The following is a 288,358-nucleotide window of genomic DNA, read 5'->3' as shown; positions in this document are numbered from 1 at the left end:
CAGGAATGGAACATTAGAGAGTGACAGGAATGGAACATTAGAGAGTGACAGGAATGGAACATTAGAGAGTGACAGGAATGGAACATTAGAGAGTGAGAGGGATGGAACATTAGAGAGTGACAGGAATGGAACATTAGAGAGTGACAGGAATGGAGCATTAGAGAGTGACAGGAATGCATCATTAGAGAGTGACAGGAATAGAACATTAGAGAGTGACAGGAATGGAACATTAGAGAGTGACTGGAATGGAACATTAGAGAGTGACAGGAATGGAACATTAGAGAGTGACAGGAATGGAATATTAGAGAGAGACAGGAATGGAACATTAGAGACTGACAGGAATGGAACATTAGAGAGTGACAGGAATGGAACATTTGTGAGTGACAGGAATGGAACATTAGAGAGTGACTGGAATGGAACATTAGAGAGTGACAGGAATGGAACATTAGAGAGTGACAGGAATGGAACATTAGAGAGTGACAGGAATGGAACATTAGAGAGTGACAGGAATGGAACATTAGAGAGTGACTGGAATGGAACATTAGAGAGTGACAGGAATGGAACATTAGAGAGAGACAGGAATGGAACATTAGAGAGTGACAGGAAAGGAACATTAGAGAGTGACAGGAATGGAACATTAGAGAGAGACAGGAATGGAACATTAGAGAGAGACAGGAATGGAACATTAGAGAGAGACAGGAATGGAACACTAGTGAGTGACAGGAATGGAACATCAGAGAGTGACAGGAATGGAACATGAGAGAGTGACAGGAATGGAACATTAGTGAGTGAGAGGAATGGAACATTAGAGAGAGACAGGAATGGAACATTAGTGAGTGACAGGAATGGAACATTAGAGAGTGAGAGGAAGGGAACATTAGAGAGTGACAGGAATGGAACATTAGAGAGTGACAGGAATGGAACATTAGTGAGTGAGAGGAATGGAACATTAGAGAGTGACAGGAATGGAACATTAGTGAGTGACAGGAATGGAACATCAGAGAGTGACAGGAATGGAACATTAGAGAGTGACAGGAATGGAGCATTAGAGAGTGACAGGAATGGAACATTAGAGAATGACAGGAATGGAACATTAGAAAGTGACAGGAATGGAACATTAGAGAGAGACAGGAATGGAACATTAGAGAGTGAGAGGAATGGAACATTAGAGAGTGACAGGAATGGAACATTAGAGAGTGACAGGAATGGAACATTAGAGAGTGAGAGGAATGGAACATTAGAGAGTGACAGGAATGGAACATTAGAGAGTGACAGGAATGGAACATTAGAGAGTGACAGCAATGGAACATTAGAGAGTGAGAGGGATGGAACATTAGAGAGTGACAGGAATGGAACATTAGAGAGTGACAGGAATGGAACATTAGAGAGTGAGAGGAATGGAACATTAGAGAGTGACAGGAATGGAACATTAGAGAGTGAGAGGAATGGAACATTAGAGAGTGACAGGAATGGAACATGAGAGAGTGACAGGAATGGAACATTAGAGAGTGACAGCAATGGAACATTAGAGAGTGAGAGGAATGGAGCATTAGAGAGTGACAGGAATGGAACATGAGAGAGTGACAGGAATAGAACATTAGAGAGTGACAGGAATGGAGCATTAGAGAGTGACAGGAATGGAACATTAGAGAGTGACAGGAATAGAACATTAGAGAGTGACAGGAATAGAACATTAGAGAGTGACAGGAATGGAACATTAGAGAGTGACAGGAATAGAACATTAGAGAGTGACAGGAATGGAACATTAGAGAGTGACAGGAATGGAACATTAGAGAGAGACAGGAATGGAACATTAGAGAGTGAGAGGCATGGAACATTAGAGAGTGACAGGAATGGAACATTAGAGAGAGACAGGAATGGAACATTAGAGGGTGAGAGGAATGGAACATTAGAGAGTGACAGGAATGGAACATTAGAGAGTGACATGAATGGAACATTAGAGAGTGAGAGGAATGGAACATTAGAGAGTGAAAGGAATGGAACATTTGAGAGTGAGAGGAATGGAACATTTGAGAGAGACTGGAATGGAACATTAGAGAGTGAGAGGAATGGAACATTAGAGAGTGACAGGAATGGAACATTAGAGAGTGACAGGAATGGAACATTAGAGAGTGAGAGGGATGGAACATTAGTGAGTGACATGAATGGAACATTAGAGAGTGACAGGAATGGAACATTTGAGAGAGACTGGAATGGGACATTAGTGAGTGACATGAATGGAACATTAGAGAGTGAGAGGAATGGAACATTAGAGAGTGACAGGAATGGAACATTAGAGAGTGACAGGAATGGAACATTAGAGAGTGAGAGGAATGGAGCATTAGAGAGTGACAGGAATGGAACATTAGAGAGTGACATGAATGGAACATTAGAGAGTGAGAGGAATGGGACATTAGAGAGTGACATGAATGGAACATTAGAGAGTAAGAGGGATGGAACATTAGAGAGTGACATGAATGGAACATTAGAGAGTGAGAGGAATGGAACATTAGAGAGTGACAGGAATGGAACATTAGAGAGTGACAGGAATGGAACATTAGAGAGTGAGAGGGATGGAACATTAGAGAGTGACAGGAATGGAACATGAGAGAGTGACAGGAATGGAACATTAGAGAGTGACAGGAATGGAGCATTAGAGAGTGACAGGAATGGAACATTAGAGAGTGAGAGGGATGGAACATTAGAGAGTGACAGGAATGGAACATTAGAGAGTGACAGGAATGGAACATTAGAGGAAGACAGGAATGGAGCATTAGAGAGTGACAGGAATGGAACATTAGAGAGTGACAGGAATAGAACATTAGAGAGTGACAGGAATGGAACATTAGAGAGTGACAGGAATGGAACATTAGAGAGTGTCAGGAATGGAACATTAGAGAGTGACAGGAATGGAACACTAGAGAGTGACAGGAATAGAACATTAGAGAGTGACAGGAATGGAACATTAGAGAGTGAGAGGGATGGAACATTAGAGAGTGACAGGAATGGAACATTAGAGAGTGACAGGAATGGAACATTAGAGAGTGACAGGAATGGAACATTAGAGAGTGTCAGGAATGGAACATTAGAGAGTGACAGGAATGGAACATTAGAGAGTGACAGGAATGGAACATTAGAGAGTGACAGGAATGGAACACTAGAGAGTGACAGGAATAGAACATTGGAGAGTGACAGGAATGGAACATTAGAGAGTGACAGGAATGGAACATTAGATAGTGACAGGAATGGAACATTAGAGAGTGACAGGAATGGAACATAAGAGAGTGACAGGAATGGAACATTAGAGAGTGACAAGAATGGAGCATTAGAGAGTGACAGGAATAGAACATTAGAGAGTGACAGGAATGGAACATTAGAGATTGACAGGAATGGAAAATTAGAGAGTGACAGGAATGGAACATGAGAGAGTGACAGGAATGGAACATTAGAGAGAGACAGGAATGGAATATTAGAGAGTGAGAGGAATGGAACATGAGAGAGTGACAGGAATGGAACAATAGAGAGTGACAGGAATGGAACATTAGAGAGTGACAGGAATGGAACATTAGTGAGTGACAGGAATGGAACATTAGAGAGAGACAGGAATGGAACATTAGAGAGTGACAGGAATGGAACATTAGAGAGTGACAGGAATGGAACATTAGAGAGTGACAGGAATGGAACATTAGAGAATGACAGGAATGGAACATTAGAGAGTGACAGGAATGGAACATTAGAGAGTGAGAGGAATGGAACATTAGAGAGAGACAGGAATGGAACATTCGAGATTGAGTGGAATGGAACATTAGAGAGTGACAGGAATGGAACATTAGAGAGTGACAGGAATGGAACATTAGAGAGAGAGAGGAATGGAACATTAGAGAGAGAGAGGAATGGAACATTAGAGATTGAGTGGAATGGAACATTAGAGAGTGACAGGAATGGAACATTAGAGAGTGACAGGAATGGAACATTAGAGAGAGAGAGGAATGGAACATTAGAGAGTGAGAGGAATGGAACATTAGAGAGTGAGAGGAATGGAACATTAGAGAGTGACAGGAATGGAACACTAGAGAGAGAGAGGAATGGAACATTAGAGAGTGACAGGAATGGAACATTAGAGAGTGACAGGAATGGAACATTAGAGAGTGAGAGGAATGGAACATTAGAGAGTGACATGAATGGAATATTAGAGAGCGACAGGAATGGAACATTAGAGAGTGACAGGAATGGAACATTAGAAAGTGACAGGAATGGAACATTAGAGAGAGACAGGAATGGAACATTAGAGAGTGAAAGGAATGGAACATTAGAGAGTGACAGGAATGGAACATTAGAGAGAGACAGGAATGGAACATTAGAGAGTGACAGGAATGGAACATTAGAGAGTGAGAGGGATGGAACATTAGAGAGTGACAGGAATGGAACATTAGAGAGTGACAGGAATGGAACATTAGAGGAAGACAGGAATGGAGCATTAGAGAGTGACAGGAATGGAACATTAGAGAGTGACAGGAATAGAACATTAGAGAGTGACAGGAATGGAACATTAGAGAGTGACAGGAATGGAACATTAGAGAGAGACAGGAATGGAACATTAGAGGGTGAGAGGAATGGAACATTAGAGAGTGAGAGGAATGGAACATTAGAGAGTGACATGAATGGAACATTAGAGAGTGAGCGGAATGGAACATTAGAGAGTGAAAGGAATGGAACATTTGAGAGTGAGAGGAATGGAACATTTGAGAGAGACTGGAATGGAACATTAGAGAGTGAGAGGAATGGAACATTAGAGAGTGACAGGAATGGAACATTAGAGAGTGACAGGAATGGAACATTAGAGAGTGAGAGGGATGGAACATTAGTGAGTGACATGAATGGAACATTAGAGAGTGACAGGAATGGAACATTTGAGAGAGACTGGAATGGGACATTAGTGAGTGACATGAATGGAACATTAGAGAGTGAGAGGAATGGAACATTAGAGAGTGACAGGAATGGAACATTAGAGAGTGACAGGAATGGAACATTAGAGAGTGACAGGAATGGAACATTAGAGAGTGACAGGAATGGAACATTAGAGAGTGACAGGAATGGAACATTAGAGAGTGACAGGAATGGAACATGAGACAGTGACAGGAATGGAACATTAGAGAGTGAGAGGAATGGAACATTAGAGAGTGAGAGGAATGGAACATTAGAGAGTGACAGGAATGGAACATGAGAGAGTGACAGGAATGGAACATTAGAGAGAGACAGGAATGGAATATTAGAGAGTGAGAGGAATGGAACATGAGAGAGTGACAGGAATGGAACATTAGAGAGTTACAGGAATGGAACATTAGAGAGTGAGAGGAATGGAACATTAGAGAATGAGAGGAATGGAACATTAGAGAGTGACAGGAATGGAATATTAGAGAGTGACAGGAATAGAACATTAGAGAGTGAGAGGAATGGAACATTAGCGAGTGAGAGGAATGGAACATTAGAGAGTGACAGGAATGGAACATTAGAGAGTGACAGGAATGGAACATTAGAGAGTGACAGGAATGGAACATTAGAGAGTGACAGGAATGGAACATTAGAGAGAGACAGGAATGGAACATTAGAGAGTGACAGGAATGGAACTTTAGAGAGTGACAGGAATGGAACATTAGAGAGAGACAGGAATGGAACATTAGAGAGTGACAAGAAAGGAACATTAGAGAGTGACAGGAATGGAACATTAGAGAGTGAGAGGAATGGAACATTAGAGAGTGACAGGAATGGAACATTAGAGAGTGACAGGAATGGAACATTAGAGAGTGACTGGAATGGAACATTAGAGAGTGACAGGAATGGAACATTAGAGAGAGACAGGAATGGAACATTAGAGAGTGACAGGAAAGGAACATTAGAGAGTGACAGGAATGGAACATTAGAGAGTGACTGGAATGGAACATTAGAGAGTGACAGGAATGGAACATTAGAGAGTGACAGGAATGGAACATTAGAGAGAGACAGGAATGGAACATTAGAGAGTGACAGGAAAGGAACATTAGAGAGTGACAGGAATGGAACACTAGTGAGTGACAGGAATGGAACATTAGAGAGTGACAGGAATGGAACATGAGAGAGTGACAGGAATGGAACATTAGTGAGTGAGAGGAATGGAACATTAGAGAGAGACAGGAATGGAACATTAGTGAGTGACAGGAATGGAACATTAGAGAGTGAGAGGAAGGGAACATTAGAGAGTGACAGGAATGGAACATTAGAGAGTGACAGGAATGGAACATTAGTGAGTGAGAGGAATGGAACATTAGAGAGTGAGAGGAATGGAACATTAGAGAGTGACAGGAATGGAACATTAGTGAGTGACAGGAATGGAACATTAGAGAGTGACAGGAATGGAACATTAGAGAGTTACAGGAATGGAACATCAGAGAGTGACAGGAATGGAACATTAGAGAGTGACAGGAATGGAACATTAGAGAGTGACAGGAATGGAACATTAGAGAATGACAGGAATGGAACATTAGAATGTGACAGGAATGGAACATTAGAGAGAGACAGGAATGGAACATTAGAGAGTGAGAGGCATGGAACATTAGAGAGTGACAGGAATGGAACATTAGAGAGAGACAGGAATGGAACATTAGAGGGTGAGAGGAATGGAACATTAGAGAGTGACAGGAATGGAACATTAGAGAGTGACATGAATGGAACATTAGAGAGTGAGAGGAATGGAACATTAGAGAATGAAAGGAATGGAACATTAGAGAGTGACAGGAATGGAACATTAGAGAGTGACAGGAATGGAACATTAGAGAGTGAGAGGGATGGAACATGAGTGAGTGACATGAATGGAACATTAGAGAGTGACAGGAATGGAACATTTGAGAGAGACTGGAATGGGACATTAGTGAGTGACATGAATGGAACATTAGAGAGTGAGAGGAATGGAACATTAGAGAGTGACAGGAATGGAACATTAGAGAGTGACAGGAATGGAACATTAGAGAGTGAGAGGAATGGAGCATTAGAGAGTGACAGGAATGGAACATTAGAGAGTGACATGAATGGAACATTAGAGAGTGAGAGGAATGGGACATTAGAGAGTGACATGAATGGAACATTAGAGAGTAAGAGGGATGGAACATTAGAGAGTGACATGAATGGAACATTAGAGAGTGAGAGGAATGGAACATTAGAGAGTGACAGGAATGGAACATTAGAGAGTGACAGGAATGGAACATTAGAGAGTGAGAGGGATGGAACATTAGAGAGTGACAGGAATGGAACATGAGAGAGTGACAGGAATGGAACATTAGAGAGTGACAGGAATGGAGCATTAGAGAGTGACAGGAATGGAACATTAGAGAGTGAGAGGGATGGAACATTAGAGAGTGACAGGAATGGAACATTAGAGAGTGACAGGAATGGAACATTAGAGGAAGACAGGAATGGAGCATTAGAGAGTGACAGGAATGGAACATTAGAGAGTGACAGGAATAGAACATTAGAGAGTGACAGGAATGGAACATTAGAGAGTGACAGGAATGGAACATTAGAGAGTGACAGGAATGGAACATTAGAGAGTGACAGGAATGGAACATTAGAGAGTGACAGGAATGGAACATTAGAGAATGACAGGAATGGAACATTAGAGAGTGACAGGAATGGAACATTAGAGAGTGAGAGGAATGGAACATTAGAGAGAGACAGGAATGGAACATTCGAGATTGAGTGGAATGGAACATTAGAGAGTGACAGGAATGGAACATTAGAGAGTGACAGGAATGGAACATTAGAGAGTGAGAGGAATGGAACATTAGAGAGTGACATGAATGGAATATTAGTGAGTGACAGGAATGGAACATTAGAGAGAGACAGGAATGGAACATTAGAGAGTGACAGGAATGGAACATTAGAGAGTGACAGGAATGGAACATTAGAGAGTGAGAGGAATGGAACATTAGAGAGTGACATGAATGGAATATTAGTGAGTGACAGGAATGGAACATTAGAGAGAGACAGGAATGGAACATTAGAGAGAGACAGGAATGGAACATTAGAGAGTGACAGGAATGGAACATTAGAGAGTGACAGGAATGGAACATTAGAGAGTGACAGGAATGGAACATTAGAGAGTGACAGGAATGGAACATTAGAGAATGACAGGAATGGAACATTAGAGAGTGACAGGAATGGAACATTAGAGAGTGAGAGGAATGGAACATTAGAGAGAGACAGGAATGGAACATTCGAGATTGAGTGGAATGGAACATTAGAGAGTGACAGGAATGGAACATTAGAGAGTGACAGGAATGGAACATTAGAGAGAGAGAGGAATGGAACATTAGAGAGAGAGAGGAATGGAACATTAGAGATTGAGTGGAATGGAACATTAGAGAGTGACAGGAATGGAACATTAGAGAATGACAGGAATGGAACATTAGAGAGAGAGAGGAATGGAACATTAGAGAGTGAGAGGAATGGAACATTAGAGAGTGAGAGGAATGGAACATTAGAGAGTGACAGGAATGGAACACTAGAGAGAGAGAGGAATGGAACATTAGAGAGTGACAGGAATGGAACATTAGAGAGTGACAGGAATGGAACATTAGAAAGTGACAGGAATGGAACATTAGAGAGAGACAGGAATGGAACATTAGAGAGTGAAAGGAATGGAACATTAGAGAGTGACAGGAATGGAACATTAGAGAGAGACAGGAACGGAACATTAGAGAGTGACAGGAATGGAACATTAGAGAGTGAGAGGGATGGAACATTAGAGAGTGACAGGAATGGAACATTAGAGAGTGACAGGAATGGAACATTAGAGGAAGACAGGAATGGAGCATTAGAGAGTGACAGGAATGGAACATTAGAGAGTGACAGGAATAGAACATTAGAGAGTGACAGGAATGGAACATTAGAGAGTGACAGGAATGGAACATTAGAGAGTGTCAGGAATGGAACATTAGAGAGTAACAGGAATGGAACATTAGAGAGTGACAGGAATGGAGCATTAGAGAGTGACAGGAATGGAACACTAGAGAGTGACAGGAATAGAACATTAGAGAGTGACAGGAATGGAACATTAGAGAGTGACAGGAATGGAACATTAGATAGTGACAGGAATGAAACATAAGAGAGTGACAGGAATGGAACATAAGAGAGTGACAGGAATGGAACATTAGAGAGTGACAAGAATGGAGCATTAGAGAGTGACAGGAATAGAACATTAGAGAGTGACAGGAATGGAACATTAGAGATTGACAGGAATGGAACATTAGATAGTGACAGGAATGGAACATTAGAGAGTGACAGGAATGGAGCATTAGAGAGTGACAGGAATAGAACTTTAGAGAGTGACAGGAATGGAATATTAGAGAGTGACAGGAATGGAGCATTAGAGAGTGAGAGGAATAGAACATTAGAGAGTGACAGGAATGGAACATTAGAGAGTGAGAGGGATGGAACATTAGAGAGTGACAGGAATGGAACATTAGAGAGTGACAGGAATGGAACATTAGATAGTGACAGGAATGGAACATAAGAGAATGACAGGAATGGAATATTAGAGAGAGACAGTAATGGAACATTAGAGAGTGAGAGGAATGGAACATTAGAGAGTGACAGTAATGGAACATTAGAGAGTGACAGGAATGGAACATTAGAGAGTGACAGGAATGGAACATAAGAGAGTGACAGGAATGGAATATTAGAGAGAGACAATAATGGAACATTAGAGAGTGACAGGAATGGAACATTAGAGAGAGACAGGAATGGAGCATTAGAGAGTGAGAGGAATGGAACATTAGAGAGTGACAGGAATGGAACATTAGAGAGAGACAGGAACGGAACATTAGAGAGTGACAGGAATGGAACATTAGAGAGTGAGAGGGATGGAACATTAGAGAGTGACAGGAATGGAACATTAGAGAGTGACAGGAATGGAACATTAGAGGAAGACAGGAATGGAGCATTAGAGAGTGACAGGAATGGAACATTAGAGAGTGACAGGAATAGAACATTAGAGAGTGACAGGAATGGAACATTAGAGAGTGACAGGAATGGAACATTAGAGAGTGTCAGGAATGGAACATTAGAGAGTAACAGGAATGGAACATTAGAGAGTGACAGGAATGGAGCATTAGAGAGTGACAGGAATGGAACACTAGAGAGTGACAGGAATAGAACATTAGAGAGTGACAGGAATGGAACATTAGAGAGTGACAGGAATGGAACATTAGATAGTGACAGGAATGGAACATTAGAGAGTGACAGGAATGGAACATAAGAGAGTGACAGGAATGGAACATTAGAGAGTGACAAGAATGGAGCATTAGAGAGTGACAGGAATAGAACATTAGAGAGTGACAGGAATGGAACATTAGAGATTGACAGGAATGGAACATTAGATAGTGACAGGAATGGAACATTAGAGAGTGACAGGAATGGAGCATTAGAGAGTGACAGGAATAGAACTTTAGAGAGTGACAGGAATGGAATATTAGAGAGTGACAGGAATGGAGCATTAGAGAGTGAGAGGAATAGAACATTAGAGAGTGACAGGAATGGAACATTAGAGAGTGAGAGGGATGGAACATTAGAGAGTGACAGGAATGGAACATTAGAGAGTGACAGGAATGGAACATTAGATAGTGACAGGAATGGAACATAAGAGAATGACAGGAATGGAATATTAGAGAGAGACAGTAATGGAACATTAGAGAGTGAGAGGAATGGAACATTAGAGAGTGACAGTAATGGAACATTAGAGAGTGACAGGAATGGAACATTAGAGAGTGACAGGAATGGAACATAAGAGAGTGACAGGAATGGAATATTAGAGAGAGACAATAATGGAACATTAGAGAGTGACAGGAATGGAACATTAGAGAGTGACAGGAATGGAACATAAGAGAGTGACAGGAATGGAATATTAGAGAGTGACAGGAATGGAACATTAGAGAGTTACAGGAATGGAACATCAGAGAGTGAGAGGAATGGAACATTAGAGAGTGACAGGAATGGAACATTAGAGAGTGAGAGGAATGGAACATTAGAGAGAGACAGGAATGGAACATTAGTGAGTGACAGGAATGGAACATTAGAGTGTGATAGGAATGGACCAATAGAGAATGACAGGAATGGGCCATTAGAGAGTGAGAGGAATGGAACATTAGAGAGTGACAGGAATGGAACATTAGAGAGTGACAGGAATGGAACATTGGAGAGTGACAGGAATGGGCCATTAGAGAGTGAGAGGAATGGAACATTAGAGAGTGACAGGAATGGAACATTAGAGAGTGACAGGAATGGAACATTAGAGAGTGAGTGGAATGGAACATTAGAGAGTGAGAGGTGTAGTGTCCGTGTGTTGATAAAGACACTGAAGACAGGAGTTGGTTCATAGATGTTTACGAAGCAAAGTCTGGGGGGGGGTTCTATCGGATATAGACAATATACAAGCTTATATAGCCCGAATGGTAATTACCGGCATTGCAGCACACCTGGGGCTCTTAAAGGCACATACACTACAATTCCTCCCCTTTTAGCTAACCAGTACATCATATATTAAGTAATTATTAATTACATGTTATAAGCAAAATAATATACACATTGCTGTAGTTAATTAATTATAAGTCAGTCTCTCAGGAGGCTTCCTGACTCGGCCCGGATAACGCCTCGGGGGTGTAGTAGTTTCTGGTGGTGTCGTAGGTTCTTCTGGCAAGGCTGATTCGGCTTGAATGCCTGTGTCGGGTTCATCGGGTTCCAGTATCACCGGATCGGATGTAGATATGGGTGTCTCTACTTCATCGTTAGATGTATAGAATTGTGGTGTAGGTTGTCCCTTTTCAGATGACTTTATGATTTGGTCAGCATGGCACCTTATTATGCTTTCTCCGATGTCCACGGTATACATCAGTGGTCCTAGTCGTGTGCAGATAGTTCCAGGCTGCCATTTCTCGGTACGGTTGTCCCGGGCCAAAACCTGTTGACCTATCTGGAAGGTTCTAGTTGGCCTTTCATTCATGCCTTGAAACTGCCGGTTCTCCACGTCCCTTCTGATGTTGGGCTTGACCAAATCCAGCCGGCATCTTAGGTTTCTATTGAAGAACATTATGGCGGGAGTTTGGTTGGTAACCATATGTGCTACATTCCTGTATGCGAATAAGAAGTTATCCACCTTGTGCTGAAGTTTTATGTCCTCATTACCCATGGCCTTTATGGCCTTCTTGAAGGTCTGGACAAACCTTTCAGCCAATCCATTGGTGGCGGGATGATATGGGGCGGACGTGTAGTGCTTAACCCCATTGTTTTTTAAGAACTTTCTGAATTCTTCGGACACAAATTGCGGTCCATTATCAGAACATACCTGTTCCAGCAGCCCATTCCTGGCAAATATGGTCCTTAATACTGTGATGGTTTTTTCCGTGGTGGTGGAGGACATCTTTATTACCTCCAGCCACTTGGAGTGTGCATCAACCGCGATTAAGAACATTGAGTCCATAAATGGACCAGCAAAGTCGATGTGCACCCTTTGCCAGGGAGATGAGGGCCCCTCCCATGGATGTAGAGGGGCTTGTGGTGGAGCGTTTTGGGCCTTCTGGCATCCTAGGCAGCTCTTGGTCATTTCTTCGATGTCTCCATCGATACCTGGCCACCATACAAATGCCCTAGCTCGGTTCTTCATTTTCACTCCACCCAGATGCCCCTCGTGAAGCTCCTTTAGCACTTTATCCTGGAGTTTGGGTGGAATTACCACTCTGGATCCACACATCAAGGTTCCTCGGCACACTGACAGCTGTTCTCTTCTTTGCGAGAATGCTGGCAACAGTGGTTCGCCATGTGCTGGCCATCCCTTCACTGTTAAATCGGAGACCTGTGAGAGAGTCGGGTCATTTCTCGTCTCCCTTTCAATGGCAGAATTTGTTACTGGTAGACACTCCACTATGGTAGAGTGGAACATCTCTACTGGGTCTACTGTAGGTGCCTCTTCTACCGTTGGCAACGGTAGGCGCGATAAACCATCAGCATTCCCATGCTGTTTAGATCCTTTGTATTCTATGTTGTATTGGTGTGCCCCTAGAAAAAGGGACCACCTCTGTAGCGTTTGCGCTGTCATAATGGGAACACCCTTTTTATGGTTGAATATGGAGATGAGGGGTTGATGGTCAGTCAACAAGGTAAATTTTTGTCCGTGTCGGTAATGGTTGAATTTCTTCACTCCCCATACCAGGCTGAATGCTTCCCTGTTGATTTGGGCATAGTTACGCTCAGCTGAGTTTAATGAGCGTGACGCAAAAGCTATCGGCCGTTCTGAGCCATCAGGGAATTTATGGGATAATACTGCTCCTATGCCGTAAGGGGATGCATCGCACGCCAGTCTGATTGGCAGTGATGGGTTGTAATGAGCCAAAACTTCTTCGGATGCGATTAAGTCTTTGCATTTATGGAAGGCACGTTTACAGTCTTTGTTCCATTTCCAAATCACTCCTGTTTGTAGAAGTTCATTAAGCGGGTGTAGAAGAGTTGATAAGTTCGGTAAAAATTTATGATAGTAATTTATTAATCCCAGGAACGACCTTAATTGTGAAACATTTTCAGGTGCTGGGGCTTTTATGACCGCTTCAATTTTTTCAGGTGACTTATGCAACCCTTCATTATTAATTATGTGGCCACAATATGATATCTGATTTTGGAAAAATTCGCACTTGGGGCGATTTGCTCGTAGGCCCCGTTCTTTCAGCCTAGTGAGCACCTGCTCCAAATTGGCAAGGTGCTCGTTGTCATTTTCTCCTGTTACAAGGATGTCGTCTAGGTAGCATTGAGTCCCCGGAATCCCTTGCAGGACTTGCTCCATAGCTCTTTGCCAGATAGCTGGAGCTGATGCTACTCCAAAAACCAGTCGATTGTACTGGTACAGGCCTTTGTGTGTGTTTATCGTGAGATACTTTTTAGAGGCCTCCTCAACCTCCATCTGTAGATATGCCTGTGCCAAGTCAATTTTGGTGAAACATTTCCCTCCGGATAGTGAGGTGAAAATATCTTCTATCCTCGGAAGAGGATACTGTACTGTGTGAAGGACCGGGTTTACAGTCACATTGAAGTCTCCACAGATGCGAATTTTTCTCTGTTCTTCAGATTTATCATTATTCAATGCTTTTATCATAACTGGAACGATGGGTGTTGCCCACTCGCTCCAATCTATTTTGGATAATACGCCTGCTTTTTCAAATTCTCCAGCTCTGCCTCGACTGCTGGACGTATTGCGTATGGCACCGGTCTTGCCTTAAAAAATTTGGGAATTGCTGCATCTTCCACTTTTATTGAGGCGGTGATGCCTTTCAAGGTTCCTAGTTTCTCTTGAAACACTTCTTTGGCGTTGGCCAAGATGTCTTTTAATCGTTCAGGTATGATGTCATCATTGTTTTTTTTCTTTCTGGTCACCATCAGTGCCTGAATGGAGTGCCAGTCTAAACGTATCTTTCTGATCCATTCACGTCCCAACAACGGTGGACCACCATCTTGTAGAATGTATAAATACAACTTTTGTATTTCTTTGCCGTTGTATACAACAGGCACCCTTATTTTTCCTTTGGGGTATACTTTCTGCCCCGTATATGTTTTTAAGATAATGGATGTGTCTTTTAGAGGTATATGCGAAAATAGCCTCTCGTAATCCCGTCGATTTATTACGGTTAGAGCTGATCCTGTATCTAGCTCCATTTTAACTGGGGACCCTGCTATCGTGAGGGTAACCCAAATGGTTTGGTAATCCTCTTTGGCAAGTACATTATGTAATTTGAGACAGCTTAGTCTCTTGTTTTCGAAGTCGCTATAGCTCTTCTGGTCTTCGGAGCTACTGTCCGTCATCATTTGTACCTTCCTGTACTTTTCTTTATTGATTTTTTTTTTCTGTCTGTGGATTTATTTTGTCCAGATCGGCATACACGTGCAATGTGTCCAATTTTTCCGCATTGCCTGCATGCTTTGTCCTTGAACCAGCAGTCCCTCTGGTTATGGGTGGATCTGCCGCAGTGATAACATCTTTCGAAACCCTGTGTCATTTCATGGGTACCGAAGTCCTGTGTCTTTTGTTGTATCTCTGCAGCTCCTCTTGCTGCTGCTTCGTATGATACAGCCATACTGAAAGCTTTGTCCAATGTTAAATCTTTTTCAGAAAGCAGCCTTTCTTGTGTTCCTTCACTTAAGATGCCGCAAACAAATTTGTCTCGAAGATAATCTGATAGTCCTGCCCCGAATTGGCAGTACTTTGATAGATTTCTTAATTTGGTTAGGTAATCAGCATTACTTTCATTCTTGTGTTGATTTCTCTTGAAGAACTTGAATCGTTCCGCTATCAGCAGCGGTGTAGGGTTTAAGTGCTCCTGCAGGGTATCAACAATTTCTTTAAAATTCTTGTCCTTTGGTTTGGCTGGAGTGATTAAATTTTGTAACAGCCCGTATGCCTTTGCGCCCATTAAGTTCAGCAGTACTGAAGCTTTTTTTTCATCTTCTATTCCATTTGCAGTGCAATATACCTCTACTCTTTCCACGTATGTGGTCCAATCCTCTATTTCGCTAACAAAAGCATCAATATTGCCAGACTTAGGCATTTCAGAAAAGATATGGCGCTTCCCGCGCTTTTCTTTCTTTTCTGTAGCAAAGATATGGCGCTTCCCACGCTTTCCCGCCGCTGCTGCCGATGACAATGCTGTTACCGCGTTTTTTTTTAAATTTTTATTTTTTTAATTTACTGTTGGAGACTCGTTCCCGCCGGACTTTCTCTCCAGGTCTGAATGCTGACCTGCTTGCCGCGCCGGCCGTCTCCCGAGTGCTCACTCCCAGTCCGTTATTGCTTGCCTCCAATTTCGCTGCCTGTCTCAGCTGTAGAGCCAGCCGCTGGAGCCCCAGCCTGACGCCCAGGAAGGATTAGCGCAGTACTTGCCACCAGCTTGGCCAGCTGGTGAAACCACAGCTTCTCTCACTTTCTTGAGTCTTCTGGACGCCCGAGGAATCGATGTCCTTGAGGGGCTGCCAAATTGCAGGTAAGTCCGTTTCCACTTCGTCGCCACTGTAGTGTCCGTGTGTTGATAAAGACACTGAAGACAGGAGTTGATTCATAGATGTTTACAAAGCAAAGTCTGGGGGGGGGGTTCTAACGGATATGCACAATATACAGGCTTACATAGCCCGAGTGGCCATTACCGGCATTACAGCACACCTGGGGCTCTTAAAGGCACATACACTACAAGAGGAATGGAACATTAGAGAGTGACAGGAATGGAACATAAGAGAGTGAGAGGAATGGAACATTAGAGAGGAATGGAACATTAGAGAGTGAGTGCAATGGAACATTAGAGAGTGAGAGGAATGGAACATTAGAGAGTGAGAGGAATGGAACATTAGAGAGTGAGTGCAATGGAACGTTAGAGAGTGAGAGGAATGGAACATTAGAGAGTGAGAGGAATGGAACATTAGAGAGTGACAGGAATCGAACATTAGAGAGAGACAGGAATGGAACATTAGAGAGTGAGAGGAATGGAACATTAGAGAGAGACAGGAATGGAACATTAGAGAGAGACAGGAATGGAACATTAGAGAGTGACAGGAATGGAACATTAGAGAGACACAGGAATGGAACATTAGAGAGTGACAGGAATGGAACATTAGAGAGAGACAGGAATGAAACATTAGAGAGAGACAGGAATGGAACATGAGAGAGAGAGAGGAATGGAACATTAGAGAGAGACAGGAATGGAACATTAGAGATTGACAGGAATGGAACATTAGAGAGTGAGAGGAATGGAACATTAGAGAGTGACAGGAATGGAGCATTAGAGAGTGAGAGGAATGGAACATTAGAGAGTGACAGGAATGGGACATTAGAGAGAGACAGGAATGGAACATTAGAGAGTGACAGGAATGGAACATTAGAGAGTGACAGGAATGGAACATTAGAGAGTGAGAGGAATGGAACATTAGAGAGTGACAGGAATGGAACATTAGAGAGAGACAGGAATGGAACATTAGAGAGTGACAGGAATGGAACATTAGAGAGTGACAGGAATGGAACATTAGAGAGTGACAGGAATGGAACATTAGAGAGTGACAGGAATGGAACATTAGAGAGTGACAGGAATGGAACATTAGAGTGTGACAGGAATGGAACATTAGAGAGTGAGGGGAATGGAACATTAGAGAGTGACAGGAATGGAACATTAGAGAGTGACAGGAATGGAACATTAGAGTGTGACAGGAATGGAACATTAGAGAGTGACAGGAATGGAACATTAGAGAGTGACAGGAATGGAACATTAGAGAGTGAGAGGAATGGAACATTAAAGAGAGACAGGAATGGAACATTAGAGACTAACAGGAATGGAACATTAGAGAGAGATAGGAATGGAATATTAGAGAGTGAGAGGAATGGAACATTAGAGAGTGAGAGGAATGGAACATTAGAGATTGACAGGAATGGAACATTAGAGAGTGACAGGAATGGAACATGAGAAAGTGACAGGAATGGAACATTAGAGAGTGAGAGGAATGGAACATTAGAGAGAGACAGGAATGGAACATTAGAGAGTGACAGGAATGGAACATTAAAGAGAGACAGGAATGGAACATTAGAGAGAGATAGGAATGGAACATTAGAGAGTGACAGGAATGGAACATTAGAGAGTGACAGGAATGGAACATTAGAGAGTGACAGGAATGGAACATTAGAGAGTGACAGGAATGGAACACTAGAGAGAGACAGGAATGGAATATTAGAGAGTGAGAGGAATGGGACATTAGAGAGTGACAGGAATGGGACATTAGAGAGTGACAGGAATGGAACATTAGAAAGTGACAGGAATGGAACATTAGAGAGTGAGAGGAATGGAACATTAGAGAGTGACAGGAATGGAACATTAGAGAGTGAGAGGAATGGAACATTAGAGAGTGAGAGGAATGGAACATTAGAGAGAGACAGGAATGGAACACTAGAGAGTGAGATGAATGGAACATTAGAGAGTGACAGGAATGGAACATTAGAGAGTGAGATGAATGGAACATTAGAGAGAGACAGGAATGGAACACTAGAGAGTGAGATGAATGGAACATTAGAGAGTGACAGGAATGGAACATTAGAGAGTGAGATGAATGGAACATTAGAGAGAGACAGGAATGGAACATTAGAGAGTGACAGGAATGGAACATTAGAGAGTGACAGGAATGGAACATTAGAGAGTGACAGGAATGGAACATTAGAGAGTGACAGGAATGGAACATTAGAGAGTGACAGGAATGGAACATTAGAAAGTGACAGGAATGGAACATTAGAGAGTGAGATGAATGGAACATTAGAGAGTGACAGGAATGGAACATTAGAGAGTGACAGGAATGGAACATTAGAGAGTGACAGGAATGGAACATTAGAGAGTGAGAGGAATGGAACATTAGAGAGTGAGATGAATGGAACATTAGAGAGAGACAGGAATGGAACACTAGAGAGAGACAGGAATGGAATATTAGAGAGTGAGATGAATGGAACATTAGAGAGTGACTGGAATGGAACATTAGAGAGTGACAGGAATGGAACATTAGAGAGTGACAGGAATGGAACACTAGAGAGAGACAGGAATGGAACATTAGAAAGAGACAGGAATGGAACAGGGGAGAGTGACAGGAATGGATCATTAGAGAGAGACAGGAATGGAACATTAGAAAGAAACAGGAATGGAACTTTAGAAAGAGACAGGAATGGAACATTAGAGTGTGACAGGAATGGAACATTAGAGAGTGAGAGGAATGGAAAATTAGAAAGAGACAGGAATGGAACATCAGAGAGTGAGAGGAATGGAACATTAGAGAGTGACAGGAATGGAACATTAGAGAGTGAGAGGAATGGAACATTAGAGAGTGACAGGAATGGAACATTAGAGAGTGACAGGAATGGAACATTAGAGAGTGACAGGAATGGAACATTAGAGAGTGAGAGGAATGGAACATTAGAGAGTGACAGGAATGGAACATTAGAGAGTGAGAGGAATGGAACATGTCGTAAAAGGCATCACTATTATAAACCTGGAAAGTGAGTATACGTCAACCAGCTTGCAGTACATTCCAAAAGCCCTTCTACCCATACGACTTGGATGTTATAGAGAACTTACCATATTTGGAATCATTTATGATCTACGGCCCCGATATTAACCCCCACCGCACGACGGGAAGAGGGGGTTTTGGGGGCGAGGTTCAAATAGTTAATTATGAGGAAGATGTCCCCAACAAACTGCGCACACGCCCCCGATGTTTGTTATGGCGATGGATTTCGAGGCATCTGCGTGTCCCGTGTGGAGAGGTAACATATTTAAATTGGGCGCCCACAGTGCAATTGGGAGGCCGATTTAAAATTCACTGCTGCTGCGCGTGTTTACCAGGGGTGGGGAAACCACGCGGTCGAAGGGAGTCGGGAGCTGTCGACTCCTCAAGATAAGAGCCATTTTTAGCACTCTTTGTGGGCCAGAGGAGCAAGAGTGCTCCCTCAAGGGTGCCTTGAGCCTCGCCCAGCCCCAATCGCCAGGCTCTTCACCACCCCCCACCCCCAAGTCCTTCTGATTGCTGATCTCTCTCCCCCACTCCCGATCGTGGCCTCCCCCGGCACCCCCCACTCCACCGCCCCCAGCCCCCTCAATTGCCGGGGACCTTCCCCATGATTGCAGCCTCCTGCCGCTGTTGCTCCCCCGAGGAACAGCACCTCATCTTCCAATTAGGCACTTTACAGCCTTCCGGACGCAATATCGAGTTCAACAATTTCAGATCATAACCTTGGCCCTGTAGTGTATGTACCTTGAAGAAGGAACTATATTCTGCAGCCCCTGTATACTGCAGTACCAGTAGTGCCCACCCCTGTATATAAGCCTGTGTAGTAACTTTGTATAGTCGTTCCAGTTTTGTCTCCATTCATTAAACACCTGTTATAACCAACTTCTGCAGTCCGTGTCTCAATTACACACGGACATTACATTGGCGACGAACAGATCCGAACTTACCTACAGTTCTGCACCACCTCACGGGGATCCATCCCTGAAGCGAAGTTATTGGAGGTCGAAGCCAGAAGGAAGAAATCCAAAAAGAAAGGAAAAAGAAAAAAAAACAGACAAAGGAAATGGGCGTCGACCGTGGGCAACCGCCCTCTGATTCATCGAATTCGAAGATTTGCAGGAGAGGCTGTCGAAAGCTGGGCTTGGTTCTCCAGTCTATGGTGTTCCAGCTAATCGGGCTGGTGGCAGGTAGTACACTGATCCTTCCTGGGCTGCGGCGGGCTAGAGCTCGATCGGGTGGCTTTTCAACGGGGCCGAGCAGCGTTGTCGGGAAAGAGGAGAGAGAGAGAGAGGGTGGAGCACACAGGGCGCGGCCGGTGCTACGAAGCCGGGCAGCGTACAGACCCGAGAAGAGGGAGGAAAGTGTCCCATAGGGTCTGCTCTGACGATGGGAACAGTAATTAAAATAAAGGAAAAAGAAGTTAGAAGCGCAGAAAGCCGCGAGGAGCTGCAGTTTGTCATGGGGACCGCGGAGAGCGGCGTTGGCAGCAGCACGGGGGGAAGCGCGCGAAGACCATAGGGCGTCGCCATCAAGGCATAAAAATGTCAGCAACAGCGCTGGCAGCAGCGGAAAAGACAGAAAGCGCGGGAGGCGCCATCTTAATCCAGCGGGGAAGAAGGCAAAGCGCGGGAGGCGCCATTTTGTTCAATCGGGGAAGAAGGCAAAGCGCGGGAGGCGCCATTTTGTTCAATCGGGGAAGAAGGCAAAGCGCGGGAGGCGCCATCTTAGATCTCCAAGATGTCGAAGACTGGCAATATCACTGCCTTCGATAATGAAATAGAAGACTGGACCACATATGTGGAAAGAGTCGAAGTATATTGCAAGGCAAATGAAGTAGCCGATGAGAAAAAGGCATCGGTACTACTAAACTTAATGGGCGCAAGAACGTACGGCCTATTGCGGAACCTGATCACTCCAGTCAAACCGATGGGGAAGAGTTTTAACTAAATTGTTGATATCCTACAGGAACACCTAAATCCTACACCGCTGCTGATAGCAGAAAGATTTAAATTCCACAAGAGAAATCAGCATAAAGATGAGAGCAATGCTGATTACCTTACGGAACTACGCAAGCTATCAAAGCACTGCCAGTTCGGAGCAGGACTGGCAGATAACCTGCGGGACAAATTTGTCTGTGGACTCCTGAGTGAAGGAACCCAGAAGAGGTTACTCTCGGAGAAAGAGCTGACGCTAGATAAGGCTTTCAGCGTGGCAGTATCGTACGAAGCAGCAGCAAGGGGAGCTGCGGAAATACAGCAAAAACCACAGGAATACGGCACCCATGAAATGACACGGGGATTTGAAAAATGTTATCGCTGCGGCAGAACAACCCATGACCAGAAGGACTGCTGGTTCAAGGACAAAACATGCAGGCAATGCGGAAAGATGGGACACATTGCACGAGTTTGCAGGTCCGGGAAGAAGACTAACGACAACAAAAAGACTACTAAGGAAAAGTACAGGAAAGTACAAAAGATGACGGACAGTAGTTCCGAAGACCAGAAGAGCGATAGTGAATCCAGGAACAAGAGACTAAGCTGTCTCAAACTACACAACGTAATCGCAAAAGAGGATCACCGAACCATTTGGGTCACCCTCACGATAGCAGGGTCCCAAGTCAAAATGGAATTGGATACAGGATCAGCTCTAACCGTCATGAATCGACGAGACTACGAGCGGCTATTCTCACACATACCCTTGAAAGACACATCCATTGTCTTGAAGACATATACGGGGCAGAAAGTATACCCCAGAGAGAAAATAAGGGTGCCTGTTGAATACAACGGCAAGGAAATACAGAAATTGTATCTGTACATACTGCAAGATGGTGGACCACCGTTATTGGGACGTGAGCGGATCAGAAAGATAAGTTTAGACTGGCACGCCATTCAGGCACTGACTGTGGCTGGTAAAAAGGATGATGACGTCACACCTGGACGATTGTCAAAAATCTTAGCTAACGCTAAAGAGGTATTTCAACAAGGACTGGGAACTCTTAAAGGCATAACCGCCTCGATAAAAATAGAAGAGAATGCAATTCCCAAGTTGTTCAAAGCAAGACCGGTACCGTATGCAATTCACCCAGCCATCGAGGCAGAGCTGGAGAATCTGGAGAATGCAGGCGTGTTATCTAAGGTAGACTGGAGCGAGTGGGCGACACCCATCATTCCTGTCATGAAGAAAACGTTAAACAATAAGTCTGAGGAGCCAAGGAAGGTTCACATCTGTGGGGACTTCAAGGTGACTGTGAACCCAGTCCTTCACACAGTACAGTATCCTCTTCCGAGGATAGAAGATATTTTCGCCTCACTATCTGGAGGGAAACGTTTTATAAAAATTGACCTAGCGCAAGCATATTTGCAGATGGAGGTTGAAGAATCCTCTAGGAAATATCTCACGATAAACACTCACAAAGGTCTTTACCAGTATAATCGACTGGTATTCGGAGTAGCATCAGCTCTGGCTATATGGCAAAGAGCGATGGAACAAGTCCTGCAAGGGAGGACTCAGTGTTACTTGGACGACATCCTAGTGACAGGTGAAAATGACAGTGAACACCTTGCCAACCTAGAGCAGGTGCTCACTAGACTAAGAGAACATGGGCTACGAGCCAATCACCCCAAGTGCAAGTTCTTTAAGAAACAAATATCGTATTGTGGCCACGTGATTGATGAAGAGGGGTTACATAAGTCCCCTGACAAAATTGAAGCGGTAGTTAAGGCTCCAGCGCCTGAAAATGTGTCGCAACTGAGGTCATTCCTCGGATTGGTGAATTACTACCATAAGTTTTTGCCGAATTTGTCCACAATTCTGCACCCACTGAACGCCCTGCTACAAACTGGAGTAGCATGGAAATGGAGCGATGAATTTAAGCGGGCCTTTCAGAATTGTAAAGGCCTGATCACTTCAAGAGAAGTATTGGCTCACTACAACCCATCACTACCGATAAGACTGGCGTGTGATGCGTCTCCCTACGGCGTTGGAGCGGTACTGTCACATAAATCCCTTGATGGTTCAGAAAGGCCGATAGCTTTTGCGTCACGCTCGTTAACTGCAGCCGCGCGTAACTACGCCCAGATTGACAGAGAGGCCCTCAGCCTGGTGTGGGGGGTGAAGAAGTTCAATCACTACCTGCACGGACAGAAATTTACTCTACTAACTGATCATCAACCTCTTGTCTCCATTTTCAACCCTAAGAAGGGCGTCCCGATAATGACAGCACAACGGCTACAGAGGTGGTCCCTTTTCCTAGGGGCACACCAATATGACATCGAGTACAAAGGAACTAAACAGCATGGGAATGCTGATGGATTGTCGCGCCTACCGTTGCCGATGGTCGAAGAAGCACCTGCAGTGGATCCTGTGGAGATATTCCACTCGACCATAGTCGAATGTCTACCTGTGACGAATGCAAACATGGAAAAGGAAACACGAAATGACCCGACACTCTCCAGGGTCTATGATTTAACGGTGAAGGGATGGCCAGCACATGGCGAACCACTGTTGCCAGCATTCTTGCCGAGAAGAGAACAGCTGTCAGTGTGCCGAGGAACCTTGATGTGTGGATCCAGAGTAGTAATTCCACCTAAGTTGACGGATAGAGTGCTCAATGAGCTTCATGAGGGTCATCTGGGAGGGGTAAAAATGAAGAACTGAGCCAGAGCGTTTGTGTGGTGGCCGGGAATCGATAGAGAAATCGAAGAGATGACCAAGAGCTGTACAGGATGCCAGAAGGTCCAAAACGCCCCACCACAAGCCCCTCTACATCCATGGGAGTGGCCCTCATCTCCATGGCAAAGGGTACACATTGATTTTGCTGGTCCATTTATGGACTCGATGTTTTTAATTGCGGCGGATGCACATTCAAAGTGGCCAGAGGTAATAAAAATGTCCTCAAGCACTACAGAAAAAACTATCACAGTCTTACGAACCATATTCACCAGAAATGGGCTGCCTGAACAGATTTGCTCCGACAATGGACCACAGTTTGTGTCTGAAGAGTTCCGGAGGTTCTTAAAGAACAATGGTGTTAAGCATTACACATCCGCTCCATATCATCCAGCCACCAATGGATTGGCTGAGCGGTTCGTTCAAACATTCAAGAAGGCTATCAAGGCAATGTGTAATGAAGACATACCTCTACAACACAAGGTGGATAGCTTCTTGTTTGCCTACCGGAATGCGACACATGCGGTTACCAACCAAACTCCAGCCATGATGTTCTTCAATCGAAGACTAAGATGCCGCTTGGATTTGGTTAAGCCAAACATCAGAAGATATGTGGAGAACAGGCAGTTTCAGAATATGAATGAAAGGCCAACCAGGAGTTTCAAGATAGGTCAACCAGTTTTGGCCCGGGACTACCGCACAGAGAAATGGCAGCCAGGAACGGTCTGCACACGGCAAGGACCTCTAATGTATACCGTGGACGTTGGAGAGAGCATTGTAAGACGCCATGCTGACCAGATTCTAGAGTCACTGGAAAACGTCAAATCTACACCACGATCCTATACACCTGATGATGAAACCGAAGTACCAATTGCATCTACCTCAGAATCGGTGATATTGGAAGCAGACGAACCAAACAACGACATTGATCCCGAATCAACTTTGCCAGAAGAACCTGATACCCCAAAGAGGCGTTATCCGGACAGAATCAGGAAGCCTCCTCAAAGACTGAATTTATAATTGATTAACTTCAGCTAATGTATATAGCAACTGGAATTGTAAATATGTTATTTAATTATTAATCGAATGTTATGTACTGTTTAGCTAAAAGGGGAGGAATTGTAGTGTATGTACCTTGAAGAAGGAACTATATTCTGCAGCCCCTGTATACTGCAGTACCAGTAGTGACCACCCCTGTATATAAGCCTGTGTAGTAACTTTGTATAGTAGTTCCAGTTTTGTCTCCATTCAGTAAACACCTGTTATAACCAACTTCTGCAGTCCACGTCTCAATTACAGACGGACATTACAGGCCCCTATTATATTTTTATATATTTTTTATCCACACCTTTGGTTTGTGCCTTTTCCTTTTTCTCTCTCCTACATGGCAGCTGTCTCTCATTCTGCCAGCGCATTTCACACTTCATCTAAAGCCATCTATTGTCACTTTACCTGTCTATTACCATCTTGTCTCGTCTTGAATATCTCTTAACGTCTCTTCACCTCTCAGACCTTCCCTTTTGTTCTTTTATCCCGCCCCCCCCACCATTTCCCAGCCCCCAAACTGGCCTTTTAATCTGTTTCATTTCCTGCTTTTTCTCCGTTCTGAAGAAGGGTTTCGACCTGAAACGTTAACTCTGTTTCTCTTTCCACAGATGTTGCCTGGCCTGCTGAGTTTTTCCAGCGTTTTCTGTTGTTATTTTGGATTTCCAGCATCCGCAGTATTTTGCTAGGGTATTATTTGGGCAGTTGCCAGGCTGGAAACGGATCTAAAAAATGTTAGCAAGGTACTGCTGTTAAGTTCGACAGGACCTCCGCATCCCCGCCCTTGCCGGGTCCCTCGGCCGTTTTCGACCTCCTTCGCCTCCCTGGAAATATTGGGGCCAACATATCTGACATTTGATTACCTGATTTTTTTTAAAACGCATTAATATTATTCTTATTTATGTATGATCTTTAAGTCAGTAAAGAAGGATCCTGCATTTATAATTATCCTTATTGAATTGTGGTCAGTGTGGTTATGTCGGGAAACACAGTAGCTAATGTGTGAACAACAGGGCTGACAAACAGCAATGAAATGAACAGCCATTTAATCTGTTTTGTATTGATTGAGGGAAGAATGTTGGTCAGGATTTTATAGATCCACCTGAACAGACAGACAGGGATTTGCTTTAAGGTATCTTCTGAAAGGTGGCACCTCCAACAACACAGCACTTGGTCCTTAGTACAGTACTGGATTGGAGTGTTAGCCTAGATTATGTGCTTGTGTCCTGGAGTGGGGCATGAACCACAATTGTATGATTCAGAGGCAAGGATGCAGCACTCAAGTGAAGGATTGTAGCATTGACTTTAGAATTGAGGGAATACCTAAACTGTTTATTTTCCACAAAGTTCCTCTCCATCTCGCTTCCAGTCACACTGCTTAAATTCCATCAGCTCTGTTAAGCAATGAAGCAGCACAATGGTAATCATAATTATGTTTAAATCCTCCCTTGTTATAATACTATGCTTGAGAGCAAAGTATCTTGTGTGTTAAATCAGAAGGCAGTAATTCCAGCGATTAATTCAGATAGTATCATAAACCAGGAGAAGGGAGCTCGGGCATTTTACGAATGCCAGTAGAGCCAAAGGATTAAATTGCTGTACACTATATAAAATAATAAAATAGTATAATAGATGACACACTATTTAATATAATAACCTATAAACGACACTAAAAATGCAGCAAACAATGCTGTACACTATATACACTGATATACTACACACTATAGAATATAATTTACTCTACAGTCATATATTAAATAAAATTACCTAGAATGTACAGCACAGAAACAGGCCATTTGGCCCAACTGGTCTATGCTGGTGGTTCTGCTCCACACGAGTCTTCTCCCACCCCTCTTCATCTAACCCTATTGGCATATACTTCTATTCCTTTCTCCCTCATGTGCTTATCTAGGACTCATGGGATTGGGGGTTAATATATTAGCATGGATTGAGGATTGGTTAACGGACAGAAAACAGAGAGTAGGAATAAATGGGACTTTTTCAGGTTAGCAGGCTGTAACTAGCAGGGTACTGCAAGGATCAGTGCTTGGGCCTCAGCTGTTTACAATCTATATTAATGATTTAGATGAAGGGATTGAGTGTAATGTATCTGCGTTTGCTGATGATACAAAGTTAGGTGGGAAAGTAAGCTGTGAGGAGGACACAAAGTGACTGCAGAGAGATATAGACAGGTTGACTGAGTGGGCAAGAACATGGCAAATGGAATACAATGTGGGGAAGTGCGAAGTTAGCCACTTTGGTAGGAAAAATAAAAAGGCAGAATATTTTTTGAATGGTGAGAGACTGAGAAATGTTTGCATTCAGAGGGACCAAGGTGTCCTTGTACATGAATCACAGCAAGTTAACATGCAGGTACAGCAAGCAATTAGGAAAGCAAATGGTATGTTAGCTTTTGTTACAAAGGGATTAGAGTATAAGCGTAAAGAAGTCTTACTACAATTATACAGGGCATTGGTGAGGCCACACCTGGAGTACTGTGTACAGTTCTGGTCTCCTTACCTAAGGAAAGACATACTTGCCTCAGAGGGAGTGCAACAAAGGTTCACTAGACTGGTTCCTGGGATGAGGGGATTGCCCTATGAGGAGAGATTGAATAGACTGGCCTATATTCCCTAGAGTTTTGAAGAATGAGACTTGATCTAATTGAAACATATAAAATTCTTAAGGGACTTCACTGGGTTAATGTTGAGAAAATGTTTCCCCTGGCTAGGGAATCTAGAACACGGGGTCACAGTCTCAGAATAAGGGGTCGGCCATTTAAGACTGAGATGAGGAGAAATTTCTTCACTTAGTGGGTTGTGAATCTTTGGAATTCTCTACCCCAGAGAGCTGTGGATGCTCAGTCGTTGAGTATATACAAGACAGATGTTGATACATTTTTGGGAGCTAAGGGAATTAAGGGATATGGGGACAGTGCAGGAAGGTGGAGTTGAGGTGGAAGATCATCCATGATCTTGTTGAATGGAGGAGCAGGCTCGAAGGGACAAATGGCCTACTCCTGCTCCTATTTCTTATTTCCCCTTAAATGCACCTATGCTATTCACTTCAACTACTCCTTCTTACCACTCTCTGGGTAAAGAAGTTTCTCCTGAATTCCCTATTGGATTTATTGGTTATACATGTTATTTTATGTATCTTCTATCTTCTATCTTCTATATATATAAAGCAGTTGGTTTGTCTGTCTGTCTGTCTGTATGTCTGTCTGTATGCCTGTATGTCTGTCTGTATGTCTGTCTGTTCGCTATACACTCAAAAGTTATAGAGCGTTCCTACACATATGTTATAGCAAAAGAAAGCTGATGATCAGGGGAGTGTCATAGGCATATTTACTTTTTGGTCAGACAAAAATTGTTTGGACAGTGTACAAAAAACATTCAAAAATCCGCTCATTAGCAGTTGACCAATCCTACCGCACATTAGCGTTGAGTGACGTGATGGTTGACCAATCCTACAGTTCAGTGACCTGATGGTTGACCAATCAGTGCATCACGGGCGGGACCTAACCCTGCAGCCTCCCCAAACGTCGCCGCCATTTTTTCCCCTGCTTTTCCTCAACAGCGAGCGGGGCAGCTGCGTTGGCCCGCCGGAGCGGGAGGTGAGTAGGGGTCACTCGGGCCGGGCCTCACAACCGCTCAGCCCGAGACACAGAGCGGGGAAGCGGCAGCGGGCGGCCGTCAACCGCGCGGCCAAAGACAGAGAGCGGGGGAGCGGCAGCGGCCGGCCGTCAACCGCGCGGCCCTCTAAACTGCCCTGGCAACGCCGGGCCCCCCCAGCTAGTTTTATATAATATATTACTCTTTTCAAGACATTGTAGCCTATAAAATCTATCCAATAGAATTGGTGTACATGAAAAGAGAACACTAGAACAGGAAATCAAAATGGACGTTGAAAGATATTGGCCCAGAAATTCAGGTCTCCATAGGTGAGTACGCATGGGGTACTCACCCATAGGCCCAATGGAAGTGGCGGTTTCCTGCATGCACTGCGCATGTGCGGGAAACCGGCACTTCCATTCCCCTGAACGAAGGGGTTAAGAGGTCGAACGCGTGTGCAGGAAAGGCTGCGCGTGCGCATTGAACTTCATTTTTTTTTGCAGGTTTTCCTGGGAGGGTAAGTCTCCAGAATTTACACATATAAAAAGCAGGCTTTTTATAAGGTAAGTGGTGAATTAATTAAAATTAAAACATTTTTTCCACAGGTTTATTATTTTTAAATACTTTAAAGCAAGGTAAGTTTATTTTTAGCCCCGTTAGAAAATAAAATTATTTTTTTCAAAAATTTAAATTATTGTTTAAAATAGTTATTTCATGTAATTTATAGTTTACTTAAAAAATGTGATGTTGTAGGAATGGTCAAATTCCTATCCAGAGATTGAGTTCGACGCAGGCAATCAATCAAAAAGGTTTTTAATGTCAAATTAACGAGTTTAAACAGATTGATGCAAGAGAACTATGAATACAGGTCTTAACTGGCTGGAGGCTCCACGAGGACTCTTGGGCGGTCCCGTGGATGGCGTCATGACATCATCATGTTCTTCCTGCGTTTAGGGCGATCACGTGATCGGCGGCATGACGTCATCGCGTTTGCCCGCGCTCTTAAAGGGCAATGGTACAGATACAATGGTACAGATTTAGTCTGCAGCTAACACATCGTTAAAAGGAATTATGTACACTTGTTCAGAGTCTCTCAGTGGCTCTGCCACATGCGCCCCCCCAGAATTGTCTTCAACGAAAAATGTCAAATGGTGAGGGGGTCTGACGAGCCTGTCAGAACGAGTCTTGTATTCCCGAAGCGGAAGCTGTTGGACGGCTGGCAGTCTGGCGGGCAGTTGCACTTGCTCCAGCATGACGACGGTGGGCAGTCGAGCTCGCCTTGGCGGCTGTGCGGTCTCGACGAGTCGGTCAAGGTCCAGGTGTGCTGGTTTCAAACGGTCAACTGAAATGTGGTCCAGTTTGCCACCGACCTCCAGGGTGAAGTTCTTGTCTCCTGCCTCTATCATGCGGAAAGGACCAATGTATGGGGCCTTGAGTGGATCCCGGTGAGCATCGTGGCAGATGAACACGTAGCCGGCGTCTTTCAGCTCTGCTGGAATGTGAGAGCCCTGAAATCCGTGATGCGATGTGGGAACCGACGCGAAACGTCTGGCTGCTTCCTGGTGGCTGATGAGCTGGCTTGAGGCGGACCATGGCTCCGTTGGTGTTGGCAGGAAATCCCCCGGCACTCGCAGAGGCTGACCATAAACGAGCTCTGCCACGGAAGAGCGAAGCTCTTCCTTGGGGGCCGTGCGAAGGCCCAACAGGACCCACGACAGCTTGTCTGCCCATCCGGCGTCTTGGAGGCTGGCCCTCAGTGCGGCTTCAAGCGATCTGTGAAACCGTTCGCACAGACCGTTCGCTTGTGGGTGGTAGGCTGTGGTGCAGTGCAATTTAACCCCGAGTCCCTGAGCTACCGCATTCCAGAGCTCGGAGGAAAATTGCGGTCCCCGGTCCGAAGAGATGTCATCAGGCACCCCAAAACGGGTGACCCATGAAGAGATGAATGTCCTGGCCACGTCCGCCGAAGTAGTAGATGACAGGGGAACCGCCTCTGGCCATCTGGTGGTGCGATCTACTATGGTCAGGAGATGCGTAAAACCGTGGGAAGGTGGAAGTGGTCCTACCAGGTCCACGTTGACGTGGTCAAACCGTCACTCCGGAACTGCAAAGGTGGTCAATGGAGCCCTGACGTGGCGCTGTACCTTGGACCTTTGGCAGACCATGCAGGTGTTGGCCCAGTCGCGGACATCTTTATGCATGCCCCGCCAAACGAACTTAGATGACATTAGCTTCTGAGAAGCCTTCATACCTGGGTGTGACAACCCATGTACAGCGTCAAACACCTTGTGGCGCCAGGCGACCGGCACGATAGGACGCGGGTCCCGAACGGAGACGTCACAAAGCAGCGTGGTACCAGCCAAATGAAACCGGACGTCGGCCACTTGGAGGCTAGTGGTGTTGGTGCGGTAAGCCTGCACTTCGGGGTCTGAGACTTGGTCCGCTGCCATGAGAGCGTAGTCGATGCCCAGCTAGACCACAGGCACAGTCGCGCGGGAGAGACAGTCTGCCACCAGGTTGTCTTTACCGGCCACGTGCTGAATATCCGTAGTAAACTCGGAGATATATGTCAGCTGGCGTTGTTGCCGGGATGACCACGGTTCGGCGGTCTTGGCCATGGCGAAAGTCAGTGGCTTATGGTCGATGAAGGCAGTGAAAGGGCGTCCTTCCAACAAGAATCGGAAATGGCGGATGGCCAGAAAAAGGGCTAGTAACTCCCTGTCAAAAGTAATGTACGCCCGCTCGTTGCGCCGTAATTGACGGCTGAAGAATGCCAACGGCTGCCACGTCCCGTTCACCTACTGCTCCTGTACAGCGCCGATTGCGTAATCTGACGCGTCGGTGGTGAGAGCGATGGTGGCTCCTGGAAGCGGGTGCGCCAGCATTGTCGCATTGGCCAAGGCGCTCTTAGTGTCGGTGAATGCCCGATCCATGTCAACTGTCCAGCTTACCGGATCCTTGCCAGACTTGCCCTTGAGGGCTTCATACAGGGGCTGCATGAGCAGAGCTGCCTTAGGCACGAAATGGTGGTAAAAATTTACCATTCCGAGGAACTCCTGCAGGGCCTTGATGTTCTGCGGGCGTGGAAAGGATGTCACCGCCTCTACCTTCGCTTGCAAAGGCACCGCTCCCTCCGAGGTAATGCGGTGTCCCAGGAAATCAATGTGGGGCAGACCAAACTGACACTTGGCCGGGTTGAGAATCAGGCCGTGTTGGCTGAGGCGTCGAAAGAGGGTGGGTAGGTGCGCGATGTGTTCCTCCTTATTATGACTGGCAACGAGGATATCGTCTAAGTAGATGAAAAGGAACTTGAGGTCCCGCAGCATGGAGTCCATGAGGCGCTGGAAGGCCTGGGCGGCGTTCTTCAACCCAAAAGGCATCCTCAAAAATTCGAAAAGGCCGAATGGGGTGATGACTGCGGTCTTTTGGACTTCTTGCGGGTGCACCGGGACCTGGTGGTAGCCTCGGACCAGGTCAACCTTGGAAAACATGGTGTTTCCTGCCAAATGGGCAGAGAAATCCTGGATGTGGGGATCGGGTATCGATCAGGAGTGGTGGCGTCATTTAGTCGCCGATAGTCGCCGCATGACCGCCATCCGCCGCCAGGTTTTGGTACTATGTGGAGAGGCGAAGGCCAGGGACTATTCGACCGGCGAATAATCCCCAGGCATTCCATCGTTGCAAACTCCGCCTTTGCGACCGCCAGCTTGCCGGGTTCGAGGCGCCGGGCCCGCGCATGGACCGGGGGGCCAGTGGTAGTGATGTGGTGTTCCACACCATGTTTCGTGGCCGTAGAGGAGAACGTAGGTCTGGTCAGGTCTGGAAATTCACCGAGCAGGCGAGCGAACTCATCCGGAGTTGGGAAAGCGCAGGAAACGGCGCGCGACATGGTGTTACTATGGTGGCAAGGAATAGAGTGAAACGTGGCCGCGTTGATCAGCCGCCGGTTCCGCACATCGACCAGGAGGCCGTTATCACACAGGAAATCCGCACCGAGAATGGCGTGTGAAACCTTGGCCGTAACAAATTCCCAAACAAATCGCTGGCCGCCGAAGCACACCTGGACCCGTCGTCTGCCGAAGGTCCGAATAGCGCCGCCATTAGCTGCTTCGAGGGGAAGGCCGTGCCTCCCAGCCTGTACATCAAGAGCTGACGCGGGTAGGATACTGCACTGCGCTCCGGTGTCGCAGAGGAACCGACGACCATAGAGGGTATCCGTGATAAAGAGCAGCTTGCCTGCGTTGCCGACTGCCATTACGGCCGCGTGGCACCCGTTAGACCCGCTCTTCATTGGACGGTGTTGTCGTTTTTTTTTGAGAGAAGCTGCAGGGAGGGCGGCAACATCTCGCCTTCGCGCCAAACCGGGCGTCGTAGAAGCACAGCCTCGCAGGCTGAGTAGCTGGGGCGGCGTCTGTGGGGGATGGGTGCCTCATGGCAGCGCAGTACTGCTGCGTAACTGCGAATACTTTATCTGCCTCAGCAGCGAGCGCTGCGCAGTCTTTGACCTCTGACCTGGCCAAGGCCGCTTGCACCTGCTCCGGCAATTGGCTGAGGAATAACACTCTGAAGAGAAAGCATTGCGGTTCGGAGCCGAGGAGAGTGAGCATGTGGCTCATCAGTTCAGAAGGTTTGGAGTCCCCGATCCCGGGCATAGCGAGCAGTCGACGGGCGCGCTCTGATTTCGTGAGCCCGAAGACCTGCAGCAACCGCGCTTTGAGGGTCTCATACTTGCGGTCCGTCGGGGGGTTTTCCAGAAGACTGATGATCCGCGAGGCGGTGGAGCTATCGAGAGTGGAGACCACGTAGAAGTATCGGGTCTGATCCTCAACGATGCCTCTCAGGGCGAACTGGGCTTCAGCTTGGATAAACCAGGTCGCTTGTTGCTCCCAGAGCTGCGGCAGCTTCAACGAGACAGCGTTGTTCTCCATGCTGTGTTCCTTTTGCGAATACCGTTCACAAAAGTCGGGGTCACCAATGTAGGAATGGTCAAATTCCTATCCAGAGATTCAGTTCGACGCAGGCAATCAATCAAAAAGGTTTTTAATGTCAAACTAACGAGTTTAAACAGATTGATGCAAGAGAACTATGAATACAGGTCTTAACTGGCTGGAGGCTCCACGAGGACTCTTGGGCGGTCCCGTGGATGGCGTCATGACGTCATCACGTTCTTCCCGCATTTAGGGTGATCACGTGATCGGCGGCATGACGTCATCGCGTTTGCCCACGCTCTTAAAGGGCCCGCGCCCTGTACATGCAAACAGTATATACAATGGTACAGATTTAGTCTGTAGCTAACACATCGTTAAAAGGAATTATGTACACTTGTTCAGAGTCTCTCAGTGGCTCTGCCACAATGTTTTTTTAAAATTTATTTGAAGATTTAGGGATGTTTTGGGGCCGTAGTATTTATAAGTTTTGACAGCTCTTCCTGTCAATTTTATGAATGGAGCATTCCCTGCTCCGATTGCCTCCCCATGGCCCACGTGATCCCAGGGGGCGCATCGAACTAACTGCGCCCCTGGGATACGCAAGCACTGCGCGCCGGCAGCTGGAGCAGGCCCAGGATCAGAATCCCACACGGGGGCCCACAGCTCAACGGCCGGCACGCAAGGTAAGTGCAGATCGGGGGCTTACACCCGCGGGAAGCCCCGATCTGAATTTCTGGGCCATTAAGGAATCAAAAGGGCATTTTAATAGGAAGCTAAGTGTAAAATAAAAAGTGGGGTCATATAACAAACAGAAACGTGAAATAGTAAAGGGGAATAATGGCAGAGCTTTAAATTATTTTATCATAAGTTTTCATTTTGCAAGAGTGTCAAGTAGTCCTAAGCATGTAACTAAAGAGCATGGAGAGCCATTCTAGTTTATGGAAAAAATAGTCACCAGCAATTAAATAGTTAATATGAAACTGTATTACTTATAGTCTCATAGAATACCAGGCTTGGATGGATGCATCCCAGAGTAATAAATAAATGTTAGGAATTTCACTGGTCCCCCAAGGGCTGAAAGCCAGCTAATGTGATTCCAACCTTTATGAAAGAATCATAGAATCATAGAATGGTTACAGCACAGAAGGAGGTCATTCGGCCCGTCGAGCACATGCCGGCTCTCTGCAAGAGCACTTCAGCTAGTCGCACTCCCCCGCCCTTTCCCCGTAGCCCCGCAAATATTTTCCTTCAGGTACTTATCCAATTCCCTTTTGAAAGTCAGGATTGAATCTGCCTCCCCCACCCTTTCAGGCAGAGCATTCCAGATCATAGCCACTCGCTGCGTGAAATAGTTTTTCCTCATGTCGCCTTTGGTTCTTCTGCCAGTCACCTTAAATCTGTGTCCTCTGGTTCTCGACCCTTCCGCCAATGGGAACAGTTTCTCTCTATCTCTACTCTGTCCAGATCCCTCATGATTTTGAACACCTCTATCAAATCTCCTCTCAACCTTCTCTGCTCCGCTTGAAACCTGGAAAAATGCTTATGTATACAACAAAGGAAGCAATTTATGCATCCTTCACAGTAGTGGAGGTAATAAGTTTAGCAGGCAAGTTTTTGAAACCCCTGTAGTGTCTAATAAATCTATTGAAGTTCTCTGAATACTTTGAATAACAGAGATGCTGCATAAGAGAATGGTGGTAGATAGTTCCAGGGGAGAGATGATGAGAATTTTTTTTACGCAGTGTGTTGTTATAATCTAGAATCACTCATCCACTGTTGAAACCCTCATCTGTACACTTCTTCTTGTCTCCTTACTATTTGCCTTGCTGCAATGGCTTCTCTTCCCACTCCCACATTGTTACTCTGGTGCCCCCCAAGGATCTATCCTTGGCCCCCCTCCTATTTCTCATCTACATGCTGCCCCTTGGCGACATCATCCGAAAACACAGCGTCAGTTTCCACATGTACGCTGACGACACCCAGCTTTACCACACCACCACTTCTCTCGACCCCTCCACGGTCTCTAAATTGTCACACTGCCTGACCGACATCCAGTTCTGGATGAGCAGAAATTTTCTCCAATTAAATATTGGGAAGACCAAAGCCATTGTTTTTGGTCCCCGCCACAAACTCCGTTCCCTAGCCACTGACTCCATCCCTCTCCTTAACATCTGTCTGAGGCTGAATCACACCGTTCGCAACCTTGGTGTCATATTTGACCCTGAAATGAGCTTCCGACCACATATCCATGGCATAACAATGGCCGCCTATTTCCACCTCCATAACATCGCCCGTCTCCGACCTTGCCTCAGCTCATCTGCTGCTGAAACCCTCATCCATGCCTTTGTTACCTCTAGACTTGACTGTTCCAATGCACTCCAGGCTGGCCTCCCACGTTCTACCCTACGTAAACTTGAGGTCATCCAAAACTCGGCTGCCCGTGTCCTAACTCGCACCAAGTCCTGTTCACCCATCACCCCTGTGCTCGCTGACCTACATCGGCTCCCGGTTAAGCAACACATCGATTTTAAAATTCTCATCCTTGTTTACAAATTGCTTCAAGGCCTCGCCCCTCCCTATCTCTGTAATCTCCTCCAGCCCCACAATCCTCCCGAGATATCTGCGCTCCTCTAATTCTGCCCCCTTGAGCATCCCTGATTATAATCGCTCAACCTTTGGTGGCCGTGCCTTCAGTTGCCTAGGCCCTAAGCTCTGGAATTCCCTCCCTAAACCTCTCTCCATCTCTCTACCTCTCTTTCCTCCTTTAAGATGCTCCTTAAAACCTTACTCATTGACCAAGCTTTTGGTCACCTGCTCTAATTTCTCCTTATGTGACTTGGTGTCTGTGGTGTATGTAACCTGTTCCACCTTAAGAGAACTTAAGCCTGTTCCACCTTAAGAGATGTACTACTTTCTCTGGCTGCTGTATACGTAATACCGGTGGTGACCACTGGTATATAAGCACTGTGTAGTAAGATGTATTGCAGATCGTCCTGACCTCCAACCAGTAAAGACCTGTTGAACTTTAAGCTTGTAGCCTGTGTGTTATTAATTACAACTAGAACACACAGACTTTACAGTGGCGACGAGTCAGATTCTTACCCTGCGGCAGTTATATCCACGGCGGCTTCGTCCACTGAACGGACGTCGAAGAGAGGTTTCCACCCTCATCACCCTGCTGGAAGACACGTCGCGCGGCAGACATCGAGAAACCAGAGTGCAGAAGACACCCTGAACTCGAAGCCTCCATCAGCGGCTGTCAGCTATCTTCTTTCTACCTCGGTAGTGGGTAAGCCGGGCAGCGACGCAACCAGAAAATCGGCCACGTTGGCTGTACAGACGGGGAGGGAAGACGGAGGAATAAGGGCGGTGAGATCGATCGCGACCGGAGATAAGGGCCGGGCCGCATTCGGGCCGAAAGGCGCAGCGCGGGGACATCGATCGCGGCTGGTGATAAGGGCCGGGCCGCATTCGGGCTAAAAAGGCGCAGCGCCTGGGGGCAACTGAAGGCGCGAGAGCCGCGGTGAAGCGGAGACAGCGTCGGGGGAAGGGTGAAGACCGCCAAGCGCGGGAAAACCGCCATTTTGTAGACGGAGGACGAAGAAAAGAGCGCGGAAGCCGCCATCTTGGATAAAAATAAAAATAAATTAAATTGCAACGATGCCTAAACATGGGAACATTAATACCTTTGATAGCGACATCGAAGATTGGGCTATGTATGTAGAACGCATACAAAATTATTGTAAAGCAAATAAAACCCCAGATGCAGAGAAAGCACTAACATTATTAAACTTAATGGGTGCGAAGACATACGGGCAATTGAAACACCTTGTATCACCAGATGAACCGGCGGATAAGACGTTCGAGGAGATTGTTACTGTCCTGAAAAATCACCTAAACCCCACGCCGCTGATGCTAGCGGAACGATTTAAATTTTACAGCAGAAGGCAGCTGAAGGATGAAAGCAATGCTGAATATTTAATGGAATTGCGTAAGCTAGCAAAGTACTGTCAATTCGGAACGAGATTGACAGAGGCACTACGAGATAAATTTGTGTGTGGTTTATTAAAAGAAGATACACAAAAGCGATTGCTCGAGGAGAATGAGCTGACGCTTGAGAAAGCGGTCACTATGGCAGCAGCACACGAAGCCACAGCGAGAGGCACGGCAGTAATGCAGCTACGGTCACCGGAACTCAGTACAAATAAATTGGGTTTGAGTACTGTAAAATGTTATCGTTGCGGAAAGACAACGCACGATCAGAACCAGTGTTGGTTTAAAAACCAAGAATGCAGAACGTGTGGCAGGCTTGGCCACATAGCTAAAGTATGCCGGTCAGGAAAGAAGACCAGCAACAAAAAGTCACCGCAAGGAAAATACATAAAGGTACACAAGGTGACAAAGAACAGTTCGACCGAACAGAAGTCAGATTCAGACGCTAGCAGTAATGAACTGGGTAGCTTAAGAGTACACAACGTTGGTAAGGATGCAGATCTCCAGACAATTTGGGTGACCCTTCAGATAGCAGGAGTCCAAGTAAAGATGGAATTGGACACTGGATCGGCATTGACGGTCATGAATAAGAAAGATTACAAAAGGTTATTCCAACATATTCCCCTACGGGATACGGAGATTATATTGAAAACCTACACGGGGCAAAGAGTGTACCCCGTCGGAAAGATAGAGGTAAAAGTGGTCCACAAGGGCGAAGAAAGCCAAGTAATGGACTTATATGTGCTACCTGAAGGAGGTCCACCACTACTGGGACGGGAGTGGATTAGGAAAATGAATATGGACTGGCACTCCTTGAAGGCACTAACGGTAGATTCCGGGGAAACAGATGTCAAACCTAAACGATTGTCCAGAATATTGGATGATGCTAAAGAGGTGTTCCAGCAGGGACTGGGAACACTGAGAGGAATTACGGCAAACATCAAGATTGATGAACATGCACAACCAAAATTTTTTAAAGCCAGACCGGTACCCTATGCAATACGACCTACTGTAGAAGCGGAACTGGAAGCGCTAGAACGTTCAGGTGTACTGTCTAAGGTAGATTGGAGTGAGTGGGCTACGCCCATTGTTCCCGTTATGAAACGTCCTTCGAGCAACAAGCCAGGAGAACCAGGGAAGGTTCGCATCTGTGGAGATTTCAAAATCACCGTTAATCCGGTGCTTCACACGGTGCAGTATCCGCTTCTGCGGATTGAGGATATTTTTGCTTCGTTGTCTGGAGGGAAACACTTCACCAAGATAGACCTGGCGCAGGCGTACTTGCAGATGGAGGTTGAAGAAGAGTCACGCCAATACCTCACGATCAACACGCATCGAGGTTTGTACCGGTACAATAGACTGGTTTTTGGAGTGGCATCGGCTCCAGCAATTTGGCAGAGGGCCATGGAGCAGGTATTACAGGGAATTCCAGGCACACAATGTTACCTGGACGATATTCTTATTACAGGTGATGGTGATGAAGAACACCTCGCAAACTTGGAACTGGTGCTCAACAGACTGAAAGAGTATGGACTTAGAGTTAATCGGCAGAAATGCGAGTTCTTCCAGAAGCGGATCTCGTACTGTGGTCATGTCATTGACCGGGAGGGGCTTCATAAGTCTCCTGACAAGATAGAGGCAGTTGTAAAGGCTCCCGCTCCGGATAATGTCTCTCAATTGAGGTCGTTTCTAGGATTGATTAACTATTACCATAAATTTCTACCAAATCTATCCACGGTACTGCACCCGCTAAACACACTTTTACAGAAGGGGGTACCATGGGAATGGAGCGAAAACTGTAAGAAGGCATTTCGCAAAAGCAAAGAATTGATCACCTCAGAGGAAGTGTTGGCTCACTTCAACCCGACACTGCCTATTCGGTTGGCTTGTGATGCTTCTCCATATGGTATTGGGGCAGTACTCTCACACAAGTTGCCAAATGGCACGGAAAGGCCAGTTGCGTTTGCATCCAGATCATTGACCTCCGCTGAGCGCAACTATGCACAGATCGATAGGGAGGCTCTCAGCCTTGTATGGGGAGTGAAGAAGTTTAATCATTACCTGCAGGGCCAAAAATTCACACTTCTGACAGACCATCAGCCGTTGGTATCCATTTTTAACCCTAAGAAGGGTGTTTCAGTGATGACAGCACAGCGTCTCCAGAGATGGTCCCTTTTCCTAGGGGCACATCAATATCAAATAGAATTGATGCTGATGGGCTGTCACGCCTGCCACTACCTGAAGAAGAAGAAACGACAAAAGTTGACCCTGTTGAGTTATTTCATTCGACCATCATCGAGTGTTTACCAGTCACCAATGCAAGTATTGAAAGGGAAACCAGGAATGACCCGACACTGTCCAGAGTCTATGAGGTGACAGTGAAAGGATGGCCAACACGTGGTGATCCCCTGTTACCGGCATTCTCGGCAAGGCGAGACCAGCTGTCCATCTGCCATGGTACTTTGATGTACGGGTCAAGAGTGATTATTCCTCCCAAGTTAAGGGAAAGAGTTCTAAAAGAACTGCATGAAGGTCATCTGGGGGGAGTTAAGATGAAAAGTCTTGCTAGGGCTTATGTATGGTGGCCGGGTATTGACCAACAGATAGAGGAGTTGACGAAAAGCTGCGCTGGGTGCCAAAAAGTGCAAAATGCACCTCCGATCGCACCACTACACCCATGGGAATGGCCTTCAGCCCCATGGCAACGCGTACATATTGACTTTGCTGGTCCATTCATGGACTCCATGTTCCTAATTGCGGTGGGCGCACATTCCAAATGGCCAGAAGTGATCAAGATGAATACCACTACTTCAGAAAAGACAATTGCGGTGTTAAGAACAATATTCGCAAGGAACGGATTGCCAGAACAGATCTGTTCGGACAACGGACCACAGTTCGTGTCGGAAGAATTCCAAAAATTCTTAAAGAAGAATGGGGTGAAACATTATACCTCTGCCCCAGATCACCCAGCGACAAACGGGTTGGCCGAGAGATTTGTCCAAACATTCAAAAAGGCAATAAAGGCCATGAACGATGATCAGATTGGTGTATGTAACCTGTTCCACCTTAAGAGAACTTAAGCCTGTTCCACCTTAAGAGATGTACTACTTTCTCTGGCTGCTGTATACGTAATACCGGTGGTGACCACCGGTATATAAGCACTGTGTAGTAAGATGTATTGCAGATCGTCCTGACCTCCAACCAGTAAAGATCTGTTGAACTTTAAGCTTGTAGCCTGTGTGTTATTAATTACAACTAGAACACACAGACTTTACAGTGTCAAATTTTTTGTCTTGTAACGCTCCTGTGAAACGCCTTGGGACGCTTTATTGCATTAAAGGTGCTATATAAATACAAGTTGTTGTTGCCTGAAAGGGTGATGGAAGCAGATTCAGTAGTAACTGACAAAAGGGAATTGGATATATACTTGAAAAGAAATATTTGCAAGGCTATGGCGAAAGAGCAGGGTAGTGAGAGTGATTGGATAGCTCTTACAAAGAGCCGGCACAGGAATGATGGGCCGAATGACCTCCTTCTGTGCTGTAAGATTCTATGATGCTACAGTATATAGTCATAATTTCAATTTGATAAGGCCCGTTACAGAATACTACAGGCGCAATATAAGCCTATAGAATCCAAAATGAAATTGTAAATTAGATTAATTGGCTAAATAACAAGAAACTTACAGCAGCAATCAATGGTAATAGTGCTAATTGGACAGCTCTGACTAATGGACTACTTACGGTTTAGAATATTTAATAATGGCTTTTGAAGAGGTAAATTAAATTAGTGTTCTTGCTGATAACACAAAGTTTTGTTGGAAAGCAAAATGTTCTGAGGAGATATATATTGTTCAAAGAAATCTACAGACACTTGGCAACTTGGTACAGTAGATGAATTACAAATAGTATTTATTGCTGTAAAATGAAAAGTAAAACATGCATAGCCCCAATCTTAACTCAGGGTGAGCGGTCAGCATGTGGCCAACGGGGCAAGAATCAAGTTCGCATCGACTCACTAATGTGAAGCCCAGGCCTTAGGAAAATAAACCAGGTCCGACTCCCAACCCAAGCTGGCATCAATGGCGTGAGGCTGGCAGCCGAGAATTGGGCGAGCACAGCAGGAGGCTGCAGGCGGGCACCCACAGGAACAATCCTCGGCAGTCAGGTAAGTGGATCGGGATGGGGAAGTGGGTGAACGTGGTCAGGGGAGGCAAGCCCAGCATGGGGGTGGGGGAGGGAGGGGGGTGAGTGGGCGGGGGGGTGGTACCCTAGGTTTCCTTGTGGGGCCCAGAGGAGCACTCCTGCTCTTGCTGACCCATAAGGAAACCTTCAAAAAATAAAAAAATCTTTTTCCTTCTCAGCCCTCCTCTTGGCGTGCAGCTGTTTGGTGCCAGGGTTCCTTGGCGAGGCTGGCACCAGGCGCCGGCCTCATGGCAGGAAGTTATAATAGCTTTCTGGTCTGATAGACGTCATCAGACCCCGACTTTTGAATCTCATAAGGCCCTCACCTACCTGGGGTGAGGGCCTTGCACGCTGACCAAAACGTGCCTGTTAAGGGTGTAAGAAGTCCGAGAATGGCACACTGCACGATCTTACCTCCCCGCACACCCCTGGTTCTCGTCCCGTGCGGGGGAGGAGCTTAAACTCAGGTCTATGCACTTGCTAAAATACTGTATTAGAATTATTTGGGGTTACTAGTTGACCCAAGTGCTAAAAGCGTTGGCACATTGAATGTCGATAATTGCCAAGGTAAACAGACTGTTTGCTTGCACAAGTAGCTTCATACTTTCCGGTGGAAAATTTCATCTAATTGCTCTGTGTTGGCAACATTTCAAATATAGCAGTGGGTTTGCCTTTCATAGCTACAAATAGCAAAATTGTAAACAAGCTCTTTTAGAATGTTTTTATTACTTTGCTAGAAATATTCCTGCAATGTTTATGATTTCATTGCAACTTAACGACCAGACACAATTTTCCACTCGTAAGTCCATTGAGCTCATTTTCAGTTTTATTAAGCTTTTTGCTGCATTTAATTAAAATGGTCTGGTTTGGATCGCCATTAAATAAGCTCCCACTTCACATTACTGTTCCTGTTGATGAGATATTAATTTGTGATGCATCATCTTATATCCTGGTTTCATTGCACGAATGCTACAATCGAAAAAAAATGTCCTACAAGTTCTCCTGGGGTTGGTGCCTGTGTGATTGTCTTTGAACTATCTGAAGAATCGGTTACTGATTGTTCCTTTTTACAGAACTTCTTTGGATTGATGTTGCCGGTTGTTAGCCCTTGAAATGCAGGCATTCTAAATCAGGATCCATAGCTGTTTGTTCTGTTTGATTTTTTTCATTGCTACATGTTTTTCCTTCAAATTGCATTTTGGGGTTTTCTCGGCTGATTTATGGGCTTGATTTTTAGTTTCAGGCTTACCTATGGTTTATTTCTTCTTGAAAGGGTGTCTTAATCTCTCTTCCATGTGGTTGGAATCTCTTGAAGTAAGTTATATACATTATAATATATGTACTGTTCTAATGCCCCTTAGAGATGTTTGTCATTTTGCTGTTGGACTGTGATTTAGTGTATGTGTTGGAAGCTTCCTTTGTCTGTCTCTCATTCCCTTCCCTATCTTCCATTCCCTTCCCTTTACCTCACAATAACTTCTCCTTTTGCTTGCAGTGATATAATCATGTGTTTGCCTTAACAGACATTTGTGGTGTGTCCTTCTATTCTAGTTCTGTGCTGGTCTTTTTTTTACACTGAGTTCCTTCCATATTCCTCCCACGTCTGTGACGTCACCTCATCAGAAGACATCATGCAGTTGTCAATATATTTGGGAAAGAGCCTTGCCTTTAGGTTTCCTCAGAATATCCTACAGGCTAATCCCTGTTTTTTATGCCATTGTGGCGCACCGATCACAGAAAGGACACAATCCGCTTTTCGGTCCGTAGACTATAAATCAGGCGTCATGCCTTTAAGAAGGATCACACCTTTAAGAAACTCGATCTGCAACATAGTTAAGCCCAGAGCGGGGGAGGAGCAGTCGAAGCTGTGGACTGATGAAAGGCAGTCGGACTTGGTGTAGGCTCTGACGCCATTTTGTGTTCAACATGCAACCTCAACAATTAAACCTTTTCTGTTGAACCTCTCCGAGTTCAGTATTTTTGCTAGGAGTACGTAGACTCCTACACCATATTCTTTCAATCTCCTTTTAGAGGTTTCATTGCTACCTGTGATGCATGATACACACATAATGGGGGAGAAATTCGGTATCGCCCATTTTGAGGCGCGAATATCGGCCGGGCGCAAAGTTTAGCGCCCGGCGCAAATTATCGCAGCCGGCTGCAAAATTCACCTCTCTCACCCCTGGAGGTGATTGGAGCGCTAAATCAGGCGCTACACAATTCTCTTAAGGCGCTAAGCCCGAGGAGCGAGGCGCTACCTCAGAGGGCAGGCGCAGCGCAGGTGCTGTTAGTTAGCGACTGAACACAGACACACTGGCGCCGGTCAGTTCTTAAAGGGGAGGGTCAATCTTGCTCTGCAGCCACACCCTGCTCACTGGAGCCTGGACAGACCTGTGGCGAAATCTTCCAGCCAGGGACTATGGAGAGGGCCAGGGAGCGAGCACAGCGCCTCAGCGAGCGTGCCTTGGAGGCTCTGGGAGGCGCGGTGGAGCGCAGAAGATCTCTACTGTACCCAGGAGGCCTTTGCCAAGCAAATACAGAAAAGCGTGGAGGGAGGTGGCTCACAGAGTGACCTCAAGCAGCATGGTGCCTAGGACCCCTGTGCAATGCAGGAAAAAGTTCAACAACCTCACTCAGGTCGTCAGGGTGAGTGCCTTTTTTCAAAACCTCCTCATCCCTCCATCTCCACCTCACTTTATGGCCAGAGGGTCTTGAAAGCCCCAATGTCCAGCACTCATCCAACACCTATGGCCCTTTCATGAAACACACACGCGCATTCCACACTTTGCATACAGTAAGGGGTATTCAACCATGGGAGGCATTTCAGGCAAGATCATGGCTGAATACAGTAAGGGCTATTCAACCATGGGAGGCATTTCAGGCAAGATCATGGCTGCATACAGTAAGGGCTATTCAACCATGGGAGGCATTTCAGGCAAGATCATGGCTGCATACAGTAAGGGCTATTCAACCATGGGAGGCATTTCAGGCAAGATCATGGCTGCATATTTACTCAGACACCGTCCTTTTTCTTGCAGGCCAAGCTGAATCATAATAGGGGACAGCAGCAATGGACCAGTGGAGGGTGGCCTCACCTTCAAGCCCTCAGCGATCTTGAGCAGCGCGGCCACAGGATTGTGGCAAGCCGGATGCTTGGTCCCGTCGCCAACCCCGTTCTGGCCAGCAATGGTAAGGTCATCACCTTTTTGTCCTCCCTCCTTCCATTTGTTCCTCACAACAGCAGCCTTTGACACTTTCAATCCAAATCAGTACATCGCTGCACTCATGCCTCCCTTGCTGCCACCCTGTCCTCACGCTAAAGCCACTCTTGTACCTCCCTGCTTTCAGATGGTGATTCACCAGGTGAGGAGATGGGCCCTCAAGCTGCCATTGGGAGTGAAGCTGAAAGCAAGAAGGAAGAGGAAGCCGGACCATCAGCGCAACCCTCTGCCGAGGCAGCCCATGCCCATACTGGGGACACGACTTCCCTGGAGGGGAGCGGGGGGGAATGGTCTGATGAGGGTGAAGCTCCAGGACCCAGCGGGCTGCAGCAATGCGAGGGGGTTAGGGAAGCTCGGGGGCCTTCTCCCCGGATGGAGAGTGCGGCCTCGAGTCCTGCTGCACTGAACGCAGACGAGGAGCGGGTCCTCGCTGAAATGAGCGCCCAGGCGGAGCAAAGGCACACTGAGCTCATGGCTGCAGTGGCAAGGATGCCCGAATCCATTGAATCACTGGCAAGGAGTGTAGAGCACTTCGTTGGAGCACAGGCGGCTGCCACGCAAATGCTAAGTGCTGCAATGCAGTCAGTGGCTGGTCTCATGCAGACACAGACTGCTGCCACCCTCGCTGGATTGGGCAGATTTCCCTGGGGCTCTCACCGTGCCGCAGCAGGCAAGCAATCTGTGCTGCAGCAGATTGCTCCGCATGCTGAGGTGCTGCCCCGTCAGAGTGCCAGTGTGTCGGTCGAACATAAGAACATAAGAACATAAGAAATAGGAGCAGGAGTAGGCCAATCGGCCCCTCGAGCCTGCTCTGCCATTCAATAAGATCATGGCTGATCTGATCCTAACCGCCAATCCACTATCACAGAACCATCTCCTGAATCTAACAGAATTAGACACACGAAATAGGAGCAGGATCAGGCTACACGGCCCCTGGGCCCGCTCCGCTACCCACAGGGCCATGACCGATCCAAACCTAGACTCATGTCCAAATTCCTGCCCGCTCCCCGTAACCCTTAATTCCCTTTACTTCTAGGAAACTGTCTATTTCTGTTTTAAATTTATGTAATGATGTAGCTTCTACAGCTTTTTGGGGCAGCATATTCCATGGACCTACCACCCTCTGAGTGAAGTAGTTCCTCCTCATCTCAGTTTTGAAAGAGCAGCCCCTTATTCTAAGACTATGCCCCCTAGTTCTAGTTTCACCCATCATCGGGAACATCTTCCCCGCATCCACCCGATCCAACCCCTTCACAATCTTATATGTTTCAATAAGATCACCTCTCATTCTTCTGAACTCCAATGAGTAGAGTCCCAATCTACTCAACCTCTCCTCATATGTCCATCCCCTCATCCCCGGGATTAACCGAGTGAACCTTCTTTGTACTGACTCGAGAGCAAGTATGTCCTTTCTTAAGTATGGACACCAAAACTGTACGTAGTATTCCAGGTGCGGTCTCACCAATACCTTGTACAACTGAAGCAATACCTCCCTATTTTTATATTCTATCCCCCTAGCAATGAAAGCCAACATTCCATTGGCCTTCTTAATCACTTGCTGCACCTGCATACTAACCTTTTGAGTTTCGTGCACCAGGACCCCCAGATCCCTTTGTACTTCAGTACTTTCCAGTTTCTTGCCATTAAGATAATAACTTGCTCTACGATTTTTCCTGCCAAAGTGCATAACCTCACACTTTCCAGTATTGTATTCCATCTGCCAAATCTCTGCCCACTTACTTAGCCTGTCGATGTCCTCTTGCAGGTTTTTTATGTCCTCCTCACTCACTACTTTCCCTCCCATCTTAGTATCATCTGCAAACTTTGATATGTTACACTCGGTCCCCTCCTCCAAATCGTTAATATAGATTGTAAAGAGTTGGGGTCCCAGCACTGACCCCTGCGGAACACCACTAGTTACTGATTGTCAGTCTGAGAATGAACCATTTATCCCAACTCTCTGCCTTCTGTTAGATAGCCAATCGTCTATCCATGCCAGAATATTACCCCCAATCCCGAGCAGGGAGTTGCTGTCCTCGCTCAAGATGACAGCATTCCTGCTGCCAACACTGTCACTTCTCCACTGCAGCTGCCACCACCTGTAGGATAGACTGCTGCCGCCCATGCAGAGTTGGAGCAGTCAACAGCCGGGCCCTCCAGGCCCAGAGCTGGTCCAGGCCGTCCCTCAAGGGCATCTGCAGTCTCAGTTTCTGACACTCAGCAGCCTTCCCCCAGCCTTGCTCCAGCCACTGGGGTCCCATTACGGAGGAGCTGCAGGGTGGGAAGGGGGCAATTTCGCAAGGGAGGCAGATCACCCTCGAAGGGCAAAAAGTAGGAGGTGTCGCAAAATGTATTTCATTGTTTTATTGAAGGCTGAGTGTCGTGGCCACATTTCTGTTACTGTTTTGGACATTGTCTTCAGGTTGTGAGAGCCAGTTATGTGAATGACTGTTTTTTTTGGTGTTTCTTTCTATTACTTTGTCATGCGGAAATGAGACACAGTTTGGGAAAAAAAGAAGTGTCTGTATTCAAAATGTGCATGTTTGGTCTTTGCACTCATTGTTGCCTTGACCTGCTTAGGGGTTGTGGGATGGTTTCATTCAGGTTGTTTGAATGGCAGAAGCCATTCCCTCAGAGGGGGCCTAGAAGTGACTTGCTATGAGCCTTTGACGGACGGCCCTTCCACTTTGTGCCTCCCTCCCGCCTTGGTGCTGCTGATGACCAACCTCCTCATCCTCCTCCTCCTCCTCCTCCTCCTCTGCTGGTGCTCCAATGTCTGGTGGCATTGGCTGGGTCCTGAGGATTGCCAGGTTATGCAGCATGCAGCACACAACAACGAAGTGGGAGACTTGCTCAGGCGAGTACTGCAGGGCTCCTCCAGAATGGTCCAGACAGCGGAACCGTTGCTTGAGCACGCCGATTGTGACTGGTAGCTTGATGGCTCTCGTTGTATCGTAGCTCAGCAGGGGTGCTGGGCGAAGGGAGTGGGGTCATCAGCCAGGTGCACACAGGATATCCCTTGTCCCCGAGAAGCCAACCTCCTGGGCGAAGCGGTGCCTCGAAAAGGTCTGCCACAGAAGTCTGGCGCAGGATGAAGGCATCATGGCTGCTGCCTGGAAAGTGGGCATTGACAGCAAGTATCAGCTGTCTGTGGTCACAGATCAACTGGACATTTAAGGAATGGAAGCCTTTTCGGTTGCGGAAATCCTCGGCATTCTCTTGTGGTGCCCGCAAAGCCACATGGGTGCAGTCAATGGCACCCTGCACCATGGGGAAGCCCGCTATCATCGCAAAGCCCGTTGCGTGTTCTTGCTGCTTGTCCGGGGTCATAGGGAAAGAGATGTACTCTCGTCTCCTTTTAAAGAGAGCATTTGTGACCTGACGGATGCAGCAATGCACCGCGAACTGGGAGATATTGGCGATGTCCCCAGTAGCGGATTGAAAGGAGCCGGTGGCATAAAAGTTGAGAGCCACTGTTATCTTCACTGCCACCGACAGAGACATCCTGCTCCTCAGTTGAGGCTGCAGATCTGGCTGAAGCAGGTGGCAGAGCTCAGTGACCACCTCCTTGCTGAATCGCAGCCTTCACAAACACTGCTCCTCAGACATGTTAATGTATGAGAACTGTTGGCGAAAAATCCTGGGAGAGTAAGGCCTCCTGTACCGATGCCTGTTGGCCCTCCTCTGTCTGGCCATGATTGCCACTCTCTCTCTGCGTCTCTGTGCCCTCTGAATGTGATGGAGAAGCACGACGTTCCCATCCATTGCAGCCCCCATAGTATCTGGGCAATCAAAGTTATGACGGTCAAAATGCAAAGTACCTGCAAAGTTATGGTCAGAAGCCAAAACTACCTCAGACAGCGTTGACTCAATGCAGAAGTCTCTCTTTCTCTCTCTCTCTCTCTCTCAGAACGAGTGGTGCAAAAATGGCTACCACACAAAAGCCAGGAAGAGGCCCCCTTTAAATAGCGCCCCCCCAGCCCCACAGTCAACCTGTCGTTGGTCGCGCCAGGCGGAAAGGAGGGGGACGCCACTGAATTTCCGGTCCAGGGCGCCCCAAGGGCGTTGCACTCTCGAATGACATCAAGATCTGCGAGCGCAGGAGATCGGGCGGTATTGTTTAGCGCCGCCGCAAAATGTCTGGTCAATTTCGAGAGAGGCGCAGATATTGCCGCGCCCGGGCGCTAGTTGGTTTGCGCCCCACTTAGCGCCCTCTTAAGGCACTAATGGGTGGTGCTACCAACTGACTTTTCCCCCCTACAGCCTGCTAGTTCTGTATAGGTGGATTTAGATTTAGATTTACTCATTACTTTCTTTAATAACAATCTGGGGTAGCCAGGATATTCAGGAAGAAAACCCAGAACCAGCAAGTGTCCCAAATGATAACACTACCAGTCATTGTTTAAGCAAACATGTTCCCTCAAATCAAAAGCTAAAGCAATAAAGTTAAAGCAGCAGTATTCCTTAAGTAAAATTGCTGACTTCATTGGAATCTGATAGATTAGCATTTGCTTAGTAAGAATGTTTAAAAGAAATCTATCACGTCCTACTATGAAGTATTAAAAATCATTGTGGCCTCTGAGTTAGACAGGGCTCCTGCTCCTGATTGCTATCCAGTGGCCTGTGCTGGAAGATGTGTGGGTGGGTGGATATGGACATCTGCTGAGGACAGGGCTATGCTCAGCTTTGATTTTCCCGATGCTGGATGTTAAGGCTCATGCATGAAGAATGGCCACTTAGGCAGGGTTGTAACTCGTGCAGGGCCTTGCTGGATCACGATAGTTAATTTTACCTTTATGTGCCATGGCTAAGGGCCAAATTGCCACTCTGAGACATGGTGATTTGCTAATTTGATTTCCACCCTATTGCTTCCAAAGAAAATCAAAGGATATGGGTGATGCAGTAGCACTGGGTGTTGCACCACCAAGGAGTGTCATGGAGTTGGAAGGTTGCATAATTCTACTCCCCCATCTGCTCAGTACCTGATCTAAGAAGTGCCAAACAGGAATACACAGCAGACCATGCAATGTGGGGGAGCAGAGGTATCAGTGCAGGCAAACCAAAGAACAGAGTGAACTTACTTACCGGGGAAGAATTGCCAATAAGAAAAATCACAAAAAATACTGGTTACAAAATCCTTCAGCAACAATCGTGTCACAGTAGCTAAGTTGCTACAGCTTTTGTGCAAGTCATGCATTGTAATGGCCCAGAAATTCGGGTCTCCACGGGTGAGTACGCACGGGGTACTCACCCGTAGGCCCAATGGAAGTGCTGGTTTCCTGCATGCACTGCGCATGCGCGGGAAACCGGCACTTCTGTTCCCCTGAAAGGAGGGGTTCAGAGGTCGAACGCGTGTGCAGGAGAGGCTGCACGTGCGCATCAAACTTCGTTTTTTTTTGCAGGTTTTCCCGGGAGGGTAAGTCTCCAGAAGTTAGACATGTAAAATGCAGGCGTAAGGCCTGCTTTTTACAAGGTAAGTGGTGAATTAATTAAAATTAAAACATTTTTTCCACAGGTTTATTATTTTTAAATACTTTAAAGCAAGGTAAGTTTATTTTTAGCCCCGTTAGAAAATAAAATTATTTTTTTCAAAAATTTAAATTATTGTTTAAAATAGTTATTTCATGTAATTTATAGTTTATTTTAAAAATGTGATGTTTTTAAAAAATTTATTTGAAGATTTAGTGCTGTTTTGGGGCCGTAGTATTTATAAGTCTTGACAGCACTTCCTGTCAGACTTATGAATGGAGCATCCCCTGCTCCAATTGGCTCCCCATGGCCCACGTGATCCCAGGGGACGCATCGAACTAACTGCGCCCCTGGGATACGCAAGCACTGTGCGCTGGCAGCTGGACCAGGCCCCGGATCGGAATTCCACACGGGCCCACAGCTCAACGGCCGGCGCGCAAGGTAAGTGCAGATCGGGGGCTTGCACCCGCGGGAAGCCCTCAACCCGAATTTCTGGGCCAATATTTTTTAAGTACATTATAAAATTTTATTAACGTTTAGAAGTTTTCAATAATTGCATTCCGTGAGTGACTAGGATGATCATCCATCCTGGTTTGAATTGTTAATTTGGTGGAGACTGCATTATGTGTATCATGCCACAGAGATATTTATGCTGATGGGTTCACCAGATAGACTCAGATGAAGAAAGCCCCACATCCCATTTGTTTTCATCCTTTCAGAGTACCAACCTACGGTTTTTCCATTATAGTATCCAATTGATTCTTAAATGAGTCTGTTGTCCTGGCAATAATTCCTGGTCACACATTCCAGCTGTTGATCCTTGTGGAGGTGTTGATTCATCTGATGAACCGTTGTTGTTTAGAGATTTGTGATTGACTTAGAACCTCCAAATGGCGCAGTTTAAGAATTTAGTAGCCAAAGGATCTGGGACCGAATTCAGAATCAGTCATTCAAACAACAATAATCTGTTAGATGAATCAACATCCCAGAAACAGGAATTATTCCTCATTCCTTGTTAAATAATAACGGGAGAAGTCTTTCTCTGTGCTGAAAAATTGTAGTGCATTCTTTATAATTGTCTTTACAAGTCTGCTACATATATCACTCAAAGGGAATCTTCTCCAATATTATTTCAATCAAAGGTGACAGGTATAAAACGTACAAATACATAATGTGGAGAAGTTGAATTTTTTCTGACATAGAACTCTAAGAAAATAAAGGCCATTGGTCACTAGATGCATTTTTAAAAATAACAAGTAGAAGCTGAACAGTAGAATATAGGCCTGAAAATTACTGGGCAGTTAGCGTACAGATGCTTAATCCATTTATATTAACTTCCTTTCTTCTCTATTTCAATGGAAGCATTAGTCAATTTAAAACAAGCAGCTAAATGGAGTGTTAAAACATTGAAGGAAGGAACTTGATTCAAACACGTTAAATCTTCATATGATATCATCACTCACAGTAATTTCCAGGCTATAATCTCTGCCTGTAGAAAGACAGTAAAAATTGAGCAGATGCCTATCAGGGGACAAGCTTAATTCATCTTCCAGTTGATATCATTTTCAGACATTTCATCTCAAAAAAACATTTCTGTCTATAATTTTTTATTTTCTGAAGTTTTTACTGTCTTGGGACTGATATAGCTGTCTTCTAGCCTTCCTGATACTTCATTCAGCAGGCTTCTTGAGCTAAGTATCAGCTGTGGTTCAGTTGGTAGCACTCTTGCCTGTTGAGTCAGAAGGTCATGGGTTCATGTACCCACTCCAGAGACTTGAGCACAAAAACCTGGGCTGATACTCCAGTGCGGTACTGAGGGAGTGCTGCACTGTCGGATGGTGTCGTCTTTCGGATGAGACGTTAAACCATCGTCTCTCTCAGGTGGAAGTAAAAGATCCCATGGCACTATTTCGAAGAATAGCAGGGGAGTTATCCCCAGTGTCCTGATTTATCCCTCAATCAATATCACTGAAACAGATTATCTGGTCATTATCACATTTGTGAGAGCTTGCTGTGTGTAAATTGGCTCCCGTGTTTCCTACATTACAACAGTAATTCATTGGCTGTAAGGTGTTTTGGGACATCCTGTGGTCGTGAAAGGCACTATATAAATGCAACTATTGACCTGTCTTCAAGAAAGAAAGAGTTGCTGGCATTCACTATCCTTCAAATTACACCCTCAGAGCACAAAACCACCATTCCCCTTGCAGTGAACTTGCTGGAGCACCATCTCCTCTAGATCCTATATTTTTAGCAATTAGTATTATTGGGGCAGATTTGACCTTAGAGTCGGTTTCCAGCAAGGGGTGTGGGGGGTGGGGGGGGAGCCTCGGTCAGGGGAGGCCATAACTTTCCTTGAGGGGGCCTGAAGTGCATTTTCAGCAAACTATGGGCGAGAAATTTGTGGCCTGAGCGCCACTCCAAAATGGCAGCCGCCGCTCTTTCGCCAACTGCTGACGGGTCCCGCGGCAGCCGGCGTTTTGGTCCCTACCTTTGCACTGCCGGTAGCTGGCAGCGCCATCTCCAACAAAATGGCGGCATTGTGACGTAAATCGGCATGCAACGCCGACTTTATGTCGCAAGCGCGAACTTCGACTCGAGCGCTGAATTCAACGCTGCGTCCTAAGCACAGCAGGCTAACCTGGCGTGCAAGCAGGCTGACAGTGGCGAAGTCTGCACCTCTTAAAGGGACTCACACATTGTTCAGGTAAGTTTGAATTTAAGGTTTTGGGCTGGTTTTTAAAATTTTTTTATTGAAGTGGTGGCTTGCTGCAATAGATGTAGTTTTATCACATGGCTTGGAATGAGCATGCTCTTGACTCAGTCTCACAGCTTTAGGTTTGGCGATGGTTTGTGACTGTAGACCTCAGCTGCACTAGTCACTTGAGTTGGACGGAGCTCCCGAGCATTCTTAGACACCATCTCCATAGATAGGGCAATTTTGCATGCTATGTCAAACATTAGGTTCGGAGCGTTCAGTAACTTGGACTGTGTGCGCTCATCTGCCAGTCCACACACAAACTTATCTCGCAACGCACGATCCAACAATGTACCGAAGTTACAATGCAAAGACAGGTTCTTAAGAGCTACAATGTACTCACTGATGGTTTCACTTTGTTTTTGGTTTCTGGTACCAAACTTATAGCTCTCTGCTATTTCTAATGGCTTTGGGTCGAAATGGTCCTTGAGTTTCTCGATAATGTCTTCAAGCGACACATCCTTCACTTTCCCTGGCGCGAGTAGGTTTGTTAACGTTCCGTAGACATCTCGCCCGATCTCCGTTAGAGAAATTGCTTTCTTCCATTCACGAATTGCTTCAGTTTGAGCTTGAACATTCTCATCTGCACCTTCGGTCTCAATAATGTTAATGGCCTTAAAAAATGTAAGAACTGAATGGTTCGCTAGCTCGGTCATACATGCCGAGGCTTCCGATGAATCCCGTAAGCGCGGCCATGATTGTCCCGATCCCGTCGAACAGTGACTCAGCACGCTACCTGTGAGAATCAACACCGCTGTTGCTGTGTATACATACATGCAAAGGTGAAGCACAGATGATTCTGCATGAGCATTAACGGTAAAACATCACAAAAATTCAGTTTAGGTGTCACAAATTCACCTTAAACTTGTCCACTTGAAGGTTGAACACTGTGTCCTTCCATGATCCCTAAAAATGGCTTTGGGATCCCATCCTCGTCGCCAAAATGTAATATACTTGGGTAGAACAAATGAAGGACAGAGACACGATGAGCTGCTAGTCCATGCGCTTGCTTTATTAGGCCAGAGCGAACTGAGCATGCTCATGTGATAATACATTACAATGTGAAAAGTTTTTTAAGTGTGTAGGGCGTGCTGCTGGAATTTTGTAAGGGCTCGGATGGTAAATGGAGGCCTTTGAGAAGACAGAACATGCTGTAAACATTCAGCAGGTCAGGCAACATCTGTGGAGCGAAAAACAGAGTTCACGGGCTGAACTTTGTCAATGGAAGCGACTTGGAGGCAGGACTGCTGCTTGTCATGTCAATGTCCCGCCTCCATCCTCGTCTGACCATTCAGAGGGATTTTCCCCTGATTGAGCTTGTTAAGTCCGCCCTGCGGGCTCAGCAGGCCAATTAGGGAAGAAGTCACTGACAGATCACGTCAATGTCAGATGTGCTATCTGTCAAGACTTCTTGAAAGAAGAAATGACAGCGTTTGACAGCTCTGTGAAGCTGTCAAACACTGACATTCTCTTGAGTTTGATTCGTTTTTGTGGTGAGGACTGAAAAAACGTAAAAAAGTAAATTTCAGATGTCTGATGGATCGGCGGGTCCATCAGCCATTACCTGAAATTGACAAGGTGGATGTCCGCTCTCCCGATCCAGCACGGCTAAAGGCTACAGAAGTAAAAAAAGGTAAGTGAACACTTTTTTAAACTTATCACTCACCTTGCATACTTACCACTCCACAGTTGCACCCATCACTCACCTCTACACCTTACTTCCAGGTGCCTCCGACGTCCGCAGACCTCCTCCACTACTCGTCCAACCCGGCGGGGTTCTCCGAGGTCAGGAAGCCTTCATCTGTGAAGGTAAAATGGCACTAATCCCTTTTTCTGCCTATTAAGTACCTGTTAACAGGCAGTTAAAAGGATTAACAGCCTTTCCCGCCTCCAGGAGACAGGACCTGAAGCTGCACATCTTCCCGCCTCCTGGCAAAAGGGTACGGAGGCGGGATGGGGAAGGGTTTGTCACCCGCCCCCAATTTCTCCGATTTTACGTGCTGTCTCGCCTCCATGCCCGCCTCCTCGGGGCTTGGAAGATCGGGCCCCACGTCTCAGGTTGAGGTGCTGCCTGACCAGTTGAGTATTTCCAGCATTTTATGCTGTCATTTCACATTTACAGCATCCACTTGCAGAGGCAAGAGGAAGACACAGAAGAGGAAGAACTAGAAGACGAGGAAGCGCGAAGAGGAGGAAGACGAAGAGGAGGAAGACGAAGAGGAGGAAGACGAAGAGGAGAAAGCAGAAAAGGAGGAATCAGACGGAAGGATGCATCCCAGATAACCCCTTTGTGGCCGGGATATCCAGGATGGAATCATCCGCCTGCAATCCCAGTGAACACAACCCCAATTCCCCTTTCAACATTAATCCCACACCTTGCCTTTCATCTGTTATTGACCATCACACGTCCTCTTGGCCACGATGCTAAAATAAAAACCACCACAAAGCAAACTTTCCAATCCACCTATACACGCCTATCCATCCAATGTAACATAAAGAAATCAACTCATCACCCTTATGCATTCGCTTAGTGACTGTCTTGTGTGTGCCTTTGCCTATCCTACTGATGTCACACAGTGCTACCCCAGTGGCTGCAGCACGGCTGGTGGAAGGCTGCTGACTTTCAGTGGGGGACACTGCAAATGTTTTTGCTGGTTGACCTTGAGGAGCTGGTGGCTGGGAGAGTCAAATCAATCATCTTCTTCTTGTTCTTCCTCGCTCTCCTCTCCCTCTTCTTGGTCACCCACTGGCTGGGCAGGCTGCATTTCTTGGGTGTGTGAAATGAGGAAGGCACAAGGGTGGAGTTTTGGTGATGGGAGGGTGGATGAGGTTCATGCCAGAAGGAGGATAACCTATGAGGATATCAGCTTCTTGTATCCTTTCAGCCCCACTGCTGGCCAAGGGCTCAGCCATGCTCCTGCCAAGAATGGCCAGCACCGTCTCCTCCAAGGAAGTGAGGTGAGGCTAGGAATGGGAGATGTGCCTTGTGATTGGTGCAGATTGTTGGTAGGTGAATGATTGGGGGTGGGGGTCATACATTGAGCAGTGTATGAGGCTAGTGGTGCAGTTGGTAGGAGACGGCTTTTGAAGATGCATTCACTGACCTTAACCAGTGGTCTGAGGTCATGAAGCTTCTTTGGGCAGTGGAGCCAGGTGGTGGAGGCGACACTGCTGGCAGTGATGGCCTCAGTGATGTATTCCCACATCATTCTTTCTGGAGGACTCCTGGCCCCTGTGCTTAGAGGGCCTGTCTTGCAGTGTTGACCCCCTGCACAAAGCTGGAGTGCTGCGTGCGAGACCTTGGGTGCCCCTTCCCTGGCTTGCTGTGCCATTTGTGGTAGTGCTGAGGCTTTTTTCCCATTTTTTGAGGTTAGGAAAGGAATTCAACTTTAAGAGCTGAATATTCACATTTGGGACTTTTTAATGTTAAATTATTTTTAAAGCAGAAAGGGCTGAAAATTGCACTGTTTCACTTCATTTTATTTTGTATTGTTTCAGTGTGCATGGCCCCTTTAATTCTCAGGCCTCTTCATTGCCCACAATTCCTTGCCAGTTCTACAGCCTCGCTTCCAGAGGCTGTGGGAAGCTGCAACGTCGCACCTGTACACAAACTTTGGGTCAGATGCCTCCAGCTTTGCAGGTAAGCACTGCGCCAACAATCTGCAGCCCTTCCAGATGAATTTTGCACCATTAGTATTGTGGCCATTTTCAGTGGCCATTAACTCCATACTGGCTAACGCAAATTTCTCCTGAGAGTTTTAACCGTGCCACATGCAGAAAAGCAAAACTTACTTTTTCCCACCTGGCCCCACAAAGGAGAGTTTGAGACTCACCTGAAGGGCCTCTTCTGTCTGCAGGCCTGTTTACATAGGGTTACATAGAAGATAGGAGCAGGAGTAGGCCATTCGGCCCCTCGAGCCTGTTCCGCCATTCAATGAGATCATGGCTGATCATCCAAATTCAGTACCCTGTCCCTGCTTTCTCCCCATATCCCTTGATCCCTTTAGCCTTAAGAAATATATCTAACTCCTTCTTGAATATATTTAATGAATTGGCCTCAACTGCCTTCTGTGGTAGAGAATTCCACAGGTTCACCACTCTCTGGGTGAAGAAATTCCTCCTCATCTCTGTCCTAAATGGCTTACCTCTTATCTTTAGACTGTGACCCCTGGTCCTGGACTCCCCCGCCATCGGGACCATCCTTCCTGCATCTAGTCTGTCTAGTCCTGTTAGAATTTTATAAGTTTCAATGAGATCCCCTCTCATTCTTCTAAACTCCAGCGAGTATAAGCCCAATCAACCCAATCTCTCCTCATACGTCATTCCTGCCATCCCAGGTGTCAGTCTGGTGAATCTTCACTGCACTCCCTCCATGGCAAGAACATCCTTCCACAGAAAAGGCGACCAAAACTGCACACAATACTCAAGATGTGGTCTCACCAAGGCCCCGTACAGCTGCAGCAAGACATCCTTGCTCCTGTACTCGAATCCTCTCGCTACGAAGGCCAACATACCATTTGCCTTCTTAACCGCCCGCTGCACCTGCATGCTTACCTTCAGCGACTGGTGCACAAGGACACCTAGGTCTCGTTGTACTTCCCCTTTTCCCAATCTATTGCCATTCAGATAATAATCTGCCTTCCTGTTTGTGCCACCAAAGTGGATAACCTCGCATTTATCCACATTATACTGCATCTGCTATGCATCTGCCCAATCACCAAACCTCTCCAAATCATACTGGAGTTTCTCTGCATCCTCCTCACAGCACACATGCCCACCCAGCTTTGTGTCGTCTGCAAACTTGGAGATATTACATCTAGTTCCCTCATCTAGATCATTAATATATATTGTGAATAGCTGGGGTCCTAGCACTGATCCCTGCGGTACCCCACTAGTCACTGCCTGCCACTCGGAAAAAGATCTGTTTATTCCAGCTCTTTGCTTCCTGTCTGCCAACCAGTTCGCTATCCAAGTCAGTACCTTACCCCCAATCCCATGTGCTTTAACTTTACACGCTAATCTCTTATGCGGGACCTTATCAAAAGCTTTCTGAAAGTCCAAATACACCACATCCACTGGTTCTCCCTTATCTATTCTACCAGTTACATCCTCAAAAAATTCCAGTAGTTTAGTCAAGCACGATTTACCTTTTGTAAATCCACGTTGACTTTGTCCGATTCTGTCACTGTTTTCCAAGTGCTCTGCTATTACATCTTTTATAATGGACTCTAGCATTTTCCCCACTACCGATGTCAGGCTTCTCCGTTTTCTCTCTACCACCTTTTTTGAATAGTGGGGTAACATTAGCTACCCTCCAATCCATGGGAACTGTTCCAGAGTCTATAGAATTTTGGAAGATGACCAGCAATGCATCTACTATTTCTAGGGCCACTTCCTTAAGTACCCTAGGATGTAGATTATCAGGCCCTGGGGATTTATCGGCCTTCAATCCCATCAATTTTCCTAACATCATTTCCCTACAAATACTGATTTCATTCAGTTCCTCCCTCTCATTACCTATATTCCCCGACATCTCTGTGAAGTTATTTATGTCCTCCTTTGTGAAGACAGAACCAAAGTATGTATTTAATTGGTCTGCCATTTCTTTGTTCCCCATTATAAATTCCCCTGATTCTGACTGCAAGGGACCTACGCTTGACTTCACCAATCTTTTTCTCTTCACATATCTACAGAAGCTTTTACAGTCAGTTTTTATGTTCCCTGCAAGCTTACTCTCCTAATCTATTTCCCCCCTCTTAATTAATCCATTTGTCCTCCTTTGCTGAATCCTAAACTGCTCCCAATCCTCAGGTTTGCTGCTTTTTCTGGCCAATTTATATGTCCTCTCTTTGGATCTTATGCTATCCCTAATTTCCCTTGTTAGCCACGGTTGAGGCACCTTTTTTGTTTTATTTATATGCCAAACAAGGATGAGCAAATTCTGTGGTTCATCCAAGCGATCTTTAAATGTTTGCCATTGCCTATCCACCGTTAACCCTTTAAGTAACATTCCCCAACCCATCCTACCCAACTCGCGCCTCATACCATCGTAGTTTCCTTTATTTAAATTCAGGACCCTAGTCTCTGAGTCAAATACTTCACTCTCCATCTTAATGAAGAATTCGATCATATTATGATCGCTCCGCCCCAAGGGGCCTCGCACAACAAGATTGCTAATTAATCCTTTCTCATTACATAATACCCAGTCTAAGATTGCCTGAGCTCTAGTTGGTTCCTCGACATATTGGTCCAGGAAACCATCCCGTATACACTCCAACAATTCCTCCTCCACAGTATTGTTACTAATTTGGTTAGCCCCATAGGATATACAGCACAGAAACAGGCCATTCGGCCCAACTAGTCCATGCTGGCGTTTATGCTCCACTCGAGCCTCCTCCTGTCTTTCCTCATCTAAATCTATCAGCGTCTCCCTCTATTCCCTTCTCCCTCATATGCTTGTCTAACCTCCCCTTAAATGCATCTATACTATTCACTTCAACCACTCCCTGTGAAAGCGAGTTCCACATTCTCACCACTCTTTGGGTAAAGAAGTTTCTTCTGAATCCCCTATTGGATTTCTTGGTGACTATCTTTTCTTGATGGCCTCTAGTTATGCTCTTCCCCAGAAGTTGAAACATTCTCTCTGTATCCACTCTATCAAAATTTTTCATAATCTTGAAGACCTCTATTAGGTCACCCCTCAACCTTCTTTTTTCAAGAGAAAAGAGACCCAGCCTGTTCATCCTTTCCTGATATGTATACCCTCGCATTTCTGATATCATCCTTGTAAATCTTCTCTGCACCCTCTCCAGTGCTTCTATATCCTTTTAATAATATGGCAACCAGAACAGCACACAGTACTCTAAGTGTGGTCTAACCAAGGTTCAATACAGGTTTAGCATAACTTCCCTACTTTTTAATTCTATCCCTCTAGAAATAAACCCGAGTGCTTGGTTTGCTTTTTTTATGGCCTTGATAACCTGCATCGCAACTTTTAGTGATTTGTGTATTTGTACTCCTAGATCCCTTTGTTCCTCTATGCCACCTAGACTCACACCCTCCAAGTGATAAGTGACCTCCCTATTCTTCCTACCAAAATGTAATACCTCACATTTATCTGTGTTGAACTTCATCTGCCTAGTGTGAAAACCATGGTGGCTTACCCCATTCAGACCCCGGGTAAAACTGCATTGGGGTCCTAGTGATGTAACAGGACCCCAATTTACATAGAATTATGAGACTTCTGCATACTTTTGGTGGGCGCCTCATCCGCTTGCAAAACCTGCAGGTTAATATCGGAAAGGGTAGGTAAGTAACCTGTTTGTTTTTAACTGCCCACCCACATGATTGTCACTGGGCGGCAATCAGAAGGCAAAAATTGCGGGTTTGGAGTGGAGGAGATCAGCTAATCATGGCCTCGAGGAGATGCCACAATTGACAGAAGATTTGCTGGAGGAACTGAGGGGAGCACTCCTGCTCCTACTGGCTCACAAGCAGTGACATAAAAAGCACTTACCTGCTTGACCCGACTACTCTCGTCTTTATTTAGCTGCCAGATTTCCCAAGCCCTGGGAAACTCGGCCAGCCAGTGTTAAATTTAAATCAGGCTCCCAACTGCAGTATGGGAGCCTGATTTAAATATTATAATGAACTGTCGAGAGCGGGACACAGACACAGCTGTAAAAATGATGAGAGGCGTGTATGCGGCCGGTTGGAGTCATGTTACACAGCTTTTAATTTTTAACTCCCCACCCCTCAACCCTCTCCCTCCCATTGTCAGGGGGGTGGGGGAGTTCACATCGACCCCGTGTTAAACCAAGGTTCTCTCGGCCTGTTCTGGTGTACACTATTCAAACAAAGCCAGGAAGTTTTCCCAGTGTCCTGGCCCACATTTCTCCCTCAACCAACACAAAAGAATTCCCTGGTCAATTAGCCCATTGTTGTTTTTATGATACTGCTATGCACAAAATGGCTGCAGTGTTTCCCTCCATAAGAACAGTCAATGCACTTTGAAAATAGTTCATTGAATGTGAAGCATTTTGGGATATTTTAGAGATGTGAAGTGAGCACAATTTTATTTTAGACAGGAGTTAAAAAAAAAAACCCTGACTCTTTTGTTGATTGTTTTGAATGAGTAAATGCCATTTTATAAATAACGAAAGCATTGCAAACTTGCTAACTTGGCTCGTTTGGAATTTTGTCTGGCATACCTCCAAAAAATGTTTTTAAAAATAAACAATTTGGTATTTAAAGTGAAGGGATTGCAAATGATGACAACTTCACTTTCCGACTTCCAGGGAGAGCTGATTTATATTAATTACGAAATTTGCATCTGCACCAGACTCAGCTGCAGCGCCATTATTCTCACTCTCGTCAAAAGTCCAGATCAGTCCCATGAGACACAGCAGTGTAAAAACGAACACAACCTGCTGTGGAGAATTGGCAGACTTTCTGAGCACTGCACTGTAGTGCACCATCACAGGAGTCCCAGCGTCTGAACCTGATTTTCAAAATCTCAAATGTTCTCTTAATCCCAGGCCAAATAGAATAAAGTGCTTATTTTACTGAAGATCATGTGGACCAGCAACCGTGAATCTATTCTCTATACTTCCACAGTTGCGGTATCACAACGATGCTTTGATGCTGTCCAGCATTTTACAGCGCTTATTTGCCTCTGCTTTTGAAGGCTAAAAAACTGTACAGAAATAAATCAATGAAACCTGTAAAAGAGTGTGATAAACAGAATACTCAATTCTCCTTTCTCTAAGACGTTTTAAAAATCGGTAAATCACTAATATTTTTCACATTAAAGGTTCAGCACCAGTGTCCTGATGAATCGAATAACTAGGGCTGTAGAGAGGGCTTTAAACTAAATAGTGGGGGGAGGGATACGCTAAGTAGAAATTTAAAAAGTCAAAGAAAAATGAGAAGGCAAAAGTGCAGGGTAGCGATTGGGGTAATAATAACCAGAGTGTGACAGGAAGGAACAGAGCGTATACATATAAAAGTGCATCAGAAAGAGGGGTCAGAGTAGGGAAAAATGGTAAAAAAACAAAATTAAAAGCTCTATATCTGAACGCACGCAGCATTCATAACAAGATAGATGAGTTGACAGCACAAATAGGAATAAATGGGTATGATCTGATAGCCATTACAGAGACGTGGTTGCAAGGTGACCAAGGCTGGGAACTGAATATTCAGGAGTATTTGCCATTTTGTAAGGATAGGCAGAAAGGAAAAGGAGGTGGTGTAGCTCTGTTAATAAGCGATGAAATCAGTGCAGTAATGAGAAATGATATTGGCCTAGAAGATCAAGATGTAGAATCAGTTTGGGTGGAGATAAGAAATAATAAGGGTAAAAGTCACTGGTGGGAGTGGTCTACAGGCCCCCAAACAGTAGCCACACTGTAGGACAGAGAAAAACTCAAGATATAATAGAGGCTTGTAAGAAAGGTACGGCTATAATCATGGGAGATTTTAATCTTCATATTGATTGGACAATGCAAATCGGCAAAGGTAGACTTGAGGAAGAGTTCTTAGAGTGTATACGGGATGGTTTCTTGGAACAATATGTTGTGGAACCAACCAGGGAGAAGACTATTTTAGATCTGGTAATGTGTAACAAGGCTGGATTAATTAATGATCTCAAAATAAAGGATCCTCTTGGGAAGAGTGATCATAGCATGGTAGAATTTCAAATTCAGTTTGAGGGTGAGAAAGCTAGGTCTCAGACTAATGTCCTGAACTTAAACAAAGGTAATTACAAAGGTATGAAGGCAGACTTGGTTAAAGTGGACTGGGAAAATATATTACAGGGTAAGACTGTAGAAAAGCACTGGCAAACATTTAAGAAGATATTTCATAACTCTCAGCAAAGATATACTCCAGTGAGAAAGAAAGACCCTAAGAGAAGGATCAACCATCCGTGGCTAACTAAGGAAATAAAGGATGGTATCCAATTGAAAACAAAAGCATACAACGTTGCGAAGAATAATGAAAGGCCAGAGGATTGGGAAATTTTTTTAAAGCAGCAAAGGATGACTAAAAAGATGATAGAGAGAATATAGCTTATGAGAGTAAGCTAGCAAGAAATATAAAAACAGGCAGTAAGAGCTTCTACAGGTATATAAAAAGGAAGAGAGTAGCTAAAGTAAACATTGGTCCCCTAGAATATGAGTCTGGGGAATTAATAATGGGAAACAGAAATGGCGGAGACCTTGAACAAATATTTTGTATCGGTCTTCACGGTAGAAGACACTAAAAGCATCCCAATAATGGATAATCAAGGGGCTATTGGGGTGGGGGGGTGACTTAAAACAATCACTATCCCTAGAGAGAATGTACCAGGCAAACTAATGGGACTAAAGGTGGAAAAGTCCCCTGGACCCAATGGCCTGCATCCTAGAGTCTTAAAAGAGGTGGCTGCAGAGATAGTGGATGCATTGGTTGTAATCTACCAAAATTCCCTGGATTCTGGAGAGGTCCAAGCGGACTGGAAAACCGCAAATGTAATGCCCCTATTTAAGAAAGGAGGGAGACAGAAAACAGGCAACTATCGAGCAGTTAGCCTAACATCTGTCATTGGGAAAATGCTGGAGTCCATCATTAAGGAAGTGATAGCAGGACACTTAGAAAATCATAATGCAGTCAAGTAGATTCAGCATGGTTTTATGAAAGGGAAATCATGTTTGACAAATTTGCTGGAGTTCTTTGAGAATGTAATGAGTAGGGTGGATAAAGGGGAACCAGTAGATGTCGTGTATTTGGATTTTCAGAAGGCATTCGATAAGGTGTCACATAAAAGGTTACTGCACAAGATAAGAGCTCACGGGATTGGGGGTAATATATTAGCATGGATAAAGGTTTGGCTAACTAACAGAAAACAGAGAGCCGGGATAAATGGGTCATTTTCAGGTTGGCAAACTGTAACTAGTGGGCTGCCACAGGGATCAGTGCTGGGGCCTCAACTATTTACAGTCTATATTAATGACTTGGATGAAGGGACCGAATGTAATGTAGCCAAATTTGCTGATGACACAAAGATAGGTGGGAAAGCAAATTGTGTGGAGGACGCAAAGAATCTCCAGAGGGATATAGATAGGCTAAGTGAGTGGGCAAAAATCTGGCAGATGGAGTATAATGTGGGAAAATGTGAGGTTACCAACTTTGGTAGGAAAAATAAAAAAGCAAATTATTATTTAAATGGGGAGAGATTACAAAATGCTGAGGTACAGAGGGATCTGGGGGTCCTTGTACATGAATCACAAAAAGTTGGCATGCAGGTACAGCAAGTAATTAGGAAGGCAAATGGAGTGTTGGCCTTTATTGCAAAGGGAATGGAGTATAAAAGCAGAGTCGTCCTGCTATATCTGTACAGGGTATTGGTGAGACCACACCTGGAGTACTGCATACAGTTTGTTCTCCTTATTTAAGGAAGGATATACTTGCATTGGAGGCAGTTCAGAGAAGGTTCACGCGGTTGATTTCGAAGATGAAGGGGTTGTCTTATGAAGAAAGGTTGAGCAGGTTGGGCTTATACCATTTGGAGTTTAGAAGAATGAGAGGTGGTCTTATTGAAACATATAAGATTCTGAAGGGGCTTGACAGGGTAGATGCAGAGAGGATGTTTCCCCTCGTGGGGGAATCTAGAACTAGGGGGCATAATTTCAGAATAAGGGGGCACCCTTTTAAATCGGAAATGAGGAGGAATTTCTTCTCTCAGAGGGTCGTGAATCTTTGGAATTCTCTTCCCAGAGAGCTGTGGAAGCTGGGTCATTGAATATATTTAAGGTGGAGATAGACAGATTTTTGAACAGTAAGGGAGTTGAGGGTTATGGGGAGCAGACAGGGCAGTGGAGTTGAGGCCAAGATCAGATCAACCATGATCTTATTGAATGGCGGAGCAGGCTCACGGGGCCAAATGACCTACTCCTGCTCCTATGTCTTATGTTCTTATGTTCTTATGCATATCTAGTCAGCTTCATTAGGGGAAGCTATTAGATCTTCCATGGCATTGCTCATGGTAGTCGAAGGAGACACTGTTTATAAGGATATGAGTTTTATGTCATATTACACACATCATTTTGCATATTAACACAGAATGTATGGAATTTGACTAAAACTGTGTGTATGCTGTTTTAAGACTTATCAGCAATTCCTTCCATGTGTAACAGAAATCATATTAGTAAATTCTGTTTAGTCTGTCGAGACTTCATTAGAGATGCTTCATACAAAATTGTGCAGCCTGGCACCTCCCTCAGATCAAGCATATATCAGACCCAGCATAAGAACAACAGAGGGATGGGGAGATGTGGAAGATGACATTAAAACAGAAAAGAGCGAGCATATGGGACAACCAGAAAGCTGAGACAAGTGCATAGAGAGTGTCATGGGAGAGGAGAGAGTCCCAAGTTGTTCTGATGGCAAAGTATGCAGCAAATGCCAAGAACGCATGTGTTGTCACTAATATCAAGTCCCTCTATTAGATTTTTGTGATAATGCACATATTCTGATGAGAAGGCAGAACTGAAGTGTAGTTCTACACAATTCCTCAAACATGTTAACCTGTTAAGGTTGCATTGTAAATGATTATGTACGTAGCATTAGCACATCACGAGCAGAACTGTTGGAATTTGCTACAACTGCTGACATTCAGCCGGCTATTATAATGGCATGATTGTAGTGCACTTTTCCACAATACAGGCATTAAAATTCAGGGCCCAAAATGCATCCTTGAACATCACATCAATTTACTAGTTCTAGCATGTCAAAACGACTCTTTCCAAAGTGAACACAGGACTTGCCGGCTGCTTCTGTAACTAGTTTAGCACTTTGGAACCTTAAAAGTAATGAGTTGTTCAGTATTGCACTTTTAAGCATGTACTGACAATGCTCTGCTTCAATGGTACGGGTCAGTTTAATGAAACGTGAATGAAAATATTAATGTTTTGGTCTAAAGTATGCTTTTGATTGCAATGATACTGAGTGAAGAGCCATCTGGAATAATGACCTGCAATTTACAATGTCAGTTCGTGAGCATCAAAATGTTTTTATAGAGCCTTATTATATGGTGATTCCACATAACTGCACAAATTATTGGATATAAGAGAAAGATGTCTTTTGTGCAGCACATTCCAGGCATGTACATTATATTTGCATCCTTTGTCACTTTATTACCTTCAGCCCAAAATGATGTGTGTAAATGGCCTAAATATGCACCTGAGCTTTTAAAACATGTCTACTCTCAGAGACACAACTTAATTGGATTCAGTCTATATATGATAGTGTAAAATCTTACATTGCTACCCAAGGCTCCCTCCCAGGCGTTTTATACAATTATCTCCTCGCAGTTTGCAAAAGCATTACTGGCCTGTTCCAGGAGTTAAGTAGCACTCCCACAAACAGTAATTGTAACACAGGCCGCAGTTTTGTCTTTACAAAAAGCAGAAGAACTGCCTTTAAGGGCTGAGCAAATCCAGGGTATTTGGGATTTTCAAAACTTTCAGCTGAGCAAATCAGAACTAAAATTACTAGCGGCATGTGCACTGCATGGGAGCAGTACTAAAGATTTGTAGATTTCAACTCATTGAGTGTGTCTTTCACAGTTTAATAAGTGGTTCGATAGCATTATTCCAGGCGTGTTCTGTTTTGCTCATCTGCTGTGCATATATTGTAACAATTCCCATCTCACAGAAGTTACTCTGTTGAATACTCACTTTTTGCATGAAAAGAGGAATCTCAGCCCCTATGTGAATTGGGAAGCTTACAGTGCAAAGGATGCAATGGTAAGAGTTGAGGATATCAGTCCCACTGCAATTCAGAGTGCTATGTTTATGGTAAGTACAGTGAAATATACTAATTACTACAGCTAAGCATGTACATAGAGCTTATTATAAATAAGCCAAACACTTCTCTGCTGCTCATCATCCCCAAACTCTTGAAAAGCTCAAGTTCATACAAGATTTCAATACTGCACCCATATTTGGGGACTGTCTTTTAGCTCCTCTCTCACACTCAGACAGGATTCAATAAAAGTTTGACCTCTGATACCTGATCCTTCTCTCCCCTCCAACCTTTATCCTCTCTTTCTTTGTCACAACCTTTCTTGTCTCTATTTTTCATTGTTATGGTAATTGTTTCTGTGACTATTTCTGTCTTGTTTCTGTTCCACTTCAAATATCCCATCCTATACGTTTTTCATTTTTAAAAATTCATCCTCAGAATATGGCCGTCTCTAGAAGGTGATGGTGGGCCTTCTTCTTGAACCGCTGCAGACCATGTGGTGAAGGTACTCCCACAGTGCTGTCAGATAAGGAGTTCCAGGATTTTGACTCAGTAACAATGGCCCGTATTTTCCGATGCCTACGGGTGTGTACGAAGCGCATGCGCTGAAAACCGGCATTTCCGATCTGTCAAGAATGCTCTTGACGGATCGGATGCCTGCCCTGGAGAAGGACCTCTGCAGGGGGAGAGTTCCACTTCCTACAGAACCGCCGTCCGCTGAAAACCCTTAGAAATCATATGCCTGGTAAAAGCTTGTGTAAGGCCTTCTTTTACCAGCATAAGAGTTTCAAAAAGTGAAAAAAAAAAATTTTCACTCAATTATAATTTTAAAATATTTTTATAAAAGGTATGTTTATTTTTAGCCCCGTAAAAAACTTTAATTATTATTTTTTTTTAATTTTTTTTTTAATATTTAATTTAATGTAATTTTAACTCATTTTAAAAATGTGATGGTTTTTTAAAAATGTATTTAATGTTTTAGTGTCTTTTTGGGGTGACCTCCATTCATATATTTGACAGGTCTATCTGTCAAAATTATGACGAGGGATTCCCTTCTTTCATTGGCTCGCCTGGCCCACGTGATCCCAGGGACGCTTGCGAACCGCCTGCGCCCCTGGGATACGTGGGCCCTGCGCATTTCGACTGGAGAGGCCCAGGAGTGGAAGTGTCCAGACCTCGGGAGCCCTCGGGTAAGTTCGTAGATTTTTTTCCAATAGGAGGCCTCCGCACGCAGGAAACCTCCTATCGGAAATTACTGGTCAATAAAGCAACAGAAATATATGTCTAAGTCATGATGGTGTATGACTTGGAAAGAAATTTGAAGGTGATGGTGTTCCCATGCATCTGCTGCCCTGGTCCTTCTAGGTTGTGGAGGTTGCAGGTTTGGAAGGTGCTGTCGAAGAAGCCTTGATGAGTTGCTGCAGTGCATCTTGTTGATAGTACACACTGCAGCCATGATGCACTGGTGGTGCAGGGAGTGGATGGGGTGCCAATCAAGCAGTTTGCTTTGTCCTGGATGGTGTCGAGCTTGTTGAGTTATTTTGAAGCTGCACCCATCCAGGCAAGTAGAGAGTATTCACACTCCTGACTTGTGCCTTGTAAGTGGTGGAGAAGATTTGAGGAGTCAGGAGGTGAGCCATTTATTGCAGAATACCCAGCCTCTGACCTGCTCTAGTAGACATGGCATTTTTGTGGCTGGTCAAGTTGAGTTTCTGGTCAATGGTGAGCCCCAGGATGTTGGGGGATTCTGCAATGGTAATGCCATTGAATGTCAAGGGGAGATGGTTAAGAGGATACACCTCTCTGTATCCTCATTCAAAACTCATCACACCATCTCATACTTCAGCTCATCTTTCTCAGGATCTCAGTTGCCTCCCCCAGTCTTCTCTCTCTCCTACTATCTTTTAAAATGCAAAGTCGGCATGACCTTATGACTACTTCTTGATTTACCTCGCCTTCCCTCCTACTCTTTTCAACCTTGGTGAGCTCCTGCATTTCACCTGGGCATCTGAAAAAAATAAAAGCAGTAGGAGACCATTGCCACAATACTGAGGGGGTTTTGGGGCAAGATAAGTTCTTGGAGTAGCGTCGAACAGCCCTTTTAAAAACACTAATATATTGATCGCCAGGTTGAATTAATGCTGTACCAGACAAGTTTTTTTTTCAAACTTAAAAGGAGTTTTATCATTGGACTGATCATGTTATGACTTAATTCTCTGTTTACTAACTTGTTAAAGAGTCTCCCAAGACACTCGGGGAGGACAATCTCTACAAATTTGTTCCAAGGGCATGTATGTAGGCTGCCTCTGGGAGTTTAAGCAAAGATTTACACATTTCTATTGCTTCACTGTGACTACATGCATGTATGTACGTCAAATTATTTCAGTCCATTGGGCAAGATTGAGAAGATATCGCTAAATCAGCTATAGCAAGTTCTTTATTAAAAATCACCTACAGCAAGTGCTTTACTAAAAATGTTTTCATCTTTATCATGATCTGGTTCAATTCAATCTGATTTGGGATCCTTATGTGAACACACGGTGATGACTGCTGGGAAAAATTCCCAATAAGGCTGCATTGCCGCGGTGACGCGCATTCGCCAAACAGCAAGCGTGTCGAGAGCGCGCACCCAGAGCCAGAGAGAGAGAGAGAGAGAAAGAGAGAGAGAGAGGGGGGAGAGAAAGAAAGGGAGAGAAGGAGGCAGAGAGCATCTGGAAAGATGGAGCATCTCCATCACATAGCGACACTATAACAATCGGACAAGGGCATCAGCACCATATTACTGGGATTTTTTTTATTTTTTTAATGTGAAGATCGGGTCTTGCATTTTGCGATCAGGATCTATCGAGGAGAGAGAGACACACACACACACGGAGAGAGGAAAAGATGTTGCCTTCACAGGAAGCCTCTAAAATCTACCATGACAATTACATGCGGAATTCCAGAGCCATCGGCGTGCTGTGGGCCATCTTCACCATTTGCTTCGCGATCATTAACGTGGTGGTGTTCATCCAGCCTTACTGGATCGGGGACAGTGTCAACACTCCCTACGCCGGCTACTTCGGCCTTTTCCACTACTGCATCGGGACAGGTTTAAACAGCCGGGATTTAATATGCCAGGGGACCTTCGCCGACTTCTCCAGCATCCCCTCGGGTGCCTTCAAAGCGGCGGCGTTCTTCGTGCTGCTCTCCATGGTGCTGATCCTCGGCTGCATCACCTGCTTCGCTCTCTTCTTCTTCTGCAACACCGCCACTGTCTACAAGATCTGCGCCTGGATGCAGCTCCTGGCAGGTAGGTGATGGGCGATGTATACATATGTGGGTATATATCAATATGTGTGTGTGTGTGTATGTGTGTGTGTGTATGATGGGCTGGGGGGGGGGGGGGAGGAGGAGAGAGAGGAACCCAACGCCTTGGCATTCCCCAGATTGCCCTTATCAAAACGCTAGCGCAGCCTTAATACTGCCGGGTAATGGTGCCCCAATATCATCCACTCAGCACCATCTCTCATCCCATGACTGTTATTAATCGAGGCGATGTGCTGGGACATGTAGTAGGTTATATAATATGTAGTGCAATGATTAAAGGGAGCGATAGAATGCAAGATGGTTAACATTGACGGATCCCAAGCCTCCCGGTGGTGGGTGACTTGAATGCAATACCAAGTTAATGTGATGGATCGTAAGGTGCTGAATCTTCTTTCGTGATCGGGCTGGAATAATACCCTCAGGTCTTCAACACCGTTGAAGCTATGCTATCTCATACACCACATTGACTGGACGGTATAGAATATTGAGAGCTGTAGTGTTGCTAAGTGTGCAGTCTCTCATTTTGTGTATGCTGTTTAATCGGGATGATTGATGGCTAGGTGCAGATTATTGATAGCTGTCACTGACAGAGGGCTCTCTACAGAGATGTTGGATAAGATGTGTGTCTCTGATCTCATCAATGCTTTGATTTGAGATTAGGAGAGAAGTAAAAAAAAATTAGGAAGGCAAAGAGGAACTATGAAATTAAATTATCAAGGAACATAAAACAAAATAGTAAAATATTTTACAGGCACATCAATAAAAAAGGAAGGTTGGGATGGGAATAGGGCCATTAAGGGATAGACAGGTAATGATAGACAGATGGCAGAAATATTAAATAATTATTTTGCTTCAGTATTTACCAGGGAGATAGAACAGGTGGACATGACATTGGGTGATGAGATGAGTAATGAGATAAATGCATTTAAAATAAAAAGAGGGGATATATTAAATAAACTAATCAAACTCAAAGAGGATAAAACCCCTGGTCCGGATGGATTGTATCCACACATTTTAAAAGAATCTAGGGAAGGGATAGCAGAGGCATTACTACACATATTTAATAATTCATTCGAAAAAGATATGGTGCCAGACGACTAGCGGACATCTAATGTAATACCTATATTTAAGAAGGGGGAATAGAACATGTCCAGTGTTTTTATAGACCAGTCAGCTTAACATTGGTGGTAGGAAAAATAACGGAATCCCTATTAAAGCAGAAAATGAAAGAACATCTAGAAACCAAAAACATAGTAATGAATAGTCAGTATGGATTTCAAAAGGGAAAGTCTTGCTTGACCAACCTCATTGAATTTTTTGAAGAGGTAACAGAGAGAGCAGACAATGGTAATGCAGTGGATGTAATTTACTGTATCTAGATTTTCAAAGAGCCTTTGATAAGGTACCCCATAATAGACTGATGAACAAGGTCAGGGCATACGGAGTCAGGGGACAAGTAGCAGAATAGATTGCTGGCTGGCTTCAAGACAGAAAGCAGAGAGTAGGGGTAAAAGGTAGCTATTCACCGTGGCAGAAGGTGGGTAGTGATGTTCCACAAGGACCAGTGCTGGGACCACTGCTGTTCACCATTTATATTAACGATTTAGACTTTGGAATCAAAAACACAATTTCTAAATTTGCAAGTGACACCAAATTGGGGGAATAGTCAATACTGAGCAGGACTGCAACAAATTACAGGAGGACATTAATAAACTTGCAGAATTGGAAAATGAAGTTCAACACAGATAAATGTGAGGTATTACATTTTTGTAGGACGAGTAGGGAGGTCACTCATTACTTGGAAGGTGCGAGTCTAGGTGGGGTAGAGGAACAAAGGGATCTCGGAGTACAAATACACAAATCACTAAAAGTTGCGACACAGGTTAACAAGGCCATAAAAACGCAAACCAAGCACTAGGGTTTATTTCTACAGGTATAGAATTGAAGAGTAGGGAAGTTATGCTAAACCTGTATCGAACCTTGGTTAGCCCACACTTGGAGTACTGTGTACAGTTCTGGTCGCCATATTATAAAAAGGATATAGAGGCACTGGAGAGGGTGCAGAGAAGATTTACAAGGATGATACCAGAAATTCAAGGGTATACATATCAGGAGAGGATGAACAGGCTGGGTCTCTTTTCTCTTGAAAAAAGGCTGAGGGGTGACCTAATAGAGGTCTTTAAAATGATGAAAGGTTTTGATAAGAGTGGATACAGAGAGAATGTTTCCACTTGTGGGGACGAGCATAACTAGAGGCCATCAATATAAGATAGTCACCAAGAAATCCAATAGGGAATTCAGAAGAAACTTCTTTACCCAGAGAGTGGAGAGAATGTGGAACTCGCTACCACAGGGAGTGGTTGAAGCCAATAGTATAGATGCATTTAAGGGGAGGCTAGACAAGCATATGAGAGAGAAGGGAATAGAGGGTTACGCTGATAGATTTAGATGAGGAAAGATGGGAGGAGGCTGGTGTGGAGCATAAACGCCGGCATGGGCTAGTTGGGCCGAATGGCCTGTTTCTGTGCTGTATATCCGATGTAACCCGATGTAATTGCGACTGCGAGGTATGGAATCACCGATGGAAAGTGAAGAGTTAATTGATCACTAGGACAGAAACTGACTACTAATAAAAAGGCTGTTCTACCAGGCATGGACGCGGACATTGCATTTTTTTAATAGTTAAGGGTCTTTTTGTTCAAATATGTACTCGAACTGAGTGATTATAATGTCAGTGCAATCAGAAACACCGACAGGCAATATTGTGGGGGGTTGTGCAAGCCATTAGTTGATTCGATTGCTTCCAGGAGGATAGACCGTCGGGTTTAACGCTATCAGATGCTGAATTGATTATTCTTCCCTTCTCCTCTCTTAATTTGAGTTTGTCCATGACAAGGTCCGGGTGAACACAGTTATTAGAACACAAAAGAGGGAGCGTGTCAGTGCAGCGCCACGCAACTTCCCGTCTATTGTAGGGAGCGAATTGATTAAGAGACAGTTGCTAGCGAATGGGAGTGATATGTATTCTTCTGAGCCTGAGGTAGGAGACTTGCATTTCTTCGTTCTTATGAAGGGGAGGAGGGACTCCATTATTGAATCAATATAGCCAGTTGATACGCAATGGTGTTACACGGTTATTAAGTCCTCAAGGCGTTATATGTATCTCATAGAATGAGAGGTTCCACTGAATGCAAGGCATTGTCTCAAAGGGGCCTTCTTTTAGCAAATATCTTAAAAACAGTGTTGTATATCAGCTGGAAATATTTTGGTTTAGGTGTTTGCGTCCACTTGTATCAAAGCGGTGGGCATCGATAAGTTTTATAAATTCATCAAATATTGCTAAAATTTAAACATTTTAAGGAATTTCATGGAAGAAGACGAAATCATCAAGCCAGATTTAAATGAACTCGACGTGGAATTCAAACTGAGCCCCACGTAAGTTAAAGCCATGCTTCTTTCTCCCCTTAGTGGATTATGTGGAGAATCTTCTTGAGTATCAAAGCCGGGTGATAAAGGATAGGGTTGAGACTGTGCCTGTGGGTTAGTTCTTGGTCGTACGAACTTATAGGAGCAATGACGGACGGGAAAAGACCCTCTGGTCCATCCAACCGGTCCCACACAATTGTGAGACCTTGTGTATCACAATATATAAACTTTCCACCCCAACCAAAATCCATGTGACCTCCTGGGAGAGGTGAAAAATCAGATAAAAGCCCAGGCCAATTTGTGGGGGGCGGATCTGGGAAACCCCTAGGCTATGAAAACTTGTCCAGACGATCACTGGCCTGGATAATTCCTTGCAGTAGCTACCTTTTTTAGGACGTGATCTCTGCCCCAGCCAGAAACTCCCCAAAGCCTTTCCACCATCTACAAGGCACAAGTAAGGAGTGTGATGGAATACTCTCCACTTGCCTGGATGAGTGCAGCTCCAACAACACTCAAGAAGCTCGACACCATCCACGGCAAAGCAGCCCACGTGATTGGCACCCCATCCACCACCTTAAACATTCACTCCCTCCACCACCGGCGCACCGTGGCTGCAGTGTGTACCATCTACAAAATGCACTGCAGCAACTCGCCAAGGCTTCTTCGACAGCACCTCCCAAACCCGCGACCTCTTCCACCTAGAAGGACAAGGGCAGCAGGCACATGGGAACACCGCCACCTCCAAGTTCCCCTCCCAGTCACACACCATCCTGACTTGGAAATATATCGTCGTTCCTTCATCGTCATTGGGTCAAAATCCTGAAACTCCCTACCTAACAGCACTGTGGGAGTACCTTCGCCACACGGACTGCAGCGTTTCAAGAAGGTGGCTCACCACCACCTTCTCGAGGGCAACTTGAGGAGAATAGCATAGTTGTATTTAAGGGTAAGCTAGATAAACATATGAGGGAGAAAGGAATAGAAGGATATGATGATGGGCTTAAATGAAGACGGGTGGGAGGAGGCTCGTGTGCAGCATAAACATCGGCTTGGACCTGGAGGAACAAATGGTTTGTTTCTGTGCTGTAAATACTATGTACTATGCATGTAATGGGAATCGGGGGGGAAACTCTCCACTGGCTGGAGTCATACCTAGCACAAATGAAGATGGTTGTGGTGGTTGGAGGTCAATCATCACAGCCCCAGGACATCGCTGCAGGAGTTCCTCAGGGCAGTGCCCCAGGCCCAACCATCTTCAGCTGCTTCATCAATGACCTTCCCTCCAACATAAGGTCAGAAATGGGGATGTATGCTGATGACTGCACAGTGTTCAGTGCCATTTGTGCCATTTGCAACTCCTCAGATAATGAAGCAGTCCATGCCCGCATGCAGCAAGACCTTGATGAGATTCAGGCTTGGGCTTATTAGTGGCAGGTAACGTTCATGCCACACAAGTGCCAGGCAATGAATATCTCCAAAAAGCGAGCATATAACCATGGCCCCTTGACATTCAACAGCATTACCATTGCTGAATCCCCCACCATCAATATCCTGGGGATCACCATTGACCAGAAACTTAACACTCTCACCACCACCTCCAAGTTCCCCTCCAAGTCACACACCATCCTGACTTGGAAGTATATCACCATTCCTTCATCATCGCTGGGTTAAAATCCTGTTATTCCCTCCCTAATAGCACTGTGGGAGTACCTTCACCACACAGACTGCAACGGTTCAAGAAGGCGGCTCACCACCACCTTCTCAAGGGCAACTAGGGATGGGCAATAAATGCTGGCTTTGCCAGCAACGCCCACATCCCATGAACGAATAAAAAAAAATCTAATCTAGATCTGTCCTTAAACAACTTAAAATTGTGACCACTGGCCCTTCCTAGCCTATTTAATTGGAACAAATGGTCAACTCGAACACAATCTATTCCCTTCATCATTTTATAAGCTCAATCAGATTACTCCTAAGTCTACACTTCTGTAAAGTAAGAGTCCCAGCTCTTTTAGCCTATCTTGTTAACTAAGACAGTCCTGTCCTGTCAGCTCTTATCATTGTCCAAAGATTAATGGATTGATGACAGTGTACAGCTGATCAGCAGTGGTATTAAACGGTCATTATGGAGAGACAACTTCCACTCATTGAGATTCCCAAATTAAAATATATATTCTTGTAAATCATGTTGGTCCTTGGTATCCAGAAAGTTCAAAAGAAGCTAAGTGCTTAGTATCGGTCATTTAGCCACAATGTTAATAGGTTCGGCATGCAACGGGCATTGGCCTTGAAATTATGCTGCGAGGTAATTGTGTATGAATGATTAACGCCTATGTTTGAAACTCCTTTCCACAATTTTTGCAGATCTGCTCACCCATTTATTTTAAGCAGGTTAATGGCTTCATTGAAACAGAAGGGAAGGGTTCCAGGTGAAGGCATTAAGTGCTCGCTGCATAATTTCAAAGCCATCATCTTTTATGGAAAGGTGGTTTTGCATTTGTAAACAAAACCAGATATTGGCCGGCTGTACATAATTATGATATCACTTATGTCATCATTGTGCCCTAAGCTTTTGGGCTCTGCGTCTCAATGCAGTCATGCAAATTATAGAGGTTCATTTGCTAACACGACGAAAGCTTTAACAAACATTTTTTATTTAAAGGGGGACGGACAGCTCAGACTGAATAGGTTGAAAGCCTTGCGTTGGATCACTGTTGGAATCCTAGATGAAATGAGTTTTCAGCAGTCTCAAACCAGTTCTTAATGGGTGCTTATATTCAGCACAAATTGGCACTCTAAGTCATAAAGATGACAAAAATGGTCAGTCTGGGAAAACAGAGTTGTTGTCTGGGGTTGTTCTTTTGAAATTGGGTTACATTGTTGAGGAGAGAGTGGAGAAAAAAAAGTGGGAAATCAATTCCCAGCATAACATCTTTGAATTGATGGCCACAAAAAAATCATTTAATCCTTATACTGTCTGCAGTTCTAAGGCCGACCACTGTTAAGTTTTCAGTTCCCTCCAACATATATATCATACTTAAGCATTTATAGTACAAATATCAGTAGCGTTTTTACCATAATAATCCTCTGTACAAAAATAAACACCTAAAATTAAATTTTAGTTGCAAATTTTTTTTCAGAAACTTTATTTCTGCTCATCCTGGCTCCATTTCTCTCCCCACTTCACATTTTTTTTCTTCCTTATGTTTTAATTTTACAATTTTCTTTCTAATCTAGCTCATTCGGTCTATTCTAACCTTTTCCCTCTTAAATGTTAAACATTTTCATTCCTTCTCAATTTTCAAAAATCTGGCCTTAGGCTGAAAACCAGCTCCAGTCACGTGCCAAAAGATGTCAAGGGTTTATAAACTCATGTCACCGATATGATGAGGTCACCCTTTGACATATATGCATCAAACCAGGAACAAGCTACCGAAAGACCAATAAACTGGTTCGTGTCCCACGGAGTTCTATTGTGCCTGGAAGAGCTAATACATCAATGAAGAGGTAAGGGTTTAAAAAATGCAACCTAACAATAGTTGATGATGTCACACTCTTTTGATCTGAATACAACTTTCCAAAACTTGTGAGAGTTTCAGATCCACGTGAATCCAGATCTGCTGACCCTTCCTGCAAGACTTATACAGGACGGCAGCACGGTGGCATAATGGTTAGCACTGTTGTCTCACAGCGCCAGAGACCCGGGTTCGAATCCGGCCTCGGGCGACTGTCTGTGTGGAGTTTGCACATTCTCCCCGTGTTTGCGTGGGTTTCCTCCGGGTGCTCCGGTTTCCTCCCACAGTCCAAAGATGTGCGGGTTAGGTTGATTGGCTATGATAAATTGACCCTTAGTGTTAGGGGGATTAAATACGTGGGGTTACAGGGATAGGGTGGGATATGTGTTGGCGTAGGGGTTACGGGGATCGGGTGGGATATGTGTCGGTGCAAGCTCGATGGGCCGAAATGGCCTCTATCTGCACTGTGGGGTTTCTGTGATTCTGTGACCTATACCTAGATAAAGGAGCATAGTTCACAATAGTTAGCATTTGGACAATTCAACCACACACTTCCTTATAGATGGAAATATTATATGATGTTATATATTATGCATTTAAGGGGAGGCTAGATAAGCATATGAGGGAGAAGGGAATAGAGGGTTATGCTGATAGAGTTAGATGAGGAAAGACGGGAGGAGGCTCGAGGGGAGCATAAACGCTGGCATGGACTGGTTGGACCGAATGGCTTGATTCTGTGCTGTATATCCTATGTAATCCTATAATGTTTGGAGTGTGTTAAGTAGCATGTGTAAATAGTAATGGCACAGAAGTGCAAGATCAGCCTTCTGTGAGTATGAGCTAGGACATGACACATCAGCACACACATCTTAAAAATAAAATAGCCAGTGACTAAATGGTTTGTGATTCTGACTGGCACCTGAAATTGAAACTGAAAAGCACATAACAATTAAACTCTGATTCACCTCAGTCTCTGTTTATTCAACAATTAGACTTTGTGGCCTCAAACTCACACAAAAAGACAATCGGACCTGCAACTGAACTGAGCATTGATTCCAAGAATGTAGAGCAAATACTGTACATCTTGTAGCTTTAAAGGGATATATGCCCGGACCCTAAAAATCCACAGCATTCTGATGTACTCCTGCTAAAGCAGATTGGAATGTGCACGTCTGTTTCATGTTGCAGTTCAGAAGCATTCAGCATTGTTTTGCATCTGTAACAAAGTGTGGCATCAAGAGTATGACACAGCAAATGTTGAAGACTCATTAGTAATATATTACTTGTGGATCTCCCGTGGCACTTCTCCTGGTAAATCGGAGGATGTGCTGCGTTATAAGGACACCAGTGTAATTCACAAAGTATTATTCTGCGATTATAGTGTAGGACCCCAATATTTAGCAGGGGGGACATCCCAGCATAAGTGCCAAGATGCACCCACCCAGGACCTTGGCCCCTGAGCCTACCAAAGATTGCAGGACTTGGGGGGGGGGGGGGGTACTCTGTTTTGCATGGCAATGGCAGGCACCCACAACACCAGGGGAATGTCTAGAGCACCTGCCTGCCGAAGCTGGAAAGTCTGAAAGGTGACCCCAGCAGCCCCTTTGTAAAGCAACCACATCTCATCAGTGGTCCAAGCCACAATCCCAGCCTTGACCCACAAGGAACCACTTCTGTCCTTCAGTGGTTAGGTATGCCTGCCATTGTCAACCTAGGCCGAGTCTCAGGGCTGGGAAAATGGGGATTCCCAATGTAGGAAGTCCGCATGGCAGGCCCCACTCGCTCATTTCGATGGCCTTACTTAGAGTAATGGAGACTCTGCCCTCACAAAGGCAATCGGGAACTTTCATGTTAGACAAGGACCCGGATAGCCAAGTAAATCTTTTTCCTTCAAGTATTTATCCAATTCTCTCTTGAATGTTATGATTGAACCTGCTTCCACCACCCTTTCGGGCAGTGTATTCTAGATCGTAGCAACTCGCTGTGTAAAAAGTCTTTTCCTCATGTCGTCTCTGGTTCTTTTGCCAATTTTATAATTCTAGAGGAAATAGTTTCTCCGTTTCTCTTTCTTTTTACAAGATGCCTCCTTGGCTGGCAGCTCCCTAGGGAGCTCCTTGGCCATCCGTTGCCATCCTTTGCTCTTTTCTCCCCCAGTCTCCTCTCTTCTGCTGTTTAAGTTCCCCTGGCTCTAATAGTGGGTGCATTTTATCCCTAACTGCAAGTTCAAGTTGCAAGGTTAAAGTTACCTGAGCCTACTGCGCATCCCCCCAACCATGCCTGTTCTTTGTTCTCATCAGTGAGCACTGGCTCTTCACTTAAACTTAGCTCCCAAATTTCCAGACGTTTCTGCCGTCAAAGACCACGCTCCTCCACTGGACTAGTGATCCAGTGACGAGTGGATCGCAAGTGGTGCTCGGGGCCAGGGATCGTGAGACTATCCGTGCTAATTTGATCCTGTGAGTGACAACATCATTCGTATCCGAGGCCGGGACCCAGGAGCGAGGGCGAGGTCAAGGCCCAGGAGTGGCGCAGCGTGGACCTGCAGTGGGGTCGGGGCCCAGGGAAGGTGCAGCACGGGCCAACAGCAAGATCAGGAGGACCACAATGCATCCTACAAAACCCAGGCAGAGAGGACCTGTGGGAAGGAGGGAGGAGGACAGTAGGAGTATGTTTGTGTGTGTGTGTACTAGGCTCATGTGGCAGAACGTCTCCAATTGTCTTGGATCCCCTTGCCATTGGACCAAGACCTTGCTCTGTCAAACCCACGTGGTAGCTGGTGTGCAACGGCCACCCCACGTTAAAAGAATTCGCGCACAGGCATCTTCCTAAGAGAGACCCTATTGAATCCCTTTAGCATTGTAAACACCTCAAACCGATCACTCATTAAACTTCTAAACTCAAGGGAATACAAATCTAGTTTATGCAATCTGTTTCCATAATTTAACCCTTTACATTCTGGTATCAGTCTAGTGTACCCTTTCCAAGGCCAAAATATCTTTCCTGAGGTTTGGTGCCCAAAACTGAACGCAGTACTCCAGCTGGGTCTGACCAAGGTTCTGTACAACTGAAGCATCACTTCCTCAAATTTGGATTCCAGCTCCCTGGAGATAAAAACCATTAGCCATTTTATTGCTTCATGTCCAAATGAATGCAACGCAGCACTCTCTAACTACTGCATTGGACTGTCAGCCTTGTTTACGCACTCAGGTCCTGGTATGTGTCTTGGCTTGAATTTGCTGCCTTATGACCCAGAGGTCAGAGGGCTACCAACTGAGTCAAAAGACTATTTCAAATATTCAGTTTATGTTCAGTGAATAATCTGTTTTCCAATAAAGTTTACTAATTGAAGAACATTTCTGAGTGAGACATTAGAACTTTCTGTTGCACAATTGTAATTTTATACAAGGTGCTTTTAAATGTGAACATTCTTTGCATGTGCTTTTCTGGAATTGGTGAAGTGTTGAAACAACAAAAGTCTTGTAATTGTACATAACTTTCTGTGTAAAGAAATGTATAACGTGCATAGATGAGCAAGTACATAGACTTGGGACTAACAGCTAAAGTGGCTGCATTATTTGAGTGAATACAGCAGATGTAGATGGAAAAGGCAAAATACTGCGGATGCTAGAAATCTGAAATATAAACAGAAAATGCTGGAAACACTCAGCAGGCCAGGCAGCATCCATGGTGAGAGAAACAGAGTTAATGTTTTAGGTCTGTGACCATTCGTCAGAATTGGAAGATCTTATTGATTGATTTGTAATGATTTTTAAGCAGGCACAGAGGTGGGGAAAGGGGTTCGGGGGGAGGAAAGAACAAAAGGGAAGGTCTGTGAAAAGGATGTGGATAGAGGTCACTACTGTGGTACCCTTTATATGCGGAAGCTTATGCATACTAAGTGCAGCTCAAAGCCTGGTGGGAGCATCTTTATAAGGAGGTTGGGAATTACCAACCAATAGCAAAAACATTCTAGTGGGGGAATTGCTGAGCACGGGTCAATTGGCACCCAGGAACTGATCTGGTATAGTGTTAAATTGTGCTTGTTTATTGCAGTTAGCATAAATGAGGGAACTCTATTCGCTCTTGTGTTTTTTTTACTCAATCATCTCTAAATGAAAGAGGTCGCCATGTTCACAAACATTTGAGTCCTTGGTCAGAGTCTGTTTGTGTTTGAGCGTGTCCCATGCAACACCATGGCAAACATCCACATAGCCATAGATACAGCATATCTGCATATTGTGCTCTTGAACCTAAATAATAATTGCAGTGGACCACATTTAGAAAATAGTTCTCACTTATCCCAATTAGCTGGCATAAGTGGTCAATAATCAAGTGTGACTTATGACAGTACAGGGCAGAGCACAGATTGTTGTTCAGTGACTTTATATGGCTGTTGCGATGCTTTGAGACCGACATGACTGCCTTCCAGGGGCAAGGAGTTGTTCCTCTTGGCTCAAGGCTAATGTGATCAAATATTTAGTATGGTTCTGAGGACTACGAGCTAAATTGTCTTCTGTCCCATCGATTTCAGTTGTGACCTCAAGTGTGTTAACAATGTTCTGATAGTTCCTGGTTTAGACATTTGAACACTGTCACTTTTCCAGGGCAATGCATACCTTATAATTGGAGTCAGAATTTGTTGTTAACCATGGTGAAAAGCAATGACTGTAACTGCTGACTTGAGGGTTATTGAAGTGATTGAAATCAAATTCTAGGGCATGAAGCCAACTTCCTTGTTTTAATTCTCTGCTACAGATTTTATGATGAGTTTGTGTCCCACTCATTATCACTTCCATACACAATGGTCATCCACCTGTAACTGCTTGTCAGCCCAGTTAGATGTTCACAGCTTCTTTTATTTGTAACAGGGAATCAAAATTCCCTCAATGCTGTAGTGCCAGGCACGGCGTACACTGACTGACATATTTTCATAGAATAGTACAGCAGAGAATTCTCGTGTTTACTGTTATATTTTATTTATTGCAAAATGGTTCAATATTCTGAGGAAACCCTCATCCAACTGGAGTAGAAAGCCATGTTAGTTCCACTTCCTGTTTATCGTAGGTTTCTAGGCTGGTAAAATACACGTGACAGGAACAAGAGCCACTGTGTATGCCTTGGGATTGTAATAAATCTTTTTTTTTTGGCCTTGAACATTTTGACTATTTTCTTAAGTGCAGATTTGAATCTTCAACTGTCAGTGTCTGTAGTGTGGTCTTTGACAAGCTAATTAGGGAGTTAGGAAGTGTAGACAAGGCTTTAAGAAAATAAGATTATGGTAAGAAATAGAGCACTTAGATCTTGCAGAATGGCAATCGTGGCCTTAAGAAGTACAAACAAGGATAGAGGAAATGGGATGAGTCTGAGGAAGTGTGATCAGGACTGGAAAGAAATACAATCATGGAGTAGGTAGTGCGGTCTTGGATCTGAGAAAGTGAGATTGAGCCTGGAGAATAAGGAACCAAAGCTTCCAGACTTAAAAGTCCAAAACACCTTGTTGACATAATAATCTCCTAACTGTGCAGCCACGTTTGAAACCCTATTTTGCTCTGCTCTACCCCCACATTGCTACCCTCAATAAATATAACCGGAGTGGGGATTATTTACTTTGAGGTAAACTAGCAGATGTAGGATAAAGGCTATAGCATCCTACAACTACAAAAGAACCTTTCCAAAACATAGACCCTGTATATTCTAGTTTCCACCCCCCCCCTCCCCCACCCGTCGGATGTCAGCTCCAAGGAGGAGAACATTTTTGCACTTTGAGGTCCCAGATCAGATAACCACGTTAGATATACAGTAAGCCTCACTTGATTCTGCCCGTGCATGTTTTCCTCTATTTGCAAAATCTGATTTTATTTTCACAGCAACTTTTTTGATAGCATTATCAAATGGAAAGGTGAAAAATGCACCTAATTCTGTGCTTAACCTACCTAGCTAGAGAAACCCTCAACTGCACCAGCAGGAATCTTTCCATTTCCTACAGCAGACATTTTTATAGCATCTCTGAGATTGCCAATTTGTGGGCAGCTTTGCACTTTTCCGATATGGTGAGAACTGGGTTGGAACTGCCCAAACTCATTTCATTTAAGGATTGTCACAACCAGCTTTCATCTTAACAATTTGGGAGGGAGAGCAGTGTTTCGAACCCATTGCACAATGCAGAACCCATAAAGTTTGTTTTCATTCATATTGAGTTTTGATTAATCCTTAACTGAATTATTTAACATTATATTTCAGGTTAATAGTGACTTCTCATTAAGAATATATGTCAACAGTACATAAGATCAATAACCAAGTTAAGGATTAAGGAAGATAATTATCTGTTGAAATTGCAAACCCATCCCTTGCAATTTTGTGCATTATCTATGCCATCACACTGTGCCTTAATAGCAAAAAAATCCACAAAGCTTTCAAAGTTGTTAAAAGTATTTCATTTTCTTTCCTCAAGAAAGCAAGTCACATTGTCAAGGAAGCTGTACCAGACAGGTGTTTTTGTAAGCAGCTGTCCATTGCTTGCTATACTTATGGAATCTTTTACAAAGTATTCTTTTGCTAGTGGTTACCTGATCTGGCACATCTGATATTTTTTTTTCGTTTATGGGATGTGGGCGTCGCTAGCAAGGCCAGCATTTATTGCCCATCCCTAATTGCCCTTAAGGTGGTGGTGGTGAGCCACCTTCTTGAACCGCTGCAGTCCGTGTGGTGATGGTACTCCCACAGTGCTGTTAGGTAGGGAGTTCCAGGATTTTGACCCAACGACGATGAAGGATCGACGATATACTTCTAAGTCAGGATGGTGTGTGATTTGGAGGGGAACTTGGAGGTGGTGGTGTTCCCATGCGCCTGCTGCCCTTGTCCTTCTAGGTGGAAGAGGTCGCGGGTTTGGGAGGTGCTGCCGAAGAAGCCTTGGCGAGTTGCTGCAGTGCATCTTGTAGATGGTACACACTGCAGCCATGGTACGCCGGTGGTGGAGGGAGTGAATATTTAAGGTGCTGGATGGGGTGCCAATCAAGCGGGCTGCTTTGTCCTGGATGGTGTCGAGCTTCTTGAGTGTTGTTGGAGCTGCACTCATCCAAGCAAGTGGAGAGTATTCTATCACACTCCATACTTGTGCCTTGTAGATGGTGGAAAGGCTTTGGGGAGTCAGGAGGTGAGACACTCACCACAGAATATCTAGCCTCTAACCTGCTGTTGTTGCCACAGTATTTATGTGGCTGGTCCAGTTAATTTTCTGGTCAATGGTGACCTCCAGGATGTTGATGGTGGGGGATTCGGCGATGGTAATGCCGTTGAATGTCAAAGGGAGGTGGCTAGACTCTCGCTTGTTGGAGATAGTCATTGACTGGCATTTGTGTGGCACGAATGTTACCTGCCACTTATTAACCCAAGCCTGAACATCATCCAGGTCTTGTTGCATGCGGGCATGGACTGCTTCATTATCTGAGGAGTTGTGAATGGTGCTAAACATTGTGCAGTCATCAGCGAACATCTCCATTTCTGACCTTATGTTGGAGGGACGGTCATTGATGAAGCAGCTGAAGATGGTTGGGCCTAGGACACTGCCTTGCGGAACTCCTGCAGCGATGTCCTGGGGCTGTGATGATTGACCTTCAACCACCACAACCATCTTCCTTTGTGCTAGGTATGGCTCCAGCCAGTGGAGCGTTTTCCCCCCGATTCCCATTGACTTCAGTTTTACTGATGCCACACTCGGTCAAATGCTGCCTTGATGTCAAGGGCAGTTACTCCCACCTCACCTCTGGAATTCAGCTCCTTTGTCCATGTTTGGACCAAGGCTATAATAAGGTCGGGAGCCGAGTGGTCTTGGCGGAACCCAAACTGGGCATCAGTGAGCAGGTTTTTGGTGAGTAATTGCCGCTTGATAGCACTGTCGACGACACCTTCCATCACTTTGCTGATGATAGAGAGTAGACTGATGGGGCGGTAATTGGTTGGGTTGGATTTGTCCTTTTTGTGGACAGCACATACTTGGACAGTTTTCCACATTGTCGGATAGATGCCAGTGTTGTAGCTGTACTGGAACAGCTTGGCTAGAGGCACGGCTAATTCTGGAGCACGTCTTCAGCACGATAGCTGGGATGTTGTCAGGGCCCATAGCCTTTGCTGTATCCAGTGTGCTCAGCCGTTTCTTGATATCACGTGGAGTGAATTGAATTGGCTGAAGACTGGCTTCTGTGATGGTGGGGACCTCTGGAGTAGGCCGATATGGATCATCCACTCGGCACTTCTGGCTGAAGATGGTTGCAAACGCTTCAGCCTTGTCTTTTGCACTCACGTGCTGGACTCCATCATCATTGAGGATGGGGATATTTGTGGAGCCTCCTCCTCCCGTTAGTTGTTTAATGGTCCACCACCATTCACGACTGGATGTGGCAGGATTGCAGAACTTTGATCTGATCCGTTGATTGTGGGATCGCTTAGCCCTGTCTATAGCATGCTGCTTCCAACATGCAGTGATGAGGACCACAGGGTGTACTGCATCTAGAAAGAAAGAACTTGCATTTCTATAGCACCTTGGATGTCCCAAAGTGTTTTACAGCACAATTGAAGTGTAGTCACTTGTAGGAAATGCAACAGCTAATTTGTGCACAGCAAGCTCCCACAAAAAGCAATGTGATAATGACCAGATAATCTGTTTTTTTAGTGAGGGATAAATATTGGCCAGGACACTGATCAAAGCTTCGATGCTGGGGATGTTGGCCTGAGCGAGAACACTGACGTTGGTGCGCCTATCCTGCCAATGGATTTGCAGGATCTTGCGGAGGCAGCATTGGTGGTACCTCTCCAGTGCTTTGAGGTACCTGCTGTACACGGTCCATGTCTCTGAAGCATACAGGAGGGCGGGTATCACTACTGCTCTGTAGACCATGAGTTTGGTGCTGGATTTGAGGTCCTGGTCTTCAAACACTCTCTTCCTCAGGCGACCGAAGGCTGCACTGGCACACGGAAGGCGGTGTCCAACACCGAAAAAAAAGGCATAACAGCAGCACAACTCACTGTGAAAATTCAGCCCGTAGGTTTCTAACACGATAAAAGGATTTTAAAACACTTTTAAAAATGCATCTTTCACAACAGCATGGTTACATTTACATATAAAAGTGGGTATTTTTGTGTGTTTGAGTATCTTTATTACGGTTTTTACCTGGATTCCTCAGCCGCTCTCAAAAATCTCGGCTTCAACTTGATATTATCCCCAGATCTGTCATTCTGACAGCTGAAGGGAGTTCCAACTGCACCGTGCCTGAAATTCCCAGGAAGCCATAGTCTGAGGGTATGCAGAATAGTTACTGACAATTCCAATAGGGAAATAAGGAGAAATTTCTTTAATCAGAGAGTGGTTAGAATGTGGAACTCGCTACCACAGGAAGTGGCTGAAACAAATAGCTTAGATGTTTTCAAAAGGGAACTAGACAAGTAAATAAAGAAAGACCTGCATTTATATAGCGCCTTTCACGACCATCGGACGTCACAAAGTGCTTTACAGCCAATGAAGTACTTTTGAAGTGTAGTCACTGTTGTAATGTAGGAAACGCAACGACCAATTTGCACACAGCAAGCTCCCCACAAACAGCAATGTGATAATGACCAGCTAATATATTTTTGTTACATTGATTGAGGGTTAAATATTGGCCAGGACACCAGGGATAACTCCCCTGCCCTTCTTACAAAATAGTGCCCATGGGATCTTTTACATTCACCCGAGAGGGCAGACAGGGCCTTGGTTTAATGTCTCATCTGAAAGACGGCACCACTGACAGCATAGCACTCCCTCAGCACTGCACTGGAGTGTCAGCCTAGATTTTTGTGCTCATGTCTCATGGAGTGCGATTTGAACCCACAACCTTCATGACTCAGAGGCAAGTGGTGCTACCACACTGAGCCACAGCTGACACATGAGAGAAAACAGAATATGCTGAAAGGCTGAGATGAGGTAGATGGAATGGGAGGAGACTCGTGTGCAGTATAGACACCAGCACAGTTAGGCTGAATGGCCTGTTTCGATGCTGAAAATTCTATGTAACTCTGTGTAATTTCCCAATATGCATCAGTACAAGTGTCTCAAAGACTCTAAGCATCTCCTTCCTTGTGATTTCTGAGTTTTTTCCCAAATGGTTTAAAAAGAAGCTGGAAAGTGACTTTTAAAAGCTTTTTCAGGTAAGATTTCAGATTTAAGTTATCCCTTCAAAGGGAAAGCATCGCTCAAGGGGAGGAGTTATTACACCAGCCATGCTTTCTCCTGCTTAAGAAATTAAGATTTCACTTGAAAAATTATAAATAATTGTTTAAAGACAATATATTTATTTTTCTCACTACAAATGTCAAATTCTGTCTTTGCTCACACGATAACAGAATTTGAGTTCGTTTTCCAAATAATTTTGGAAATAACTAGAGGTCATAGATTCAAAATCATTGGGAAAAGATCGAGAGCGGAGATGAGGAGAAATCTTTTCACTCAGAGAGTTGTCGGGGATCTGGAACGCTCGACCTGAAAAGGTGGTGGAAGCTGATTCCATAAATAATTTTAAAACTGAGTTGGACGAGGATGAGGAACTTCCAGGGTTATGGACAAAGAGCGGGGGTATGGGACGAAGCACGACTGCTCTTTCAAAGAGCCAGCACAGGGACAACGGGCTGAATTGGTTCCTTCTGTGCTGTAGGTTTCTGTGAATCTATGATTTCAAAACAAACCGGAAGATAATTTTAATCTGCTTTTATGAGTAAATGTTTCACATCAAAACTATTTTCAATTTCTTTATTACTTCAGAGAATCTAGCTCAGAGAGAGACAAAGACAGATGATTTACAGCACCCGTGCTTTCCTTTGTTTATATTTAGGCTACTACGACAATTATTTTTATGTAAAAATCTAATCCTGCACCCTTTTCAGTGCTACCAAGCCCCAACACTTCCCAAAACCCCAAGATCTCCTCCATCGATAAAACTGTAAAACCAAATGACTCCCGCTCCAATGCTGCCAAACCCCAGGATACTCACTGTTATAAATCTCATCATCATAAAGAAACTACTCATGAAATAACACTGGACAGCCAGCTGGTGGCGCCGTCCAAGGAGTATAAATACTCGGGCATGGGCCCAGCTTGCTCAGGGACATTTTGTAAGACAGGAACTAGTGAAGTACAACTAGACCTCCATGTTTTGAAACAAGTTGATTAAAGCCTTGCTTTATACTCGAACCAAGTGCGTAGTGAGTTTTATTACATCACTCACAGTACTCAAAAATCTCAACATCTTCCCCCCTCTGTACTGCTCAGCCTCAAGATCTCCCCCTCACCAATGTTACCAAACCTTAAGATTGCCCACCTCCCCAGTACAGTTCATTCTCGGACATCATTATGAACAATGCCCTGGATCCACTTGTAATATAAGATAAAACATACATTTGCATGCGTTTCCTGCATATATTTCCTTTTCACACTTTCTGATAGACTCAAATTTAATTTTGATAAAACAGCAACAAATCAGAACTCAGTATGTAGGGAATATATGAATCAAAAGCAAGCAAAACAGCTAGAAATCTACCAGTTAAAAAGTACTAAGCTCATATGAAAGCAATGAACCAAGCATGTGAATGAACCAATTGTAGATATAACAGTTGAATTAAACCAGCCATGCTCTGTGGATCTCCAATTTATTAGCTTCTGGATGTTGCTGTAACGTGGCTGTTTTTGATCCTGGGTCTTAATTAATTGTGAAAAATAATAGATAATAATGTCATCTCATTATTAATTCTGGCTAATGGTTGGCTTCTCCTTTATGACATATTTTGGGGCAGTGTAGAAAGAGAGTAATGGGATAGGTTAGGAAGAGCATTACCCTACATCTGGCCATGCTGCTCCTTACCTAGAAGTGGTTAATGAGTTAGTGTACAAGGACCTTAACTCTACATCTGACCTGGCAGTACTTGATGGGAATAGTGTAGAAGCAGCTTCACCTTGCGTCTAACCTATGTTGTAGCTGACCTGAGAATGCTTGATGGGGCAGTGTAGATATAGTGCTACCCTGCATCTAATTGATGCCATACATGACTGAACAGTCTCCAGTTCCAAAGCCAGCCTGCAGGACCAGACGACAATCTGCATTGCTTAACAAACACGCACAGTGGGTGATGCGGCCATCCTCCAGCCTCAACCAGCACAGTGGAACATCATTGTGTAACCTTCAACCTCCATTGGGGAAAGAGGATGGTCAGAATTCATGCTGCTAGATCAATATTAATTTCTCAGAAGGAACATCAGACAAGTACTTCTGAGAAAATATCAAAAAAGAAACTTTGGAGCAACAACAGGTTGCAAAGTTATTTGCTCGCAAACCACTGAGAATGGTTTGTTTACGTTGTATTTATTTTTTGGATAACTTAAAGGTTCATCAGTTCTGAGAGGTGCATGAGGCAGCATGAATGACGGCACCAGTCTCATTGCTCCAGAGGCTGGACGCAGAGGTGATCGTTCGTTGTAGCGTAAACAAGCTGAGTTACTGATCAGTCTGAAGGTGATCATTCACTGCAGTTTAAACAGACAGTGATTAATACTCTGTTACAGACTCTGCACCTGACGGAAGTATTCTTAAATGGGTGCTGTGTTGGATTGTGCATTGTCATCGACTTTCTCTTCCAGTAAAGACCTTCAGAATCAACCTCCGGAACGGAAACGTATTTCTCCACGAGCAGTAGACAAATATTCAACAATCTGGTCCAACAATGATAGATGTGACGTTTGGTCTGGTTTAAAACAGGATTATTTTGAAACCACTGCAAAGGTTTACAGCAGGATTTGTAAGAGAAAAAAAAGGATCATTGGGGATGGCCAGAGTGCCCAATCATATTTTCAAATGACTTGATTTTGTTTGCTTGGTGTGTGTTTCTGAGTTATCTGTGGAGCAGTTAGTACAAAGTACATTTTGAGCTAAGCAGTCACAATGCTTTGAGTCATGGTACTAACACTGTTTAATGACAAGAAATCAAATAGGGAATTCAGAAGAAACTTCTTTACCCAGAGGGTGGTGAGAATGTGGAACTCGCTACCACAGAGAGTGGTTGAAGCAAACAGTATAAATGCATTTAAGGGGAAGCTAGACAAGCATATGAGGGAGAAGGGATTAGAGGGAAATGCTGATAGAGTTAGATGAAGAAGGATGGGAGGAGGCTCGCATGGAGCATAAACGCCGGCATGGACTGATTGGGGTGAATGGCCTGTTTCTGTGTCGTATATCCTATGTAATCCTATGAACACTTCTTTACCTTTCAATATAATGAAATGAGCAATTTATAAGCAATGACGTGGAAGGACTGCGAAAGAGACACTTCACATGTGGAGTGACGGAGGATGCTTGCGTTGAATGCTGCTGAGAGGGGCTCAGATATCGGGCCTTAGGATAACTGATGTGATTAGTCCTTTGAACTGGTTACATTTCAATGAGAATATTTCACTTTGATGTGGCACCTCGTTGGTAACATCACCTCAAACTGATTTTTAAATGCAATTTTGTAGAAATCACTAATCAACCTGGCATCAAAAGCAACTCAACCTTTGAACAAGTTGACAACAAGCACTCTGAGCTCTGGAAATAAATACTGAATTTAACTCCTGGCCAGCAGATGTGTGGGCAGGGGTAGAGGTGGATGACACATCATCTGGCCCTCCACATTGTGAGGCCTGGTAGATTGTAACTCCTAGGCCTCAACTTCATAGGCTCCCTCAGTCTACCACCTGAAGCGTTTGCTCGCCGGAAGGTAGGGGCAGGATTTCGGGCAGCAAGAGGCTGCCGCCAATGGCCTGTTAAGTAATGGGCGCTAAAGACCCAACGGTATGGTCCCCGGCACTCATGGTTGGCTGGGGGGCAATGGGACAGCATCGTGGTTGGGGGAGGGTAGCCTGGGATAAGGGAGACCTAAGGTTTCCATGTGGGGCCAGGACTCCTGGCCACAAGGAAAGAGAAAAGTAAATTAACTTACCTGTCTGGGCCTCTTCTGGCCCTGGCTCCTCTTGCCGCTAGGTTGGCCTGGCGGGGAAGCCACGACAACTTCCCTGCGCAAGTCGCGGGTTGAAATTGCAGTCGGGCCCCTGTCTTCTGGCGGGTGTCCTTCTCTCCTGCTCAAAAAGAACAGCTTAAGTTTGCAACCCACGGAAAGGCAGTAGGGTCGGAAGGTGCACGTCACTGTAGCCAGTTTAACTGCCCGTCTGGCTGGTATCTGCCAGGCGTGCAGGGTTAAAATTGGCACTACAGCATTCATGGTTAATCTGGCAACGCAAGGTCACTATTAGGAGCCGTGCAGGCTAGTACTCTTGAGGTACAGTATGATAGAGCGGTTAGATACGGGCTCAAGGCAGTGATTTCAGCTTTAAATGTACCTCCCATCTGAGCTCCCAATCTTTGATACAGAGGGACTGAGGTTAAGCCAGGCGACAACAACTTGCATTTGCAGGCTTGGATTGGCAAATGCCTGGCAGCAGTTCACCTGTCCAGTCTCTTTTGGCCATGTGTAGCATGGGGAGATCCAGAGGGGAAAAAAGGAAATAGAACGGCATGGAAATTGTGAATTGTAAATAGTCAATATCAAAGGGAAAAAACAATATATCCCCGGATAGCTCCCAAAATGCCTGACAACAGAAAATAAAAAATGTGATGATACAGATTAAGGAAAGTCTAACCCTAATGTAGCTTCTGAGAATGGTTGAGCTGCAGGCTGGAGGAAATGACCACTCTTGCCTAATGTAGTTCTCTCCCTTGTTTTCATATGAACATTGTTGGATCTCTCCTTAATGAACAGGGATTGACGGAATTAGCCCGAGGATCAGTAGATTACAGTCAAGATGTTGGGAGAGGTTGATGTTTACAAAGATCTATATGACCCTCAATAATGAGAGCCTTTATCATTTCATCCCGGTAACGGACCCCAACATACTGATGGATTGTGAAATCGACCAGCCATTGCATTTCCTGGTAACTAACCGCACATCATTTCTCAGTTATAAACGTAATGAACCTCGTGAATCTCATTGTCCATCCATAAGATGGAGCGCACCAAAAGCCAGGGTCCTCGCTGACGGTCACTGCTGGCACAAACTAAAATAACCTCTTCATCCAATGTGCATATCAATTGAGTGCAGGCTTGTGTTCAGCTGTGATGCCCCCCATGGTTAAATATCTTATTGGTATTTGCTATGTAAGCTCACACATGAAGAAAACATATCCGTGCAAAGTACTGGAGGGTTGCAGATGCCTACAAAATGGTACCCCAGTAAACTTCAGTGCCTTCAGGGAGCAAGGGGACAATAAACAAAAGCCATGGACTAATTTCAAAATCTGAAATTTTAATATTTAAGACATTATTTGTGCTCCTTGATTAAATCATCTCCCATTTATGCATTGTTTGAGCCCTGGTGGGAAGGGTGGGGCTGACCATTCTTGTAGGGATGTGATTTTTTTCCAAGTATGCATCTGCGGTCTGCGATACTTTGAAACTGCTCTCCTGAGGTTGGGTACATTTATTTTATTTTCTCTTGCTCTTTGCCTCTGCCACGAGGCTGGCATTCACACTCTTACCATAGTTCTAGCAAACAGGAAGTGCCTCTACAGCAGTGGTTTTCAAAATGAATGAATAGGGGACCACTAGAAAATAGACTCGCGTTTCCAAGACCCCTACCTTGTGTCAAAGGAATGTTTTTATTTGTAATACAGCTGCCTTGGTAACTCAATACAGAAACCCGATGAAATGAACAGAAACTCGATGAAATGAACAGAAACCTGATTGCCTCTGTGGCTCCTGGTATCTTCTCTCAGGTGCCCTCGGGCCCAGGAGCTGCAGTATGAACACGTAAACCTTGAGAGCAGAACTACACGATACACATTATACAATTTAGTTTTCTTCATACCAGCACAGCCTGGCATGGAGGCTTTTAATCCCGCTTAATAATGGCTAAATCACTGCATCCATTGAGGTGCACCTGAAGAGCTAACTGACGGCATAGAAGGCCCCAAAGCTCAACATTGCTCGAGGGGAATTCAGTTGGCCAGTTTAAAAAGTGCCCTCCTGCCAAGCAGTCTGGTTACTGAGCGTTACTCATATGCCTGGGAAGCAGATGTACTTACTGCCTGTGTGTCACCATTGCCAATTTTTCTGCAGTTTTAACTTTGGCTCTGAAGGAAGCCCTCCTCCAGTACTTGGAGAGTTAGCGTGAGCCTGGGAGACTCCTGTTGTATTTTTGCCCACAGGAGTTCTTGTGCATACAGTTTTGCCTCTCACCAGTATTCCTTCTGGAAGACCTCTGCACATGATACTCACCCACGCTCTCTTTGTTTCGTCTTGCCTGCTGCGAGTCTGGAGAGTAGCCGACATTTTAGCAATTAACAACAGAAGACATGGATATATGACGCAGGTGCAGGCAGTGGGAGAGGGAACCTTTCTCTATTAAGCCTTCTGTTGCTGAAACCTTAACCTCTGTGATGGATCAGTGATAATCCATCACTCTACATTATAACAAATTATAGCACGTTTTATACTATACACAGAAATCAGAAAAAAATATACATTATGCATTGGGTTGGGAAAGCTTTCAGACAAAGTAAGCTTAAAAAGAAGTAAACTCTCCTATTTTTTGTGTTCCAAAAGGAAACCAACACTACATAATACAGAGATATTCCTGTCTCAAAACCTGCCCTGGTTGCTGACTGGCGATGAACTCGTTCCTGCATTTTGGAGTTCGGCTGGCGATACACTCACTGCTTTAACTACTGCTGAGATTTCCACAGAACATTCCAATTGGTCACATGCTTTATACAGGTGCATAGCTTCAGGAAACTTCTAAATTATTCCAGAGTATTGATTTTCCTTTAACACCACAAATGTTTGTTCTGTTCCATCAGCAATAGACTTCCTGTCTTTTTCTCTCTCTCTCTCTTTATTTATGGGCGCTCCTGCCCATAATTGAAGTTAGTGAGATTTGTTTGTCATCATGAGCCTTTGAAGTGATTTCCATTGAGTCCAGACTTGCAGAACATAGCTCTACATTGAGTTGTCTTCTATCTTCTATCGAATGATCTCAATTGAACACGAGTGTCCCAGCATTGTGGGGCAGATCATTTTCTAATGCTGAATAAGGGGTGGTATTTGCCTAATAAGACATTTTACAATTCATTATTCGCTGCATACTCTTAAGAACGTAAGAACAGAAGAAATAGGAGCAGGAGTAGGCCATTCGGCTCTTCGAGCCTGCTCCTCCATTCAATAAAATCATGGCTGATCTTCTACCTCAACGCCATCTTCCCGCACTATCCCCTTGATTCCCTTAATATCCAAAAATCTATTGATATGGTTCACATACTACTGTATATGGTTCTCGGTGAGTAAAGTATTGGGAGCTCCTTGGATCAATATGAAATGCAAAAGTAAAGCTTGGCCTATTGATAATATCCAAACCTTTCAAATGGATTCTGGTCTTTTAATTCACTGACATATGGGCCGGAATTTTGCCGGCGCTCAGCGGACGGGATGGGCAGCGGGTCAGCTGTGAAACTTAAAATGATTGATAGTGGGTCGGGAACCCACTGTCAAAATGCGCACACCTGCATTTCCCGATATCGGTTCTGCCAGTGCTGAGCAGACCCGACAGGCAGCAGTGGGGGACCCAATTCAAATCATTAGTGGCTGTTTACAGCCACTTAACAATTTTTTTCCCCAGCTTTTTAGATTTGACAGGTTGCCCACCGGTTTCCCGCTGTGCCTAGACCTCGTCGGTGAAGCTGAGGTGGGAGGTCAGTGGCCATTGAATCAGCTGATGAGTTGACAGCTTCAAAGGCATCAAGGCAAAGCTCCCAGCTGATTGAGAAATGTTCCTTTAATCACTAGCTTCTCTAAGCTGCATTTCCGCTACAGATTCAGGATGCTGCAAGTCTTTACACAAGTCTCCATGCAGTCTGACCTCATTAGCTCAACCACCATTGACAGATCGCTTCTGTCATCTCTACTTCATCTGCCGTCTATTCCATCAGCATGGGCGCCCTTTATACTCTCTCACCTTGGTCCTCAGAAACTGACCACGATCAGCCCCAATACCAGCATCACCAGGCACACCAGCAGCACCAACAACCACACCAACCTTCTCCGCAATCACCCGATGCTGCACAGGACACAGGGCATCAGCACCCGACCACATTGCTGCCCGGGACGCTAGGGATGGCATCACCATGGCCACATTTACTTTATTTGAAACTGCACACCCTGGCTGTCACATGATGAGAGACCAGACCAGCTTCCTTCAATTGGCCAGGAAACTCGCTGGGCCCAATTGGGGAAAATAATACAAAAGCAAAATACTGCGGATGCTGGAAATCTGAAATAAAAACAGAAAATGCTAGAAATGCTCAGCAGGTCAGGCAGCATCTGCGGAGAGAGAAACAGAGTTAACGTTTCAGGTCAATGACCTTTCATCAGAACTGGAAAAAGTTAGAAATGTAGCAGATTTTTAAACAAGTGTAGGGGCAGGGAAAGGGAGGGGGGAGGAAAGAACAAAAGGGGACGGTCTGTGATAGGATGGAAGGCAGGAGAGATTAAATGATAAACGGGACGATGGTGCAAGGCAATAATGGGACAAGTTAAGAAACAAAAGCTGAGTCTAGAAGAGGTGTAAATGGGAATGGCAGAATCATCAACAGCTGCCATGTGAAAAAAAAAAATAGGGGCGGGGGTTATGGTCTGAAATTGTTGGAACTCAATGTTGAGTCCAGAAGGCTGTAAAGTGCCCAATTGAAAGATGAGGTGCTCTTCCTCGAGCTTACGCTGAGCTTCAGTGGAACAATGCAAGAGGCCGAGGACGGAGAGGTCTGAGTGGGAGTGGAGCGGAGAATTAAAGTGACAGGTGACCGGAAGCTCGGGGTCACGCTTACGGACTGAATGGAGGTGTTCTGCAAAGCGGTCACCCAATCTGCGTTTGGTCTCCCCAGTGTAGAGGAGACCACATCATGAGCAGCAAATACAGTATACTAAATTGCAAGAAGTACAAGTAAATCATTGTTTCACCTGGAAGGGGTGTTTGGGGCCCTGGACAGTAAGAAGGGAGGAGGTAAAAGGGTAGATGTTGCATTTCCTGCGCTTGCACATGAAGGTGCCGGGCGAAGGGGAAAGGGTGTTGGGGGTGATTGAGGAGTGGACCAGGATGTCGCGGAGGGAGCGGTCCCTTTAGAATGCTGAAAGGGGAGGGGAGGGGAAGATGTGTTTGCTGGTGGGATTACACTGGAGGTGGTGGAAATGGCGGAGGATGATCCGTTGAATGTGCAGGCTGGTGGGGTGAAAGGTGAGGACAAGGGGATCCCTATCGTGGTTCTGGGAGGGAGGGGAAGGGGTGAAAGCAGAAGTGCGGTAAATAGAACGGACATGGTTGAGGGCCGTGTCAACCACAGGTGGCATTGTCAGAACAGATACGACAGAGAAACTGGGAGAATGGAATAGAGTCCTTACAGGAAGCGGGGTGGGAGGAAGTGTATTCCAGGTAGCTGTGGGAGTCAGTGGGCTTATAGTGAATGTTTGTCAATAGCCTATCACCAGAAATAGAGACAGAGAAGTCGAGGAAGGGAAGAGTCGGAGATGGACCATGTGAAGGTGAGGGAAGGGTGGAAATTGGAAGCAAAGTAAATGAAATTTTCTAGCTCAGGGTGAGAGCAGGAAACCAGTGTATCGGAAAAAGAGGTGAGGGAGGGGACCTGAGTAGGACTGGAACAAAGAATGTTCCATGAAAAGACAGGCATAGCTAGGACCCATATGGGTTCCCATAGCAACACGTTTAATTTGGAGGAAGTAAGTGGAGGCAAAGAGAAGTTGTTCAATGTGAGAACAAGTTCAGCCAGGCAGAAGAGGTTGATGGTAGATGGAGACTGGTTGGGCCTCTGTTCAAGGAAGAAGTGGAGCACCCTTAAGCCATCCTGGTGGGGAATGGCGATGTAGAGGGATTGGACGTCCACAGTGAAAAGGAGACGGTTGGGGCCAGGAAACTGGAAACTGTTAAAGTGGCGGAGGGTGAAGGAAGAGTCGCGGATGTAGGTGGGAAGAGACTGGACAAGGGAAGAAAAAATAGAGTCGAGATAGGAAGAAATCAGTTCAGTGGGGCAAGAGCAGGCTGAAATGATGGGAAAGTCATGTCGGAGGCCGGGATGGAGACAGGAGCAGGGCCAAGACCCGCCACTGAGGTAGGGAAAATCGTGGCCATATTATTCCCTTTGCTTTTGGTACTCATCAAGATGAGGGGTATCGCAGCTGGGAAACAAAACTCTTCCACTTTTTGCATGCAGTGTCAGTATTGATTGCATCTATGTTAGATGGAATAAAGCTGTGCCCATTAATGAGCCTTATCACTCATTTCACAGTGCAAGGTTCTCAAAATCTCCACATTCCTCCAAGGTTATTAATAAAAGGGACCCTGTATGGACAATTTAAAAAGGATACCCAAAAGATGGCGTCCGCACCTCATGACCAAAAGCCTGTAAGATTTTACAAGCTTGGACTCTGCAGCACAGAACAGGCTGCTTTGGGAAATCAAAACTTAAAATGCATTTCTGTGAAAAGGACTTTTGTGTTTGAAGGGCCAGACAGCGAGGCAAACATTGAATATGCATTACGTCAGATCAAAACAGATCAACCCAGTCAGGCCTAAGCGCAAGGCCATTAGTTTGTCCGCATAAATCATCGGAAACAGCTTATGGAAGCCATCAAGGCTGCACAGGCCGATTAAAATGCATTAATGACAATACAGCCCGGACATCGGACCATCAGGTGCGATAAACGGCCATCTAAAGCCAGTTAGTTTAGATTGGTATAATCATTTAAAACAGCCCGCCAAAAGTGAAACAATGGACTGACCTGATTTGGCGCGCAGATAAGGGCCATTGGAAAGAGTATAATTGTAGGCCCATCGGTGGCAATCGCTCTCTTGCTCTCTACTCTTGACTCTGACCTCTTGTCTGGTCTTGGGCTGCCGCCGCCCGTACTCATGCCCTGGCCTCGTGGCGGGTTCTCTTCTCGCTCCCCGCATTGGGTTTTTCAGCAGTCAAGGACATCCATACCAATCGCAGGAGAGGGGAACGAGACCCGAGTCCAAAGTCACCCAGGACACCCAGACCACGAGAGAGGGCAGAGGAAACGAGGTGAAACGAACCAAGGCGAAATAAGGTAGACCCGACAAAGAGCAGAGAAGGGCAGCAGAAGACGCATCAATTAAGACCAAGCGCCTAGTTATAAGCTGGCGCTTGGGGGAAGAAAATACATGGACAGTGAGACTAAGTTGGCTAGTTAAACACTGCGAATGAGCTGTCATTAAACGCAAGTGTCCATGCCATAACAAATATACCGGCGTTTGACGCTTGGGTAGGAAAATCTAAGCAGTGAAAACCGCCAACCGATCTACAACCGTCTCGTTGACACAACGTTACCACCGACGACCGCCCGAGGGAGTAGAAGAAGAGAACCCATCGCGATGAGACGACGACGGTAGCTGAGGAGAGGAAAGGTGTGTTGCAGCAACAGCTCCAGCACCGCGCCCTGAGACCATGTGGCGACGGAGTACCCCAAAGGACAGAAGCCCAAATCTCAAAACTCGCAATTGTTAAAGCAACAGGCTGTGGATTGGTGAGCATGAATTCCTGGCCCCTCATAGCTTAATCTAGTTAGGTATAGGGGTGGGATAAGGATAAGGGGATTGTTAATGTAGTTGTTTTTCCCTCGATGTGCCGTGTGTTCCCCATTCCCTGTATAAGTATAATTATTGTTTATGCCTGTAATTTCTATCAGTAATTTCTCACAAGACTGTGTTTTCATTTCTGTTTTAATAAAATCTTGGTTTTCTTACACCAAACCACTTGTCTACTCGAGTTTTCTGTATCGCCACCTGTACCTAAGTCCGGTGTCTAGAACCCAGGGGTGTGGGAGCGATTCGAACCGCTCACAGGCAGTCAGGGGCATAACTGACTGGGCGCATGCGCCACCCGCCACCCCCTACAACAGCATGCCATCCTGCACGAGTGTGATATCTCCAACACCTTCAGTCCTTGTGGCACATCTGGGTGAGATTGTCAGTTTAATGCAAAATTGTAATTATGGACAATTTTGTGCCCACAATGATGGGGTTAAAATTGTTCAAACTTGCTTCTCATGAGACTCTTACAGCCAACACAGAAAAGAAATACTCAACTCATTACTTTTAGGTGAAAAGATAGTTTGCTGATTCAACTGCCATCGAGTACCACTTCCCTCACAGTGTCCTCGAAGGACCGAGTTTCTTGCTGCAGTGACCAGTAGGGAAGGTGTTGGTGTCAGGCAAGTCTTATTCTCTGTAGTACTCCAGCGCAATACTGAGGGAGTGCTGCATTGTCAGAGGTGCCGTCTTTTGGATGAGATGTTAAACCAAGGTCCTGTCTGCCCTCTCAGGTAGATGTAAAAGATCCTGGGGCACTATTTCAAAGAAGAGCAGGGGTTATCCCCGGTGTCCTGGCCAATATTTATCCCTTAACATCACTAAAACAGATGATTTGGTCATTTTCACTTTGCTGTTTGTGGGAGCTTGCAGTGCGCAAATTGGCTGCCGCGTTTCCTACAACAACAGTGACGACACTTCAAAAGTATTTCATTGGCTGCAAAGCGCTTTGGAATGTCCAGAGTTCATGAAAGGCGCTATATAAATGCAAGTCTTTTTTTAATGTATAATCACCTCAGATACAGGGCAGCACGGTGGCATAGTGGTTAGCACTGTTGCCTCACAGCGCCAGGGACCCGGGTTCAAATCCGGCCTCGGGCGACTGTCTGTGTGGAGTTTGCACATTCTCCCCGTGTTTGCGTGGGTTTCCTCCGGGTGCTCCGGTTTCCTCCCACAGTCCAAAGATGTGCTGGTTAGGTTGATTGGCTATGATAAATTGACCCTTAGTGTTAGGGGGATTAAATACGTGGGGTTACGGGGATGGGGTGGGATATGTGTCGGTGCAGGCTCGATGGGCCGAAATGGCCTCTATCTGCACTGTGGGGTTCCTGTGATTTCCTGTGATTAGCTGCAAGTGAACCTAGATCAAGGTAATTCAGCTGAATTATGGGAAGGATCTAGTAAACTAGTGAAATGTGTTTTCCCCTTCAAAAGAACTGTGGCCTACACTTCCGTCATTAAGCAGGTAACCATTTACCTCAACCTCAGCAGAAACTGGACTATTCTGGCAGGGAGTTTGTATCACTTTCTACTTTTAAGTGTTAAAGTGAAATTTTGTAACTGCAAACTTGTTTCGTGACATGTGGACCAAGTTGAAAGAGCGTTAGACATCCCCAGCTCAGACTTCAGTTGAGGGTGGGGGCGAGCAGGGGGCGCGGGGGTGTGGTGAGGGGAGCAGCAACAGTCAGAGGGCAGTGAGCCATGTTATTAGTGTAAGAAGTCACACAACACCAGGTTATAGTCCAACAGCTTTATTTGAAATCACAAGCTTTCGGAGCGCTGCTCCTTCGTCAGGTGAAGTGGAAAAATGCATAAAGACACAGCTTATATAGTCAGAGAATAATGTCAGATGTTTACAGGTAATCTTTCCAACTGCCATTTATCACACCTCGGCAGAGAGATAATCACAGCAATCAAAGGTGCGAATGGTGTCCAAACAGGTCAGTCAGGAAAACATTACATCAAAGAACAATGCGGTGGGGTCACAAGGGGTCAAATGTTGCAGATGCTGGGGTCTGTATGAAAAACAAAAAAACAGGCAAAAAACATTTTTTTTGCTGGAAATCACAGCAGGTCCGGCCGCATCTGTGTAGAGAGAACAAGCCAACGACGACTCGAGTCTGGATGACCCTACATCAGGTGGGGTTACATGTAGCATGACATGAACCCAAGAGACACACGACAACGCAAAATCGTCGAGCAAAAACTGATAGCCAAGTTCCGCACCCATGAGGACGGCCTCAACCGGGATCTTGGGTTCATGTCACACTACATGTAACCCCACCTGATGTAGGGTCATCCAGACTCGAGTCGTCGTTGGCTTGTTCTCTCTACACAGATGCGGCCGGACCTGCTGTGATTTCCAGCAAAAAAAAAATGTTTTTGTCTTTTTTTGTTTTTCATACAGACCCCAGCATCTGCAACATTTGACCCCTTGTGACCCCACCGCATTGTTCTTTGACGTAATGTTTTCCTGACTGACCTGTTTGGACACCATTCGCACCTTTGATTGCTGTGATTATCTCTCTACAGAGGTGTGATAAATGGCAGTTGGAAAGATTACCTGTAAACATCTGACATTATTCTCTGACTATATAAGCTGTGTCTTTATGCATTTTTTCCACTTCACCTGATGAAGGAGCAGCGCTCCGAAAGCTTGTGATTTCAAATAAAGTTGTTGGACTATAACCTGGTGTTGTGTGGCTTCTTACATTTGTCCACCCCAGTCCAACACCGGCATCTCCACACCATGTTATTAGTGGCACAGTCGGCCTTATTAAATCTATTCAGGAATAATTAAATATATTGAAATAACCTCACCTGCTAGCTGAAAATACTGAACATTAATTCATTTTAAAAGGGGCATAGCCATTTAAAGGGCAGGAATATTTAGACAATTCTTCATTGCAACAGCAGGTGTTTCAGACCAGGTATTTCATGAGAAAGCCATGGAACTGCAGTGCTACTCACTTTATTTTCGTTTGTTTTGCACAGATACATTTGAACATCATTATACATGATGGAAAATCAATAAAAAGTAAAAGTATATGCGCTGGTGGCATTTTGTGGGATGCTGCAGCTGCCAACATGAATGACTATGATAAAGGGGGCGGATTGTATCACATCTGAACCTTCTCGGGTGTTCCCTAGCTTTTCCTTTTGAAACTGTTTAAAGATACAATCAGAAACCAGCTCTTAATTACAGGATTTGGTAATTAGTGTTTGGTGTTATGAATGGTTTGTCAAAACAGGTAGAATCTCCTCAAACAGCTCATTATTCTGAGACAGGAACCGTTAATTATGTAATAATCAGCTTGTTAATGATATAGACTACTGGCCGGCATTGGGACTGCTGAACTCCTTTTGAACTAGCATAGATTTTTTGGCGGGGGGAGGAGTGGGGAATAACAGTAAAGTTTCTTTTGTCTGATCGCAGCCCTGCCTTCGATCTAGTTTCTTTTCTTTCCAGTTTTGAAGAAGGGTCCAACCCGAAACGTCAACTCAAATTTCTCTCCACGGATGTTGCCTGACCTGCTGAGTTTTTCCAGCTTTTTCTGTTGTTATTAAAGTTTCTTTTTAGTTGTGGGCTGATTTTATGCACTTGGCGCCTACATTAGAAGGCAAAGGTTTAAACCCCTCAGACCACATAGCTCCATCCAGGGACATTTATTAATGCACATCCTCTTTTCTTCACTTCTTCTTCCACCACCCTCTCCTTTTCTTCTACCTCTTCATCCTGACACTCTTCTTCCCTCACCCTCCTTCACTCGCTCCACTTCTGCCCTCACTGCCTTCCACGCCCATCTGCATCACCTTCCACTCCGACCCTCTCTGTCTTTCCTCACCCTCTCCTCCTTCATTACCACCTTTAATCTTCTTCCCCTACCCTCTTCTCCCCTACCCACTCTTCCTTCCACCCCACCAATGCCTCCTTCCATTCATTGTCTTCTCCCCATCCTTTCCGTGTTCTCCCTGTCATTGTCATTGTCCTCCCTCTTCTGTCCTCCTTACTCACTCCCTCTCCTCCTTTCACAACCCTTTCCTACTTCACCCCATCCTTTCCTTCTTCATCCCATCCTCTCCTTCATCCCATCCCATCCTCTCCTTCCACCCACCCTTCTCCCAAGCCTTCCTTTTACATAGAATTACATAGAATATACAGCACAGAACCAGGCCATTCAGCTCAACTAGTCCAGGTCGACGTTTATGCTCCATTTGAGCCTCTTCCCATTCTTCCTCATCTAACTCTATCAGCATAACCCTCTATTCCCTTCCCTTCAAATGCATCTATACTATTTGCCTCAACCACTCCCTGTGGTAGTGAGTTCCACATTCTCACCACTCTCTAGGTAAAGAAGTTTCTTCTGAATTCTCTATTTGATTTCTTGGTGACTATCTTATATTCTCTGATCTTTATCCACCAACCTGCTCCTTTTTCTCCCCACCCCATATCCTTCTCTTATTTCCTCCAGCTGGTGGAATTTAAATTCAATTCAATTTAATTCTGGAATTAAATGTTAGTCTTAGTAATGGCGACCATGATACCATTGTCGATTGTTGCAAAAACCCATCTGGTTCACTAATGTCCTTTAGGGAAGGAAATCTGCCGTCCTTAACTGGCCTGGCCTACATGTGACTCCAGACCCACAGCAATGTGGTTGACGCTTAATGCCCTCTGAAATGGCCTAGCAAGCCACTCAGTTGTAAACAACCGCTACAAAAAACAATAAGAATAAAACCGGACGGACCACCCGGCATCGACCTCGGCACCGGAAACGACAACGACAACGGCAAACCCAGCCCTGTCGACCCTGCAAAGTCCTCCTTACCAACATCTGGGGGCTTGTGCCAAAATTGGGAGAGCTGTCCCACAGACTAGTCAAGCAACAGCCTGACATAGTCATAATTACTGAATCATACCTTACAACCAATGTCCCAGACACCACCATCACCATCCTTGGGTATGTCCTGTCCCACCGGCAGGACAGACCCGCCAGAGGTGGTGGCACCGTGGTATACAGTCAGGAGGGAGTAGCCCTGGGAGTCCTCAACATTGACTTAGGACCCCATGAGGTCTCATGGCATCAAGTCAAACATGGGCAAGGAAACCTCCTGCTAATTACCACCTACCGTCCTCCCTCAGCTGATGAATCAGTACTCCTTCATGTTGAACACCAATTGGAAGAAGCACTGAGAGTAGCAAGGGCACAAAATGTCCTCTGGGTGAGGGACTTCAATGTCCATCACCAAGAGTGGCTCGGTAGCACCACAACTGACCGAGCTGGCCGAGTCCTAAAGGACATAGCTGCCAGACTGGGTCTGCGACAGGTGGTGAGGGAACCAACAAGAGGGAAAAACCTACTTGATCTCGTCCTCACCAATCTACCTGTTGCAGATGCATCTGTCCATGACAGCATTGGTGGAAGTGACCACCGCACAGTCCTTGTGGAGCCGAAATCCCATCTTCATGTTGAGGATACCCTCCACTGTGTTGTGTGGCACTACCACCGTGCTAAATGGGACAGATTTCGAACAGATCTGGCAACTCAAAACTGGGCATCCATGAGGCGCTGTGGGCCATCAGCAGCAGCAGAATTGTATTCAACCACAATCTGTAACCTCATGGCCTGGCATATCCCTCACTCTACCATTACCATCAAGCCGGGAGATCAACCCTGGTTTAACGAAGAGTGCAGGAGAGCATGCCGAGAACAGCACCAGGCATACCGAAAAATGAGGTGTCAACCTGTTGAGGCTACAACACAGGACTACTTGCATGCCAAACAACGGAAGCAACATGCGATAGACAGAGCTAAGCAATCTCACAACCATCGGATCAATTCAAAGCTCTGCAGCCCTGCCACATCCAGTCGTGAGCGGTGGTGGACAATTAAACAATTAACAGGAGGAGGAGGCTCCAAAAATATCCCCATCCTCAATGATGGTGGAGCCCAGCACATGAGTGCAAAAGACAAGGCTGAAGCATTTGCAACTATCTTCAGCCAGAAGTGCTGAGTGGATGATCCATCTCGGCCTCCTCCTGAGGTCCCCAGTATCACAGATGCCAGTCTTCAGCCCATTCAATTCACTCCACGTGATGTCAAGAAATGGCTGAAGACACTGGATACTGCAAAGGCTATGGGCCCTGACAACATTCCGGCAATAGTACTGAAGACTTGTGCTCCAGAACTAGCTGCGCCCCTAGCCAAGCTGTTCCAGTACAGCTACAACACTGGCATCTACCCGACAATGTGGAAAATTGCCCAAGTATGTCCTGTCTATAAAAAGCAGGACAAATCCGACTCGGCCAATTACCGTCCCATCAGTCTACTCTCAATCATCAGCAAAGTGATGGAAGGTGTCGTCGACAGTGCTATCAAGCGGCACTTACTCAGCAATAACCTGCTAACTGACGCCCAGTTTGGGTTCAGCTCCTGACCTCATTACAGCCTTGGTCCAAACATGGACAAAAGAGCTGAACTCAAGAGGTGAGGTGAGAGTGACTGCCCTTGACATCAAGGCAGCATTTGATCGAGTGTGGCATCAAGGAGCCCTAGCAAAACTGAAGTCAATGGGAATCAAGGGGAAAACTCTCCATTGGTTGGAATCATACCTAGCACAAAGGAAGTTGGCTGTGGTTGTTGGAGGTCATTCATCCCAATCACATGACATCACTGCAGGAGTTCCTCAGGGCAGTGTCCTAGGCCCAACCATCTTCAGCTGTTTCATCAATGACCTTCCCTCCATCATAAGATCAGAAGTGGGGATGTTCGCTGATGATTGCACACTGTTCAGCACCATTCGAGACTCGTCAGACACTGACGCAGTCCGTGTCCATATGCAGCAAGACCTGGACAACATTCAGACTTGGGCTGACAAGTGGCAAGTAACATTCGCACCACACAAGTGCCAGGCAATGACCATCTCCAACAAGCGAGACTCTAACCATCTCCCCTTGACATTCAATGGCATTACCATCGCTGAATCCCCCACTATCAACATCCTGGGGGTTACCATTGATCAGAAACTGAACTGGACCAGCCATATAAATACTGTGGCTACAAGAGCAAGCCAGAGGGTGGGAATTCTGCGGCGAGTGTCTCACCTCCTGACTCCCCAAAGCCTTTCCACCATCTACAAGGCACAAGTCAGGAGTGTGATGGAATACTCTCCACTTGCCTGAATGAGTGCAGCTCCAACAACACTCAAGAAGCTCGACACCATTCAGGATAAAGCAGCCCACTTGATTGGCACTCCATCCACCTTCAACATTCACTCCCTCCACCACCGGCGCACTGTGGCTGCAGTGTGTACCATCTACAAGATGCACTGCAGCAACTCGCCAAAGCTCCTTCAACAGCACCTTCCAAACCCGCGACCTCTACCACTTAGAAGGACAAGGGCAGCAGACGCATGGGAACATCACCACCTACAAGTTCCCCTCCAAGCCACACACCATCCTGACTTGGACCTGTATCGCCGTTCCTTCACTGTCGCTGGGCCAAAATCCTGGAACTCCCTTCCTAACAGCATTGTGGGTGTACCTACACCATATGGACCGCAGCGGTTCAAGAAGGCGGCTCACCACCATCTTCTCAAGGGCAATTAGGGATGGGCACTAAATGCAGGCCTAGCCAGCGACGCCCACATCCCATCAATGAATAATTTTTTTTTTAAACCTCTTTCCCCCACCCTCCAGTTCCTCCTCCTTGCTCTTCTTCCTCTCCTTCCCTCCTCCTCGCTCTCCCTTCTCACCTCATTTCTCCCTCATCTCCTCCTCCTTGTTCTCCTCCTCCTCCTCCTCTCCTCGTTCTTGCTCCCCTACTCTCCTACTCCTTCCTCCCCCATCTCTCCTCTCCTCCTCCTTGCTCACCCCTCTCCTCTCTTCCGCTCCTTCATGCTCCTGCTCCTCTCCTCTCTTCTCCCCCTTCCACTCTCACATGGTAATGCATGAACACAATCTCTGGCGCAATCATATCCCATTGCTCCACCATATATGCTTAGTATCTTCAGTTGAAGGTTTACATTAAAAAGAAATTGGATGGTAGCTTTCATGCAATGTTCATGCATTTAAGTGGTGCTCAGTAAAGTAAACATACGCCAATTGAACAAAATGGACGTGAAAGTTCACTGCGAGCTTTATTTTCATAGAATCATAGAATTTTACAAAAGGAAGCCATTCAGGCCATCGTACCTGTGCTAGCGATATGAACGAGCTATCCACTTATCTCATTCTTCTGCCTTACCCCGTGCCCTTTAAAAAAATTATTTTCTAAGACATTGTTCATTTCTCTTTTAATTCTTTTAATATCATGAATTCTGGGAAAACAAACACCTTCACTCAAATATGTTTCCAATCTGCAGACTTTTATCTCCCAGTGCATCAGGGTCAAGAGTAAATCCAGCAACCAAAGGTAGGCCTATGACCCAGTGGCACTTATTTTGGTTACACTACCCGTGTTGTCTGTAAAAGCTGCCAAGGGCAATAGAACTGGAAAATACTAAGCCTAGAATTTCCACTCCACTTTTGGTGCAAAATTAGCAGAATTTGGGCAAGCGATGAATTTGGTATGGAACTTAATTCTGCTGGATGTCTGCCCCTCCATGCCTCATAGAGAAATTCTGACTTGGGGGGTAGCATGCACTTCTTCCACCCTCTTCAGACATGATGTCAACTTTGAAGGTGGGGCTGGTAGAAAGCCAGGCTACCCCAGAAATCCCACCAGTTCCACCCAGCTTTCGGTCAGTGGCAAGTACAGCTGGATGAAGCAGGCATATTTGCCATACAAGTGCCTTAAGTGGGCCCCACAGCGCCATACCCAAGAGATATGGGGTTACGATTTGGAGAGAAGCAAATCACCAAAGGAGCAAGGATCGGCCAGAATTTTAGCATTCAGCACTTAGGCCAGACCAACCTGACGGAATAGAAAAAGTGCTGCTCTGAAATTCTACTGGACCTGCGAAGCAGGCACCCCAGTACTGCTTAAAACTCTGTTACATTTCTAACTTTTTCCAGCTCTGATGAAGGGTCTTCGACCTGAAAGTTAACTCTGTTTTTCTCTCCCCACGGATGCTGCCTGACCTGCCGAGTGTTTCCAGCATTTTCTGTTGTTAATTCTTCAACTAAATTGGACTTCAGATATCTATTTATAAACACAAGATATAAAATCTATACTGGGTTCCCCTCAGATATAAAACCGGCCTTATAAGCAACGTACATGCTGCATTTGATTCAGCTCACAAGTTGACAGGCTCCAGAGGAATTGCTGCATTCTCAATCTTGGAATCTAAAGACTTGGCCTCGTTGTTAAAACTCACAAAAGATCAGGGAGCTCTGGTGATGACGTTCAGTTTTCTCATATCTTACTGTTAAGGAGGTGAATTTTAGCTTGCAGAATGTCACCATTAACTAACCTAAAAACTAAAAGTATCGCAAAGCTAAATCCAAAAACGTTCTATATTAAACAAGGCTTCAGTTTATTTAAAATAACAACAGAAAATGCTGGAAAAACTCAGCAGGCCAGGCAACATCCGTGGAGAGAAATTAGAGTCGACGTTTCGGGTGAACCCTTTTTCAAAACTGGAAAGGAAATGAAATAGATCGAAGGCAGGGCTGCGATAGAACAAAAGAAGTAAAGAGGCATTAAGAGGTATTCAAAACCAGACGAGATGGTAATAGGACAAGTGGAGACAAAAGACGGCTCAGCTTAGGTGTGAAGTGTACTGGCAGGATGAGAGACAGCTGCCATGTGGGAGAGAGAAAAAAAAGGAAAGGGGGGGGGGGGAAAACCCAAAACAAAGGGGTGGAAAAAAAATAAAAGTAAAAATGTAATAGGGGCCGAGGTTATGATCTGAAATTGTTGAACTCCGGAAGGCTGCAAAGTGCCTAATCGGAAGATGAGGTGCTGTTCCTCGAGTTTACGTTGAGCTTCCGTGGAACAATGCAAGAGGCCAAGGACGGTGAGGTCCGAGTGGGAATGGAGCGGTGAATTAAAATGACAGGCGACCGGAAGCTCGGGGTCACCCTTACGGACTGAACGGAGGTGTTCCGCAAAGCGGTCACCCAATCTGCGTTTGGTCTCCCCAATGTAGAGGAGACCGCATCGTGAGCACCGCATCGTGAGCAGCGAATACAGTATACTAGATTGCAAGAAGTACAAGTAAATCACTGTTTCACCTGGAAGGGGTGTTTGGGGCCCTGGACAGTGGGAAGGGGGGAGGTATAGGGGCAGGTGTTACATCTCCTGCACTTGCACGGGAAGGTGCCAGGCGAAGGGCTGTTGGGGGTGATAGAGGAGTGGACTAGGGTGTCTCGGAGGGAGCGGTCCCTACGGAATGTTGAAAGGGGAGGGGAGGGGAAGATGTGTTTGGTGGTGGGATCACTTTTGAGGTAGCGGAAATGGCAGAGGATGATCCGTTGAATGTGGAGGCTGGTGGGGTGAAAGGTGAGGACAAGGGGAACCCTATGGTGGTTCCGGAAGGGAGGGGCAGGGGTGAGGGCAGAAGTGCGGGAGATAGAACGGACACGGTCGAGGGCCGTGTCAACCACGGTAGAGTGGAATCCTTGGTTGAGGAAAAAGGAAGACATGTCGGAAGCACTGGTGTGGAAGGTGGCATCGTCGGAGCAGATACGGCGGAGATGGAGAAACTTGGAGAATGGAATAGAGTCCTTACAGGAGGCGGGGTGGGAGGAAGTGTAGTCCAGGTAGCTGTGGGAGTCAGTGGGCTTGTAGTGAATATTGGTCGATAACCTATCCCCAGAGATGGAGACGGAGAAGTCAAGGAAGGGAAGGGAAGAGTCAGAGATGGAGGCAAAGTGAATTTCCACCCTTCCCTCACCTTCACATGGTCACGATACCACCTTCCACACCAGTGCTTCCGACATGTCTTCCTTTTTCCTCAACCGAGGATTCCCCTCTACCGTGGTTGACACGGCCCTCGACCGTGTCCGTTCTATCTCCCGCACTTCTGCCCTCACCCCTGCCCCTCCCTCCCGGAACCATGATAGGGTTCCCCTTATCCTCACCTTTCACCCCGCCAGCCTCCACATTCAACGGATCATCCTCCGCCATTTCCGCTACCTCCAAAGTGATCCCACCACCAAACGCATCTTCCCCTCCCCTCCCCTTTCAGCATTCCGTAGGGACCGCTCCCTCCGAGACACCCTAGTCCACTCCTCTATCACCCCCAGCAGCCCTTCCCCTTCGCCTGGCACCTTCCCGTGCAAGCGCAGGTGATGTAACACCTGCCCCTATACCTCCCCCCTTCCCACTGTCCAGGGCCCCAAACACCCCTTTCAGGTGAAACAGCGATTTACTTGTACTTCTTGCAATCTAGTATACTGTATTCGCTGCTCACGATGTGGTCTCCTCTGCATTGGGGAAACCAAACGCAGATTGGGTGACCGCTTTGCGGAACACCTCCGTTCAGTCCGTAAGGGTGACCCCGAGCTTCCGGTCGCCTTTCATTTTAATTCACCACTCTATTCCCACTCGGACCTCACCGTCCTTGGCCTCTTGCATTGTTCCATGGAAGCTCAACATAAACTCGAGGAACAGCACCTCATCTTCCGATTAGGCACTTTGCAGCCTTCCGGACTCAATATCGAGTTCAACAATTTCAGATCATAACCTCGGCCCCTATTACATTTTTACTTTTATTTTTTTCCCACCCCTTTGTTTTGGGTTTCCCCCCCCTTTTTTTTTCTCTCTCCCACATGGCAGCTGTCTCTCATTCTGCCAGTACACTTCACGCCTAATCTGAGCCGTCTTTTGTCTCCACTTGTCCTATTACCATCTCGTCTGGTTTTGAATACCTCTCAATGTCTCTTTACTTCTTTTGTTCTATCGCAGCCCTGCCTTCGATCTATTTCATTTCCTTTCCAGTTTTGAAAAAGGGTTCACCCGAAACGTCGACTCTAATTTCTTTCCATGGATGTTGCCTGGCCTGCTGAGTTTTTCCAGCATTTTCTGTTGTTATTTCGGATTTCCAGCATCTGCAGTATTTTGCTATCGCTTCAGTTTATTTAATTGTGTGTGCAAAGCTCACTGTACTGTTCGCTCAGCATGCTAACCTTTGCAAGCTTCTTTTTCTGCAACGGATTCCTATTTTCCTGCATGAATGAATGTTCGGCCAATCTGCCGATCTTTCTGTCAGTGCTGCTATGATAAATCAGCACGACGTGGATTGTGTTCTGCTCCTCGAGTGTGGCATTACAGAAATAAGCATGCGGCTCATGCACAGCCAAACCCGCAGCAACAGGCAGGGACACCCTAGTCCAAGGGCTGAGTTGTTTTACGTTCCCTATGGCTTATCTTTTGGGATGAGAATCAGGACACAGACTCTTTGTTATGTTTACCTTACTTCTCCTCCCCCGCCTCCTCCCACCTTCAACTGCAGAGCAGCGCTTGAAATGCGGGTTCTGGAGATCATGGCGCAATGCTGTTGCTCCGAGTCTGGCTTCAAAGACATGAGAAGGTGTCATTGCTCTGATCATAGCAGAGTGCCATTAGAGTCCCAGTACAGACACACACAGAGCTCCTGCTCCCACCGTCTCTATGTGTCTGCATGCAATGTCATTGCTGGCAATCCACCATGGTTAAATGGAGAGATAATACAACAGTTTAGTCAACGGCTTCAGTTACATTATTCTAAACAGTTTTTCAGTAAACCCAATATCCTTAATTACTGATTAAACAATATATTCACACCTCATTGCTCATTATTAAATCATCTGCATAATTCATTAACCACTTCAATCTCACTCTACAAGATCAATTCAGCATTTGGTCTAAACTTGACATATCAGATAGCAGGAGGGGCATATGTTTCGGAGAGCCTGTGTATTGAATATCTGATTTAACAAGACTTTTCAGGATGACTTAACTGTTGTTGTAATGCAGCAGCCTCTTTATTAACATTTATTTTTGTAGCTGGCCTGGACCAGAGGTTCTATGCTGCAATTTCCATGTGTTCCTATTAATGATGAGGTGTCATAATTGGGCATTTGGCCCAGGATGTAACTATTGTGTTAATTGTCAACAACATAACGATTCCCCTATACATTATCTGGGCAATAATATTTTTTCCCAAAGGTATCAATGCAATCCAATTTAAAATAAAGCTCCATCAATAGATGGTTTTGTGAAAGAGCAGCTTTGTATTGCAGGATAAATTTGCACAAGCCCAGCTCGGTGCCATTGCCAGACCAGCAAGGGCTTCATACACCCTGCCTCTTTTGAGCGGTTTGGGCTGATGGCATTGCATATCAGGGTTTCTTGGCTGAAGTGTAAGATTTTTATAGTATATGAGGGTTGTATCATTACTCTCAGTTTTATCGTAATCTATTGAAATAAAAATACACCCCAAGCCTGAGCTGTTTTTGCTGGAAGACAGTTGAGGAATTGAGAAGACACTGACGAACCACCAGAGTAACTTTAGCTAGGTTTATGACTAAGTAACTATATACTGCAGATAGGACTTTCTCACTGCACAATATTGCCGAAGGCAGTGGATCTCACTCCTTCCTTCTACAGTACATGTGACACCGTTCAGTAACTTGGCTCAATGCCCCAATGTAGCCCCGATGCAGGATTTAAGTATACAATCCAGGCTGACACTTCAGTGCAGTACTGAGGAAATATTGCATTTTTAGAGGTGTCATCTTTTGATTGAGGCGTTAAACTGAGGCTCTGTCTGATTAATGTGGTAAGAACCTAAGAATTAGGAGCAGGAGTAGGCCACACGGCCCCTCGAGCCTGCTCCGCCATTCAATAAGATCGTGGCTGATCTTCGACCTCAACTCTACTTTCCCGCCCGATCTCCATATCCCTTGATTCCCCTAGAGTCCAAAAATCTATCGCTCTCAGCCTTGAATATACTCAACGCTTCAGCATCCACAGCCCTCTGGGGCAGAGAATTACAAAGATTCACAACCTTCTGAGTGAAGAAATTCTTCCTCGGCTCAGTCCTAAATGGCCGACCCCTTATCCTGAGACTATGCCCCCTAGTTCTAGACTCTGCAGCCAGGGGAAACAACCTCTCAGCATCTAGCCTGTTAATCCCCCTCAGAATCTTATATGTGATGGATGTAAATGAGCCCATGGTAGTATTCAAAGAAGAGCAAAGGTCTCTCTGGCTGTCATTGTTCCTTCAACCACCACCACCACCACCAAAATATAGATTAACCAGTCTTTATCTAATTTAAGAAATCACACAACACCAGGTTATAGTCCAACAGCTTTATTTGAAATCACAAGCTTTCGGAGCACTGCTCCTTCGTCAGGTGAAGTGGAGAGATGCATAAAAACACAGCTTATATAGTCAGAGAATAATGTCAGATGTTTACAGGTAATCTTTCTAACTGCCATTTATCACACCTCGGCAGAGAGATAATCATAGCAATCAAAGGTGTAAATGGTGTCCAAACAGGTCAGTCAGGAAAACATTTTCCAAACAGCTTGTGATTTCAAAAAAAGCTGTTGGACTATAACCTGGTGTTGTGTGATTTCTTACATTTGTCCACCCCAGTCCAACACCGGTATCTCCACACCATGGCTTTATCTAATTTGCCATTTGTGGGAGTTTTCTGTGTGCAATTGCCTATCACTTTGCCTACATAACAACAGTAACTGCATTTCAAAAATAATTCATTGGTTGAGATGTTCTGAGGATATAACGGTGCTAAATAAAGGCAAATTCTTTCTTCTTTAATCCTCTGTCACTCTCCATGGCTGGCTTTAGTTCTGTGCTGTCAAATGATTCTTGTCCTGTGCTGTGGACAATAACTCCACCTTACAGTTTGGAGCAGAGTATGAACTCTTAAGTTTGTGTTACAGTTTATACTTACACTTGTGTAACACTCCTCGCATAAAAGAAAACATCTTAGAACACTTAGCAAGATGGAAAAAGATGGACAAGGAACAAAGAAACAAATTGGTGGGGGTGGGGGGTGCTGAATGTACAGTTGGAGGAGGGTTTGAAGGCCTTTAGAAACAAGGATGAAGGTAGCCATCAATGTTCCCTCTAATTTTTTTATTGAGTGGGCCACGAGCTCCTTTGAGCGTGACCTTTTCATCCGTGAGCAAATTTTAAAACAACAACGTTTACAACAACAACTTAAAAGCATATATACTGTAATGCCTTATGGCCACCCCACCGTCTCAAATCATGCGACAATCAGACAAGGTTCCATACAAGTTTAACATAACTTCTCTGCTTTTGAATTCTATTCCACTAGAAATGAACCCCAGTGCTTTATTTGCACTTTTAAGGCTTTTTTAACCTGCGTTGCTACTTTTAATGATTGGTGAATCTATACACCTCTACCCCATTTAGACTCTTATTTTCCAAGGAGTATGTGTTATAAATCTCATCATTCATCAAGAAACTACTCGTGAAATAACACTGGACAGCCAGCTGGTGGCGCCGTCCAAGGAGTATAAATACTCAGGCGTGGGCCCAGCTTGCCAGGGACATTTTGTAAGACAAGGAACTAGTGAAGTACAACTAGACCGCCATGTTCTGAAACAAGTTGATTAAAGCTTTGCTTTATACTCAAACCAAGTGCGTAGTGAGTTTTATTACATCAGTAGGTAACCTCCGTATTCCTCTTACCAAAATGCACCACCTCACACTTATCTGTATTGAAATTCATTTGTCATTTACATGCCCATTCTGCAAGTTTGTTTATGGTCGAATTAATTTAAAGCTTTTAGTTCGTCATGTACAAACTCTATTTAATAAAAAATTACTTGTCAGAAATGACTGGAATATAAAAGAACTGCATAATAATGCATTAACACTTCAGAAACGTCACTCAGTTACAGAGTTATGCATCGACAAACAATCCAAAAGCCCAAGGTGAGCTGAAAGAGGCATATCTATTCATGCAATTTGTATTAATTTTAAAGTTTTCAACGTAATAGCCCATCCCTCATGTCACTGTAGCAATGACTGCACAAGCAGCAGGAGCAGCGGCTTTCCTATGGCGCTGACGTGCATCCAGATACGTAATTAGAATATTAATCACAATGCAACCAGACAACCAACTAATATAAAGTGCTGTAGTTCTTTAGTTCACAGTATTAAAAAGAATTGAACAAAAACAAGTATCCATATTTCCAACTTCAATCACTTCCATTAATAAATGTTGTCTTCTTGAACCAGCATCCCCCCCCCCCCATTTAACATGTCAGAAATGCAGCTCGTATTCACAAGTGCAGAAAAACACATACACAATTTGCGTCACCGAATTAAAAATAAAAAGCAGGAAAAGCTATGATTTAACAAAAATAAACATTCACCTTTCTTCCTGGACAGGAGAACCAATCAGACTGACTTGGAAATGTTTACTAATATGTTGACGCAAAGATGTTAATTTATGAATTTCGCTTCTAATGTTTTTCTCTCAAACATTCTCCACAATATTAATCCCTGCTCTTAATCTCAAAAAGTGTTGAATTATTTTAGGTACTTCCCAATTAAATAGTGGGAAACAAACTTCATTGTACTCTCAATTTTTAATCTCCTATTTCAAGCATTTATACCAAATCAAAGTTGTACATTTTCAGTTTAATCAAAGTATTTTCTGTGTCTTTCTCAATAAACAAATAGTTGTTTCTTCTAAAGTAACTTCCTGCAATTTTTATACATCATTACATAACTCTTGTTACTATTAACACTCCACTAAACGTTTAAGAGGAAATCTATATTTACATTATTCATGAGACTTGTTAGGACTATAGAACGACAGACAAAATAAAATGGTTTGTGGTTTTCCCCTTTTTTGGTTCTCTTCCTAAAGGTCTTAATGATATATTTTTTAAATGTCAATAAAAAGTAATACAAATCCTCCCCTGCCCTCCCCCTCCTCAACAGCATGGATGCATGTTTGTGGAAAGCTACTCACTTCAGTAGATCATTCAAAATCAAATATTGAGAAATGTCAATTTTAAAGTGTTTTAAGCACTTCAGACCCTCTTTTTAATAGCGTTTGGACTTCAAGACCTAGTTGAAATTGATTTTTGTTTCTGTTTCTTCCAAAATCATATTTGAAACTTAGGGGGCAAAAACGTGTTTTTTAACACTCATTTTTTGTGAAAAGTTCATTAAAAATCTTTAAATTCTTTCAAGTCTCTTTGCAGCTTTGACAGAAGAAGTTGCTCCCAAGTTTCTCTTTCCCTTTTCAACACTGTTATTAAACATACAACAAAAAATAATAAAATAAACTCTAATTCCAAATGGAGCTCAAATAAGAAAGTGAATAAAGTGGTTAAACTTCCTAAGAAGGCGGTGAGGTTATCTATCTCCAGCCTTGGCGATGAGTTGGGATCAGTTTTGGAGAAGTTGTTTCCTCTTTTCCTGCTGCCGTTCCTTCCATCTCTCACAGACTCTGAGGTACAAACGGGGGCACAAACTTTTTCTCCTCTCTCATAACATGATTTAAATAACCCGAATAGATTCTTTCAAAAAGGGGACAACACCTGGTAAAATTTAACTTGAACATACCACGGAACATTCAACATCACTTTCCCGTATTTTTTTCCAGCTTTAAACAATTTTTTGAATTTAAAAAAAATTATAATTTTTGTTTCACCGGGGGCCTAGAACTTGTTTGTTTTAGCCACCTTCCAGCGGCCATTGTAAATGTGCTGCGCCTCCACCTGTGTTGTTCCATAGTACGGCTGCCGCTCAGTCCCCGGAGATAGACTACACGCTTCTGGACCCTCACCCCTCTCTCTGCCCCTCTCTGTCCCTCTCTCTCACTGTCCCTCTCTCACCCCAGTCTCTCTCTCTCCCCCAGTCTCTCTCTCAATCTCTCTCTTCTCCCCCAGTCTCTCTCTCTCTCTTCCCCCCGTCTCTCTTTCTCTCTCTCCCCCAGTCTCTCTCTCGCCAGTCTCTCTCTCTCTCCCCACCACTCTCTCTCCCCCAGTCTCTCTCTCTCTCTCCCCTCTCTCTCCCTCTCTCTCTCCCCCGTCTCCCTCTTTCTCCCCCGTCTCCCTCTTTCTCCCCAGTCTCCCTCTCTCTCCCCCAGTCTCCCTCCCTCTCCCCTCCGTCTCCCTCTCTCTCCCCCAGTCTCTCTCTCTCTCTCTCTCCCCCCAGTCTCTCTCTCTCTCTCTCTCTCTCTCTCACCCCCAGTCTCTCTCTCTCCTCCCAGTCTCTCTCTCTCTCTCCCCAGTCTCTCTCTCTCTCTCCCCAGTCTCTCTCTCTCTCACCCCCAGTCTCTCTCTCTCTCCCCCCAGTCTCTCTCTCTCCCCCCAGTCTCTCTCTCCCCCCCCGTCTCTCTACCTCTCTCTCCCCCAGTCTCTCTCCCTCTCTCTCTCCCCCGTCTCTCTCTCTCCCCAGTCTCCCTCTCTCCCTCCCCAGTCTCTCTCTCCCCAGTCTCTCTCTCTTTCTCTCTCTCTCTCCCCCAGTCTCTCAATCTCCCCCTCTCCCTCTCTCTCTCCCCTAGTCTCTCTCTTTCTCCCCAGTCTCTCTCTCTCTCTCTTTCCCCAGTCTCTCTCCCTTTTTCCCCGTCTCTCTCTCTCTCCCTCTCTCTCTCTCTCCCCGTCTCTCTCTCTCTCTCCCTCTCTCTCTCTCTCTCCCAGTCTCTCTCTCTCTTTCCCCAGTCTCTCTCTCTTTCCCCAGTCTCTCTCTCTCTCTCTCCCCAGTTTCTCTCTCTCTCCCTCCCCAGTTTCTCTCTCCCTCCCCTTTCGATCCTCGATCTTCGTCCCACCAGCCACCACCAGATCCCCTGACCTCTGCGTGGAGCCGACGAAAGCGTGGTGCAACTGGACACTGCGCACGCGCGGCTCTGGTACGCTGCGAGCCAGCGCTGAAGGTGCAAAGGCAAAAAGTCCGAGCGCGAGGAATTCTTCCGCTGTCCAGCTGAAAGGTCAAAGTTGTAGGGAGAAAAACAACCCCCTCCCGGCGTTACACAGCAACCCATCAACCATCGGAACACACCCTTCAAGAGCTGCAATTGGAATCGGCTCTGAGGTCACAAGACTCACAAACCACTTTGTCTGGATGCCTGGGGTCACCGTGTATTGGGCCCCTCCCCCTGGGGTCACCGTGTATTGGGCCCCTCCCCCGGGGTCACTGTGTATTGGGCCCCTCCCCCTGGGGTCACCGTGTATTGGGCCCCTCCCCCGGGGTCAATGTGTATTGGGCCCCTCCCCCGGGGTCACTGTGTATTGGGCCCCTCCCCCCAGGGTCACCGTGTATTGGGCCCCTCCCCCGGGATCACCGTGCATTGGGCCCCTCCCCCCGGGGTCACTGTGTATTGGGCCCCTCCCCCGGGGTCACCGTGTATTGGGCCCCTCCCCCCGGGGTCACTGTGTATTGGGCTCCTACCCCGGGGTCAATGGGCCCCTCCCCCGGGGTCACCGTGTATTGGGCCCCTCCCCTGGGGTCAGTTTGTATTGGGCCCCTCCCCCGGGGTCACCGTGTATTGGGCCCCTCCCCCGGGGTCACTGTGTATTGGGCCCCTCCCCTGGGGTCACTGTGTATTGGGCCCCTCCCGCCGGGGTCAGTGTGTTGGGCCCCTCCCCTGGGGTCACCATGTATTGGGCCCCTCCCCCGGGTTCACTGTGTGTTGGGCCCCTCCCCCCGGGGTCACTGTGTATTGGGCCCCTCCCCCCAGGGTCACTGTGTATTGGGCCCCTCCCCCGGGGTCAGTGTATTGGGCCCCTCCTCCGGGGTCACTGTGAATTGGGCCCCCTCCCCCGGGGTCACTGTGTATTGGGCCCCTCCCCCGGGGTCACTGTATATTGGGCAACTCCCCCGGGGTCACTGTGTATTGGGCCCCTCCCCCCGGGGTCAGTGTGTATCGGGCCCCTTCCCCGGGGTCACTGTGTATCAGGCCCCTCCCTTGGGGGTCAATGGGCCCCTCCCCCGGGGTCACCGTGTATTGGGCCCCCTCCCCCGGGGTCACCGTGTATTGGGCCCCTCCCCCCGGGGGTCACTGTGTATCGGGCCCCTCCCCCGGGGTCACTGTGTATTGGGCCCCTCCCCCGGGGTCACTGTGTATTGGGCCCCTCCCCCGGGGTCACTGTGTATTGGGCCCCTCCCCCGGGGTCACTGTGTATTGGGCCCATCCCCCCGGGGTCATTGTGTATTGGGCCCCTCCCCGGGGGGTCAATGGGGCCCTCCCCCGGGGTCACTGTGTATTGGTCCCCTCCCCCGGGGTCACCGTGTATTGGGCCCCCTCCCCTGGGGTCACCGTGTATCGGGCCCGTCCCCCCGGGGTCACTGTGTATCGGGCCCCTCCCCCAGGGTCACTGTGTATTGGGCCCCTCCTCCGGGGTCACTGTGTATTGGGCCCCTCCCCCGGGGTCACTGTGTATTGGGCCCCTCCCCCGGGGTCACTGTGTATCGGGCCCCTCCCCTGGGGTCACTGTGTATTGGGCCCCTCCCCTCGGGGTCATTGTGTCTTGGGCCCCTCCCCGGGGGGTCAATGGGCCCCTCCCCAGGGGTCACTGTGTATTGGGCCCCTCCCCCGGGGTCACTGTGTATTGGGCACCTCCCCCGGGGTCACTGTGTATTGGGCCCCTCCCCCCGGGGTCACCGTGTATTGGGCCCCCTCCCCCGGGGTCACCGTGTATTGGGCCCCTCCCCCCGGGGTCAGTGTGTATTGGGCCCCTCCCCCGGGGTCACTGTGTATTGGGCCCCTCCCCTCGGGGTCACTGTGTATTGGCCCCCTACCCCAGGGTCACTGTGTATCAGGCCCCTCCCCCGGGGTCACTGTGTATTGGGCCCCTCCCCCCGGGTCACTGTGTGTTGGGCCCCTCCCCCCGGGATCACCGTGTATTGGGCCCCTCCCCCGGGGTCACCGTGTATTGGGCCCCTCCCCCCGGGGTCACTGTGTATTGGGCCCCTCCCCCGGGGCCACTGTGTATTGGGCCCCTCCCCCGAGGTCAGTGTGTTGGGTCCCTCCCCCGGGGTCACCGTGTATTGGGCCACTCCCCCCGGGGTCACCGTGTATTGGGCCCCTCCCCCGGGGTCACCGTGTATTGGGCCCCTCCCCCCGGGGTCACCGTGTATTGGGCCCCTCCCCCGGCGTCACCGTGTATTGGGCCCCTCCCCCCGGGGGTTACTCTGTATTGGGCCCCTCCCCCGGGGTCACAGTGTATTGGGCCCCTCCCCCGGGGTCAGTGTGTTGGGCCCCTCCCCCCGGGGTCACTGTGTATTGGGCCCCTCCCCCTGGGGGTCACTGTGTATTGGCCCCCTCCCCTGGGGTCACTGTGTATTGGGCCCCTCCCCCCGGGGTCACCGTGTATTGGGCCCCTCCCCCCGGGGTCACCGTGTATTGGGCCCCTCCCCCCGGGGTCACCGTGTATTGGGCCCCTCCCCCGGGGTCACCGTGTATTGGGCCCCTCCCCCCGGGGTCACCGTGTATTGGGCCCCTCCCCCGGGGTCACCGTGTATTGGGCCCCTCCCCCGGGGTCACCGTGTATTGGGCCCCTCCCCCCGGGGTCACCGTGTATTGGGCCCCTCCCCCGGGGTCACCGTGTATTGGGCCCCTCCCCCGGTGTCACCGTGTATTGGGCCCCTCCCCCCGGGGGTCACTGTGTATTGGGCCCCTCCCCCGGGGTCACTGTGTATCGAGCCCCTCCCCCGCTCCAGCTGCTGTCCAATTCTCTGCGCGGCCTTTCAGTTGAAGTGCGCCGGAGCTCGGGGGATCAGTGCGCGCGCGTGCAGCCGCGCCCCTTAGAGGGAAACAGGGGTAGCCACGTGAAGTAGGTTTTTTTTTTCTTGCACGAAACTTAACAAAGTAAATTAAAATTTGGTTGCTGGGGTGATGATGCACTCCAGTCCCTGCGGTGCCCACCGGTCGTGGAAGGCCTCGAGCGTGCCGGCAGACACCGCGCACTCCCACTCCAGAGCCACCCGGGCGTGAATGTGGCCGTGGAAGAGAGGCAGGCAGTCGGGCCGAACGACCCCCTCGACCGCCTGCTGCCTGGGCCAGTTAATGGCCACTTTGGCCAGGCCCAGGAGCAGTGTGAAGTAGGTTTTAGGAGTGATTTCCACAGGGTTAGAGCCTAGTGACTGAAAGAAGGGCCTCTGCTAGTGTTGCAGCGGAAACAGGAAATGAGCATTGGCACACCTTTACAATATAAAACATATACAAAAAAGACCTAATGGTCCATCCAGCCTGTCCCATATAATTGCGATGTCTTGTGCATCACAATACATACACTCTCCACCCCACCGCCCCTCCTGGGAGAGTAAAAAAAACACATTAAAAACACAGTACGATAGCAAAATACTGCAGATGCTGGAAATCCGAAATAACAACAGAAAATGCTGGAAAAACTCAGCAGGCCAGGCAACATCCATGGAGAGAAATTAGAGTCAATGTTTCGGGTCAAAACCCTTTATCAAGACTAAAGAGGCACAGGAAATGAAATAGATGCCCAGTTTGGGGGGGGGGAAATCTGGAAAATTCCTCTCCAACCCCCTTAGGCAATCAAAATTAGCCCAGGGGACCACGCCAGCACTGATTAATGTTACAAGATACCTATTCTGACTCGGTGATTTGTTATTCTTTTCATAGTTTGTCTGCATTCGGGCTGTGCCTTGTATATCTGTTTGTGATAAGTTAGCACTGCAGCGCATGCAAGGACTGACTGCTCAGTCTATCGGAACTGCAATGGGCTTCTGGAGAGAGACATGTACGCACACTGCTGACAACAGGATGGAGCACCAAGCACATCTGGAGACTTGCATAAGCATTCCTGCTCGCAGACTATTATGGCCCCCAGTGGCACGAAAAAGGAAGGATTGCACAGAACTAACAGCTTTCATGCATTATTCAACGATCCCCTTGTTTAATTGTGACGTTGCTGTAATTGCTCCATTGATATGTGGGACTCAGCAGTTTTTAGAGAGCCAGGTTTACCCACAGCTCTGCTCCAACAACTCCCGGAACCCCGCAGTAAAGCGAGGATCCACTGTCTTTCACAGGAGACCTCCCCAGCCTTACAGTAACAGTTACTTCACTTCGTTTACCATAGCAAAAATACTGCGGATGCTGGAAATCTGAAATAACAACAGAAAATGCTGGAAACACTCAGCAGGTCAGGCAGCATCCGTGGTGTTTGTTTGGTGGCCACTGCCTTTTTAATGATTTTTAAATTATTTTTTGCTTGGAATGCGGATGACGTGGGCAAGGCTGCATTTATTGCTCATCCCTTATTTTAACAGTGTATTCCCGAGGCTCCCAAGCAATGCTCTGGAAATTGTGGGCTTATTGCATGAGTGGTGAAGTTCAGAGCTGAAGCGCCACTGAAATGGGTATAATAGTGTTAAACAAGGGCGGGGGGGGATTTTCCCAGCCCCGGGGAGGCGGGTATGGAGGCGGGACTGCCGGGAAAATGGCAGAAACTGGGAGCGGGGACCGACCCCGCACCCAACCCGCCTCTGTGCCATCTTCCCGGGAGGCGGGTCCCTGAGTCACGCAGGGACGGGAAGGGGATTTGAGCCAATTAACTGCCTGTTAACAGGTAGTTAACAGACAGATTTGAGGCTTTTCCCCATTTTACGCCTGCAATTGCGGGCTTCCCGACGGCTGCGAACCTTGCCAGGGTCAGCGAGGCGAGCAGTGGGTCTGCGGGGGGTGAGAGGGGTCGAAATGTCAGCTGTAGAGGTGAGTGATGGGTGCAAGTGTGGAGAGGTAAGTATGAGAGGTGAGTGTAAAGTGTTGGAAAAAGTTTCCTTACCTTTGCTTCTTTCTGTGGGCTTCATCTCAACGGCAGAGATGACAGAATGGCTGCTGCATTCTCAGATGCAGTAGCCATCTGCTTTCTGCTGAGGAGAGAGGTCTTGGTGAGCCTGTGTGCAAGGGTTCACCTTAGAACAGAGATTGTCAGTGTTTGACAAAGCTGTCAAATGCTGACAATTCATCTGTCAAAATTTTTCGACAGATGAAGCGTCATACACTGATGTCATCTATCACCGGCTTTCCTTTAATTGGCCAGTAAGCCCGCAGGCCAATCAAGGGAAAATAGTGTTGGTTGGTCAGACGTCGCTGGCGGCGGGACTGAATCTCGGAAACCAGAAATCCCGCCTCCAGCACGTCTCCATTGAGAAAATCCAAGGAGTCACATTCAGCCCAGAATTGGCACAAGCTGGTGTGAATTGGCAGCAGACTTTATGACCTGAATTACCCCACAAAAACTCACCTTTCAATCCTTTATCATATGTTTGCCATCAATAGCTTTTTTTTTAAATCTAAATTTGTCAAAATTATAGTGGCTGCAGACACGCACACACCCTCAGGTGGGTTGAACTGCACACAGGCACAATATGAATACGTGTGGACATAGATTTGATTTAAAATGCAACTGTGCCACTGTCTGGCAGCATTGAATCCAGATGGGCAGGCAGCAAACATTTCAAAACAACAACAGAAAATGCTGGAAAAACTCAGCAGGCCAGGCGACATCCGTGGAGAGAAATTAAGAGTCGACGTTTCGGGTCGAAACCCTTCTTCAAAACTGGAAAGGAAATGAAATAGATCGAAGGCAGGGCTGGGGAGGGAACAAAAGAAGTAAAGAGACATTAAGAGGTATTCAAAACGAGACGAGATGGTAATAGGACAGTGGAGACAAAAGACGGCTCAGATTAAGTGTGAAATGTACTGGCAGGATGAGAGACAGCTGCCATGTAAAAAAAAAAGAGGAAGGGGGCGGGGGGGAGGGAAAACCCAAAACAAAGGGGTGGGGAAAAAATTTTAAAAAAATATAAGTAAAAATGTAATAGGGGCCGAGGTTATGACCTGAAATTGTTGAACTCGATATTGAGTCCGGAAGGCTGCAAAGTGCCTAATCGGAAGATGAGGTGCTGTTCCTCGAGTTTACGTTGAGCTTCCGTGGAACAATGCAAGAGGCCAAGGACAGTGAGGTCTGAGTGGGAATGGAGCGGTGAATTAAAATGACAGGTGACCAGAAGCTCGGGGTCACCCTTACGGACTGAACGGAGGTGTTCCGCAAAATGGTCACCCAATCTGCGTTTGGTCTCCCCAATGTAGAGGAGACCGCATCGTGAGCAGCGAATACAGTATACTAGATTGCAAGAAGTACAAGTAAATCGCTGTTTCACCTGGAAGGGGTGTTTGGGGCCCTGGACAGTGGGAAGGGGGGAGGTATAGGGGCAGGTGTTACATCTCCTGCGCTTGCACCTTCCCGTAACACCTGCCCCTATACCTCCCCCCTTCCCACTGTCCAGGGCCCCAAACACCCCTTCCAGGTGAAACAGCGATTTACTTGTACTTCCTGCAATCTAGTATACTGTACTCGCTGCTCACGATGCGGTCTCCTCTACATTGGGGAGGCCAAACGCAGATTGGGTGACCGCTTTGCGGAACACCTCCGTTCAGTCCGTAAGGGTGACCCCGAGTTTCCGGTCGCCTGTCATTTTAATTCACCGCTCCATTCCCACTCTGACCTCACCGTCCTTGGCCTCTTGCATTGTTCCACGGAAGCTCAACGTAAACTCGAGGAACAGCACCTCATCTTCCGATTAGGCACTTTACAGCCTTCCGGACTCAATATCGAGTTCAACAATTTCAGATCATAACCTCGGCCCCTATTACATTTTTACTTATATATTTTTTTTTCTCCCCCCCCCTTCCTCTTTTTTTTTTACATGGCAGCTGTCTCATTCTGCCAGTACATTTCACACCTAATCTAGAGCCGTCTTTTGTCTCTTTACTAGTCCTATCACCATCTCGTCTCGTTTTGAATACCTCTTAATGTCTATTCACTTCTTTTGTCCCCTCCCCAGCCCTCCTTTCGATCTATTTCATTTCCTTTCCAGTTTTGAAGAAGGGTTTCGACCCAAAACGTCGACTCTAATTTCTCTCCACGGATGTTGCCTGGCCTGCTGAGTTTTTCCAGCATTTCCGGTTGTTGTTTCGGATTTCCAGCATCTGCAGTATTTTGCTAGCAAACATTTCAAGCAAGATCTGGTTTGAATTATTTCAACAGGCCATTGAATCTCGATCTAAACAAGGGAATATGAATCTTTACTTTGAGAATTAGCTGCTGCTTATCCTTTAAACAGTTAAAAAAAAAGTTAATCACCCCCTCCCCACCCCCAGGTTTATTGCACATTTGTACTTGCAGGAGTCATTTCATTTTGAATATGTAGATGCACAGTTTCTGTATTGTAATGCAGATAAAGACCACACTGCATTGTTAGAAAGTGACATACTAATTTCAGACTGAATAAAGAATGAAGGCTTAAAACCACTCAAATATATTGCCGACTTTTCATCCCACCTTTTTTTTGAACAATCATCCCGATTCCTTAACATACACACTCAGTTTACTGGTACATTTTGTAATAAAGGATTCCGCAGCATCTGTGGAGAGAGAAACAGAGGTAACGTTTCAGGTCAATGACCTTTCTCCACTGATGCTGCCTGACCTGCTGAGTGCTTCCAGCATTTTCTGTTTTTATTTCAGATTTCCAGCATCCGCAGTATTTTGCTTTTGCCCATAAAAGGGTTAACTTGGCTAGGCTTTTTTCCTTTGGCACTTGGCTGAGTCTTGGGGGGGGAAAATTCAGTATCGCCCCGTTTGGGCGCCATTAGCGGCCGTGCACAAAATTTAGCGCCTGGCGCTAATTATCGCCTCCGACAGCAAACTTGGCTTTTATCGCTCCTGGAGGTGATTGGAGCGCTAAATCAGGCGCTTCACACCTGTCTTAAGGCGCAAAGGCCGAGGAGCGAGGCGCTACCTCAGAGCGCTGGCGAAGCAAGGAAGGGCAAATCAAAATAAACCTGCAAAGTGCTGCTCAGTACTCAAAACTCCTTCACACAGCGTTGAATCTCTCCAGAAGTCTCTCTCTCTCTCTCAGAATGCGTGGTGCAAAAATGTCACCGACAAAAAAAGGCAGGAAGCGGTCGCCTTTAAATAGCGCTCCCCCAGTCCCTTTCTGACAGCATAACGCTCCCCTCAACCTGTCGTTGCTAGCGGCAGGCGGTAAGACAGGGGGCGCCACTCAATATCCGGTCCAGGGCGCTAACGGGGCGTTGCGTGCTCGACTGACGTCACGATCTGCCGGTGCTGGAGATCGTGGCGGTAGTGTTTAGTGCCGCTGCAAAATGTCTAGTTAATTTTGCAAGCGGCGCAAACATCGCCGCGTCCGGGCGCTACTTGCTTTGCGCCCCAATTGGCGCCCTCTTATGGCGCTAACGGGAGGCGCAAACAACTGAATTTTTCCCCCCTTGATCTCTTAACACTTGCCTCAAAATTGCGAGTCTGATATTGTGCATGCCGCTCACGCCATCAGTCTCTGTCAGTCATGTGCTCCGAGATCGCTTCTCTGTAGCCTTGCCTCACGGAGCTGGCTCCATCTGACACAAACGATGGAATCGGATAAACTACAGGTTGTCGAAAGGATCTGTCTGTCACAGCCCTGGAAAGTAATATGTATGACTGCACTGCACAAAGAGGCCAGGCAGCAAAAACTTTGAGCAAGATTAGATTAATCATTTTGTGCCACAATACACCCGATTAAGCTGGCATCAATCATTCTTCAGATCTGGAAAAGTGCAAATTTGGAGACGAGACCTGACCTCTGACTACACTGTGTCATTTTATGTGGCCATATACCACTCTAATAAGGCTGCTAGGAGACCTGTTTCATCTACACATTTGCAGCACCTGCAGAATAGTGAGACCAACGTGTCATTCAATGAGAGCCCAAATTTCCTCATTGGTCTCCAACATGCTGGAGTTAATCTGTTAGATGCTGTAGTGGCTGTGATTGATTATACCTTTGGTGCACAGGACGGGATCTACAAGTTGTCCCTCCTTTTCTAATGAGGTATCATTCGGACTAATGGGACATAGAGCATGCTTTGACCTTGGAAGCTTTGCTTGAGAGATGACAGGGCTGCATTTGTGGCAACACTTACAGAGCAATAATATTTAAAGAAAAGACAATAGATAAATTAAATACAACAGAAATATAGCTCCAACTCCCCACAATGGAACATGTTATCCTTTAACCCAGTAAATACACAGCTGCTATGGTGGCTTAGTTGGTTAGTGCACTGTCCTGTATGGTACCAATCTGTGCAAATCTGGAGGATATCCTGTTTTATTCCCAGCTAATGCTGCGTTGGTTGATCTCTCCTGGGACAATGGGCTGTAGTCCTTCTGGTCGCTGTCAAGTGAGTCCGGCTGGAAAGTGTGCATATGTGGTGGTTGGCTGAGGACAAGATCAGGCTCATCTGTGGTGCCTCCCACAGTTCAATACCCGGCTGCAAATACTCACTGTCTAGGCTAATGTATGAAGAAAAGGGGGTGGGGGGAGGGGGTGCCCGATATCTGTAAATCCATACCCCAGCAACAGTCAATATTTTCAGGAGAGGAAAGAAAAAAGAAAAAGACTTGCATTTGTATAGCGCCTTTCACGACCACTAGATGTCCCAAAGCGCTTTGCAGCCATTGAAGTACTTTTTGAAGTGTAGTCACTGTTGTAATGTAGGAAACGCGGCAGCCAATTTGCACACAGCAAGCTCCCACAAACAGCAATGTGATAATGACCAGATAATCTGATTCAGTGATGTTGATTATGGGATAAATATTGGCCCCAGGAGACCGGGGATAACTGTCCTGCTCTTCTTCAAGGTAGTGCCATGGGATCTTTTGCATCCACCCGAGAGAGCAGACGGAGCCTCCGTTTAACATCTCATCTGAAAGGTGGAACCTCCGACAGTGCAACACTCCCTCGGCGCTGCTCTGGAGTGTCAGCGTAGATTTTGTGCTCAAGTCTCTGGAGTGGGGCTTGAACCCACAACCTTCTGACTCAGAAGCGAGAATGCTACCCACTGAGCCACAGCTGAGAGGGGGAGAATTGGGGAATAAAATCCACTTTCTGTAAGTGATATGCTTATTTCCTACACTGCCTTCATGTTATATTTTTCCAGCATACTATTTCTGTCACAACCCCTGTCACATTTTTCTCTCATGCTTACTTCCCACTCCATCTTCAAAGCAGTTGGTGCTGTGGCCCATAGTGCCACCTATCTGAGGTCTGTGAAAATGGAGCTGATCACCCAACACTCCCCACATAACTGCTCCCTGCTCCACCCTGGCACCACCCCCACTGCTCTCATCCCGAGGTGGCCTCTCTCCCTCCCCACATGCCAATGCACCCCACCTTGACAGCCCATCTATTGTCCCATCTGATCCGGTCACCCGAACCTTCTCCTGGATACTCTACATCGAGGAAATCCCAAAAGCCATGTTCCGATCCTATCCACTGGCTTTAATTTGTTTAGGTGAAGTTTCGCCATGATAGTAAAAGCGCAGTAAGTACCAAAACTGCTCAAAGCCAATTCCCAGTCATTGCTGGGAACATGGCTTTTGGAATCTCCTGGGTTTGGGAGAGGAATTCCCAAAAGAGCTTCTTGGCACTGAGCAGGGGAAGCCTCTGTTACATAAAGCATATGCTGTGTTTTTGCTGTAATTGCCGATAGCATAACCAGTCTGCAGTTTACACAACAGAGGCTTTCCCTTAACTAAAACTGATAGGGGGAGGAAAACAAATTAAAGCTTAGAGCCCTCTTGCTCTTTCACGTCCTCCCCATACCACTCTATTCTCACCTGCTGCAGTAGCCCTTGCCTTCCTCCCCTTGCCACTCCCTCCTGCTGTCTCTCACCACTCCTGCATTAAGGACCTATGCCTGCTTGCTGCTTCCTCCTGCCGACCCACCCTCAAGGAGACCCCTTTCGTACCTTGCGGACTATGACCTAGGAGCCAGCTTTAAATTATTTATAGCATTTACCGTGGCCACAGCCACGAACATGACAAGAGACTGAGGGAGAGGAGGCCATTATAAGGCCTCTCCATTCCACGGCGGGGGTGGGGGCAAAATCGGCCAGAGATGCCATGCGGTGGGCGAGGAAGGAGCGGCTGGCAGCGGTTCCAGTTGGGGCGATGAGGCAGTGGTAGGCCTCATCGACCAAATGTTTCCTCATTCTCCTACCTGACCCCATCCAGAATCGGGCAGGATTGCGGAGGAAGATCCTGGTCTACGTGTTAACTGCACAAATGAATAATAATCAAGGCCACTGCTTTACAGTTTCCAGGAAAACATGGCAATTATCACATAATTTGAACCCAAGAACACCACTGACACTCCCGTAATGCTGTATAATAAAATGCAATTTGACTTATTCAATCAAAGTAATCAGTGTCCCTGATAATATTACTAGGAACTAGTGTTTAGAAGAATGAGAGGGGAGCTCATTGAATCGTGTAAAATTCTGACAGGGCTAGGCAGACTGGATGCAGGGAGGATGTTTCCCCTGGCTGGGGGGTCTAGAACGAGGAGTCACAGTTTCAGGGTACGGGGTAGGACATTTAGGACTGAGATGAGGAGAAATTTCTTCACTCAGAGGGTGGTAAACCTGTGGAATTCTCTACCACAGAAGGCTGTGGAGGCCAAGTCACTGGATATATTTAAGAAGGAGATAGACAGATTTCTGGACACAAAAGGCATCAAGGGTCTTATGTTCATTAATAACTAGACATTCTTATTATGAACACAGCTAGCTTTTGCTAGACACTTTTATTGAGCACATGTGGACTAGGTACAGTATCTGTAGAGGCATCCATCTTGACTGCTGCCTTGTGGGTAGCCTAGTGCCTCATGGGTAATGTAGTCTTAATATACATACAGCTGGGTAGTGTAGTCTTATATACATGCAGCTATATACAGCTCTACGGCTCCACCTAGTGTCCACTATAGAATGACATGTTATTGATCATTACAAAGGGGTATGGGAAGAGATAGGTATGGTATTGAGATAGAGGATCAGCCATGGTTATATTGAATGGCAGAGCAGGCTCGAAGGGCCGAATAGCCTACTCCTATTTTTCTATGTTTCTATTACATAGGATTCCATCGAATATACGGCACAGAAACAGGCCACTCGGCTCAACCAGTCCATGCCGGCGTTTATGCTCCACTCGAGCCTCCCCCTGTCTTTCCTCATCTAAATCTATCAGTATAACCCTCTATTCCCTTATCCCTCATCTGCTTAACTAGCCTCCCCTTAAATGCATCTATACTATTCACTTCAACCACTCCCTGTGGTAGCGAGTTCCACATTCTCTCCACTCTTTGGGTAAAGACGTTTCTTCTCAATTCCCTATTTTATTTCTTGATGACTATCTCATATTGATGGCCTCTAATTTTACTCTTCCCCCACAAGTGGAAACATTCTCTCTGTATCCACTCTATCAAAACCTTTCATGATTTTAAAGACCTCTATTAGGTCACCCCTCAGCCTTCTCTTTTCAAGAGAAAGGAGACCCAGCCTGTTCATCCTTTCCTGATAGGTATACCCTCGCATTTCTGGTATCATCCTTGTAAATCTTTTTTGCACCCTCTCCAGTGCCTCTATATCCTTTTTATAATACGGGGACCAGAATATGTTGTACATTATTATATAGCATAAAACAGCACATCCCATGTCTCACTGTGAACGACACCATGGAGGATCTGCTAATGTATAAAATTGCATAGAAACAGGCCATTTGTTCCAGGAACCTATATTTTCCTATGAATATTGCCCAATTTTCAGGCATTATTCCCATGGACAGGGCAGGATCTGGGTAGTGACCTTTTGCACCAGATCCATCCCACTTTAGCCCCACTCAAATTTCCACAGCGCTTTCTTGTAGACTGGTGAAGTGCCCACCCTAAAATAGGAGGATGTTTTGAAATGAGGTGATAATGACAAGGTGGTGTTAGCCATCCCAATTTCTGACATTATCAACTCATTTACATTCAGCAGTAAATGCGCTCGTATACAAAGAGTGTCCAGGGCTGCTGGGCACTGGGGGGAAATCAGAAGTGAAATGAAAGAGCGAAACACAGAGATTTGAAAGGTTTGAAGAATTCCTATGTGCCCACTGACTTTGGAAATGTTCTTTGTTTGCTCCTGTCAACTACTTTACCATCTTCCTTTCTGAAATTTGCTGTGGGAGAGCTTTCCCCTGCCCCCCACCTCTTCAGACAGGGGCATCCCCATTGGCAATTTCTCTCTATCTTGGCTTTGTGGAAGTGGAGTAGGAACAGAGGGAGGCCAGGCTGGTGAAGTTGTACTGGAGAAGCATGCCACTTACCTGCCAGTACTCCCGACCTGAGGATACAGGCAGAGGTGCTCCTGGCTTCATTTGCCCACGGAACACCAACACTCATGCCACTCTGACACTGGAGACCTTCTCTTGACTACCATAGCTGACCATTGCATGAACAGCCCTGCATACATCTTCCTCTCTGCTTCTCGCCACATCCATGAGATCATCTGCAGAACCTTCCCGTTGCATATATTCTATTCATGCCACCTCATCAAGCCAATTCCACAACAACAACAACTTGTATTTATATAGCGCCTTTTAATGTAGTAAAACGTCCCAAGGCGCTTCACAGGAGTATTAGATGACGAAAAACTTGCCATGAACATTGCCTGCATGCTCAACATCTTTCGTGCAACCATAATTTTAATCAAAACCCATAGGGGGAAAAATTGGGTGCCCCGAAAAAGTTAGCGCCCCTCCGCCGGAAATTCAGTCGTAGCGCCCCAAACTGGAGGTGGGGCACTACTGGAAGCACTCAGCCTCCTTCTTGGGGCGCTACTTCTGAGGTTTGAGGCACTACGTGCAACAACGCCACGCGCGTCGGCACGTAGCGCCGCGTCATTGCAGACCTCCTCCCCTGATTAAAGGGGAGGGCCTCGGGGCCCTGCTGGACCACCGGGGAGCGGGGTGCCGTGGAAACAGCCCAGCACTCAAGAGGAGCGCCGGGCTGAGCAATTGTGGCCGGCACCCCGAATAAAAAAGGGAAAGGGGGGCAGGTGCTGGCAGTCAGCCAAAATAAAAATGGCCGCCCGACACCTGCCCTTTAAGTAGCGCCGCCGCTGCAAAAATGCCCCCTGATCCTGTCGAACATATCGACCGGTGATAGGTCAGGGGGCGCGAGCAAAGTTTGCAGCTGGGGCGCGAGTGGGGCACTGCGCATGGCGATGATGTCATCGCTGGAGGCGCAGCGTCACGGTGCGCTACCGGCTACCGCCGCTGCTAACCTCCCGTTGAACTTCACAGGAGGCGTTAGCGGCAACGCGCCTGGGCGCTAGGGGATTTGCGCCCCGTTAGCAGGGTGCTAACGAGAGGCGCAAATCAACCCAATTTTTCCCCCATAGTGTGCCTATTTGCCTAACGCTTCTTACTATTGTGTTTCCCCTTGGTTGCCAGTATGTGAAGAATGAACTTTTACTCCTAATTTAGGGATCCTCTGAGGGTCCATCAAAGTGCACAAAGTGGCTGGCTGCAGTGTGTGAATATAAGTCTCTTGGGACTGAGGTGGTCCTCGTCTCACGGCAGCTGAATCATGACATGGACCTGCTTCAGGTTGCACTGCTTTGTCTGCTGGATGGGCAAGCTCTCCTTGCCTCCTTTCTATCACAAAATACAGGCACATGAGGGGGCTGTCGGGAGGGCATGCATGTGTCGTTCTCCTGAGAGACAGAATTATCTAAGCACATTCCTTTCATGCTGCTCATACCAGGCACTGGCCACTGATCTGTGGGAAAGCAGACCTAATGGTGCCAGTGAAGAACAGTGTGGTTCTTGTTTGTATCCCAGCCCCAATCATTTGGAGGCCAAAAAAATACTGCCTTCACCAACCTGGCATCCCGGATCTCTATGGCCGCAGTCTGGGCATCCATGCAGGAAGCACATTAGCACCTCTACCTTGATCTGTCACTCACTCCAGAGTGGGCTGCAGTACTGAGAAGGCATCCATCAGATGGGTTTCATGTAAGATGGGTTTCCTTTTTTTAATTTTTGCTTCCAAAATGTAATACTTCATATTTTTCTACCTTGAAGTGCGTCTGCTTATCCTACTGGGTTATGCCTCTGGCATTCTGTCACAATCCTCATCACAATAATTAGTTACATTTCTTGTGAGAGTTTGAAATATTAGATACCGTACCACCGGTATGGTAATCATTCCAGGAATGCAGTTCAATCCTGCACATAATTAGGAACCTGTCTTCGTCTTTGGGGAAGGAAGGGAGGAAGAAGGGAAGTAAATATTAGGACACACTTCTTTGCTATGCTTTCATTAGATACATTTGTTGATTCACAGACATAAGACCTCACTATGATGTGCATCCTCATTTTCCACCTGGCAAAGAGCCACAAATTATCAAACAAGAACATGCACACCAAAAAATATATATGTGTTGGTACGTCTAGTGCACACTTTATCACATTTCTGGAGTTGCTCCTCATATGAACACTTTTTGCTGGTTAATTGACTCAAATTTCATATTTGGAGACCACCAACAAATCAGAACTGAGAGATAGAAATTGTACAAATCAAACATGAAGGAAGCAAGTTGATAAATATGCAATGAAGAGCTTCTTAGAACAATCTTTTCAGTGCTATCTTGCTTCCTTCACTAAGCTGAGCACTTATGACTGGAAATAAGGTTTGCAACATAATAAAACACATAAAACATCAAAAACAAGACAAAACACGAACACTTCAGGTGTTCCTGAGGTCATTTATCTGAAAAAAAATTAATATAATCAAGTGGTTGTTTACAGCATGTTGTATGTTTGACAAATGAAACTTTAAGCAATGCCACATCTTTATATTACTTATGCTTGATTTGTTTAATGTATTCTAAATGGTTACAACAGCTGCCTTTATTTTGTTCATTTATATGAAAATAGGGATTGTTCCTATAAACAGACTTATTTATTTAATTGTGATATCTATTTATCTAAATGTAATTGTTAAGGAAAAACATTTATTTTACAAGAACATAGGAACAGGAGTAGGCCATTCAGCCCCTCGAGCCTGACCCACCATTCAATGAGTTCCTGGCTGATCTGTATCCTAACTCCATCCACTGGACTGACCTAGGCTAAGTGAGTACGAGTGGACTGTGTGCTGACGCAGGACTGTGAGCAGGCTGTTGCTGGATTGCGGCCTCAAACTAGGTCCTGCATTGGTAGATTGAATGAATGGCTCAGAGGATTGCCGATGTGCCAAAGGTTCCCAAGTAGAAGTCAATGGGGAATTACAGAATATAGAGCTCCAATTGGGAGAGTTTGCAATAAATTATGGATCTGTACGGGGTTGTGAGTTTGTTTCCAGCATCCTCATTCATGCACAGGCAAACCCAAAATGAAATAGGGATCCATTGCCCGTCCAATTGAGCCATGGCAATTATATTTTGAAACGCTGGCCCAGATTTTGCGGTGGTAATGACGGTGAAACTGTCAGCATTTGGCGTCACTACCCCTCTGAAACTGGCAGCTACTTCAGGATCTAGCGCATGCGCAGATAAACGCGGAAATGCGGAAGTTGCGGTCGGTCATTCCCTGCTCCGCCATAAGTCATGCTGTGGAACTCCCCAGAGCTGGCAATCAATTGAAATCACACTGAAGGACAAAAACTTCCCCTACTAAGCTGGATTATCGCTGATAAACAACCCCCCCCCCACCCCTTCAAAAAAAAAATTAAGCCTTGTTGAAAGAGGTGTAACAGGGTTTTTAAAGGCGTATTGACTTCTGGCCCTGAAAACTAATTTTATATTTGTGGAATGTCAAATTTTTCCATTAATATGATTAAGAAATGCATGCGTTTTAAAATAATATATTTTTTAATGATACAAATATGTACTGATAGCTTAAGGGTAGAAATCACAGCATTCCTGTTAATCTGATTCTATAGCTGTACCCAATAGCTAATATTCTTCAGAAGATCACTGACGAGGTCTGGACTTGTGATATTTAAGCCAAATTGTGTGTAACATTCCCCCCACTTTCCATCTGGACCTATTGCCCAGGGCAGGATTTCTGTGTAAGACTATGCACCAATCGAATTACAAATTAAGCAAACTGACAATTCCAAAAATCAGGCATTTATCAGATTTGCAAACCAGTGGACTCTACTGTCAAAATGTTAACATTTAGACTACATAGCTCTGAAGTGCATCTCGGGTAGTCAAAGGGTTACTGAGATAATCGTCAGTGTTCAGTCAACATGTTTTTCTGTTGATGTTGGAAGCAGAGGCACCTCTCTGTGATTCTGGATATTGTTTGTAACTGAGAATCTCTTGTAGGTTGCTGGAGGTCAACTGTATCCTTTCTAATACAGGATCCAGAGGGAGGCAGTGGATTCTTATACAGCATAAGTTGGGAACACCGCCACCTCCAAGTTCCCCTTCAAGCCACACACCATCCTGACTTGGAAATGCATCGCCGTTCCTTTGCTGGGTCAAAACCCTGGAACTCCATGCCTAACAGCACCGTGGGAGTACCTTCACCACATGCACTGCAATGGTTCAAGAAGGCAGCTCACCACCACCTTCTCAAGGGCAGTTAGGGATGGGCAATAAATGCTGGCCTTGCCAGCGACGCCCTCATCCTTTGAATGAATAAATTAGTAGAGCTGGAAAAGAGAGGAGAAAAGCGACTCAGGAGGCACAACTGTCTGACAATAATGTAATAATGCTTCAGTTTGTGCTGTGTTGATCAGGCAAGGGTTATCTGTACCGGGATAGTAGAAAACTCCCATTTTTTAGCATCCAGTGTCAGCTTCAAGCATTCCCTGGTCTGATATAGCATGCTAAGATGCAGAGTAAAGTTCCCTTTACTCTGTGCCAATAATATATCTTAATCCCTAATTTCAGAAGTGATCCATTCAACTGCATCAGTAAGACTTTTTTTCACCTCCTATACCAGTCAGCCATTGGGCTCCCTGTCAATAATTCAGCACAGATTAACTGTCTAACTCAACTTTATTTTATGGACCTGTACCCACTAGAAACTGGGTTGAGACTGCCAAATTCATATTATTTAGGAAATGCATCCAACAGAAGAGACTTTCAACCCATTGGTCTGGGTTGCATGTGGGCCTAAGTCCATGAAGTGAAAGAACATTGTGCTGACCCAGTGCTCGTAAAAATGATCTGATCAGGAATGTGTCCTCAATTAAGGTGAGGTTTGAGTTTGATTTCAATCTGCCAATTCTTCTGGAAAATGACTACCTCTGAAACATATTCTCAGATGTGTCCAGTGTAAATATATCCTACATTTAGGAAAATACTGACATTTTACAATTCAACTACAACTCCATTAGCAATTTTAAACCAAGTTCCAGGTTACTTTACTGGAAGGCTGCTAAATCTAACCAGGCCCTATCAGCTTCCTCCCAATCATCAGTAAAGTAATGAAAGGCGTCATCAGTAGTGCCATGGAGCGACACGCATTCACCAATAACCTGCCCACTGTCACTCAGTTTGGATGCCACCAGAATCACACAATTCCAGCCTTTATTACAGCTTTGATCTACTCATGGATGCAAGTACTGCATGCCACAGGGGAGATGAGAGTCACTGCACTCGACATCAAGGCAGCATTCAATCAAGTATGACACCAAGGAAATCTAGCAAAACTGAGGTCATGGGGGGTGGGGGGGGGCAGGGGGGCGGTTAAAAGGAAATGCTCCAGTGGCTGAAGGCATACTTGACACAAAGGAAGATGTTTGTCAGAGGCTAATCATCAGAGCCCTAGGACATCACTGCAAGAATTCCTCAGGGAAGCATCCTCGGGGCAACGATCTTCATCTACTTCCTCAATGACCTTGCCTTTGTCATAAGGTCAGAAGTGGGGCTCTTCACTGATGATTCTACAGTGTTCAGCTCCATTCACAATTCCTCCAATAAAGAAGCAGCCAATACCACCTTACAGCAAGACATGGACAACATCTAAGCTTGGGCTGGCAAACAGGAGAAAACACTTGCACCACATAAGTGCCAGGTAATGACCACCTCAAACAGCAGAAAGTCCAGATATCTCTCCCTTACCATTAAAAGCATGACCATTGTTGAGTCCTTCACCATCAGCATCTTGGGTGCCATCACCAACCAGAAGCAGCTCACTAAAGTTACTTTGACAGAATCTCTCTCGCCTGTGACTTCTACCACTGAGAGAGACAAGAACAGCAATGTCATGAAAACACAATCTCCTGAAAATTCCCCTCCAAGTCACACACCATTCTGAATTGGACATATATTGCCGCTAGGTTAATTTGCTGGAATTCCCAACACCACTGTATGAATAGCATCACCACAAGGAGAAGGCCCACCACCATCTTCTCAGAGTAACTAGGGATGGAGAATAAATGCGGCCATGTTTCTGTCACTCACATCCTGACAATAATTGTTTTAAAAAGTGTATGTTCCATTTTTTGGAGAAGGGACAACTCTATTAATGCAATTTTTATTTGGCAGGCCAACACTCTGTCCACCATCTAATAGGATGCAGGTTCCAATCTGTCAAAAGAACAACCTTCAGTTAAAGCTACAGGGCACCACTGTTATTCGCTTGTCGCCACAGGCCTGGGTGATGGAGTTAGCTGGATTGGCTGAATGACTTTTCTTGCCTCAAATTTAAAATTCTCTAAATCCCTCCATGGCATCAACCCTCCCTATCAATGAATCCTCTTCTCAGGAGCAACTGCTGGTGGCAGAGGAAGAGGAAGAGGAACGTGCAGTCCCAAGGGCCCTCTTGTGTCGTACCCTACCTGAAGACCCTTAGAATTTAGATTTCATGGTCCTGCTTTTAATAGATGGTTGCTTTCTGAGCATCAAGCCTTGGGGTGGGCTTTGGAGAGCTCGGCCAAACAAGTGTGCTGTAAATCCTAGCTCAGGTGGAGGTGTCCACTACCCACGTACGCTGCACCATGAGAGATGGCCTTGGAACACTGCAGTCCAACATGGAGCATGTGGCAGCTCCATGGATATCAGCAGTGGTGCCCCCATGTCAGAGGCCCTAAACAGAATTAGGGCTTCAGAGAGCTCAGTTGTGTGATTAGGTCACACTGATCAGCAGCCTTGGTGAGGTAGTGCTCAGCAGCAGGGGCATGGCTAGAATGGCCATAGATGAGGGTGCTGTCTCTTGGGATGGGAACACATTCAGACCCTCCCACCAGTCTCACCTGATGCCTACACAGATGCCATAAAGCACATAGGCCCAGACTACCCATGCAGTAGCGGAAGTGTTATAGCCTGCAGCGCGTCTACCTCAGAACTTAGCTACTCTGAGGCAAGAACTGCCTCAGTCCAATACATTCACACACAGAAACCAGTCGCCTCACATACTTCTGCCATTGAACCAGCACATAGGTGAAGCACCAGAGAACGCCATTCACACATTATCATCAAAAATAAACACCATGGTAGAAAAATGTGGGCACACACACAATATTTGAGGATTAAAATATGTTTGTGCTCAAGTTGTTTGTGCACAGTGTTGTTGGCAAGGTTTGGGAGATGGTTTCATGAGGTTGCATGAATAGCAGGTTGTTTGAGTCTTGCTGAAACAGGAAGGCATTGATTGTTGCTGAAGGGCATGGGAAAAATGTAGATGGAATTGCTAATGTGGTGGGCACATTTTGAGGTTAATAGAAGGTCTCCTGGATGAGAGCTGTATGACTCAACTGCTGTCAAAGGGTCTTTTCCATTGGCTCTTCGTGTTGCTGCAACTTTTCTTGATAGCCTCCAAGTTGCACCTGGATGTCTGGGGACTTCCTTCCTCTCCAGCCTTGATGATGAAGCCTCCTCACAGGGCATAGCTGTGCAGCATGCAGCAGAGAGCAACAATTTTACGAATTCCTGCTGGGCTGTATTAAAAGATGCCTCAGATTGATCCAGCCAACTGAGGCACAGAGGTATCATAAGTCATGACTTCAGTGGATAGCCTTCATCCCCAGAAAAATAGGAACTGCTAGATAAGAACAGACCAAGATCCATCTAGCTCACCGTCTACCATCCTTGAAGTCACATGATACAATGATAATGGGGTTATTGACTAATCATAGCAATCAGTCTCTATCAATTAGTCAACAGCAGACCCAGACATGAGGCGAGGAAACTCCCAGTGATGGAAAGCTTTGAGAACCATAGGTCCAAAGTCAGCTGTTCCTCTCAAGCATGCTACACTTACCATATATAAGGGAACCACCCTGACACTTGCTTTGTAGAGTCAAGTATTGGTGGGACTGTGGACTGTTGATGTTCGTGATGGTCCACGTGACAGCTTGTAAGGATTCTGGTATGTAAACATTAAGTGTGTCACAGCCAGGTGGGGGTTTGTCTGCAGGTCTGCTTGCAGCATAATTCTGGGATGCTTCTCTGCCTGAATCAAAGCCTCTGCAGGTACCTTTCCTTTGAACAGGTGTGCACCTCTGCCTGTATATTCTGGTGTGAGGGTTACCACTGGGTTGGGCACCAATCACACCATGTGCAGCCTGAACTCTGTTGTTCCTCCCCTTCAAAGAGCAGAGATATAAAGGGGCAAGCCATTGTGGCAATATGGCAGCAGGAATAGGAAAAATGCACCATAGAAACAGCCACTAGGCTCTTCCAACACATCAGTGGCAACTGGAAAAAGGAAAGGAAAATTCAGCAATGACCTGAACATGTTGCAATCTGTTAAATAGATTTCCTTTTTGGAGCTCAGTACATAGCAGCACCGAACATCCAGTTTATCTGGGCAGGCGAAAGAGTCAGTGTAAAGTGGGTGGGAAATTACAGGAATATGGTGTAATCACGTCATGACGCACTAATTTACATGCAACCCCAGTCACAAATTGGTATGTGTTTCCTGCACCACTTCAAAACCTGATTGGTGAATTGCAATGGAGAAATAATGGGCGGAGATCTTGTGTGACAAATTTCCGCCCAATTTCCTGTTTAGGAATACCCACTTCCTGCCTTAGAAAACAGAGGGGTGAATGTTCGCTTTCACTGGCGGGCGGTAGCCGATCGCTCGCTCGTTTTACACCCCGCCCGATTTTCGTTACCATTTGACTGTAAAAGCTTCAATAGATATGTGAAGAGAAAAAGATTGGTGGAGTCAAGCGTAGGTCCCTTGCAGTCAGAATCAGGGGAATTTATAATGGGAGCAAAGAATTGCTCGAGGAGCCGAATGGCCTACTCCTGCTCCTATCTTCTATGTTTCTATGTCTAAGTCAATGGAAACACAAAATTGAGCGGGACGTAAAACGGGCGAGCAATCTGCTGCCGCCCGTGTTCCACCCGGAGGTTAAAAGTGCAAATTTGCCTCTAAGTGCACTGGTGGCAAAACAGTTCTTGGCCCCCCCAACAGGATTTTCCTGCGCTTGGATCTGTATCGGTTTTTCCAACTGGAGCAGAATTTTTTTTTTTGCCGTGGGCTGCAGCTGTTACTTTGCCTGGATGGCGTGTTATGTTTTATTGATGAGGTGGGCAAGGAGTAGCTGATTCTAATTCTGCACAGGCATCGTGACGCACATGCCCTCCAAGGTTGCAGCTCATGCACAATAACCACAGTCACAATAAACACGCACAAAGCAGCTCCCAGATGGAAGCCGCACACAGCTGAAAGAAAGCAGCCTCCTGAGGCAAGCGAGAGGGGAATGAATTCTAGCTCCTCAGTTTGGCCGTTGCCATAGTAACCAACAAAAAAAATTAGTATGTGAGGTGTGTTTTTGTTTGTTGAACATCTATCTGCGTAGTGTTAATTACCTAATGCTAACTGTCCAGGAAGGAATTCTTGATAATATGCTCTGTGCTGTTAGTGGCTGGCATTTGTCCACGTACTTAGTCAGTGCAGTGTGCATCACACTGGGGCTAACATCAATTCTGTAAGATCCAGAGATGCCGTTTTTTTTAAATGTAAGGCAGCTGGAGGGAGGGGCTACACTGTCAGTTCACGTTCTGATTCTCATTTTAAATAAAAAGCAGTCCACTTTTGCCTAAGGCAAGTCAGTGTAGACCGCTTAAGAATTTTTGTTGACATGACTTCTGAATCCACGAAATCTTCCGGCGAAGGGGTGAAACCTAAGCCCTGCTTAGAGTAATGGTGTCCGTATAAAATTAAAACCTATTTTACACAAGAGATTTATGCCGGGGTCAATCACAATTAATGGCTTGTACGATAGCAAGTAATGGCTTCCCCACTTTGGTCTGTTCTGCTCCAATAATTTGGAAAGTTGTGTCATAATCAAATCTAAACCCATCTGTGCTGGGCTCAGGTGGGATCAATATACGGATATTCATGCTTATAGTAGAGAATACAGATTGAAGGATTTAATATTAAATGTAAGGCTCAGTTTGAATTACCTTTACGTATATCTCAGAAATAAAAATAACCTTTGATTAAATTTGGTTGCTCGGCGCCTCCCGTTGGGGTGCAAAGCAACTAACGCCCGGGCACGGCGATGTTTGCGCCGCTCGCGAAATTGACCAGACATTTTGCGGCGCCGCTAAACACTACCGCCACGATCTCCTGCGCCCACAGATCGTGCCGTCAATCGAGCATGCAATGCCCTGGTAGCACCCCGGACAAGATGTTGAGTGGCGCCCCCCCCCCCCTGCCTTTCCACCTGCCGCTAGCAACAACAGGTTGAGGGGAACGTTTTGCAGTCGGGAAGGGACGGGGGAGCGCTAGTTAAAGGCGACCGCTTCCTGCCTTTTATTTTTGCACCACGCTTTCTGAGAGAGAGAGACTTCTGGAAAGATTCAACGCTGTGTGAAGGAGTTTTGGGTACCGAGCAGCACTTTGCAGGTTCATTTTGATTTGACCTTCCTTGCATCGATTTAGAAGAGACTATGGGAGCTGCACTCTGAGCTCTTTCCCTGGGCCTCTCCATTGTTCTTTCCAGTAGATTTGATATACAGGTCTCTCCAGGCCGAGATTCAAGGCTGCAATGAGTAGGGTGTGGATGGAGAGCAAGATTGACTTTCCCCTTTAAAAACTGGCCAGCACCAGTGTGTCTGTGTTCCATTGCTGACTGACATCACATGAGCTTCGCCAGTGCTCTGAGGTAGCGCCTCACTCCTCGACGTTAGTGCCTTAAGTGAGGTGTGTAGCGCCTGATTTAGCGTTCCATTAACCTCCAAGGGCGCGAGAAGCCAAGTTTGAAGTCGGAGGTGATAATTTGCGCCAGGCGCTAAACTTTGCACCCAGCCGATAATTGCGCCCCAGTCGGGGCGATACCGAATTTCTCCCCCTTGAGCACATGAAGCTAGGCTGACACTCCACTGCAGTGCTGAGGGAGTCCTGCACTGTCAGAGGTGCCGTCTTTCAGATGAGACGTTAAACCGAGGCCCCGTCTGCTCTCTCAGGTGGACGTAAACGATCCCATGGCACTATTTCGAAGAAGAGCAGGGGGAGTTATCCCCAGTGTCCTGGCCAATATTTATCCCTCAACCAACATAACAAAAACAGATTACCTGGTCATTATCACATTGCTGTTTGTGGGAGCTTGCTGTGCACAAATTGTCTGCCGCATTTCCCACATTACAAAAGTGACTCCACTTCAAAAGTACTTCATTGGCTGTAAAGCGCTTTGAGACATCCGGTGGTCATGAAAGGTGCTATATAAATGCAAGTCTTTATTTCTTTATTATATATATATATATAACCCATGTTGTTCTGTGTAATCATCCCTCCACACTCGACCCAGTGTTGCTACAATGCAGAAGTTGGAGAATCCTGGGTGGGACTGAGTCATTTGCTGACACACTGACTGACGTAAGGAAACTACTAGGCACTTGGTCTAAGCGTTAAACAAAGCTTTAATCAACTGTTTTACAACATGGAGACCTAGTGTCCTTCACTAGTTCCTGTTAAGAATGTCCTGCCCAAGCTGGGCCCGTGCCCGAGTATTTATACTCTCCCTGGACAGTAGGCTGCCCAATATTATTTCATAAGTCTTTCTTTCATGAATGACTGATTCCTGTCACTGACAATACTTTGATGTACACTTAGACACAAGAGAACTGTCAGTTGACTTTGGGCCAGTGGTTCTCAAACATTTTCTGGCCAGCCAAAAAGTTTTCACCACCTCTCACACAACACTTGCTATGAGTACGGACAGTGTATAATTTTTACACCAAATAAAGGCATCATTTTCATACTAATGCACTAACTTTTTTGTCTTGGCTTGAACTTAAACCCCAACCCTTCTATTAACTAACAAACATTTTTCAAGACTCAAAGAGCTGCAACTGCATATTAATGGTTATTCACAATAGTCACCCCCTCAGAAAAGTGCAAAATAGAAATGAAACGAAGAACTTGCATTTAGATAGCACCTTTCATGACATCAGGACAAACTAAACTGCTTCATAGCCAATGGAGCTAAGGGACTTAGGAACAGGAGTAGGCCATTCAGCCATTTGAGCCTGTTCCACCATTCAATTAGATCACAGCTAATCTTTATCTCAACTCCATTTACCCGCTTTGGTTCCATATCCCTTAATATCCTTATCGAACAAAAATCTTATCAATCTCAGTTTTGAAATTTTCAATTGACAGCTTTTTTGGGTAGCTTTTGGTGAATGAAGTAGTTTTGAATTGTTGTAATGGAGGGAAACAAAGCAGCCAATTTGCATACAGCAAGGTTCCACAAACAGCGATGAATAAATGATCATTTAGCCACGTTGGTTGAGGTTTAAATGTTAGCCCGGTCACGAGAAGAACTCTTCAAATAGTGATCTTTTAAGGCCGTCTGAGAGGGCAGTCGGGATCTTGGTTTAACATCTCATCTGAAAGACGCCACCTCCAACAGTGCAGCAGTTTATCAGTAATGCACCGAAGTATCAGCTTAGTTTATGTGCTCAAGCCTCTGGAATGGGGCTTGAACACATGACCGTTTGACTCGAGGGCAAGAATGCTACTATTGAGCTGAGGCTGGCATCTAATATCATAAAATAATATACAGTATATAGTACGTGTACTGAAAACATTAAACTCAGAAAATGACTCTTTTTGTAATATATACATGGGGCATCTATCAGGTTTTTTTCCATTTTCAAATGTTTTGTCTTATTATACTCCTGTGAAGCACCTTGGGACGCTTTACTACGTTAAAGGTGCTATATAAATACAAGTTGTTGTTGTTATTTCTGTAGTATTCTCTGAAGGAGACAAAGTAAAAGGCTAAATTTTAATGTGAAAGATGTTGTTTATGAATAGAACCCTGAAAGCACCATGAGAAATGTAACAACTTCAGTTATTATTCACCATTTACAGTAAGTGCATCTCTTGAATAATTTACAAAAGGTTCCCATCACTAAGGGAACTCTTTATTATGCCATTACTTGTTACCGCTATTAAATTGTGCATTTCTTTGGTCAGTAAAGTCAGTGAAGCTGCAGTGGGAGCCACTCACTTCTGTGTCTACAGATCCTTCTTCCCACGGTGTCCCTTGTCCACGTGGTGCAACATAACCTGAAAGCGTAGCCAGGTTGCGTTTGGAACCTGCTAATGTTCACATTCGCATGTGGGTTGCTGGTATACCCGACATTTGGTAACTTTTATTGCAGTGGAAAACCTGTAAAGTACATAAAAGCACAGTTTACAGCGACGGTGATTGTAGAAATGACTGAATAGGATGTGGCTGGTGAATACATGAGATTTAGGTTCCAGGGAGATCAGGGGCATGTCCCTCCACAAAAGATTTTGATATTTTATACTTTATTTTGTTCAATTTTCCAGCATTTTTGATACCTACCACAGGTCTGGCTTTCAAGCCAAAACTAGCTTCTCCTGGGAGGGCTAGAGATATTTTGTGTGAAAATAAAAAATAGTTGTTTAGACTTCGATAAAGGTAAACTTAAAATAAATGGGTTAATGTCCTTCCATTAAAAAGAATAGTGGAATGTCAAACGAACACATTGAACATTTAAAATAAAAACAGAAAATGCTGGAGATACTCAGCAGGTCAGGCAGCATCTGTGAAGAGAGAAACAGAGTTAACGTTTCAGGTCGATGACCTTTCGTCAGAACATTGAACATTGGCCCAGCATTATAGTTAACAGTAAGTTCTAGCTGATGTTGGTCGTTTGAACCTGTCAGAAAGGTTTATCTTCTTCTACTACAGTATGGGCTGCCGAGTGCTCTGAATCGGTGTTGTGCTAGTGGTGAAGACCAATTTCACTCCACTGGTGTTTGCCTTGCTGGTGTTGAATATTCATTGAAAGCCTTATATTAATTTAACTGATGCTTTTACGTCATAAGATACAAAAGTAAGTGGGGAAAATGAATGTGTATATATATTTTTTAAACAGACTTGTGGGGGGGGGGAAATTGAGTCACGCCCCCTTTGGGGAGCTAACTTCGCCCCGCGCCCGAAATTGAATGGTAGCGCCCCAAGAGGGAAGCGGGGTGCTACTGGAAGCGCCCCGCCTCCCTCTTGGGGCGCTGCGAGGGAATATCGCAGTGTTACGTACCGCAGCGCCACGTCGCACCGCGGTACTGCAGGCCTTCCTCCCCTTCTTAAAGGGGAGGGGCCTTGCGCAGCACGACCCGTGGCCCAGCTGGGCACTCGAGAAGTGCCAGGCTCATGGAGCACAGCCGGCACACCATGAGGGGGCTTCACAGAAGGCCGGGGATGGCAAAGTGGGCAGGTGCTGGCAGGCGGCCAGCAACAAAAATGGCCGCCCGGCACCTCGCCTTTAATTAGCGCCGCCCCGGCCGCAGGTAGGCCCCCCTGACCCCGTTGGACACAGCATCCGGAGCTAAGTCAGGGGGCGCTACCGAAGATCGCGACCGGGGCGCGAGCGAGGCGCTGCACACGGCGATGACGTCATCGCCAGCGGCACAGCGCCGCGGGGTGCTAACGGTTACCGCCGCCGCTAACCTCCCGCTGAATTTCGCGGGAGGCGTTGGTGGCGCCGCACCCAGGCCCTCTTAGGGCGCTAACAGGAGGCGCAAAGCAAACAAATTTTCCCCCCTTGATATCCAGTTTTCATTTCAGAAACTTGCAAGCAGCTCACTCAAAAGCCAAACTTCTGGGCCAAAACCAGGCAGCTGAGCCTTTACAGAGATTGATTGATCGTCTAGCAAGTAGACTGGAGCTAAATTATTCTTTAGATTAACATCAAAGCCAAAACATTTGTAGTACGATAACAGGAGTGGCATTATTTCTCTTAATGTGATAGATCCAGAGAAGTAGGTAATCCTGAGACAGACATGAAAAAGCTACAAATTTTTATTATTAAACTGGATAGATTCCTGAATCATTTGCATCCTTTGACTGGATCCAGTTTTGGCAACACTTTGAGAGACATCCGTGTCCTTTCTATATTCTGAATTGTTTCCAATGAAAGCAACTCACTAATACCAATTTCAATTGTGCCAAACTTGTCCCTTTTATGCTGTGGGTTGGATTCATCAAGAATCCACTTGTGCACGTTTTTTCCAAAGTCACAAGTGTGACGGTACGGTATTATTAATGTGCAGTTAGTCGGTACAAAGTCACAGTCCACTATCAGGGGAAGGTGGGTGCATGTCAGGAGAAATGCAAGCACGTTACTGGCCTGTGTGGGTGAGAGGGCAACCTGATCATGATCAGATCCTAAAATGGCAGACTTGATCTATGTGTCAAACATAGAAACATAGAAGATAGGAGCAGGAGTCGGCCATTCGGCCCCTCGAGCCTGCTCCGCCATTCAATGCGATCATGGCTGATCATCCAAATTCAGTACCCTGTCCCTGCTTTCTCCCCATACCCCTTGTTCCCTTTAGCCTTAAGAAATATATCCAACTCCTTCTTGAATATATTTAATGAATTGGCCTCTACTGCCTTCTGTGGTAGATAATTCCACAGGTTCACCACTCTCTGGGTGAAGAAATTCCTCCTCATCTCTGTCCTAAATGGCTTACCCCTTATCCTTAGACTGTGACCCCTGGTTCTGGACTCCCCGACCATCGGGAACATCCTTCCTGCATCTAGTCTGTCCAGTCCTGTCAGAATTTTATAAGTTTCAATGAGATCCCCTCTCATTCTTCTAAACTCCAGCGAGTACAAGCCCAATCGACCCAATCTCTCCTCATACGTCATTCCTGCCATCCCAGGTATCAGCCTGGTGAATCTTCGCTGAACTCCTTCCATGGCAAGAACACCCTTCCTCAGATACGCATACTGTTTATATCTGACCATGAGTTGGAGATGGAGAGTGAATACTTGTTCCAGGTTGAAGTTGGCAAGATTGTTGGCTTATTTACACTACATGCTCTTGACATCAGAGCCAACCCTGCAGTATATAGGGGGCATTACCATACCCCTTTATGTTGCTCCGTGGCTGCTATTTGTTCTGTCATCTGCTGATGTTTAGCAAAAGATATTACAAATTTAATCTCTCCAGGATCTGGCATGATGCAATTGTCACCCGGACTGCTGATAATGGCCGTGCCCTTAATGTAAAGTGCTGAGAAGAGAAGAAATGAAAATGCAATCAAGTCACTAAGGGTCAGCTCTTAAGTGGGAAAGTAATTTACTCAGAGGTTTAGACTGCAAGATATAGAGCTGGAGACATAGATCTTCTCAAGAAATTACTGGCACATTGTTGATACTCTCCAGCTGCAGGTAGCATCCGAGTAGGTAACAGTAAGACTAAGCTTAAAATTTAGGCCCTTGTGTTTAAATTCTAAAGCTGACATCAAACAATGTTTGACAAATCGAGGTAGAGAATTTCATACATTAATGATATATTAATAATGCTCAGGAGTTTTCTTTTAAGAATGCTTAGAGACAAAACCCTTATTCTCTTTTCTGGCTGAAAATCCAGGTTACAGTGATGAAAGGATGATGTGAAGTTATCCACTTTAGTAGGAAAAACAAAAAAGATGAATATTTTTTGAATGGTGAGAGACTGGGAAATGTTTGCATTCAGGGGGACCAGGGAGTCCTTGTACATGAATCACAGCAAGTTAACATGCAGGTATAGCAAGCAATTAGGAAAGCAAATGGTATGTTAGCTTTTGTTACAAAGGGATTAGAGTATAGGAGTAAAGAAGTCTTACTACAATTATACAGGGCGTTGGTGAGGCCACACCTGGAGTACTGTGTACAGTTCTGGTCTCCTTACCTAAGGAAAGACATACTTGCCTCAGAGGGAGTACAGCGAAGGTTCACTAGTCTGGTTCCTGGGATGAGGGGATTGCCCTATGAGGAGAGATTGAATAGACTAAGCCTATATTCCCTAGAGTTTAGAAGAATGAGAGGTGATCTAATTGAAATATATAAAATTCTTATGGGGTTTGACAGGGTTAATGCTGAGAAAATGTTTCCCCTGGCTGGAGAATCTAGAACACGGGGTCACAGTCTCAGGATAAGGGGTCGACCATTTAAGACTGATATGAGGAGAAATTTCTTCACTCAGTGGGTTATGAATCTTTGGAATTCTCTACCCCAGAGAGCTGTGGATGCTCAGTCGTTGAGCATATTCGAGACAGAGGTCGATAAATTTTTGGGAACTAAGGGAATTAAGGGATATGGAGATAGTGCGGGAATGTGGAGTTGAGGTAGAAGATCAGCCATGACCTTGTTGAATGGCGGAGCAGGCTTGAAGCACCAAAAGGCCTACTCCTGCTCCTATTTCTTATGTTCTCATGCTCTTATGTTCTTATGTTTCAACCCACTGCCTGATCCTGCCTCCCAGAATCAGTGATTCTGACCTTGATTGGCTTATATTAAAAACTTGGGATGTGAACTTGGGCTCGGTAGCGTCCATTGTTCGGGGACCAAAATTGTTGTGTCGGTACCTTTTTACCTAGACACAATTAGAACTCAGAACTCATAGAGATTCAAACATGAAGTGCTTTATTCGAAGGGGAAGGGAAGTTCTGGAGAGTTCCGAACAAAGAGAGCTAAACTTAACCAAGCGAACGCCCAACCATTTATCTGCTGTGACAGCGCCACCACAGGTAGGAGGAGAACACACAATACATAACATATTCCTCCCCTCTTAAATGGAAGGTCCACATTATTCCTCAACAGGTAAGTTACTTTCAATGCACTCAACTAACCAAGGGTAGAGGTAGACTGCCTCAACCCCTGACTTTACCCTGGGGTTTATTCTGCCCCAGTCTTGTGGGTAAGTCGCTAAGCCTACAGATCCAAGCATCTTGGAGGCCGCCGCTCTCTGACAGGATACCGGTGGTCATCGCTGGCTTCCACAGCAGTAGGCATTAACACAGGCCTAGATGGAGAAGGTGCCTGTGTCAGTCGAAAGTCAGGAGTTTGCACAGGTGGAACAGTCTCTTTGACTTCCTGTGTTGGAGAAGAGCACTGTGGCAAAGGATGCTGGTTTGCGGTATCATCCGGAAACAGTTCAGGCCAACCAGCCGTTGGAGCCTCTGTGGCTGTCTCTGCTCCTAGCAACAGTTGATCTGTGTGTCTTCTCCAGACGACGTCCTCAGCAGTCTCAACCATGTAAGACACAGGGCCCATCTGCGCGATCACCGTAGCAGGAACCCATTTCGGTCCAGTGTTGTAGTTTCGAGCTAGGACGTGCTCTCCCGGATGAAACCGTCTCTCCTTGGCTCTTTTCTCTCTCTTTTTAACTTGAGCTTGTTGTTGACGATGGACAACCTGCTCTGCCCTTGGAGGTTTGAGTAAGTCAAAACTTGTCCGCAACTGCCTCTTCATCATGAGCGAAGCGGGGGAAGTTTTGGTTGTGGCATGCGGCTCGTTCCTGTAGGACAACAGGAAGCTGTTCAGACGTTGGTGGATTGAGCCCTGACCTTGTGATGCCTTCAAGGCGTGCTTCAAAGTTTGCACGAACCTTTCTGCCTGGCCGTTAGTAGAGGGATGATAGGGCGCAGACCTGATGTGTTGGACACCATTCACATGCAGGAAGGTTGCAAACTCCTGTGATACAAATTGAGGACCGTTGTCACTTACGAGTTGTTCCGGTGAGCCATAACGGCTGAACATCTCACCAAGTTTCTCAATTGTTTTCTCTGCCGTGGTAGACCTCATCACAGCGACCTCCGGCCACTTGCTACGAGCGTCCACAACCACCATAAACATCTTCTCTTCGAAAGGACCGGCGAAGTCCACATGTACTCGCTGCCACACTTCTGCAGGCCAATCCCAGGGGTGTAGGGTTGCCAGCTGTGGAACATTCTGGACCCTTTGACATGAGGAACATGTTTTGGCTTTCTCTTCAATATTCCCATCGAGACCTGGCCACCAGAAGTAGCTTCTTGCCATTTCCTTCATCCGAACTATCCCACTGTGGCCTGTATGAAGTTGTTGCAGTATAGGTTCCCTCAGAGGTGACGGAATGATGACACGGCGTCCCCAAAGAAGACAACCTGTCTGGACGGAGAGCTCATTTCTTTTTGAAACGTAAGGTTTCAAACTAGGAGAATCTCCTATAGCTCTCCCTTGAATGACATCGTCCATTACCTCAGACAGGACTGGATCGTTGCGGGTGTACCTTCGCACCTGAACTGCAGTGACAGGTGCTCCCTCCACTTGTCTAAAGTAGAAGATGTCTATCTGACGAGGCTCTGAGGGAATAACAGGCAAGGGTAGCCTCGAGAGACCGTCTGCGTTGCCATGCAAGTCTGATTTGCGATATTTGATGTCGTATGTGTGTCCTGACAACAGTAAAGCCCACCTTTGCATCCTGCTTGCAGCGAGAGACGGAATTCCGGTGTGGGGCCTGAAGATTGAAGTCAATGGACGGTGGTCCATCAGGAGTGTGAACCTTCTCCCAAACAGGTACTGATTAAATTTTCGAATTCCAAAAATGATTCCCAAGGCCTCGCGCTCGATCTGCGCATAGTTACTCTCGGCCTTGTTCAAGGTGCGTGATGCAAAGGCGATAGGTTTCTCTTCACCCGAAGGCATGATGTGGGATATGACTGCTCCCACACCATATGGTGATGCATCACATGCTAGCTGCACGGGTAGCTTTGGGTCGAAGTGTGTCAGGACCTTCGATTTCAGCAATGCTTTCTTTGCTTGGGCGAAAGCTTCGTTGCACAGTTCAGTCCATTTCTATGTTTTGCCTTGACATAGCAACTGATGTAACGGCTTCAGCAATGTTGCTAAGTCTGGAATAAACTTCCCATAGTAGTTAAGTAGCCCCAGAAATGTACGTAACTGGCTCACATTCTGGGGTGCTGGGGCCTCCACGATCGCCTTGACCTTTGATGGCGCCTTATGCAGGCCAGTAGCGTCAATCACATGCCCCAGGTACTCAACTGAAGACTGAAAGAATTCACACTTGTCTTTACGAACTCTGAGTCCGTACTCTTTCAGTCGTTGTAGTGTCGCATCCAAGTTCAGAAGATGATCCTCCTCATTTGTCCCAGTGACAAGGATGTCGTCCAGGTAGCACTGGACTCCTGGCAGTCCACTCAAAATCTGATCCATTGCCCTTTGGAATAGAGCAGGGGCCGACGTCATTCCAAACGGAAGGCGGCAGTACCTGTATAGCCCCTTGTGTGTCACAATTGTCAGCAGCTCCTTTGATTTGTCATCGGCATGCATTTGTAGATAAGCCTGGCATAAGTCTATTTTGCTGAACTTTTGCCCTCCGGCCAGGCCCGTAAAAAGATCATCAATGAGGGGAAGAGGGTACTGTTCCACAGACAGCACCGGGTTAATAGTCACTTTAAAATCCCCGCAGATTCGAACAGATCCATCCTTTTTCAGGACAGGAACAATGGGTGTGGCCCATTTGCTCACGCTCACAGGCTCCAGGACTCCATTCTCGACTAAGGCCTCCAAGTTAGCCTCAACATTTGGCCTAATTGCATAGGGTACAGGTCGGGCTTTGTGAAACTTTGGCTTGCTGTCAGGTTTAATGTCCAGTCTCACACTGATCTTTTTCATGCTCCCAAGTTCCCCATTGAAGAGTTCTGCATGTTTGTTTAACACTGCAGTCAGACCTGACTCCCCTTTTGACATCATGCAGACTGCAGGCCAGTCCAGTGTGATTTTCTCTAGCCACGCACGTCCCAGTAGAGATGGGTAATTTCCCTTTACCACATATAGTGGCAGTTTTGTAGTCTGTCCGTTCAATTTAACTGTCACCTCAATGGCGCCTCTCATGGCCACAGGTTCGCCAGTATACGTCTTTAGCACAATGTTTGTTGGCTGAAGGGTAAGATGCTTTAGCATTTTGTTGTAGACAGTGTCTGAAACAAGGGACACAGCCGCGCCTGTGTCCACCTCCATCCCTCCACCAGTGGTGACACCCAGTAGCCATTTGAACCACCTGCAACCATCAGTATGTGCACCTCTTCCTCCTCAGAGGTGTCGCTCCCCTCTGTTTTGCTTGTTCCATCATACTGCATTGAATGAACACTCTTTTTTTCCTCTCTTGTCCAAATACAGACATTTTGCTTCCATGCTTCCCAGCTCTGTCTGTTCTTTTATTACCTCTACAGGCGCGTTCAATGTGACCCTTTTTGCCACAATTTTGGCATTCCAGCTCCGTACACCAGCAGTCATTAGCGTGATGGCCCGTTTTCCCACAATGGTAACATGTGCCGTTCCGCACACCTTTAGGCTCAGACGACACCTTGTGAACTCTCCCTGTTGAACTCAACTGGTGAGCCTCCTTTTCCACCATCTCCATGGAGACACTAACTTCAATGGCCTTTTCAAGAGTAAGGTTGTCCTCAGTAAGAAGGCGCTTCTGTGTGGCTGCGCTTTGCAGACCACACATGAGTCTGTCTCTAATGGTGTCATACAGCACCTCCTTGAACTGGCAGTGTTCCGACAACCTTTTTAAAGCAGCAATAAACATCGTCACTGATTCCCCCTCCTCTTGATTCCGCTTGGTTATTGCTGAGAGATTTAGATTTCACAGAGGTTTTGGTGAAAAATGTGCTCAAAGAATTTCCACTAGTTGCTTATATGTTTTAGTTCCTGGCTTATCTGGCTGCACAAGGCTGCGAAGTAAATTGAATGTCTTCGGCCCCATTACACTCAAAAAGATAGGCACGACCTTTTTGTTTGCCACTGCATTCGCCAAGACAAAATAGTCAAAACGCTCCATTGCTCCACATTTTCATCAAAATCACCGATGTTTCCTAATATAGTAGCCATCTCACGCTTCAAATTAAAATTTCTGTTTACTCACTGCACCCGTAACGTACGCAGATTAATCCGCTCCTCGTCGCCACTTTGTTGTGTCGGTACCTTTTTACCTAGACACAATTAGAACTCAGAACTCAGAGATTCAAACATGAAGTACTTTATTCGAAGGGGAAGGGAAGTTCTGGAGAGTTCTGAACAAGGAGAGCTAAACTTAACCAAGAGAACATCCAACCATTTATCTGCTGTGACAGCGCCACCACAGGTGGGAGGAGAACACACAATACATAACAAAAATGGCATCCGATGCGCGCACGCACACTTCTGCCGCGAATCGCACTGGACGCCATCTTGTGACGCTGATTTGATACCAGCAGTGGCATTTTGGAGCTCAACACTCCAGCCAAAGCCTGCTCTTAACCTCGCACAGCTAAACACAAGTTAAGCAGCAGGAAGGAACATAGAAGCAGGAGTAAGCCATTCAGTCCCTCGAGCCTTTTCCGCCATTCAATGAGATCAAGGCTGATCTGCGACCTAACTCCATATACCCGCCTTTGGCCCATATCCGTTAATATCTTTGGTTAACAAAAAGCCATCAATCTCCGATTTAAAATTAACAATTGATCTAGCATCAATTGCCATTTGTGGACGTGAGTTCCAAACTTCTACCACCCTTTGTGTGTAGAAGTGTTTCCTAATTTCACTCCTGAAAGGTCTGGCTCTAATTTTTTGATTATGCCCCCTAGGCCTAGACTCCCCAACCAGCGAAAATAGTTTCTCTCTATCTACCCTATCTGTTCCTCTTAATATCCTGAAAACTTCTATCAGATTGCCCTTTAACTGTCTAAATTCTAGGGAATACAACCCTAGTTTGTGTAATCTCTCCTTGTAACTTAGATATCATTCTGGTAAACCTACGCTGCACTCCCTCCAAGGCCAATATATCCTTCCTAAGGTGTGGTGCCCAGAACTGCTCACAGTGCTCCAGATGTGGCCTAACCAGGGTTTTGTACAGCTGCAGCATAACTTCTATCCCCTTGTATTCTAGTCCTCTAGATATAAAGGCCAGCATTCCGTTTTTTGATTATTTTCTTTACCTGTTCATGACATTTTAATGATCTATGCACCTGAACCCCCTCCCCCTAAGTCTCTTTGGAAATCCATTGTTTTTAGCTTTTCACCATTTAGAAAGTACCTGTTCTATCCTTTTTAGGTCCTTAACAGGTTATTTAACATTACTTAAAGGGTTGACGGTGGATAGGCAATGGCAAACATTTAAAGACCACATGGATGAACTACAGAATTTGTTCATCCCTGTTTGGCATAAAATAAAACAAAAAAGGTGACTCAACCGTGGCTAACAAGGGAAATTAGGGATAGCATAAGATCCAAGGAGAGGACATATAATTTGGCCAGAAAAAGCAGAAAACCTGAGGATTGGGAGCAGTTTAGGATTCAGCAAAGGAGGACAAAGGGGATTAATTAAGAGGGGGAAAATAGATTATGAGAGTAAGCTTGCAGGGAACATAAAAATTGACTGTAAAAGCTTCTATAGATATGTGAAGAGAAAAAGATTGGTGATGTCAAGCGTCGGTCCCTTGCAGTGAGAATCAGGGGAATTTATAATGGGGAACAAAGAAATGGCTGACCAATTAAATACATACTTTGTTTCTATCTTCACAAAGGAGGACACAAATAACCTCCCAGAGATGTCGGGGAACATAGGATCTAATGAGAGGGAGGAATTGAATGAAATCAGTATTTGTAGGGAAATGGTGTTAGGGAAATTGACGGGATTGAAGGCCGATAAATCCCCAGGGCCTGATAATCTACATCCTAGGGTACTTAAGGAAGTGGCCCTAGAAATAGTCGATGCATTGCTGGTTATCTTCCAAAATTCTATAGACTCTGGAACAGTTCCCATGGATTGGAGGATAGCTAATGTAACCCCACTATTTAAAAAAAGGTGGTACAGAGAAAAAGGGGAATTATAGATCGGTAAGCCTAACATCGGTAGTGGGGAAAATGCTAGAGTCCATTATAAAAGATGTAATAACAGAGCACTTGGAAAACAGTGACAGGCTCGGACAAAGTCAACATGGATTTACAAAAGGTAAATCATGCTTGACTAATCTACTGGAATTTTTTGAAGATGTAACTGGTAGACTAGATAAGGGAGAACCAGTGGATGTGGTGTATTTGGACTTTCAGAAGGCTTTTGATAAGGTCCCGCATAAGAGATTAGCATGTAAAGTTAAAGCACATGGGATTGGGAGTAAAGTACTGTCTTGGATAGAGAACTGGTTGGCAGACAGGAAGCAAAGAGTTGGAATAAACGGGTCTTTTTCTGAGTGGCAGGCAGTGACTAGTGGGGAACCGCAGGGATCGGTGCTAGGACCCCAGCTATTCACAATATATATAAATGATCTAGACGAGGGAACTAGATGTAATAACTCCAAGTTTGCAGATGACACAAAGCTAGGTGGGCATGTGTGCTGTGAGGAGGATGCAGAGAAACTCCAGTATGATTTGGACAGGTTGGGTGATTGAGCAGATGCATGGCAAATGCAGTATAATGTGGATAAATGCGAGGTTATCCACTTCGGTGGCAAAAACAGGAAGACAGATTATTATCTGAACGGCAATAGATTGGGAAAAGGGGAAGTGCAACGAGACCTGGGTGTCCTTGTGCACCAGTCGCTGAAGGTAAGCATGCAGGTGCAACAGGCGGTTAAGAAGGCAAATGGTATGTTGGCCTTCATAGCGAGAGGATTCGAGTACAGGAGCAAGGATATCTTGCTGCAGTTGTACAGGGCCTTGGTGAGACCACACCTTGAGTATTGTGTGCAGTTTTGGTCGCCTTATCTGAGGAAGGATGTTCTTGCCATGGAGAGAGTGCAGCGAAGATTCACCAGACTGATACCTGGGATGGCGGGAATGACGTATGAGGAGAGATTGGGTCGATTAGGCTTATATTCGCTAGAGTTTAGAAGAATGAGAGGGGATCTCATTGAAACTTATAAAATTCGAACAGGATTAGACAGACTAGATGCAGGAAGGATGTTCCTGATGGTCGGGGTGTCCAGAACCAGGGGTCACAGTCTAAGGATAGGGGGTAAGCCATTTAGGACTGAGATGAGGAATTTCTTCACCCAGAGAGTGATGAACCTGTGGAATTCTCTACCAGAGAAGACAGTTGAGGCCAATTCATTAAATATATTCAAGAAGGAGTTAGATATATTTCTTAAGGCTAAAGGGATCAAGGGATATGGAGAGAAGGCAGGGACAGGGTACTGAATTTGGATGATCAGCCATGATCTCATTGAACGGCGGAACAGGCTCGAGGGGCCGAATGGCCTACTCCTGCTCTTATCTTCTATGTTTCTGTGTTTCTAAAGTGGATGACCTCACATTTGCCTACATTGAAATCCATTTGCCACAGTTTTGCCCATTCACTTAATCTGTCGATATCCCTTTGTAATGTTATGCCTCCATCTCCACTGCCTACAATGCCGCCTATCTTTGTGTCATCAGCAAATTTGGATACATAACTTTCTATGCCATCATCTAAATCGTTAAAAAATATTGTGAATAGTTGAGGCCCCAACACAGTTCCCTGCGTGACATCACTAGTCACATCCTGCCAATTTGAGTGACTACCCATTATCCCTACTCTCTGTCTCCTGCCGCACAGCCAGTTTCCTAGCCAGGCCAATAATTTGCCCTCAATTCCGTGGGCTTCTTCCTTAGAAGGACCCCCACCCATGCTATTTAAAGTGATCATCAACTACTTACAGGTTAGTTGCTGGTTGATTTTTTCTGGCTGTTGCTACAATTTTACAACTGTTTGGTGCTTTCCATAGTTCTTTCAAGTTGCAAAGGTTTACAGGGAGTGGTGTAGCAGGTGTTGACAGACTTTTTGCTGACTTCAAGGCTTCTGCACAAACCAGTTGCTCCCAGACATGTGTGCACTAGTAGGCATTGCCCTTGGAATACAACATGACTGGGAGAATGAGTACAGGCCACGCAGAGCAGGACAAGCTGCTAGAAGAGGGAGGAGGAGGAGGGGAAGAAGGGCTTTCAGCAAGAGGCCATGTCTGCCCAGGGTTTTCAGGGAGCAATTCTCCTGCCTGACCCTCAGCGAGGTACAATGTGTGAGACGTCTGTGCTTCAATGAGGTCCTCACTGAAATCTGCCACCTGCTGCAGCCACAACTGCAACCCCAGAACAGGGCAAGGACCGCATTGCCAGTGGCTGTGAAGGTGACCGTGGCTATGAACTTTTACGTGCCTGGCTCCTTCCAGGCTGGAGCTGGAGATATTTGCAACATCTCGCAGTTTGCTGTCCACTGTGGCATAAGGGAGGCTCTCTATTCAAAGAGAGCTGACTACATTCCACTCTCTTGTTAGAGACCAGCAGGCAGATTGAGCATGCAGCTTCGCTGGGATTGCAGGCTTCCACATGGTACAGGGGGTCATTGACTGAACGCACATCACTTTCAACTCTGCCATATGCCGGAACTGAAAGGGATTCCACTCCCTCAATGTCCAGCTGGTGTGCGACCATAGCAAGTGAATGATGCAGGTCAATGCCGGGTATCCTGGCAGCAGTCATTCTGCGGCAGTCCGCTGTGCCAGGTGCATTTGAGTCACCACGGCAAACCAAAGGGTGGCTACTGGGCGACCAGGGATATCTGCCGACTGCATGACTGATGACTCCGGTGCGCAACCCACGCACACGTGCGCAGCACGCATACAATGAAAGCCATGTTGCCACACGAAATGTGATAGAGCAGACCACTGGCGTGCTGAAACAGTGCTGGAGCCCTGCAGTACTTGGCAGATTCGTGGTGATCTGCTGTATGCTGCACAACCTTGCCATCATGAGGGGACAGCACTTGCCACCAGCTATATGGCAAGCAGCTGAGGAGCAGCAGCATGAGGAGGAGGAGGAGGAGGAGGAAGGGAAAGGGAGGAGGCAACCTAGACAGCCCCTTTCTGCCCGGGCTGTCTGTGATGAACTAATTCGAGTGTGATACCAGTAACCACAACCCCAATTCCCCATTCACCAACAATCCCACACCATCCCTTCCCTCTGTCACTGACCATCACAGCGTTCGCTTGACCACAATAAAAGCCACCACAAAATAAACATTCCAAACCAAATTTAGAAATGAAGTCATGCCATATTGCATACAAACATAAACTAATCACCCTTGTGCATTCCCTTACCGCCTGTCTTCCATGTGCCTTTGCCTGTCCTGGGGCTCCTACGCAGTGCTACCCCGGTGGCTGCAGCATGGCTGGTGGAAGGCTGCTGACTTTCAGTGGAGGAAACTGCAGATGGCCGTGGAGGACAACCTCGAGTGACTCTGGACCTAGAAGGCCCAGCTGTGGACTGCGCCATCTCGGCATGGGCGGCAGCAGTCTGGGCTGGCTGGCTGACGGGCAACAGCAAGGGCACTGGCAGAGTGGCAGGGGTGGGGGAATGAATGCTGTCATCCTGAGAGAGGGCAGCAGGTTCGTGCTCCATGGAGCCACTGCCACTTCCCCAGGGCGGCGCCTCAACAATCCTCGTAATGTGTTGGAGGACAGATTGCCGGACTGCTGTGACACCCTGCAAACCCCTTTGAACACTGGAATCCACGGTCTTGATGGCAGCAAGCTGACCTTGCATGACAGCAATCTGAGTTTCCACTGCAGCACTCCGACATTGGGTGGCTGCTGCTTGTGCTGCAATGGAAGTTGTGACGTCGGCCATCAGACGCTGCATCATGGTTGGGTCCATGAGTGTGTGAACTTGGCCACCACTTCCAGGCTGGAAAGGATGGGCTCCAAGCTCTACACAAAGCCCCATGCCAAGTTGGTGCTGGACTCCTCCATGCTCCTTGACATTGAACACATGCTTTCTGGCAGGCTTCCCAATGCACCAAGCATTTCGTTGTGCATTCCCATCAGCGTTCTTCTGTGGGCTGCCCCATCGAAGTCCTCTGCAGCGGAACCCGTGTGTGACCTCGTCCTCCAGTGAGCTGGCACCTGCGCTATCCTTGCCCCCTTCCCTGGCTGCAGCGCACTTGTATCCAGTGTCTCACCATGTGCAGATCCTGCCTCTAATCTATCCTCTAAAGATAGCGCACTGTCATACCTGAGCTGATGCCTGGGAGTGTGAAATCAAGTGACTGTGCTGTGTCTTCATCATCACTCTCTTCTTGGTGTTCCTCCATTGCCTGGCCAGGTTGCACCTCTTGGGTATCTGAAAGGAAGAAGCCACAAGGGTTAAGGTTGTGGTGAGGGGAGGGGTGGAAAGTAAGAGGTGCATGCTTACATCATCTGCAGCTTGTAAATCAGAAGAGATTGTGGGATGAGGGGAAAGTGGGATGTGAGAAGGAGGATTAGGTATGAGGATACTGTCATCCTCGATGGTTTCAGCCCCACCCCTGGCCACGGCCTCAGCAATGACCGTTCCAAGATTGGCCAGTATCGTCTCCTCCATGGGGGTTAGGACATGCATGCGTACATGCCCCCCTCTGGTTAGCTCCTGCTGCCTCCGGTTGTGCACCACCTTGTTCTACAAGAGAGAGGGAAGTATGCCAGTGAGTGTCGGGCGATCTGTTTGGGTGATGTGGCTGTCATGGTTGAATAGCTGGCAGTGTTTGCAAGCTGTGAAATGTGGGTTGTGAGGCTTGCAGCAGTGCTAAGTGTATGAGGGTGCAGTGAAGTATATGAATGTTAGGTATGAGTCCTGATTGATAGAGATTGTTGGTAGGTGAGTGATGTGGGGGTGTGATGAATTGAGCAGTGGCTGAGGCTAGTGGTGCAGTTGGTGGGATATGGCATTTGAAGAAGTATTCATTGACCTTGACCACTCGTGTAAGGTCATTGAACTTCTTGTAGCACTACATCCAGGTCCTCGGGATTTGACTCCTGGCATTGACCTCCGCGGCTATCTGCTCCCACTGCCTTTTGACCATGTGGCTGGAGGGCCTCCTGCCCCCCTGCGGATACAGGACATCTCTCCTCCTTTCCACCTCCTTCACCAAGACCTCCAGTGCAGCGTCTGAAACCTTGGAGCCCGCTTTCTCCCATGTTGTGCCATTCCTCACTGTTTCCCAGGACAGATTCACTTCCTGCATGACTCCCAGCACCTGCTCCAGCCACAATGCACATCCTCTTTAAGAGGTGCAGGCTAGCTTTAAGCAGTACAGGCTAGCTCTAAGTAGTGCTAGGAAGTTACGATTTGGGGGCCGTGCTGCCTGTTTTTCAATCAACAGGCATGGGTTAATCGCACATCGCGATCCCCGCGCCCGTTTTCAGGGGCTATCCAATTTAGACCCCTTTGAGTTTCACTGTTCTGCTTCTTGATAATCCTGGTGTCTGTAACTTGTGCATTGTAGAATGAAACCTGACCTTCCATTGATCTTAATTAAACCATTTACTTCATTGAGTCAGCCAGTTTTATTCCAAACCACTTCAGTTCATTTCCAGTTTAATTAAATAGAACTGTGATGTATGAACTAAGTAGTCATCAGCTAACAGTGATAGGATATCAGAAGTGTGTAAGCAAATGGAGGATCTAGTTGGCAAAGCAGAGAAAAAAAATTGCATGATCATGGATGAAAAGCACGAATCAGTTTAACACCATTTTAGCTTATGATACCTCCATATAATAGCCAGGCTTGAAAGTGGTGAGTTGGGATAGGTCTGGTTTCATTGGTGAAGTGCGACTGTGGCCATAAGTCCCAGACCATAGAACACATCACATCAACCTGTCCACTAAGATCAGTCGTGGGAGGCACCTCATTTCTCCACTCGGCATCTCAGGAGGCCATCGAATGGATAGCCAAATGAGACATACCAGTATAAGCTGTTCCCATCATACAAAACAACAATTGGTGAGGGTCTAGTTAAATTGGACTGGATTGGATCCATTTGTGTCGGCTGAGGCAGTGTTGAGTTTTGTTTGGGCTAGTTAAACCCAACCAAGCTGGGCCAGATTAGATTGGGCTGAACTGAGTCGGTTCCAGACATTACTAATAGGTTTTGCAGTTAATCCATCCTTCAATGCAATTTAGTTTTCCTTTAAAATTAACAGTAAGTCTGACTTTCCCGATAACAGTTATGGTTTAGTCATCAGTGGAGAAGTTCAAAGTTCTGCAGTTGGTTCTGATAACGTGCGTTGTGACTTGTTTTCATCCTTTTTGATAGACAGTAAGAAACTACCACTGTGGCTTTTGGAATAGGCTGGCTATGACCAGGCTGCTAGTCATGGAGATGAGATAGAAGTTGATCTCATAATTATCATTGTAGCTCATGTCTACTCTGCAGGCATTTCTTGCACCTTACAGAGCAATGTGACCCTCTTCTCCCTGGGTACAGCTCCCACGTTTTGTAGGAGTGCTGGATTTAAGCAAAGTGTTGTTTGACTGTTCTTGAGACTGATTAGGAATAAGGATGGAGAAATCTAAACCTTGGGATTATTCCTCCACATCAACAGTTCCTGCTCTCAGCTAAGGGAGAGGCATAGGCATAATAGCCAAGGCATAGAATATAAGAGCAGGGAGGTTAAGCTTGAACTGTATAGAACACTAGTTAGACCACAGCTAGAATACTGCGTGCAGTTCTGGTCACCACATTACAGGAAGGGTGTGATTGCACTAGAGAGGGTACAGAGGAGATTTACGAGGATGTTGCCTGGGCTGGGGAATTTTAGCTATGAGGAAAGATTGGATCGGCTGGGGTTGTTTTCTTTGGAACAGAGGAGGCTGAGGGGAGACCTAATTGAGGTGTATAAAATTATGAGGGGCCTAGATAGAGTAGATAGAAAGGACCTATTTCCCTTAGCAGAGGGGTCGATAACCAGGGGGCATAGATTTAAAGTAATTGGTAGAAGGATTAGAGGGGATTTGAGGAGAACTTTTTTCACCCAGAGGGTGGTGGGGTCTGGAGCTCACTGTCTGAAAGGGTGGTCGAGGCAGAAACCCTCATCGCATTTAAAAAGTACTTGGATGTGCACTTGGGATGCTGTAACCTACAGGGCTACGGACCAAGAGCTGGGAAGTGGGATTAGGCTGGATAGCTCTTTGTTGGCCGGCACGGACATGATGGGCCGAATGGCCTCCTTCTGTGCTGTAAATTTCTATGATGCTATGATGGGCCAGTCTCACAGGGTGGTGGGAAAAAAATTGAAATGAGCACATACCACAGCACCCAGTTACAGCTCAACTTGAAACAAGGAAGAGATTCTCTATCCACCTGCCTGACATGTTGCAGTGTGGTCCTGGGGCCCTAAAAGGAAGGGAGAACTACATTTAAAAAATGGATTTAACTGTGTTCCAGACATGATTAACGTAGATTTGCACAGCTATCTATTTCATATTGGTTACAGGGGATAGCATATTGGTCAAGGGGTAATTCAATGCACTCAATGCATCTGCTGCAGCATGAGCTTTTCAAAGTAGTCTTTCAATGTGTAGCTCAGATTTAATTAAAAGTAGCAGACTGGGAGGCTCCTCCAATAGTTTTGTTGGGAAATGTATTGTGCAGAGTGGAACTGCGTCATATAGATTAGGAAGATCTCAGACTTAATCACTGGTCTGTGCTGAGTTAGCTGATCCCAGCTGGAGAGGCAGTAAGAGCGCTGCAGTTGGCTTCAACGCCCTTGAGCTAAACCAGGGCTTCCGATTCAGACTGCTATCCGGGGACTTTCCTCTTGGAAAGTGCACAAATGCGGACGCACGTTGGGAATGGAATCTGGCTTGGCTGTGATGTATTTCTTCCTGCGGTTGAATAGCCTACCAGCACCTACTCTCTGCGGTTCCACATAAAGAATTTTCACTTCATCGAGGTAGCGAGGCTGAACAATTCCAGAAACATCACTGCCTTCAGAAGAGGGCCAAACATTGGAGGGGGCAAAAAAGGCAACAGCCAAAACCTGCAAACAATGGTAATGCTGCCCGGTCGCACAATCAGACCCTATCCCAACTTTGTACGCAAACATAACAAAGTGTTTTATAAGGCCCTTTACGATCGAGATTATGCTCTTGGAAAAGAACAACAGTGTACACCTGTACAGCAGGCATGTGTGAATGAAATCTATAAAAAACAGATGGCACTCAACAGGAATTTTGGCAAAAATCAGATAGTTATTAACGGAGTTAAAGGAGACATTTCAATGATCACCTCTTAACCTAATGCCTCTGTGTCGGGAGTGTTCATGTCTTTAGGTTGGCTGAAAGAGTTAAACTGGAAGTTGCACCATTTTTTTTCCCTCTTTTTACCCCTGCCCTCTTTCTCCCTTGACGGCATTGATTCCTTGCTGAGGTTGTAAGGCTTCCAATTGCTACCTCACCCAAGTGGCCGCTCTGCATATGTGAGCAAAGATAGGGAGGGCTGGCTGGCCATTCATTTGAGGAGGGAGCCACATCTGAGCCTGATTCTGTTTTCACCCAATGTCCATACAGGTACAATTTCAGCAGGATCACTAGATTGTGATCAGGAGTGGAAACCATGTCCGATTTACCCCTCCCTCATAAGAACATAAGAAATAGGAGCAGGAGTAGGCCAATCGGCCTTTCGAGCCTGCTCCGCCATTCAATAAGATCATGGCTGATCTTCTACCTCAACTCCACCTTGCCGCACTATCCCCATATTCCTTGATTCCCTTAGCATCCAAAAATCTATCGCTCTCTGTCTTGAATATACTCGACTGAGCATCCACAGCCCTCTGGGCTAGAGAATTCCAAAGATTCACAACCCTTTGAGTGAAGAAATTTCTCCTCATCTCAGTCCTGAGATTGTTAGCTTTATGTTAACCAAATGTATTAAGGGATATGGGCCAAAGGCAGGTGTATGGAGTTAGGTCGCAGATCAGCCATGATCTCATTGAATGGTGGAACAGGCTCGAGGGGCTGAATGGCCTCCTCCTGTTCCTATGTTCCTAAATGCTCGACCCCCTTATTCTGAGACTGTGATCCCTAGTTCTAGACTCTCCAGCCAGGGAAAACATCCTCCCAGCATCTACCCTGTCGAGCCCTAATACTGGAGGGCTGAAGCTAATTCTAGCATCCTTGGTTGAGATCAGCTAAGTCAGCACAGATTGTGATCAAACTTGGTCCTTACTGATTTTTCTGTCAAAATGGGTTTAATGCAGACAATAAAAGAGACTAGGGGCACTCCCACCCCCAGGCCTTTTATTTATTCATTTTCTGGATGCAGCTGACACTGGCAAAGGCTGCATTTATTGCCCTCCTTAGTTGCCCTGAGAAGTTGGTAGTGGGCCTTCTTCTAGAAACAGTTGTTTGTACAACTGAGGGCATTAAGAATCAGCCATGGAGTCACTTGTAACGTGACGAAGGGTGGCAGAGTCCCTTCCCTGAAGGACATTGGTGAAGCAGTTGGGTCTTTTACTCGCCAAGGCTTCATCCCAAACCCGTGACTTCCACCAACCTAAAACGACAAGGGAGGCAGGTCCATGGGAGCAGCATCAACTCCTCGTTCCCCTCCAAGTTACAAGCCATCTTGACTTGGACATATATAACGTTCCTTCATCATCGCTAGGTCAAAATCCTGGAACTCCCTACCTAACAGCACTGTGGGAGTACCTTCACCACAGGGACTGCAGCAGTTCAAGAAGGCGGCTCACCACCACCTTCTCAAGGGCAATTAGGGATGGGGAATCAATTCCGGCCTTGCCAGCGAAGCTCACAGCTTGAGAATTTTATTTTTTTAATGGTACTAGTCCACAAATTACTGGATTTATTGAATTCAGTTTCACAACTTTCCATGGTGGGATTTTAACACACAACCATTTGGGTTGCTAGTCCAGTACCATAGCCACCATGGTGACATACCCTTAATTGATACTAGACTTTAATGAGAGAGCAACCAGGAAAAATAGTACTGTAAATACTCATCAGAAACTGAAAAATATGTTCTATTGTCTGCTCTCAGCACATCATAAAGATCTCAATCCCTTCATCATTAATGTAACAGATAGATGCACTGCAGCAACTTGCCAAGACTTCTTCGGCAGCACCTCCCAAACCCGCGACCTCTTCCACCTAGAAGGACAGGGGCAGCAGGCGCATGGGAACACCACCACCTCCAAGTTCCCCTCCAAGTCACATACCATCCTGACTTGAAGTATATCGCCGATCCTTCAGCATCGCTGGGTCAAAATCCTGGAACTCCCTCCCTAACAGCACTGTGGGAGTACCTTCACCACACGAACTGCAGCGGTTCAAGAAGGCGGCTCACCACCACCTTCTCAAGGGCAGCTAGGGATGGGCAATAAATGCTGGCCTTGCCAGCGACGCCCACATCCCATAAACGAATTTAAAAAAAGAGAATCCCATGTCTCCTATCACTCCAGTAAGTCTATGTCAGTAAAATGTCAAAAACATGGATCCAGCTACTGATTATCTGGGGACAAGTGAACCCCTTTTGCTCCTTTATGAAGTAAATTTTGTTTCAAGAATGTTGTCTTTCCTGCATTCACCTTACTGTCTCTCCCACTGCTGCACCATAGCTTCAGACACTGTCACTGCTGGATCAGCCACACGTTTACACCTCATCCGTCTTCCACTCAGACTGACAAAATACTGACATAGACTGCTAATGCAGGGTCAAACTGAAAGACCACGTTCACTGGCATGTTTAGCCACACCCCTGCTGCCTGCATATGTTTTCTGATCTGAAGTCAGTCGAGCGCGGCTGTAATTTACCAGCTGACGAAGCGCCAAATGAGCTGCTTTTTCAATCGGAACTAATCTGCTACAATAGAAAAAGGCACAGGCTCGACAGGCACAAAAAAAACACCCCTGGAACTCTTTGCAGAGCCCCAGCTCCAGCCCAGAATGAGGCGCCCACTGCTCTCTCGATGTGAGTAAATCACCTCAAGATTATTTTTGCTTTTTTTTCTCCTTGGTCACCCATGCCCCTCCCTTCCATAACGCCAAACATTTTGCAGATGTTAATCCACTAGAACAGAAGGAAGCACAAAATAAACCAATAGCCCATGTACAGTCACCCTCTCCTCAGACAGGTGAATAACCACAGCTGAAACCACAGGATTAGACTGTTGTTGTCAGTTAAAATACGTTGTTTTTTTTTTAGAGGGAGATGTCTCAGTTTGACGTGTCAGCTGTGGCTCAGTGGATAGCGCTCTCGCCTCTGAGGCAGAGGTTGTGGGTTCAAGTCCCACTCCAGGGACTTGAGCACAAAAGTCTAGGCTGACACTCCAGTGATGCACTTTTTAAAAATTCATTCACTGGATGTGGGCGTCGCTGGCAAGACCGGCATTTATTGCCCATCCCTAATTGCCCTTGAGAAGGTGGTGATGAGCCGCCTTCTTGAACCGCTGCAGTCCGTGCGGTGAAGGTACTCCCACTGCTGTTAGGGAGGGAGTTCCAGGATTTTGACCCAGCGACGATGAAGGATCGGCGATATACTTCTAAGTCAGGATGGTGTGTGACTTGGAGGGGAACTTGGATGTGGTGGTGTTCCCATGTGCCTGCTGCCCTTGTCCTTCTAGGTGGTAGAGGTCGCGGGTTTGGGAGGTGCTGCCGATAAAGCCTTGGTGAGTTTCTGCAGTGCATCTTGTAGATGATGCACACTGCAGCCACGGTACGCTGGTGGTGGAGGGAGTGAATGTTTAAGGTGGTGGATGGGGTGCCAATCAAGCGGGCTGCTTTGTCCTGGATGGTGTCAAGCTTCTTGAGTGTTGTTGGAGCTGCACTCATCCAGGCAAGTGGAGAGTATTCCATCACACTCCTTACTTGTGCCTTGTAGATGGTGGAAAGGCTTTGGGGAGTCAGGAGGTGAGACACTTGCCGCAGAATACCCAGCCTCTGACCTGCTCTTGTTCCCACAGTATTTATGTGACTGGTCCAGTTAAGTTTCTGGTCAATGGTGACCCCCAGGATGTTAATGGTGGGGGATTCGGCGATGGTAATGCCGTTGAATGTCAACTGTCAGGAGGTGCCATCTTTCAGATGAAACGTTAAACCGAGGCCCCGTCTGCCTCCTCAGGTGGACATAAAGGATCCCACGGCACTATTTCGAAGAAGAGCAGGGGAGTTATCCCCAGTGTCCTAGCCAATATTTATCCTTCAATCAACATCACTAAAAAACTGATCATCTGGTCATTATCACAGTGCTGTTTGTGGGAGATTGCTGTGTGCAAATTGGCTGCTGCGTTTCCTACATTACAACAGTGCCCACACTTCAAAAAGTACTTCATGGGCTGTAAAGCGCTTTGGGACGTCCAGTGGTCGTGAAAGCTGCTATATAAAGGCAAGTCTTTCTTTTTGATGTGGGGTGCATGTGAATTCACCCTTAATTGAAAGCTCTGGTATTAAGATGATATTATAATAGATCAGTCAACAGGTGGAAAATAACAAGCACCCCCGCTCCCCCACCCCACCCCTCCAAAAATATTAAACGCTTAGTCTAACTAAATAACAGTTGGCTGTGTCTCTTTGAAGTAGCCACTGTGGTATCTACAGGCTCTTTTACTTTGCAGTTCCGATTATGGGAGCCATAACTATACAACAACAACTTGCATTTATATAGCACCTTTAACATAGTAAAACGTCCCAAGGTGCTTCACAGGAGCGTTATCAAATAAAATTTGACACCGAGCCATATAAGCAGATATTAGGACAGATGACCAAAGATGGTCGAAGAGGTCGGTTTTAAGGAGCGTTTTAAAGGAGGAGAGAGAGAGGCGGAGAGGTTTAGGGAGGGAATTTCAGAGCTTAGTGGCCTAGACAGCTGTAAACACGGCCACCAACGGTAGAGCGATTAAAAGCGGGGATACACAAGAGGCTGAATTTGAGGAGCACCGAGATCTCGGAGGGTTGTAGGGCTGGAGGAGGTTTCAGAGATAGGGAGGGGCGTCCCACCTGCCACCATTTTCTGTCAGGTGCCAAGCAGAAGCGGACCCAGTGAATCTGGAAGCAGTTGTCCAGATGCACAAAGAGCTACGACTGAGTCAGTATTGGAATTATGTTACAGTAACCCTCACTGTAGTCAGATTAAGAAATTATTGGAATGCTTCGTCTTTCAAAGACATTGGCCGGAATTTTCACAGGAAAAAACGGGTGGGTTGGAGGCCGGGGGTGAATGTTGTAAAGATCTAAAACCCGACCCCAACCTGTTACGTCCGTGTAATAATAAGAAAAGGACTGCAGAGAACGGTACAACAGGTGTTTACTCAACGTGGTTCAAACTGCAACTGAAACAACAGATTACTACTCAGCGTTATATACAAGTGAGGTCACTGCCGGTACTACAGTCTACATGAGCTGTAGAAAGTAGTTCCCCCCCTTAAAAGGTACATACACTACAATTCCTCCCCTTTTAGATTAACAGTACCATAACACTCATTTAACAATTAAATATCAAACTAATTACAATTAACACTTGTAACATGCAACATTAGCTGAAAATAGTCTATTTATAAATTCAGTTTTTGGGGAGGCTTCCTGATCCTTTCTGGATAGCGCCTTTCCCGAGTGTCTTGCTCTTGGTGTGGAGGCGATTCTGGCCCCCTGTCGTCGGTTGGTTCATCAGCTTCCGATGCTACTGTTTCTGGGGTAGATGCTACCTGTACGTCGGGTTAATCACCAGGTATGTATGGGCAAGGCATGGGGTTGACTCGTTCCTGTGACTTTAGGATCTGGTCAGCATGGCGTCTCACGATGCTCTCCCCAACGTCCACTGTGTACATTAGTGGCCCCTGCCGTGTGCATATCGTTCCTGGTTGCCATTTCTCTGTTCGGTAGTCGCGGGCCAAGACTGGTTGCCCTACATTGAAGCTCCTTGTCGGCTTCTCATTGATGTGCTGGAATTGCTTACTCTCAACATCTCTACGTACATTTGGTCTGAGCAAATCCAGACGAGATCTCAACCTTCGGTTAAAGAACATCATGGCCGGGGCCTGGTTGGTGACTGCATGTGTCGCATTTCTGTAGGCTAACAGGAAATTGTCCACCTTATGCTGCAGTGGAATGTCGTCATTGCACATGGCCTTTACTGCTTTTTTAAAGGTTTGTACGAACCTCTCAGCCAATCCATTTGTGGCTGGATGATACGGGGCGGATGAGTAATGCCTTACCCCATTCCTTTTCATAAATCTTTGAAACTCTTTGGACACAAACTGTGGTCCGTTATCAGAGCAAATCTGCTCTGGCAAGCCGTTCCTGGCAAAAATGGTCCATAGGACTGCAATAGTTTTCTCCGTGGTGGTGGAGGACATTTTGATCACCTCAGGCCATTTCGAGTGCGCATCCACGGCTATTAAAAACATTGAGTCCATGAATGGACCAGCAAAATCAATATGCACCCATTGCCATGGAGATGAGGGCCACTCCCATGGGTGTAGAGGGGCACGTGGTGGTGCATTTTGGACCTTCTGGCATCCTGAGCAGCTCTTTGTCAGGTCCTCGATTTGCTGATCGATCCCCGGCCACCACACATAAGCCCTAGCAAGGCTTTTCATTTTCACCCCTCCCAGATGACCTTCGTGAAGCTCATTGAGCACTCTCTCCCTTAACTTGGGTGGAATTACCACTCGGGATCGACACATCAAGGTCCCCTGGCATACTGACAGCTGTTCTCTTCTGGATGAGAATGCTGGCAACAGTGAGTCGCCATGTGCTGGCCATCCCTTCACCGTCAAATCATATACCCGAGACAGTGTCGGGTCGTTTAGGGTGTCCTTTTCTATACCAGCGTTAGTTACCGGCAAGCATTCAATTATAGTCGAATGAAATATTTCGACAGGATCCACTGCTGGTGCTTCCTCTGCAGTAGGCAGTGGCAGGCATGATAGCCCATCAGCGTTTGCATGCTGTTTCGTGCCCTTATACTCGATTTCATATTGGTGCGCCCCTAGAAAAAGGGACCATCTTTGTAGCCGTTGCGCAGTCATCGCCGGAACGCCCTTCTTTGGATTAAAGATGGAGACAAGTGGTTGGTGGTCAGTCAGCAAGGTGAACTTCTGCCCGTGCAGATAGTGATTGAACTTTATCACTCCCCACACTAGGCTGAGGGCCTCCCTGTCAATCTGGGCGTAGTTACGCTTGGCTGAGGTTAGTGACCGAGACGCAAAGGCTACTGGCCTCTCCGAGCCGTCCGGGAATTTGTGCAACAGCACCGCTCCAATGCCATAGGGTGATGCATCCCCGAACACCAGCCGGTTGTATTGGTAGAGACCTTTGAGTGTTGATCGTGAGGTACTGTTTCGAGGCTTCTTCTACCTCCATTTGCAGGTACGCCTGGGCCAGATCAATCTTAGTGAAGCGTTTCCCTCCAGATAGCGAGGCGAAAATATCTTCAATCCGCGGAAGCGGATATTGTACAGTGTGAAGGACTGGGTTCACTGTCACCTTAAAGTCCCCACAGATGCGAACCTTCTTTGGTTCCCCAGGCGTATTACTCAATGACCTCTTCATTACAGGAACGATGGGTGTAGCCCACTCGCTCCAGTCCACTTTGGACAGTACTCCTGAATGCTCCAAACCTTCCAGCTCTGCTTCGACGGCTGGGCAGATCACATAAGGTACCGGTCTGGCCTTAAAAAACTTTGGGCTTGCATTTTCCTCTATTTTGATCGTTGCTGTTATGCCTTTTAGTGTTCCAAGTCCCTGCGGGAACACTTCTTGTGCGTCAGTTAGCATTTTTGACAGTCGTCCAGGTGTGACGTCGTCATCCTTTTTGGCATCTACAGTCAGTGCTTGTATGGAATGCCAATCTAGCTGTATCTTCCGGAACCATTCACGTCCTAGTAGTGGTGGTGCTCCATCTGGCAATACATATAGGTCCATTTTTGGTGTTTCCTTGCCGTTATATATAACGTTCACCCTTATTTTTCCTTTGGGGTAGACTTTTTGCCCCGTGTACGTCTTCAAGACAATCTTTGTATCTCTCAAGGGTATATGTGAGAATAGCTGCTTGTAGTCCCTTCGGTTTATGACTGTTAGGGCTGATCCTGTGTCCAATTCCATTTTCACTTGGACTCCTGCTATCTTGAGCGTGACCCAGATAGTTTGGTGATCCTCTGTTTTGATCACATTATGTAGTTTCAGACAACCCAGCTCTTTGCTTCCGGAGTCTGTATCACTCTTCTGTTCGTCTGAACTACTCTCCGTCACCTTATGTACCTTCTTGTACTTCTCCTGTGGAGATTTCTTGCTGCTGGTTTTCTTTCCCGACCTGCAGACTCTTGCTATGTGTCCTACTTTTCCACACTGTCTGCACACTTTGTCCTTGAACCAGCAATCATTATGGTCGTGTGTTGTTCTGCCGCAGCGATAGCACTTCACTGTTCCGTATGACATTTCATTTGTGCCATATTCTTGCGGTCTCCGTTGTATCTCTGCCACGCCCCGTGCTGCTGCTTCATGTGATACTGCAATGCTGAAAGCCTTGTCCAGCGTAAGATCCTTTTCTGATAGAAGCCGTTTCTGGATTCCTTCACTTTGAAGCCCATACACAAACTTGTCCCTTAAAGTATCCGCTAGTCCCGTTCCAAACTGGCAGTGCTTCGATAGCTTGTGCAGTTCCGTTAAATACTCAGCATTACTTTCATCTTTATGCTGGTTCCTTTTGTGAAACTTAAATCTTTCTGCTATCAGCAGCGGTGTGGGGTTTAAGTGGTCCTGTAGGATTGACACTATGTTTTCAAAATCCTTTTCTACTGGCTTCTCTGGGGTTACTAGGTTTCGTAGTAAGCCATACGTTTTTGCACCCATTGAATTCAACAATACCAGCGCTTTCTTGTCATCTGGCACTTCATTCGCCTTGCAGTATACTTCTATGCGTTCGACATATGTCGTTCAATCTTCGACTTCATTGTCGAACGCTGTGATACTGCCACTCTTCGGCATTTTTGGGTGTGGTTAGACTGGCTTAAAATGGCGTCTCCCGCGCTTTCCTTTCTTCCCCGCTGTGGCTTAAAATGGCGTCTCCCGCGCTGCTGCCAACGCCGCTCTCGGCGGTCCTCGTGGCAAATGGCGATGCCCTGTGGGTTTCGTGCGCTGCTCCTGCACTGCTGCCAACGCCGCTCTCTGCGGTCCTCATGGCAATGGCAGCGCCTCGCGGTTTCCTGCGCGCCTCTCTCCCCCGTTGACGCTGCTCGGCCCTTGAACACCGGCTGCGCTCTGCTCTCTCTCGCCTCTCTCCCCCGTTGACGCCGCCCGGTCCTGAACACCGGCTGTGCTCTGCTCTCTCTCGTCTCTCTCCCCCGTTGACGCCGCTCGGTCCTGAACACCGGCTGCGCCCTGTGCGCTCTGCCCTCTCTCCCCCGTCGACGCTGCTCGGCCTTTTTCTGTGCCGCTCAGTCAGGCTCTAGCCCGTCGCTGTCCGGGAAGGGTCTGCGCAGTACCTGTTGCCAGCCCGTTTCGCTGGACCACCGTGACTGGAAAGCCAAGCCTGGCTCTCGACAGCCTCCCCTGCAATGCTCAAATCTCCTCTGGATGACTGGACTCGACCTTCTTCCATTGTTCTCCAGGAGTGAATCCCTGGGAGGTGATGCAGAGTTGCAGGTAGGTTCGAACTTGCTCGTCGCCACTGTTACGTCTGTGTAATAATCAGAAAAGGACTGCAGAGAACGGTACAACAGGTGTTTACTCAACGTGGTTCAAACTGCAACTGAAACAACAGATTACTACACAGCGTTATATACAGGTGTGGTCACTGCCAGTACTACAGTATACATGAGCTGTAGAAAGTAGTTCCCCCCCTTACATACATTACACAACCCATCTTCAGCCCGCCCACTTTCACCTTTTACTCACGGGGGATGGGCAGCCAACCCGCTGCCAGGATCGCGACTCAGCCCCAGGACAGGGATCGGACTATTCCCGGGGGGATCAGACCATTCCCGGAGGATGAGAGCACCCCCTGCCCCCGCAGGCTTGGACCCCCTCCCCCCCACCATCCTGGTCCCAGCACCTACCTGGTCCTTCGGCCTCCTGCTCTGCACTCCCCGCCTGACTATCAGGCTGGCTTCCGGGCAGGGAACCCGCCCTTTACGTCACACGCAGGCTGTGGAGTTAGAACTCCACAGCAAGCCAGGAAACCGGAACTTCCAGGTTTCCCACCATCTCCCGGGTCCCCCTTGCACTGTGCGGATGGGAAACGGGAAAATCCCGGCCATTATGCTGCTATTGCCTTGTGTTCAATGCATCTGCAGTATCAAGCTGACAGAGTAAAACCTGAATAAAAAGCAGTGGTACCAGCATGAGTTGACATTCAAACTGCCCTCAAGCTCCACAGCTCTGACTTCTCATTAATTTCAGTGTTCTGATATTATAGCATCTATTATTTATACATTAAAAACGGTGTTGCTAATGGAATGCGGCCTGTAGGTGATGCTGTCAGAGTAATGTTATGTGACTCATTAATTCAAGTAGCACTCCACCAAACTTTAGCTAGCCATCAATCAGCTGATCTGAAATCTCTTCTGTGAGGTGCAATTCCCAACTTCACCCACCGGCTGTTGCTGCGCCAGTCCTTTCCTTGGAGAACAGTGGAGTAGGTAGAGGTGGGTAAAGGTAAGTTTTCTCATTCTCCTTGAGGCACATTCCAATCACAGTAATACCCAGGTACCACGTGCTATAGGCTTTAAAGCTGTAGTTTTCCTCCCGAGGACTCTTTCAAAGCAATAGATCCTGAAACGGCAGATCATCCATTCGACAGCCATGGTTGAGAAATTGGATGACATGAATCTACAAGTGCAAAAAACACTCTTAAGTTGCTCAGGAACCTCATGTTTTTTCCTCAGAAAAAATGATCTCGGATGTCAGGCTCGATCAATGGACTGATGTGTTCCCCTGCTGCTTCCGACATGGAGGCATTTTGCGATTGGATCGCGAACTGAAATTCAACCCCCCACCCTCCACTGAGCAGACCAGAAACCAGCTTTTCACCTCTCCCTATGGAGCAGGAATACCAGTGTTGGACCTCAAACATAAGAACATAAAACGTAGGAGCAGCGGTAGGTAATTTGGCCCCTCGAACCTGCTCCGCCATTCAACAAGATCATGGCTGATCTGATCTTGGCCTCAACTCCACTTCCCTGCCCGCTCCCCATAACCCTTCACTCCCTTACCGTTCAAAAATCTGTCTATCTCCACCTTCAATATATTCAATGACCCAGCCTCCACAGCTCTCTGGGGAAGAGAATTCCAAAGATTCACGACCCTCTGAGAGAAGAAATTCCTCCTCATTTCCGTTTTAAATGGGTGCCCCCTTATTCTGAAATTATGCCCCCTAGTTCTAGATTTCCCCACGAGGGGAAACATCCTCTCTGCATCTACTCTGTCAAACCCACAATCGTTTCTTACCGCCATTGAGTAGTAGCTTGGTGTAAGGTGTAATGATATCAGCAAATAGAGATGGTATTTGCCTGTTTGATTATGATGCCTTACCAGCATGTTTGCATGTATTGATTGCTTGTACCTGACCAGCAGAGGGCATGTGACCGAGACAAGCAAGGCAGTTTAGTTTAGTTTCAGTTTCGTTCTAGATGCATCACTAGTATGATGTCTCCTGTAAATGCTGTTAAAAGAGTTGAACAAGCTTTAGATTAAAAGACATTCTCTTTCATAAATGTCTCGTCATTGAACCCACAAAGAAATCAATACATGGTGTCAGAAGTGATTGAAAGAGATGAAGAGAAAAAATCTGAAGTTAAATCAGCTCTCCACAGATTAGCAAGGCAAAAGAGAACATCGTTGCTTACCATTGGAGAATAGCTAACGAAGTGAAAAAATGGATGGATTACACCCACCGGCGAAGCTTCAGTTGACAGGTAATGTGGCTGAAAATTGGAGGAGATTCAAACAACGTTTGGAATTGTATTTAGCGGCAATCGGAGCTGACGAGAAAAGTAATAAAAAGAAATCGTCACTGTTCTTACATGTCGTGGGTGATGAAGCGCTGGAGGTGTATAATAACTTCACATTCGCTGCTGATGGAGACAAAATGAAGCTAGATAAAATAATGGAACAGTTTGAGGCCTACTGCATACCTTAACGTGACGTTTGAGAGGCACAGATTTTTCACGTGTACAGAAAACGGGAGAGACTATTGATCAGTATGTGACTGAACTGAGAAACAGAAGCAAAGCGTATGAATTTGGGGGACTGACAGACTCGCTGATAAAAGACAGACTGGTGTGTGGTATTCCAGATAATGGTCTAAGGGAAAGACTGCTAAGAGAGCAAGATCTAGACCTGGGAAAAGCCATAGCACTGTGTAGGGCTACAGAGACTGTGAAGTTGCAGGCAAAGGAGCTGTTCAGTGACAATAGCTGCAACGTGGATGCAGTGAGAATGAACGGATACAAACCGTTTAACAAAAAGAGCGCCAATGTGAAAAAAGAGGCGTGGCCAGCAAACAAAAATGAAAGGGGCAATCGAAAGTCATGTAGTCGATGCGGTACACAGCATCCACCAAAAAAGTGTCCAGCATATGGTAAAACATGCAATAGTTGCAACAAGAACAACCATTATGCCCGTTGCTGTAAGAACCAAGTGCAACAAAGCAAGGTCCATACAGTAGATGAAAGCGAGATAGAGGAGTTCTATGTAGATGTTGTGTCTGAAAACAAAAAAGAAGAAAGAGACTGGATGTTGACACTAAAAGCGAATGACATACACATTCCATTTAAATTGGATACTGGAGCACAAGTTAATGTGATATGAGAGACTGATTTTAAGAAAATTAGACCCAGACCAAAGATATGGAATAAAAGTGAAAGTGACAGGATACTCAGGTACTGATATACCAGTGAAAGGAAGATGCATTGTCAAAGTAACACACAAGGACAGAGAGCACACGCTAGCATTAATCGTGGTGCCAAAGGATGTGCAAGCCATACTAGGTTTAAAAGCCTGTGAGAGACTGAACCTGGTAAAGAGAGTCCTCGTTGTGGAAAGCGAAGGAGAGACAGTCTATGATGAACTCATGAAAGAGTACAAAGACCTATTTAAGGGTCTAGGCTGCATTCCAGGAGAACACACGATCAGAGTAGATAAAAGTATGACACTGGTCATACATCCATGCAGAAAAGTTCCGTTTGCTCTTCAAAAGCAACTGAAGGCAGAGTTGGACAGGATGGAAAGCCTGAACGTGATTCGGAAGATAGATGAGCCAACTGAGTGGGTGAGTTCCCTCGTCGTAGTAGACAAAAAGAATGGAAAGCTCAGAATTTGCCTGGATCCAAGTGATCTAAACAGAGCAATAAAGAGAGAGCACTTCAAGCTTCCTACACGTGAGGAAATCATGTCACAGTTTGCAAATGCAAAGTATTTCAGCAAGTTAGATGCATCATCAGGATTTTGGCAGATGAAGCTGGACGAGGCAAGTTCAAAGCTGTGCACGTTCAACAGTCCATTTGGCAGATACAGATTCCTAAGGTTACCATTTGGCATTCCCTCAGCTCCTGAAGTGTATCACAAAACAATTCGTATGATCTATGAGCACCTGGAGGGAGTTGATACATCAATGGATGACATCATAGTATGGGGAACCATGAGAACTGAGCATGACGAGAGACTGAAAAAAGTGCTGGAAGCAACAAGGAAAACAAACCTGAAGCTGAATAGAGAGAAATGCCAGCTCGGGGTGACAGAACTGACATTCGTGGGAGATATCCTTAGCAGTGAGGGCATCAGACCAGATCCCAGAAAGGTGTCCGCCATTGAGAATATGCCAAAGCCACAATGCAAAAAGGACGTGCAGAGGTTTAATGGAATGATCAACTACATGGGGAAATTCATATCCAACCTCTCAGAAAAGATGGCGCCACTGAGAAGACTAACTGAAAAGAACATAGAATGGGAATGGAATCATGAGCATGAGAAGTCATGGAGCGATCTAAAGAAACTGCTCACAGAGGAACCAGTTCTGAGGTTTTATGACCCAGCGAGACCCATCAAGATATCATCAGATGCATCACAGAGTGGGCTCGGTGCCGTTCTTCTGCAAAAATATGACTACTGGCAACCTATTGCATATGCATCGCGCTCAATGACCGACGCGGAGACGTGATATGCTCAAATAGAAAAGGAGCTGCTCAGCATCACATACGCCTGTGAAAGATTTCACCAGTTTGCGGCAGGACAAGCAATCCGTGTAGAGACTGACCATAAGCCCTTGATTGCATTGTTCCAAAAGCCACTAAATAGCTGTCCGCTTAGAATACAAAGAATGATGATCAGGCTGCAACGCTATACACTGAATGTTGCGTACACACCGGGTAAGCTGATGTATACAGCAGACACGTTGTCCAGAGCTGTTGACCCAAGTGAGCCCGCAAACACCACAATGGATGAAAAAGTGAATGCCTACGTGGACATGATCACAAGTGCACTGCCCATAGCAGATGCAAAAATGGAGCTCATAAAGACTGAGACAAACAAAGATGAAACAATGAGACGACTGAGGAAAAGCATCTTGGATGGATGGCCCAACATGAAGCAAGACTGCTCACCTGACATGGCAGAGTACTGGAACTGCAGGGCGGAACTATCAGTGGTCGAAGACATCATCTACAAAGGAAGTAAAATAGTTATCGCAAAGAGTCTGAGAAAAGAGATGTTAAAAAAGATCCATGGAGGACATCTGGGAATCGAAGTGTAAGAAAAGAGCACGAGAGGTGATGTACTGGCCACGAATCAACCAAGATGTGACAAATGAGGTGTCAAACTGCACAATATGCCTGAAATATCGAGCAAGCAATCCGGTAGAACCACTAAAGCCACACCCAGCGCCAGACAGACCTTACCAGAAGGTAGGCGCTGACCTATTCGTATGTCAAGGGAAGGACTATCTTGTAGTCACAGACTATTACTCCCTGTATCCAGAGGTTTGTAGACTGTACATCACCACTGCAGATGCTGTGATAACATGTATGAAAGCCATATTCTCCAGACATGGCGTGGCAAGCGAGGTCTTCACAGACAACGGACCCCAGTTTTACAATGCAAGTTTCCGACACTTTGCCAAAGAGTGGGACTTTGTCCACACAACGTCAAGTCCTCACTATCCACAGTCCAATGGACTAGTGGAAAAATCGGTCCAGACAGTGAAAAGACTGATGTACAAGGCAAAAGACAGTGGAACTGACTTCTACCAAAGCATGCTTGTATACCGCACAACGCCGCTCGAGTGTGGTAAGTCACCAGCCCAACTCCTGATGGGACGTCGGCTAAGGTCAAACCTACCCATCCCGGAGAACCTCCTGAAAACAAAAGAGGGGGAGAAAGTGAGGAAGTTCAAAGAACAACAGAAAGAAAAGCAAAAGTACTACTATGACAGAGGAACACAAAACCTACCTGAACTCCACACTGGTGACCAAGTAAGGTTGAAAGACAAAACAAACACATGGACTCAGAAGGGAACTGTCCTGAGTGAAGTTCAACCAAGATCATACACCATTCAGACAGATGAGGGTGCTGTTCTGAGAAGAAATCGTCGAGATCTTCTCATGGGACCAGCCACAGCAGGTCAAGAGACTGATACTGTTGAACAACCTGATCACACAGCTGAGAACCAATCATCTGAGGCAACAACTCAGATTCAAGGACAATCAATCAGAAAATCCTCATGACACGTGAAGCCTCCTGAGAGACTCATTGAGCAAATTTAAGGACTATGGTTATAGAAGGAAGTAATGTTATCTTATTCTTTCTTCAAGTTCTAGTGTATTGACATATTTCATGTGAACACACAAAGCAAGGTTAAAAAACCTTGATCATGATAATGATAATGTAAGTTCATTAAGTGTTACAGTTAAAATGCAGATTAATACAAAGAAAACATGTTGTTAGTTAAAAGTAAAATACTTTTGTTTTAAGAAAAGGAGATGTAATGATATCAGCAAATAGAGATGGTATTTGCCTGTTTGATTATGATGCCTTACCAGCATGTTTGCATGTATTGATTGCTTGTGCCTGACCAGCAGAGGGCATGTGACCGAGACAAGCAAGGCAGTTTAGTTTAGTTTCAGTTTCATTCTAGATGCATCACTAGCATGATGTCTCCTGTAAATGCTGTTAAGAGTTGAACAAGCTTTAGATTAAAAGACATTCTCTTTCATAAATGTCTCATCATTGAACCCACAAAGAAATCAATACATAAGGTGCCAATCACAACAATGGTCCCACTGCACACCACAACAAAAATAAACACCCGCCAGTACAGGTATCCCAGTCCTACTCTTGCTCCCACTATATCCCGAGAGGATTTATATCTTCAAAAGCAACTTGGACTGGAAGGTCACGGTCCTCTCGCAAGTGGATGTAAGCCAGTTGACCAAACCTTGCTCACAATAACTGGAAAAAGCAGTCTGTGAGTCCACACGTTGTGAGTAACAAGGCCTGGTAGGTGGCAGGTAACATTCGCACCACAGAAGTGCCAGGCAATGACTATCTCCAACAAGCGAGAGTCTAACCACCGCCCCTTGACATTCAATGGCATTACCATCGCCAAATCCCCCACTATCAACATCCTGGGGGTCACCGTTAACCAGAAACCTAACTGGACCAGCCACATAAATACTGTGGCAACAAGAGCAGGTCAGAGGCTGGGTATTCTGCGGCGAGTGTCTCACCTCCTGACTCCCCAAAGCCTTTCCACCATCTACAAGGCACAAGTAAGGAGTGTGATTGAATACTCTCCACTTGCCTGGATGAGTGCAGCTCCAACAACACTCAAGAAGCTCAACACCATCCAGGACAAAGCAGCCCGCTTGATTGGCACCCCATCCACCACCTTAAACATTCACTCCCTCCACCACCGGTGTACCGTGGCTGCAGTGTGTACCATCTACAAGATGCACTGCAGCAACTCACCAAGGCTTCTTCGGCAGCACCTCCCAAACCTGCGACCTCTTCCACCTAGAAGGACAAGGGCAGCAGGTGCATGGGAACACCACCACCTCCAAGTTCCCCTCCAAGTCGCACACCATCCTGACTTAGAAGTATATCGCCGATCCTTCATCGTCGTTGGGTCAAAATCCTGGAACTCCCTCCCTAACAGCACTGTGGGAATACCTTCGCCACACGGACTGCAGCGGTTCAAGAAGGCGACTCACCACCACCTTCTCAAGGGCAACTAGGGATGGGCAATAAGTGCTGGCATTGCCAGCGATGCCCAGATCCCATAAACAAATATAAAGAAAAACATCACCTTAGACCTCAAAGTGGCCCTTGATTCACCTGACTAATCAGCTCACCCTCCATGCGTTCCATGGGAGCCAGTGAGGCTTGCTGTGATGGATCCTTATCCGGAATGAGTCATAATGTTGCTGCTCTCAGTTTTCGATATCAGAGATTTTTGGTTCACTCACCCACCTGTTATTACTGTCCTCCTCTACTCCAAACCCCTTCTTCCTCTCATCCCACTCAGCCCCATGTTGGCTCCCCTCTTCCATTGCCCCTCTATTTCTCCTCCTTCCTCCCTCCCCCTCTCCTCTTCTCTCTCTCCCCCTCTCTGTCCCACCTCACATGTCTCCTTCTCCCCATCCACTTTCACTTGTACCCATTCATCTAAAGACTACAATTGGTCACCACATGCAACACTACAGAGATCGACTTGCTATTATAAGCTTCAAATCCGGGATCAGTCAGGCCCTGTAGATAATCATTTAAGTCGCCTGGATTTCCATTCAGCCCTGAATCTTGCGAAGGAAGATACTTACTGTGTTTTTTTTTCAATCATGCCGTGTTCTGTGTATTTTGTACCGTAAAAGCATTAATAAAGAAAATCTTTAAGAGACATATGGACAAAAATGAGTGAAGCGCATCAGTAAGTATACAAAATCTCCCTCTGAGATTAGGATTATGCAGAAACCCACTTCACCTTCAGTCACTCTAAGTGCCCTGCAGCTAACAATACAACTCCCTCAGTGTCACTGCATCTCCATTCAGCCCAATGTTAATAGTACGTTTGTGTGTACAATGTATGATATTAGGAAACAAGTCATTGTTTAGTGGAGTTCATGATTTCCTAGTGAGGCCCGGGTTAAAGCTGGTTTCAGACAGAGTTAGATTAGCTGCATAATGTACCACCTCTAATCCTATTGATTAGCAGCTAGAATTTAAACTCCGACCGACTGACTGACTGACTGATGAGATGGTGACACGTGCCTTCCTGAGGCAAGGCCTTGAATGAAAAGACATTTCCATGAGCTGATTCCTGAGGTGTGGCAAAGCTGCGTCATTTCACCACCTTCTGGCCGTGATGACTGGAGCTGCCCGATGCGCCATTCTGCAACCTGCACTCGGGATAAGTTTGCCATGCATTTAATCTTTTTGGAGGCCAGGCTCCTACATTGGAGAACTTGTGGGTGATGTAAAGTAAACTCGAGAAAAACAACACAGCAGCGTCCGCAATTCGAGCAGTATCGCGGAGAAGCATGGAGCGATAAGATATGGATTTCAACCCAGTACAAACAGTGAATTCCTGGTCTCAGCAAGGCCACTCGGAGCAGATACCAACTGCTTTATAACATGGCCGGGGGGGACGGAGATCAGAAGATATGTTATACTCTGCTATACTTTTGTACACTTCCTAGTGGTCAGAGATAGAGCAGTATTGACACAGATCGGAAAACAGGTGACTTCTTGGCCCCCTTGGTTGACAACAACAACAACATCTTGCATTTATATAGCGCATTTAGTAAAACATCCCAAGGTGCTTCACAGGAGCGTTATCAAACAAGATTTGACACCGAGCCACATAAGGAGATATTGAGATAGATGTCCAAAAGCTTAGACACAGAGGTAGGTTTTAAGGAGCATCTCTTAAAGGAGAGAGAGGCGGAGAGGTTTAGGGAGGGAAGTCCAGAGCTTAGGGCCTAGAGAGCTGAAGGCACGGCTGCCAATGGTGGAGTGATTAAAATTGGGGATGCACAATTGGAGGAGTGCAGAGATCTCGGAGGGTTGTAGGGCTGGGAGAGCCTACAGAGATAGGGAGGGGCAAGGCCATGGAAGGATTTGAAAACAAGGATGAGAATTTTAAAATTGAGGAGCTGCCGGACTGGGAACCAATGTAGGTCAGCAAGCACTGGGGGGATGGTTGAATGGGGGTTGGTGCGAGTTAGGATACGGGCAGCAGAGTTTTGGACGAGCTCAAGTTTATGTAGGGTGGAAAATGGGGGGAGAGCATTGGAATCATCAATTCTAGAGGTAACAAAGGCATGGATGAGGGTTTCAGCAGTAGATGAGCTGAGGCGGGGTGGAGACGGCGATGTTATGGAGGTGGAAATAGGCGGTCTTGGTGATGGAGTGGATATGTGGTAGGAAGCTCATCTCGTTGTCAATTGCGACACCAAGGTTGCGAATGGTCTGGTTCCACCTCAGACAGTTGCCAGGGTGAGGGATGGAGCCGGTGGCTAGGGAACATCATTTGTGGCGGGGACCGAAGACAATGGCTTCGGTCTTCCCAATATTTAGTTGGAGGAAATTTCTGCTCATACAGAACTGGATGTCAGACAAATCAGAGGCAGTGGAGGGGTCGAGAGAAGTAGTGGTGAGGTAGAGCTGGATGCCGTCAGCGTACATGTGGAACCTGACATGTTTTTTGATGATATTGAAGAGGGGTAGCATATAGATGAGAAATAGAAGGGGGCCAAGGATAGATCCTTGGGGGATCTGTGCAGGAGAGGAAAGAGAAGCCATTGCAGGTGATTCTCTGGCCATGACTGGATAGATAAGAATGGAACCAGGCGAGGGCAGTCCCACCCAGCTGGACAACAGAGGAGCGGCATTGGAGGAGGATGGTGCGGTCAACCATGTCAAAGGCTGCAGACAGGTCGAGAAGGATGAGGAGGGATAGTTCACTACGGTCACAGTCACATATGATGTAATTTGTGACTTTGATAAGGGCCATTTCAGTACTGTGGCAGGGGCAGAAACCCAATTGGAGGGATTCACACATGGAGTTGCGGGAAAGGTGGGCACGGATTTGGGAGGAACAACACATTCAAGGACTTTGGTTCGGAAAGGGAGGTTGGAGATGGGACAGTAGTTTGCAAGGACAGAGGGGCCAAGGGTGGCTTTTTTGAGGAGAGCAGTGATGACAGCAATTTGAAGGGAAGGGTGTCAGTACCTGAGGAGAGGGAACTGTTGACAATACCAGCTAACATGGGGGCCAGGAAGGGAAGTTGGTGGTCAGCAGTTTGGTGGGAATAGGGTCGAGGGAGCAGGAGGTGGGTCTCATGAACAAGATGAAGTCAGAGAGGGCATGATGAGAGATAGGAGAGAAACCACAGAAAACTGAGACAACAGTGTTTGATGCACTGAGGCCTTAAAGGGAGAATAAGAAACAAAAATGGATCTGGTTAGATGAATGGGCCACCACATGAGCATTTACATAAAATTATTCTGTGCCCATTGCCAATGTAGATTGAAACTGTAATTGTACATGCACAAATTGCAGACATCTCTCATCGCATGAGTGAAGATTGGCAACCCACTGGTCTACAAATGCCAATTTGGTTCTCCAACTGTGCGGTCGTCACTATTCCAATGAGGAAAAATGCACTCAGTTACTATGAAAAATATCTGAAGAGGTTGGGTTTGAATGATGGAGTGAAAGAATGAGAAATAGAGGGGCTAATTTAAACCACTTCACGACGGGTGGGAGAGGGTCGGAGAGCAATGATCCCTCTAATTTCTTTTGGGTGCGCGGCCCCTTTAGCGAGCTGCGTGACCCATCCAAATTTCAGCGCATGCGCAGTTTTTCCATTGTAAAGCCAGTAGGCGGCCTGCGCTGGAGGTCCAGACCACTGTGCAGCCACACAGCTTAACGGGAGCATTGTCGGGGAGGGAGTTAAATATGTGAAACCTGCCGCAAACACGCTTACTTCCGGTTTAACTGCGGCGGGTTTGGGGGATTTTTAAACGAGGCTCCCTTCCTCAGATTTTGGAAGCCATTTGAATGTAATGGCTGCGGGCCGGAATTCCCCAGGGCTCGGGAAACCCGGCAATTGAGGGGGAGACGGGAGATGCTGGCTCTAGCAGGCAAGTGCTTTTCCAACTCTGCTTCTGGGCCAGGAGCAGCTGGAGTGCTTCCCCCGGGACCCCCAAGCAAATCTGCTGTGACCTGCCTCCCTCCTGCGGTCTGCCATCCACCCCATGATCTACCGACCGCCACCACTCTCTCCCGATCTTTACCTCCCTGCCACACTCGGGGACACCTCCTGACGTAAGAAAACTACTAGGCACTTGGTCTAAGCATTAAAGCTTTAATCAACTGTTTTACAACATGGAGGTCTAGTTGTGTCCTTCACTAGTTCCTGTTAAGAATGTCCTGCGCAAGCTGGGCCCGTGCCTGAGTATTTATACTCTCCCTGGACAGCGCCACCCGCAGGCCGCTCAGTATTATTTCATAAGTCTTTCTTTCATGAATGACTGATTCATGTCACCCCTCACCATACCCCTCTCTTTTCCGAGTCCCCAAGAGTCCCCTGCTGCGGCCTTCTACCGCAGGCTTTCTTGCCTGGCAGCCGGCCAGCCTCTCAATCTGGCTGGCTGCCTAGCAGGAAACGGAATAAAAAGTGATGATGAGGTCCTGCTGTTAAGTACAGTAGGACCTCCGCATTGTCGGCAATTCCAGATTTTCCGGCTGCAAACAAGCTCCCTCTTCCCGCTACCCCGTAAATACCAGGGCCAGAATGTCTGAGTTAGGCAGAATGACTAAGTAACCATAGAAACATAGAAACATAGAAGATAGGAGCAGGAGTAGGCCATTCAGCCCCTCGAGCCTGCTCCGCCATTCAATGCGATCATGGCTGATCATCCAAATTCAGTACCCTGTCCCTGCCTTCTCCCCATATCCCTTGATCCCTTTAGCCTTAAGAAATATATCTAACTCCTTCTTGAATATATTTAATGAATTGGCCTCTACTGCCTTCTGTGGTAGATCCACAGGTTCACTACTCTCTGGGTGAAGAAATTCCTCCTCATTTCTGTCCTAAATGGCTTACCCCTTATCCTTAGACTGTGACCCCTGGTTCTGGACTCCCCGACCATCGGGAACATCCTTCCTGCATCCAGTCTGTCCAATCCTGTCAGAATTTTAACCTCGCATTTATCCACGTTATATTGCATCTGCCATACTTCTGCCCAATCACCCAACCTGTCCAAATCATCCTGGAGTTTCTCGGCATCCTCCTCACAACACACACACCCACCCAGCTTTGTGTCGTCTGCAAACTTGGAGATATTACATCTAGTTCCCTTGTCTAGATCATTAATATATATTGTGAATAGCTGGGGTCCAAGGACTGATCCCTGCGGTACCTCACTAGTCACTGCCTGCCACTCGGAAAAAGACCCGTTTATTCCAACTCTTTGCTTTCTGTCTGCCAACTAGTTCTCTAGCCAAGTCAGTACCTTGCCCCCAATCCCATGTGCCTTAACTTTACACGCTAATCTCTTATGCGGCACCTTATCGAAAGCCTTTTGAAAGTCTAAATACACCACATCCACTGGTTCTCCCTTATCTATTTTCCCAGTTACATCCTCAAAAAATTCCAGTAGATTAGTCAAGCACGATTTACCTTTTGTAAATCTATGTTGACTTTGTCCGATCCTGTCATTGTTTTCCAAGTGCTCTGCTATTACATCTTTTATAATGGACTCTAGCATTTTCCCCACTACCGATGTCAGGCTTACCGGTCTGTAATTCCCCGTTTTCTCTCTACCACCTTTTTTGAATAGTGGTGTAACATTAGCTACCCTCCAGTCCATGGGTACTGTTCCAGATTCCATCGAATGTTGGAAGATGATCAGCAATGCATCTACTATTTCTAGGGCTACTTCCTTAAGTACCCTAGGATGTAGATTATCAGGCCCTGGGGATTTATCGGCCTTCAATCCCATCAATTTCCCTAACACCATTTCCCTACAAATACTGATTTCTTTCAGTTCCTCCCTTTCATCAGACCCTATGTTCCCCGACATCTCTGGGAGGTTATTTGTGTCCTCCTTTGTGAAGACAGAACCAAAATATGTATTTAATTAGTCTGCCATTTCTTTGTTCCCCATTATAAATTCCCCTGATTCTGACTGCAAGGGACCTACGCTTGACTTCACCAATCTTTTTCTCTTCACATATCTATAAAAGCTTTTACAGTCAGTTTTTATGTTCCAAATAAACTTATAAGAGAAACTGAAGGAGTAATAGAATGAATGAATCATTAAATAACAGAATGATAGAGTACGGGGATAAATTAATGACTAGCAGTAATTGAATAAGCACCAGAATGATTGAATGATTGACAGAATGAATGGCCGATAAAATAACTAAACAATGGAATGAGTGAGTAAGTCATTCTATAAAGGAGGAACAGAAAAATCAAGTGACATAATTAAAAGTGTTTCTGTTAATAACAAACAGTTACATAAGAACATTGGCCCAGAAATTCGGGTCGGGGGCTTCCCGCAGTTGTAAGCCCCCGACCTGCACTTACCTAGCGCGCCGGCCGTTGAGCTGTGGGCCCCCGCGGAATTCCGATCCTGGGCCTCCTCCAACTGCCGGCGCACAGTGCTTGCGTATCCCAGGGCCGCAGTTAGTTCGATGCGTCCCCTGGGATCACGTGGGCCATGGGGAGCCAATCGGAGCAGGGAATGCTTCATTCATAAGTTTGACAGGAAGTGCTGTCAAACTTAGAAATACTACGAGCCCCAAAACATCACTAAATCTTCAAATAAATTTTAAAAAACATCACATTTTTTAAATAAACTATAAATTACATGAAATAACTATTTTAAGCAATAATTTAAATTTTTGAAAAAAACAATTTTATTTTCTCACGGGGCTAAAAATAAACTTACCTTTCTTTAAAGTATTTAAAAATAATAAACCTGTGGAAAAAATGTTTTAATTTTAATTAATTCACCACTTACCTTGTAAAAAGCAAGCCTTGCGACTGCTTTTTAAATGTTTAACTTCTGTAGACTTACCTTCCTGGGAAAACCTGCAAAAAAAACGCACGCGCTGCCTCTCCCGCACACACGTTCGAACTCTGAACCCCTTCTTTCAGGGGAACGGAAGTGCCGGTTTCCCGTACCTGTGCAGTGCATGCAGGAAACCGGCACTTCCATTGGGCTTACGGGTGAGTACCCCGTGCGTACTCACCCGTGGAGACCCGAAGTTCTCTGGGGCAGAGAATTCCACAGATTTACGACCCTTTGAGAGAAGAAATTCCTCCTGATCTCAGTTCTAAAAGGGCGACCCTTTATTCTAAAACTGTGCCCCCGCGTTCTAGATTTCCCCACGAGGGGAAACACCCTCTCTGCATCTATCCTGTTGAGCCCCCTCAGTATCTTATATGTTTCAATAAGATCACCTCTCATTCTTCTAAATTCCAATGAGTATAGGCCCAGCCTGCTCAACCTTTCCTCAGAAGTTAACCCTCTCATCTCTGGAATTAACCTAGTGAATCATCTCTGAACTGTCTCCAATGCAAGTATATCCTTCCTTAAATAAAGAGACCAAAACTGTATGCAGTACTCGAGGTGTGGTCTCACCAATACCCTGTACAGTTGTAGCAGGACTTCCCTGCTTTTATACTCCAACCCCTTTGAAATAAAGGCCAACATTCCATTTGCCTTTTTGATTACTTGCTGTACCTGCATGCTAACTTTTGTGTTTCATGCACAAGGACCCCCAGGTCCCTCTGAACTGTAGCATTTTGTAACCTCTCTCCATTTAAATAATAATTTGCTTTTTTATTTTTCCTGCTAAAGTGTATAACCTCGCACTTTCCCACATTATACTCCATCTGCCAAATGTTTGCCCACTCACTTAGCCTGTCTATATCCCTTTGCAGATTCTTTGAGTCCTCTGCACAACTTGTTTTCCCACCCATCTTTGTATCATCCGCAAACTTGGCTACATTACACTTGGTCCCTTCATCCAAGTCATTAATGTAGATTGTAAATGGTTGAGGCCCGAGCACCGATCCCTGTGGTACCCCAAAGTTACTGTTTGCTATTTTTAAACATTTTTATTTTTAAACATTCTGTCCCTTCCTGTCACACTCTGGTTATTATTCCCCCCATCTCTATCCTGCTCTATACTACAAGAGTTTCTTAATTAAATTATGCACTTAATCCAAATAGCCAAAATTCTAATATACTTTTCAAAATCTGTAATAAGTGAAACGAGATCAGGAGGAACAGACTATAGGCATAGGGTAGAGACAGAGTAAAAGATAGAAAGAGCAATTACCTCTGTAATTATAGAGAATTATTTAGCACTGGCTTGGAGCAGGGGAATGGTGCTTGACTTTGACATTAGAGCTCTGATGCTCCTTTTAGTTTGTACACTGTTCACCTACGAGATAAGCAGTTCTACAGGGTTTAATCTTTCATCCTTGTTGTACCTATGCAGAGTAAGATGAAATAGAAAAAGAGCGCAAATGATGGATGTCAGGTTGAGAATACAGGTGAGAATCAGGCTGAATATAGAAAGTTCAGAGGGGAAGTGAAAAAGAAAATAAGAGGGGCAAAGAGAGAGTATGAGAATAGATTGGCAGCTAACATAAAAGGAAATTCAAAAGTCTTCTATAGGCATATAAATAATAAATGGGTAGTAAGAGGAGGAGTGGGGCCGATTAGGGACCAAAAAGGAGACCTACGCATGGAGGCAGAGGGCATGGCTGAGGTGGCCTCAACTGGAGTATTGTGTCCAATTCTGAGCACTGCACTTTAGGAAGGATGTGAAGGCCTTAGAGAGGATGCAGAAAAGATTTACAAGAATGTTTCCAGGGATGAGAGACTTCAGTTACATGGATAGACTGGATAAGCCGGGATTGTTCTCCTTAGAGTAGAGAAGATTGAGAGGAGATTTGATAGAGGTGTTCAAAATCATGAGGGGTCCAGACAGAGTAAATAGAGAGAAACTGTTCCCATTGGTAGAAAAGTCGAGAATCAGAGGACACAGATTTAAGGCAATTGGTGGAAGAACCAAAGGCGACATGATGAAAAACATTTTTACTCAGTCAGTGGTTAGGATCTGGAATGCACTGCCTGAAAGGATGATGGAGGCAGAATCAATCACGGCTTTCAAAAGGGAGTTGGAGAAGTACCTGAAGGAAAAATTTGCAGGGCTACAGGGAAAGGGCGGGAGAGTGGGACTAGTTGAAGTGTTCTTGCAGAGAGCTGGCAAGGGTTCGACAGGCCGAATGACCTTCTTCCGTGCTGTAACCATTCTATGATTCTATGCTGCCAAAGTCATAGTGAAAGAGGTGGTAGTGGAGATACTGGATGAGATGAAAATTGATAAAGAGGAGGTACTAGAAAGGCTGGCTCTACTTAAAGTTGATAAGTCACCAGGACCAGATAGGATGCATCCTAGGATGCTGAGGGAGGTTAAAGAGGAAATCGCGGAATTACTGGCCATAATCTTCCAATCCTCCTTAGATACGGGGGTGGTGCCAGAGGACTGGAGAATTGCAAATGTTACACCCTTGTTCAAAAAAGGGTGTAAGGATAAACCCAGCAACTACAGGCCAGTCAGTTTAACCTTGGTAGTTGGAAAGTTTTTAGAAATGATAATCCGGGACAAAGTTAACAGTCACTTGGACAAGTGTGGATTAATTAAGGAAAGCCAGCACGGATTTGTTAAAGGCAAATCGTGTTTAACTAACTTGATTGAGATGAGTTAACAGAGAGGGTTGATGAGGGCAATGCGGTTGACGTGGTGTATATGGACTTCCACAGGCGTTTGATAAAATAAGTTGAAGCCCATGGAATAAAAGGGACAGTGGCAGCATGGATATGAAATTGGCTAAGTGACAGGAAACAGACAGTAGTGGAGGAAGGTACACAGTGGTGTTCCCCAGGGGTCAGTACTCGGACCACTGCTTTTCTTGATATATATTAATGATTAGACTTGGGTGTACAGGGCACAATTTCAAAATTTGCAGATGGCACAAAACTTGGAAGTATAATGAACAGTGAGGAGGGTAGTGATAGACTTCAAGAAGACATAGACAGGCTGGTGAAATGGGCGGACACGTGGCAGATGAAATTTAATGCAGAAAAGTGCAAAGTGATACATTTTGGTAGGAAGAACGAGGAGAGGCAATATAAACTAAAGGGTACAATCCTAAAGCAAGTGCATGAACAGAAAGACCTGGGGGTAAATGTGCACAAATCATTGAAGGTGGCAGGGCAGTTTGAGAAAGCAGCTAAAAAAGCATATGGGACACTGGGCTTCATAAATAGAGGCATAGAGTACAAAAGCAAGGAAGTTATGATGAGCCTTTATAAAACACTGGTTTGGCCTCAACTGTAGTGAATCCAATTCTGGGCACCGCACTTTAGAAAGGATGTGAAGGCCTTAGAGAGGGTGCAGAAAAGATTTACGAGAATGATTCCCGGGATGAGGGACTTCAGTTACGTGGAATAGACTGGAGAAGCTGGGGTTGTTCTCCTTAGAGCAGAGAAGGTTGAGTGGAGATTTGATAGAGGTGTTCAAAATCATGAGGGGTCTAGACAGAGCAGATAGAGAGAAACTGTTCCCATTGGTGGACGGGCCGAGAACCAGAGGGCACAGATTTAAGGTGATTGGCAAAAGAACCAAAGGTAGCATGAGGAATAATTTTATTACGCAGCGAGTGGTTATGTTCTGGAATGCACTGCCTGAATGGGTGGTGGAGGCAGACTCAATCATGGCTTTCAAAAATGAGTTGGATAAGTACCTGAAGGAAAAGTATTCACCAAGGTTGAAAAGAGTGAAAGAGAAGATGAGGCAAAGAAAGAACTTGCATTTATATAGCGCCTTTTGCAACATCCCAAAGGCCTTCACAGTCAGCGAAGTACTTTTGAAGGGTACTTACTGTTGTAATGTAGGGAAACACAGCAGCCAATTTTCATGTAGCAAGCTCCCACAAACAGCAATGAGATAAATGTCCGGCTGCTCTGTTTTGGCGATGTTGGTTGAGGGATAAAGGTTGGCCAGGACACCTCCCCGGCTCTTTTTCAAATAGTACCATGGGAGCCTTTACACCCACCTGAGAGGGCAGACAGGGCCTTCCTTTAAAGTCTGGAACCTCTGACAGTGCAGCATTTCCTCAGTGCTACACTGAAGTGTCAGCCTAGATTTGATGAGTCAGTCTGAAATTCTATGCCAGGGGCAGCTATTGAATTAGTCTGGGATTCCACACAGGGAGAAGGGGGTGGGGGGGGGGGCGGGGTGCTGAGATTCTTCAGGGGGAGTCAGTTTGGAGGCACTTTGATGCTTGCACTGGATTTGAAGAAAGCAAAGACAGTGCAACCTCTGTATTACTCCCAGGCAATGTTCCTGCGGCGGCGCAGCGGTCTGGAGGTCCCGCGCAGGCCGGCTCACCAAGGGAACATTGCTCCCAGATTCCTATTATACTGTGCTCCAGCTCTCCTGCAACCCTTTTACACAAAATCTCAGCTCTCTGCTTTCAAAATTGGCCCCTGGCCAATTTACTGCAGAGCTGAGGTACGAGATGGCATAAACAATTTTTCAATTTAAAAATGAAAGCCCCATGCCTGTGAACGAATGCTGGGCTGGTCCTGTGATTTCATGCCCATGTGCATCATGTGTCACTTTGAGAGAGCCATGAGGCGGCCAAGGTGAATTGGCTCAGTGCATTTAGGAGGCCAAGGAGGGAGCCCTGAGTCTGAGCTGCAGATCAGGAGATCCAGGAGATAGTGGCTGTTCACTGCTGTTAGATGAATAAGGCTGATAAGTTTGTAATAACAACAGAAAATGCTGGAAAAACTCAGCAGGTCAGGCAACATCCGTGGAGAGAAATTTGAGTTGACGTTTTGGGTCGAACCCTTCTTCAAAACTGGATCTCTTGTAATTGTTCCACTCCTTTCCCCCCCCGCCCACCCCCCCCCCTCTCCTTTTGTTTCTCTCTCACACCTGGTAGCTATCTTTTGCCCTGCCAGTACACTTTACACCTAATCTCAGCCTATTACCATCTCGTCTAGTTTCTAATCTCTTTTACTTCTTTTGTTTCTTTTATTCTTTTGTCCGATCGCAGCCCTGCCTTCGATCTAGTTTCTTTTCTTTCCAGTTTTGAAGAAGGGTTCGACCCGAAACGTCAACTCAAATTTCTCTCCACGGATGTTGCCTGACCTGCTGAGTTTTTCCAGCATTTTCTGTTGTTATTTCGGATTTCCAACATCTGCAGTATTTTGCTATCGTACTAGTATCTGATAAGTTTGTATTTGTCAATGCCAGTAACACCGTGAGAACTGAGCATGAGGAATCAATGATGAAAGTAATGTGAATGCACATTGAGATGCCACAGGGGAGCTGGTGAGATGGGCTGAGATTTCCTTGCAAGAGGAGAATCAGGCTATTGAGTCAGTTTGATTAATGTACATGGAGACAAGGCTTCCGGCTGAGTTTTGCGGTTCATTAATAATAGTTATGCTTCAGCATCTTTGGTTCATCACTTTCTCATGGGGTATTCTAAGTAATAAGATTAACAAATGACCAGATGATTATTGTCCACTTAACCAGAGGGGAGGTGATGTTACCAAATGTAAGGCTTTTTACGACTGAGCTTGCCTACTGAGTTTCACTGTGGAGTCCTTCTTCCCAAACTGCTTATGATTTGGTCTTAAATCTGAGGACCATTCTCCTCTTCCCATTGCACGCCTGCCTTTTGGGTATTCATTTGAAGCTTTTTTTGTTTACCAGGGCTCATCTTAGCATCTTCCAGAACAATCGGACTGTGTGGATCAAAGAATACCAGTACATAGCATATGTTTTCAAGTTAAGTTCCCCAGACTGTAGGGGGTCCGTGAGATCATCAGATTCACGCCATTCCTATCAGATGTCAGCACTTTTCTGTATTTGCAGATTTACTAGCACATTATTACTGTTAGAGTGCACAAATAACATATCGCCAATGTTTTCTTTTTGGGTAGCTGTTGCTGTCTTTTGGAAGTTATGACACATGATCCCCACATGTATAAGAACATAAGAAATAGGAGCAGGAGTAGGCCATTTGGGCCCTCGAGCCTGCTCTGCCATTCAATAAGATCATGGCTGATCTGATCTTGGCATCAACTCCACTTCTCTGCCCGTTCCCCATAACCCTTGACTCCCTTATCGTTCAAAAATCTGTCCATCTCCACCTTAAATATATTCAATGACCCAGCCTCCACAGCTCTCTGGGGAAGATAATTCCACAGATTTACGACCCTCTGAGAGAAGAAATTCCTCCTCATCACTGTTTTAAATGGGCGACCCCTTATTCTGCCTCCTAGTTCTAGATTCCCCCATGAGTGGAAACATCCTCTCTGCATCTACCTTGTCGAGCCCCCTCAGCATCTTGTATGTTTCAATAAGATCACCACCCATTCTTCTAAACTCCAATGAGTGTAGGCCCAACCTGCTCAACCTTTCTTCATAAGACAACCCCTTCCTCTCCGGAATCAACCTCGTGAACCTTCTCTGAACTGCCTCCAATACAAGTATATCCCTCCTTAAATAAGGAGACCAAAACTGTACGCAGTACTCCAGGTGTGGTCTCACCAACGCCCTGTACAGTTGTAACAGGACTTCCCTACTTTTATACTCCATCCCCTTTGCAATAAAGGCCAACATTCCATTTGCCTTCCTAATTACTTGCTGTACCTGCATGCTAACTTTTTGTGTTTCATGTACAAGGAGCCCCAAATCCCTCTGTACCTCAGCATTATGTAATCTCTCTCCATTTAAATAATAATTTATTTTTTTATTTTCCCAACCAAAGTGGATAACCTCACATTTTCTCACATTATACTCCATCAGCCAAATTTTTGCCCACTCACTTAGCCTGTCTATATCCCTTTGCAGATCCTTTGTGTCCTCTTCACAACTTGCTTACCCACCTATCTTTGTATCATCAGCAAATTTGGCTACATTACACTCAGTCCCTTCATCCAAGTCATTAGTATAGATTGTAAATAGTTGAGGCCCCAGCACTGATCCCTGTGGCATCCCACTAGTTACAGTTTGCCGACCGGAAAATGATCCATTTATCCCGACTCTCTGTTTTCTGTTAGTTAGCCAATCCTCTATCCATGCTAATATATCACCCCCAACCCTGTGAGCCCTTACCTTGTGCAGTAACCTTTTATGTGGCACCTTATCGAATGGCTTCTGGAAATCCAAATACACTACATCTACTGGTTCCCCTTTATCCACCCTGCTCGTTACATCCTCAAAGAACTCCAGCAAATTTGTCAAACATGATTTTTCTTTCATAAAACCATGCTGACACTGCTTGACTGTATTATGATTTTCTAAATGTCCTGCTATTACTTCCTTAATAATGGACATTTTCCCAATGACAGATGTTAGGCTAACTCGTCTATAGTTTCCTGCTTTCTGTCTCCCTCCTTTCTTAAATAGGGGCGTTATTGTGGTTTTCCAATCCGCTGGGTCCTCTCCAGAATCCAGAGAATTTTGGTATATATATGTCAATATTTACAAGAGGTCCCTAGGTTTATCTGAATATTTACAGGAGATCCTGTCTGCCAATATTTTCGGGTGTCATAGAGTCATAGGGCTGGATTTTGCCAATGGGAAGCTTTTGGAGGCAGGACTCCCACTTGTCAGGTTTCAGTCCAGCCTCCATCAACTTCTGGCCAACCCATGCTATTTTCCCTTGATTGACCTTGTTAAGCCCGCCCAGCGGGCGTAGCAAGCCAATTAAGGGAAAGCCGATTACAGAGAACGTCAACGTATGACTTTTTTTGACAGATGAATTGTCATCGTTTGACAGCTCTGTGAAGCTGTCAAACACTGACATTCTCTGTAGTTTGATGAGGTCTTAAATTCAAGATCTCATCAAACCTCTTTCTTTTGTAGAAATGAGATGGTTACTGCATTGGAGAATGCAACGGCCATCTGTCATCTCTACTGCGGAGGTGCGAGACTCTCCACATACCCACTGATTAAAGCCTGCAGGAAAAACAAAGGTAAGTAAACTTTTTCTAACACTTTTCACTTACCTCAGATACTCACCTCTCCACACTTGCACCCATCACTCACCTCCACAGCACACTTTTGGACTCCTCTGACCCCCGCAGACCCACTACTCACCTCGGTGACCCTGGCGGGTTTCAGAGCCTTCGGGAAGCCTGCATTTGTGTGGGCAAAATGTGGATCATCCTATTTTCTGCCTGTTAACTACCCGCTTCCTGGGAAGATGGCACAGAGGTGGGTTGGGGGCGTGTTGGGCACCCGAGCCCAAATTCTGCCATTTTCCCGGCAATCCCGCCTCCAAACCCACCTCCCCAGGGCTGGCAAAATCCAGTCCATAGAGTCATAACGGCACAGAAGGAGGCCATTTGGCCCATCGAGTCCGTGCCGGCTCTCTGTAGAGCAATCCAATCAGTCCCATTCCCCCGCTTTATCCCCATAGCTCTGCAATTTTATTTCCCTCAAGTGCCTATCCAGTCTCCCCTTGAAAACATTGAGTGTGTCCACTTCCACCACTTCCGTCGGCAGTGAGTTCCAGGTCCTCACCACTCGCTGCGTAAAAAAGTTTTCCCTCACATCCCCCCTGCATCTCTTGCCCAAAACCTTAAATCTGTGTCCCCTAGTCCTTGTACCATCAACTAGTGGGAACAGCCTTTCCCCGTCTAGCCTATCCAAACCCGTCATAATCTTGTACACTTCTATCAAATCACCCCTCAACCTCCTTTGCTCTAATGAAAACAAGACCAGCCTCTCCAACCTGTCCTTGTAGCTAAGATCCCCCATCCCCAGAACCATTCTGGTAAATCTCCTCTGCACCCACTCGAGGGCCTTTACATCCTTCCTAAAGTGTGGTGACCAGAACTGGACGCAATACTCCAGTTGTGACCTAACCAGGGTCTCTAGATGTGTCGAAGTATTTGCAATGGGTCCCTGGGAATGTATCAATAATTGCAGGAGATTCTTGGCAAGATGTCAGTATTTACCGGGGTTTCCCGCACATGTAAAAGCTTTGAAAAACACTGGTGTATAGGAATCACAAGTGATAAAACATCGCAGAGCACTTGGAAAACAGTGACAGGATCGGACAAAGTCAACATGGATTTACAAAAGGTAAATCATGCTTGAATAATCTACTGGAATTTTTGGAGGATGTAACTGGTAGAATAGATAAGGGAGAACCAGTGGATGTGGTGTATTTGGACTTTCAGAAGGCTTTCGCTACGGTCCCGCATAAGAGATTAGTGTGCAGAGTTAAAGCACATGGGATTGGGGGTAAGGTACTGTCTTGGATAGAGAACTGGTTGGCAGACAGGAAGCAAAGAGTTGGAATAAACTGGTCTTTTTCCGAGTGGCAGGCAGTGACTAGTGGGGTACCGCAGGGATCGGTGCTAGGACCCCAGCTATTCACTATATATATAAATGATCTAGACGAGGGAACTAGATGTAATATCTCCAAGTTTACAGATGACACAAAGTTGGGTGGGTGTGTGTGCTGTGAGGAGGATGCAGAGGAACTCCAGTATGATTTGGACAGGTTGGGTGATTGGGCAGACACATGCCAAATGCAGTATAATGTGGATAAATGCGAGGTTATCCACTTCGGTGGCACAAACAGGAAGGCAGATTATTATCTGAACAGCAATAGATTGGGAAAAGGGGAAGTGCAACGAGACCTGGGTGTCCTTGTGCACCAGTCGCTGAAGGTAAGCATGCAGGTGCAGCAGGCGGTTAAGCAGGCAAATGGTATGTTGGCCTTCATAGCGAGGAGGATTCGAGTACATAGAAACATAGAAGATAGGAGCAGGAGTAGGCCATTCGGCCCCTCGAGCCTGCTCCGCCATTCAATGAGATCATGGCTGATCATCCAAAATTCAGTACCCTGTCCCTGCCTTCTCTCCATATCCCTTGATCCCTTTAGCCTTAAGAAATATATCTAACTCCTTCTTGAATATATTTAATGAATTGGCCTCAACTGCCTTCTGTGGTAGAGAATTCCACAGGTTCACCACTCTCTGGGTGAAGAAATTCCTCCTCATCTCTGTCCTAAATGGCTTACCCCTTATCCTTAGACTGTGACCCCTGGTTCTGGACTCCCCAGCCATCGGGAACATCCTTCCTGCATCTAGTCTGTCTAGTCCTGTTAGAATTTTATAAGTTTCAATGAGATCCCCTCTCATTCTTCTAAACTCCAGCGAGTATAAGCCCAATTGACCCAATCTCTCCTCATACGTCATTCCTGCCATCCCAGGTATCAGCCTGGTGAATCTTTGCTGAACTCCCTCCATGGCAAGAACATCCTTCCTCAGATAAGGCGACCAAAACTGCACACAATACTCAAGATGTGGACTCACCAAGGCCCTGTACAACTGCAGCAAGACTTCCTTGTTCCTGTACTCAAACCCTCTCGCTACAGGAAGCGATTAAAACCAGGGTGGCGCAAGAGGCCAGAATTGGAGAAGCACAGAGATCTCGGAGGGTTGTAGGGCTGGAGGAGGTTACAGATAGGGAGGGGGCAAAGCCTTGGAAGTATTTGAAAACAAGGATGAGAATTTTAAAATCGAGGCGTTGCTGGACCGGGAGCCAATGTAGGTCAGTGAGCACAGGGGTGATGGGTAACCGGGACTTGGTGAGATTAAGGACAAGGGCAGCAGAGTTTTGGATGAGTACAAGCTTATGGAGGATGGAAGATGGGAAGCCGGCCAGAAGTGCATTGGAATAGTCAAGTCTAGAGGTAACAAAGGCATGGATGAGGGTTTCAGCAGCAGATGAGCTGAGGCAGGGGCGGAGACGGGCAATGTTACGGAGGCGGTCTTGGTGATGGAGTGGATATTTAGCCAGTAGCTCATCTCAGGGTCAACTAGGGCGCCAAGGTTGCGAACAGTCTGGTTCAGCCTCAGACATTGGCCAAGGAGAGGAATGGAGTTGGTGGCTGGGGTGCGGAGTTTGTGGCGGGGACCGAAATCAATGGCTTCGCTCTTCCCAATATTTAATTGGAGGAAATTTCTGCTCATTACGATTGGCTGTTGGACAAGCAGCATGACAAATCAGAGACAGTGGAGGGGTCAAGAGAGGTGGTGGTGAGGTAGAAGCTGGGTGTTGTCAGCATACATATGCAACCTGACGTGTTTTCAGATGATGTCGCCACGGAGCAGCGTGTAGATGAGAAATAGGAGGGGGCCATGGATAGATCCGTTGGGGACTCCAGAGGTAATGGCGCAGGAGCTAAATGCGATTGCAGGAAGAATCTAAAGCAATGTGAAATCTGGGGCTGGAGACTAAATGCGTTTTGACATTTCCTTTTCTAATCCGTGGTGGACTAATGTGTACCATATCTCATTTACCCATCAATAATGAATCAAAGGCCTTTTTTAGAGGCTTTCACGTGGACTTGAAATGAGATCAAAGTGGTTACCTTCAGAAGAATTTGCTCTGATCTTGGAGCTTCTGACTGAATACAGAAACAGTACTGTAGAACATGCCGTACAGCTGAAGTGTAATCAGATTTAAAGTAATCTCTTTGGTACTGCGCCTTTTTACCTCTAAGCCCATATTAGCATGTCATGCTGGACTGCGGAAGCCTTATTGCAGTGTGCTGCCGATTGTTTTGCAATATAATCTGAGTGTAGGCCATGTTAAAGTGATGAGTTCTGTATGCTGTTACTGTATTTTGAAGCCCATGAACTATGTAATAGTGTGTTTACTGCAGTTATGAAAAATATTATTTTTAGCTTTTGTAAAACAAAAAGTAATTTCATGTCTAAATACTAGACATCCCCTTCCATGAAATATATACAAGTAAGGGCAAGCCAGCAGAACAGTATACCTGTCCATTCTATTGGTAAAATAATTCTGTTTACAATGTCCTGCAGTGCAGATTTGGTTCCGGGAATTTCCTAGCTTGAGTGTGCTTTATTATAATAATGCAGGTCTTTAAAATGCTAAGGGGGTTAGTTGACCTAAATACAAGCAGACTATTTGGCTTAGGCTGTGAGAGCACACAACTGGATGACAAAGGCTTAAAATTACCACTCCTTAAGTAAAATGAAATTAGAAAAAATTGCCCCAACGCACACACACGCGCAGACTCTAAAGTAACTGCAAGTTGTTGCTGTTGTTGCTGTTTCTTTAAAAAATGGAAACAGGTTAAAGAAACCTTGCCATGATCTTACTGTCTTGTCATAATGCAGTGCAATCAGGTGACATGTTTTCTGATGTAAACCAATTGTGATGACCCATTCAATGGCATTCTCAGAGCAACATACTCAATGTAAGGGTATCTAGTTACCTGCTGGTACAGTGTCCACCGTCATTACTCCTCGGAAACAAATCATAATTTCAGGATTTAGTGCATGCACAGATAAACACAGAAGTTGCGGTCAGTCTTTCCCTGCTCCACCACAGGCTGCGCTGTGGAATTCCCCATAACTGGCAATAAGTGAAATCACTTGAACTGATGAAAATGTCTCCTTTTCTACTCTAACATCGCTGTTAAACACCCCATAAAAAGTTAAGCCTTGTTAAAATGGGTGTAACTGGGGCTTTAACAGTATATTGACTGCTGAACAACCGTTCTAGCTCTGAGAAACTAATTTTATATTTGTGGAATGTCAAATTTCTTCATTATGATAAAAAATACTAGATTTTTTAAATAACAAAAAATACTTTTTTACATTTTTAAAAAAGTTTGTTTATGATATTTCAGCTTCTACTTAACCCCATGTGTATGCCCCAATCTTTATTTCACTCTCTGTAAAAAAATTTTTAAAGTGCATGATAATCAATGCTTTTTATTTCCTGGTTTGCTGTCTGTGAGAATTCTTCAATGTGATTGGCTGCTTAGACAGCTTGATGACATCACTGCTGCTTACACTGGAGATCCCCTTTTGACAGTGCTACAATCAAATTAAGGTCACGAAAGCTTAGGTTTTCGCCACAGAGATCATGAGATCTTTGTAGGCAGCTTTCTTTGGGGTCAGCGGTGATCGCCATCGCTTCACCGCTGAACGCAAATTCCGAGCCATCAAGTGCAACTTTCAGAACAGCTGTGAAGTGGCCTTAAAACCAGTTCTCAGCTTCCTAGTCATTTTCCCATCAAATGTATTAAATTTTACACAGTTGCATGGAATAAAGTCTGTAGGAGAATGCAAAAGAATGCCCAGAAATTCAGGTCGGGGGCTTCCCGCGGGTGTAAGTCCCCGACCTGCACTGACCTTGCGCGCCGGCAGTTGAGCTGTAGGGCTCCGTGGAATTCCGATCCGGGGCCTGGCCCAGCTGCCGGCGCGCAGTGCTTGCGTGTCCCAGGGGCGCAGTTAGTTCGATGCGTCCCCTGGGATCACGTGGGCCATGGGCAGCCAATCGGAGCAGGGAATGCTCCATTCATAAGTATTGACAGGAAGACCTGTCAAGACTTATAAATACTACGGCCCCAAAATAGCAGTAAACCTTCAAATAAATTTTAAAAAACATCACACTTTTTAAATAAACTATAAATTACATTAAATAACTATTTTAAACAATAATTTAAATTTTTGAAAAAAATAATTTTATATTCTAACGGGGCTAAAAATAAACTTATCTTGCTTTAAAGTATTTAAAAATAATAAACCTGTGGAAAAAATGTTTTAATTTTAATTAATTGACCACTTACCTTTTAAAAAGCAGGCCTTACGCCTGCTTTTTACATTTCTAAACTCTAAAGACTTACCCTCCCGGAGAAACCTGTGAAAAAAACGTAAGTTCAAAGCACACGCGCAGACTCCCCCGCGCACGCGTTCGACCTCTGAACCCCTGCTTTCAGAGGAACGGAAGTGCCGGTTTCCCGCACATGCGCAGTGCATGCAGGAAACCGGCACTTCCATCGGGCCCACGCGTGAGTACCCAGCGCGTGCTCACCCATGGAGACCCGAATTTCTGGGCCAATGAAATTAATGATGCTTTCTGAGAACTATTTCTGGAGGCTCTCCAGATAAAGAGAAGGCAAACTTAACACAACCAGCAGGATGGAACAATCGTGGTGCTATTAACTGAAAAACTTGAAAGAAAAATTGATGCTTTGCTCTGCGGATGCATTATCAAGTTTTCTCCCATTCTGCTCTTTTCTGCTCATTCTCTCTCGCCCAATAAGCCAACTGTTCAACCTGACTGTTGTAAAGTGATTCTGCTGTTGCACCAAAGGGATTGGATTAGTTGTGACAGCGGCTTGTTGTAGTACGTTGGATTGTTTTCATAAATTATTCAATGGGGCGAGCTTTGGGGAAATGTATCCTATTACCAGCGGATTGAGAGTGCGCTATAAGGAGAGGACAGTAAAGCCGAGCTTTTAGTGTGGCGAGCAGCTGCTCTCTGTGACTGATCCTTCATTACTTGAATAGAAATGGAGGGCCTTTTCCTCAGGGTATCCTGTGGGGACATTACTGCACTTTATAGGAGATCAGAGACAATGGGCAGTGTGATACCATTTCTATTTCCCAAGAGAGCTGAGATTTAATCTGTTGTGTCTGAGAACTGGAAAACGCCAATAAATGGGAAGATTTAATGGGGTTGAAATTGCTCTTTTATCGAGAAAAATTGAAAAGAAATATTTCCCCCCATGGTGCTGTAAACTCACCGAAACACGCTATCTCCCTGTCTCACACTCAATCTCTCATGCACCAAAATATATCACAGTCACACATGCATCGCTTGAGGAAGGGGTCCGTTTGTTTTTTGAAAATTTGTGCTGCATTTTTATTTTTTTAAATGCAAACCAAAATAAGGAGAACAAAATTCCAGGCAGCCCCGTCCTTTTTTTCATTTGCATAGCAATCCTGCATCAAGCTCATAAATATTTATAACATGGTCGGCGGGATTAGCAGCTTAACTGAAAGAAAATCTTACATCGAGGTAAAATTAATTATTCTGAGGGCGAACTGTGTTTGTGAACCCATTGACACAAAACAGACACAAAGCAAAACAAAAAAAAGAGAGGGTCTGTTTACTTAATAATTAATCCGCAGAGAGGGAAAACAACAGGCTGTCGAAACAGTGCCACGGTCTGTCAGAATTCGATGTCTCGAGGATTAGTGCCAGCCATTCTCCTTCAGTGAAGGCATGTCATGTTTCAATGTCTAAGTAGAACCTCATTTTGCTCGGGTAAGTACAATCCTTTACAGGGGTCTCTTGGGATCAAAAAATCTCTGGGTCTTACAGCAAAACCAGTCCTGGCTCCAATGGGATTGCAGTTAAAATTGATATTTTATTAACAGCTCTGTTCCATTCCAGTGCCTTTTCAGTCTCGTGAGGTCCCTCACATCTAGGCCAGTTCATATCAACACCTTTTAATATTTTGCTGATAAAAACAACTACTCATTGCTGGAGTCATGTCACAATGGGGGGAGGAGTACTAAGTGGGGGTGTCAGGGCTTGGTGCTGGGGCCCCGACTGTTTCTAATTTACAAAAAGGATCTGGATTCAGAAACTCAACGCAAAGTGATCAGGTTCACATAGAAACATAGAAGATAGGAGTAGGAATAGGCCATTCGGCCCCTCGAGCCTGCTCCGCCATTCAATGAGATCATGGCTGATCATCCAAATTCAGTACCCTGTCCCTGCTTTCTCCCCCATATCCCTTGATCCCTTTAGCCTTAAGAAATATATCCAACTCCTTCTTGAATATATTTAATGAATTGGCCTCAACTGCCTTCTGTGGTAGAGAATTCCACAGGTTCACCACTCTCTGGGTGAAGAAATTCCTCCTCATCTCTGTCCTAAATGGCTTACCCCTTATCCTTAGACTGTGACCCCTGGTTCTGGACTCCCCGGCCATCGGGAACATCCTTCCTGCATCTAGTCTGTCTAGTCCTGTTAGAATTTTATAAGTTTCAATGAGATCCCCTCTCATTCTTCTAAACTCTAGCAAGTATAAGCCCAATTGACCCAATCTCTCCTCATACGTCATTCCTGCCATCCCAGGTATCAGTCTGGTGAATCTTCGCTGCACTCCCTCCATCCTTCCTCAGATAAGGCGACCAAAACTGCACACAATACTCAAGGTGTGGTCTCACCAAGGCCCTGTACAACTGCAGCAAGACATCCTTGTTCCTGTACTCGAACCCTCTCGCTATGAAGGCCAACATACCATTTGCCTTCTTAACCGCCTGCTGCACCTGCATGCTTACCTTCAGCGACTGGTGCATAAGGACACCCAGGTCTCATTGCACTTCACCTTCTCCCAATCTATTGCCGTTCAGATAATAATCTGCCTTCCTGTTTTTGCCACCAAAGTGGATAACCTCGCATTTATCCACATTATACTGCATCTGCCGTTCATCTGCCCAATCACCCAACCTGTCCAAATCATACTGGAGTTTCTCGGCATCCTCCTCACAGCACACACGCCCACCCAGCTTTGTGTCGTCTGCAAACTTGGAGATATTACATCTAGTTCCCTCGTTTAGATCATTAATATATATTGTGAATAGCTGGGGTCCTAGGACCGATCCCTGCGGTACCCCACTAGTCACTGCCTGCCACTTGGAAAAAGACCCGTTTATTCCAACTCTTTGCTTCCTGTCTGCCAACCAGTTCTCTATCCAAGTCAGTACCTTACCCCCAATCCCATGTGCCTTAACTTTACATGCTAATCTCTTATGTGGGACTTATCAAAAACCTTCTGAAAGTCCAAATACACCGGCCTAGAAATTCGGTGGGCTGCGCCACCAGTTAGCGCCCAAAGAGGGCACTTAGTGGGTTTAGCACCACTGGCCACGCCTCCCGTGAAATTTAGCGGGACGCTAATGGCGGCGCTAGCCGTTAGCGCTGCGCCGCCACCGATGACGTCATCGGTGTGCGCAGCGCCCCGCTACCGCCCCAATCACGAAATTTGGTAGCATCCCCTGCTGTAACGCCAGTCGCAATTTGCGACCGGTTCAGGGGGGCCTACCTGCGGCGGTAGAGGCGCTGAGGTGCGGGGCGGCCATTTTATTTGCTGGCCACCTGCCAGCACCTCCTCGTACAGTCATCCCCGGCCTCCTGAGCCTCCCCCCCCCCCCGCCCCCCCCCCCCCCGCGTTGTGCCGGCTGTCTCCCAAGAGCCTGGCACTTCTCCTCGGTGCCGGGCTCTTTTGCCGGCACTCGCGATCTTAGATCGCGCTGCAGCAGGCCCCACCCCTTTAAGAAGGGGAGGAAGGCCTGCAGTACCGCAGTGCGCCGTGCCGCAGCGTGTGGCGCTGCGGCACATTGCGCTGCGAACTTCAGTTGCAGCGCCCCAAGACGGATGCGGGGCGCCTCGAGTAGCGCCGCGCTTCCTTTTGGGGCGCTCAAACTGAATTTCCGGCAGGCGCTCACGACTCCTTCCGGGGCGGTACTTCCGGCGCCCTGGCGAGACTGGCACCACCGAATTTCTAGGCCACCACATCCACTGGTTCTCCCTTATCTATTCTACCAGTTACATCCTCAAAAAATTCCAGTAGATTAGTCAAGCACGATTTACATTTTGTAAATCCATGTTGACTTTGTCCGATCTGGTCACTGTTTTCCAAGTGCTCTGCTGTTACATCTTTTATAATGGACTCTAGCATTTTCCCCACTACCAATGTCAGGCTTACCAGTCTATAATTCCCCGTTTTCTCTCTACCACCGCAGATGATACCTAAGTAGATTGGGCAGTGTGAATTGGAAGAGGCAAGTGTAAGTGGGCAGAAAAATGGCAGATGAAATTTAACAGAGAGAAGTGTAAAGTGCTACACCTAGGAGGGAAAGATAGCTGACACACAATACTCCTCGAATGGTGCTGACGTAGCTTAAGGTGAAGCTAAAAGAGAGCTCGGAGTCTTTGTACACTTGACATGTCCAACCCATGCAGAACAGTAACCAACAAAGCCAACAGGATGTTGAACTGCATCATCAAAACAATAGCTTAGAGGAGGTCATGATCAAACAGTATATTGCTCTGTTCATATCTCACCTTGAATACTGCAACCAGATCTGGTCGCCAAGGAGCAAAAGAAACATTCAAGCATTGGAGCCAATATAGAGAAGAGCCACAAAGTTGATCCCTATTTTGGTATCATCTGTAAATATCAACATCACTCCCTCTAGGCCGATATCATTGATGTACAGTGAATGGAAGTGTTCTCAGAACTGAACCCTGAGGGACATCATTACCCCACTTCCAACCATTTTGAAAAACTGCCCTTAGCTGCTACTCTCTATTTTTCTTCCAAATTCATTTCTAATCGAGTTTGGTATCCCCTTCCTAATTCTATACCCCTTAATCTTCTCTAGTAATCTCCCATGTGGTTGCTTGTCAAAGGCTTTCCTAAAATAGATGTACACTGCATTCATTGCATTTCCCCCATCTACCATGTCTGTTACCTCCTCAAAGATTCTGAGGTTTGTCAAGCACAATCGTCCCTTTCGAAATCCGTGCCGGCTACTTTTAACTATTTTCTCTTTATCTAGTTACGTGGTAATTTCATCCTCACTTAAAGACTATAAAGTTTTCTTTACTGCAGATGTTAAGCTAACTGGCCTGCAATTACCATTAGCTCTTTCTCCCTTTTTTTAAAAATGGGTACTACATTGGCCATTCTCCAGTCCTCTAGAACATATCCATACTCAATAGAGCTCTGAAATATAGGGCCTCAACTCTTTCAGGGTCTCGGGATGCATCCCATCAGTGTCTGATGCTTTGTCTAAAGTATTCCTTTTACCCATCACAATGGCCCGGATTTTGCGATCAGCGATGATTGAACAGCGCTCACCCTTCATTATGCTTACAGTTGCCCACAGACTTTTTGTGGCTTTTGCGCGGCATTTTATGGTCATCGGGCGTCTGATCCAGCGCAATGCCCTCTACAGGGGATCTGGGACCTGCATGAACAGGACAAGCAACAGCGTATCTCCTCAAACAATCAAATTAAAGAATCCTCACTGAGCAGCGTGGAGTCTAAACCAGGAAGTCCGAGTTAGAATATTTAGTTCAATGCAAAAATCATGTATAGAAAGCGAAAGAAAGAGAGGGAAAGAAAGATGGGATTAAGAGAGAGAAAGAAAAGAGACAGAAAGAAAAAGTTTAAAAAAAATTATTTACATTTTTTTAAATCTCCAACAATAATTGAAATCTGAAGGGATGAGATTCCATATTTTTAAAAGTAAATTTTCAGTGCCAGAGAGGTGGTTTGGTAGTAATTAAGACTTATCGCCAATGTTCCCTCGAATTCATTTTTGGGCCACGCGGCACTATTAATGGGCAGCGCGGCCCATTCAAAATTCCCCGCATATGTGGGTTTTCCATTTAAAAGCCGGTCAGCCAGCTGCGCGGGACCTCCAGAGCGCTGTGCGGCCACATGGTCATGCAGCTTAAAGGGAAAATTTCTTATCACACCGTTAAAAGTTCACTTGCACATGAATGGACCAGCCCTAACATTTCCTGGCATGTTTAGTGGGTATCTAGTGAGTAAGCATAGCAACTTCACGTGTTTCAATGCCAAGTCTCTCAGCGAGGTACTGGTGCAGCGTAGCTTCTGGAGGAGCAGCGCAAATCGGACAGCAACTTCCTGATTTCCACGTTTAACTGTGCATGTGCGGACGCCGGAAGTTGCTGTCCAATTTACTCTTTAATAAAGGTGAACGCTGATAGCCTCACCGTTATCTTTACTGCAAAATTCGAGTCAGTATTGCTCATTTTGCTCTAGTTTGGGCACATTATAGTGAGTTGACAGTAATTCTCACCTGCTCTAGATTTTTCTAGTTTAAAAACTGCTAAATTGATATGGGCTGGCAAATATAATCTGAAATACCACAGCAGCCACTTATTGTTCAATTTTAAACAGCAAGCTTCTTCTTAGTGGGCAGAATTCCGACTGAGTGGGCTCACAATAGTTAGGGAGCGTGAATCCTATTTAGTGTTAAAATTGCATCCAGATCATCCTTCACTGCTGGGCCCAATGTATCTGCATACCTTGTGCCTTAGCACATACTTCAATTCAGACAGCAAAATAAACTAGGACCAGAGAGTAAAGATAGCACAACAGAGCTGGGGGCTCTAAACAATTCCCCTTTTCCATTTTCTCTCTTTGTCTCTCTCTATTTATCTATCTCTATCTCCCCTCTTGCTCTCTCTCTCCCTCCCACGCACTCTCTCTCACACACACACATATCTATGAACCTCACAAACAAGGGGATGGCGAGACCTATTGTTACTGTCACTCGCTTACCTGACAACCTTCACTGCATTTCAAAGTAAATCATTGTAGGTAAAGCACTTTGGAACATTTCTAGGCTATGCAATTAAGGCATTAGATAAATACAAGTCTTTCTGTCTTTAGTGTATTTCTTGTCCTGTTGAAAGTACATATGATTCCACTTTGGAGAGGAATCAGTGAACCCTTTCTCAGTTTCTGATTCCAATATGCATCAGCCACTTTGTTATTTCATAGATCCAAGGGCTCAAATCAAACGGGGATAGGAAAACTTATATTTTTCAGAATATTAATGCAGTGTTGTGTGGTGTTCCGTTAGGACAAAGGGGTGGCGGCGGGAGGGGTGGGGGCGGTGGTCTTACCTTGATCTCTGTCTGTAGCAACATTATAAATGCATTCAAAAAAAGAAATTTGGTTGGTTAGTGCCTGGGGGTGGGGGGGGGGGGGGCGGGGTGGTCACTAACGGGGCACAAAGGGATTAGTGACCAGGCGCGGTGAATGCAGCGACGCCCGCGAACTTCACTGCTGGTTTAGCGCTGGCGCTAACTCTTACCGCCTGGGCCTCTAGCGCCTCGCAGATCGTGATGTCATAAAGTACGCAGCACCCCGTTATCGCCCCGGATATGAAATTGCCTCCCGCACCCCCCCCCCCTCCCACCGCACTGTATCGCCGGGCGTGAACAATGGCAGAAAGAGGAGGCATTGTCAACCCGCTTGGGGAGCCCTAATTAAAGGGAATGGTTTTCAGGTCGGCCAACCTTTGTTATTTGCTCTGGTCTGGTGCCTGCTCACAGTTTTTGATGTTTCATTGCTGCAAGATGTCCAAGCCCGCCACTTTGTGAGAGTGTTTGGGGCTGTAATGGCAGTCGCACAGGTCGCCTTGCAACGCAGAACTGCCGACAAGTAGATTGCGCACCATCACTGGCCCTTCCCCTTAAGCGAGGGAAGCAGCCTCTGAAGCCATTAGCGATGCACTCCAAATTGTTCAGCGCTCTGCCGCTACTGCCCCGCTCCCGGACTTTAGCGCCCGAAGAGAAGTGGTTAGTGTTAGATCCGTGTGTTAATGGAGACACGGAATGCAGGAGTTGATTTAACAAGTGTTTACTGAACAAAGTCTGGAGGTGAACTAACAACACAAGATGCTACACAGGCTTATATACCCGAGTGGTCACTACTGGTACTACAGTATACAGGGGCTTCAAAAACATAGTTCCTCTTAAAGGTACATACACTACAATTCCTCCCCTTTTAGATAAATAGTACATAACATTTTAAGTAATCATTAAATAACATTTTTACAAGAACAATAATATACACATTTGCTGAAGTTAATCAATTACAAATTCAGTCTCTCTGGAGGCTTCCTGACTCGGTCCGGATAACGCCTCGGTGGTGTAGTAGGTTCTTTTGGCAAGGTCGATTCGGCTTCAATGCCAGTGTCGGGTTCATCTGGTTCCAGTATCACCGGATCGGAGGTAGATACTATGGGTATCTCTGCTTCATCACTAGGCGTATAGAGTTGTGGTGTAGGTTGTCCTTTTTCGGATGACTCTATGATCTGGTCAGCATGGCGCCTTATTATGCTTTCTCCACTGTCCACGGTATACATCAGCGGTCCTAGTCGTGTGCAAATAGTTCCAGGCTGCCATTTCTCGGTACGGTAGTCCCGGGCCAAAACTGGTTGACCTATCTGGAAGGTTCTAGTTGGCCTTTCATTCATGCTTTGAAATTGCCGGCTCTCTACGTCCCTTCTGACGTTTGGCTTGACCAAATCCAGCCGGCATCTTAGTCTTCTATTGAAAAACATCATGGCGGGGGTTTGGTTTGTAACCACATGTGTTGCATTCCTGTACGCAAACAAGAAGTTATCTACCTTATGTTGTAGATTTATGTCTTCATTACCCATGGCCTTTATGGCCTTCTTGAAGGTCTGGACAAACCTTTCAGCCAATCCATTGGTGGCGGGATGGTATGGGGCGGACGTGTAGTGCTTAACCCCATTGTTTTTTAAGAACTTCCTGAATTCTTCGGATACAAATTGCAGTCCATTATCAGAACAGATCTGTTCAGGCAGCCCATTCCTGGCGAATATGGTCCTTAATACTGTGATGGTTTTTTCCGTGGTGGTGGAGGACATCTTTATTACCTCCGGCCACTTGGAGTGTGCATCCACCGCGATTAAGAACATGGAGTCCATAAATGGACCAGCAAAGTCGATATGTACCCTTTGCCATGGAGATGAGGGCCACTCCCATGGATGTAGAGGGGCTTGTGGTGGGGCGTTTTGGACCTTCTGGCATCCTAGACAGCTCTTGGTCATTTCTTCGATGTCTCCATCGATACCTGGCCACCACACAAACGCTCTGGCTAAGTTCTTCATTTTCACTCCACCCAGATGCCCCTCGTGAAGCTCCTTTAGCACTCTATCCTTGAGTTTGGGTGGAATCACCACTCTGGATCCACACATCAAGGTTCCTCGGCACACTGACAGCTGTTCTCTTCTTTGCAAGAATGCTGGCAACAGTAGTTCGCCATGTGCTGGCCATCCCTTCACCATTAAATCGTAGACTCGTGAGAGAGTCGGGTCATTTCGCGTTTCCTTTTCAATGGTAGAATTTGTCACCGGTAGACATTCCACTATGGTCGAGTGGAACATCTCCACTGGGTCCACTGTAGGCGCCTCTTCCACCGTTGGCAACGGTAGGCGCGATAACCCGTCAGCATTCCCATGCTGTTTTGTTCCTTTGTATTCTATGTCATATTGGTGTGCCCCTAGGAAAAGGGACCACCTCTGTAGCCTTTGCGCTGTCATAATGGGAACGCCCTTTTTAGGGTTGAATATGGAGACGAGGGGTTGATGGTCAGTCAACAAGGTAAATTTTTGTCCGTGTAGGTAATGGTTGAATTTCTTCACCCCCCACACCAGGCTGAGCGCCTCCCTGTCGATCTGGGCATAGTTACGCTCAGCTGAGTTCAATGAGCGTGACGCAAAAGCTATCAGCCGCTCCGAGCCATCAGGGAATCTGTGCGATAATACCGCTCCCACGCCATAAGGGGATGCATCGCACGCCAGTCTGATTGGCAGTGATGGGTTGTAATGAGCCAACACTTCCCTGGACGTGATCAAGCCTTTGCATTTATGGAAGGCACGTTTACAGTCTTCGCTCCATTTCCAAACTACTCCCGTTTGTAGCAGTGCGTTAAGCGGGTGCAGAACCGTCGACAATCTACCTTGGATAACACGCCTGCTTTTTCCAAATTCTCCAGCTCTGCCTCGACGGCTGGACGAATTGCGTATGGCACCGGCCTTGCCTTAAAAAACTTGGGAATTGCCGCATCTTCCACTTTTATTGAGGCGGTGGCGCCTTTCAGGGTTCCTAGTTCCTGTTGAAACACTTCTTTGGCGTTAGCCAAGATTTCTTTTAATTGTCCAGGTATGACATCTTCATCGTTTTTTTTCTTACTGGTCACCGTCAGTGCCTGAATGGAGTGCCAATCTAAACGTATCTTTCTGATCCATTCACGTCCCAACAACGGTGGACCACCATCTTGCAGAACGTATAAATACAACTTCTGTATTTCCTTGCCGTTGTATACAACAGGCACCATTATTTTTCCTCTGGGGTATACTTTCTGCCCCGTATATGTCTTCAAGACAATGGATGTGTCTTTCAAAGGTATATGCGGAAATAGCCGCTCGTAATCCCGTCGACTCATGACGGTCAGAGCTGATCCTGTATCTAGCTCCATTTTGACTGGGGACCCCGCTATCGTGAGGGTAACCCAAATGGTCTGGTAATCTTCTTTGGCAATTACATTATGTAATTTGAGACAGCTTAGTCTCTTGTTTCCGGAGTCGCTATCGCTCTTCTGGTCTTCGGAGCTACTGTCCGTCATCATTTGTACCTTTCTGTACTTTTCCTTATTGACCTTTTTACTGTCAGCAGATTTCTTTCCAGATCGGCATACACGTGCAATGTGTCCCATCTTTCCGCATTGCCTGCATGCTTTGTCCTTGAACCAGCAGTCCTTCTGGTCATGGGTGGATCTGCCGCAGCGATAACATCTCTCGAAACCCCGTGTCATTTCATGGGTGCCAAAGTCCTGTGGCTTTTGCTGTATCTCTGCAGCTCCTCTTGCTGCTGCTTCGTATGGTACAGCAACACTGAAAGCCTTGTCCAGTGTTAAATCTTTCTCAGAAAGTAGTCTTTTCTGTGTTCCTTCGCTTAGGAGACCGCAGACGAATTTGTCTCGTAGAGAATCTGCCAGTCCTGCCCCGAATTGGCAGTGCTTTGACAGCTTTCGTAATTCGGTGAGGTAATCAGCGTTACTTTCATTCTTGTGCTGATTCCTCCTGAAGAATTTGAATCGTTCCGCTATCAGCAGCGGTGTTGGGTTTAAGTGCTCCTGTAAGGTATCAACAATCTCATTAAAATTCTTGTCCATCGGTTTGGCTGGAGTGATCAAGTTTCATAACAGCCCGTATGTCCTTGCGCCCATCAGATTTAGAAGTACCGATGCCTTTTTATCATCCGCTACTTCATTCGCCTTGCAATATACCTCCACTCTTTCCATATATGTGGTCCAATCTTCTATATCACTATCGAAAGCAGTAATATTGCCAGTCTTTGGCACCTTGAAAATCTAAAATGGCGCTTCCCGTGCTTTTCCTCCGTCCCCAATGGATCAAAATGGCACCTCCCGCGCTTTTCTTTCTTCCCCGCCGAGTTAAGATGGCGCCTCCCGCGCTTTCCCGCCGTTGCCAACGCTGTTCTCCGCGGTTCCCGTTGCGACCTGCAGCTTTTCGCGGTATTACTATTTTTTTATATATATCGCTTCAATATTCTCTCCGTAATTGAAGAACTGTTCCCGTCGTGGAGCGGACCCTCTGCGACTTTCCCCTCCCTCTGCTCGGTCCGAATGCCGACCTGCTTTGCAGCACCGGCCGCGCCCTGAGTGCTCCACCCTCTCTCTCTCTTTGCTTCTGCTTCCCGACTCGCTGCCCGGCCCCGTTGCAGAGCCACCCGATCGAGCTCTAGCCCGCCGCAGCCCAGGAAGGATCAGTGCACTACCTGCCACCAGCCCGTTTAGCTGGGGAAACCACAGACTGGAGACCAAGCCTGGCCCTCATTTTCGAGTTTCTTTGAGTTTTTTTTTCTTGCTTCTGGCTTCGAACTTCGTCTGAGGAATCGATCCCCTTGAGGTGCTGCCGAATTGCAGGTAAGTTCGTTTCTAACTCGTCGCCACTGTTAGATCCGTGTGTTAATGGAGACACGGAATGCAGGAGTTGATTTAACAAGTGTTTACTGAACAAAGTCTGGAGGTGAACTAACAACACAAGGCGCTACACAGGCTTATATACCCGAGTGGTCACTACTGGTACTACAGTATACAGGGGCTTCAAAAACATAGTTCCTCTTAAAGGTACATACACTACAGTTAGCGCTTGAATTAGCGCTCCACTTCCCTCTTGGAGCGCTAAAGCTGAATTTCCCGGCGGGAGTGAATCATTAGCGCCAGGCGCTACTTTTTCTACTTTTCAAAAGTTAGCGCTACGGGGGCGCTATGGAATTTCTAGCCCAATGTGTTTACGATATTGCTACATGTTGCAACCAGAGCAATTCTTCTCTCTTGGAGTTGACAGTATGACATCAATTTGATGTCATTAGCTGTCAGAGTACTTGCTGTGCATTTTGAAAGCATTTAAATAAGATATACGGTCTATTGCATATTCCAATTGCTACATTCCAGTTCAAATGACGTGAAAGAGATGATAGAGAACTCACATCCTTCACGGGACTACCCTTGTGTCAACCACAAAATAATTAGCAATTTTTAATTTATAGATTTTTTTTTTTAAAGTTCAGTTATTTTTGTTTTATCTTCAATAATTTTCATTCTATGTCTGTAAAGACAAAGCACGGCAAGCAATGTAAAAATCCATCAAAATCCAATCTGTTCTGTCTGCTCCTTAAATCTGTGATGGATGTTCTTAAGCTGCTGGAACGCTCTTTGCAGATGATGTTTGGCAGGTGTCTGTGGTCCCTGCTCGACAAACCCATAAGTTTGTGTTTGTTAGCATTCTGTTGCGTAACTCGGGGCTGCGATCTAATTTGGTGTTCCCAGTCACACTTATAAGGAGGCTAGTGTGACGATTTGTTAATATAAAGATCAAAAGGAGCAAGCCAATTATTATTAGCCATTATTGTAAAATCATGGTCATATTACCTTAAGGCAGCCAGTTTCATTTAGCCTTGGCTCACTCTTGCCTCCAAGTCAAATGCTTGTGGATTCAAGCCCCACTTCAGCGTGTAATCTAGGCTGACACTTCAGTGCAATACTGAGGGAGTGCTGCATTTTTGAGAGGTGCCATTTATCGGATGAAATGTTAAACCAAAGGACCCGTCTGTCCTCTTAAGTGTATGCAAAGCGTCCCATGGCATGGTTTGAAGAAGAGCCCGGGAGTTCTCCTGGTTTCCCAGCCAATATTTATCCCTCAACCATCATCACTAAAGCCAATTATCTGGTCATTCATTTCATTGCTGTTAGTTGCTGCGTACATTATGGGAGTGACTAAATTAAAGCTCTGAAGTGTTTTGGGACATTCTGGGCTGGATTTTCATTGAGGAGGCGGGTAGGAGGCGGGGCTACAACTTTCAGGGTTGTAGTCCTGCCTCCATCGAGTTGTAGCCAACCCACATGATTTTGACTTGATTGACCTTGTTGAGCCCGCCCAGCGGGCTCAGCAGGCCAATTAAGGGCCACCCGGCAACAGGTGACGTCACAGATTGACATTTCATCTGTCAAGACCCTTTGACAGATGAAATATCAGCGTTTCACAGCTGTTTGAAGCTGCCAAACACTGACAGTCTGTACTCCAAGTTAATTCCTTCCTCTCAGGATGATTTAGAGATCTCTCCGGAACAGAAAGCTGAATGCTGCAATTTTTGACAGATCGCGGCCATTCTGCTTTCTGTGCCGGTGAGATGAGGGACTCCCGAGACCTGAAGGAAGGAAGGCTGTAAAGGTAAGTAAAACTTCTTTAAACATTTTAAACACACCAAACACACTTACCTCTGCACTCATGCACCCATCACTCACCTGAACAACAGACATCTCGACCCCTCCAAGCCCTTCAGCCCGACGACCCGCCTCGCTAACTCGGCATGGTTTAGAGCCGTCGGGAATCCCACACTTCAAGAATGAAAATAGGGATTAGGCTAAAAACTGCCTGTTAACTACCTGTTAACAGGCAGTTAATTGGCACTAATCCCCTTCCCATAGAAATATAGAAGATAGGAGCAGGAGTAGGCCATTCGGCCCCTCGAGCCTGCTCCGCCATTCAATGAGATCATGGCTTATCATCCAAATTCAGTACCCTGTTCCTGCCTTCTCCCCATATCCCTTGATCCCTTTAGCCTTAAGAAATAATATCCAACTCCTTCTTGAATATATTTAATGAATTGGCCTCCACTGCCTTCTATGGTAGAGAATTCCACAGGTTCACCACTCTCTGGGTGAAGAAATTACTCCTCATCTCTGTCCTAAATGGCTTACCCCTTATCCTTAAACTGTGACCCCTGGTTCTGGACTCTCCAGCCATCGGGAACATCCTTCCTGCATCTAGTCTGTCTAGTCCTGTTAGAATTTTATAATTTATAATAAGACCTGATGGCCTACATCCTAGGGTCTTGAGAGAAGTGGCAGTAGGGATTGTGGATGCATTGGTGATTATTTTCCAGAACTCCCTGGACTCAGGAAAGGTCCCGGCAGATTGGAAAACTGCTAATGTAACACCCTTATTTAAGAAGGGAAGTAGACAAAAAGCTGGAAACTATAGACCAGTTAGCCTAACATCTGTGGTTGGCAAAATGTTGGAGTCCATTATTAACAGAGCATTTGGATAAACATAATTTAATAGGACAGAGTCAGCATGGTTTTATGAAGGGGAAGTCATGTTTGACAAATTTGCTCGAATTCTTTGAGGATGTAACATACAGGGTGGATAAAGGGGAACCAGTGGATGTAGTGTATTTGGACTTCCAAAAGGCATTTGACAAGGTTCCACACAAAAGATTACTGATCAAGATAAGAAATCACGGGATTGGGGGTAATATACTGGCATGGGTGGAAGATTGGCTATCTAACAGAAAACAAAGAGTTGGGATAAATGGTTCATTCTCGGGCTGGCAATCAGTAACTAGTGGTGTTCCGCAGGGGTCAGTGCTGGGACCCCAACTCTTTACAATCTATATTAACGATTTGGAGGAAGGGACCGAGTGCAACATATCCAAGTTTGCCGACGATACAAAGATGGGAGGGAAAGCAATGAGTGAGGAGGACATAAAAAACCTGCAAAAGGACATAGACAGGCTAAGTGAGTGGGCAGAGATTTGGCAGATGCAATATAATGTTGGAAAGTGTGAGGTTATGCACTTTGGCAGAAAAAATCAAAGAGCAAGTTATTATCTAAATGGAGAGAAACTGCAAAGTGCTACAGTACAAAGGGATCTGGGGGTCCTAGTGCATGAAACACAAAAAGTTAGTATGCAGGTGCAGCAGGTGATCAGGAAGGCCAATGGAATCTTGGCTTTTATTGCAAGGGGGATGGAGTATAAAAACAGGGAAGTCTTGCTGCAGTTATACAGGGTATTGGTGAGGCCACACCTGGAATACTGCGTGCAGTTTTGGTTTCCATATTTAAGAAAAGATATAGTTGCTCTCGAGGCGGTTCAGAGAAGGTTCACTCAGTTGATTCCGGAGATGAGGGGGTTGACGTATGAGGAAAGGTTGAGTAGGTTGGGACTCTACTCATTGGAGTTCAGAAGAATGAGAGGCGATCTTATCGAAACATATAAGATTGTGAGGGGGCTTGATCGGGTGGATGCGGTGAGGATGTTTCCACTGATGGGTGAGACTAGAACTAGGGGGCATAATCTTAGAATAAGGGGCTGCCCTTTCAAAACTGAGATGAGGAGAAACTTCTTCACTCAGAGGGTAGTAAATCTATGGAATTTGCTACCCCAGAGAGCTGTGGAAGCTGCAACATTAAATAAATTTAAAATGGAGATAGACAGTTTCCTAGCAGATAAGGGAATTAGGGGTTACGGGGAGGGCAGGGAAGTGGATGTGAGTCTAGATTCAGATCAGCCATGATCCTACTGAATGGCGGAGCAGGCTCGAGGGGCCGTATGGCCTACTCCTGCTCCTACTTCTTATGTTCTTATGTTATGTTCAATGAGATCCCCTCTCATTCTTCTAAACTCCAGCGAGTATAAGCCCAATCGACCCAATCTCTCCTCATACGTCATTCCTGCCATCCCAGGTATCAGTCTGGTGAATCTTCGCTGCACTCCCTCCATGGCATTTCAGGATTTTAACCCCCCACACGCCTTCAATCCCGCCTCCACGGCCCAATGAAAATCCTGCCCTCGGAGTCCTTTCCTTTCCTTTAATGGTTTTACTACATAGTGGCTATTTGCTGCTGTATTTATGTTGCGCAGAATGTTCTTTCCCCTGGTGGCTTGCACACAATAACCAACATGTAACAACCCTGGCTAATGGAGCATAAGGAGTTTAGATGGTGTGTATATAAAGCGATGGAACTGAAAGGCAAGAAAGAGAAAGCTGTGAAAAAGTGTGATGGGAGAGAAGAAAATAGGCAGCGATGTACAAATTCATATAAATGGGGACAAGAATGGAAATCTTCTGTTACCTCCTCCAGCCCTACAACCCTCCGCTCTTCCAATTCTGGACCTTTGCGCATCCCCGATTTTCATCGCTCCACCATTGGAAGGCATGCTTTCAGCTGCCGAGGCCCGAAGCGCTAGCATTCCCTCCCCACCGCTCTTTCCTCCTTTAAGACGCTCCGTGAAACCTACCTCTTTGACCAAGCTTTTGCTCACCTGTCCTAATATCTCCTCATGTGGCTCGGTGTCAAATTTTATTTGTTAGCGCTCCTGTGAAGCACCGTGGCACGTTCTGCTACGTTAAAGGCGCGATATAAATACAAGTTGTTGTTGTTGATAGTGTTCATATTTTGCACACCACTGAAAAATATCCAGAACAACACAGAATTTGAGGACAGAGAATCACCCATAAAACAGGAATATAATTTCGGAGTAAGGAAATGTTCAAATGTGTATCCGGCAGGAAAAGAAAATGATTGGCTCCGTGGTGAAGAGCTGCAATGCCAACGTTAGGGGAAGAATCTTGTGACGGGAATTGGGGACTGGGGCACATCAGGGTGAAATCAGGACCAGGAATGGCAGCTTTTGCAGATCCGGTCTGTGCCAAAGAAAATCATGGCAGCATTTGAAAATGTGTGAATCAGCACATGAATAAGTGACTGCACTGAGGATTTCCATGCTTTAGTGAGAACAGATTGGCGCTGGCAGGAGTTTCCCAAACATAGCCCATGTGTGTCCGCTTGCCGCTCCTGTTGCTTCTTTCAGTCTGCGTTAAGCTGCTTGGGGATTGGCAGCAGAAGGATGCACACCAGGTGAAGATTGCAGTGCCGAAGCCTGGATGCTGCAATGCGATGGTAAGCCACTCATCGCCAGCAACAACAACAACTTGTATTTATATAGCGCCTTTAACATAATAAAACATCCCAAAGTGCTGCACAGGAGTGTTATAAGACAAAAAAATTTGACACTGAGCCACGTAAGGAGAAATTAGGGCAGGTGACCAAAAGTTTGGTCAGAGAGGTAGGTTTTAAGGAGCATCTTAAAGGAGGAAGGAGAGGTAGCGAGGCAGAGAGGTTTAGTCAGGGAATTCCAGAGCTTAGGGCCCAGGCAACAGAAGGCACGGCCACCAATGGTTGAGCGATCCCAACCGTAATGGTATTTGTATTCTGCACGCTGTCTCTTGGCCTGCAGCATCAACAGCATTCAAAGCCTGTTGATTAACGATGAAATAGAAATGCAGCTTCAGAATTAGTTCGTCATATAATCCATCATTCACCCAAGAATGATTGGCATGCTGGCTCTCTGTTCTGGAAGGAAAGGATTAAAAGCTGGAATTATTTTTAAATAAATCTAAAAGTGAGCAGCCTGATTCTCCACACAATGGTATTACAACCTCAGCTCCACCTTTAGATAGAGGTGGTGAAGAGGCAACCAGTCTCTTCCCCCACAGGGAGGCAAGGGACATCAGAGGAACAATCGCAAAGTGTCACTCTGGTGCATCTCCGAGAGGTGGCTTAATGGCAATGCTTGGTAGGCCTGGAGGCAGGATAGCTGTCTGCATAACCCAGGAAACATGTGGAGGAGACTGTAAAATAAGTGTAAAAATAAAGGTGATTCTTTCGCTTAAAACCCGCTGATCAATTATCAAAATGGTTGACCGCCTCAACATGCTTCGACCAATAAGCTTAGGCAAGTCAGCAGTGTCTTAGCAAAGTTTGGCTGAAAGGGGCATCCCCTAGTAATAGTGGATATGGTTCCAGCACAAGGGCGGAAGCTTGGGGTAGGTGGGGCATTTGCTCAACCGAAGCCAGGACTCACAGGATTTAAAGAAATATGTGCAGTACTGTTCGGGGACTAGATTTTCACCAAAATAAGGTGAGATAAAAGTCCTGTTTCTCATTTGGAAAGCCAGCTCTTCTTCGTTGAGATATGCGGATCGATTGTAACTCCCGAGCGGGAACTACAAGCCACGATACCCAGGGAACAGCGCATGCACGAACCGCGCACACGAGGACCGTTTCTCCCGGGTCACCAACAGCAATGCTCGGAGATCAACCGCCCATTCCGGAAGACTCCCTAGCAAAGCGGGAGGGTTGGCAACCCTAGTGGGAGCGTGGCCTAGGGAGTGGCTGGACTGTCTGGGAGTGCTGGCAGGGAGGCTCGGCCGATTCTAACAGCCGGGCCTCATTAGCATGCCGCTTGCCGACTTACCCACCAAAATGGCCCGTCAGTCAGTGGGGCAACAGCTGCCCGGCCATTAAAATTGGGCGGCTCGGAGGCAGTTGCCAGGGGCTGGGGGCAACGGCCGCTGGCACATGGTAAGTGGACCGGAGGAGCTCAGGAAGGAAATTGTAGCCAGGGGAAGGGGGGGGGTGTTGGAGGAGAAGGTGCGCATTTGGGGGTAAGGGGAAGTCCAGGGCGGGGGAGCCCAGAGCCCAGAGCCCAAGGTTTCCTGTGGGGCTCAAAGGAACAGTCTTGCTCCTCTTGACCCACAAAAAGACTTGATATAAATTTTAAAAATTACTTTGCTGGGCCTCTACTGACCCTGGCAATTGTTCCTCACAGGTTTTGCCTGGCAGGATTGACTATCTACTGAGGCAAAGAAGAACTACGAAATTAAATTATCAAGGAACATAAAACAAAATAGTAAAATATTTTACAGGCACATTAATAAAAAAAGGAAGGTTGGGATGGGAATAGGGCCATTAAGGGATAGACAGGACAATGTCACAGGTAACGATAGGGAGATGGCAGAAATATTAAATCATTATTTACAAGGGAAATAGAACAAGTGAACAGGACATTGGATGATGAGATAAGTAATGAGATAAATAAATTTAAAATAAAAAAGGGGATGCATTAAATAAACTAATCAAACTCAAAGAGGATAAAACCCCTGGTCCGGATGGATTGCATCCACGCATTTAAAAATAATCTAGGGAAGAGATAGCAGAGGCATTACTACACATATTTAATAATTCGTTTGAAAAAGGTGTAGTGCCAGAGGGCTGGTGGACAACTAATGTAATACCTATATTTAAGAAGGGGGATAGAACATGTCCAGGGAATTATAGACCAGTCAGCTTAACATCGGTGGTAGGAAAAGTAATGGAATCCCTACTAAAGGAGAGAATAGAAGAACATCTAGAAATGAAAAGTATAATAATGAATAATCAGCATGGATTTCAAAAGGGAAAATCTTGCTTGACCAACCTCATTGAATTTTTTGAAGAGGTAACAGAGAGAGTAGACAAGGGTAATGCAGTAGATGTAATTTATCTAGATTTTCAAAAGATCTTCGATAAGGTACCCCATAATAGATGAATGAATAAGGTCAGAGAATGCAGTCAGGGGACAAGTAGCAGAATGGATAGCTAGCTGGCTTCAAGACAGAAAACAGAGAGTAGGAGTAAAGTGTAGCTATTCACAGTGGCAGCAGGTGGGTAGTGATGTTACACAAGGATCAGTGCTGGGACCACTGCTGTTCACAATTTACATTAACGATTTAGACTTTGGAATCAAAAACACAATTTCTAAATTTGCAGATGATACCAAATTGGGGGGGGATAGTCAATACTGAGGAGGACTGCAACAAATTACAGGAGGACATTAATAAACTTACAGAATGGGCAAATAATTGGCAAATGAAGTTCAACACAGATTGTGAGGTATTACATTTTGGTAGGAAGAATAAGGAGGTCACTTATCACTTGGAGGGTGCGAGTCTAGGTGGGGTAGAGGAACAAAGGGATTCTTGGAGTACAAATACACAAATCACTAAAAGTTACGATGCAGGTTATCAAGGCCATAAAAAAAGCAAACCAAGCACTGGGGTTTATTTCTACAGTGATAGAATTGAAAAGTAGGGAAGTTATGCTAAACCTGTATCGAACCTTGGTTAGACCACACTTACAATACTATGTGCAGTTCTGGTCACCATATTATAAAAAGGATATAGAGGCACTGGAGAGGTTGCAGAGAAGATTTACAAGGATGACACCAGAAATGCGAGGGTATACCTATCAGGAAAGGATGAACAGGCTGGGTCTCTTTTCTCTGGAAAAAAGGCGGCTGAGGGGTGACCTAATAGAGGTCTTTAAAATTATGAAAGGCTTTGATAAGAGTGGATACAGAGAGAATGTTTCCACTTGTGGGGAAGAGCAAAACTAGAGGCCATCAATATAAGGTAGTCACCAAGAAATCCAATAGGGAATTCAGAAGAAACTTCTTTACCCAGAGAGTGGTGAGAATGTGGAACTCGCTACCACAGGGAGTGGTTGAAGCGAATAGTATAGATGCATTTAAGGGGAGGCTAGACAAGCATATGAGAGAGAAGGGAATAGAGGGTTACGCTGATAGATTTAAATGAGGAAAGACGGGAGGAGGCTCGAGTGGAGCATAAACGCCGGCATGGACTGGTTGGGCCGAATGGCCTGTTTCTGTGCCGTATATCCGATGGAATCCTCTGTTACAGAACAAGCAATAGAATCAGCACCTCTCCCTTGTATATTCCATCCTTTCTTTCCTATCACCCTCAAACTCTGGTGCTATTATCACTTATGATGTTCACGTGGGAAAATTAAATTGTTGGAAGGTTTTTTGTCAATCCTGCTCCCCTGCTCAGGTAAAAATAGCAGCTGGTCCCTGACGACGCAATCTGAGCCTGATCTACATATTCAAAGTAGGCTCCCGCTGGCCTCCAGCGGATGTCCTGCCACCTCCAATTTAAAATTGCAGTCGGCCAGATCGGGGCGGGATGTGAGTGGGTAAGTGCCCCGCTCCCATTTTAACTGCTCCCCCACCCCATGCCTGGCAGAAACTGGGAGTAAAATTCCCCCTCCCTCCTCACTATTTACTGTTACAGAACAGGCAATAGAATCAGCAGCTCCTCCCCACACTTTATTTTTCTTTCTTCAATCTCTCCTTGTTTATTCCATCCTTTCTTTCCTATTACCCTCAAACTCTGGTGTTATTATCGCTCATGATGTTCTTGTGGGAAAATTAAATTTTTGGCAGGTTTTTTTTTGTCAATCCCGAAAATCCGAGGAAACCATTTAACTTTTGCCAAGCGTTGTGAACGCAGCGAGGAACAGTAAGAGACTCAGTTTGTTCAGAGGCACCATGAGCAAAGTAAAACACACAGTCTGTGGGGAGACTCTCAGGTTGGGCGACAAATGGGCGCGGTCTCACTGGTGCGCGTGCGCCGCCCACGGCGGTCGGGAGGCCCGAACCACTTTGAGGATCGGGCCTTACTAACGGTTTCACCACAAGCTGCTCCTGCTCCTCCTAGGCCCCACAAAAATATTAAACAAAACCAAAACACTTACCTTTTGGAGGGGGGGAGGGGGGGGTCCGTTCGTCTTCTCAACAGCTGGAGAAAGTGGGACTGGCATCCTCCACTCCTGCTTCACCTGTTTCTCCTTGAAAGTTGCGATTGGGGTCCAACAACAGGCCTAGGCCCTACAACAAGCTTAGGTCCCCAATTTGTATATTTAAGCAGCCTCTCGCCTGTTGTGGGTGGGAGTGCTGGGCGCCCATTTAAAGTCCTGCCTGAATGTGGGTTCAGGAGGGCAAATGGGTGCGCAAGGTCCCCACCAGATTTTCGGCTGCCGGTAACCCATCCTTCAAGCAAGAAACAGGTGGCCAGGAGTTGTACGTCTCCCGCTTTGAGTGAGCTCAGCCTTTTATAACTCATGTGAGTTTTTACCTTGGTAGATGATAAGGTCTTACTCGCAGAAAACATCTGTTTGTTAAATAGTGTTCCCCACTGTGGGTAGGTGTTGCTAACAAGAAATACACGTGTGTGTGTGTGTGTGTGTGTGTGGCCGGGGGAAGGGGGGAATAATGTGAGGTGATCATAGCCAGAACACGTTGCCAGGAAGGGTGTTTTGTGACAGAAGGCGGAATCCAATTACAAACCAGCTAGATGGAAGATAAGAAGGTTGGCATTCTAGAAAAATAAGCTAAAGGGCCTTCTTTATCTGAATCTATCGTGTCATACATCTCAAAAACAGAGTAGAATCCCTGCAGTTGCTTAGGTAACCAGTGATCAATCTTGCTTGAAGAGAACTATTGGCATTCACTTACTCTGATTAATATTTCCAGTATATTAAATAATAGATTCCCAAAAGCTTATGTTAGCAATTTTCTGTATCGTCTGAGCAACCAATTTAAAGAATTCCTATCAGGAGTTGCATGGACTGTTAAAATGACAGAGATCCTTCCACTATATTGGTTTTATTAATAATGGACAAAGCTTTCTGTTACAAGAATCTCTTTCAATATAGAAGCCCCCAAAATCTTTGCCTGACTACTTGTTCTTTTTCCCGCCCCCCCTCCCATCCTTTCCTCAGCTGTTTGTCTTGTGTTGGGCTGCATGATATTCCCTGACGGATGGGACTCGGAAGCTGTGAGACACATGTGCGGAGATAAAACGGGAAAATACACGCTGGGAAACTGTTCCGTGCGTTGGGCCTACATCCTGGCTATCATCGGGATCCTGGACGCATTAATCCTCTCCTTCCTGGCGTTCGTACTTGGGAACCGGCAGAATGAACTCCTTCAGGAAGACCTCAAAGTCGAGAACAAAGGTGGGTTCAAAATTTCTAAAATGCTAAAACGGTTAAAATTGGTGGGGTTTTTTTAATTATAGAAACAGACAGGCAGCTTGTGTTACCCAGGTGCCCGGAGCCCAGAATATGCATACGAGGCCCAAAAACAGCAAGCAACCTTCTGGCTTGGTGCCCACCTCCAACTATTCAGATGATTGTGTCATGATACAGAGTGGACATCGAATTGTCCTCTTAGCAATTCCAGGTTCTTTTCTTAAATAAACTTGCACTGACGAAGTCACCATTGTTCGTTATCTTGTGTGAATGTCATCGTGTGTCACACATGGAGAGCACCAACCGCAGGCCTTCCGACCTGAGAAACGTGTTCTGACGAGGGCGGAAACTGAGCCAAGTGCTGAAGGTGCAAGGTGCTGCCATGCTCTCTCTCTCGCCGCAAATCCCTCCATTCATTCGGTTTGATACAAAAATGTGCCAGTGAGCTAAGTAATGAGACAAGTGTGCGTATTATTGTTTAAAAGAAAACGCGCGAGGTGCTTGTACAGGAACTAGGGTGTCACCATTGAAGTGAGGGTGAGTTGGAGGGTCTGCAACAACCGGCCACACCGACTGCCCAGAAACAAACCAAACACTCATTCCTCCCGATATTAAAAGTGCCACCGTATGTATTATACAATCAACATGTCATTTCCAGGTTGCTGTCTAATCTCAGCTCCAATAACAATTTAAACTGTTCAATTTGCTCCTGTGATTTGTGACACAATCAGATGCCATGAATTGAATGGCCTAATATCGCTCATAGATATTCACGCTGTATGTCACCCACAACTTGCCTCAAGTATGCAAGCCTCAACATATTTACTACTTAAACCCCTCCATTACATTACAGCCTGAACTTCACTCCTAAGTACCCATTATTCTTTTATATACTCTATGATTTAGATTAATCTGAACCCCCTTGATTTAGATTACAGTCTGTAGCTCGCTCCCAGTTATCTATTAGTCTGTATGTGAACTAACTGAATCCCTCAAAATAATCTACAGCCTACAGCTCTCTCCAGGTATCTTATATTTTTCTATAAATCATTGGAACTCCTTGCTTTAGATTACAGACATGTACTTCACTCCCAGGTATCCATTATTCTTTTATATAAACCACCCAAATCCATTGAGGTAGATTACAGACCTGGAATTCACTGCTAGGTATCCATTTTTCTTTTCTATGAACTATTTAAACCCGTGAATTAGGCTCCAGTTGTAGCTGACTCCATTATCCATTATTACTTCTGTTGTTTTCACTGGTGTGAGTTATTGCTCTGGTGGAAAGTGAAACCATCTTTCATTCCCACAGAACAAACTGGGATGTACTAAATGTGTGAGTAGATTGTGGTAACGAGGAGGGGACATAGCCAGCAGTCTATGATGTTTGTAGTTACAAATGATGGATAGTGATTGCTCTATGTCTAAAGTGCATTGGCCCTAACAATATACAACGGGATACTGGAATATGAACATTTGACGTTCACCTGAGATTCTATCTTCTGCTATTTTAGTGGGGTGTTAGCCCCTTTAAAATCAATGGATTAATGCCTGCACTAAAAGGAATTTCAAATATGTTAAGTGTTCATATGCTGGTATTGCATGGAGTAATACCAGGGCTACTGTGACTTGGCATCTGTACAAAAATCGCAGCAGGCTCCAAGGTGGCCCCATATTGGACCTGTCCAAAATTGGCTCCATGGGAGTTTGTGTTGCAGAATTTTTGGTCGGATAGAACCACTCCTTTAAGGGCAGAATTAACCTTTGCTCGTCCTGACTTTTTGTGGAATTCACAGCCACTTTTTACTGCTTTGTGTGTTAAAGGGTTAAAAGGCCTGAGTAACTTCTGGTGACAGCAATTTAAATAGTACACATGCCCGTCAATCATGATATTGAGCTGATGCATGTAAGCATATTTTTGTATTCTGTTATATGTCCACGTGCCCCCAAGGGATGGGCCTCTGTCTGCCCAGAAAGCTCCCTGTATGGTTTCTTACAGACTTGACCCTTGACACCTAGAACTGAGCAAAGGAAAAGTGAACAGGAAACATAAATGATCCAGAGAAGTGGAAATATTGGAGCCAGGAAAATCCCACATTTGATCCCTGATCTGTGCTACTTCAGTTGGTCTTAGCCAGGTTGGTGGTAAGACTGTTACAATTGGCCTCAGTACCACGAGGCTAGGACAGGGAAACAAACCAGTTGGGGTTATCTTTCCTGATCGCTATCCAGCAACCTTTGCGTAAGGGGTGGTATTCTAGTGAGGAAAGGGATGGGCTTGACTGCGATGCCCCTACAAGAACTGTCCAGGCACAGCGGTGAAAAATAATGACTTAGACAACAGGTACCCATGGAGCAGTTTATAAGGGTTCTCCAGTTACCTGAGCTTTATAACTCACCATTCCCGTACTTCAGTTATGGATTTCAATTTTCTTATCTTTAAAAAAGGGTTCATGCAATTGCTGATATCTTTAGTGGATGGTATTATCTGTATTTTTCTACATTCAAATAGCTTTAATGATAGCGTTTTGAAGTTTGGCGTGAATTTGATTTCACGGGGGTGGAATTGGTCTTCTGCAGTAACGCAGAGCGGGCGATAGTGAATCGTGGCCCATTGTACACTGCGCCCGAATTTATTTTCCATTGATTTCAACAGAAAGGAATTTGATGCGCGGTGTAAAACCGGCTTCTGATTTGTTATCACTCGTTTTGCACTACTGGCAAAGACCAATTTCACCGTCTCCAAGTTTAAAATAGAGAGGAGTAAATTTGCGGCATAACATTTCGATGAAGAGCAGGGGAGTTCTCCCCGGTATCCTGGCTAATATTTATCCCTCAACCAAAATCACTAAAAAAAAAGATTATCCGGTTGTTATCACATTGCTGTTTGTGGGAGCTTGCTGTGCACAAATTGCCTGCCGTGTTTCCTACAGTACAACAGTGGCTACACTTCAAAAAAAGTACTTCATTGGCTGTAAAGTGTTTTGGGGCATCCTGAGGTTGTCAAAAGCACTACAGATATGCAAGTCTATACAACATGAGAAGGCCTTGATTTTATGAGGTCTCCCTATAATCTTCAATGACCTGTGAAGTACTCAACCTGTTGAACTACTCATTAGATTTTTCTCTGATGTAGTCAGTACATGTGGATGCCAATCCTCCTGGCATCCATTTATAGTGAACTTAAACAGAATGGGGTTGAATTTCCACAGAGGTTCTCCCAATCACCTCCCATAACTTTAGAGGAAGATCCTCAAAATCTCTGGAGAAATGGCTCTTTATGTTGCATCTCCAGTGCCTACATAGGAACATAAGAACATAAGATGTAGGAGCAGGAGTAGGCCACTTGGCCCCTCAAGCCTGCTCCGCCATTCAATAAGATCATGGCTGATCTTGGACTCGTAGCCACTAACATGAATCAGTCATTCATGAATGTAAGAAGTCACACAACACCAGGTTATAGTCCAACAGCTCCGAAAGCTTGTGATTTCAAATAAAGCTGTTGGACTATAACCTGGTATTGTGTGACTTCTTACATTTGTCCACCCCAGTCCAACTCCGGCATCTCCACATCATTCATGAATGAAAGACTTATGAAATAATACTGGCACTGTCCAGGGAGAGTATAAATACTCGGGCACGGGCCCAGCTTGCGCAGGACATTCTTAACAGGAACTAGTGAAGGACACAACTAGACCTCCATGTTGTAAAACAGTTGATTAAAGCTTTGTTTAACGCTTAGACCAAGTGCCTAGTAGTTTTCTTACATCAGCCACTTCCCTGCCCGCGCCCCATAACCCTCCGTGGATCTTTCTCCAAAGTTACGGTGGCAATCAGAGACCCCCGCAGAAATTCGACCCCAATGTGCGCTAATCTGGATTTTTTTTAACTCTTTTATGGGATGTGGGCGTCGCTGGCAAGGCCAGCATTTATCGCCCATCCCTAACTGCCCTTGAGAAGGTGGTGGTGAGCTGACTTCTTGAACCGCTGCAGTCTGTGTGGTGAAGGTACTCCCACAGTGCTGTTAGGGAGGGAGTTCCAGGATTTTGACCCAACGACGATGAAGGATCGACGATATACTTCTAAGTCAGGATGGTGTGTGACTTGGAGGGGAACTTGGAGGTGGTGGTGTTACCATGCGTCTGCTGCCCTTGTTCTTCTAGATGGTAGAGGTCGCGGGTTTGGGAGGTGCTGCTGAAAAAGCCTTGGCGAGTTGCTGCAGTGCATCTTGTAGATGGTACTCACTGCAGCCACGGTACGCCGGTGGTGGAGGGAGTGAATGTTTAAGGTGGTGGATGGGGAGCCAATCAAACGGGCTGCTTTGTCCTGGATGGCGTCGAGCTTCCTGAGTGTTGTTGGAGCTGCACTCATCCAGGCAAGTGGAGAGTATTCCATCACACTCCATACTTGTGCCTTGTAGATAGTGGAAAGGCTTTGGGGAGTCAGGAGGTGAGACACTCGCCGCAGAATACCCAGCCTCTGACCTGCTCTTGTTGCCACAGTTTCTGGTCAATGGTGACCGCCAGAATGTTGATGGTGGGGGATTTGGCGATGATAATGCCGTTGAATGTCAAGGGGCGGTGGTTAGACTCTCGTTTGTTGGAGATAGTCATTGCCTGGCACTTCTGTGGCGCGAATGTTACCTGCCGCTTATCAGCCCAAGCCTGAACGTTGTCCAGGTCTTGTTGCCTGTGGGCATGGACTGCTTCATTATCTGAGGAGTTATGAATGGCACTGAACACTGTGCAGTCATCAGCGAACTGTAGAAGAACAGCTTAACTAAACGTTGGTGACATTGTGGAGTAGATTCTGACTTCTTGCGATAGTGTAAAATGGGTGATAGCGAATTGACAGCCTGCTTTACATCACTCCCAATTTTTATTGACTACAATGGAAATAAAAATCGGGAGTGATGTAAAAACAGGCTGCTGATTTGCTATCCCTTGCTTTACACGATCGCACAAAAGTCAAAATTTACCCCAATGTCTTTTAGTGTACGTGCTTTGAGAAATGCTAAGAATAGTTAGTGGGTGTCATTTTCCAACTTCCTGCCTTTGGTAGGGAGCCTCACTCTCTGGGAACACACATGCTCGGAAAGCCCTAAACAGCGCCTGGCCGAATATTTGGTTTGCCATCCTAGCAGATGAGGCTCTCTGCTGAGAGCGCAAAGTCAGAAAATGACCCCAAGTGTTCCTTCTCCCTTTGAGTGTGTTGACCAAGTAGACAGCTGCTAGTGTACTGCCCAGTGATAGCACTCTGCCCCTTGCCTGGCCTTATCTCTGCACATTAGGGCTAAAGCAAAATCCGTAATTTATACCAAGGGCAATACGAGTGAAAAATCTTGAGAATAAGAGGTTAAGCAGATGCTACACATTGTGGGAACTGTGAAATGTAAAGGATATACATTCAGGAATTATAGGAATTGGAGGATAAACAATAGATTTAAAATGGCACATTGAGGAATAATATAGGATATAGAGGATACTCAATGGGGAATAAAAACTGAGAATGTTTTGATTTGCCCTATGGCAAACGTGTTTACCTGCATTACATCGTGCCACTGAAACCGCTCCATCTCCGCCACTGTGCAGATACTGGGAGTAACTTTGACCTTGGTCGACAATGTAAAACGCATGTTATGGGTTCGGTCACCCGTTAAACACCTCACCCGCTTTTCCCTTCCGCTGACTTCAATCGGGAGAGGTGACCGAACCCATTTTGCGCGTTTTACACCATCGTCCAAAGTCAAAATGAACCCCACTGAGCTGGAACAAAGAAGCTGCCTTTAGGAAGCCAGCCTGGATGGCATTTGGCAATGTTTTAGTTGGCCAACGCATCTTTGTTCCATAACCTACTTTATTCCTGCATGCATCCTTCACTTTCTATGGTCGCAAAGCGCCACGGTTGGCTATGGGCTTATGCATGACAAAGGAAGAGCTGAAGAGGGAGGAAAGTCAAAAAAAGAAAAAGCCGAATTAAAGAACGTATTATAATTACAAAAATAACAATGAATTCCAATGTCACCATCATCCTGAATCTTGCAAGCCAGAAACCGATGACAACGAGGCCCCTAACTGCAAGTTCAGGGATGGAGGGGAAGGTTTGTTTAACTCCTTCCTGATGCCTTTTCAAACACTTTCCATTCTGAAGTAACAGACTCAGAGTCATTTATGAATCCTGCAACAGTGTTCTGCAATATTTCACAGAAACCGCTGGTGGGGAAGTCTAGGTCAAGGGGACATAACCTTAAAATTAGAGCCAGGCCAATCCAGAGAAAAGATAGGAAACACTTCTTCATGCAAAGGGTGGTAGAAGCGTGGAACCCTCTCCCACAAAGAGCAACAGATGCGAGCTCAGTTAATAATTTTCAATCTGTGATCAATAGATTTTTGCTAGCCAAGGGTATTACTGGATATGGAGACAAGGTGGGTGGAAGGAGTTAGGATTCAGATCAGCCATGATCTCCATTGAATGGCGGAACAGCTTCAAGGGGCTGAATGGCCTTACTCCTGTTTCTATGTTCCTATGTTCCGATAAGTTAGTTTTAACATATATGAAATAATAGGAATTGATGCTTTTAATATTTATGAAATTATACCCATCCTTAACCCAGGTCTCCGGTGAAATCAACTCATTGTAATGTGCTATGTGTAGATCAGTACACTGAGGAAGATGTGAATGTTGCCATGGCAATGTTTGATAGGGCTTCCTCAACAGCTCTGTCTATGTTATTCAGTGAGCAGATGAGCCATACAAACCAGGGAAGACCTCGAGTTCAGTCTCCTCTAAATTAATTAGTTTCATCCGGGTAATGATAGAGGAGCTACAGTTGGTTAGAGAAAGGAAAACTAAATCAAACGTTTGATAGGTGAGACGTAGAGATGTTTCCACTTGTGGGGGAGACCAGTACTAGAGGTCATAAATACTAATAAATCTAATAGGGAATTCAGGAGAAACTTCTTTACCCAGAGAGTGGTTAAAATGTGGAACTCGCTACCACAAGGAGTAGCTGAGGTGAATAGCATAGTTGCATTTAAGGGGGAGCTAGATAAACACGTGAGTGAGAAAGGAATAGAAGGATATGTTAATAGGATTAGATGAAGTAGGGCGGGAGGAGGCTTGTGTGGAGCATAAACACCGGCATGGACCTGTTGGGCCGAATGGCCTGTTTCTGTGCTGTAAATACTATGTAATAAATCAGGATTCCCAGTCCTCCAGCAACCCCTGTTGGATGTGTACATTTGTAAGGACTACACTTGACTGCGATACTCCTGTGATCAAATAGCCTGCTGACACCTTCTGTCACAATCACATCTGAATAGTGGGAACTTAGGTGAGCTAATAAAGTGAGTCCAGTGCCTGTGGAACTGTATCACCTTCAGAGAGGAGGGGAGAAAATGGTGCAAACAAGGGGGAGGAAAAGAATATGTTGGATAGGTTGACTAATCATTGATATTAAATATATACCCACTTCTGATATCAACTATCACTGCATGGCAGTGCCAAAGTTGATAATTTGTCTACTTCAGAATTATTCATATTTTTCAGCCCACTTCCATGTCTGAAGATGTTTATTGAAATATGTCATTGCTTTCAGATTATGCATAAGGGCTACAACGCAAATGGTTTTCATAAAAGTCGACAAATGCATTGGCATTTAAACTGCTGATGGGCTGATGATCTGTTTAAGTACGTAGAATGGCTCAATGCCAACCCCGAGCACTAAAACCTTACCAGCTTTAGATCAACTTCACATAAATGTGACCTTCTCTTTCTGTTGAATTGTTCATAGATTATTAGGAATGAGAATAGGCCCCTGTGTCCATCAACCCTAGTCTTTCCATAAAATGTACAGCTTGCCCTAACATGAGGGCCTATCTGTCGACCGGAAACTGGGCGGGTGAGCAGTTAAAGTCATCCAATTTACGTACCCCCCACCCCACCCCCACCCCCGCCCCCACCTCCGGAGCTGCTGGGAGCTGACAGGTTCCGACTTTTAGCTGGTCTCAAACAGGCGGCAAGGACACCGTCCAAAGCCAGCAGGGTCCATTTTAACATATGCACATTGGACCCCGATGATGTCACTGGGTCCTGGCGGCAATTTTAACTAGGCGGCCTGAGCGGGAAGTGGCAGTGAGTCTTCCGCCAGGCTGACCCAGCAGCGAAGAGGATCGGGGCCGGAAGAGGGCCAAAAAAGTACATTTGTAATTTTTTTTTTAACTTTCCTTGTTGAAATACCCGGTCTTCATCTCTGGAGCAGCCATTGAGTTTCTAACTCACACCACTACTCATCCACTGAGAACTGGCCTGCAGTTAAAATTGGGCCATGGACTCTGCCCAACCCATCCAATCTCCTGAGAGAGGGAAGTAAGCGCAGGAAAACTTCCAAGAAGAAAAAAACTCTGTGAAACTTCTCCCTAAGCCCCAAAAACAATCAAATCGCTCTCCAGAACACCAACCTTACTTTACAGCCCATATCAGTTGCATTCTACAGGCTAATCATCATGCTATGCCACGTATTAGATTAGAGAGCTTGATGCCCAGTGGCAGAGGATTGAGTTAAGAGGAAAGGTTGCAGAAACCTGGACTTTCCAGCCGTGAAAGGAAGGGACTGAGAGGGAGCCTCATATTAAATAATAAATAGAATGCAAAATGTCACTCCTGGACATGGCTCCAAATTAAACTGTGGCAATAGGATACAGGAGCACAAGCTCAAACCAGCAAAGGCAAATTAGGACTGATATTAGGAAGTTCTTTGTCACACATGGGATGGACATCCAGGTAGGTTAGAAGGGGCAAAGAGCCTGAAAGTAACTGATAGTTTCAGGATAAGGGGTCGCCCATTTAAAATGGAGATGAGGAGGAATTTCTTCTCTCGGGGTGGTGAATCTTTGCAATTCTCTACCTCCGATCGCTGTGGAGGCGGAGTCATTGAATATATTCAAGGTGGAGATAGACAGATTTTTGAAAAACAGGGGAACCAAGGGTTATGGGGAGCGGGCGGGGAAGTGGAGTTGAGGCCAAGATGAGATCAGCCATGATCTTATTGAATGGCGGAGCAGGCTCGAGGGGCCGAATGGCCAGCTCCTGCTCCTATTTCTTATGTTCTTATCTAAGAAACAGTTGGGTACTGTGATGGGGGACTGTAAGTTCTTTCTAGTCAGATGAGCTTGGATGGGTTGAATAGCCTTCCTCATCTGTATCTATTTGGTGATTTTGCATGGTCTGTGTACTATCCTTATAACCTTCAATCCTATTCTTCCAAATGTTTACCCGCTTCATTTTGCTGCTGGGTATTTATGTCATGTTTATCCACATGTTATGCCCCTCTCCATTCCTGGCCTGAAGATTGAATAAAATCAATGATAGATTGACAGGATTCAGATATCCTAAGATAAGCCTGTTGGTGGTAGACATTTTGCAAACTTCCTAAACGTAAATCTGTCACATAACATGGAAAGCCACAGAAAGACACCAGCATGAGTGGCAGAGTGCTGACAATGCCCCAGATAACTTGCAATAACACCACTGGTTTCGTAGAGGAGACTTTCCTCCTGGAAATGTTATCCATGATTACTTCTCCATCTTGATGGGGAGACTACATGGTCGACTGAAAGGAGTATGCTCAATGTTGACAAATGTTCCCTTCACGTCCCTTTATTTCTCTGAATTTTAATGTTCTTACACAAATAAAACTTTAAGGCCTAGAAATTCGGTTGGTTGTGCCAGGGATTAGCGCCTAAAGAGGGCAATAACTGGGGCGATAGCCAAATTCCGGTGGGGCGCAAGGTGTTTAGCGCCTCGCCCCATATTGAGCATGCATTTAGCGCCGGCGCTAACGCTTAGCGCCCGCTCATGGGTGCAGGCTAATTATGATGTCATCTGAGTGTGCAACGCCTTTTCGGTGCCCCAGACGGGAAATTCAGTGGCGCCCCCCTCCGTAGCGCCTGGCGCTATTAGTGACAGTTTACCTGGGCCTTACCAAGTCGCTTTCGGGCTGGAGGAGCGTTATTTAAAGGGGACTGGTGTGGTTTAAAAACGGCACACATTTCTGGTGCACAACTTCCTCGAGAGCTACAAAGAGTTGCTGACCTGCACACTGAGAGCCATTTGACCACTGGGCCCACGCTGGCAGAGGAACAGCAGCCTTCTGACCATCACCTTGCTGTTGGTGAGCCTTGACAACGGGGAACCTTCCTGTGGGCACTTATTATGGGGCCTGCATTGGAGGGGAACGTCCTGCTGCTGCATCATCTGCAAAGGTCACTGAGACGCAGGGAGAGGGGGTGCAGGCATGGCCAGACGGAGCTGGCCCAACAGACGTCACCACACCAGACCTTATGCTGGCAGGGTTTCCCAACAGCAGTTTTCCTACATGGACATGCCGGAGGAGCACTGTGTCCGAAGGCTGGGCTTTAGAAAGGAGGTGGTGACTGAGCTGTGCCACCTGCTTCGGACAAATCTGCAGCCTCAGAGAAGGTCCAGGACATCTCTGCTGGTGGCTCTGAAGATGACTTTTGTCCAGAACTTCTACGCGAGCGGCTCTTTTCAGGCTGCAACTGGGGACATAGCCAGCATCTCCCAGTTTGCGGAGCATTGCTGCATCCGTCAAGTGACTTATGCCCTGTTGAAAAGGAGGCGGCAGTACATCTCCTTCCCAATGACCCCGGACAAGCACCGAAAGCGCACAGAGGGCTTCGCAGAGATAGCGGGCTTCCCCATGGTGCAGGGTGCGATTGAGTGTATGCACGTGGCTTTGCGAGCGCCTGTATTCAATCCGGAGGAGTTCCGCATCCGCAAGGGGTTTCATTCATTGAATGTGCATCAGGTCTGTCACCACCGACAGCTGATCCTCGCAGTGAATGCACAGTTCCCAGGCAGCAGCCAAGACGCCTTCATCCTGCGCCAGACTACTGTTGCAGACCTTTTCGAGTCCCCGAATCACCCAGAAGGCTGGCTTCTCGAGGACAAGGGCTAACCTCTGTGGCCGTGGCTGATGACCACGCTCCAGATGGCCAGTACCCCTGCTGAAGAACACTGCAAAGTGAGCCGTCAGCCCACGAGGAACATTGTGGAACACACAATCGGCGTGCTGAAGCAGCGGTTCCGCTGTTTGGACCATTCCGGAGGAGCACTGCAGTACTCGCCTGATCGAGTCTCACACTTCGTGGTTATTTGCTGCATGCTCCAGTACCTCGCTATCCTACGTTCCCAGCCAATGCCACCAGACATTGCCACCCCAGCGGAGGAGGAGGAGGAGGAGGAGGAGGAGGAGGAGGAGGAGGAGGAGGAGGAGGATGGGAGGGAGGTACTAGCTGGAAGGGCCGTGCGTCTGAGGCTGAGCAGAAATCGCTTCTAAACCCCTCTGACGGAATGATTGTAGCCAATCCTAGAACAGGAATGGAACCGACCTCATACCCCCAAGCCTGTGAAGGGCAAGATGCATGTAAAGAGCAGGCATGGCCATTTTAAATGAACAAAGTGTTTATTACAACAAAAGTTCTCCCTTCCAACATAATTAAACAAAACGATCAGAAATCAGAACTCACAGAAAAACATTTGTCTCTCCCTCCCGTGAGACTGGTGAAATAAAACATTACGTTTAGCAAAAACATTTGTCTCTCCCTCCCGTGAGACTGGTGAAATAAAACATTACATTCAGCAGAAACATTCGTCTGGGCTTGCGTCAACCTGGACAGGGGCTTCAGGGGCACCCCTCAGTTCTTGCCCCCTGATGGGGATCGTGGTCTTTTACTACTCTGGCCCCTTCCCACCCTGGAGCTCCTCCTTAAGGGGACCCCAGTGGCTGCGGCAAGGCTGGGGGAGGCCTGCTGACTGTCCCTGAGCGCAGATGCCCCTGAGGTGCATCCTGGACGACCTCTGGGCCTAGAGGGCCCAGCAGCTGACTGCTCCACCTGTGCATGGGTGGAGGTAGTCTGTCCTGCAGGTGCTGGCAGCTGCAGTGGTGAAGTGCCAGTGGTGGCAGCAGGCATGCTGTCATCCTGAGAGAGGACAGCACCTCCCTGCTCCACCAACACACTGGCACTCCCATGGGGCAACACCTCAGCATCCGGAGCAATCTGTGGGAGCACAGATTGCTGGCCTGCTGTGGTGCTGTGAGGGCCCCGGGTAATCATGCCTGAGCCATCGAGGGTGGCAGCAGTCACTGGTTGCGTGGCCTCCATTTGCGTCTGTCGGAGACCAGCAAGTGACTGCGTGGCAGCACTTAGCACTTGCATGGCAGGTCCCATTACTTCAGCGAAGCCCTGGACAGTCCTTTCCATTGCCTCAGCCAAGCCCTGGACACTCGTTTCCATTGCTCCGCTGAAGCGCTGGACACTCGTCTCCATTGCTCCGCTGAAGCGCTGGACACTCGTCTCCATTGCTCCGCAGAAGCGCTGGACACTCCTTTCCATTGCTTCGCTGAAGCCCTGGACAGTCCTCTCCAATGCGCACTCCGGGCCTGTGCTGCACCGATGTCTTGGACACTGGTCGCCAGTGTCTCGATGATTTCAGGCAACCTGGCCACTGCAGTCATGAGCTCAGTGTGCCTCCGGCCAGCCTGGGCGCTCATCTGCGAGAGGGCACGCACCTCCTCTGCACTCTGTGCAGCAGTCATCGTCACCTGACTCGCCCTCCGGGGAGACGGCCCCCGAGCTTCCCTACTCCCCCTGCGTTGCTGCAGGCTGCTGGTGCCCGCAACTGGCTCCTCGTCCGAGCTGGCCCCCCCCGCTCCCCTCCCGGGAAGGTGTGCCCCCAGTCCGCCGCTGCGCTGTCTTGCCTGAGGCTTCTTCAGATGGTCCGGCTTCCTCGTGATCCTCGCCTCCAGAGTCACCCATAGTTGCAGCTTGAGGGCCCGCCTCCTCCTCGGACGAGTCAGCAGCTGAAAGGAGGGAGGAACAGGAGTGCCTTTAGCGTGAGGTCAGGGTGGCAGCGAGGGAGGCATGAGTGCTGCAATGTACTGGAGTGGATCGACAATCAGAGATCATGCTGGTGGGGGGAACAAGTGGTAGGGGAGAGATCCAAAAGGTGAGAACCTTACCATCGTAAGCCACTATGGGGTCGGCAGATGCAGAGGTGACAGGAGCACTCAGCCGGGTCCCCATGATCGTCCGGACCCTCTCCTCCAGTTCGCTGAGGGCCTGGATGTTAGGCGTGCCTCCTCCATGGCGCCTTTGCTCGCGCCTCATTTGGCCCAGCTTCACCTGCAAGAGAAAGGATGGGAATTGCTGTAGCATGCTGCTCTGAGCACACATCACCTGTCCCCCATGGTTGAATAGCCTTACATCATGCAGTCAGCACACATCACCTGCCCCCCATGGTTGAACAGCCCTCACATCATGAAGTGAGCACACATCACCTGCCCCCCATGGTTGAATAGCCCTCACATCATGCAGTGAGCAGCATGTGCATGTGTCTTTCCAGAAAGGGCCATGGGTGCTGGCTGACAGATGGCCTCTGGGGGTTCGGACACCTTCTAGCCATAAAGTCAGATGCACATGGAGGGATGAATAAGATCATGGAAAATGCACTCACCCTGACGACCCGAGTGAGGTCGTTGAACTTCTTTCTGCACTGGACCGCACTCCTATGGACCACGCTTCTGGATGCCACTCTGGTAGCCACTTCCCTCCAGGCGCGCCGGTATTCAGGAGGTGGCGCCCTCCTGCCATCCTCGGGGTACAGTGTCTGACGGTGGCGCTCCACAGCGCCAACCAAAGCCTGGAGAGCCACCTCATCAAAGCGCTCACACCTCTGCCTCACCCTCAGCATGTCTGCACAGCCTGGAGTACCTCTGGTAAGTCTGAACCGAATTTAAGGCGTGCCAGGAAGTGCTTTGTCTGGTGATCCTAATTGACCCGCCCCTTTAAGAGCTGTCTGGCGCTAGTGTGTCTCGGGATCAGTGATTATTGACCGCACCTGCACTCCGCCGCGCCGCAGCGATATTGGGTAGCGCCTCCGCGTTAGCGCCTTAAGAGTCGCGTGCAGCGCCTGATTTACCGCCGCAAACACCATCAGGGGCGCAATGACCCAATATCGCGCCAGGTGGCGCTAAGTCGCAGCTGGCGGTACTCTTTGCGCTTCGCCAGATCTAACGCCCCAAACGGGGCTATACCGAATTTCTAGGCCTTATAAATGTGCAATATAAGACGAACAATCAACTTCATGGTTACAAATAAAGTACCTGGCAAAGTTACGTGATAGCCTCACTATTTTGTTCCTCCTCACTGGTTAAGTAGTGATTTCTCAATAACCTGATTTACTTGAAAACTTATAGCAACGAATTGCTGTCAACTTGTTTAATTTTTATTTTTTCCTCTTGGTTCAATTTGTGTCCCTTAATGTGAGGGATTTTCCCATCTTGGGATTCAACACCCTCATCGAACACAGCCACATGCAGAGCAAAGCTGCCTCAAAACAGTGTCCTTTAAAGACACTCCTTTGTTGCAACTTCCTACCTTTAAAAGAGGCCCGTTTTTTTTTTTTAATTCTCTGATTTTTATTGTGATTTTCTACTGTCATTGATGTAGCACACAAGGGTTTTAGAGTCATAGAGTCATAGAGTTTTACAGCACAGAAAGAGGCCCTTCGGCCCATCGTGTCTGCGCCGCCCATCCATCCCTGTCCAGTCTAATCCCATTTTCCAGCATTTGGTCCATAGCCTTGTATGCAATGGCATTCCAAGTGCTCATCCAAATGCTTCTTGAATGTTGTGAGGGTTCCTGCCTCTACCACCCTTTTGGGCATTGAGTTCCACATTCCAACCACCCTCTGGGTGAAAAAGTTCCTCCTCAAATCCCCTCTAAATCTCCTGCCCCTTACCCTGAATCTATGCCCCCTTGTTATTGACCCCCCTACTAAGGGGAAAAGTTCCTCTTTGTCTACCCTATCTATGCCCCTCATCATTTTGTATACCTCAATCAGGTCCCCCCTCAGCCTTCTTTGCTCCAAGGAAAACAACCCCAGCCTGTTTAGTCTTTCTTCATAGCTGAGGCGCTCCATCCCAGGTAACATCCTGGTGAATCTTCTCTGCACCCTCTCCAAAGCAATCACATCCTTCCTATAGTGAGGCGACCAGAACTGCACACAGTACTCCAGCTGTGGCCTCACCAGCGTTTTGTACAGCTCCATCATAACCTCCCTGCTCTTATATTCTATGCCTCGGCTAATGAAGGCAAGTATCCCATATGCCTTTTTAACCACCTTATCTACCTGTTCTGCTGCCTTCAGGGATCTATGTACATGTACACCAAGGTCCCTCTGACTCTCTGTACTTCCTAGGGTCCTACCACTCATTGTGTATTCCCTTGCCTTATTTGTCCGTCCAAAATGCATCACCTCGCACTCTTCAGGGTTAAATTCCATTTGCCACTTTTCCGCCCATCTGACCAACCCGTTTATATCGTCCTGTAGCCTGAGGCTTTCCTCCTCGCAATTGACCACCCCACCAATTTTCGTGTCATCTGCGAACTTGCTGATCATACCTTTTACATTCTCATCCAAATCATTTATGTAGATCACAAACAACAAGGGACCCAGCACCGATCCCTGAGGTACCCCACTGGACACAGGCTTCCAGTCACAAAAGCAACCTTCGACCATCACCCTCTGCCTCCTGCCACTCAGCCAGTTTAGGATCCAACGCGCCAAGGCACCCTGGATCCCATGGGCTCTTACCTTCTTGACCAGTCTCCTATGCGGGACTTTGTCAAAGGCTTTACTGAAGTCCATGTAAACCACATCCACAGCATTTCCCTCATCCACCTCCCTAGTCACCCCCTCGAAAAATTCAATCAGATTTGTCAGACATGATTTACCCTTGACAAAGCCATGCTGACTATCCCCGATTAATCCTTGCCTCTCCAGGTGGAGACTAATTTTGTCCCTCAGAATTTTTTCCAATAATTTCCCTACCACAGATGTTAGGCTCACTGGCCTGTAATTCCCTGGTTTATCCCTGCTACCCTTCTTGTATAATGGTACTACATTAGCTGTTCTCCAGTCCTCTGGTACATCCCCTGTGGCCAGAGAGGTTCTGAAAATTTGTGTCAGAGCCCCTGCAATCTCCTCCTTTGCCTCCCACAGCAGCCTGGGATACATCTCGTCCGGGCCTGGGGATTTATCCACTTTTTGGCCTGCTAAAACCGCTAGCACCTCCTCCCTCTCGATGCTAATATGTTCAAGTATGTCACAGTCCCTGTTAAGTCTGTGAGTTGTTCAAGTAATTAATACTCAGACTTAATCAGTAACAATAAAACAGGTCTTTACTGGTTGGAGGTAGGGACTACACGTAGGTCTTTACTTCATGCCCACAGGCGGGAACTGAGGGGAGATCAGTACCCACAGTACTATTTATACCCCTATGGCCAGGAGTGGTACTGCGTATCACTACGCCCTACAAGTAGTGCAGTCCTGTCCATAGGTTCAAAGTAGCACACATATTACATACACAACATTCCTCCCTTCCTAGCTTTACAGTCATCTCCCCATTTAACATAACGTAATAACATATATACATATATAACTTCAGGTTTACATAACAGAATAACATAGATACATAGATAACTTCATGTCAAAACAGATCACAGATTCAGTCTCTGCGGAAAACAGTTCACAGATTCAATCTCTGTGGTGTAGTCGGTTCACGTTGCTGGAGTGACTCATTCAATAGTCCTTCCATGGATTTAACAGTTTGAACTTCCGAACTGAATTGGCTCCGTTCGGAGGGACCACGTGTGTGATCTGGTAGAGGTAATAATGGTTCAGATGGGTCATCTTCTGTTTCGACTTTTCCTTTTCTGCTTCTTGGAGACTCTCTGGGCTCCACTGTCAGCTGCCAGCTGCATGCGCAGTTCCTCCTTCTCTTCCTCCTTTTTCCGTAGTAGAGCCACCTTCTCCCGATGTTCCGTAGACTTTCGGTGCTCCTCCATGATTTCTGTATGCTGGGAGTCGAAGTTACAAGTTGGGCAGGACAGGACATAGTAATATTCGGTGTCGTCCTGATCTAGGCCAGCGAGAGGGTCTTCTATTTCCTCCATACCCAGCTGGGCGTTAGCCAGCTTTTGTTCCAAGTCCAGACATCTTTCCTGAAGAGACTTCTTCATGCGTACCTCTTCATCCAGCTTTTTCTGGGCTTTCAGCAAGTCGTTTACTAATGACCTCATTTGAGATTTTACTACTTCAACTTCTTTTGGAGATTGATTGATCGGACTATTCAATCCCTCTACCGGAGCAGCTGTTTCAGCGGTCTGTTGTTCTACGTTGACGTGAGTCAGCGTACTTTTGGCATCCAAGGGCTGCTCTGTTGCAGTCATCTCAGTCTGTGTTGCCACCTCAGCTCTTCCAATAACCTTTGAGAGCTCCGAACCCCTTTCGTTTGAATATTGAAGTTCGTGTTCAAGTTTTTCCCATTTCAGAGTCCTGTCCTTCAGCATATGCAGGAGTTGGCTGACCGTTAACTCCTCTGACACCAGACGTTTTGTGTGCTCCTGCTCCATTTTCTCCATCAGCTGCTTCTGTTGTCTTTCCAGATTCTCCAACTCTATATCAAAGAACTCTTTCGTTGCATTCAACTCTTGCTCAAAACGGCGAAGCATTTGTTCTAATTGCTGTTGTAGTTTGAAATGGAGTTGAGTTCGAGCCCGGTGTCCCTCAGAAATGGGCACATCAGTAGACTTGCCAGACTCAGAATCCACAGTTAAACTATGTTGTTGTTGCTCAGTGGAATTCTGTGCTGAAACTTTGTCTTTTGCACCTGAGTTGGGCTTACCATCATCCGTTCCAGAGTCTGGGCCGACTATCTTCACCGAGTTCTCACTCGTTATTGTTTGTAGGAAATGCCAGTCCATATTCATTTTCCTAATCCACTCCCGTCCTAGTAGTGGAGAACCTCCTTCAGATATCACATATAAGTCCATTATTTGACTGTCTTCGCCCTTGTGGACCACTGCAACCTCTATTTTCCCGATGGGGTACACTCTTTGCCCCGTGTATGTTTTCAATATAATCCCCGTATCCTGTAGGGGAATATGTTGGAATAACTTTCCGTAATCTTTCTTATTTATGACCGTCAATGCCGATCCAGTGTCCAATTCCAGTTTTACTTGGACTCCTTCTATCTGAAGAGTGACCCAAATTGTCTGGAGGTCTGCACCCTTACCAGCGTTGAGTACTCTTAAGCTAGCCAGTTCATTACAGCTTAAGCTAGCCAGTTCATTACTGCTAGCGTCTGAATCGGACTCCTGTTCGGTCACCTTGTGTACCTTTGCGTATTTTCCTTGCGGTGACTTCTTGTTGCTGGTCTTCTTCCCTGACCTGCATACTCTAGCTATATGTCCAAGCCTACCACAAGTTCTACATTCTTGGTTTTTAAACCAACACTGGTTCTGATCATGCGTTGTCTTTCCACAACGATAACATTTGCCAGAACTCACACCCAATTTGTGTGCACTGAGCTCCGGTGACTGTAGCTGCATTACTGCCGTGCCTCTCGCTGCGGCTTCGTGTGCTGCTGCCATAGTGACCGCCTTCTCAAGCGTCAGCTCATTCTCCTCGAGCAGTCGCTTTTGTGTATCCTGTTTAAATAAACCACACACAAATTTGTCTCGTAGTGCATCTGTCAGTCGCTGGAAGCTGTCAGGATGGCTGCTGCACTCCAGTGCTCAGTCACTGATGGAGGCTTCAGAGTCCTAAAGCCTGTCGCTTCTAGTGGGGTGGTGATGTTTGAAACCTCTCTTCAACTGCCGCAGGGTAAGAACCTGACTCGTCGCCAGTGTTAAGTCTGTGAGTTGTTCAAGTAATTAATACTCAGACTTAATCAGTAACAATAAAACAGGTCTTTACTGGTTGGAGGTAGGGACTACACGTAGGTCTTTACTTCATGCCCACAGGCGGGAACTGAGGGGAGATCAGTACCCACAGTACTATTTATACCCCTATGGCCAGGAGTGGTACTGCGTATCACTACGCCCTACAAGTAGTGCAGTCCTGTCCATAGGTTCAAAGTAGCACACATATTACATACACAACAGTCCCCTTGCCCGATTTCTATGTCTGCATCGTCTTTCTCCATAGTGAACACAGATGCAAAAAATTCATTTAAAACCCCGCCTACATCATCTGGCTCTTCACACAGATTGCCACTTTGGTCCCTAATGGGCCCTACCCTTTCCCTGGTTATCCTCTTGCCCTTAATATACTTATAAAACATCTTAGGATTTTCCTTTATTTTGCTCGCCAGTGTTATTTCATGGCCCCTCCTCACCCTCCTAATTTCTTTTTTAAGTATGCCCCTGCACTTTTTATACTCCTCTAGGGCTTCTTCCGTCTTTAGTCTTTTGTAACTGCCAAAAGCCCCCCTTTTATTTCTAATGCATTTTTGTATATCCCTTGTCATCCAAGGTTCCCTTTGCTTGTTGGTCCCACCCTTGACCTTTACAGGAACATGTTGGCGTTGTACTCTCTCTATTTCCCTTCTGAAAGTCTCCCACTGTTTTGATGTGGATTTTCCTATAAGTAGCTGCTCCCAGTCCACTTTGGCCAGATCCTGCCTTATCATATTAAAATCGGCCTTCCCCCAATTTAGAACCCTTATTTCCGGGCCGTCTTTGTCTTTTTCCATGACCACCTTAAATCTCACCGAATTATGGTCACTGTCGCCAAAATGCTTTCCTACTGATACTTCCACCACTTGCCCGGTTTTCCTCCAAATAAAAACATGTATTCGCACACACATACTTTATCATCTCTCTATTGCCCCTGTCAAACACAAGCACTCCAAATGAACATTGTAATCACAATCTGCACAAAATTGCAGCAGCAGGCAGTTGTTTTACAGTGATATTATTGCAAAAATGATTCACCATGATGTCAATAATGCTAATAGTCTAAGTATGAATGCTCTACTTGTTACTGAAATACTAGAAGAGAAATCACACTGGCAGGTCTCTCTTTTAATCTACAGACAGCCACTTCTACCAATGAAGACTGTTTGGTCACAAAATACCATGTGCCCCTAATTTCTTTCATCATTTTCTGCTGCCCAACTTCATGCGTCATTTTAATTGTAATGGAAATGTTCCCAAAGTCTAAACAGTTTTATGCAATAATTAGAAATAAGACTGAAAATGCTGGAAATGCACAACAGATCAATCAGTATCTGAAAGCAAACGATAGGTTAACAGTTTTTGGGTGCAACCCTTCATCAGAACTAGCCAGCAATTCATCTTTCCCCGCCAGGTCTCCAGTGTTCTGATCACTGTTTTGTACAGTTTATCTTTAAAGGGGGAGGGGGGGAGAGACTGTTTCCAGGGACGGAGAGAGGCAGAGAACCAAGTGTGGCTTCCATTGCCGTGTTATTTTGGCAAACAAACACAACAAAGTGTGGTCGCCACTTTATGGGGCTTTTCAACTGCGTGTAGCTTAGTTGACTGTAAAAAAAAAAAAAAAATAGAAATCCCATCATACCGAAGGTGGCTGTGAATAATACAGAGTGTTAAGAGGGTCGAATGTGCAAGGTGAACAGGATAAGCTATTCACCAAACAAGAATTTACAACTCAAATGAGTCACTCACCAGGAGTGAAAGCAATGGCGGTAGATTTTGGATTTTCATCTTTTATTCACTTAACAGAAATCTTTTCTAATCAGGTATTCTTTTTAGTCTTTTGTTTATATTAACCCAAGTTTTTATTTATTTGTCCAACTCCCTCCTCCCATCACATACTACTAGCCAGTGGAACAGGCCTGTAGCAATAGTGCTGTTTACACGTCTGAGGTTCCAGGTTTTTCTCCCTTCTTTCCACTTTGGGGGGGGGGCGCGGTAAAGCAACTCATAGCCACTAAGCACCTCCTTTTTGATGGGCCAGCTATATCACCTTTCAGGAACTCACATAAGCTGGGTTGTGTAGCAGAATTGTCACATCAGTCAAGGTCAAAGATCCAACCCGAGGAAAGTATTGGAATGGCCGATAGAATTATTGATTGATATATGGAGGGGGCCAGTGCCCAGTCACATTTGGCTAGTGCACCAGCCCAGGGAATGGTATCTGGCTCTGACTGCAGTCCGTAAGTCCCACTGACCAGTGGGCCCACGCTCTCATGGATTTCAGTGCTGGAACTGAAACTGCAGTGTTATAAGTGCAACGACTCTCCGGTACCAACAGAATGAGACGGGCAGAGGGAAATCGCTTTAAGTCGGAATGATTTATTTGTGCTTCTATGAGGACAAACTATTCATTACATTTATTGCTTTTTTTAATTTCTATTGTTTTTCAGATTTCACCGGTGCCGCGGTAAGTGGATACCATGTTATTTCATGTAATGTCGTCTGGCGAACTGAGCAGTGAGATACAGTCTACCAATCTAACACCAAATGGCTGTGTTAAGAAAATCTGGTTTACGTGTGCAATGCAAACAGGTTTTAAAACTGGGAACAACTGTTGTTAAAAAAAAAAAAAATCAGCGACTTTTGAACAGTCCCTTTTGCAGACTGACGACATGGGATTCATACAAAGCTTACCTTCGATTAGAACTAGCAAAAGGCCCAAGATCCACTGTGTGCGATTTTTTTTTTGTTTCTAAGCAATCCCTCTGCTTCTTTAAGTCTCTCCACATTGTGCATCATCTCTCAATGAGTCAGTAGACAGGTGAACACCTTCCCATACCCTCTGCCAAATGCCTCTCTGCATCATAGGTGGCTTGGGTCAAGTGCCTGCTTATTAATTTGGGGTATTTGCCCTCCTCCCTGGCTTTTACTTGGCATCTTCCATCTCGTGGCACAGATAAGATCAGGAACTTGTTGTCAGGAATCACAGCAAGCACTCTTTTTACTGCCCCATAACACAAAAGTATAGTACCCTGTGTATGTTATATAAACAAAGTAAGATATATAATACCTGATGTTCTATGATCTATGACAGGAAATACAGTTCTTTGGTACGCCAAAGACAATGAGATACAGCACCTTCTATATACAGGTATTCTAAATTGAGGGGTATGCAGTACCCTGTGCACATATTCTAAATAGAACGAAACAATACCTTGCTTATAAAAAATAAATGCAGAATCTAATCTATATATTCTGAATAGAGGAAGATATACTACTTTATATATTGTATATACAGGAGAATGCAGTCGCTTGTATATAAATACAAGCAATACAGTATCTTGTATATATTACATATACAGCTTTTGAATACTTTACATATATTACATAGGGATACAGTGAGTATCTGGTATATATTATAAATAAGGAGGATACAGTGTGTGGTATATAACCCAAATGTTTACTAAGTCCATTCATAAGGTGTACCCGATTCTTTCGTACCAAAATGTCTCTCGTTATTTTAAAATTACAATGTTATTTAGTTAACTAACTGGTTACTTACAGTTCTCTCTTGTGAAGTGAGGAGTGGGACTGCTGTGCTCAGTCCATGGGTAACGCCACACAGCAACAGTGTTTGTGCAGGCAGTACAGCAATCCCAATAGAAATACTGAGGCTTGTTTTTAAATAAAAAATATTCCTGAATTTGGCCCTACAGTGGCCTTTTTACATTTAATATTTATTGTCAAAACTCTGACCAATATATATTGATGTAATTACTTAGATGTTTGAACCACCACTTTTGTGGCTAGATTACGGAGACATAATGGGTTTCAGGACTAGAGCAGACGTGGACTCTATTTATGACATACTTAACATTCTAGCCATTAAAAGCCAGTCTCTAAATTTCAGCACGATGTTCGAAATAGGGCTACTGGCAGGAGAGGAGTGCATTCAGCCCCAGGTACAAAGCTGTACTGAACTTTCATTTTAACGCAATATGTTGAGAATAATGGATAAACTGGGAGTACCTACATGTCAGTTGTCTAAATTTAAATTATATCACAGACCACAGGAGTGAGGCTTAACCATTTATGACCATCATGAAAATCTGTAAGATTAGATTACAGGTGTAAACACGCTCCCTGTCATTTAAAAAAAATATAGATTTACAGGCCAATTAATTTTAGTTTATATTTGAAGGCTTGTTTGTTATTGTTCTCCTCTTGCTAGCTCTTGGTCTCTCTGCGGCCCACACCATTTTCAACCATGAGATGGGTAGACAATCTGCTCCTAGCTTCTTCCATTGCCGCCCTATAAACAAACGTTATAGGATTCAACCCTCTTGCCGAAACACACCTGGTCCCTGTTGTATGCCCGCCCATGACAACATGGCTGAAATAGGAACTCACCAAGGACAGAATCGTAGGTATAAATTCACATCCTACCAGGCCGGTAACGCAATGCAGTTGGCTCTAATACACTGTCAGCAGTGTCATTGGTTCATCTAGGAATCCTATTCAGTTTTGCAATCATACATTATGCTAGAAGCAGCTCCCAGGGCTGATATCGACAGTCTGTGTGCTCCATGTAACTGATACATGATGACATTCACACACGGATTAAGCATTGTGTGATGCCATCAGTGCAGGTTTATTGAGAAATAAATGCAGTTAATTACCAAAGGATTTTTATGTCATTATTTGATTCGAATTGAGAGATGTCTAAATGAATCTCAGCTACTTGAACAGTCATGCTGTGACCACTAATTCCACACATGAAGCCATAAATCAGAATGGGAATTTTCACCAATCATCTGACTCTGTGCACATTATGTGAGGAGATTTCCTCCAATCACTATTGTAGTAAAATCGTAAACGCATTCTTTAGACGCATGTTTACAATGTCACTACAAATAACAAGCAGAGGAAATCTCCCTTCTCCCCTCACCCGCCCCAGTATGACAAATAGCTTATAAGCTATGGTCGAAATATTGGCATGTGGCTCTGACTCAAACACTTGGCATTCGTCTGCCTTTGCTGGGAAACATGCAACATAGAAGCAACTCATGAAACTAGAGAACATTTTGTTAAATTTTCATTTTGTGCTATTTGGACCCAAGTGTCCATGATGGGGAAGGGAACACCATTCCACTTTTGGCACCAAGCACTCCCAGCAGTTACAGCAAGAGCCAAACTCAGAGTAATTGCCTCCACTCTGTTTCAGAAAAGCCCCTCATACACTAATGCATAGCAACGTTTGTTATAGAAACATAGAAACATAGAAGATAGGAGCAGGAGTAGGCCATTCGGCCCCTCGAGCCTGCTCCGCCATTCAATATGATCATGGCTGATCATCCAAATTCAGTACCCTGTCCCTGCCCTCTCCCCATATCCCTTGATCCCTTTAGCCTTAAGAAATATATCTAACTCCTTCTTGAATATATTTAATGAATTGACCTCTACTGCCTTCTGTGGTAGAGAATTCCACAGGTTCACCACTCTCTGGGTGAAGAAATTCCTCCTCATCTCTGTCCTAAATGGCCTACCCCTTATCCTTAGACTGTGACCCCTGGTTCTGGACTCCCCCGCCATCGGGAACATCCTTCCTGCATCGAATCTGTCTAGTCCTGTTAGAATTTTATAAGTTTCAATGAGATCCCCTCTCATTCTTCTAAACTCCAACGAGTATAAGCCCAATCGACCCAATCTCTCCTCATACGTCATTCCTGCCATCCCAGGTATCAGCCTGGTGAATCTTTGCTGCACTCCCTCCATGATAAGAACATCCTTCCTCAGATAAGGCGACCAAAACCGCACACAATACTCAAGATGTGGTCTCACCAAGGCCCTGTACAACTGCAGCAAGACATCCTTGTTTCTGTACTCGAACCCTCTCGCTACGAAGGCCAACATACCATTTGCCTTCTTAACCACCTGCTGCAACCTGCATGCTTACCTTCAGCGACTGGTGCACAAGACACCCAGGTCTCGTTGCACTTCCCCTTCTCCCAATCTATTGCTATTCAGATAATAATCTGCCTTCCTGTTTTTTACACCAAAGTGGATAACCTCGCATTTATCCACATTATATTGCATTTGCCATGCTTCTGCCCAATCACCCAACCTGTCCAAATCATACTGGAGTTTCTCGGCATCCTCCTCACAGCACACACGCCCACCTAGCTTTGTGTTGTCTGCAAACTTGGAGATATTACATCTAATTCCCTCGTCTAGATCATTAATATATATTGTGAATAGCTGGGGTCCTAGGACCGATCCCTGCGGTACCCCACTAGTCACTGCCTGCCACTCGGAAAAAGACCCATTTATTCCAACTCTTTGCTTTCTGTCTGCCAACCAGTTCTCTATCCAAGTCAGTACCTTGCCCCCAATCCCATGTGCCTTAACTTTACACGCTAATCTCTTATGCGGGACCTTATCAAAAGCCTTCTGAAAGTCCAAATACACCACATCCACTGGTTCTCCCTTATCTATTTTACCAGTTACATCCTCAAAAAATTCCAGTAGATTAGTCAAGCACGAGTAAGATTATTAATTTAGTGTTGGTTTTATTACATACTTAGCAATTTTATCAGGTGGACTCATGCTTATTATAAACTGATTTGAGGCTGCCCAATCTGATTTCATGTTGGTAGAGAGAAAGACATACATCCCATCAATCATGGTTAGATTTGAACCGAGATCCCAGAGGTGAAGGCCCAGGTGGGTGAATTTAATTCTCTCTGCTGGCCAAAGGAAACTAGTGTGGTGGAGATCGCGGTGGAGCCCTGTTCCTCCCTGTCCTGCTGTAATTTTGGAATGGGCTAGGAGATAAGCAAGCAATGCTCCCACCCAAAAACAAGCAGGCAGAGAGTGATTACAGTTCAGAACAAATTACAGGAAACTTTGTGCTATCCAGCACTGACGGGACCGAGCTGTTGCCGTCCCATCAAAACTGCCGGACAAACCAGCGCTAATGTTGAAACATACGGAGATTTTGAGCTCCGTATCTGGCAACAAACCCTGTTGCTTAGCAACAGTTTCTAAACAGTCGGCCGTACCTTGCAAGCGTCTCTGTAGCTTAGCAACAGCTTCAGCGAGACCTTGCAGAGCCTGACTGGTGAAAAAAAAGCAACGAAAAGAAAAAAAACCTAACGAAACGGCTCCTGATTTTTGCCGGTGGCTCGAGCATTCCGGACAGTTAACCTCCGGATAAACCAAAGTTTCTTGCACTGTAGATTCAGGTACGTGCCAAAGACTGTGCTTCCTCAATCTAGGATTATCCACATATCCAATCCCACATATTAGATCACCAGGGACAAGTGGATCAAGTAAGATACTTGAGCAGCTTTCTCAAAAAAGCAGGAATTGAATAGGAGCAAACAGGAACATTTCAGAAGGGGTTATCTTCCAGACTGTGGGCATAATGGCACTTTAGGTAGATTTTTAATAAGTTTTGAGGAAAAAAACTGTTCCCAGCTATTTCCACCAAGCCATCTGCCAAAAAATCCCACTACTGGAATTTTCTATTAGTAGGAAATTAAGACAGTCAATCACACAACAGTATCTGTAGTTACAATGAACTACCACAATGGGTGGAAAATTAAACCTATGGCTTGCATAAGACATATACAGGGATGGGGTCGAGAATGAACAGGCAATGAGAAAGCCAAAATGTACAGAGAGAGATTAGGTTATGTTGGACAAATTGATAGCGAGAGGTTCAACAGTATTTAGTACCAACAAAGAACAACCTAATCCCAAAATTTAGAAGGGAGGGAATTACTCAGCAATTAAATGCTCGATGTGTCACAAAAAGATCCAGGCAGGTTAGCCGCAAATGGTTAAATAACACCTAAAGGGTAACGAAGCAAAAAAAAACAGGTCTTCAACAGATTAATTTGAAATGGAACTAGTGGAGGAACACTGCCATAAAGTATTAACAATGGCAAAGGAGAAAGTCCTCCAATTCTTTGCCTGCTGAAACCCTGCATGATATGGGGAACCCTGAGCCAGGAATTGCCTCCACACGGTCTGGTAAGTAATTGTCATTGTGTTTCGTACATTTAACAATAAATGAGTTATATTAACAAATGCAATGAATCCAGTACAGACAAATGTAATACATAAATAGTTGGATATTATTGAGTGATGTACAATTATGTTTATTTTTGAGGACTTGATTGTGAAGGCAGAGTGACACTAACTTATTTATATTCTTCTCTCCACAGAAACGTCTGGACTCTCTGCCTCAGCTGTCAGTCAGAATTCGCCACCACTTTCAGAGGCACCTGCCTATCCAACAACATCTGCCTCGACAACAGCATCTGCATCACCCACTGCTCAAATTGTGCTCACCAGCACGGCTCCTATTTCGCCTTCATCGCAATCATTGGTTAGATCTCCTGCACATGAGAATGTTGATGGCATAGAAGAATTAGCAGTGCCAGTTGAGGATGGTGAATTGGACAGATCTATTGCAGATTGCAGCAGTCATAAAGAGGAGTCGCCTGAACATGATAATTTGGACACAGATATTGGTGGGCAAGCCTTCAAGGCAAAAGTATTAGTGCATCAACAGGATATTCACCGGGCAGTGAAGCACTTCCACAAATCCATGGATCAAAGATTAGAAGAAATTCAAGGATCTCTGTTTGATCTGAATGAGGTGTTGGACACAAGAATGGGTTCTGTGCAGACCTGTATGGTGACCCATGGAGTGAGTGACTTGGTATCAGTTCTGAAGGAAGGGCTGGTCGATCTCAAAGAAGGATTGCAGACAGCTATCAGGGAAGGTTTCTCAGAGCTTAGGGAAGCCATGAAAACTGGTTTCAACCAACTGGATGGCCGTCTTGAGCATATGGAAAGCACGCTGGAACAAACCTTGGGACATCAAAGGCCAGACGATGGTACTCATGCCAGCAATTTATCTTTGTTGGTGACAAGCTCAAGTACTATAACCACAGAAACATATCAAGTAGATATTGGGCCCTCCATACAGATGTGCCAAGAGATCTCTTGCCATGACACACAGACATCAGCTAGTGCTGCTGCTGTGTCCATTATCCGCACTCCGCAAATTGGTGTATCTCTTTCTTCAACTGATATTGCTATGACGGGTTCGCAATCCACCACTAGTGGACGCTCACTGAAAAGATGCTGTAAGGTGACACTGGAAAAACTACCACAGTACAAACATTAGGCACGCACATTTCATCAATTTGTAAATAAAAAAAACGTCATTTCACTTCTTGTATTTGCTTCAGTTATTTGTAGTCTCTAAAACTTGAACGATACCACATGTACAGTGAATGAACTGTATGAAAGTATTTCTCTTTCATGCAAGTTATTTGGATATTGAGTTCACGTTTATATGATTGCAATACGATGTGATTAATTCCATATAACTCAAGATAAATATAGACTCGTATTTTATAAGCATCAATGCTATTTCTGTAAACAGCACAAAAATGGCAGTTTGTCACTTCTTCATGTGAAGTAGTTTTCAAGCCAGTGCCAAGACAATCACCCTTTGGGGCAGGCTGTTCAAGATCCTTGACCTCTGCTTGCGCTGCACACATTCGCTCCTCATCAAGTTGAACACCTTCTTTACTGCCAGATTGGTGTAACACACGGCACACAGCAAAGATTCGCAAACCTGGCTGGCAAAATGAGATACCTCCATCTTGGCTTCAGTCAAGCACATCAGATCAACCAGATCAGTTGTGGAACATCCCTCTGGAATGCTGAAGTTTCATTCTGCTTTATTCCATGGGTTTTGCACTAGTGTCATCAGCCACAGATTCAAAGCAAAACCTTGGTCACCCAAGAGCCAAACTTGCACCCAGCTGCCCTCCTCAAACAATGCTGCTACACACGAGTTGTGTAAAATAAAGGAATTGTGTATTGATACAGGGACTTTCGCAGTCATCTACATGATGAGATGCTGTGCACCGCAGAGCATCTGCATGTTTAGGGAATGGAATTCCTCTCGGTTGATGCAGACAAGAGAATTTTTCAGGGGTGCCCAGTTTGTGTGAAGTCAAACACAGTTTGAACTTATGAAAAACCCTGAAACAGTACAGAACTTCAACTGCCTTCAGAACTGTTCTCTCTTGGAGAAATGAACAAAGAATGAAGAATGCGCCTTGAATGCCTCAATCAACATGTACATAGGCCTCTGAACAATCTCTGCCGGGTGCTAGGAAGGACCTCGTGCCAAAAGGAAACTCAAGGTAGGTGTAACTTTGAAAGCCACAAGTAGAGAAATAGGATTGACTATACCCTTTTCCCAGCCCCTAAACCTGCTTTCCATTTCCTGCTTTTTTCCAGTTCTGACGAAGGGTCATCGACCTGAAATGTTGACTCTGTTTCTCTCTCCATGGATGCTGCCCTGGCCTGCTGAGTTTTTCCAGCGTTTTCTGTTGTTATTTCGGATTTCCAGCATCCGCAGTATTTTGCTATCGTATTGACTGTATAGTGTTCAGGTGTTACCCCTCAGCTCCTGTGTGCAAAATGACATTGAGACCTGGGTGGAGATTCTGCCCATTTTTAAAATAGTGTCTTGAGTAATTTCACGCTTCTGATGGAAGGCTAAATTCATGGTGATCGTCACACCACCTCAGAGGTTGATTAGATTTGCTCCTTATTAATGGAATGAATTGGCTAACCAAAACAATGCGCTGAAATTTGGTGGCAAATTGGCAAAAGAAAACAGATTTCCATATAAAATCCGTATGTCATGAATCTTACCATTCATGTAGAAATGACTCATGAGATAACACTGGGCGGCCAGCTGGGGGCGCCGTCCAGGGAAAGTATAAATACTCGGGCGTGGGCCCAGCTTGCCCAGGATGTTTCTGTAACCAGGAACTAGTGATGTAACTAGAATCTCATGGTTGTGAAACAGTTGATTAAAGCCTTGTTTTATACTCAAACCAAGTGTTTTGTAGTTTTCTTATGTCACCATATTTTATATATATATATCAGTAAATGGACAGGGAATTCACCAGAGAATGGGAAGGGTTTGATCCAATCAATGAAATTGAGGAGATTTGTATCGAGAGATTTTCAATATGCAAGTTTTGACAAGTGGCAAAGCAGACAAATGAAAAAGATGTAATAAAATCTGGGTATGCACATGCCTCTGGATCAGTATGCCTGTTAGATTAGATTTTTTAAATTATTGAATTATATTTTCCAATTAATAACATCTTATTTTACCCTCACAACTCAAAAACTGGAGATTTAAGGGTGCTTTGAAACTATGAAAATATTGCGATCCACAATGGAGAAAAAGAGTTTACTAAAGTGACTGGATGGTGCAGGATCGATTAGTGTACTGCCCTTTCATTTCTGCAACTCAAGAGCAATCTGGGATCCAATTCATCCAGACTGAAGTCAGCTTCATTCTCCTGGCTATAATGGTTCGATATGAAATTAATTGTGCAGCATCAACTCAGTTCACAGTGGCCTCGAGTCCACAGTACATAAGTGCCTGTATATTGGCAAAAAACGAAGTCTTATTCGCAAAGGCCATGCGGATGGTTGATGTGGGAGATCAAAGGGAGAGAAATTCGGTTGGTTAGCGCCTCCCGTTAGCGCCTGGCGGGATCGCTAACGGGGGTGCTAATGAAGTAGCGCCGGGACGAGGCGCATCCAGCGCTGCACGCCAAATCCAGTCGCCCCTTAGCGCCGCCGCTAACAGTTAGCGCCTGGGGCTTTAGCAAGTCTTCCGTGCCATGTGGAGGGAGGTAGCCCAGCACGTCTCGGGCTGCACTGTGGTCCCCAGGACCCCCACACAGTGCAGGAAGAAATTTAACAACCTCACTCGGGTGGTCAGAGTGAGTCAATGCTTCAGCAAATGCTACATACCACCATCTGTACCACAATCTTCACACACTGCCCAAAGCACCACACCCCCAGCACTCACCCACCAACAATCTCTACCTACCAACACTCACACCCACATCTCACACCTTGCACACAATGACAGCTATTCGTCTATGACAGGCACATTACCCAAACACATTGCTCCACCCTTACTCACTCACACACTTTCCTCTCGGAGGCCATGGTCACTCACAACAGGAGGGAGCAGGAGCGCACAGGCGGGGGACAAACTGACACCCAACCATGTTCTGAGCTGGAGGAAAGAGTGCTGCAAATCATTGGGCACCAGGTGGTGAGCACCTGAGGACAGCAACGGTATGTTCATCCCGACTCCTTTTCCTCGTACACACCGGTAGGGACCTGTAAAGTGCTGGTTTCAGGCATGCCAAGCGCATGCGCTGAAAACCGGCATTTCCGATCTGCCAAGAATCCTCTTGACTGATCGCACACTTGCCCTGGAGAAGGGCCTCTGCGGGGGGAGAGTTCCGCTTTCTGCAGAACCTCCGCCCGCTGAAATCACTTAGAAATCTTACGCCTGGTAAAAGCAGGCATAAGGCCTGCTTTCAGCAGCATAAGAATTTTTTTTTAAAGTTAAAAAAAAAAATTTTTCACTCAATTATAATTTTAAAATACTTTTAAAATAGGTAAGTTTATTTTTAGCGCCGTAAAAAACTTTAATTTTTTTTTTCATTAAATTTTTGTTTAAAATATTTAATTTAATGTAATTTTAACTCATTTTAAAAACATGATGGCTTTTAAAAAAAAATTATTTCATGTTTTGATGTGTTTTTGGAGTGATCTCCATTCATACTTTTGACAGGTCAAAGCTGTCAAAAGTATGAAAGGAGATTCCCTTCTCCCATTGGCTCGCCTGACCCACGTGATCCCAGGGACGCTTGCGAACCGCATGCGCCTCTGGGATACGTGGGCCCTGCGCATTTCGTCGTGGAGAGGCCCAGAAGCAGAAATGGCCGGACCTCTGGAGCCCCCAGGTAAGGGCGTAGATTTTTACGGGAAAATGAATATCACCTCCAAAATGTCACATTGGTCCAGTAGGGCTCTGTGAGATCAAGGCTAAGACATTTTGGGGCAAAGTAGAGGGAGTTTTAGTCTTCATCTGTCCGTACTAACCTCACCTGTGAGTGCCTGAAACCAAAAGTGACAAAGTGTCCCATTGCCAGGATCAATACTTCTTATTTTCTGCTTTTATTTCAGACTTGCAGCAACTGCAGTATTTTGCCTTTTGTCAGTATTTCTTATTTTGGTGATCACAGGGCCTCTCTACCCATAAACAAAGGGAAAAGAATAACAGACAGAACGATTAGCACTGCAGATGCCAAACTATGGTATTCTGAAATAACAACAGAAAATGCTGGAAACACTCAGCAGGCCAGGCAGCATCTGTGGAGAGAGAAACAGAGTTAACGTTTCAGGTCTGGGAGCCTTCATCAGAACTGGAAGAAGCTGGAGATGTAACAGATATTAACCAGGTGCAGAGACCAATCTGCAGTATTTTGCTATTGTATGGTATTCTGAAGCAATGTGCAGCATTGCATTTTTGAGGGGAAAAATCCTTTATCTGATCTCTCTCTATAATCAAATAATGAACCAGCTTGTAAATTTATCTTTGTCATTCCGAGAGCTGGAGAGGTTATAATTAGTAAATTAACTAACCATTAATTCACACCAGCTGCAGGCAGTTAAATATTTTATGGTCCGTTTATGATGAACCAATCTTTGACAAGTCTGCTTTAAGGAACTCCAATCTTCTACTTTGCTTGTGTCGAGCTGGTTACGAAATCCCCCAGCCAGAGGCTCGAACGAGTGTAAACTCTTTCACTGCAGTAACACTCACACCATTCTGTACACTACTCGTTCTGAATATTGTAACGTAAAACTGCATGAAGCTTAAAAATGTGGTATACCTTCTTTGCTCCTTCCCTTCGTTTAGTCTGCCATGTCACCGACTATAATTGGCCAAGAGGGGCAAGAGAGCCGTCGGAGGGTGGGGAAGGGGAATGACTCCTCCTTTCCATGTTTTGTTTTCTTCCCCCCCACCCCGCTCCCTTCCACTCACCTGTGGAGAAGCACCTGATTCACACCACCTGGGCATCTTAGCTAATGGCGTGGCTAAGACACACAACATCTGGCACACTGCCAGAGGGAAGGGAAGAATATTTTTTTTATTGGCATTAATTTTGGAACAAAAACTGTATTGAGGTACAGGTTTAAAAGTAATACCTTTTCTTCTTCTTAGGCAGTCCCTCGGAACCGAGGATGACTTGCATCCACATTAAAAATGAATTCTCAGGTGACTGATGAGTCCAATGCGGGACCTACAGTCTCTGTCACAGGTGGGGCAGACGGTGGTTGAAGGGGCGGGGTGCCTGGGTTGAAGTGCGCTCCTTGCGCTGCCTGCGCTTGGCTTCCGCTTGCTCCCGGCGAAGAGATTCGAGGTGTTCGGCGCCTTCCCCGGATGCTTCGCCTCCACTTTGTGCGGTCTTGGGCCAGGGATACCCAGGTGTCAGTGGGGATGTTGCACTTTTTCAAGGAGGCTTTGAGGGTGTCCTTGAAGCGTTTCCTCTGCCCACCTGGGGCTCTCTTGCCGTGCCGGAGCTCCAAGTAGAGCGCTTGTTTTGGGAGTCTCGTATCGGGCATGCGGACGATGTGACCCGTCCATCGGAGCTGATGAAAATTACCTCAAAAGAATACCTTTTGCCATCACATTAACTGTCCCAGCTTTAAGCTGCAGGTTAAAAAAGGAAAATGAGTTCATGTTAGTGCATCGAGGAGAAAATGAAAGGGATTACTTGCCTCTTCTCCCCTAACAATGTGCCCTGCCCTCTGGTTCTGTCAATTCAACATAATCATTTTTGAATCTTTTTTTTCTCTGTAGCCTTTTTCTAATGTTGGACAGCCCATTACCACCTATCTGTCCACGGCTACGTAATATGATAGATGATAGGGTTAAACTCTTGGTTGTACGCTGATACTTTCATTGTCCAGTTTTATGTCAAATGGCTTGAGCATTATTTCTCCTCCTTTATTTCAAATAAACAGGAGACTCACATCTAACCTAAGAGGAGGAAGGTTTAGAACATCGCTGTGCCTCAATGTCAAGCTCCTCAGTAGTTGAAAGGAACGGGAGTGACTTTCCGCGGGAGTGCTCCCGCCCTTCAGCCGTGACGTTTACACCATGGGCCCGGATTTTACGGTGTTTCTGACGGTGTACGCACAGCGTGCACTCTGTCGGACGCCTTCAGAACGGCCCCGCAAATTCCGGGTTCCCACACGCGCTGCGCAGGCGCGAAAACTCGGAACTTGCGATCTGTCAGATTTTGTTTGGACAGATCCACCGCCTCCGCTACAAAAACACTTTCACGGGCGCAGAGTTGGGCTATTTGCCCAACTACTGCCCAGCGAATGCCCACGAAACCCTTACAACTGGTAAAAGCAGGCCTATGGCCGCCTTTTGCTAGCGTAAGAGTTAAAATTTTAAAATTAGTTTAGGTAAATTTTGGCACGTTTTAAAATGTTTAAATTTATTTTTCAAAACATTAAATTATTATTTTAAATGCTCAATTTAAGTGTCAGCTGTGGCTCTGTGGGTAGCACACTCGCCTCTGAGTCAGAAGGTTGTGGTTTCAAGTCCCACTCCAGGGACTTGAGTACATATATCTAGGCTGACACTCCAGTGCAGTGCCGAGGGAGTGCTGCACTGTCGGAGGTGCCGTCTTTCAGATGAGACGTTAAACCGAGGCCCCGTCTGCTCTCTCAGGTGGACGTAAAAGATCCCATGGCACTATATCGAAGAAGAGTAGGGAAGTTATCCCCGGTGTCCTGGCCAATATTTCTCCCTCAACCTAACAAAAACAGATTACCTGGTCATTATCACATTGCTGTCTGTAGGAGCTTGCGGTGTGCAAATTCGCTGCCACGTTTCCCACATTACAACAGTGACTACACTCCAAAAGTACTTCATTGGCTGTAAAGCGCTTTGAGACATCCGGTGGTCGTGAAAGGCGCTATAGAAATGCAAATCTTTCTTTTAATTAAAAGGTCTTTTAATTAATTTTGAACCTGTGATCATTTATTTTTATTTAAGTGCTGTTAAATGTTATTTATTCGGTGATTTCTATTATATTTATGGGTACGTAAATGGAATCCCCATAAATATCATAGGAATCCCCCTTTTTGATTGGCTGGTCTGGCCCACGTGATCCAGGGATGCTTGCGAACCCCATGCGTCGCTGGGATCCGCGGGCCTTTACGCAGGCGTACGCCTGCAGGCCCAGGACCCGAAGAGTCCGAAGCTCCAGGTAAATTCATATGTTTTTTTTTTCGGTTCGGAGGCGTACGCTGGGGGCAAGCCTCCGACCGCAATTGCCAGGCCCATGTTTCTGGGGTTTCCGCAGCTTTTCCACTGAAGTTACGGCAGGAGAACCCCCTGTGGAAATTTATCCTCGGGGGAGTCTGCTGCAAGAAGGGAAGATTTCCTCTGTGAAGTGCGTGTAGCAAAATTGCAAACACATTTGTAAAAAAACACATTTACAACTTTGTTACGGTGTATCAAGGAAACCGTCTCCAAATCTGTGAAACAGATAGTCATGAAATATTCCAAAGGTTCTTTATAGAGCACATTTTTTATATATGTATTATTGAACTTCTTAACCCATGACTTCTTGTAAACCTTTGGGTGGACTTGCATTCTTCCCTACCCCAGGTAGGTCAGTTTTTGAAATTATGAAAGATTTAACTTCAGATTGATCTCAGGAACGAGGTAACTGATTAAGACATTCAAAGCTACTGTAAGCAGGACACAGCTTGGAGCTCACAAATGTCACAGACTTGTAGCAGCGTTGTAAGTGTTGCACAGGCACTGCACCAGGATAAACACAGAGCAGAAGAGAGTAATCCTGTCCTTTCATTATTTCTATCTGAGCACCCTCTTTCCCTCGATGCGATTTACAGTTCTCGTTTTCCTTTCTGTCAGATTCCATTCTCTTAATGCCTGGTAAATGAGGAGCCCATTGGTGTACTATTTCCATATGTATAAAGGAGCAGCTGCCTGTAACTCTGCATGCTACACGGCACACTACACAGTGTGCTTCACTGCACTCACAACAGCAGCATCGCAGCAAATGGAGAGCAGCGGTTCCCAGACCAGAGGGGACAAACAAATCAATCTGTAGCACATAGAAACATAGAAGATAGGAGCAGGAGTAGGCCATTCGGCCCCTCGAGCCCGCTCCGCCATTCAATGAGATCATGGCTGATCATCCAAATTCAGTACCCTGTTCCTGCCTTCTCTCCATGGCCTAGAAATTCACTATAGCCCGGTTTGGGGGCACCAGCCTCGCCAGGGCGCTAAAAGTAGCGCCCCGGAAGCAGTGGCGGCCGCCCGCCGGAAATTCAGTTGGCGCGCCCCAGAGGGAGGCGCGGCGCTACTGGAGGCACCCCGCATCCCTCTTGGGGCACTGCAACTGAATATCGCTGCGCAACGTGCCGCAGCGCCACACGCTGCGGCACGTCGTACTGCAGGCCTTCCTCCCCTTCTTAAAGGGGAGGGGCCTTGTGCAGCGCGATCTGGGGCCCAGCTAGGCCCCCGAGGATCGCGAGTGCCGGCAAAAGAGCCCAGCACTGAGGAGAGGTGCCGGGCTCTTGGAATGCAGTTGGCACTCCGCGGGGGGGGGGGGGCGCTCAGGAGGCCGGGGACGGCAGCGCGGAGAGGTGCTGGCAGGCGGCCAGCAACAAAAATGGGCGCCCCGCACCTCCTTTAATTAGCGCCTCTACCGCCGCAGGTAGGCCCCCTGAACCGGTCGCACATAGCGTCTAGCGTTAAAGCAGGGGGTGCATCTAAATATCACGATCGGGGCGCTGCGCACACCAATGATGTCATCGGTAGCGGCGCAGCGCTAACGGCTAGCGCCGCCATTAGCATCTCGCTGAATTTAGCGGGAGGCGTGGCCAGTGGCTTCCGACCCACTTAGCGCCCTCTTAAGGCGCTAACGGGTGGCGCAGCCCACTGAATTTCTAGGCCCATATCCCTTTAGCCTTAAGAAATATATCCAACTCCTTCTAGAATATATTTAATAAATTGGCCTCTACTGCCTTCTGTGGTAGAGAATTCCACAGGTTCACCACTCTCTGGGTGAAGAAATTCCTCCTCATCTCTGTCCTAAATGGCTTACCCCTTATCCTTAGACTGTGACCCCTGGTTCTGGACTCCCCGACCATCGGGAACATCCTTCCTGCATCTAGTCGGTCCAGTCCTGTCAGAATTTTATAAGTTTCAATGAGATCCCCTCTCATTCTTCTAAACTCCAGCGAGTACAAGCCCAATCGACCCAATCTCTCCTCATACGTCATTCCTGCCATCCCAGGTATCAGCCTAGTGAATCTTCGCTGCACTCCCTCCATGGCAAGAACATCCTTCCTCAGATAAGGCGAACAAAACTGCACACAATACTCAAGATGTGGTCTCACCAAGGCCCTGTACAACTGCAGCAAGACATCCTTGTTCCTGTACTCAAACCCTCTCGCTACGAAGGCCAACATACCATTTGCCTTCTTAACCGCCTGCTGCACCTGCATGCTTACCTTCAGTGACTGGTGCACAAGGACACCCAGGTCTCGTTGCACTTTCCCTTCTCCCAATCTATTGCCATTCAGATAATAATCTGCCTTCCTGTTTTTGACACCAAAGTGGATAACCTCACATTTATCCACATTATATTGCATCTGCCATGCTTCTGCCCAATCACCCAACCTGTCTAAATCATACTGGAGTTTCTCGGCATCCTCCTCACAGCACACCCAGCTTTGTGTCATCTGCAAACTTGGAGATATTACATCTAGTTCCCTTGTCTAGATCATTTATATATATTGTGAATAGCTGGAGTCCAAGGACCGATCCCTGCGGTACCCCACTAGTCACTGCCTGCCACTCGGAAAAAGACCCGTTTATTCCAACTCTTTGCTTTCTGTCTGCCAACCAGTTCTCTATCCAAGTCAACACCTTGCCCCCAATCCCATGTGCCTTAACTTTACATGCTAATCTCTTATGCGGGACCTTATCAAAAGCCTTTTGAAAGTCCAAATACACCACATCCACAGGTTCTCCCTTATCTATTTTACCAGTTACATCCTCAAAAAATTCCAGTAGATTAGTCAAGCACGATTTACCTTTTGTAAATCCATGTTGACTTTGTCCGATCCTGTCACTGTTTTCCAAGTGCTCTGCTATTACATCTTTTATAATGGGCTCTAGCACTTTCCCCACTACCGATGTCAGGCTCACCGGTCTGTAATTCCCCGTCTTCTCTCTACCACCTTTTTTGAACAGTGGCATAATATTATCTACCCTCCAATCCATGGGTACTGTTCCAGAGTCTATCGAATGTTGGAAAATGACCAGCAATGCATCTACTATTTCTAGGGCCACTTCCTTAAGTACCCTAGGATGTAGATTATCAGGCCCTGGGGATTTATCGGCCTTCAATCCCATCAATTTCCCTAACACCATTTCCCTACAAATACTGATTTCTTTCAGTTCCTCCCTTTCATCAGACCCTATGTTCCCCGACATCTCTGGGAGGTTATTTGTGTCCTCCTTTGTAAAGACAGAACCAAAATATGTATTTAGTTGGTCTGCCATTTCTTTGTTCCCCATTATAAATTCCCCTGATTCTGACTGCAAGGGACCTACGCTTGACTTCACCAGTCTTTTTCTCTTCACATATCTATAAAAGCTTTTACAGTCAGTTTTTATGTTACCTGCAAGCTTACTCTCATATACTATTTTCCCCCTCTTAATTAATCCCTTTGTCCTCCTTTGTTGAATCCTAAACTGCTCCCAATCCTCAGGTTTATTGCTTTTTCTGGCCAATTTATATGTCCTCTCCTTGGATCTTATGCTATCCCTAATTTCCCTTGTTAGCCACAGTTGAGTCACCTTTTTTGTTTTATTTTTATGCCAAACAGGGATGAACAAATGTAGTTCATCCATGCGGTCTTTGAATGTTTGCCATTGCCTATCCACCGTCAACCCTTTGAGTGACATTCCCCAATCAATCCTACCCAACTCGTGCCTCATACCATTGTAGTTTCCTTTATTTAAATTCAGGACCCTCGTCTCTGAGTCAACTACTTCACTCTCCATCTTAATGAAGAATTCTATCATATTATGATCGCTCTGACCCAAGGGGCCTTATATAACAAGATTGCTAATTAATCCTTTCTCATTACATAATACCCAGTCTAAGATGGCCTGATCTCTAGTTGTTAGTACAAACCTTGGGCATAGCTGGTAAAATATTGGGCCAAATCTTCATGGAAAAATAATGGCGAGTTCACGTTGCACGCCGTTATTAATGTGCAAATCGGCCGCCAAGTTCAGGGGGATTAAGAGATACGGCGTGAGTTGCGATTCTCCAGAGCTTGCAGGTCGATTTACGCCGTTCCGCCGGATGCCTCACACAAACGCCAGGTCGCTCTCAACTTCCTCGTTATTTTTAAGAACTTGCTGGTTTATCACATTAATTGCCCATTAAACTTGCCACAGGAAGTTAAGGCTCATAATTAACAGTGTAAGTACTCTTTTAACTATGTGATAATTGTTAATGCAATGCCAATCAATCTCTCCGGCCCAAAAAGGGAACTATTTAAACTGTTGAGTCTCATTCCTGCATGTAGCCTATTGTTGGTCGAGATTTTTAAAAAATATCAAATGTAAATTTTTTACATTTTTTTCTTGCTATTCCTTTCTGTCACTTTTTTCTTTCGCTCTTAATCCAATCTTTCTTTCCCTCTTTTTATTTCTCCTTCTGTACCTGATTTGACTCCAATTCACCCTCCTTCACCGTCGTTCTTTCTCAATCTTTAAATCGCAATGCCGAAGGAGAAAGAATGTTGGCCCTGTCATTCACGAAGGTCCCAGATGCCCCGTTGCCTTCGCTGTGCTGTTATCAGCTCGCGCTTCCAGCGAGTCACAGCGCAAAGTATATTCCAACTGAAGGGTGCAGGAAAAAGTCTAACTGACGCGCAAGTGCCGTGAGATATCTGGCTCCAGCAAGATTTGGTCCATTAAGTCCCTGGACATTCTCAGGTCCTCCTATTGAACATGTTACAATGACAAAACTGATAGACAAACTGCAATGGCTATTGGGTAAGGATGCTGACAGTTGGAACTATGGTAACATATTTTGTGCAATACTTGTCCCGTGTCACACACTTCACTGGTTTTGTTAGATCAAAACCCATCTCTTATCATGACCTAAGTCTGGAGACTTCATGAAGGACATCATGAGGGGTCTGGACAGGGTAGATAGAGAGAAACTGTTCCCACTGACAGAAGGGTCGAGAACCAGAGGACACAGATTTAAGGTGATTTAAGGCAAAAGAGCCAAGGGCGACATAAGAAAAAACTTTTTTACACAGCGAGTGGTTAAGATCTGGAATGCACTTCCTGAAAGGGTGGTGGAGGCAGACTCAATCTTATCTTTCAAAAGGGAGTTGGATAAGTATCTGAAGGAAAAATATTTGCTGGGCTACAGAGAAAGGACAGGGGAATGGGACTAGCTGAGAGTCAGCACGGGCTCGACGGGCCGAATGGCCTTCTTCCGTGCTGTAACCATTCTATGATAAAGAGATTTCATAAAGGATTACCTCAAAACCTACCCACCCTCCCACCTCCCCATGTGAGACCGTCACTTCTTTGTTTGGTTAAACTACTACAGGTTGACTGCTGGCACTGCCCCTAGTTCTTCTAAATACAGCACCTGTTTGACAGGGAGAGGGAAGTGCCTGAGCTTATTGAGGTAAGGGATGTCAATACTTTCTTCACCTAGTGTCAGGATCCAGCATTATCAGGACCGATGTATTCTGGGTTAGTTGCTTTTCACTGTCCCATCAATGTACTTTAGTACCAGTCTCATAACAACCCGAACTGCAGGGGTGCTCAGACGTTTTGTTACCGTGGGTCATTTAGGTACACAGCAGGGAGCCTGGAGGGTGGTGGGGGTGGCGGGGGGGGAGTGTGGGGTACATATAAATTTAAGTCCATGTTCCCCTAATTTGTTTATCTCTCAAGTTATCAATATTAACAGATCTCAGTGTTCTGAGTTAGGATTTATCCAACACTGAGGCAACAGGCCTAAAAGAAAAAAACGCCCTTTCCAAATTTGAAGGCCCACAAAATTCAAACAGGACAAACCAACAAATAATAAATATAAGCACAAACAGGCCTGAGTAGTCTGGGCTTCAGCGGTTCAATTTCCAGGTCTTAGAGGCTGCATGGACTCTAGGGGAATCAAGGGATATGGAGATGGGGTGGGAAAGTGGAGTTGAGATCGATGATCGGCCATGATCTTATTGAATGGCGGAGCAGGCTCGAGGGGCCGTATGGCCTACTCCTGCTCTTATTTCTTATGTTCTTATGCGGCCCTAAGGGCTGCAAGTTCGATAACCTGCCCTACTGCACCAGTGTGACATTTCCATTTTTCATTCTGGTCACCCTTGGAGCAAAAAAAATGCTCTGGCTCCTATATGGGTGTAGCAACATTGTAAATGCCTTTGTAAACATTTCCTCTGATCACTATTTCCAACAAAGTCTTGAATGCCTTTTCTGTATGATATTTCATTGGAAATAATGAAGAGAAAAAATCTTCCTGGGCACATTCACAGTGTCATGACGCAGAGTGGCCAGAAGAATTCTTTTATAACTGACACTGTCATTTTATTGCCACATATGCCAAACTAAACAAAAATATTTTACTGTAAGACAACAAAGGCAAGTTTAAAACAGTTCCGACGAAGGGTCCTCGACCCGAAACGTTGACTCCGTTTCTCTCTCCTTGATGCTGCCTGACCTGCTGAGTGTTTCCAGCATTTTCTGTTATTATTTTCAAGCGCAGTTATGCTGCCAACCTTACAATATACACTGGCAGCACAGCGGCATAGTGCTCTGTCTCAGGCATGTTTCAGGAGCATCTGGCTCCTGGCATTACAAATAGGCATATTCGTGCATATTCTATCCCTGCAATTTGCTGATCCCCATCAGCATAGCGTGATATAGACTTAAACCATGTGTAAACCTTACACAGGGCTACATACAGCTTAACTTCAATTTGCTGACATTCTTAATCTTGGGTCAAGGTGGGGAGAAATAGCGCTTGCTTCAGTACACATGGCATTTAGTATCAGAGGTACAAATGTAATTACCAGCCCAAGGCACGCAGATGTAAACTAAGTATCATCTTTATGCATGTTTACTCATGACTGCATCTGATGCAATATTACACTGCAAACAGGAACATTACTGCTCTGGTATTCCCTTCATATACCTTGCAACATAAAATGAAAGACTTTATTTTTTATAGCGCCTTTCGTGACCTCAGGACGCCCCCAAAGCACTTTACAGCCAATGAAGTACGACTGAAGTGTAGTCACTGTTGTGATGTAGGGAACACAGCAGCCAATTTGTGCACAGCAAGCTCCCACAAACAGCAATGTGATAATGACCAGATCATCTGTATTTGTGTTGTTGATTGAGGGATAAATATTGGCCTAGGACACCGGGGATAACTCCCCTGCTCTTCTTGAAAATAGTGCCGTGGGATCTTTTACGTCCCCTTTAGAGAGCAGATGGGGCCTCGGTTTAACATCTCATCTGAAAGACGGCACCTCCGACAGTGCAGCACTCCCTCAGCACCGCACTGGAGTGTCAGCCTAGATTTTTTTTCGAGCTCAGGACTCTGGAGTGGGACTTGAACCCACGACCTTCTGACTCAGGTGAGAGTGCTACCCACTGAGCCATGACTGACACTAACTACAGGAAACTTTGTGCTATCCGGCACCGACGGGACCGAGCTGTTGCCGTTCCCTCAAAACTGCCGGACAAACCAGCGTTAATGTTGAAGCATACGGAGCTTTTCATCTCCGTATCTGACAACAAACACTGTTGCTTAGCAACAGCTTCTAAACAGTCGGCCCGTACCTTGGAAGCGTCTCTCTGAAGCTGTTGCTAAGCTACAGAGACTTTGCAGAGCCTGACTGTTGGAAAAAAAAGCCACGAGAAGGAAAAAAAAGCCACGAGAAGAAAAAGAACCTAACAAAACGGCTCCTGATTTTTGCCGGTGGCTCGAGCTTGCCGGACATTTAGCCTCCGGATAACACAAAGTTTCCTGTAATCTGCCCCATTTTTACACATTTATAGGTAGCAGTCCATATTCTCAAGCCTGAGGCCTACAATAGGCTACACGCCTCAAGAGAATGGCTAAGACTATACTCAAGTTCTGCCTGAAGTAAGACAGCGATATTTTGGAATGTATGCCCAATGTTGGATTCCTCTCAGAAGGTTCTTCAAGACATAAGAACATAAGAAATAAGAGCAGGAGTAGGCCATTCGGCCCCTCGAGCCTGCTCCGCTATTCAATAAGATCATGGCTAATCATCCATCTCAACTCCACTTTCCCGCCCGATCTCCATATCCCTTGATTCCCCTAGAGTCCAAAAATCTATCTATCGCAGCCATGAATATACTCAATGACTCAGCATGCACAGCCCTCTGGGGCAGAGAATTCCAAAGATTCACAACCCTCTGAGTGAAGAAATTCCTCCTCATCTTGGTCTTAAATGGCCTAGCCCTTATCCTGAGACTATGCCCCCTAGTTCTAGACACTCCAGCCAGGGGAAACAACCTCTCAGCATCTACCCTGTCAATCCCCTTCAGAATCTTGTATGTTTCAATGAGATCACCTCTCATTCCTCTAAACTCCAGAGAGTATCGGCCCATTCTACACAATCTCTTATCATAGGACAGCCCTCTCACCCCAGGAATCAATCGAGTGAACCTTCGTTGCACCGCCTCCACGGCAAGTATATCCTCCCTTAGATAAGGAGACCAAAACTGTGCACAGTACTCCAGGCGTGGTCTCACCAAGGCCCTGTACAATTGTAGCAAGATTTCCTTACTCTTATACTCCAACCCCCTTGCAATAAAGGCCAACATGCCATTTGCCTTCCTTATTGCTTGCTGTACCTGCATGCTAGCTTTCTGTGTTTCTTGCACGAGGACACCCAAAGACAAGAGGTCTTATCTGCCAAATAGAAATTGTGAGAGCTGTTCACATAAATCAGTCTTCATGCTGTTGAACAAATGCTGGGTAAACCTGCACCTAACGTTAGTCCTTGTCCTGCTGCATTTTTGGTCTGTCCCCTTCCCTTCGTGTGTCATAAGGTGTATATTCAGGCGAATTTTGAGTTGTCGGTTTTTCAGGGTGTGTTTGAAGCTGTTGTTTGACATTGTACAGAGAGAATTAACGATTGATAGATTAAGATCTCCCAACTTAGTCAACAAAAAAAACAGGAGATTAGCTGGTGATAACTTCAATACAATCGTTCATAGATTGTGTGAATGCAATTTAATTTGAGGTTGATTTCAACATAAGAAACCATCAGATAACAAAGAAGATAGGAGGGAACTTACAACATTGTTATCACTTTGTGTCTTTACCAGATTCATATTGGCCGTCAAAATCACAGAATTTAGCTTTGACGGTAATGGATATCAAAGAGTAACAAACTATATTAGATAGAACTGTAACCTGATAAGGATGTCTCTGAAAATCTACTCTAGGGGGAAGATTTTGAACTGCAGGCTGCCCGTTTCTTGCCTGAAAAAACGGGTGACCAGTAGAGGAATATCTGGTGAGAACCTTGGACACCCATTTGTCCGACTGATTCAATTTTCAGGCAGGCCTTTCAGCGGGCATCCAACAATCACGGCCAAAACAGGCGGGAGGCTGTTTTAATATGCAAATCGGGGTCCTACGCCGGTTGCCATTTTCATGGAAAAACCGGCAAAGCGTGCAAAGTGCATGCTAGTTCCAGTTTTCCCAAACGTTGAGTGGCCTAACAAGTGGGCCTTAAAGAGACCGCTGCGAAAAGGTACATTTTTTGTTTTATTGAGACTTTTATGGTGCTCACAAAAATCTTCCGGCCCATTGCTGGCCCATTCTCGTTGACCCCCCCCCCCCAAGAATTAACACCGCTCCCCACTCCCCCACGAATAGGCCCTACGAGGCTCCGTGTAGAAGCTGGTCAATGTTCCGAGGTCTGAAGCCAGCGAGCTGCTGTGGTATTTGGCAGCCACAGCTTGCTGGATAATTTTAAATGATGCCCAAACCTGAAAATGGTTGGGGCCTCCCAACTGTGGCCTTGGGCAGGGGGCCGCAGGCTCATTGAGATATTGTGTCCATTTTGGGCTTCAACCGAAAATTCCCGCCCGCCCAACTACCACCATTGTACAGCTTCTGTAAGCTTGTAAGTCAATTTGGAAACATTCTGAAGGTAGTAAAAAGTTTAGGAAAACTTTCTGATAAAATGACTCTCAGGGATATGAACAGCATAACATGTAAAAGTTAATACATATTTACAGTGGCAACACATCAATCTCACAACATCAAACATAGCAATTTTTCCCATGGTTTCTGTAGCTCTTCTGCCCAGGTTACAGCGGATGAACAGGAGAACCCTTGTGGAAATTCAACCCTGATGTTTTTATCTCAGCTCCATGCCTTAGTGCAAATCTAAAAGAAGGTGCAGCAAGCTTAAATTTTTTTGATGAAACATCAATAGTAGTTTGAACTCAAACAAAGGTACAGGGGCTGAAATGGGTCTTGGGCGGTAAGGCAAAACGGGGGATAGCGAATTGGCAGCTCGTTTTACACCCCGTCCGATATTCTTCTTTTCCTTTGGCTTCAAAATGGGCTGCCGATTCGCTATCGTCCGTTTTGTGTTATCGCCCGAGATCAATTTCATCCTTGGTGTCTTGGTGAGTAGATTGGATGTTTTAGTCATGTGCCTTTAGCATTCGATTTCTTGATGAGTAGATATGATATATACAGGCATGGCATGTCTCAATTAGCTGCCTTCCACTCCAAGGAGCAGCTTTCTTCCGTGTTTCACCTTTAACTCGTGCTGATGGGCGTAAGTACCATTTCATGCTGCTTTTGAAGTGTGATTGAGACCGAATGATATTCAAAGGAATTAGAAATGAGTTAAAATTCTGACCCGCACATTTTGTTGTGAGATGCTAGGCAGTTCATACTGAAGACAAAAAAAAAAATCCTGTACCTCCTACACAAATCCCTTGGCATAGTGAAGCCTGGTTTTCCTTAGTTACCCCTGCTTGCCAGTGACCAGATGCTGAGTCAGGCAATAATTTTAGCTTCCCAAGTACATGCAGTGCCTCCTCAATTTGAAGCAAAGCTTATGTGTCCCTTGCTGCCCATGAATGAAGTTATCTGTTATCCACAGGTATCGATTGGTTCATCTGTCTTGTGCCTGGTGACTCCAAGTGAAGCGACATCCTCTTGCTGTGTGGGCTGTTTGCCCAGTGCAACTGCCTATGGTTCTGGTGCTTCCCAGTCTAATAATACCTGCCTCGGTTATTTCTCACTAACTTTCAATGCTGTGTCTTATTCAGCAAAAAAAAACATGTTTACTTTAGACAAAAAGGTTTAGTGGGGGTCAAAAAAATAGAGATAAAAGTGACTGGTGCCTCGCTACATTGGAGACCTGTTGCATTTGGCTAGCACATTATCCCTTCACATCTTGGTGCCTGGGTTTGAATTCAATCCATACCCATAGAACAGAGGTTGATGGTTGCAAGCAAATTGGTGATGGGAATGAGCCCATAGCAAAAAAACTGCCCCTTGTTTATAACTGGTAATTTGTATTGGTAATTCACTGAGACAGGCCTTAAGGACTACGGATGTAGGAAATAGTAAAACTTCTATACTAAGCATAATAACATGGTCGGAGGCAGTGTTCAGGGATTTTACATTTGGCATTTGACTACACTGTACTTAGAATCTTGATGAACACAAAAATTTCATGGAATTACATAAAAACACTGTTCAGGTTGAGAGTCTACACACACTGTTGGTTGCGAAGTCCTAGGTGAAATGAGTTTGGATGGGCTCATGGTATGAATTCACATCACAAAATTTCCATAAGCATATCTTGATTTTTAATGAATTAAGATTAGCAAACCGTGCTTTCGGCGTAGACTTTGGCAGGAAACACTAACAGGGTCTGATAAATAAAATACAAAGCAGTTCCTTGGAGCAGTCTTTTAAATGAAGAAAGTGAGTGTTGTTGGGACGTATAACGCACTTCACACATCTTGGTATTGTGAAAAGCATTATGAATTCCTATGCAGAAAAGACTTGTCATTTTAGCCTATTTTATTTTGAGGAGGAGCCCATTGGAGGGGAGGTTTTGTTTTGTGTTGGTGTGGGGAGAGGAAAAAGAGAGCCATCAGAAAGAAGATGCTTCAATCTCCTAAACGTCCATTACAGAGTTGCTTTGGCAGAGGCTGAGACCCACCCATTTGGTTAATGGTACATGGTAGGGAAAGATCTAATTAGAGGGCAAAATAAACAAGGGAAGGGAATAATTCCAAAGATTCAAATTACCCAGTCTCTTCCCCAATAGTGAACCTGCGCATAATTTACTTTACTGGAGTAAGAAAAGAAATTAAAATATACTTCCATAGAATTCTTGGGAGAATTATAAACAGAATAAGCTAATGAGAACAGGAATGTACACACTTTATTTCATGAGTGCGGAAGACTTGTGTAAGGCATGCTATCCTGAATGTCGCTGCTTTATTCAGTACGGGAATAAGAGTGCTGCAATGCATTTTTTTTTGTGTTTCCTGATTAAGTCTTTCTTTCCCACTCTTTTTCTTTCTGCTTCCTGCTGTTCAGAGGATCTGATGTGAGGTAAGTCTAAACATAGCAACTCTGGTTATTAAATTAATCATTCATCTTCTGCACTACTGTAGTTTTTCCCATGGTGAGAGTGCAAATGTAATAAATACTGTGATACTGCAGCAAGGTGGCAGCGAGATGCATGAGCGCAATGGTGTGATTTTGGTGACACAGTATTCAAGTGTAAAGGTGTGATTGGTGAGCTATATATTGTAACGGTGTGACCTTGTTGAGTTGGTATAGTAGTGGAATGATGGCGGAGCACTTGGGAGTGTAATGGTATAACATTGGTGAGATGCTATTGGAATGTAATGTGTGACATTGATGGTATGGGGTCAGCTTTCATATATATGCTGATAACACCCAGTTGCACCCCTCCATCACTTCCCTTGACCACCTCTGTGCTGTCAGACTTCCTACACGACATCAAGTCAAAGATGAGCCAACATTTCCTCCAACTGCATATCAGGAAGACTGAAACTGTTGGCTTTGGTCCCCACTATAAACTCCACTCCCCTGCCACTGATTCCATTCCCCCTGGCCACTTGCTCAGGTCTTGCCTACCCTATCTCTGCAACTACCTGCAGCCTTATATCCCCCTCTTGCACCCTTCGGTCACCAACTCTGGCCTTTTGGGTACCATTGATGGCAGTGCCTTCAGTTACCTGAACCCCACTCTCTGAAATTGCCTCTCTAAACCGCTCCACTTTTCTCCACGTTTAAGAACCTTCTTGTAACCCAACTTTTTAAATCAAGCTTTTGGTCACCTCTCCTAACTCTCACACCATGGCTCAGTTCCTTTATCCGTTTTATCTTTTTTTTTCTCCCCCCCCCCCCCCCCCTCCTGTGTAAAATATCTTGGGGCATTCTTTACATTAATGGTTCTACATAAACGCAAGTTTTCTTAGTGTTCAAGTGTAATGATATGACGTTGGTGAGATAAACTGGTTTTGGTGAACTCTCCTGCAGGAAGGAAAGGAAACTGGTTGAATAGATATTTCAAAAAGGATGTTCAGTTATTGGAGGGAGTACAGGAAGGGGTTACATAGTTGATCCCAGAACTTTAGGGATTGACATATTAAGAAAGATTTACTACCCTGGGTCTTTCCTCTCTTGAAACGAGAAGACTGAGATGGGATATGAGAGAAGTGTTTAAACAATGAAAAGTTTGGACAAATTGGATCCATGTGTACAGAATTTAAGCACAAAGGGTCATATTTTCAAATTAAGGACAACAAATGTAAATAGGAAATGCAGGAGGAACATTTTAACTAAAATGCTGGTAAGTATGTGAAACTGATTACTGGCACGGGTGGTAGAACAAGAAACCTTATTGGGTTTCAAGAAGGAACTAGATAGATTCTTGTCAACAAATGAGATTCAGGGTGATTAGAAATGCACCAAGGGAACACTGTGGATAGGTGGGCTAGATGGACCAAAGGTCTGCTCCTGCCTGATAGCGTTAATATGTTATTCTGTAATTCTGGCATCTCAATCAAGTAGGAACTTAAAGGACAGAGCTTGTCTTCTGGGGCGTTTATGAAATCTGATATTTCATTTGTTTTTCCTTCCCCCCCTCCTCAGATTGAAGCCCAGTGTTGTAGACGCCTCATTACTTGCCAACGTCACTGAGATTAAAAACGCCTTTAACCACCGCACCGACACAACGATACAGACCTTTTTACTGAGAAAAAAAACAAAATGGAAAAAAAAAAATGACACAAGGGAAAAATAACAACAAAAAATACATCTGCAAAGACTGCCATGCCCCCTCCTCCACAGGATGTAGGAAACTGCTGCTCTAGAGAAATCCTTCCACTAGGACATTCTCCACACAACGAGTGATGTACTACACTGCAAGGACCCTGGATCAAACAGTACGTATTCACCAATCAGGATCGACTTCACAGACACCAGGTGCATACAACCTTTGTGTACAGCACAGTGTTGGTATTTGATTCTGTACTTTGTTGTACTTTGACTACAAGACTGTAAAGTTGATTTGATATTTTTCTGTACAAAGTTTAAAAATGATGAAATATATAATGTAAATTCTACTAAATACAGGGTAAGATAGGATATAGTGGCACATGTATAAAGAATTTTAACAAAACGTTGCTACATGCCAGAAAGCTTCAGAGTAGATCATCTGTTATATATCGGGAGCGACAGAGGACAGATCATGCAGACATTTTCAGTTTTTAAAAGAAACACTGCATTCAGACTGCTTTATAAACTCCGTCTGCTCCTGGGTTCGAACTGCTTTTCAGGGCGAGATTGATCCTGTTCATCCTATCACTCAAAAGAACTGAATTGGTCTGGGTGGGGTTCACAGGTGCTTGTGTTCCAGATAACTTATTTATCCCTTTTCAAGGTGTACCAGTGGTAAGGAATGATGCTGTAGTCTCCTGAAATGCAGCCATCACAATGTGTGTACATGAATAACATGAAGAAACAGTTATCTGTCTCCGCATTGCTTTCATTGGCCTTCTTCCAACTTATTTCATCATGGGTGGAATCTATTGTCTTACAACATATTTGGCCCAACCCTAATCAAGACCCGTGCTGAACCTGACTCAGACTTTTCAAACCCAGAACCAACCTTACTCAGTTCAAAATTTAACCTGGTTCAATCCTGATTGAGACCCTGAAAGAACTTCATGCATATCCATCAATCCCAAAACCAACCATTGGTGCCGATAGCTCCCCCACCTCCCACGATAATATTGAGGGAACATTGTTCCCTCGAGATGTCGGTTGGCTTACTTGCTGTGGTGGACGTGAGATAATCGGCACTCACTTGGGCCTTAGCGTTTGGTGCTAAAATTCAGATGTAATTTGCAGCTGGAAGGAGGCGGTTCTGGAGATTATGGATCAGGCTGTGCGAGAGCAGTGTAGGATCATTGTTGGTGCTAGTTGATTTCTCAACATTATTTTTTTTTAAATATGTGTTTCTAATTCCTTTATTTCAAAAAAGTAAATTATATTATGGCAAATAACTGCTCCAAGGCGAGTTATATACAGAGAATACACTCTGCACGGCAAGCTCCAGTCTCTTCAGCTTTGTTGTCCAACCCAGCCTCCCTGCCCGACCCGGCCTCCCTGCCCGACCCGGCCTCCCTGCCCGACCCGGACTGTATCTCCCCTCCATTCTCCTCACTCTGAGTGCAACAACAACAGCTAATTGCATTTACATAGCATCTTTAACATAGTAAAACATCCCAAGGTGCTTCACAGGAGTGTTATCAAACAAAATTTGACACCGAACCACAGAAGGAGATATTGGCCCAGAAATTTGGGTCGGGGGCTTCCCGCGGGTGCAAGCCCCCGACCTGCACTTACCTACCGCGCCAGCCGTTGAGCTGTGGGCCCGCGTGGAATTGCAATCCTGGGCCTCCTCCAACTGCCGTCGCGCAGTGCTTGCGTATCCCAGGGGCACAGTTAGTTCGCTACGTCCCCTGGGATCACGTGGACCATGGAGAGCCAATGGTAGCAGGGAATGCTTCATTCATAAGTTTGACAGGACCTGTCAAACCTATAAATACTATAAGCCCCAAAACATCACTAAATCTTCAAATAATTTTTTTTTAAATCACATTTTTTAAATAAACTATAAATTACATGAAATAACTATTTTAAACAATAATTTAAATTTTTGGAAAAAATTATTTTATTTTCCAACGGGGCTAAAAATAAACTTACCTTTCTTTAAAGTACTTAAAAATAATAAACCTGTGGAAAAATGTTTTAATTTTAATTAATTCACCACTTACCTTGTAAAAAGCAGGCCTTGCGACTGCTTTTTAAATGTCTAACTTCTGGAGACTTACCTTCCCGGGAAAACCTGCAAAAAAAAACGTAAGTTCGATGCGCACGCGCTGCCTCTCCCGCGCACGCGTTCGACCTCTGAACTCCTTCGTTCAGGGGAACGGAAGTGCCGGTTTCCCACGCATGCGCAGTGCATGCACGAAACCAGCACTTCCATTGGGCTTATGGGTGAGTAACCCGTGCGTACTCACCCGTGGAGACCCGAAGTTCTGGGCCATGAAGGCAGGTGACCAAAAGCTTGGTCAAAGAGGTAAGTTTTAAGGAGCGTCTTAAAGGAGGAGAGAGAGGCGGAGGAGTTTAGGCAGGGAATTCCAGTGCTGCCCCTTGAGGAATTCACGAAAAAGAAACTTGAACTTAACTAATATCTTCACGTTACAAGAAGTGAATCTGGACTGTGGTTCCTTTCTTTTCCTTGATTCCCACAGACTCAGAAGCAGGGAGAGAAGAGAGGAGACACAAGTTGGGTGTGGCAGTGATGCCGGTTGAGGGGTCACATCGAGCAGAGAGGATAGGCAGGCTCAGCAAGGAGCTTACTGCATAGCCGCATTTCCAGATGCCTTACCTTGGAGCAGTTAGTCGAGGTTGTGCAGGTAACGAGCATGAAGCAGCACCTAGTCTCGCTGGCTGCTGCTAAAATAAGGAAAAGAAAATTAATTTTAATGTATATTTAGTAGCTTCTACCTAGTGGTTACTTTTGTTTTTACTAATGGCCCACCCATCTAACTGCAGACACGCAAAGTGTGCTGTGGACAGCACCTGAGTCTGCTTTCCCAAACTTTGGTCAAAGTCACCTGAGTGAAGCCCAATTAAGAGCCAGAATGATCGTGACTCACACCTGACACCCAGAGCATGCTTGACTGGCCAGGGTGCTCGCAGTGCAGCATCAGTGCTGATGGAAACTGATTGAGTTCTAACTCCGATATAATAGCAAATACAAATATGTGCCTGGGCAACATTGAACAGCCATTTCTAATGTAGTGTGGAACTTTCACTCCTTCAAAGATCTGAGGCTTCACATATAGGTCGCTTTACATGTACAGTGAGTGGAAATGAGATACAGTATTCTTATACAGTCACAATGTTGAATACTAGAATGTACAATGAACTGTTATTGTACTAAGAACCCAAGAAGGATTTCTTGCAGACTACAAAGGACATTCCAAAATAGACCCTTCTTTCATTATCAATATCCTCTGACCCACATTTCTTTTCTTCATTCCTGGGATGTGGGCATCGCTGGCAAGGCCAGCATTTATTGCCCATCCCTAATTGCCCTTGAGAAGGTGGTGGTGAGCCGCCTTCTTGAACCGCTGCAGTCCATGCGGTGAAGGTACTCCCACAGTGCTGTTAGGGAGGGAGTGCCAGGATTTTGACCCAGCGACGATGAAGGAACGGCGATATATTTCCAAGCCAGGATGGTGTGTGACCTGGAGAAGGAGAAGAAAGCCCTTACCTGAGACAGTCTAGCTGAGATCCAGCAAACTGACTGCTATGCTGTTGTACCATACCCTGCAAGCCCGCAGCCAGAAAACAGGCATTCATTTATTTTAATATTTATTTTCAGCAGCTTATTTCAAAAAGATTTATCTGTGCAGTTAAGGGGAAAGCCTCAATCTCATTTCAGTAAATTGCCACCAAAGGCTAGATCCATAGTCAATGGGGGAAAATTCTAGCCCTAAATAGTGTTTGAATAACCATAAATCATAAACATGAGCAAGGTGGCAAGGCGGGTTTAGATTAATCCATGTCCTACTTTAAACAGCTTTCTCAGAGCTGGCCTAGAAATAACTGACCAAATGGGCTTCACTGGATCCTTGCTGATCATCTTAAAGGTCCTTTTATTCCTACCCTCCAATGGGACTTGTGAATAAGCGGCACCTGACATTTTGCCAAAGTATTTATGAACTGATCCTGTAAGAGCTGGAGTATTATTCTAGGTATTGAGGATATCTTCACACTGTGTAAGTAGCAATGGTTATTGAATGTGTGTGTGTGACGAGGTTAACCGGAATTGAGGGTCAGTAGCTTCACACACTGTAGATATCGCTGTTTACACGTGACAGAGATACCTGTAACTGGGAGTCAGCACTGTGTAGATATCACAGCTTTCAACATTAAAATCTTTGAACCAGTGAATAGTGCTGCAGTGAAACCACATTTTATCTCAAACCCATGCGCCGACTAACTTGGTAATCACACCAGCCTGCTTAAGGGCAGGAGAGCAGTTCTGCTCTGGATATCGAGGGCCCCTCTGAATAATATTCAGTGGACTTTTCAAGAGAAATCAGCAGGTGAAATGTTTTTATATAAATCCTCGCATGGAGAAATACCAGTGGAAACAATAAATTATATTTTCATAACTACAAGATACATCACCCAGCATTTTCCTTTGATTTTGCTAGCTGTATAAAAAAAAAACAACAAAATAATGCTGAAGAAAAATGAAAAGTTAGTATAAGATTTTTAAATAGCGTGGTGGCTCCCTCCCCCAATGCATCAGTTAGTCTTTCCAAAAGCTAGTTAACGATTAACCGACCAAACTTAAAATCCCTAGCTAGAGATGAGTGATATCTTCATGTTTTAACCATTATTACTCTTGTTCGGAAAGAACTTTCTTGTATTCGGTAATTATACAGTTTTTTTTAATTATACAAGGTCTGCACAGTGCTCATAGTGTGCTTTTCATCCCATTTACTGGTAACCCTAACACACCTGCTCAGGGTAACTCACCATGCTGAGAAATGGAAGCCTGCCAGCAGTAGAACTTTGTGGCCCTCAATTGTTCATTAAATCCAATATACCACGTAAGATTATTTAGGTCAAGTAATTTGCTTCAGAGCGATATGGGTCAGTCGGGGCCGAGTCGCGTGCGTGCTCCTAATTGTATGGCTATCTGAGTAACTGTTGCCTGATACAAGAACGGAAAACTCCACTATACACAGGACTTTACCTCAGTATTTTGGGGCTTCTGAAGCCAGAAATACAGGCAGCTGGGAATATACCATTGCACTGTAAGGGTGTAATGGTAGATTTCAACCACTGAATGTTACTACCGTCATTACAGGATGCATTAGAGACACCATGTGATGAAAATGTGTTAGTACAACAGCAGGCCAGTAAATGCTTTACTGCTCAAATATAGAAATGGATTCCATCAGTTGACATAGATTTTAGCCCTTGCATTCATTGTTACAAATTAAGTTTTGGTATAGCCATTAGAGAACAAACCAGTTAATGGGAACAGTTTATAGATACAACGGAAACCTCATAAGATCAATCTCGATTTATCAAAGAGTCAACACTGATCTAAAGTGGAATTTGATCTCAAGAATAATGTTGCCTACAAAGAGAAATATCTTCATTTATTTCTGTGTTTCTATCTCTAGTGGCCTAGAGGATTTATAAATACTGCTATGTAAAGTATGTATCAAGACATACTAGGGACTACCTAATGATTGGGAAAGGACACTGCACAAACACTTACTTACACATAGAATCATAGAATGGTTACAGCAAAGGAGGAGGTTATTCGGCCCATCGAGCCCATGCCGGCTCTCTGCAAGAGCACTTCAACTAGTCCCACTCCCCCGCCCTTTTCCCGTAGCCCTGCAAAATGTTTTCCTTCAGGTACTTATCCAATTCCCTTTTGAAAGCCACAATTGAATCTGCCTCCACCGCCCTCTCAGGCAGTGCATTCCAGGTCCTAACCACTCGCTGCATAAAAAGGTTTTTCCTCATGTCGCCTTTGGTTCTTTTGCCAATCACCTTAAATCTGTGTCCTCGACCCTTCCGCCAATGGGAACAGTTTCTCTCTATCTTTTCTATCTAGATCCCCTCATGATTTTGAACACCTCTATCAAATCTCCTGTCAACCTTCTCTGCTCTAAGGAGAACAATCCCAGCTCTCCAGTCTATCCACGTAACTGAAGTCCCTCATCCCTCCATTTACCTTCATGAAATGGTGTTGAAGGCAATAGAAGGCATTGTGGAATGAAAAGGAGGTCAGATTATTGATTTCAAATGTCTCTTAACAAGTATCATGGACAAAAAATAGACATTAAACAGAATCTGATGTTGCATACTTAATACATAATAATTTACACTGTAGTGAGGAATGGTTTTATATATGAGAGAAAGGTTGTTCTTAGGCAGGATTTAGTTTTGTGAAAGCTGAACCTGTGAGACATACAGTAGGTAAAACCTACTCCTCTTTGAACTCTGGGCGACCTGCACAAATGTGGCCATTTGGCTGGGATTTGCATCTCGATAACCTGCCACCTTAGCCCTGTTCAACAAGTTTTGTTCAGAAGTGAAAGTTGCCAAGTGTGCTCCTCACACCAGGCAGATACAGAAATCAAACGCACCCCCTCCCTGCCCAACTATTTCATGCTATGACTGCAGTATTGATGCGGTCTCAGTGTTTGCTCGGACTGACACTGTGCTCTCCAATTTTCAATTAGTCTCACTTATCCTCAAAGTGACCGAGGAGGCATGGAGGCCAGTGTGACACTACACCATTCTGCCCTGTTCACCTCAAATTCTAGAATCCAGAGTCTGCAGAGGTGGCGTCAGCAGTAACCAGAGTCACTTTGGTACATTAAACACACAGGACTGTACGGTCTGTATAAAATTGCCATTGAGAGTTAATGAGCAGTGACACCATTACATTTACCGTTGGGTTTCTGGTTCTCTGTTTTTCAAGTTTCAAAAACTGACCATTAAAACCATCAGTTGTAAGAGTGTCACTCTCAGTTGTGTTCACGAGTAACCAGCTGCTCCGACAGTACAGTGAGGAGGCAGCCAGCTACTCCTAGTTCACTTGGAAACATTACATGTTTGTGAGATCACGTTTCTGATAGAATTGCAATATCCTGAGCTTTTGGCACTCCTGGTGGAATTCACAGACAATTCCAGGGAAATACCATGTCCAAACAAAACAAAACATATGGTCGAAGCTTTGGGGCATGTGTTTCATCCAAAACAAAAAAGAAACACAAGACCCAAAGTTTAGACCATATCCACCAATTTGGGGTGCTTGGTATAGACTGAAATTGTTCACTAAAACATTAAATCCATTGAACCAAATGAACATTGAATGGTTTGACTTATACCTTATGGCTATTCTGGTATGGTGTCTGCTGCTGTGTGTCTGTTCCAGACTCTAGACCGAAGATTATTGTGCCAATACCCATGATCCTCCTCATCTGTAGGAGGAAGTGATGACAGTTCTCATTTGTTATATACTGAAAGGTTTGGACAGAATTGTTACCAACCCGCCAATCAACTTTTTAAAAATGCTTATGGTCAAAATTACAAACACTTAACTGACTGATCCCTTGGTTCAGAGGTGAATGCATGTAATAAAAATATGCTAAGGAATCATACCTATTTAAGTGCAGTCCTGAGCACTAATTTGTAATAAAGGTGCAACAAATATAGAACAGGCAATACCAAGAAATGGCCTCTTACGGCAAGATTGTCATCTGATACCACAATATCATTAGTTAATCTTTTCTTTTGAATTTCTTGTTTCAAGGAAGTAGCATAAACCAAGATAGTAAATGTCATCACCTGGACCAGTGCATTAGCCAAGTCTGAATGCAAAGCTGCCCTTCAAGATATGCTGTATAGTGAATTCAAATTTGTTTGCCGTTTCACTTCAAGAAAAAGGTCAATGCTGGTCAACATTGTGTCATTTCTTGTCCTTGTAGCTAGTTTCAGACCAGACTTACATTATTTCCTTACAATAGCAAAATACTGCGGATGCTGGAAATCTGAAATAACAACAGAAAATGCTGGAAATACTCAGCAGGCCAGGCAGCATCCGCGGAGAGAGAAACAAGAGTTAACGTTTCAGATGAAGGTCACAGACCTGAAACGTTAACTCTGTTTCTCTCTCCACGGATGCTGCCTGGCCTGCTGAGTATTTCCAGCATTTTCTGTTGTTTACATTATTTCCTGTCCTTGTATTTCACCTAGTCCAACAAGAACATGTGACAATGACAATCTGCACTAGCATGTCTTATCAGTAGCACATCAAACATCCAAATCAGATGGACAGGTGTTCAAAATTCCAGTTATATACATAATCATATCTCCCGTCATTGAGTGAGCTTCCCTAGCACTCATTGGGCAGGCTTTCATGGTGTTCAACACCATCTCCAATTGCTAAGTTTCCAGATTCTTGAGTTTCATTGTTTTCAGATCTCAGCTGGACTGCAGGATGTTCCAATGTTGGGGGAGTGGGGAAGCTGTAGGGACAGTTGTCATGAACAGTCATCCAGTGCGAGTGCTGTGCCTACTGGCCCATTGTAGGGCATAAGCTGACCGTCAATAAGTCCGTGATCTGGGCCATCCTGTTCTGCAGGCTAAAGGTTGACATATGGATGGAGGTACTCTCTTTGGCCAGTCTGTCCTGTTCCTCCTTGCTGAAAGATAAAGTGTAGCTATAAGAGACTTCACGGCTCAGGCTTTCTTGTATATCCCAACTGAAGGAACAAATATGGCAGCAGGAAAGCCTAATCCCCAGACCTTTCTAACCTCTCTGCCAAAGAAGGAAAGATAGAAACTGGAGGACCCATTGGCCAGGTCATCCTGGTTCTCTGAACTCAAGAAGAAAACAGAGAGACTAGAAGCCCCATTGCCCAGACCATTCAATCAGTGGTAACTGAAGGAGTAAGTGTAGTGTTAGAAAGTCACTCTGGCCCAACCATCACGCCCTTCCTGGCTGAAGGAGCAAGTGCTGAGGCAGAAAGGACTTTGGTGACCATCCCACATTGCAAGATACCATTGCAAGGTTGAAACGAGTAGAAAAGAAAACCAGGTAAATGAAGAAATTCTGGTTAAGTGAAACACTGCCTCTCGAGTGATAGGGAGTGGCAGTGCGTATGACCCAGGAGGAGAATGTAATTATTTTTTTTAAGTATCAGAGGGTTATCAAAACTTGTTCCTATTCAGAAGCCCCACCAACCAAGCAGAACCAGGTTTTCAGACTTGGTCAGGATAAGATATCACTAGAGTGGCCCTCATATTCTGGCTTCCATTTGGGCCCTTTTTATAGCATAACATTGATTGTAAATATTGATTAATCAAACCAGTAATTGATTACAACTGATCAATTCTCTTAATGAGATAATAGTCACACATTATCAAAGAATCTGTGACTCCAGTGTTCGGAACGATTGAGCCCTCTGATTAACCAGTCATTTGACGAAATGTTTATTACGACTTCCTCTTGATACTGGGTAAAACTGTAAATCTCTTGTTTTTTTTTTAACCACAGTTATTGTGCTGTATCTGAAAATAAGTCTGTAGTTTAAAAAACAAATCTATATGTACGACAGTTTTTGATCATTTCAGGAGAAATATTGTGTCATTAATTCAAGCAAATTTTCATCTTTTAGGTATATTAGTTTAACTAAATAATGTTAAATATAAGCGATGCAATTTTTAGCTTCTGTGTAGTTGGAATGATGTTAAAATAAAGATACCACTTCATACCACGAGGAGACAAAAAGCGTTTTGATTACTTTCTTTACCCAATTACCCCTCCTCGTCACTCCCTCTCTTGCTTATTTCCTCTTACAGGAGCAACTCGAGCCTCATTTAGCCAGGATGGCTATCCAATTGACCGCAGGCAACATCTCTCTCGAACAACCCATACTAATATTTACCCATCATCTTCATATTTCTCCTTCCCCAGCTAAGATGGAGTCCTGCCTTCCCTACTCTGCTGGAATCAGAAAATGACCTTTTGTGTAGTAATGCAATAGAATGAGAAAAGCCCAGGGTCCTTATTAAGTTATAATAATTTTACATTTTAATGTTTCTCCTATCTGGAAATAAGTCAATAGGGGAAAAATTCAGTGTCGCCCCGTTTGGGGCGTCGTTATCAGCCGTGCGCAAAGTTTAGCGCCTGGCGCTAATTATCGCCTCCGACAGCAAACTTGGCTTTTATTGCCCCTGGAGGTGATTGGAGCGCTAAATCAGGCGCTTCACACCTGTCTTAAGGCGCAAAGGCCGAGGAGCGAGGCGCTACCTCAGAGTGCTGGCGAAGCAAGGAAGGGCAAATCAAAATAAACCTGCAAAGTGCTGCTCAGTACTCAAAACTCCTTCACACAGCGTTGAATCTCTCCAGAAGTCTCTCTCTCTCTCTCTCTCTCAGAATGCGTGGTGCAAAAATGTCACCGACAAAAAAAGGCAGGAAGCGGTCGCCTTTAAATAGCGCTCTCCTAGTCCCGTTCTGACAGCAAAACGCTCCCCTCAACCTGTCGTTGCTAGCGGCAGGCGGTAAGGCAGGGGGCGCCACTCAATATCCGGTCCGGGGCGCTAACGGGGCGTTGCGCGCTCAACTGACGTCACAATCTGCCGGCGCAGGAGATCGCGGCGGCAGTGTTTAGCGCCGCCGCAAAATGTCTAGTTAATTTCGCAAGTGGTACAAACATCGCCGCGCCCGGGCACTAGTTGCTTTGCGACCCAATTGGCGCCCTCTTAAGGCGCTAACGGGAGGCGCAAACAACTGAATTTTTCCCCCAATGTCTTTATGTCATCACTGAATGTTAATATTGTAGCGATTCGTGTGCATCGCCACTAAATAATCGAGTTCGACTTCGACGAACTATAAATAAGTTGTTTATTTACAGGAACAGGTTAAATACAACAGGTAAGGTAGCAGGTAAGATGGCTGACTGTAGGAGCACCGTGGTATAGGTCTTGTCCCAGCGGGGACTCCACGAGGACTGACTAGAAGTTTCCCAGCTCAACTGCCAGCAGGTTCCGAACCCAACTGCCAGCAGGTTCCGAGCCCAACTGCCAGCAGGTTCCGAACCCAACTGCCAGCAGGTTCCGAACCCAACTGCCAGCAGGTTCCGAGCTCTATTGTTGGAAGGTTCCGAGCTCTGATGTCATGACGTCAGAGTACAGGAGAGAAGCCTGAGTATAGTAACAGACACATACAGTAAGGTAAGCTAAAGGGAATTATGTATCTCAATGTAAGGGACAACCGGTGGTACCGCCACATAGGCCCCCCCAGAATTCGCTTTAATGAAAGTCCAAGGATGAAATGGTCTGACGAGCTGGTGGTCTCGGCGGTCGTGCTGTCTCGGCTTGGTAGGCGAGGTCTGAAGATGCTGCTCGTGAGCGGATCCTTATGCGCGTCGTGGCGAATAAAATGTATCCGTCAGGCGAAGGACCGTGGAGACGTGCGAAACAGCAGGCCTTGTCAGAGTGTCGGGCAGGTTGGGCGGACGCGGGCGATGTCTCCGTTGACTGGTGAGCGAAACCTTCAGGAGGCTGGAACGCACGGAACAGTGCGTGCCATAATGCTACGACATTAACAGAACGGAGGGTGAAAAGTTGCTGTGTTGATCTGTGATCAGAGCAACTTCCACGTGTTGATCGCGGCCGCAGGATGCCCGTTGGACCCGTCCTCGATGTATACAGCTTCGGTAGACGTTTGCATTTGTTAAAGGGAAAACTGGAGAAAGGGCGGCAACGGTCCAGGTTGTTGTTGCTTTCAGGAGGGGTTAACTCTGCCTGGAGGGCGGCAACACTTGTAACAGTTGTAGATTTAGGAGAAAACAGCCGGGAGGGCGGCACGCTTTTGTTCACGCCGAATCGTGTAGTAGGTAACACAACCAGCAGGATGACGGGCTGGTGTGTCGTTGGCAGGGAACGAGTCTTCGTGTTTCATGAGGGCAGTGTCCTTGTGGTTCGCGAGGGATGGATCCTCGTGGTTCGCGAGGGATGGATCCTCGTGGTTCGCGGGGGTGAGTCCTCGTGGTATCCCCGCAGGGCACGCTCCGATTTTGTGGGCCCGACTATGCTGTACCCCGCGCTTGGAGAGATTTATACTTGCTGTCGCTGTGGACGTAGAGGCGGACGATCCGTGTGACGGTAGGAAAGACGAGTACGGGGACCGTAAGCAAGTGCGTGGTCGGGGCCGCATCGATGTTCTCGTCGAATGGGGCTTCTACCTTTATAAAGCACGAGGGAGACTGTGGCTCCCTGGATTGCGGTAGCGACAGCAAAACGGCTGGTGCTTCCATGGCGTGCTTCTTTTGTGAAAATTGTTCACAAAAAAAAAAAAAAACGGAGTCCAGTCGAGTTTTGTCCATGTCAAACGGGATCTGCTCCAGGCTGCGCTTACCTTGCGAATATGTTCGCAAAGACGGGGTCGCCTTTGGAGGAATCGGTGTTAGGCGGTTGCTGTTCCGTGGTTGTTCGTCGGTTGTACGTCGGTCGTCTTGTGGGAAGACAAGGTTCAGGCGCGTGTTGCTACCATGAAAATCGTTCACGGATACGGGTTCACCAATTGTAGTGTTGGAATTGATGAGCTCCTGTACTCACATCGTCGGGGTCACCAATGTAGCGGTTGGTGTTCGTCGGTCGTCTTCTGTGAAGACGAGGGTCAGGCTGCGCGTTGCTCCCGTGAAAATCGTTCACGGATACGGGGTCACCAATTGTAGTGTAGGAATTGATGAGCTCCCGTACTCACGTCGTTGGGTCACCAATGTAACGATTCGTGTGCATCGCCACTAAATAATCGAGTTCGACTTCGACGAACTATAAATAAGTTGTTTATTTACAGGAACAGGTTAAATACAACAGGTAAGGTAGCAGGTAAGATGGCTGACTGTAGGAGCACCGTGGTATAGGTCTTGTCCCAGCGGGGACTCCACGAGGACTGACTAGAAGTTTCCCAGCTCAACTGCCAGCAGGTTTCGAACCCAACTGCCAGCAGGTTCCGAACCCAACTGCCAGCAGGTTCCGAACCCAACTGCCAGCAGGTTTCGAACCCAACTGCCAGCAGGTTCCAAGCCCAACTGCCAGCAGGTTCCGAGCTCTACTGTTGGAAGGTTCCGAGCTCTGATGTCATGACGTCAGAGTACAGGAGAGAAGCCTGAGTATAGTAACAGACACATACAGTAAGGTAAGTTAAAGGGAATTATGTATCTCAATGTAAGGGACAACCGGTGGTACCGCCACAATATCATGATACTGGCCTTCCCTCTTTTGAAACGTGTTCCCTAAAATGCGATGGATTTGTTATTCTTGGGATGGGGAACACAGTATTTACTGCCCATCCCTAGCTGCCCCTGAGAGCATTAAGGGTCAACCACATAATGTGGGACTGGAGTCACATGGAGGCTACACTGAGTGGCAGGTTTCATTCCCTGAATGTCATTTCTTTCCCCCTGGTGCTAACCCACAAATTATCAGGTTTATTGAACTCAATTTCACAACTTGCCTTAGTGGGATTTGAACCCATTGGGTTACTGGTCTAGTTCCGTAAATACTACAGGACCAAAATCAAAATTTCTTTCCCTTGTTTCTTTCATACTGCGTCTTTCTGTCTCTAACAATTTCTCCTGACATTTCTCTCTCCATTGTTTTCTTTCCATTTCTCTCTCTCACACATACACACATGAGGACTGCCATATGACCAGGATGTCTTGACCGGTGGGTAATGCTTTGGAGCTGATTGCAGTCTCCGGCCATTGCCTGCCCACAATTGCTGAGCAGTTCTCAGTTTAGCAACAATGCTCACTTTACATTTATTACGTGATCCTTACATCACAAAGAATAAATGGCATTTCAAACTACATATCGAAATATCTGAGGATATTTTAAAATGAATTCTAAAAAGATTATTGGGGAAAGACCTCAGCTAGCTGAGCTTATAATGAGCCACTGAGTACAATCAGTGACCTGTGTAACAGCAACACAATCAGCCCGACTGCCCGCCTCTCTTACGCGGCCAAGTTTGCGCCCGGGTGTCCCTGGAGAGGGAGCACGCGGTGTCCGCCGGCACGCTCGGGGCCTTCCGCGACCGGTGGGCACTGCAGGCAACCAAATTTGAATTGAATTTGTTAAGTTTCCTTTGAAGCTTTTTGTTAAGTGAAAGTTTATTGTTTGCACAAAAGAGTACAGCTACACAATACATTTAAAAAGGGGCACTGCAAGTTTTATGGAGGCACTGCTACCTTCAAGAAGTCAAAAGAGTTGCCTTGCCTACCAAGTGGAGGCCTATCAATACAAATTGGAAGCCAGACTACCATCTCGTATGCTCAAGTGAACTCACTTGTCTCGTTACAGATGCTGACTGACCTGCTGCATATTTCCAACATCTTCTGTTTTTATTTCAGATTTCCAGCATTTGCAGGTTATTTTTCTTTTTATCTCATATCACCACCATCAATATTTCTCCTTCACTTACTGCGGCTGCTTCCTCCGTAACTTGTGCATTGAAACAAAAACAGGGGAAAAAGTTCAAAAGAAAAACTGTGTTTGCACAAACGTTCTTTGAAATTGTTTTTATATTTTAGCGCAGTAGTACTGGAAGTGGCCATTGTGGTAGGAGAAGCAGGAACTTGCTGGAGGCAAGAGGGTGAACAAGGTAGGGACGAGCATGAACTTTTCCTAATGGAGTTTATAAGAACATAAGAAACAGGAGCAGGAGTAGGCCATACGGCCCCTCGGGCCTGCTCCGCCATTCAATAGGATCATGGCTGATCCGAACCTAGACTCACATCCACTTCCCTGCCCGCTCCCCGTAACCCCTAATTCCCTTATCAGCTAGGAAACTGTCTATCTCCGTTTTAAATTTATTTAATGTCGCAGCTTCCACAGCTCTCTGAGGTAGCAAATTCCACAGATTCACTACCCTCTGAGTGAAGAAGTTTCTCCTCATCTCAGTTTTGAAAGGGCAGCCCCTTATTCTAAGATTATGCCCCCTAGTTCTAGTCTCACCCATCAGTGGAAACATCCTCCCCGCATCCACCCAATCAAGCCCCCTCACAATCTTATATGTTTCGATAAGATCGCCTCTCATTCTTCTGAATTCCAATGAGTAGAGTCCCAACCTACTCAACCTTTCCTCATACATCAACCCCCTTATCATTGGGTCACCTTTTGTCTGTGCCTTGGTTTACTAGCCCAGTGAAATGGTTTGCAAGAGGCCCTTCACCAGATGACACCGCCCATTAATAGTGCGGTGATAAATATTTCTACAGCATTACCAACTGGTCTCATTCAGCCACGTGAACACAAGAGGCGGGGTTCCAGCATCTGCCCCCACTTCTCAGTGGCTGAAGAGCTCAAAGCCCCTGGTGTTCCGCCCCTGAATTAGGGTGAGGTTATATCAAAGCAAGCAAATCCGTGCAATACCCATGCTTAGTCACATTTCAGAACCACTGCTGTAAGGAGCCATCTTCCACTGCTGCACTCTGAACATTATCCGTAACGCAAGTAGAAACCGCTGGAAGCACTCAGCAGGTCGGGCAGCATTTGTGGCGAGAACAGATAAGTTAATGCTTCAGGTGTGGACACTTTGAATTACAAATTAACGACATTGAAAAAGGAACCGAACAAAGGGAAGGGGAGTCCGTGTTCCATATATACAGTGAGTGTGAGAGGTTGCAGCTCCTCTTCCACTACTTGAAGAGGCTGCTCCTCGATTTCATGTTGCACTTCAGGCCCACGCTCCAGATCTTTGATCACCTGGTGCGTGGGGCGGGGCGGGGCGGGGGGGTTGCGGGCAAGTCGGAGGACCTCCTCATAAGACTGCTCCTAGGCCTGGCCAAGGTGGCCATTCATAGGTCCAGGCAGCGGGCGGTCGAGGGGGTCGTTCGGCCCGACTGCCTGCCTCTCTTCCGCGGCTACGTTCGCACCTGGGAGTCCCAGGAGATGGAGCACGTGGTGTCCGCTGGCACGTTCGGGGAATAGAATTCTGATTTAATTTTTTTTAAGTTTCCGTTTAATTTTGGTTAAGTTACAGTTTTTATTGGTTGTGGCCCTTTAAGAAGGGGGCACATGCTTAACTAAATTGGTGATGGCAATTGAGAAAGCGAAGGGGGAACATACACACACACATACACCAATTAGATGGTGAAAATTTTATTGAAGAAAATAATTCCTCTCAAATGTGCAG

The 288,358-nt window shown here is 45.8% G+C and overlaps 1 protein-coding gene across 3 annotated transcripts; it reads left to right on the top strand.

Annotated features, from left to right (window-relative positions):
- The first annotated feature begins 69,366 nt into the window (after positions 1–69,366).
- On the top strand, positions 69,367–254,481 carry lhfpl4a (LHFPL tetraspan subfamily member 4a). Of its 3 annotated transcripts, XM_086001942.1 has the most exons (4): positions 69,367–70,042; positions 222,852–223,088; positions 244,381–244,397; positions 250,162–250,457. In XM_086001942.1, exons 1-4 carry the CDS (start codon positions 69,637–69,639, stop codon positions 250,360–250,362), a joined length of 861 nt encoding a protein of 286 aa, XP_085858068.1. In that variant the 5' UTR covers positions 69,367–69,636; the 3' UTR covers positions 250,363–250,457. The 3 variants fall into 3 exon arrangements, with proteins under 3 accessions (XP_085858068.1, XP_085858065.1, XP_085858066.1); XM_086001939.1 differs by lacking the exon at positions 244,381–244,397 and having other exon boundaries at positions 250,162–254,481; XM_086001940.1 differs by lacking the exons at positions 69,367–70,042; positions 244,381–244,397 and adding an exon at positions 136,252–138,861 and having other exon boundaries at positions 250,162–254,481.
- The last annotated feature ends 33,877 nt before the right edge of the window (positions 254,482–288,358 follow it).

This window comes from Somniosus microcephalus, chromosome 11 (genome assembly GCF_052327205.1).
Source record: "Somniosus microcephalus isolate GS21.2 chromosome 11, FLI_Smic_1.0, whole genome shotgun sequence".
Taxonomy (NCBI): domain Eukaryota; kingdom Metazoa; phylum Chordata; class Chondrichthyes; order Squaliformes; family Somniosidae; genus Somniosus; species Somniosus microcephalus.
Note: the sequence above shows the minus strand (reverse complement) of the source record. Positions and strands in the feature narration are given on the sequence as shown.

Excerpts from the sequence above, each read along its gene's own strand:
- lhfpl4a (XM_086001939.1), top strand. The coding sequence starts at position 69,637 with ATGTTGCCTTCACAGGAAGCCTCTAAAATCTACCATGACAATTACATG. Across the intron at positions 70,043-222,851 it reads CTGGATGCAGCTCCTGGCAG|CTGTTTGTCTTGTGTTGGGC; the intron begins GTAGGTGATGGG and ends TCCTTTCCTCAG. Across the intron at positions 223,089-250,161 it reads CCTCAAAGTCGAGAACAAAG|AAACGTCTGGACTCTCTGCC; the intron begins GTGGGTTCAAAA and ends TTCTCTCCACAG.